General features: G+C 41.5%; 2 protein-coding genes across 5 annotated transcripts; one reads left to right on the top strand and one right to left on the bottom strand.

Annotated features, from left to right (window-relative positions):
- Positions 1-15,483: 15,483 nt before the first annotated feature.
- GPR143 (G protein-coupled receptor 143) lies at positions 15,484-28,442 on the top strand. The gene is made up of 8 exons (XM_009943482.2): positions 15,484-15,727; positions 17,419-17,528; positions 20,475-20,569; positions 21,922-22,014; positions 22,504-22,613; positions 23,949-24,057; positions 26,574-26,691; positions 28,143-28,442. The coding sequence occupies exons 1-8, from the start codon at positions 15,484-15,486 to the stop codon at positions 28,440-28,442; spliced, it is 1,179 nt and encodes a 392-aa protein (XP_009941784.1).
- Positions 28,443-45,144: 16,702 nt separating this feature from the next.
- Positions 45,145-245,352, bottom strand: TBL1X (transducin beta like 1 X-linked). Of its 4 annotated transcripts, none has more exons than XM_075428236.1 (18): positions 245,264-245,348; positions 221,636-221,755; positions 189,716-189,788; positions 138,508-138,615; positions 102,278-102,385; positions 84,542-84,687; positions 81,706-81,955; positions 74,998-75,130; positions 66,268-66,409; positions 63,350-63,413; positions 63,149-63,246; positions 61,602-61,662; positions 57,223-57,344; positions 55,673-55,747; positions 53,153-53,280; positions 51,834-51,999; positions 50,940-51,041; positions 45,145-49,500 (listed from the first exon to the last, which is right to left on the bottom strand). In XM_075428236.1, exons 5-18 carry the CDS (start codon positions 102,333-102,335, stop codon positions 49,474-49,476), a joined length of 1,572 nt encoding a protein of 523 aa, XP_075284351.1. In that variant the 5' UTR covers positions 102,336-102,385; positions 138,508-138,615; positions 189,716-189,788; positions 221,636-221,755; positions 245,264-245,348; the 3' UTR covers positions 45,145-49,473. The 4 variants fall into 4 exon arrangements, with proteins under 4 accessions (XP_075284351.1, XP_075284342.1, XP_075284335.1 ...); XM_075428227.1 differs by lacking the exon at positions 221,636-221,755 and adding an exon at positions 217,192-217,314 and having other exon boundaries at positions 245,264-245,344; XM_075428220.1 differs by lacking the exon at positions 221,636-221,755 and having other exon boundaries at positions 245,264-245,352.
- Positions 245,353-274,498: the final 29,146 nt, after the last annotated feature.

Genomic DNA, 274,498 nt, shown 5'->3' with positions numbered 1-274,498 from the left:
CGGAGCGGAGGGGCGGCCCTTCCCGCCGCGCTGGGGAGGGCGGCCGGCAGGGGCAGGGTTAAGCGGTGGGGGCGGCGGGGCGGGAGGAAGCCGGGCAACATGGAGGGCAGGTCAGGGGGCAGCCGCGGCGGGAGGCGCTGGCTCCTGGCCGCTCCCTCCGCCCCGGGCTGCCCTCACCACCTGCGGGGCGGCGGGGCTCTCCCGCTCCGCTCCCCTCCGGGACCCCTCCAGCGGCAGCCGGGCCGGGCCGGGGTGAGGCGAGGCCCCCGCCGCGGGGGGCTGCTCGGGCCCCGGAGCGTGGCGGGGCCGGAGGCCTGAGGGCGGGCGGGCCGGAGCGGTGCTGAGGGCAGGTGAAGGCTGCAGCCGAGGACACCGAGCGGAAAGCGGCTTGGCGGCGCGGGCAGCCCCCGCCAGCGCCTCGGCTGCAGGAGGGCTGTCGGAAAAAGTTCGATGGAGGAGCGCACGGCGGGACTAGAAGTGCTGGTCTTCAGGCCCGTCTGATGTTGTGGGTGGGGAACAGACGCAGGGTGTGGGGTTGCCTGATGCCTTCGCTCAGCTGGTGGCGGGGCTGGGAGTGAAATGCTCGTTTCTTGGCGGATTTCATTCTCTCGGCGTAATTGCGTGGCTTCGTAGGAGGTTTCAGCAGTTTAAATCAGTACCAGGCTTGGAGTACCTGAGGACCACCGCACAATCCCCCTTTGCCTCTCACGACCGAGCAGGTGAAGTACCGCTTGATCTAAGGCACAGGGAAACCGGTGTTTTGGTCTCCGAAAGCTTGGTGAACCTCGGGGTGCTTCCACGTGTGGCAGACTGTCTTGTGGAGGTGCCTGCTGCACGTGGTGGGATTTCGAGGCTTTGTGTGCATAGGACAGTTCACACGTTTTGCTTCTGAAAGTGGCCGTTACGCCATGCTGATGATGTAGTCCGCCCCTCTGACTCCTGTTTCAGCTGCGTTATTCCTTGGAAAACTCTCCTGCAATTCGTTTCTACAATACTTTCAACGTTACCTACAGCATGTTTCTCGAATACCTAAGGAAAACTTTGGTTTCAGCACTGAGAGCGTCTGAGGCCACCAATCCCGGCAGCAGATTGGAGGACGTATAGAAAGGAGAAAAATATTTGGTTGGGATGATTGTTGCTCCCTCATGATTAAGGGGCAGAAGGAACTAAGGAGGGAGCACCCAAATTTACACATGCTTCTATGAGAATCCTCCTAAATCCAAACCTTATGCCAAAGCTGTGTATTGCATCAGGTTATTTAAGGCCTCTAATGACTTGCAGATCCTCAGTCAGATTTCTGCTCTTCATTCTTTTCTATCATATAGACAAGTGCAGGTTGTAAAACAAGTTTGGTGTTTTTTTTTTAGAAAAAAAAGCATAGGTAAGGGGAAGTACAAATAGATTTCTCCATGTCCTGTCTCCAGTTGTTCTTGGAATCTAAGACAAAGTCTTCAGTTATGTTTGTGTAACAGATACCAGGTTCTCTACACAGCAATGTGTACTCAGTAACCTATAGCTGGAAGTTTTAAAGAGCTGCGGTGTCCAAGTTTCCTGTTTGTATGCATGATAAAAAAAAGAAAGATCCAGAATAACAATCTGAAGTTTGGTGTGTCCCTAAGTATGCACATTGAAATGAACAGAAATAAAATAGCTTACATCATAAATGAGAAGAGCAAATTATGCTTCTAAAAATGGCTTCTGTGTTTGTATCTCCTCTTTTCTCAACTGGCAAACATTCATTCTTCTTCATCTTGAACTTTCTGTTGTCCATAAGAAATTGAGGATTTACATAACTGTTCCGGCTTTTTGATGTGGTCTTATAAATCCAGTATTCAAGAATGATGAAGAAATCTGAGCACAGATTTTGAAACTGGAATATCCAGAGCCAGGAACTGGCATCTATGCTAAGGAAGCCAAGTGAACACCATTGCACTCTGCTACTGTAATTACATCAGTGGCAGACGTGGACATGTAGCTCTTGGGAAAGCAGTTGCCTGAAGAAGGAATATCTGAAAGCTTTTGCACTCCTGATGAAGAGAGACCTCAGTAAAGAGCAATTTTCCAGCCAATGCTTAGAGCCTGATGGTCTGACACAGTCGTCAAGCAGATCCTCAACTTGCGGCTGACTGTTCAGACTCCTTTATTTTGAATGACACCTTTTTCATTTTTTCTCCTTTAATGTTGCCAATGGAAAACTAAGAGACCACTGTGTAAAGTTCCTCATACGTGTGAAGTTTGGCAAGCCAAAGCAAGACAGGATTTCTTTTTTGTCATATCGGTCAAATTTGTCTTCACATCTTTTGTATCCTCCCTCTCTGTGGGGTTTGAAGCTTTTTCAGAACCCAGGTGGAGACTTGTACTCGTGCTCTTCTTGCAATATTGTGATAATTTTATTACTTGAATTTATACAGCTTTTGCCAGCCTTCATAAGGTTTCAGATAGTCATAAAGAGCAAAGGATTTAGTAAATGCATTCTAAAACATTACATGTTGTTTGTGTGGTAAGAAAACCAATGATAACTGTATTTGTCTAACAAAAAGCCTCAGTGACCAAATCATCAGTTTTCTCCCTGGCATCTTGTCTCACTTGCCAAATGTCCGAGTATACAGAAGTTAGCAACAGAGAGTGGCCATGCAAGACGCGTCAGCATGGCATAGATGTATCAAAGGAAGTAACAGACTTTTTCACACCAGGGACAGAGAATGATGCAGCTATGGCCGATGTGGTATAAGAGGGATCCCCTTCAGTAACAACATGTGCCATTAATACTATCAGTGATACTTTGCAGTGATACACAAAAGTTACCCCAACGCCCCCTCCTGTCACGCAGAAGGAGCGATCAGATTTTATTCAGGGTGGTTCCCACAAACCCGGTTTGTGAGTCCTTGCCCGGTAACAACCAAATCTTTCTGCAGTAAACCAGGCTCCTTCCACGGGACCTCACCTGTCTTCCTACCTTGGTACTGGAAGCTTAATTAACAATTTCAAGTGAAATTTTGTCCACAGAGTTCACTCGACCTTCATTCTTTCTGTTGCAGGTTGCATACCTGTTCCTTACTTAGTTACCGAGACTACCAAAACTGTGAATAAATTCCTCTATGGCAGGATTTTGTTTAAACAGCGTTGGGCACAGTGTGCTGTTAGGGCGCAGCCTGTTTCACCCGTGGGGCTGTCTGTACACCACGTATCTTTTCCTTAAGACGCCATGCATTGAATTGAGCAGGATACCTGCATGATGACTCCGAAGTGGGATGTTTTATTCTCAGTCTCGAGAATGTTCTTTGTGATGAGCCTCGCGATGCTGGCTGGGCTTTTTTTTCCCCCAACAGCTAAGAAATTTGAAAAAAGTAATGGCTTCTGACTCATAGTCACAGAGAAAAGCGCCGAGGTGAGTTAAGCCTTTACAACCTCCCACTGTTTGTTACCACTCCTTTGCTGGAGGTAACCACCAAACACCACAGTGCGGTGAAGAGACAAAGTGCCTCTGCCTCAGCCATTTGAAATAAATAGATGCCCTGGGGCGTGCATAGGTCATTGACAATTTAAATTCAGATGATCCATGGCACATGCTCTGCTCTGTCAGCTCAGTTACAGGGGCTGCAACCTCCAGCAAAGGGGCAGAGCAGACCCGCACATGTCCTCAGGGCCATGTGCCAAAATGGCCTCGCCATTTGATAGTTGTACCAACACAGTTTATTCTGTGTAATCAGCCGCCATAGCTGCTGAAGAAATATCATTTTAGTCACCAGTGGCAGAAGAAGTGTTGATGGGTAGCGGTGTATATATAGTGTGATCTCTACAGTGAAGATGAAAAAAACCCAACTTTTCTAAAGGCTACAGTTTTGTGAGAATACTGTGAATCCAGTGAGACCACTGCCAGAACTCAGGGGGAAAATGGATTATAAGACAGGAGTTAATAGACTTGCATATCTTATTTCCAGAGAGCTCTCTACAGACCTCAGTTCCACTGGCAGGTACATCTTTCACTAGATCGGGTCCAATCTGACCTTGAACACTTCCAGTAATGGGGCATCCACAAGTTCTCTGTGCAACCTGTGCCACTGCCTCACCACCCTTACAACAAAGAATTTCTTCCTTATGTCCAATGTATATCTACTTTCTTTCAGTTTAAAACTATTACCCCTTCTCCTGTCACTACAGGTGCAGGCCTTGGTAAAGTCCCCATCTTTCTTACAAGCCCCCTTTAAGTACTGAAAGGACACAATAAGGTGTCCCCAGACCCTTCTCTTTCCCAGGCTGAACAACCCCACCTCTCTCAGCCTTTCCTCACAGGAGAGGTGTTCCAGCCCTTGGGTCATTTTTGTGGCCCTCCTCTGGACCCGCTGCAACAGATACGTGTCTTTCTTGTGCTGAGGGCTCCAGAGCTGGACGCAGGACTCCAGATGGGGTCTCACCAGAGCAGAGCAGAGGGGCAGAATCACCTCCCTCAATCTGCTGGCCACGCTGCTTTTGATGAAGCCCAGGATAAGGTTGGCCTTCTGGGCTGCGAGCACACATTGGTGGCTCATGTCCAATTTTTCATCCACAGGTACCCCAAAATCCGTCTCCTCACGGCTGCTCTCAAGCCATTCACCCCCCAGCCTGTATTGATACCAGGGGTTGCCCTGACCCAGGTGCAGTACCTTGTACTTGGCCTGGTTGAACCTCATAAGGTTCACATGGGCCCACTTCTCCAGCTTGTTCAGGTCCCTCTGGATGGCATCTCCTCCTTCTGGCATGTCAGCTGCACCACTCAGCTTGGTGTTGTCTGCAGACTTGCTGAGGGTGCACTCGATCCCACTGTCTGTCATTGATGAAGATGTCAAACAGCGTTGGTCCCAGTATGGACATTTGAAGAACACCACTCTTTACTGGTTTCCGCCTGGATATTGACTATAACTCTTTGGACATGGACATACAGCCAAATCCTTATCCATCTAACAGTCTATCCATCAAACCTGTATCTCTCCAATTTAGAGGTAAGAATGTTGTGGGGGACCTTAAAGGCCTTACAGAAGTCTAGTCAGATGACATCAATAGTTCTTCGCTTGTCCATTGATGTAGTCACTCAATTGTAGAAGGCCACCAGGTTAGTCAGGCACAATTTGCCTTTGATGAAGCCATGTTGACTGTCCCTAATCACCTCCCTGTCTTCTATATGTTTCATCATGCCTTCCATGAGGATCTGTTGCATGATCTTACTGGGTACGGAGGTGAGGCTGACAGGCCAGTAGTTCCCAGGGTCCTCCTTTTTACCCTTTTTAAAAATGGGCATGGCATTTCCCTTTTTCCAGTCACTAGGGACTTCGTCTGACTGCCATGACTTTTCAAATATCATGGAGAGTGGCTTGGCAACTACATCAGCCAATCTCCTCAGGACCTTGTGATGCATCTCATTGGGTCCCACGGACTTGTCTATGTCCAAGTTCCTCGGGTGGTCTCGAATTCGACCTTCTCCTACAATGGAATGGACTTCATTCCCCCAGCCCCTGCTTTGAGGTTCAGGGGCTTGAGAGATGTGGTAAGAGAGATTACCATTGAAAACCAAGGCAAAAAATCCTGTTGAGTACCTCAGCCTTCTCCATGTTGGCTGTCACCAGTTTTCCCGTCTCATTTATCGGGGAGATACCTTTTCTTTCATATTCCTTTTCTAACCAACCTACCTGTAGAAGCCCTTCTTGTTCTTCACATCCGTTGCCAAATTCAGCTCCAGCTGTTGGTTAGCTTTCCTCATCCCATCCCTACACATGTGGGCTGTGTCTCTATATTCTTCCCAGGACACATGTCCCTGGTTCCACTACTTGTTCATTTGCTTGTAACACTTTAGTTTGACCAGAAAGTCCTTACTGAGCCATGCCAGTCTCCTGCCTTCTTTGCCTGATTTCCGAGACATGGGAATCAAGAGGTCTTGCACTCTAATGTCCTTAAAAAGCTGCGAGCTCTGTTCAGTTGCTTTGCCCCTGAGGGCAGTTTCTCAGGGGCTCCCATCCACTAATTCCTTAAACAACTGAAGGTTAGCTCTCCTAAAATTCAGCCTCCTGATTCTACTCTTCACCTGGCCCATATCACTCAAGATTGCTAATTCCACTTGGGCATGATCACTGCAGCCCAGGCTGCCACTAGTCTTGGCATCTCTAATTAGTTCATCTGTGTTGGTGAGCAGCAGGCTCAGTGATGCTTCTCCTCTGGTTGGGCTGTCTATCACCTGGGTTAAGAAAATATCGTTGATGTGCTCTGAGAATCTCCTGGACTGCTTACAGCTTTCTGTGCTGCTTTTCCATCAGATGTCAGGATGATAGAAGTCCCCCGGCAGGATCAGAGCCTGCGAACGCAATGCTCCCTGTAGTTGAAGGAAGAATATCTCATTGACAGCCTCCCCTTCATCAGGCAGCCCATAGTTAACACCAAGCACGAGGACCCATAAGCTCTCAACCTGTTTGTCACTATTTTTCAGCTCCTTTTTTTAATATAAAGGGCAACAGCCCCCCCGCCCTTCCTTGCCTGTCCCTTCTGAACAGTTTACAGCCACCAAGAGCAGCGCTCCAGTTGTGCAATTCATCCCACCATGCTTCAGTGATTAGATCATAGCTTCCTAGCTGCACAGTGGCTTCCAGCTCCTTCCTGTTTGAAATTCTAGTGTCTCTGAAAATAACCATCACAAAGACCAAACCAACTGAAATAGTGAGAAGTTCCTGTAGAAGAAGTGGATGGATTTTTTGATCAAGTAATCCAAAGTTTGGCAAGCTGCTGACAGTTTATCGTGGAGTCTGAAAGTCCTGAGGACCTGGAGAAACAGGTTGGGTTGCCCAAGAGAGAGACATCCTGGCATAGCTGGGAAGCAGGAGGGTTTACTTTGGAAACCTGCCATGTTTCTTCTGATGGATTCAGCATAATCATGCTCTTCTGCAAGACACTTTGATTTCAACAAATTATCCGTTTTCCCAGAGTGAAAAATACCGTGTTGAAAAACTCCAGCAGGATGTCTCCTGTGTGATTTAGGCACTTTAAAAATTTTTCCCAAGTGTGTCTTGTTTCTCCTGTATTGCAAATAAGGCTTCATCAGCACATAATTAGTGCTGGAGAAAGCCTTAGAAGTTCTCAACCTTTCAGATAAATACTCAAATGTGTGTTGACTTCTTCAGTACTTTAGGACCAAAAAAAAAAAAAGCTTCTGTGTTCTTGATCCAGGGTTTTTTATAAGGCTGAAATTTGTGAAATAATAGCATTTCATACTCTATTCTGGCATTTCTATCCCCATGAAATTTTTGATTCAAACTGTTCAATTCTCACACATTCTCACAGTATCACATATGAGCAATTTTCTGAGGGTGAGAGAACTCACTGCAGAACAAACTGTGGCTGTGAGTAAACAACAGGAAAAAAGCCTGTGATTTGCTGACAATAATATCCTTGGCTCAGATCTTGAGACCTATTACGCTTGTAGCCAGAGAAAACGGAGATGAGTCCAACATTGACTTCTGTAATCCATAGCCCCCTTCAGGTTGTATAAATGTCATGATTTTGCATGATGACAAAGTTGAAAGTCGAAGAAAAGAGCAGTAGCAACTCCTCATGTGGTTGCAGAGTCAGAAGGCAGCGTACAACCTAGCAAGAGGAGGTGAATAGATAACCAGCTTTCCCCGGGGATGGGGTTTTCAGCGGGCAGTCAAATTCAGGCACAAGTCAAGTCATGCCTTGGGCCATGGTCCCTCTGGTAGCTGTGTACCTGTTCCTTTCCAGTTCCTGCATTAGGGCCCTTTATCAAATCTTATTACCACATCTCTGACCACCACTTCACAAAGGAACCCATAAGCAGAGTGAGAGCACACAGGTTGAAGCTCTGGTACGTGGCAGTCTGTGCCGTCTCGTTGTCAGCAGGCGAACTGGGCAGTGGTTGGGCACGGTTTGGGGGATGGCGTGGGCTGGTGACTTGCTATGAGACAGTATGGACGAAGCCACCCTTTTTTAGTTGTGGAAGAGGGTTTAGCAGTATATGCACATATGTATACACTATATAGCTGTATTTCGTCATGTGTATGTGTGTTGCAGCTTCATTAACCGGGGAATTTTTTTGCCTCATAGTGTTCCATCATTTCAGCGAGGCATCATTTGTAACATTTATTCTTGCTGGTGCATTTCTGATTGTGGTACATTAGGAAATGTTTTTCATTGTCCATTTTCTTTGATAACACACGTTACATCACAACGTTATACAAACTATGCTATGCCACTTGCCCTTATGTGCCAAAAAAACAGGCACTGGCCCATTTAATTACTTGAGGGATATAACCTCAGAGGCTAACAAGCAGTCTTTAATGCATTTAAACTCTGATATCACAGCATGTTGTATCTAAATTCTGTACTGACGAAGATGATCACTGGAGCAGGGATGATCAGGGAAAATGCCAAAAAGAGGGTTTCAAGGGCTCTTTTTGCAGAGGGTGCTGTAAAGGCTTTTATAAAAGGGTAGATAAATAGCAAGAGGCCAGAGTATGTATAAGAACAGACAAAAGCCTTGTAATCTGCTATTTTTCACTTGGACTTTGTTGTCATTTGCTAGCTAACCCCGAACAGACCTTCCTTTTTTAGTGCGTATCAGCAATGTGTAAATAAATCTCTCAGTGCATTATATAAATAGACACTATTCCTTCTTTACAAATGACCTTTCTACTCTCAGCTTGGTTACACAAAACATGAACCATGTCCAGGTGGAGGTCATAGGATGTAGCACCTTTGAGAATCCATCTAAGCATCCACACAGCATGAAGTAAATGTTTTGGTTCTTTTTTTTCACAGCCCTATAAGCAGTTTTCCCTAAAGCATCATGTATGCACAAGAGGCTATGGTCCAGCAGTGCCAGACCTGTGATATTACATGAATTTGGTGATATTATGGCTGACATAAGGCCGGTTTGAGCCTGCCCAGGAGTCCATGGGGGCAGAAGCTCTTTCTGTGCGTGCCACCTCCCCACAGACTGCTATGTCCCCTTATACTGAAGGTGTAGATGGGGTGTCCTCTCTCAGGAGACCAAGGCAGAACAGTTAGCAGCTGATGGGAAATTTGAGGAAATCCTACTGAGTCATACAAATGAGAAAAAGTGCCAACATTCAGATTAGCTTTTCTTGGCTTGTGTTAGAAAGGAAAAGGCTGTGGGAGGTACTGCTTTGTTAGGCTGAATTTTGTCTACAGTGTAGAGTGTGCTCAAGTCAGTGGGGCATCGTTAGTAACATCCTGAGGAAACAGCTTCGGGGTGGGGGTGGTTTTATTGCCCATCTTCTGTGATAACACAAATCCTATTACAGCCCCAAAGGTTAATTTCTTTTGAAAGTCTGAATTATGCAGTATTAAAGGTACACAGACAATTTCTTTCAGAACACTACCTTTTTTTGAAGCATTTTTAGGCCCAGCCAATTTCCTGGAGTCGTGTTCCCAGGAAGTTGACGAATAGGAGTAGCTGAGGTAGCCAAGCTGTAATGTAAGTGTACAGTGTGGCCGTATTGTTCATGTGAAGAGTATACCCAGTAAACTACTTTGGATGCTGAGGGGTTAGTCTCATGATTTTATCCACCCTGGACTGTGAAGTCCACCTCTGACAATGAAGTAATGATCTTCAGTTCTGAAGAACAGAAAAGTCAGAAGAGTGGATCTTAAGTGCTTCCTGCACTGTAACGTTTCTACTGATATTACTGAGTTTTCTCTTCATTCCCTGAGCCAGCTAAGGCATGCTTTTGGGCTATCTGCTCATTTCAGAAACTACCAGGCAACAATTTGTGGAGCAGGAGGTTGCAACTTTCCTTCACCCAGTCCCAAGATGCTGCAGGGCTGACTGCTGGCCATGCAGCCACTGGAGAGGGAAGAAGCCCAGCAATGCTCACGGTATTTCAAAGGGGAGCATCGACTGGTTCCTGTGGTGACTGCACACTTGTCAGAATTCCCTTTAATATTTGGTTACAGAGCTCAACAAGACCATCTAACTGGACATGGTACTGTGACATTTTTAGCAATTTAATTTACAGAGCCTTGGAGACTTATTGCATTGTAAGAGCTTTGAAATTGGTGCTGTAACATACTTTGATTTGGTTACATAGACTGGCCTGGGAATAGAGGTTTTATGAGATAGTTTTCTAGTGCTAATGGGCTTTGAAAATATGACTTCTAGGTGGTGGGAGATATAATCTAGCAAGATCCCGCAGTCTAACAGTTGTAACAAGGATATAAGAGGATCCCACCTAATTTCTCATAAGGGGACCAACTAACATAACCTCTAAAAGAGGATGCAGAAGTAGTGGGGCCTAGGATACCTTTGGAAGATACTGAGGACAGGATAGACATTCAACATCATTGTAGACCAGGGTACCATCTGCACGCTTAGGAACGTTAAGATCCAATTTTCAATATCACCATGTGTGGAGAGGATAATAATCTTTCTTTGCACAGTCTTTTTAATCAGTCAGTTCCTACACAAACTGTCTCATGTAGTCTGTGTAGGTGTGGGACAAGGTCTCTGTATTACATCTATGCTGAAAGGGAGGTATCTTTTTTGTCTGTGAACTAATGTAACAATGACAATCATCACTGGTGGAATTTGTCCAGAAATGTGGCCTCAAAATCTGTCTTTATGCAGGTTCAAAGACTCTGATATTCTCAGCATTGGCATAAAGAAGCAGGGATTCTGTTCTTCCAATCCCTAAGCAAAAATTGTTTTCTCCAGTTTACAGAGGCATTTTTCTACTCAGTTATTTTGCACTTCATCCATATGAACCTTGTTTACCAATTTAAATGCATAATAGGGCACAATTTCAATAACTAATTTTTGTATGTTTCTTCACAAAAGTCAGGTATGATAACATTTCCTTGGAGAAGGTATATAAGAAGTCAATAAAATATGTGTAACACAATAGCATCAGTCAAATAGACACAATTACTGAGCTGTTTAAATGCACACTCATTTCATGTATTTATGCTTTCATTCTTAAAGAAAACAAAAAGAACTCAAACATTATTATTTTTATGCAAAGGAAATACACTCATTCTCATCCTTTTAAGTTAATGTTCACCATCCTTAAATGTAAATTAATAATTTACAACTCTGTAATTACATTCAAATCACTGAGGGAAGGGAAGTGATACCTCTGGTTTTCTTCCAGTTCTTTTTAATGGAGTCTGTAGCTGTTATAATCATGACAGATGTTACACTTTGAATATCACTATTGTTCCAATACCCATGCCTAAATTTGCAGAAAGCTTGAAAGAGAAACAATGGGGTGTGAATTCCCCCATTTATTTCAGTTATGCATTAAGTGAAAAGCCAATTTAAAATTAGCTTTAAAAATTAGTACTGATAATTATGAGAAGGACATATCTTACAGTTTCTTCCAAAGTAAATCTAATTACAGGAGGTCTGTGTGGATATAATGAAGAACTATGCTAAACATACAGAAGATTTGTATGTTAAGGTCTTTAAGAACGTATTGCAGGATCTGTTGGGAAGATCATAACTGGTTTTATTGCATCCATTTAGCTTGAAGACAGACCCAGCTTTTGTCAGTTTGGGAAATGCTCTATCAGATAATGTGTAAAAGACTATGAGATCATGAACTATTGATAAAATGCAGTTTTTACATTGGTAAGGTAGCTGAGATCTTCACTGTGAGCTGTAAATTCAGGCAGTGATGCACTGAACCGTACACGTAAACAAAAATAAATTCTCCTCTGTATCTGTAAATTTCCTTCTCCTTTGCAAACCAGTGCTGTAGTCCCAGATTTAATTAAAACAGTGATTAAAGTATCTGTAACTGCACACTCAAGCATAATCTATAACACACTCCTTAACCGCAGAAATGCATGCCTGTCGTATTTCTGTAAACCTTTTGCTTTCTCCTAGAAGCAGGCAAGCCAGTGTTTCATCTTAATGATGAACACGGGCTGGACTGAAACATTATGTCCCAGGTCCGAGGAGAGCGTGAGTAGGTATTTCTAAAAGCTGTGTGTGTGGAGTACCTGCCTGTTCTCCTCACAAGGAGCACAGTATTTTTCTCACTCTTGAGCACACTGCTGCCAATGCACAAAACCAGGACTGGGGTTTTCACTGTTGTGCGGTGTTGTACTTACGCCTTGAGTTTGATTGATTGGTATTTGCAATGCTGAGGGGTTTTTTTATTGTTTCTTGTATGTGTGCTAATGATTGTCTCCAAGCGACACCATTTGCTTGACTGAGATCCTGCCTTGGTGCAGAAATGAGAGACATAACCTTTTTTGTGGGTCTGTTTCGTACCACTGGCGGCAGTGAGAACTGTGTCATTAATTTCAGAGGGAAGGGAATTGGGACCTGTAGAATGACTTAAGTTTTATTGAATATTAAATAATGTTCCTTAACAACTTTCTCTCATTACTTTTCTGTTTCCTTTGCCTTTGTCCCCAGCTTTTATCCTCTTCTTTTCATAATCATAAGAAACCAAATTAATCTCAGGTGTAAGACTAACAAACCAGCTTTGAATTTCTTTGGCTGTTCTGGCTCTTAATACTTTGAGCCCAGCAGCAAGAGCCGGAGACTCAGCTGAGATATTGGGTGGCTCATTAATTTGGCAGATCCATCTCCCACTCAGTCTCAGATCTCCACATGTAAAGACACATCCTCTTGTATCATGGCAGGTATCCATTCACTCGTGAATCACCTTATGTGCTTTTTGCATTAGTAATGCTACAGGTCATATACTTTGCTTCCAATAAAAATCACTTAGTCTCTCTGTAAGTAGCTATGTCATCAAATCCTGAGAGAGTAGGAGGGAAGGGACCCAAAAGAAGGGGTTAAAAAGCAATTCCTCACTCAGAGAAGTAAAGCAATAAAAACAGGGTGCACAGCTGGCAAAACTGTGGCGAGAAAAAGACAGGAGGATTAAAAAAAGGTTAATCTCCAGAGTATAAGACTACAACTGAGGCATGAAAGTAGTTTCAAAATAGCTGAATAAAGGGAGAAGTTAAAATAATGAAATGATAAATCCACAGGGACAAACTACTAAACTCTGGTTAGGATCACTGAAAACAGATCATAAGCAGAAAAAGCAAAACACACAAAAAATGTCTATCTGTAAGCCAGAACAAATAATCCGGATAACAACTTGACACGCTTTTCAAATTTTTTGAAGGAAGGAAAATGGCAACAGGAACAGTGAGAGGAAGAATTTTAGAATCTGATTGTGGAAATGAAAGGTTTCTCTTCAACAGTTTCTGTCTAATAATCTAAAAATTTTGCTGTTCTAAATATAAACCAGGCAATATAAATTTAAATTCAAATGACAGCAAACATAATTTGTTTTAATTTGAATTGATTTGCATTGTATATGCGGTATATGATGGCTTTATTCAAAATAGTAATCTGTCTCTGTGGAATCTTTGTAATTTTTGTTCTTTTGTAGCCAGGTAGACTGCAATGCGGTGTCTTCACAGAGAGGTGGCAACTCCGTGCACCGCTGCTTTAGCAGAGGTGGAATGAAGCCTGAAGAGTCCCAACCTTGTACTAACAACAGAGCCTTGTATTAACAGAGCATAGGTATTCTCCTGTACCTCAACAAGAGTTTGTATTTCTGGAGCAGGGCAATCTGGTTCGCAACCTTGCTGTCCCCAGTATATTTTTGTATACATGATAGTAACAAAACATAGGATTGCAACATCCAGGTCACTCACCTGTCCTCATCCATGGAGTAGGAAAATCTCTTTATGCTGGAAAGCAGCAAAAACACCCAGGTAACATTCAGTTTCAAACTCAGCTGCCTGGATTTCAGAGTCTTTAATGACATTTAAGCCTAAATACCTATTATAGTCACTGGAGCCTACTCAGCTTCCATGTGCATTTATTTTAGGAAGAGCTGAACAGCTCTCCAGACTAAGTCTAGACTCTAGACTTAGCTGCCTAAGATCTTGATTGACTATACAGGAGTTCAGCTGCCATGCCAATGTATGGACACCTGTGTGTAGGAGCCTGAATCTGCAAGCTAGCATCCTGCTCTTGGGGTGACCTAGTGCGGGCAGAGTCCCCTGGGAGCCGGCTGGGTGGACGCACGGCATGCCTGGCATTTTGGCCTTCAGCTGCCACCCAAGCTCTGCCGCTGCCGTCCCACACCGGGAGGCTGCATGGCCCCCACCAGCGGTCAGCAGGCTGATGAGCTCGGTGGGGTTCGTTCTTGTGCTGGGATCATGTGTACGAGGTGCCTTGCGTAACGAAGAACTCAGCAGGCACCATTTTACTCAGGACTGATGTCTGCTCTCCCTGCTGAGGGCAAACATACTGGCTGAAGCCTCTGTGTTTTATAAGCCCTGCACGCAAAACATCCCACTGTCATTCATCAGACCTTCATAATTTCTGCTAAAAAAATAAGCTGGGCCATTGGAAAAAAAGAAATAAAAGGTTAGGTCATTCATTCTTTTAAGGACTAAGTATAAAATCCATGACTCTGTTATTTGACATCCAGTTCACTTCAAGTCTGTTGGCAGTGCTCCCTCCTGTATTCCCTGAACGTGTTCCTACAAACAAGTTTTCTGAAGGGGTGAGGGCTGACACAGAGAGTTTAAAACTCAGCTGAGAGAGGAGAGTTAATTTTTGTATTTATGGTTGCAAGTATTTGCTGCTGTGTCTAATACGACGCCCGATCTAAAGGATATTGCCTAGCTTATGAAGTAGAAACAAGTATTACAGGTCCAATTCCTGTTTTCATATTAAACCCTTACCAAATAAAAAAAAAAAAAAAAAGAAAAATATTCTTGAGAAATCAAAAGTCCTGGAATGTTCCATGTCAAGCTGATCCGATGCAGACAGTACAGACTAAAGAGAAGAGTTTTTGCACTTGTGGTTTAAGTAGGATGAGGTTAATATGGTCTTCCTAAATGTAATCTCTTTCTACAGTTGCAGGATATCGTGTTTCTAATTCTAATTACAGGGATGGGTGGGTTGGATCACTAAAATTTAGATTTGGGTTAGGGTGTGGATTTATAGCGCTGCTCCTCCCTGTAAGGGCTGGGAGTGCTTGTGTCTGGACTCATCTTTTTAATTAATTCGCAGTAATTAAAGGGTGCTGTGTGGGATGGGTCTGAAGAGAAACACAATTAAAATGTAATGCTTCTCCTTTGGTATCTGCATCCTTATTTATTTTAAACCATCTTCAATGCTCTGGTGAGTTTCAGTCTTCCTGTATCACGTGCTGTGCAAGCAGAAATATGCGAGTGAACTGTTGCCAATGGCTCTGAGCAAGCATGGGGCATGTTTCAGATTACACTGTGTTTTCTTGTTCGGATCTGATCTCCTAGCTAGGAGAGGCTGAGAAAGGCAGCTCTAGGGGATTTAGTTCTAGCAGCAGCACATGATCCATCAATCGCGTGATTCTCACCACAGAGGACTAATGGGGAGGGTGAAGCAAAAGCGAACGCTGCCTTGGGGAAGCAACAGCAGTTCCTTCTGCTCGTGGGGCCCTTCCACCAGCTGGACAATTCATGGCTTCTCCCAGGTTAGAAACCTACTGCTGCCCGAACCGGGATGCAGCTACTCAGCTAGTGATGAGCTTCCAGCCTGAAGTCTTCTGCGGAGTTTGCATTGGCAGCGCCTCTGTCAGTCTGCTCCTGACCATCCTGCAGCTCCTGCCGAAGAAGGGACAGAGCCTGCGGAAGATGCCCAAAGCCTCCTCCTCTTCCACCATCCTTCTCCTTATCTCCATTTGTGACATCCTTGGTGGCTTAGGTAAGCGCCAGCTTCACGTCCCTCACCTTTGCTGTAGCAGGCTCTTGTTGCTCGGAGGTGCCATAGCCAAATGAAGCTGGTGAGTGGACAACAGAGATTTCTGAGGGAAATGTGCTGTATGTATTCACAGGAAGGTTTGGGCTCAGTGAGATCAGAAAATGACTGGCCTCTGGGGGAGAAAGGTCTTCTTTAGCAGTTATAGTTTAGAAGTAAAAGCTCTTGACAAATCTACACCAAAATCTCTGCTTTAAAACAAATTAAAATCCAGAACAATGTCTGGTTCTCAGAGTAAGGCATAGAAGAGGAGGTGAGGCAGCACATTTAAAACTAAAGCTGACATCAAACACGTAGCCAACTCTTAGGACTACATTTGAAAAACACTTCCTATACGTCTTTAAATCCTCTCAGACCAAGTTTGCTGTCTTGTTCATGTGCCAGCCACTTCTCTGGGCACATCGAATCGACGGCAAATGAGTTTGAATTGCAGCTGTACGCAGATCATGCTGGACACAGGCTTTTGAAATGAGAGTGAGTGAAGCTCCCTTATCAAGGAAAACCTGCTGCCCGGCTCCTGGCTGATAGGCTGGAGAAATAAAACAGAGAATAAAACAAAACTCATGAGTCAAAATGAAACTAATTTGTCTAAATCTGTTCCGTCAGTCTATGGCATTTAGTGCCAAATTGGGTATAAATTAGCATGACACATGCTATGAAAATACAGGATGAGTTTTTTTCTACAAAAGCATTTTTTTTCTCACATTAGATAACAGAAGTAGTGCTGTTTTGTAAGTCTCTCTCGCTGTCTGGGAAGGGAGTAGGTTTTTAGATCTTTTTCCCCATTCATACCTTGCCAAATTCTCTCACGGTATGTAAAAAGTACTGGTATTAAAACAAATGATAAAGGGGGAAATAACGAAAGAGATGGAAAAAACGTGTATGCATTCACCTGGAAAAGGTCCTTTCAGTCACATGAGGCCAGCAATAGAGAAAGATATTTTTCTCGCTTTCACTGGGAAGTTCAAACTATTTATCCATCGTTGTCTTTGAATCAGAGTCACTTCCGTGTGTGGGAAACTGTTCTCTCTTGGTGGGAAACCTGGTGGGTTTGTTCTGCTCTGTGTTACTGCTTTAATGCCAATTTCAAGCAAACCCAGAAAATCTCACTAACAGACTGTAAGTTCATTTAAAAAAATGAGTATTTTTCTCACCTAATTGCAAAGTCCTGCTTTGTTCAGTCCTGTGGCAGAGAGGAAAGAGCTGCTTGTATAAATGAAGACAGCGAGAAGTGGGAAATAATAACTTTTTTCTGCAATGAGGGATTAAAGAGAAATGAATATTAGCATGTGAATATATACCAGTAAAACCGTAAATAGTTACTGGTTTATGTCAAGCTGTTAAATGCGACCCAATTCGTTTTAGGGAGGTGTGTGACAGTATCTGTAGGTAAGTAAAATTTTAAGCTACACAACATTTCAAGTCCTGGCAGCTTCAGACTCTTGGGGCTGCTTTTCCCCGAGCGATTACACCAACATATGAATAGTGCAGTTGTTCCTGCTCTGCTCCGCTGCAGCCGCAGCCTTGCTGCGACCGCGCAGAATCTGGGCTGCGACGTGGAGTACGCGGCTGGGAAGCGGCATGTGACTCAAATCACACGAGCAGATTCAAAGCCTTAATACATCTCTTTCCTTTAGGTATGATCTTCAGGTCAAGCGTGTGGCTAGGCTTCCCAGGCTTCATAGCTAACATTTCTGCGGTGAACGGGACCGACGTGTGGCCTTCTGCTTTCTGCGTGGGAAGCGCGGTAGGTACAGGGATCGTCTCCCCTTCCTCCCGCTCCCCTTTGACAGCGTGGGGAGGCTGAAAGGCAAACCGCTGGGTCCGAGAGGGAATTCGTCTGCGAGTCAGAGCCTGGATGTGTGATGGTTTCAGCCTCTGCCACCCTACGGTGCGTGCGAGGCCGCAGGGCAGTGCCGGTCCCACTGGCCCCCAGCTTTTTGTAGCAGTCTCCCGTCACAGGAGTGCTGGGCTGGTGGAGGGCACACCCGTGCTGAAGTCACGGGTGCGAGGGTACAGACGTTCCCGAATGGGCTCCGGAAGCCCTGGCTGGGTTTGCGCTGGCACGGCGTGGCTAACGCCCCGGCAGCTCGGCTGCACCCGCAGCACGAGGGCCTCCGGCCACCTTCTCCAGCAGGAACGACAGCCTGCGCGGTGGCGTATTGCGGGGACCGACTGCAACCAGTGACTCTAGTAGCTTCAGTTAGCTTCTGAGGCATGAGGGTGTGTGTTTTGTACACAGAGGCACTGCAGGATAAATCCGCCCAGAGACCCAAAGCTGCTGGCAGAAGGTCTGTCCCTGCCATGCAGGGTTACGGCACGGACTGCTGCTCATACAGGTGATCAATATCCGCGTCTGGTCAGGTCTAATTAAGCGTCTTCTGGATTAAAACACAAGAATAACAAAAAGTAAATGCATTCCAAAAGTGCAGATTGAAACTCACTTTCAAATATTACCATCACAGTACTGTCTGAGATACAGAACTTGAGTTTACTGTACAAGAAAAAAGGCCGTGTTTTTTACCAAAACATGGAGAATGGCAAAGAAGACAGATCATCGCTTTACCCAAATGCGGTAGGAACGTAGGGTGCCCAATCAATTCGTGCGTGAGTAATAACTGTATTAGCTTTACAATTTAAAGTTTACAACATAGAAGAGGATATGCTGCACTTAAACAACATTATTCAGCTCCAGTAGTTTTTAAATACAATAATGTATGCCAAAATGCAACTCACTGTACCTTATATGTCTACACAATGACAACTTCAGGCATGGTAGTATTGTACTGTAGAAGCAAATATCAGTTGTATGCATCTATCAATTCTCAATTCTGTGATACATGTTTAAGTTTTGCTTATTAGATGCAAATACTGATTTTTTTTTTTCTTTGGGGAAAGGGAAACCAGCAACATCAATATCTTGTAGCAAGAACATCCTATGCAAAAACCATGTTTCCCTATGTCTTAAATTTCACTTTCTGGCCCTTAACACAAAAAATAATATTTTTAAAAAGTGTCAAAGATACTGTGTGCAGACTGTTTGTTTTTCATTTGGATCTCAGGTTAGATGAGGAGCAGCATAGTGGTCTACCACAATTTTTATTTTCACTTTCTTGGGCTCCAGCAAAGTGCCGTAATTTGAGTCACTTGCTAAATTTAGATTTAATTATATTGGAATGAAAAATAACCCTTCTTCCACTCACTTCCCCTGACATATTCTTGTGTGTGTTAATAAAATGTTTCTCATTCTATTTGATTTTTCTTTTAGAAGTATTGTTTTATTTCACTTAACTGCAAGCCAATACAAACTCCAAATAGTCAGGCCTTTAGGCATCTCCTTTGAATAACACCCTCTGGTTTGCAGAGGGGTACCTTCTCAGGCCCTCTAGCAAAATGTGGCACTTTGTAAAAAAGTGAGGTAGCAGATGAGCATTTTGGTTTTAGTTGCATCTGATTTATATTATTTTTGGAGGCAATCTTGTCTGTGTTTCATTTTCCAGGTGGAAAGATCCCACAGTTTATTTGTATGTGTGCATGTGTATATAGTAAACTGTGCATTTTTAAACTGTAAATATGTCAAAGTACAGATGGAGTTACAGGCATGCTGAGTGCTATGGGTAAAGTGCATTAGAAGGAAGCCTGGAATTTTATTTTCTGACTCCTGTGCACTAGCAAAATGTTAGTGCACTCCTGGTCACTAGCAAAAAATGTCCACTAGCAATGTGTTTGAATTAAATACTGAATAATTTGTGTCACAAATGACTAGAGGCAGGGTCTACACCCATGGTGGAAGGAAGTATTTCCCAGCTTGATTTACATTTTGGAGGAAGGAGTGGTAGCTCTCTATTCACTGCCATTTGGCTCAGTAACAAGTATGTTGATTTCCAGCTGTAAAAGGATGCTACCATGGAGCTGCTGTAAAGGATATTTAGATAAGAACTGAAAGAGGGCTCAGAGGGAAGGTAATGTGAATATTAAAATAGTTCCAGACTGTTACAGAAAGTCAGCTCCTCTGGGGAAGAAATTTGGAATTTATAAACAGCAGCAAAGAAAGGTCACTTATCTTATATAGGCTCATGGGAAAAATGCATAGGGTTAGCTCACGAATGCGGTGGAATTTAACTTGACTTGAACCTGTTTCCTTTGGATTTTTATTGAAAGAATTCAGTCAGGGAGTTCAGCATGGATAATTTTTCCAGAGGGTGAGTGATATTTTTGTTAATGACCTTTTTTTCTTAATGACTGTTCCCTGAATTATGTTCTTGTATGTGGAGAAAACACCCATCACATGCAGAACTCACCATACACAGTCACACTGTGGTGTTGACTGACCTCAGTTATATATTCAAGCCTCAGCTACTGAGAAACTACTAAATTTTTAACCTAAAATTAAAACATTCTCACTTGAAATTTGTTATTTAAGAATTTTAGTTTTGGGCTTGACTCATGACATTGAGGGCTGAGACTGGAAAGGTAAACAACAGTTTTTTTAAGCAACAGAATGAGCTGTGAAAGCAAATGCTCTTCAGTTAACCTATGACTTGATTTTGAGTAAGACCTCATACTTCACAATCTCAGCTGGAATACACACACTCATGAAGAACAAATCACCAGGCCAAAGGTTTGAGTCGCTCCCCTGTCCCCAGTGGTACTTGAGAAACAGCTGTGACATTTGGCATTTTTACCCCTGCAGATGTGGATCCAGCTATTGTACAGCGCTGGCTTCTGGTGGTTGTTTTGCTACGCCGTTGATTCTTACTTAGTTGTGAGAAGATCAGCTGGACTGAGGTACCAGAGTTAAAGCTCTGAATTTGTTATTTTCCTTCCAACGCTGTATGTCCGTGTTTGCCTGCAGCTATCTAAGTGTATAAATGAAGCCTGGTACAAATATCTGATGCCCATATGGTTGCCAGGTAATGATATGGATGAGTGGTGTTCTAAGTGCTTAAATTGCCAGGGCAATGTTCAGGTATTGATTTGTTTATGTCCAACTGGAATTTAAATGTAACTGAATTCATTTAACCTTTGGAAAAGCAGGGAGCAGAATGGGCTCTGTGAACTCTGTTGCAGCGAGATGATTATTTTTGTCCCTACCCTGTACCTGAAATTGATTCTTGTGGCAAAATTGTTATCCTGGAAAAAACGTGGGAAGGGGAAAGTGCTGAATTTCTTACAGTTCATTCTCCAGGTTTTTTTCTCAGATTTTCTATTTTATCCACTTTTCAGTATTGTCATTATTACACTTCTGATCATATTTCTAAAGTTTTTAAGAAGAATGATAAGTATTTACTATACATTTTTCTGCAATGCCTGTAACAGAAGAACCTAAACCCTTTGGAAAGTACCCTCCTTTAATGCCAGACAGAACATATAAGGTGTTTCTAAGTTGGTTGTTGGAAGGGCAAAATGACCTTCGGTTGTTACTGCTAAACATGGAATTATGTGACTCTGTTCCCAGATAATATTGAGCAATCAGGTACTGGAGACATGACTTGTCTGGCAGATGTTATCAAAATCGGGATTTTTGAATTAACTTCAGCCTGTGGAGGTGGAGGATAAACCTGATTTTGCTGAATCCCATCGTTCTAGTCTGAAACAACTGGGACCTAAGTCCTTCCCCTATCCCTGCTAACCAAAAAAATCATGTATATTTGGGCTTGATTCTAAGATTGGGATAAACAACGGAAGACTTTCTACGCACACAGATCTGAATTTCCCTAAGACAGGAGCAGTATCCAGCTCTGAAAGTTAAACATAAATCTGCAAATTACAGACGGGTGGTTTACTTGACTGTTTCGCTCTGTTCTTAAGTCTTAATCCCCTAACTTGATTTCTGCAGAAGAAATGAAGGATGGAGGGGTTCCTTCTGAAGATTTGGGGATAGGGGAAGGGCTTTCCACCCTACAGGTTGGAGGACACTGGCCTTCTGTGTTCAAGCCTGAACAACCACTTCGGCTTATCCTTCACCTGAAGGCTGCCCCCCCCCCCGCTTTCCGTAGTTTAATGTACTGCCAGTGTTGTTCTGCACTATTTCGTATCTGTAAAGCTCTGTGTCAGTGATGGTGCTATTTTTATGTTGCGAAGTGGAAAGTGTAAGGTTTGGTGCCTTTAATTACGCCTGTCCTGTTTGGTGCCCGCAGTACGATTGTGCTGTACCACATGATGACGTGGGGCCTCGCGGTGATGCTCTGCGTGGAGGGAATTGCACTGCTTTACTACCCTTCTCTCTCCAGGTGAGCAGGGCTCTGGGAACAGGCTGTGAAACCGCAGCGCTCTCTGGTCATTTGAATGTCTTTCGGTCAGCTTTAGAGACAGATGCCCAAATGTGGGGCTTTTTTGATCTTTGACAAGCATGTCCCAGTGAGTCAGCGAGTATGCTAGAAATACCTGCCTGGGTTTCAGGGGGCTCGGAAGAAATATGCCAGGCAATACAGACACTTGGGCGTGCTACAGGGCTGTGATATAGCTTCTGCTATGAGCCACTGTTCTCCCACTCCTGCTTTTAGCTTTGTATTTGAGAAAAATGCACCGACCGTGCATATTAAAAATCAACTTTGTTTCCTATGTGAACTGGTGATGAAGCTCTGTGAATTAGAAGTTTAGCACCTGTTTGCTTCGTTCCTTTTATTTTATTTTTTAAGATAAAGGTGACATATATAAAATGGCCAGAATGATCAGGTGTGGAAAAAAAAATGCATAAGCTGTTCATGATTTCTTCTTAGCTGTGAAAATGGCTTGGAGCATGCAGTCCCACATTACATCACAACCTATGTCCCACTGCTGCTAGTGCTGGTGGTCAACCCAATTCTGTTTAGGAGGACGGTAGCAGCAGGTATGTTCCTAATGGCTGGCATCAATCAGTGTGTGCTGTTTAGTAACATAACAATACTGTAAAAAGTCATGACTGTGTATTCAGTGATGTGGGATAGCTCCTCATTAAATCATACAGATACAGCAGAAGGTGGGAGGGAATTGCCTGTTGAAGTGAAGATAGCATCTTGGTGGGAAATTTGCCCTGGAGACACACTCCAATGACATTGTCAAGCTGTGGTGCTATAAACCTCTACTGCCGATTGACAAAGGCGTTTCTATGTTACTGAATTACTCTTCATTTAAAGTATTTGAGGCAGTGTGTAGTGGATGATTAACTCTGCTGTAGTATTGGTACCAACCTGGACTTTGGAATGTAATTTATTCTGGTTTAGAGACAATGTTGGTGAGATCTGATAGTTGATTTAACTTCTTTGCAGCCCTGGAGATAAAAAACTAATACAATATGATCAGAATTTTGTCGCTCCTGATTCTGAGATTATGAAAAAAATGGGAATTGTACACAAGTCAGATGGGATTTTGAAGCTCCTATTTAATTTATTATCGAGTGCTTTGAAGAAATCAAACTGAAAAAAAGCCACAGATTCAATGCATTCTTTGCACGTGATATGACCAGTGCTAGGTGTTTGCAGTACCTGAATTCATACTTATTCAGCAACAGAAGACCTTGTATTCTCAGTTCAGTCTTCATTCCATCTGTCCTGCGTCCCTCAGTAATACTCATTTTCAAAGGAACAGTTGTTCCTCTCAGAGGTTCTTCCTATAAAAAGTTGCTCTTTTTATGGGAAAATACACACTGAGTATATTTGTGTGTGTCCGTATGTATATTCCGTGTGATATCTGAACAGCATGTGCATGACTGTCTACTCTTGCTGACATTACACCTTGAAGTTTTAGAGGTGTAGCCAATGCTGTATCAATTGCACAATGAAATATAATGTGCAGGATAGGATAGAATGTATTCTCTTTTTGTCTAAATATCACGTAATAAACCTATCGTTATATCACACATTATATGGAAGTTGTAAGCACTACCTTCTGTTATGAAAGAAAAGTATGTTGACCATACTATTTTCCATTTTTAGTGGGACTGAGAGAAGACAAACGAGCTAGTGGGATATCACTTATTTCAGGAATCCACAATGGATGTACTTCTTTCCCTTTTGTATTAAGATGTGAGATTCCTTGGTGATGGTCCTTCCAGCTTCTGAACTGCTGCTGGAGACAAGTCCATCCATTCCTTTGTTCCCTCTTTACAGACATCTGTCTTCTGGATCCTTGAGCCTATAACACTAATATACATGTATATTAATGAACTTCATTGTGTATTTTCCAGTTGCCTCCTTACTGAAAGGGAGACAAGGGATTTACACAGAGAATGAAAGACGTCTGGGGACAGAGATCCAGATCCGCTTCTTCAAAATTATGCTGGTGTTCGTTATTTGGTAAGAGGTACATTATTTTGTTTTAAACTGCCTTTTTCCCAGCTGGAGAGGGTTGGGGACAAGAAGAGAGTCTGAATAGAGTCATTTGTTTGTCTGTATGCTTGGAAGGGAAGGTGTCCAAGGAAGTATTTCTAAGCTACTTCACAAAGTAGCTGAATCACTCGTGTAGCATCACAAGGCTGCAAGGAAATGATAAAAATGTTTAACCAACAGGAAAACAGTAACCCCAACAAACAATAGCAACAAAAAAAAGTTGGGCGTAGACTAAAGCTGACTGGAACAGCAGCTCCCCAGCACTGTGGGCTGATAGACAGCTTTCTATACTCAAGATTTCTCAGAGCCTTTTGTCATCAAACACATCACTGAAAACCTATGGTAAATGCGCTTCTAAGACTGGCTTCATGGCCCTGACAGTGATGATATAATGTAGCCACCTCTGTGGTCTGCAGATCCCAAGTGTGTGAAAAAACGATGGATATCGACTGGAAATACAGGGTTATATGGCAGAAAAGAAATCTCTATAAGATTGTGTGTGAAATTTCTGATCATTTAATCTTTTGGGTTTTTTGCAGTATTCCATCTTCCTCCATGAAAACAGGACTTCAGAGTAGCACAGGAAAGAGATAGGGAGGAGAGCTGGGAGGGAGCAGGGGAAGTGGGGAAGGAGGGAGGTACACACCTCATCCCCAGATCCCTGCGCCTCTGCTCCAGCAGCACCATCCAGTGGAGTGGTGACTGGAACTGGAGGTACTGGATGCCCAAAGCAAAACTGAGCTAAAATAGGGCCTGCTTTTGTAGGAAACAGTTTTTACTGCAATCTCACAATTATCACAGAGCAGTAAAGGCACCAGGAGGGGGGGCGCGATCCGCTCTGCGAGGACTGTTCAGTGACCTAACAAGAAGTGGCCACTGCTGTGAAGTGGTTACTACCTACGTGGGTAACACCAGTGACAGGAGGAGGGGGGAAGGAAATGGTCCTGGAGTAGCAAAATGACTTGGCCAAACTTCACAGTCTCTATGACTGCTTAACATTTTTATACACAGGTACAGTAATGCATGTTACATTGCTTTGAAGGGCTGAGCAGAGAGAACAACTGCCTTTTTGTCTTCTGGCTGCTGTATACTGGAGTGCTCTGGAGGGAAATGATTGTCTTTTCTTGGGGGATAGCTGAGTCTGCTTAGCTTGGGAGAGGGTTTTCTAGTGCAGAGGGTGGGGTAACCTGCAGGGGAGGGGGCGAGACGGCAGCAAAGGAGCCCACAGCATGGCTTCCTGGAAACTGATGAAATAACGAGGAGCAGAGATTTAGCCAGGTTTCCAGGGCTCTGGAAGGAAAGAGCCCAGAGGCACCACGTAAGTGCATTGCAGCCTAAGGAATGGTGGCCAGCTTGCTAGCCTGGGACTGAACATGAAAGAAAGGAACAATTCCCCAAGGACACAGTGGGGACATTTGTTTATTTGCATTCTGTCTCATTCTGGGCTTTTCTACTAAAAAAAATAATCACAGCTCTAGTTTTGGATTTTGTTTTCCTGACAAAACAGAAGCTTTAGAGTGTAAAAACTCTCTCAAAGGTTACTGTAGGAGAAGACTGAGGCAGTCCCATCTCAGAAGCTCAGGGAAGCTGCCCTTCCATCCCAGAGGTCAAATATGAAACGAGTTAGTCAAAGACAGCAGGTTGGGCCAACATGGGTTAGAAGAGATGCCTGCAGATTTGGGAGGGGAGAGCGGGAGCTTTTACACTGTGATAAAAATGTAATTGCAGGAAGGACATGTATAAACCCCTTTAGAAGTATGGCATAGATGCTGACGCTGCAGTAGAACTATAAAGAAATGCTGGTCTGACTGTTTAGAAGATGTAAGAAGTTACAGCCATTTACAATAACCTTTATTTAGTGTAGAATATCCTCAGGTTCTTTCACAGAACGAGGTTTGACTATGCTTATCCTTCTTTGGAAACAGAAATTCCCTTTATTTCAAAAAACTGATGGCATTTTCAAGGATTTTAAAGTCAACTTTGGTTTTGGTTTGTAGTTTTTTAATGTACATTTTGAAAGGCTGCTGTAACATAACCCTGAAATTCTAGCTCCAGCTAGAGTTCCTGCAGCCTTTTGCAACACCCAGGCATATACTTGGTTTCCTTATCTGTGAGTACTCTCCTTTTAAGACACAAGTAGAAGAAGTCGGCATGCATGATGTTCCCATTATGGATCAGAGTTGTTTATCATCTCAGTTTTATCCTGCAATTTACTGTTCTGCAACAAGCTCAAATGATCAGGTTCTTGTTTGTTTGCTTGTTGTATTCATTTCTTTGTCTAGGCCTGGGCTAGCAAGTAAGTGTCTGGGTTTTGATCTCGGAGACCTACTGGTCCCTTCAGATTCAAACTTAACATTAAAAAAGTCTCACTCTTCTGATCAGTGAGGCTAATTTCTGTAAGTTGAAAGTAAAGCATATTTTACGAATACATACACATATATACAGCTGTCTTGTTCTCTTCCTCTTCTGTATTCCTGCAATAGCTGGTCATCCAATATCATCAACGAGAGCCTTTTGTTCTACCTCGAAATGCAGCCAGATATCAATGACATGCCCCTGAAAAACGTCAGAAGTGTTGCACTGATCACGTGGATTATAATGGTGGGTCGGCTGTGACATCGCTTAGTGTTGGAATTACTTTTGTAAGACTGGTGGAATAGCACCGGTGTAGTGGGTGGTTTATGTTTGTTTAGGATACAAACACTCTGAAAATCAAGGAAGAAAAGCAGAAAGTAAGAGAGGGGGAGAAGCGGTCACTGGGAGTGCTTTTCACATATAAACTTTGCCAAAAATATACCAAAGGCCATTTTTTTCTCCCACTTGCTGGAGTATGCATTTCTCTGGGATTGCTACCCATTTTAAAATCCAGAACAGACCACTACGATGATTTCTAGTCTGACATTGCTAACCTCTGCCATAATGCAAGCTACAAAGTTTTAGCTCACGATTCCCGAAGGTTCCCCAATAAAATGGACATTTTCTGGTAATACTCTGCTTGTAACTATGGTTTTGTTTATTATAAAGAATAATTGCATCTTTTATCATGACATTTGGATAATTATTTGGGGACAGATACTTAAAAATCTTGAAAGCAATACACCAAAAAATAGCTACAAGATGCTGGCCTCTTACTGTACCCTACCTGCTTTTCTCATGTTGGAATATTTGGCAAGGCATTTTTCAGAGGTGACACTGCAGGTTCCTTTTCCAAGAAAGTTTATTCTGTCACTGTTAGATACCTGTGAGGCCTGAGCAGGCTTTGTGTAGTTAAGCCTTCTCTATTGAAGGCTGAAGTGATGCAAATGATTTGATACAAACTCCTCCTCTGACAAGGAGTGAATGCATTGATGTGACAAGGACCTTGCTCGTGCTCACCTGCAGAGTGAGGGGTCAGGTTCTAGGAACTGAGCTACTGTTTAAATTGGCTGTAAAAATAATTTGCTCTTTTCTCCTGTGAAAAAGGAAATCACTAAAGCCATTTACTTGCCAAATATCCCACAGCACTGGGAACTGAGATGATTGTTTTGGAAATCGCGTGGGATTTTCTTTTTTGGTGTCTCTCCCCATTTTTCCATCCCACTTTGATGGACTTTTTCACTGGGTCAGGAATCTGCAGCAGTTCCAAACAGATCATTTGCTGCTGTTTTAAAAAACTTGACTTTGTGTGCTAGTGTCTACTTTTATATATTTGACTTGGCTTCTAGTGAAAAATGTAATATTTGCTTTTGTGTATAGAAAAGTCTAGAGCTTGTGGGGAGTGTTAAAAGCGCACCCAGGGACTGACCAGCTAAAACTCATGGTAGAAAACCATTTGGTGCTGGTTGTTCACTGGGATGGTCTCAGCATACTGGAACAACAGGTTGTGGTATTTCACTCCGGCTTGTTTGTGTCTTCAGTGGGAACAACATACACTTTTATTTGCATGCCAGTCGCATCTTGTAAAAACAGCAGTTGTTCAGTGAAAGGAAAATTGTTAATGGATGCAAAAAGTTTTGCTGGAGCTCAAAATGAAGCCTTGCTGGTGTGAGTCCTGTTGCACTTCTCTTTCCTAGGGGGTTCTTAATCCGATGCAAGGCTTCCTCTTCACATTGGCTTTCTATGGCTGGACAGGATGGAGAGTGGACCTGAAATGGCGAAAAAGAGAAATACCCTGGGAATCATTGTCCTCATCAACTGTGGGTGAAAATGCCTATCCCTCACCCGTGAACTACCCAAGCAACACCCATGATTCAAAGAAGATATCGACAACTGACAGCCAGCAAACCGACGAGGCCATAAGCATGTTGTCTGAAGGTAACACAAGCGGTGATGACAGATTAACCAGGAGCTCTCCCATCTACCAGGGCTGGTAGTTTACAGGTGCAGAGCTGGATCCCACTTCTCATGTTGTCAGGACTCCTAAAACCACGTTACTGTGTGAACCGTTGCCTACTCTGGAATTAGGTTTGCGCCCAATGGCTTGATGTCATTTCCTATAACTTGTGTGTGTGTTTGAGACAGCGCATGTGAGATGGAGAGGTATTATGGTTTGTGTCTTCATTTGCCTTATAAGAGGAGATGTGTTAACAGGCATAAAGGCCTGATCCTTTTTCAGCAGGAATATCTCTCTGCAAAGATACTTATGATTCATTTTCATCCATTTTGTGTTAATGTCTCTTGTAACCTCCATATGGTAGAATAGTCTTTTGTTTAAATAAATGGGCTATTAATATGGTGGGTTTTAAACGTGTTGCCTTGCTTGCCTGGCTCAGCATAAAACTCCTTACCCAGCACTACAGCTCTAGGATTTCTGAGACATCGTTTTCAGCCTTGACATTCTGGTACAATATTAGTGACAGCAAACATCAACATAAGCACAAATATTTCCTGTTGGTGTAGCATCCCACTGATATAGTCTTTTTTTAGCTTGTTTATTTGAATTTTCAGTTGGGTTTTATCTAGGGAGCTGAAAGGCTTTTAAAAAAAAGTAATCAAGCCCAGCCTACGTTCCATGAACACTTCAGAATAATGGTTCCAGTTCACTCCTGGTTCAAGCAAAAATAACCCTTCAAACTGTTTTTTTAGCATGGATTCAGTCTGATCCTTATATGTACTTGTCTAACGGGATTATGGCTGTTAGGGGCAGGTGGATTAAGAAATAACGTTTGCAAAAACCACCTAGATGATCTGAGTGCTCATCAAAAAACAGAATAAGTAGAATCAATAGTCCTTTCTCTATGGTGTGCTCCGTTTTATGTCTTCATCTGCTGAACGAAGAGATACTAAGTCCGTTTTCTTATCTGCTCAGATACGTACCTCATTCGGTGCAGCGCACTAAGTACCCTTACCCAAACAATTCCCCAGCTCGGTTGAAAGCAGAGAAAAAATGATGACTGTGTCAGCCCAGGGCTTTTACTTCCTATCAAAAGAAGAAGTAGTGTCTTTTAAGTTTGGTTGTGCTGGAAGCTGTTCACAGCACAATCTGACAGATGGCACGGTGGAAGCCCCCTGACCCCAGGTACCCTCCCTCCTTTCCTTCTGTATTTGGCGAGGTCCTGTCATAAAAAAAAAACAAGCTATGTTTTGAACCTGTTCACATCCGCTTTGATTGAACTTCACTGGCTGTCCACACCTTTCTTTTCAAACCCAGTTCAGTCCCAGCTATTGTTTAGAAAAATAAATATATTGTTAAACAAAGATGAAAGGTTAGTGCAATAATAACATAAAGCTTCAGCTGCTGTGTTGCTCAGGAGAGTCCCAGAATGGTTAGAAAAGCAGGCTCAGCAGAAACTATATAGCAAAATATTGATTTTGTATTTTAAATGAATTGCTTTCTTGAACTAACCGTTTGATGCCAAGGTGTTAAACAATGATCCGATAATTATTTAGGCAGATCATTACAGAGCTGAGGTTGGTTTGTAGAAAATCTTTTACATGGTGCCCCGTAGAAACCTTTGTTGTTTTATGGCTTTATATTGTGTTCTAGTTGTCAGAAATACTGGCAGATCTCCAGATCCTTCCTTTTCACCGCAGTCATTTCTTTCCTAGCCAAGTATAAAAGAGAAAGCACAGGGACTTGGGAGCAGATTATATTGATCCTTATGAAATAGAGACCACATTTTCGGTGCAATATTCATCACAATAGGGTTCAAAAGAGCAGGAAAACAGTGAAGGTGGAATTGTTGCTAAACCTCTTCAGATGCTAGGGTGTGAACCGGGCCACGGAACCCTAAAACCAAATAAACAGCCTCTGGCTTCATGGGAATAACCGTGTGGCACGGAAGCCCTTGGGAGGTGACAGCCTGCAGCAAGAGGCCCTGTGAGAGGGCTGTGCAGCAAAGCCCTGCTTCCTCACGCTGCTCCAGGGCATGCGTGGAACGGGGACAGACCGGGTCCCAGCACCCGGCCCCCCAAGGCCCTGGGCAGGGCTGGGTGGCTGCTGGCCCTGGGGCACCCCTGTGCCGGGACAGCCTCCTGCAAGCCTAGCGATAGGACGAGAGGCAATGGCCTCAGGTTGTGTCAGGGGAGGTTCAGATTGGATATTAGGAAAAATTTCTTTACTGAAAGAGTGGTCAGGCATTGGAACAGGCTGCTCAGGGAGGTGGTGGAGTTACCATCCCTGGAGGTGTTCAAAAAACCTGTAGATGTGGCACTACAGGACATGGTTTAGCAGGCAGGGTGGTGTTTGGCTGACAGTTTGACTTCATGATCTTAGAGGTCTTTTCCAACCTTAATGATTATATGATTCTATGACAAGGGTCGTGTTTCGCCCCCCTCCTCTTCAAGGTTCTCCTCAGGATGTGTGTGGCATGTGTCTGTACTTGGATGCCATCATGAAAGATACGGAGTCAATTGAGAGCTTAAAGACAACGAAGCTGATGCTGAGAACATGAAATGGGGATAGCAGAGCAAACCGACAGCAGTTTTTAACTTGCAAAAGAAGTAGGTGTGAGGAGAGCTTCCTTGCCTGCTGTTCCCAGCCTCTGGTGGATGTACATGAGACGTTCCTCCACAGCTTACAGTGGGGTGATAATTGATTCTGCTCACGTGTAACCACGACTGCATTTGATTTCACCCCGCGTGGACCTTGCTCGTGCCTCACCGTTCAACAACTCAACCAAAGCATCGTTTTCTCCAGGCGTTGCAGGGGTGCCCATCTCTTCCCACCAGGATCGGGCCTTTGAGGTGAGATGCCTCTCCCGACGGCCCCCGCTGCCTGTGCGTGCTGCGTGCACGGTGCGGCACAGCCACAGCAGCTTTGTCGGGGGGAACCAACTCTGTGCTCCAAGGGTCAGCGCGGGCACGCTGTGGACACCGTGCCCTGGACACCACAGCTGTGACACTGACCCACACACTGCCTTCTCCAGTGTGCCAGCCCCTCTCTGCTGAGGGAACCTTGTGCTTATCAGCGCATAGAAAAACATCCTAGTTTTTGTTTCAGTAGCGATTTATCTCTGCATAGTCATCATCATCTGTTAATGCCGGCGTCTGGATTTCCAGCCTATGATCGCTTCAAATGCGCTTAGTTTTAGGAGCGCGCTGGCAGGCAGCTCAGGTGAACGTGGGAAGTGCATGTCCCTGGCCTAAGCGTTTGTTTTCCAAGGTGTGTTTCAAACATGGCTTGGGTTAACAGGGGAGAGATCGTGTCAGTACTGAAGTCCACGGATGCAGTCAGAGCCTGCGGTCTCCATCTCACACTGTCTGGGCGAGGGGCTCTCCTCCACCGTCACACAGCTCTTCGGGTCCCGAGCAGGAATGCAGCTGCTTCTCCGGAACAGCAAGGTGTGACCCGGGGAAGCAACCGGGGACTGACGTCAGCTATTGCCCAATAAAATGTGTGTGGCTGAAGTACTAAGTTTTGACAGTATAGCAATTGTCAATTTTAGCTTATTGTATTTTGGGTGTATTAGGGCACAACAAAGCCTTTCTGAAATTACAGGAGAGGAAAAAAATGTAAATTAAAAAAAGTAGTTAAATCCATGCACTGAAATAAAATTGCTGTAGTGGGATTTCATAGAAAGGCTATCATCTACACATACAGGGCAGCGCAGCTGAATCACCTCTGTTTAACACCCTCCTCGCCTCCCAGCCAGCTTATCAAATCCAACCACACGCAGTAAGCATTCTCCGTATTCACCCAAACTTCTTTTTAAGCCCTCAAAGATAAAATGAAACCTTTCAGGAGAAGTGCCCTCTCACATCCTGTAATACTGTCTTAAAGGCTGCTGGCTCTTCTCTGTTGGAGCAAGATGACGTATGCAACTGTATTTGGCCTGCCAGTCTCATACACTTAATTACTATTTTATTTGGCCAGATGTTCAGGCTAATTGCAAAGCTGCAATACGAGCACTAAGCAAAATCATAAACTACTTGAATAGGCAGACTTCTTGCATACCAAAGCTCTGCATTTATGAGGTCCACCATATGCCTGAATACCAAAATCCTCACCACACCTCTCACTAACCCCTTTCAGGAGCAGGCATGTATCTGTGTGGACATTGAAGTTGGCAGCTGAAGAAGATGCAGTTGTACTGAGAGAAAAACAGGGAGCACAGTCAAATCCAGGGATGTGTTTGAATCTGTTTTCCCAGGTGGTTTATATTCCCTAGGAAACACTGTGAGCTGTATGGAAAGTTGGTTCTCCTACCACACCTCTCTAAACAAACTCTTAAACATTCAGAGAGCTGAACTCATTAGGGAATTTACAGATGGAGTTTTCAAAAGGCTGAGAAAATTCACTGAGTGGTGGTAGAATTGAGTTTACACCCAAAACAAAAACGCTAAAGCGAACTAAAGCACTTTCTTCCACACAGCTAAGAAGAACGGGTGTCTTTCTAGCTCTCTCCACCTTCTGTGTTCTCCCACTACGCAATACTGAAAGAGTCCTAGAAAAGAAATCAGACCATCATACCTAGAAAAAAACCTGCTGTAGCCATCCCTAGACTTTTGACAGCCCCATGGCTTAGCGGTGTTCCCTACCCTTGCCCCTGCTTGGTGTGTTGGAATGTGGGCTACAACGAGGACCTGCTGGGCTGTGAGCTTGCACGGCTCAGTCTACAGAAAGGACCAGCACGGGTGGGGATGTTTTTGTGTGCACTGCGTGATTGAAAGCCTTGAGAAGATGTTTGGCTCTTCATGGCATCGCTAGATTGAGGGTTGAAAGGCCGAAGGGATGGGTGGCCTTGCCAGAGCCCACCGCAGCCAACAGGACCGGGTGAGTTGGGTCAAATGCAGTACAACGGGAACGTCGATGACACCTGAAGGTAGCATCGACACGTAGAAAAGCCAGTGTTTCTAATTACTATAGAAACATTGAAGTTGCAGAGGGAGAAAGCTCAGCTCTAAAACTTGTTTGGAATGTCTTCAGGACTGTGGAATTTTTAGAGTCCTGGAAATTATTTCAGGCTTCTCTGCGTTTTGCAGCACCGATTATTTTGTGATGTGGTTAGCTGATAACAAAGCAAATCGATTCGATGGGGTCCTTCAATGTCCCCTACATCGTGTGTGTTTTCACAAGTCAGTATGGGATAAAGCAGGTTCAGGCCAATTGTGTTTATTGGAGCATTAGTTGACATCACTTTTAATGACATAGAGCTGACTCTGATATGTTGTTAGTTCTACTTGCTCCTGCAGGACTCTGTGGCTGAGCCTACATTTAGCTCAGTTTTTATTTCAAGTACCTTTTACAAGCAGAATGAGAGGGGAAAATGCAACGCTGTGTTAGAGAACTGCTGGACAAAGGTGCCTGTTAGTCACCCATGTCACGGTAGGTGCCTTCTGTGCCCAAATGCCTAGAACGCCCTTAGTTCCAGCAAAAGCCATAACGCATCTGGGAAGCTGGGCTGACATAAACCCAGCCCATGGAGTCAGAGCTGGAGTCTGGCTGTGTACAAGCCAGAAGCTGCGCGGTACAGTGGAAGTAGCATAAATGTATAGGATGTAGGAACGCCAGCTTCTGTGGGTGTTCACACCGAGCATGCTAATTGATGTTCATATGGACTGAGGATAACGAGGGAGAATTCCCAGCAGAGAGTTGCCTGTGTAGGGTGAGCAAACAAATACTTCAGAGTTCAAGTGTCCTAACTTTCCCTTCCCTCACTTCAAAAAGAATTTGCTTCTGATGAAGGTGAAATGAGCAATTTCGCTGAAATAAAATTATCCCGTGACGTTGAGTGAGGGATGGATTCTGGGCAACTTCCAGATAAGATCAGGATTTTGCAGACAGAAAGTCTGAGCCACAAGAAGCTGCAAGAGTTCCTTTAGCCAGAATGATTGCCAAAATTTATTTCAATACGGGTGAAGGATTAAGTGATCTGCTGCTAGTTGAGAGTTTGGTGGACGGCACACAGCATTTTGCAGTTCCTTAGCAGAGATACAGAGAAATAGTCTAAGTGACTGCTTTTCTCCCCAGCAGACGCTAGCTGTGCAGCCAGCTTGGAGTTTCTACTACTGCTTTTTAAAGGAAAACCTTCGGTGAGAAGAGTGCAGCTTTTACACAGGAAGCTATATGGAGCTGGTCTAAATTCATATTTCCATTTTGTTTAGTTAAGCATATTGAAAACCTGGTGGCTAGACCAGAGGAAGGCTCTATTGTAAAAGGCAATTGTGGGTTAAGAAGAGCGCCAGTTCTCAGAGCACTGGTATGAGTCCAGTTTCACTTTAGTGGGGGACTGAAATCTGTTATCATCCAGTGATGCTGCGTTGGCTTCTCTGAGAATAGTCTGGAGTCTTAACTCAGCTCCCAAAATGCACATGTCCATTTTGTGGGAGCTGCCCTGAGGGGAAGACCTGGCAGCGCCTGGGCCTGACGCCTGGTTCCTGCATCCCCATCCCGGGCAGCCAGTGCCGGGCGGCCCTGCTGGAGCTGCGGCTTGCACCAGGGGACCTCCGGAAGCCCCTTCTCACCTCAGCCAGCCCCTGATCCAAAGCCTCCTGTGATCTGGGCTCTCACCCTCACCCCGTTAGGTCTTTTGGTCAGCCTGGGGCTCTGTCCTGCTGCGGGTGGCAGCGCCTGAGCGGCCCACGGGTCTCTCTTCATGCCCTGGGCTGAGGTTCAGGCAGCCTCTGCCCCCACTCCTATGGGAAGGAACCCGGCTCTTGAGGGGTGGAGAAGAGCTCTGTTGGACTGAGATACGTTCTTCCCTCTGGAGAGCCGGCCATCGGCGTGTCTGTTTGTCAACGTAGCCTTGTCCCACCCTAGTTTTTCAGCAGTTTTCCTCTGCCTCCCATCACCTACGGAACATTTTTGCACAGCGTGGCCGAGAGGGACGCAGAGGGCACACGGGGGCCTTGGATCCCTGCTCTCCAAGAGGTACCCACCACCTACGCACCTGGGAGCCTCCTGAAAAGCCTTGAAAATGTATGAAGCCAAAGACAACCTCTTTCACTGTGCTTATTAAAAAAGGTAGGTTTTAAAGATGTAGGTTTAGAGCAGTGTGGTGGGTTTTTTTGTGCAGCGTGAGGAACCAGCTGTGTTGGCTGGGTTGTCCCTGCAGCGTCCTCCCCCTCCGAGGGCACCAGGGCTCAGGACAGCGTGAGGACGCTGGCAGCCCTTCAGTGCAGGGGCAGCCACATGACAGCATGTGCTCCTGCTTTGCCTCCTACTGCAGATCTCGAGTGAATTTCCTGGAGGAAAAGAAAAAAAAAAAGAAAGAAAGAGAAAAAAAAAGCCACACCACAACTCATTCCTCAGGCTAAAGCGCTTGACCGAGCACCACGTTTTATGTGGCCACGAAATGGCATCCTCCTCCCACCCTGCCCCAGTCATGCGCCTGCATGTGATGGGGAGCGCAGCGTTCTTCCCACCGGCCCTCTCCTCCCGGCACCAGACTCGACCTGCCAAGGGCCAGTGGCATCCCCAAGCCATGCCAAGGGCCAGTGGCATCCCCGAGCAATGCCAAGGGCCAGCGAGATCCCCCAGCCACGCCAAGCGCGCCGGGGAGCAGCCCGGCCCCGTGTCGGGCAGCCAGCCGCCCCGTAGCAACGCAGCTACGCCCAGAACTATGCGGCGGAGGCTAGATAGGGAGGATTTTTCCTTATTTCCTAGGGATTTTACAGTCTGAAAGCTGGTATACCCAGATTCCTTCAACATATTGCTTAAACTTAAAATGAAAAAGAAAAAAAATCACACCTACGTTAACGAAATACTTTTTCCTAACGACAAAGCTTTTTAATAACTATCTTTAAATGTAATAGAGGCCTTTCTCCTTTGCTTGCTGGGGTCTGAGCTAGCAACCTCTGTGACTTAAAGGGTAACGAGGGAGATGCTGAGTACCTGGAAACCTGCGAGAGGCACGAGCGGGCGAGCTGAAGACACACACGGTCTGAGAACGGCTCCTCTCGTCTCGGTGCATTTATCCTCCCGCGGGCAGCGGGCTGGTGCGACACGCAAGTGCCGGTGCTGCTGCTGCTGCAGCCCCCACCATCGCGCCGCTCCCTCTCCTGCCACTCGGAGCCCCTCCGCCACGCTTGTGAAATTAAATCTTCGCTGGCCAAAAAGGAGGGGAGAAGCAGCGAGCCGTGCCAACCTTACAGCCCAGCGGTTGGAGACCCCTCGCTCCAGTCGGGCACCATTTGTGTTTATGGGGGGAGCCCGGGGAGCTCTTGCCAGGTGATGCATCACTGCCTGTCAGCAGAGCTCCCTGAGCACCAGCCTCTGGGCTACGGGGCTGTGAAACCTTGAAAAAATATTTTTGGTTTTTTTTTCATGGCGCCTGTTTCAGGTGTTAGTTTTATTGCTACATTACTGGGAGACAAAAATGCTATGTATTATCTTAGTTTATTTTACGAAGATCTCACACTGTAGATACCCAGTTAATGGATGCATTTCGTGCCAGGTGAGATTCCGATCATACCTACGGATCTGTGGGTTGCCTCTTGTCCTGCTCCTGTGGACACTTGTGAAAGAAACTGATAAATATTTATGCACAATTACACAAACAGCCCATATGCCAGGGCACACACACACGTAGGAACACACACACATACACATATAAAGTATTCCTTAGGTTTTAACAGTATAACTTCATAGTTTCTTATGATGGGTAAAGTGTTAAATTTTTTTGCTTTAGAACTTTTTTGATGTTTCTCCTCCAATTGTTAACAGCTTTTATTAAAAACCACCACCACCAAGCTCCCCAGAAGACACTACTGAAATGCTAAACAAGTTACCTGTTTACCAAAACTTAATTTTTCATTGAAATACAATTTTCAACATGCAATTCACTACTGCCCCCAAATATCCTTCAAAAACAGCATCAAAAAGGCCAGCAACATTTCCTCATTAAATTGCCATTGCTTTGTCTCCTCAGCATTTTTTTCAGGGCCATTTGCCAATGATGATAGCTGGGGGGTTTCGTTGGTTTTGATTTATTTCAACCACCTCAAGCAACAATCTGTTACATGGGCCTCCATGACACCGCTGTAGGATATTTGCTCGGCAGAACCGAGTGTAAAGGGAAAGTCCATCTTAGAAAAGAATCCACATAAACAGCTCTTACCGGGCAGTAATATCTTCCTCAGCCCAAGATGTCCAGGGCATACCAAGGAGAAAGAGAGTATTTAATCAATTAGGTCAAAACAGTAGAGCAGAAAGTAAGATGTTCTTCATTCTCTTAAAGTAATTTGAGTTTGGGAATCAATCCACTCATCTTTCCACTGAAGGAGGAATAAGGACCAATGCTTTTGGGGTTCAGAACGTGGAAAGGAGTGACCGAGTGGCAATACTTCAGGTGAAACTATTTCTTTTTTGCTAGAGGTGCTGCTGCGACTTCAGTTCCTGCTGGAGTAGATTTGGGTCAAGAAATGGCTTGAGATTAGTTTTGGGATTTTTTAAAGTAAATTTTGTGTAAGGTTTGGCGGGGCACCCTGAGCTGTGGGACACGTTTTTGGCTTGCACATAGCCTAGTCCCTCCCTCCCCACCCGAGGGCTGATAATTTCTGCTCACTTCATTGACACTGCAGAAATTAAAAAAAAACGGGCAGAAGTGTACTGGTTTGCATTGACAGGACTTTTCCCTTGTTCTAGGGGGTCTCCAGTGGTGTATGCAGCGAATCCATTAGCTTCGACAGTCTCCCGGAGGGCTGGTGGAGTGTCTGCAGCGATGAGAAACGCTGGTTATTCCTATACCGGCACCTTCAGTTTCTAAATTTGCATCTGGAGAAATACACCGGAATCCCTGGATCTTTTGCGGACTCCGGAGTCCAGAGCATGTTTTTTTTGTACTGACACATTTTTTTAACCATTCTGTCCAGCAGATCTAGGAATTTCCGTGTCACAAGCTGATGTTTCTTCTTTGTGAAAAGGTTTTTATAGGTCTTACTCCAGTCTTCAGCCTAAGTAGGAATTAGGAACGCCATTCTAAACGTTTGTAGCTTAGAAAGGTTGGATTTTGTTTTTAATTGCTTTGATCTGTGTTCCCTGATCAAGTCATGAGACCTGGACCTTTAATGTGGAGAGGAACAAAATGGGTGTCTCTGTGTGCTGAGCGAACCACAGGCCTCCTGCCTGGGCCATCCTCCGTGGAGGGAGGCGAGTGGGTGGATGATTAGACATGGTCATCCTACTGCGCAGGGATTTCTCATGATTCTCCCCAAACTAGCCTCTGGGAAAGAAGCCGACAAGCAGCCGTTGTCCAGGACTTAAAAGATGGCACCAGGACGCCGCAGACTTTTCCTGACAGATTTCTGTTACTCTCAGGAGTCTGCGATCCTGCCCACACTAAGCATCCCCACTGATGGTCTTCTCTGCAGGGACTCAACACCCCTCTCAGCCCAGCTGGCAGGGCACCACGGCTGCAAGGACTGCAGAAGGTCTCAAAAGCTCTTCCAAGGGCTTGCCCTTTCTCTCTTGCTCTAGAAGAAAGTGCTCAGAGTTTCTCAGGAACTGCAACACAGCGCGTAGGGACACGATGCTCACTTGACACCACTGATTTTCAGAAGCCTAGAGGGATAATTCTTGGCTTTGGAACTGCAGAATGACAGTGCTTCACAACTAAATCCCGTCTCGTTTGTAGCGCATTTCTTACTGTGCTGAATCACTCAAGCGAAGGAGGAGGATGCCAACTTTGTCCCAGTATTTAATGGGAAGGATTTGGAAGGAGACAAGCAGAGCCTTTTCTGGATCTTTCGTATTGAGAGAGATACTAATAATTTACATGGTGAAGCCAAGGCTGCTTCTGTGAAGGTAGATGTTAGACCTTGCAGCAGGAAAAGAGGATATAGCTGCTTTCCTGTGGTTCTTAGGCTTTGTTTCTTTTGGTTTTGTGAATATATTCAAAGGGAAATAGAAAAAAACTATCTCTCAGGAAGCAAAGATCTTCCTTCCTGTTGGGAAAGGAGTCGGCAAGGATGGTAAATTCCTTGCCAAGTGAGTCATTTCTTCACTTAAGAGACTTCAAAGCTTTAAAAATTACTTTTCGGATCACAGAGCTTAGATATGCAATTGCATGTGCTCTTCATGGACAAAGCTGATCTTTCCCTTGAAGGGAAATGATACACAGAGAGACGGCAGGGAAGTGAGTGGTTTTGGGTGAGACGCTGCAATGGCACATCTTCCCAGCACAGCTCTGACAAATACCCTTTTATTGTATTGCACACCGACAGAAGCGAGAAGCAAGTGTTTAGGACTGCTCAGTGCTTCCAGGGTTGTCAAACAGTTTACAGGCTAAGTAAATATATATAGGATAAATACAGGAAAATGAAACTACAGTTTTAGTTTAGCAGTCATGCATTTTCTTGAAACGTGCCTGGAAATGACATGACTAAAAATAGGACCATCACATAGCGTTTATTTGAGAAGCAGGGAAATTGAGAGCTTTTCTATAGCGCTGCCTGTTCAAGCTCTGGCCCCGCTGTGGCTGCCTCCTCAGCTCGGCCGTTCTTTCTTTAGAGAAGCTCTTATGAAGGCGGCTGGTGGTTCCTGGTCTTGTGAGAGCTGAACAAACGCGTTTGTCTGACTGCTTTCAACTTGTACAGTTACAGGGAATGAATTGTAGATCATTGCTGTGCAAATTTCAGCGGATGAACTGCGACAAGTGGCATGAAAGGGCATTACTGTCTCTTTGTTGAGTATCTGATGCTGGAGGAACATGCTGATCATCAGCATACTGGTTTTTCTAGCACTTGACTCTTCCCAAATGCTGTGTATCAATCCTAACTTCAGGGTCTGTCTCCTTAAACACCTGAAAACCCAGTGATGTGACACATAAGACTGTGCTTGATCTGAGCGCCAACTCCTTTCGAAGGCTTTTGACAAGGTTTCAGCCTTAGCTGACGTGAATTGTTGGCACGTTACATGGCCACAGAGCAAAAACCTCACCTTTCGTGCTGAATCTCCCTCAAAATACCACGGGTACCATTTTGTGGAATAAAACCCGGCTAAAAAACATGCAACGTTCAGCCCATTAACGCTATAAAACCCCTCCACGGTATCCTCTGAGGTGTCAGTGCTGCAAGCCCCGGGCAGGGAGAGGAGCTACGAGACGGTGCCCGCGGGAGTTCCTGCCGGCGGGGACGACTGCCGGAATCCCGCTCTCCTTGCGCCAGTGCATCTGCTGGGGGACAGGGCACCCCTCCTTGCCAGACACCTCTAACGATGGCTGGTGAGAACAGCAAAAGAACTACAACCCCACCGCACCAGCTGGAATATTCTGAAACCTCCCACTGCTCAAGCAAGGCTGAATTCAAGGTCTTGATAGTTTAAACAAAAATTAACCTGGTCGGAAGGGAAAAATACTGCGTAGAAGATGTCTGCTGAAATACCGATGGAGAAAATGCCTGCCAGCCTGGGCGCTGTGAGCTGGGACCCAGCAGCATCCTCAAGAAGCACAGCCGGCACCTTTGGAGTGCAGCTGGTACCTAGAAACCAGAGATAGCCTGAGACACCCTCAATAAGCACAAAACCAAGGGGCTGTAATGGCAGCTTCTGGTCTGCAAAGGTGAAGAACAGACTGGAAAAAGGGGAAAACATCCTGAGAAATCAAGAATCGGTAACTGCCACTGGCTCTTCTCACTGCCAGAACAGGTGAAGTCTCGAAAAACAAAAATTGGTCCGAGAGAACAGAAATTATCATCGTCTATTGGCTGTCCCAGTGAAACCCAGGAATTAATTTGATCATGGGGAGGTGTACACAGCACCGGGCCTGCTGGCAACAAGTGGAGCTCAGCTATCACAAAGGGGAAAAAGAATTCTTGGCCACGAGTTGGCGGGGCTCATTGAGAGGGCTTTAAACTAGGTTCGAAGGGGGAAGGGGATATTGCCCAGCTCACTAGGGATGAGCCTAGGCTTGGAGTGCCAAGGCCAGGGGTGAGACTGACAGCCCAGCTCAAGTGTGTTTACACCAATGCACGTAGCATGGGCAATAAACAGGAGGAGCTGGAAGCCATTATACAGCAGGACGGCTACGACTTGGTCGCCATCACAGAAATGTGGTGGGACAACTCGCATGACTGGCATGATGTCATGGATGGCTACAGACTCTTTAGGAAAGACAGACCAACAAGGAGAGGAGGGGGAGTTGCTCTATATGTGAGGGAGCAACTGGAATGCATTGAGCTTGGCCCGGGGGCAAATGAGGAACAAGTTGAAAGCTTGTGGGTTAGAATTAAGGGACAGGCTCATAAGGGTGACATTACGGTGGGTGTATACTACAGGCCACCTGACCAGGAGGAGGAGGTTGATGAGGCCTTCTACAGGCAGCTGCAAGCAGCCTCACAGTCACAGGCCCTGGTTCTCATGGGGGACTTCAACCACCCTGACATCAGCTGGGAAGACCATACAGCTAGGCAGGCGCAATCCAGGAGGTTCCTACAGAGCATCGATGATAACTTTCTGATGCAAGTGGTGGAGGAACCAACAAGGAAAGGTGCGCTGCTGGACCTTGTGTTAACAAACAAGGAGGGACTGGTGGAGGATGTGAAGGTTGGAGGTAGACTCGGCTGCAGTGACCATGAAATTGTTGAGTTCAGGATCCTGCGTGGAGGAAGCAGGGCGATAAGCAGGATCAAAACCCTGGACCTCAGGAGGGCTGACTTTGCCCTCTTCAAGGAGCTACTGGGAGGAATCCCGTGGGCCAGGGCTCTCGAAGGCAGGGGGGTCCACGAGTGCTGGTCGCTCTTTAAACAACACTTCTTCCATGCACAGGAGCAATGCATCCTCCTGAGAAAGAAATTTAGCAAAGGAGGCAGGAGACGTGCATGGTTAAACAAGGAGCTTCTAGCAGAGATCAGGCAGAAGAGAAAGGTCCATGGAATGTGGAAAGAGGGACAGGCCACTTGGGAAGAGTACAGAAACATGGTGAGAGCATGCAGGGATGCGACGAGGAAGGCCAAGGCTCACCTGGAATTGAAGCTGGCAAGGGATGTCAAAAACAACAAGAAGGGCTTCTTCAACTACATCAGCAGCAAAAGGAAGGCTAGGGACAACGTGGGGCCGCTGCTGAATGAGGCGGGTGTCCTGGTGACGGAGGATGCGGAGAAGGCAGAGGTACTGAATGCCTTCTTTGCTTCAGTCTTCAGTGCCAAGACTGGCCCTCAGGAATCCCAGGCCCCGGAGGTAAGAGAAGAAGCCTACAAAGAGGACGACTTTCCCTTGGTCGAGGAGGACTGTGTGAGGGATCACTTAAGTGATCTGGATGTCCACAAATCCATGGGCCCTGATGGAATGCACCCACGAGTGCTGAGGGAGCTGGCGGATGTCATTGCTGAGCCACTCTCCATCATCTTTGAGAGGTCCTGGAGGACAGGAGAGGTGCCCGAGGACTGGAGAAAGGCCAATGTCACTCCAATCTTCAAAAAGGGCAAGAAGGAGGACCCAGGGAACTACAGGCCGGTCAGCCTCACCTCCATCCTAGGAAAGATGATGGAGCAGCTTATCCTGGAGGCCATCATGAAGCAAGTGGAAGAAAAGAAGGTTATCAGGAGTAGTCAGCATGGATTCACCAAGGGGAAATCATGCCTGACCAATCTGATAGCTTTCTACGATGGCATGACTGGCTGGGTAGACAAAGGGAGAGCCGTGGATGTTGTCTACCTTGACTTCAGCAAGGCTTTCGACACAGTCTCCCATAATATCCTCCTAGGGAAGCTGAAGAAGTGTGGGCTGGATGAGTGGTTGGTGAAGTGGATAAACTGGCTGAATGGCAGAACTCAGAGGGTTGTCATCAGCGGCGCTGAGTCTAGTTGGAGGCTGGTAACAAGTGGTGTGCCTCAGGGGTCAGTACTGGGCCCAGTCTTGTTTAACTTCTTCATCAACGACCTGGATGAAGAGTTAGAATGTACCCTCAGCAAGTTTGCTGATGACACCAAACTGGGAGGTGTGGTAGATACACCAGAAGGCTGTGCTGCCATTCAGCGTGACCTGGATAGGCTGGAGAGTTGGGCAGAGAGGAACCTGATGAGGTTCAACAAAGCCAAATGCAGGGTCCTGCGCCTGGGGAGGAACAACCTCATGCACCAGTACAGGCTTGGGGTGGACCTGCTGGAGAGCAGCTCTGCGGAGAGGGGCCTGGGTGTCCTGGTGGACGACAGGTTAACCATGAGCCAGCAGTGTGCCCTGGCTGCCAAGAAAGCCAATGGGATCATGGGGTGCATCAAGAAGAGTGTGGCCAGCAGGACGAGGGAGGTTCTCCTTCCCCTCTACACTGCCCTGGCGAGGCCTCATCTGGAGTACTGTGTCCAGTTCTGGGCTCCCCAGTTCAAGAAAGATGAAGAGCTACTGGAGAGAGTCCAGCGGAGGGCTACGAGGATGGTGAGGGGACTGGAGCATCTCCCCTACGAGGAGAGATTGAGGGAGCTGGGCTTGTTCAGCCTGAAGAAGAGAAGGCTGAGAGGGGACCTTATAAATGCCTACAAATATCTGAAGGGTGGGTGTCAGGAGGATGGGGCCAAGCTCTTTTCAGTGGTGCCCAGCGACAGGACAAGGGGCAATGGGCACAAACTGAGGCACAGGAAGTTCCGTCTGAACATGAGGAAGAACTTCTTCCCTCTGAGGGTGACGGAGCACTGGCACAGGCTGCCCAGGGAGGTTGTGGAGTCTCCTTCTCTGGAGATATTCAAGACCCGCCTGGACAAGATCCTGTGCAGCCTGCTGTAGGTGACCCTGCTTCGGCAGGAGGGTTGGACTAGATGACCCACAGAGGTCCCTTCCAACCCCTACTATTCTGTGATTCTGTGATTCTGTAAGAGCATCTCATGGCTGCTCGAAGTGGTGGCGTCCTACAGCCTCTTAAGTGCCCATGACATAAAAAAGGACTTCATTTGTACCCAAAATAGAGCTGCTTTCTGTAAGAACTTCCCGTGATGCACCTACATTGCCTTCCTCAAAAAGGTCTGTGCAAAGTTTCCGCAAGACCTTGGACCCTCGCTGGCCATACCTGATGACTCCAAGCTCTGTGAGGCAGATCATCTTCAAAGCGAGACTCTGCCTGTTGTTTCGTTGTTCCCCCCCCGCCCCGAGCCCATGTTCGCCTGGGGCCGGTTGGGTTTGTCCTCCCACCTCTGGAACGCTTGGGTCCCTCCCCAGACCTGCCCAAGGTGCTTGGTGCCACATACTTACATGGAAGTAACTATTGGCAAGTGAATCTGCTGTTACATTATTGATAAGCTGGCTTCAGTTGTATTCACTTTGTTGTAAACTGTAATATTTTATATATACTTCATTGCTGCTGTTATCTATTGCTGGGTGCTGCTATAACTGATTGTTACTATACTCGATCACTGCTGTATTACTGATTGCTGCTGTACTATTGCTTGCTGATAACAATTTGTAATAGCTTGATATATATATACATATATTCTCTTCCTTAATCTAATTCCTTAAACTAGCAGACTTGCTAGTGGTGATTTGTGTGGTATTTGTGGCAATCTGTAATCAAGAGGAGAAGTGCAGAGGAAAAAGCTTCCACGTCCTTGTGCACTACAAAATGGCAGGAACCCACGGTCTCAGCCTTTATGCACCCGCGGGCCGGGCAGTCCTCTGGGTCGTGACACCACGACACAGCTTAAGGCACCCAAGCCCAGCTTGTAAGCGCAGGATGCAAAACAGCCACGAAAGAATAAGGAACAACACGCACAGAATTCTCTAATATCAAAATATAGCAATTTATTCAAGACACTGAATATGATCTGTTGATTCTCTCCTTAAAACAAATGAGCTACAATACACAAGGTGAATTTGAAGAAAGTGTGGGTGGGGGAGAAACAAAATAAGGGTTGATGTTGTTTCAACAGAACCTGGGAAATGCTGAAACGAGAACCAAGTCTGGCTGCAAGTCTGACACAGACAATAAAAACTGCAGAAGCCAGAATTCAGAATTTCAGTGAGTGGCTGAAAGAACATTTCTGCAATTGACAAAGAACCACATCTTTTGAAAAGGCAAAAGGAGGAAAAAAAGGAAGAAAACTAAAAAAGGGAAAAAGAAAAAAGAAACCCAAAAACAAAGCAGACCCTTACATTTGACAAAGTGCACTTCACTTGGCTCTAAAATTAGCTATTTTTTCTTTTTTTTTAAACAAATTAAAAGGAAATTTCTAAGATGTAGCATGGGGTTAATGTGTGTATAACCCTGTAAGTCAGGCCCTTTAGTGCCCCATAAGGGACCCAGTGTTTTCTACATAAAAGATTCAGTATCCTTCTAACCCACAGAGTTGAGTGGTTTTTTCAGAAACTGTTTTTTTTCACTTCAAGGCCAGTTCCAGCCAGCCAGCAATGACAAAAATCCAGTGAAGTTTCTCGATGGTTTCACAATCCTGCTTGGTCACTTAGGCTTTTCAATTTCTCTTCTGTTGCAAAGAATCACAAACAAAATTACCAAAAAATATTGTACTGAACATATTGTGGGTGAAGCCCGCCAGCCGGTTGCGTCGTGCCAGTCGGTGGCCGGCCAGGAGCCGCCCCGGCAGTGGGGGAAATCCAGAGCTCCCACGGGCGCCGTTCCACGGGCCAAGGCTTCCACGTCCACGCTGAGCTACAGCCTGCAAAAGCCGCTCTCCCCGGCGCCCGCTCCCAGTGAAACCGGCCTGCTAGGCTAGGACTAGCCTTTGCAGCTACGCCTTCTGCCTTCCTCAGTAGCTGCCCTCGTTAGCTGAAAACGCTCCACTACCGTATCTCCGAGGATCTTCTGGTCTTCAGAAAGGTGAATTTTCTTAGCTTCTCACATATGCTGCTTTCAGATCTGATGGTCTGTACAGCAAGCCCTCCGGACCTCCAGCGTCTCTCACGCGAAGGCTTTGCAAACCAACCGCTCTTCCCGTTTTGTCTCTCGGCTCCTCACCTCCAGGCGGGCGGGCAGCCGAAAGGTGTTGTTCTGACAATGCAAAAAAAGGAAAAAGGAGAAAGAAACAGGCAGCGTGGGCCCCGCCGAGTTACCCACGGCGGCCGTCCCGGGAAGCACCGCGAGCCGCGGGCTACGCAGCAGCCAGGCGTGCGGCGAACTCGGCCGCAGCAGCCGCGGCCCTCAGACGCCGGGACCTGGCGCAGGCAGGCGTCCGGCAGGGCTGGGCACGAGGCCGGGGCCCATCCATGCCGCCCGCAGACCCGCAGCCGCCGCGCGGTGCTCTCGGAAACGCCACTCGAAAGCAGCTTGGGAAGTTAACCGTCTGCACGCGACGACGGCAACCAAACCACCGACCCAACCGTGCTTCATAAAACCACATCAAACCTTTGTATTCAAGTCTCTCTCCGAACTTTTTAAGTAGTGACTTTAAATTAGTAGGTGCATGTGGTTAATATAAAACAGTGCAAAACTGCCACATGATCATCTCCAGCCCACGCTCTTGGAGCATAAAACTAAAATCAACACATGAACGCATTTAACGCCAAAAATAATCCCCAATACCTTCCAGTGTCCGATTCTTTGATATAAATTATAAACAAGCCTAACTGTCATTAATAACCACAATGCCACGTAACTCTGTTCACCTCAGGACTGAGTAACCCTTTGAGCAGTTACTTCATTTCATTCCTTTCTCCTTCCCAGACGTGTGCCTTCAAGATCCGCAGCTGAAGCTGGCCGTGGCTGGTTCCCCTGGAAGGACCAAGACACTGTGCAGATTCAAGCGTGAGGAGAGGGAAACACAGGAGAAAAATCGAGGTACAGATTCCACAATGCCACGACGATGCCACGATGCTCGGCAGGTCTCGCCCCACCAGCTCAGCACCAGGGCTCTGCTTTTGGCTTTGCCCAGATCAAATCACCACTTCAGCGGCCGTGGTCAAACCAAAGGGAAGATCCTGTGTTACAGAAACGGGGACTTCGGGCGGGAAGGTACGACATGATGTTAAGGGGCTTCTCTGCTTGTCGGTTTTTCCTCTCTCCTGCAGATCCTAGCCTAGCCTGCAGGCTCGAGAGGACACCTGCCGGACTCGGCCAGTTCCGAGGATCTAAGTATCGGCTGCCACCAGCCCACGGTTGCCTTACAGTTCACAGCACTGTCGGTTCCCTCCGCCTGTGCAGCCTTCTTGGCATCCGCCATTTGCTTTCAGAGTAACGCAGCTGTCCGCAGGCGTCCCTGCAGATGCCTACGCTTGCAGAGGAAATCGTGTCCGAAGTGGACAGGTGGAGCTTTGGAGTCTTCATCGTCATTCTGATCATTTCACCGGCTGTAACTTTACAGTAGTATATATGCTGAGATAGAATGTATACATCCTTTATCATGTCCCCACCTCACGCAGAGTTCTACGCCGTCTGGCGAGCAGCGCGCCGAGGCCAGCCCCAAGGCTAACGGGGTCAGGGCAGACAGCGAGCCTCCCGGTGCAGACCCAGAGCTCTCCCGGCAGCTGAGGGCGACGGCAGCACCACACGTTGCCCGACGCAGCGGTGGAGCCCGCTCGAGGTGTGCGCTGGCCACGGACGGACAGGAGCTCGGCAAGGGTCCACTCTTCAGCAACGACAGACGCAGTCAATAGATCGTGGTCCGACTGGTCCCATTAAGTCAGTGGTAAAACCCTACTGCCTTACTGGAAGAGAAGCAGCTGCGTGGGATGAACAGTGGAGGACAGCACTGCTCAGCCAGGCCATGGGCAGCCAAACCATGTTCTGTAAGACAACTGAGCTATCGCTGGAGGAAAGCAGATACACAATTTTTCTCCCCTGGTTACCAAGGATAAACAAAAATATGGACTCAGGAAAATGAATGCTATATTTATAGTCTCAAACTTATGAATCCCTTTTGTGTACACCACCAAACAGCCACAGAAATGAAATGAGACTGTATCAATGGCTGGCTGCTGGAAGAGGACTCTTAGGAAATGACTGGCATTTATTGTATCAAATGGCATTCTTTCTTACAGCACTTTCTGAGAGAGAAGAGAAAAAGGATACTGCACCTTTCATGTTCCTTGGACTCTGTGTCATTCTTTTTGCTTGAATTACACAACTGGTCTACATTTGGTGGCCATTTTAGGCTTTTAAAACTGTTTAACATAAAAAATATTTTTTTTCCAAAAATACACTGGGTTCTTTCTGTTAAAAGTCATCTTTCTCCTGTAAAAATCTTCCCCAGCACTGCATTCTTATATAAAGCACTTATTACACAATTTGCTGAAAGTGCCCTTGAGACGCTAAGATCTGAAGCATGGAGGATTTTTTTTTCTTTTAACGGAGAGAAAGAAAGGAAAAGGAAGATAGAGAATAGAGGAGAAGCAGTCTGTCAAAAATTTTCATTGTCATGTCCACCTGGCTGCATCTACTACGGGCATACAGGGAAAAAAGAAAAAAAAAAAAGGCAAGAAGAAAGAGGAGAAAAAAAAAAAGGAAGGAGAAGTTGGGAGTGGAAGGGAGAAATAAAAGGAAAACAAAAGTTTCATCCTAAGCCTGGGATCCTCCAGGCTGTAATATTCCAGCTGATAGAAAAACCACTGAACAAAAAAAGTAGTCTAGAAAATAGAAAGTGTTGTGATTACAAAGTTGAGCATTTCATCAGTACAAACTGGTCTTTGAACGTCCTTTGGGAGAGCAACTGTAGTGTCCAAATTGGAAGGAAAAAATACAACACCGCATGGAGGAGGACTTTTTTTCCCTTTTGGTTTATCACAGCATTTTTCTTTTTTTTTTTTTTTTTAATTAACTTTTTTTGGCACAGCTTCTTTTTCCCAGCCATCAGAGCAAGTTCTCAGACGCAAACCAAACAGTGCAATGCCTAGCTGGTGGCTTCATGCTTCCAAGGTTGAATGATCCAGGTGGAAACCATTCCCTCCCCCTCTGAAGTGACTGTGTTTTTACTCCTTGATGAAGGTTACGGACAAAATACTAGACATCTGTGGCCAGGGAGAGTTGGTTTCACGGTACACTCTAACTTTGTTCAAGTTTGTACAGTTCTGGAGCTGTTAAGAATAGTTTTGAAGAGTGCTTCTCCCCACACATTCACTGCTGGTCCATTTGAAATTTCTTCTAAAACATTTCACTTTTACTTCCGCAGATCTAGAACACAAACCTGAAGGGAAAAAGACTCAGCATTAAGAACCATTTCTGAAGGTGGCATGGTAGTCCTACTCATACAGCTGTATCTGGCCCCGCACGCAGGCTGGTCAGCCAGCTGTACGTCAGACTCCCCAGCTTCAGAGCAGCCCGTCTCAAGTACCTGTTCACATGCACGCAAGCAAGGGAACAACCTGACCTGTTGTGACGGGACAAGGAGCAATGGCTTTAAACTAAGGGAGGGTAGATTTAGACTCTATATAAGGAAGAAATTTTTTACTGTGAGGGTGGTGAAACACTGGAATAGGTTGCCCAGAGAGGTAGCGGAGACCCCATCCTTGGAAACATTCAAGGCCAGGCTGGATGGGGCTCTGAGCAACCTGCTCTGGTTGAAGATGTCTCTGCTCACTGCAGGGGGTTTGGGCTAGATGACCTCTAAAGGTCCCTTCCAACCCAAAGCATTCCATGATTCATTCTATGATGTGGGAGAAAACCGAAGTGAAAATCACACAGGTAACACTTAGCTGGCCTTTTGTTGGATTACGAACAAACATTGCGGTGGCACATCCCCTGTTCGACTATGGGCTCTATTTAGTTGCCTGAATACAGTGTCCACTTCCATTTCTGAAATATATCCAAACCAGGTGCAGGGGCCTGGCAGGCATGACACGGGACCTAGAGCGGATACGTGCCCACCGGGAGCAGCTGCTGGAAGCCAGGCATGGCACCATCTCAAATGGCACAAATGAGCTCGAGCAACTGAATCATGGCGTCGGTGTACCCTTTGTTAAAACAGCTGAAAGATACCCCTCTAAAGTAGTTACACCAGACAGCCATGTAGAAAAGTTATTTAAAAAAGCTGCAGAGTCTGTTATAACATCTGTGCATCCTTCACAAGCTGATCACACTACAACGGAAATTTTTTTAAAGTAACATTAACAGCAAAAATAGTCATGGATAATCAGTATCTCTATGGCAATACTTCTCCTTTACCACGCAATGAAATCTTTGGGCACCATGCTGAAAACTTCCTCTTTTTGGAACTATTCAAGGGTAAACTTCTTCTGTGGGATAAAACTTAGAAAGCCCCAGGACAATTTTTATTTGAGCATTGACTGCTGTGACCTAACCTTCATTAAAAATTGACAGCTGAGATAAATAATGACAGGAACAACACTAGTGTTGTCATCAAGTATCTGTTTAAAAGCCATTACCATCTTCGGTAGTATTCACCTATTCCACAAGCATTCTTCATTTCCAATAGGAACACCACCTCCTAGTATCTTCCAAAGTAGCAGCACTTTTAATATACTCCACAGAACTACTTATTTCTGTCTTGAGCTGCCCACCCTGCAGCTCTGTCCAGAGAAAGCAGTATGGCATGTATGGTTTTCTGTTGACACCCTCCAGAAGAGTAATCTCCACTCAAGATTTAGAACGTGTAAAGCTCCTTACCGATCCGTCTGATGCGCTTGCTCCCACTTTGTCTCCTCTAGCATTCCAGCAGACTTCAAAGATGCCCCCGGTGCCTCGGTAGCTATGTACTAGAGTTCCACTCTACAAAGCAAAACAGCACGCAAACGTTTGATACAGAAGTTCCCCTTCTTTTTCTCTGTGTGGCACTACATTACAGAGAGGAGAGTAGTGGCAGGCCAGGGAGGGGGGGGGCAGGGAGGCTATTCACATCACCCAACTATGGTCATCTCTGCAAGATGCTGAAGTTAGGAAAGCAGTCTTTGATAATGAGGAGAAACAGGCTCCTCCAGAAAGCAATTTACAGTAGGACTCTGACAGACCTGTTTCTGTCAACTTTGTAAGAGTAAAGGCCCGGGGAGTTAGGCTGAGGTGGCCTTTTCTAAAGTTTGTTAATTCAGGCTGTGAGGCATCAGTATCCAGAATTAAATCTGTGAAACTATGATGTCCCACTTATCTCCAGAATATCCCCAGCCCGCATACCCTTTGTATCTATCATCTCCTCACCACAAAGTATAAGCCACGTGCATTGGACTCACAGCCGAACTCGGCTTTTTACTAAATAAAAGTACTACTTATTTCTAAGAATCAATCTGCACCTTTGCTTCGCAAAGCTGACGGCACAACGTGACGTACCTATGGCCACGCATGCTAGTGTTTCAGCACACCATGAAGCCTGAGGAGAAATGTTCTGGACAGTCACCTCGCTCCACCCGAGCGACTCAGCTGTTACGCTGGGATTTGTATCAGCCAGTACAATCGGGTTCACCTTGGCTGGCAGGTCATACGCTACAGAGGTACATGTATTTTCATTTAAGCTTTTGCTATTAATGTGTCATCTAAAGTAGACGTGCTCCACATGAAGCAAAACAGTACCTGAGTATTCCATATATGGACACATTTGTCAAAGGACCCACTGGCTAGATATTTTCCATCAGGACTAAAAGCTACACTGTAGACAGGCTCTTGATGTTTTGTTAACGTATGGATGCAGACTCCTCGGTCAACGTCCCACAGCCGAACAGTGGAATCAAACGAAGCACTGCAAGAAGCGTTCAAACACAAGCATGTCTTAATTTGAGTGTTCATCAATTGCTAGTTTGATACTGTAAACGTTTCAAGAGAATAACACAGTTTTTTTCCTTGGCTAAGCAAGAAATAATGTTTCAAACAGAAAAGCTAATATTCACTACAGCCTTGACAAGACCTATATCCACAGAACTGAATTCTTGTGTGTGGAACCTCTGAGTTTATCTCAGGGTGCTGTACATAGGATCAGATCACTAGCCCTAAAAGGCCCAAGCTCCTGCTTTTTGAGATTCTATCTGGTATTATTCAGAAAGGTAAAATATATATTATCATTAATAGGATTAACTGTTCCAGAGAAATCTTATTTTTAACGGATTTGCATTATCTGACGAATTAGCATTCTACACTTCTCTAGAACTGTCGTTCTTTTCACTTGTTTCAGTGCTGTTTTTTGCTACAATCCATCTAAATCCCAAACTGTGGGCTTAGAAAAAGACAAGGGATATAATTGGTATTTAAAATAATATTAAAAGAACTACTCCAAGAAAGCAAATTTCTTCTTCCCTGCCCACTTTCAGACTAAGGAGTAAAACACACAAATCAGCTTCGATACAACTCCTCCCCAGACTGAATACACCATGAACTGATTTGATAATCCCATGGTACTACCATCAATCAGCATTCTACAAGTACACGTATTTCCTAAGCTCAAAGAAGAAATCTGAACAGATTTTCAAGTGGAATTTTGAAGATTATCCAAGCTTTTCTCCGCTAGTTAACCAGGCTATAAAAACAGTCACTATCTGCCCAGGCGAGCTGCGTGACCCTGGTTAGCACACATTCCGACCGGCTGAACGGGCTGTCATCTGTCTCATTAAGTACTTTCATTCATAACAACCGGATGCCGAATGTGAAGGTACAATGCCAAATTTACAATCCTTTCATCAAGGCAGCTGAAAAGCTAAATATATGACTGAATCTTCCTTCTTTTTCTTCTTCCTTTTTCACACAGGATTCCTTTCCCTTTGTGTCCATTCCCCTGATTTACAAGCGCAGGTACTTTTTACTGGAATTGTCTGCAGGAATACTGACAGCAAGGTGACAATAGAACTACTTGTCAGAAAGATGATGCTTCTTCTTAGTAGGCAACAGGAAGAGGTTTTTACCTTGCTAACATGATGTTGGAGTTTGGGTTGCTGGTGCCCGGTCCTGTAGGACTCCATTTGATAGTATAAATCTCTTTGCTGTGAGCCTGAAGATCATGTACACAGGTATCTTGCTTCATACTCCAAATCTAAGTCAGAGTAAGTATGAAGGTGGAAAATGGCAACATTACTGATCTCTTCTCAGCTGAATCATTTCAATTATATGTTATTCTTACCATTTGTTTGTTTAAGAACTTGACACACATGCGTACACACAAACGTAACTTAAACTTCAGTTTATTAATTAGAAGTTTGCCACCTAGCCTCATTAGGGGAAAGAACTACACATTTAATAGTATTTATTTCATAGATCGGAAGAACTGAATAGGTGCTGTGCTGCCCATAGCCTGTAACTGTATTTTCATACAGAAGCTTAAATTACTCTATTTAGAGAAGTTTAACTGCAGTTTAAGTCACATATTGCAACAGCAGTGATCTTACAGAATGAAAACAAAGTTTCAGTAACTGCTTAGAGCCTAGTAATTTTCTTTTATGCCAGTCAAGAGCCACATCAAATTTTCCTTTTCCTCCTGAACTCCGTTTGTCCTCCTGATGTTTTTAACAGCACAGACAATGGAACTAGATGAGCTATTTATGCAGTATTACATGGCCAAATACCTCAGCGTGAGATAAAGAATATGCTCAACAGAGACAACAGGTAATTTAGTACATCTTTTCCTCAGCTAACTAAGAAAACAAGACAAAGCTAATTCACAGCAGGGAAAATAACTCAAGTTTAGTCAGTTGGTTTCAGAGAGATACCAATAATGTACTATTGATTTAACTCACTTGTAACTCTGCACTATGAGGGAAATGATGCGCTCTTATGCTGAACTTTCATCAGCATACCTAGTCGGCTTTTGGAAACATTACGCAAAGCTTAGCCATGTTCTATGGCTAATAGGCAACATTCCAAGTAGTTGTAGGAAAATATCAAGAACTCCAAAAAAAGAGAAAAAAAAGAAGCCAGAGGGGAGTGATTTCCAAAGGAAAAGCATTAATAATAATGGCCTGGAGAAGATTTGCAGTCTCCATCACTGAAGATTTTTAAAAACCAGGGACAACAAACCATGAGCTCTTGTGCCAAATTCAGTGGTCAGAAGTTCGAACTGGTGCCAACAACACTGAGCCACAGTGGTTTTTAAAACACAGCACGCAACCAAAAAAATGTACTACCCCTGGGTCAGAATGTTTAAGCATAATAACATTGGTTACTACGATACTGCTTTGTGGCAGCATAACAGACAAGGTGCTCTCTTTCAGTTGCTTCTAGCCCTATTTTCTGTAAATTTCCAGTTCTGTAAGTAGTCCACAATAATACATCTAGAATCCAGGGCAATGAAAATCCCAGTGGATACATGGCAAAGACAGAGTGGAACTGAGCAGAAGTCAGTCTACCTACGCAGAGGAAACATTCATAACGCTGACATGCACTTCGCTCTCACCTACGAGTTCTGCTGTTCTCTCAGTTTCAGTCCTTATACACAGGCTGTGTGCATGCTGGGAACATCTCTTGCTTCAGCTGTGTCAATCAGCAGCGCAAAGAGGTATGAGCTTTAATTAACACAACTACACTATGAGGGAACTGTATTACTTGTTCAACTCTATCCACAAAACCAAATCTTTCCTGGGATGTTTGCTTTGCTCAAGGTCCAGCAGGAGGGCTTTGCTGTTACGACACACAGCTATTCCTATATTCCACCTACTCCTTCGTTCAATGTGGCTGGCAAAGAAGAATGAGACTGAGAGGAGTCTGGGCTGGAAAAGCTCTACCCTGAAAAGTATTTCTGCAAGCCCAGACTCTCCCTGTACCAGCAATACTTTTCCGGTACAGTGCAATGGCCCAGATGTGCTGGTAAAGCAACCTACCCTGCCTGCGAGCCAGAATCCAGATTCATTCCATGTCACTTCAGGCACCGAACAGAGGCATGTAGACCAGCACCATAGCTGCTTTTAGGCTTCTCATACAGTGAATGGATAAAGACAGGCGTTTTCAGAGAGCAATTGAGATTTTTGGTGGGCTCTGAATTTATATATCCTGTCCCACTGGTTAGTATTAAAAAAAAAAAATCAAATGGCACCAATGAAATTACTTTCAGAAGAAGGACTCCACAGACAAAACTCTTTGTTTTTATATTCTTTTCAAGCTGTAACGACTAGACTGCTTCTTAGCATAGGGACTGTGCCTCTGTTGACAGGCAAGCAGGTGTGTGTATATATATGTGTACATTTAAACTACGACTTCTCTGACAGTGACATATCAGTCACTTAACACTTCTTTGAACAGGATGTCTTGATTTTCCCAGTAGCTGCTTCTCTGTGTTCAATCTTTCACATCAGCTTTAAGAAATGTGGGACAAAACAAAACTATTATTCGTGCAGAGTTTTAAGTGATACAGTACCAGCCTTCTAGAGAAGATTAAAAAATAGACATAATGTTTGTCTTTACCTCTTGAACAGCAGGGATGGAAACTGTATTACCTTTAATGTCATATCATCGGAGCAAGATGCTAGCAGCATGCCAGATGGGTCCCATTTGATTGCATTAACCTCGTTCTGAAATAAAGAGTTGTTTTATTAAGGAAATATTCTGGTTACCAGCATCGTACTGGGCACCCAGCAGAGGGCACTCATGGCTCACGCATGCAACAAGTTCCACCACAAATTGCTGCCCCGGTTGCTTTCTGGGTGAACAAAAGCTGCACTGCTTCTGTAACACGCTATCAAAGAGTCATTTAGGAACGGTGACCATTTTGTGCTGGTGAACAATACACACCATCAGTCTTCGGGTACATGTTCTGCCACAAAGTCTCTCATACGCTTCCCTCTAATGCTAGCATTTCAATAAACCCGCAAACCAGACAGATTGATGTTACAGCATTAACTCCTTTTTAAAATTCAGGTATTTCTTTGGTTAATGTTCTACAGATCTCAGAGACACAAATTTTCAATGGGAAATACTGGTGGGGTATGAAGTCTTGTGGAGTTTGTAATTTTTAGTATTGCAGCTTACAACAATGCTGGTCTCTCTAAGGAGAGGTGTATGTGTAAATGAAACCCAGGACGGAATATTGAGTAGTTTACGATGCTTTCTCTATCAATCTTTCTAGCACTTTGTAATTAACTAAGCCTAGTGTATCCCATTGGTAATAAGTAAGTTTTCTGTGCTTTTTTGAGGGTCATATGTATGGGAGAAAAAAGCATTTCATAAAAAGGGAAAGACTGTTTTTTAAAAATATAAATTGGCTCAGGGTCTCCATGAAAATAATCCTGGAAAATACTTAAATTTTGCTTTATCCATTTTACATGTTTCAGTCACAATTAAAAGGAACTGTGCAGATATTGGAAGTAAAAATTTGGATCACGTGCAAAATGGTGCATTTCATATAAGCATAAAAAGCACCAGTCTGTTGGTAGGAAGGTACAACCACTGATGAAATAACAGTTCCCTATCATTTTAACCACAGACTAGATAAAGGTCTCCAAATGCACCGTTTTTCCTCAGTGTTGAGACAGCAAGTTCTGGAAGTTAGTATCTAAATTACAGGTCAGTATATGATAGCAGTTTTCTCATGAATGAAAGCTTGCAAAACTAGCCTTTGACAGTCATTAAATACCACCAGGAAAAGAGGGGAGAAATACATCTTAAACAGATCTTAGATTACACTGATTCTAAAACTGAAGAATGGCTGGAGGTAAATTGTTCTCTCCTTATTCATAGCTCTCATTTGCTAAAGGAAATTAAGCCAGCGGAAAACAAAATCTTATTTATTAATGTGCTCTTAGTCTGCACCTCATGCTACATATAAATAGTCTCACCGTTTAAGCTGCAGGTTTTGCCTCCTACAGTGATTTAGAACAGCTTATCCCTTCTCACAGGCAGTGAATCACTCCCAAGGAATATGGTTTTAGGGCAGCAACAGGATTTAACAACTTTGATGCTGGAACACACCCTGTAAACACATCATCTGCCATCATTGTAACACACTGCTGTGACTTCATCACTAACTTTTTGGACTTCCTAAACTTACTGTGTGTCCTTGAAAGGTTTTAACGGGACGATCACAGCCAAGTCTGCATACATGAATGCACATGTCAGTGCTGCAGGAGGCAAAGGTAGTGTTGTTCTGCCAGTCCACATCCAGAGCAGGAGCTGTGAAGTACAAACAACGGAAGGAACATCAGGGACCACAGCAAAGACACAGCTATCCTCAGCCATTTTCCTCCTGTCACCCATCTGGATCAAACGGCCTAGAAGCTAGTTCTTGGCCTATCAGGTCTATCACCTACTACCAGTTACAGGGATGACAGGGACTGTCGGAAGGGCACAAATTGTTTTTTTCTCTTGTAGTGGCTAATGTGGATGTTTTGCATGGAATCTATTTATGAGAATCTTTTGGGTTAAGTTACATAACAGTGGGCAAAACAACCTGCCTCCACCCTCCCTGCTCCCAGCTACACACGTCTCTTAGGCCGTCTCTACCACTCGTTCCTCTGTAAGCCAGTTCAGCAAAGAACCTGGAAGAAAAATAATCCAAACAAAACATGGATAATTTCAGCTAGGGTAGAAAAACTGTTCTGGTGAATGCCAGACACGACAAACGGGAGGGAGAAGAAGCAGGTGGCCATCTTCCTTTGCACTAGCTTTAAGCAACCACCGATGCAAACCTATCGTTCTGTGCAGACATGTGGATTAATAATACCTACATTCAGTTTAATTTAGTTGGGGACTGATATAAGATAGAGACGTTGATAAAGCTGATTTGAAATGAGAGGAAGAGTTTCTGTAGAGGGTTTGGCATTAACTAAGACTGAAGGAATGGAAACTTTGTACACAGATTGCACATGAACATGAAACTAGTACCTATGTGCAACACACACACCTTGCAAAAGTGTGGCAAAGCCCCAAGCCCCTACCCTTTTACAGCACCTCCCTGCAGACTAACAGCACGCACAGGAGTAGGAGGGAACTCCTGACATACAGTTTGCTTGTGTTTCTGTGACTGTTGCTTGTTTTTTTTGCTCAGGAAAGGGTTTAGCTGCCCTCCAGAGGATGCTGTAAGACTTGCTAAAATAGAGAAATCTTCATTCTCAGCACACTCCTCTGAGAAGCAAGCGTGTCAGAATGAGCCCAGCATATAGGAAGCAAAGTTGAATCTCTTCCTGGCAACAACACAATGCAAGCTTAGCATTAAAATGAAACCAAGAAATGCCTTATTCAAATATATTCAGAGAAATATTTTTGTAATACAGAGGTGAAAAGACATCTGTTCTGCCAAGCCTGTTATATTTAAATTATGTTTTTTCCATTATAATTTTATGAGCTGCAAAATGAGATTGAACCACATCACCTGAATCACCAGGCAGTTCTCTAAATGAGAACCGAGGGCTGAAATTGTTTCAAATACAAATATTTTTTAGAATATTAATGAAAAAGCTCAATAATTCTGTGTGACAGGTAAGAAATTTCTACATTGTGGAAATACAAAGGAAATTTCCATGAGGAAAGCAGGTTACTTCTGAGTTTTTCAAGGAAAGGAACGTGAACGAGGATCAGGAAACAGTAAAGGACTTTGATTCTTTAATTGCCTGTTTGTCTTTCTTTTTATGCTGCAAGCTTTGCATTACTGTTTTAGAGCAAACAAAAATCTATCTTCATTAATAGCAATATGCCTTCAGGGCTAATATCTAGTATGCTACGTATGAGTTGAAAAATAATTTTCTGAGAGCTATTGGCACCTAAAGAGATGGATTTGCACTGCAACGTAATTTGAATCATAGAGTGTTGATAATTAATACTGTTCATTTACTGGTGTATTTAATCGTATGTTTACTGGATAAGTAACTGAATAAAATGGTTGGGAAACACCAACCAAATGTGGTTTTTGATGCAAGTAATCGAAATGCCAAAGTGTCTCCAAAACCACAGGATACTAGCCAAATTGATTAAAAATAATTAGAATGTCATCTAATAAAAGCAGCAACAAATCCGTTAAAAATGCAGCTAAAATAAACCCCAACAATAAAAGTGTTACAATAATTATCAGTTAATTCAAGCTTTTTCTGAACAAATTCAGGTGTGATTCAGAATTAGAAGCTCAGAAGAGGACAGAGTTCAGTGTCTGCAGGGAGTGATTCAGAGCACTTAGACGTCTAAAACTGGGTCATACAAATACCTCTTACGGTATCACTTAACCAGTTTGTTCCTGCTTGCATAGACATCAGTCTGCATCTATCAGTAGATGTGAAAATTGGATTATTCCACTCCATTTTAAAGAAATTAGCTTTGTGAATACATATTTTGACCAAATGCCCTATGATGACTAAGAGTTTTGCAAAGAATAATGAAACCCTAGAAGCTACTTATCCACATACTTACATATTTGGACCACAAAACCTTGAAGCTACATGGGAACATCAATGATACAGAGGCCATCAGGATCTAGACAAAGGAGTCTTTCATATGTACTTTAAGATGACAGTTTTGTCCATATGGGTTTAAATTAAACAAGTTGTTGTAAAGCAGCTGAGAGTAAAAAATTTATGTTATTCTCAGGCCAACTATCTCCAGACTTCAAAGAAGTATGCAAAGAAGTACGCCACACAAGTATGTGTTAAAGGAACTGTGCTCTGTCTAGGCTAGACTTTTAACTGTTAAAATGTCACCTTTAATCTTTGCGTAGACAAGGTTTTCAGATTCCAGATATGGTAAGGAATTTGCTCTTAGTTTGTTCTGGTGAGTAAGTAATGCAAGGAGGACAAGGTGAGGTCTTTCTGCCTTTAAACTTGCGTGAAGACAGAGACTCCAGATGATTTTAAGGGGCTTTTTGTAGGACATATGCTTTCGGCCTATCAACAATTTCCTTAATAACTAAATGCTTTACTTCCCTATGAAAACATATTTGAAACTATGAAAAAAAAAAAAGCCTCTCCACATCCCTACTTCAGTTGTGCCTTATGATCCAAACATCATGCCTAATAAGATTTTTTAAAAAAATCTGTTAATGCAGACAGACATCGGCATATCGCATTGGAAGATGCAGTTAAGTTCTCAACTTGCTAAAAGGGGAATAAAGTGCTATGTACTTGATGCACATCACCGCTAAGACAGCTACACGTCAGTGAACATGATTCTGAAGGGGCAACCAAGTTCTGAATCTGCAGCTGCTTCAATCAATAGTTAGGGATCAGAAGGCTGAAGAGTCTCATTAACTACATCGCTATGCAGCTTGAAGTTTGTTTTTATGGAACAGTTAGGAAAGACAAATAAATGCCACAGGGAGACAATCTGTCAGCAGACAGTGACTCCTCCAAACTGACAGTTGCATTAATAAATGAGAAGATGAGTGACAAAAATGTAGAGTATGGATCTGCTGTGTGCACAGACATACTTTTTGTCTTCTGTTGAATAACCTTTTCAATTGCTACTGTGCATTAATAACACCTGTGAAAATGTGAGAATGAGAACTAGAAATTGAGTTGAAAAGCATGTGTAAATTAATGTTTTAAAATTAGTAGTAAAGTAAGTGTTTTAAACACCACTAGGCACCTTGTGAAAGCCTGCTCTATTTAAAAATGGATTAGTTACAGTGAACACACAGGAAGATGAACATTTCTAGCATCAGAATCTGGAATGTTTTGGTGGTTTCAGACTCAGTTTGACTACTGCCTTTAAAACTTCTTCACTGTGACAACTAATCCAGTTTGGATCATGAATTCAGTCATCATCTTACAGGTCTGGTCTCAAGTGAATTTAAGATTATGTCAATGATTGCCTGTTACTCAAGATTACCTAGTATCTGGTACATGTCCTGTCTTCCTGAAGCCGACCAGATCTACAAATGACCATCCAAGTAAAGGTTACAGTGCAGTGAGGTTTTGAAACGCAAGGCTGGCAAGTGACTTCTGATAACCAGGGAAAGCAAATACTGAGGAACTTCAAATCAGAATTAAAAGGTAAGAAATCCCTGAGCACCTTCGTGCTTGCAGTGGTGAATGCAAGCTGCACGACAAATCCGTCTGCTTCTGTCTGAAGTCAGCTTCATTGCAACAGGAGCAGAAAGAGTGGAAGAGATCCCAGAGACCTCCACAGAAAAGTCTCTTCATAAACCACCACTTGGGACGATTCAAGCGCATAGATAATGACAGAATCATTCAACTAGGTAGAAATGACTACGGTATAAATCCTCCTCCACAGTCAGTTTGACTTTCAAGGCTGTTGTCACAGAACCCCATCTTTCTGACAAAAGAATAAACCCACCAGCCATGATACTCAGGACAGTTAAAGCACAAAAACCTTGTTTCAAAATTTACTTCTCTCTGGCAGATGGATTTTTGCAAAAGGATAAATTAGATTGACAAAGTTAAAAAGTGCGCTTCATTTTACTAACAAGAGTTATCCAGAAATTACCTGAATGGAAAGGAAACTGCTGTTTAGCTTCTCCTGTGTGAGCATCCCAAATTATTGTTGTCTGCATCCGAAGGGAGAAAAAAAAAGATTAGTGACTGTTCAGCTCACAGAAAACAGAGAGAGCCCTCACTAAGGAGCAATTCTAAAAGATGGACTGATAAAATTATTGACTGCAGAGAGACTTGTGCGCTAAACAGCTGAAAAAACAGAAATCACTTCCAAATATTACAGCATAATAACCCAAGTGCAGATAGAGAAGTATCACCCCTACAGAGAAAGTAATATAACTGCTAAGAATGGGCATATTCTCTCCAAATAATGCTAGAAGACAGCACTACAAATTTTTAATAAGCATTTAGTTACAGCTGTTTCAGTTATCTTCCTCAAAGAAGACTTTTTTCCCCTTTTCAAAGGTGCAAGTTGAATTCTATTACAAAACTACACGATACTTCTTGCCACTGTGGTGGGACAGACTGAAGTGTAATTTGCTTACTACAGGTTTAATCCATACTCACAGCACACATAAGCAACTCCCCTGTAGAGCTCAGTGCCACCTTCTGAGTGAACTGTTAATTTACTGGGAGTATATGATTCCAGAAAATAAATTAAGGGTGCCTCATCTTGCTGATAATGTGTCGTCCACAGAATCACTGCTGTTATCGGGAATGTAAATTTGCCAGAATAATGGAACTGCCATTGGGACACAAGTGTAGCTGAATATGAGCCAGCATTAAAAGGAAAAAAACCTCTAAGTTTCCATTTTCACAAGCACGTGAAAATATGGGAATCTGTCAAGCCTACAAATCAGATGTACAAGCCTGAGCTTGTTTCCCTAGACTCCACGTGCCAGCTGCTGGAGAGAAGCGCTGTCAGTGGATCTCACTGTAACACAGGCCATGCAACCCATCACTTGGCAGCACCATTTTCCCCTCTGAATTTTATAATGGAAAGCAAGGATGACGTATATATACAACGTACAGACATTGAAAGTTAGGCAAGATGAATGCTGTGTACTTTCCAGTTTTAGTTTTAATGGATTTGTGCTCATCATTAGCAGTCATCTGTTCATTTTAATCTCTAATATGCACTCAGATAAAATTATCATGTTTTCTCAATTTTGAGTTCAGAACTACCATGTTTTTTCATATTTGCAGAAGAAGCCATATTTATTTTATTCAAATACAAGTGTTTCAAGAATTGGATGAGCTAAAAGGTCAAATATCTTTAAGATCACTTTCTTCCTGGAAATAGTTAGTTGATAAAACTACAAACAAAAGTAGTGGAAGCAGTTCTTTCCTTAGTTGCGAAACATTTAAGATGTAATTTTACACAGGGGGCAAGTGGAGTTGTTTTTTTTGAGTAAAATCTTTTACATTCAAATAGTACACATATATGCAGCCTCAAAAATGTAATCAATATGCATTAAAACATATTAAAGTAAACTCTCCAGGATGCCTGAAGGAGAAAATAATTTCACAGAATTCAGCAGCACAAACTCACTGAGTGAACACATTTATATGGTAGAATAATGTATTTTTAAAACTCACTTTATCAACACCAGCACTTAAAATATAATTCCCCTTTTTGTTCCATTTCAGGGCAAATATTGGACCTTTATGTTGACCTAAGGTGCTTGCAAGGTTACCTGGAATAAAGAAAAGCTTAATATTACAATTTGTTTACAAATTAGCCAAATTACAGTCCACTGCTGTTCAGTGCTTAAGAACAATAAATGTTGTCTGACTCACCATCTTCTGTCCATATTCTTGCAAAACCATCATATGAGCCTGTAGCCAATAGTGTTCCATCACTCTGTTGGGATACATATAAGTGGCAAAGGTCAAAAAATCTATTTCAATGAACATTTTTTTTCCTTTTCTTTTTAAGTTTTGTGCATTGTGTTTTATGGGAAATCTGAGTCCATGCACTGAGACAGATTACGATTTAAACTAATGGTTATTACTGCAGTCAGCAAAGAGAAAATAAAACCCTCTAACATACTGTGAAATACTAGGCTACACCACCAGATAAGAATAATTTAATCAAAAGGATTAGAAAAAGAAAACAAGATATTGCAAATTCTATGGGGTTCTTCCAGATAACAAATAGATGCTACTTCTTAGACATAAAGAGCCTACAAAACACCAACAGATCATCCAAATCCTCACTAAATCCCAGTTCAGTGAAATTCAGGCACCTCTACTTGAAAGAAGGACCTAAGCACCTAAGCCACTTGTACTCATGGTTGACATCTCAAACGCTATCCACCACAAAGAAGCTGCTTCCTACTTGTCTGAACACAGACTCCCACCCATGCTCAGAGGCACAGCACCACGAATAGCCTGAGAAAGGTTGGATTCATGGGTCCCAACGAAGAGAAAAAAAGCGCCAGGATCATGATCAGCGAATTACACGCATTCTGCTGGAGGGAGCCCTTCGCTGAAGGGTATCTCCTATGCAGCCAAAGACGCTAGACTTCTTGGGCCAGAATGAGAATGAATAAAAAGGAACTCGACCCTGCAACCTGGTGAGGACGGATACTGTTGGAGCTGGGTGTTTAGTCTATAAAAATTCCAGCACCTGGGCTAGCAGTGAGATTCACTCCATTCATCTCCAGATGCCTAGAAGTTAGGAGTTAGTTGAAGAGAGGAACCTGGTCTCCCTCTATAACTAACAGCATCCCCCAACTCTGGAGTGTAATTCATGATTCCATTTGCTTTAGGCTCTGCCCAGACCAACACGAAGGCACGTAGCGCTGTTTCTGCTGACTTAGAGGGAGTCTACATGACTAGTTTGATGGTTAAATCTAAGAGAGATGAATCCTACCCTTGGTACCAAAGGACATGATCTGAATATGGCCTCTAGAAGTAGCCTTTCTTATTACAACATAAATCACATAAAACTAAGAAGAACCGACTTAATATCACCAGTGTGAAAATTTCACGGTGAAATATGATTAATATTGTGGTTCTAAATAAACAATAAAGGCAGATGCCATTTCTAGCATCATGAATATAAACTTAGGAAAAAGCATAATATAATCCTTTAAAATGCATGTCCACTCCAAGCCTCCAAAAACAAGTCAGAGCAGCTGTAGATTTAACTCCAAGGTATAATGATGTAGGGGGAAAAATACCACAATTTAAGCCAACTTCACTGTGATATACACTTCTCTGGACCACTGATGAAGACACAGGTGATAAGACCAATAAGGGAAGGAAAGCTAAGGGACTAGATGTGTGGTTTATCCAACTTTGTCAGTGGTAATTCACATTCTCTGGAAAACACAAAGCAAGTTGGAAGCACTTCAAGTGTTTAAATTACGAACATTTCCTTACATTAAGTACTAGCACAATGCAAGTGAAGTATCAATGACCAGTGAAGTCTGGAAAGGTAAGGAACTACTACAGGAAACACTAGAGGATGCCCTGTATGTTTCAGGCAACTTTTCTCATAACCGTTCTGCACCTTTGCATGTTTTCCTCTTTCAATTACTCTTTTCCTACTCCTCAATTCATTTCTTCCCGCCTATTTTTCTTCACCGTGATACCCACAGGAAACAACTAATGAACATTCTTGGGTTTTATCTTTATTTGCTTTGTTAACCTACCTCTGCTTTCTGCACTATTCAGCAACTTCTTTCATTGTGTCAAATATAAAATACATTGGGGAAGCTGATTTGTGCAGTGGCCTTATCTTTTACTTCTGTGAAGCACCTGGCTCACCTGAAGGTCAGTAATATTGCAGTAAAGATTAATCGAACCTTGGTCTCTGGCCAGCAACTGAGACTGTACATAACTGCTGAGAATCCTTTATGGTACTTGATTTTTATTCTGTCTTCCTACGAAAACAAGACTAATGAGATCACTCTGTCTGTAATATTATCAGTGAAACAGACAGAATGCAAGTGACCGCAAAATTAATCACGGTTCCTGCAAGGTCTTGTAAGTTCTTTTTACAATGCTTGGTGGCAGAAAGGAGACACCAAGCAGCCTTAAGGCTGGCCAAAGACACTGCCCAAACACTGGAGATTCTTTACACTACCTGTCCTCTCTGCTCACTTCAGTCTTTTCTGTGCAGGACCATACTGTCTAAGATAGAAAGTTTTGCAGGATGAAAGTAAAAAAGGCATCAGGCAAGACAGTTCTACCCAGAAGGCGAGTAGGTAAAGAAAGAATGACTACATGCACTTCTACCAAGATAAAGACAATAAAGTGAACATCTTCTGCTATGCACAGCATAATTCAAACGAGAGAGGGTTTCAACAGTCCAACCTCAGAAAAAGCTTCGTGGGTGCTTCTATCTCCTTACATGCCAAAATAAAGTAACTATGAGATGCAAATACATTATTAATCAGGCTTCAGCACTACATAGATTGCTTTTTTAATCTTCATTCTTAAAGTTAGCTAAGATTATTTTTAGCCATGCTCCTAAAATAGAGATATAAATACATCATTATTAAGCTTGAAGATGGCAACAGTCCTGGAAAATTACAGCATATAGGGGAAAGTTCAGCATATTACGAGTATTTGAAACAAGAGGTCAGTAGGTTAGGACAGAGCTTCTGGTCACCTCAGATATGAAAGATATGGAGCAGCAGCTGTAATTGCCTCTGAATTAAATTTAGACAGTTAAAAACCATGCACAGTCTTAGAAGTTAGCTTACATTCCAGTCCAATGAAGTCACATCCTTATTGCTGGGGACATCGTGTCCTCCTTCTCTTATGCAGTGCCTCAAAACTAGTTGAGTGGAACCGCTGTTGCTGTTTTCATTGAGATTCCATATTCTGGCTGTTGAGTCTCCAGATCTATAAAAGCAATTGTGCAGAGATGAAAACTTGTCTTGGTGTCGACCCAGGAAACAAAGTAAAAACCTCCATTTCTGTTCTCACTGAGAGAACATCACAGGCTTTGAAAAGTAATTTTTCTTTCCTATTCTGCCCTTCCTGCACTCCCTACACTTCTAAAAAAATGCTAACACATATTTAGATTATTGATACCATCTGAATCCACACCATCACATCATTTGCTTTACTCAGGAAAGTTTTACCTAAAAGACATTTGCTTGCTCTCTACATTTTGCACTTGACAGATGAAGCTGATATAACCATAACTGAGATAGTCTGGGGGAACTCAGCATTGCAACCGTGACGCTGTGGAGATCCCCATCAGGACAGAAACATGCAGGCTGTGCCCACGTGCCTCCCACAGCAAACGTAGGCAGTCCCACCAGCTCCTGACAGCTCGTCGAGTGTCTGGTGCCCCCTGGAGCTGCTGCAGGCTCTGAGCACAGCCCGGCAGGACAGGCAGAACTGCGGAGCATCGCCTTGGCAGCCGCTGCGGGGAAGGGAACCTCCAGCAGCACGACAAAGGTGCTGCGGTGCCAGCTCCCTGGCCTTGCCCGGGCTCCTCTGACAGTTGCTGCGGTAGCAGGAGGTGAGCTCCGGGCTGCCTTCAGTTTGGCAATGGCCCTTCCATAAGGTACTTCTGCTCAGGACAGAGCAGAACACAGCCTCTGACCTAAGTTGTTTGCAGAACAGCCTCTCAGCATTAAATCAAGCCACAGAACCAAAAGATTAGGAAAGCAGACAGGCAATTTAAATTAATTCTTTAAATTGATCTTAATTTCATTTTTTAAATTCGTGTCTACAGGGTCCTTTGCTGTCTGTAGCCTGGCTGCTTAGCCCACGTTGTCTGAAAAAGTGGCAAAATAACTAAACTATTGACATAATAGAGCAAGACAGAGACTACATCATGATTTTAATCTACTTTATAGACCAAGTATTTTCTAGGGAGACATTTTTATTGCAGACTGAAACCCTTGATTTTGTCTAGAAAAAGCTGTGATGAGGAAGTGTTTATCGTAATCTGCTTATAAATAATATATTTATTTTCACTTTGCATACATCTTTCTTCCAATGAAAAATGTCTCTGAGGCCAGAAATCAATTTGCAACAGGGTGAAAGATATTGTGCTTTCTAGTTTACTGGGATTTGTCTCTTACTCCCCCTCCCTCCTTTTTCTCAAACAGTCAATAACAACAACGACCAAAACAATCACAGAACCCTGGATTGCCTGTTTTGTCCAGAGGGTAATTTCATTTACGTGCAGTAAGCAGAATCTCGGAGGAGAAATTTTATTTCCAAGAATTCACACAGTCAAGAAGAAATTTCATTGTTAATATACCTGATGTGTTAGCTTTTCCTTTTTTTTAAATTAATGACTAATACATCCTTTTCTATACACTAACAAAGAGAAAAAAAGTCTTTCTTCAAAGACTAAAAACCTGAGATCCATTTTTGCTTTGGTAAGCCATGTTTTACTGAAAAGGAAATCCATCACAAGAGAATATTAAATTTTCTTCTGGTCTACCGATAAAACATTTTAATTATTTATACTAAAAGTACCAGGCAAATTTTGAACACTTCACACCTCTTTGAGTGTAAATATCAACCAATCAAGTATTGAACCTGATTAATCTTTGTGTGTTATTTTACCAATAATTTAGCCAAATTTTACAGGAACAACAGTTCAACCGTAAAAGCAAAAACGTCTCTGCCTGTACCAGTGGCTCTGAGCTCTGCTGGGTCATGGCATGCCTGGGGAATGTGCCCCCATCTCCTCTGAACCTTTTGTGTCCAGCTGAGATGTGATGGCTGGCTGGCCAGGGCTTTGCTGTCGTACAGCCATTCTTCAATTTTTGCCATAAATGTTTCACTTCAGTGATTAAGAAATAATTCGAATCAGGATAATTTTTTGCCACTATACAGAGCTGTGACTGTAATATAACTCCTTTTTTCTTCAGAGGTCTGGAAAACAGAACAACAATTTTGCGCATGTTGGCTAGAAAATTAACGAAGATAATCATGAGGCTCAGAAGTTAAGGAACATTTTTAGTTGTGGTAATTTACAGTAATCGGAACATCACTCTTTCATAGGCTTGGGTTATTGGTTAACGTGCTAAGTAGGAAATTCCTTCAGTGCTGGCTTCTCTGCTATACAGGACTCTGGGCCAGTCGTGCCCTCATTGTAATAATCCAGTTTGTTATTGGCCCCTGTGAATAAAGTACTCAGCCACGTGGCTATCAAACACAATATCCTATTTGCTAGTCTAAAAGGGTTATGTTTTGTTTTTCAACAGTTTTATTTAGTCAGTTTTCTGGTGATGCTTGGGCAATCTTATTTTCTAGTATTTTAATTTTGTTTTTCCATTTTCTTCTTCCTAAGGCTACACAAGCTATTATGTGTCCCTGCAGAGAAGCTTTATAAGCCTACCAGTGTGTGGCAGGGGTATTTGTGTGTCTTCCCTTTTGTTGCTGAGTTAAAAAAAAAAGAGTATTCTCTGCTCTGGAAAGTATTCTGATTTCTGTTGAATGATTCAGTGAACCCTGCCTTATTACAGGACCATAGTTCAGGCACAATTCAGAAAGATATTTAATCTCCTTAGCCCACAGAAGCATTTCTATCTGCATGATAAAGCAGCTCATTCCGACATGCAAGTCATGAACACTTGAGTAATAGGTATACTGTTCTGCACTATGGTAGAGTACTGCCAAATTTTAGGAAGGCTTATTTCTGACAGAATTTTACTTCATGCTCTCCAGCCCCTGTATAAGCATGAATCAAGCTGGACGAATGTTTGAAGAATCTAATTTGTGACACATAAAATCCCCTTTCCTGTCAGCAGAGAGGTTAACACAGCTGCAGTTGTGTAAAGAAACTTGCAAGATCATTGTTGACCCTTGGTGCTTCTAATCTCCAGCTGCAAGTCTTATAATCACTGGTTTTTTTGATACGCAATATTGCTAATGTGTATTTAACACTGCTGGCTCAAACAGGTTAGACTTTTTATTGTTTTATTTCAAAATAGATTATTAAAAGTAAAAAGGGAAGCAAACTCCTCCTCCTAATTTACACACCTAACTTATCCTTAACACAGCAGGTCTCTTCAAGTAAGCGCTTACGCCTCCCAGGCAGTCAGCAGAGGGAAGTGCCTCGGAGGTATCCAGGGGGAGATGTCTGTCCCACTGGTCCTAGGAGATTGCTACCTGCAACAGGTTATTCAAGTAGAACTCACCAAACAGCTGACTACTTTGCATTAATGGATTTGATGCAATGAGGAAACTGGCCTCAATAAAGTCACCTGCTAATGAGTAAGCACTTACAGTCAGCAGAATTCACACCGGGCACTGGCTAGGGTGTGGTGGTGTGTGAAATCAATGCCCTCAACCTGGCAATTCAAAAGGATTATTAGAAAGCTAATTCATAATGGATTCTGAATGACTGATACGAGGAATACAGTAACCCAAAGCATTACATAAAACCCAGAGATGATCACAGGCGATGGCCTAGAAACATCTTTTCTTGCCTCTGAGAGACACAGCTGTTAACTGAAGGATCTTACCGACAACAGCGTTTATGGCTAATTATTTTCCCAACGATGGAGAGTAAAGGTGCACAGAGCACTCTGCAAGACACAAAGTTTCCCTGTGTGAAAGAGGCTGCTATAGATCAGCAAAGATAAGCAAAGAAACCTACTGCTGGGTTTTGGGAATGAGGCCAGGTCCCTCTGCTTCACGGCTACGAGAACTACTTGCAGGGCATGGCTGGATACAACAGAACAGAGCACGCTCTTGGAAGCGGCAGCTGAACGTGTGGACAGAGCATCCTAAATTCAACCAGCAAAGCTTCTGGAGTTCAAGGCTCTGGAAACCTTGACATTCACAGCCCATCCACTTCCATTCTGGGAAATACAAGCATGTTCAGGAACACTGGGTCATTCCCTGGCCAGACTCTGGCCCATTTTCATTAGCACTCTTGCTCGGGGCCCTGACGTTCTCTCTGGATAACTCCTGGGCATGGCCTGGTGGTTACAACGTCCAGAGACGATTCCCAGTGTGCAGTCTGTTTGGCAGCCAGGACAGTTTGCTAGCACAGACGCCGTCCATCCTGTGCCAGCTGGCCTCAGTGCCTAGGAATATTCCCAGGCATGGTTAGTTTACTAATGTGGACGTAGCTGTAACGAGTTTCTGCACTACCCAGGGAACATAATAATCTGTCACAATTTACATGTGTCATAAAATTAAAACTTCGACATTGAAAGATATCTCGTGGAAGCAATCAGTCTTTGCAGAGGAGGACAACTGGCTTTTAAGAGCAAAATTGGAATTATGGCTGGGAATGGCCCAATTTTGAGATTTAGCCAAGCACCTGCTTTTCTTTTTTTAACCTGTCCAAAACACTATACGCAATTATTTGTTTTGGAATGTTGATTTCCTTCATAAAGGGTAATTAATCCTCTTACATGGCTGTATGTATGCACTTTACTGTACTATTATAATGCTTCTGTTCATAACATCCAAGCATTGTTCTCATAGGCATTTCGTGACGGTCATGGTTTTCATAACCGTTACTGGTATCTCTAGTTTCCTCTGTCCTCCACTTTTAGGGTTATGGGTGTGGTGGAGGAGGACTAGCAGCTGCAGAATATATTTTTTCTGGCTATTTGATCAGAGAAATTCCTGTCTCCAATGTTGTTTTTTTTTTTTTAAATAGCCCTTTGCAAAGTCCAGAGAGCATATATTCCTGTGCCAGCCTTCAAACCCTGAAAAATCATAGCAATTAAGTAGATGGGACATCTAATATCAAAATCCCTTTTATCAGTATACCCACTAAACCTGGAAACCCAATGCTCCAGTTTTGGGTAATTCATTCTACAAGCCAACCCCCTTACACAGCTTGCTTCAGATCAGGCTGTGCACCTGCATTATTCTTTTAGCTTTGAAGATTACATCAGGTTGCTGTGTAAATTGCTGCTAATTGTTACAAGAATTTATTGTTTGTATAACAAGGCTTGAAGAAAATACTTTGCCATGAATTGAGATTCGATTGTGCTAGGCACTCCATAAACAGAACAAACGTGTTATTTCCTTTATTTAATAGTTAGGTTTTTCTATGTATTTTTTAAGAAGACAGCAGATGGGTACAATCAGGCAGATGGGAAACCAGAAGCAAACTACGTACTGGGCAGCACAACATGGCTATTATAGAAACTAACACTTTGGTGCTCACGCACCAGACTAACTGCTGTTTTCTCTTTTGAAGCCTTACTTTGTAAAGGACAAACAGAACTGAAGCATACTGTACATCTTGGGGAATTTCTCCCCCTCGTTTAATTGATGCTGTAGCACCTAGTTTACCTGTAGATGATAGCTTGCACTATTATTATACCAGACATCCCAAATGCTTCTTTCTGCAGTGGCATAATCAGTCACTCGGCTCTCTTCCTTCAGTTTCGTTTTCTTCTGTGAATTCTACGCCATTTTAGCCATGGTAGCTTCATCAGACACACACTGCCTGAAGGCTAACTGCATCACATACTTTGTTTCTTATGAGCAGGCTAAAATCTGATCAAGATGCACATGGATCTGATCTATTTGCATTTCATTGCATTGCCATTATTAGTCTTCATGAGACACAGCACCTGACTGTGCTTTCTAACCAAGCATGTATTTATGTGCTTCCAAAATCTGTAGCAAAGCTTATTAAGAAAGACCTATTACACCGAAGGGTAAAGCCTAATCGAAGGGACAGTGAGAGGGTATTCCTCTATCTTAGACATATGACTAAAGGTTCTGATTATCACCCTCCAGGATTACCTGAAGCTGTGTAAGATATCACTGTCCCAGAGATCCATCTACCAGTGCTTAGCACCCTGCAGCAAAGTCAAACACCCACTGGCTCCTCAGTCACTGCAGTACCTACTCTGGTTTATTAAATGGTCCACCGTTTACACTAGGCAGACTAGGACTGTGAGCCACAGACCCCGGGGAAGCAGTGCAGTACGGCACGCACTGGCAGAGGTGTGGGTCAGCTGCCGGGAAGAAGTTATCAATGCTAAAGCCAACTGATGAGGTCTGAGCACCTATCCTTAGGAGTCTTGACTCCCTGTGTAATGAGTTGAGAGATTGTAGGTACCTGCAGAGGGACAGAGCACTTGAGTAGGTGCCTAATTTCAGCTGTGCAGATATTCTCCAGAATAAAGCGGCATCTTCACTTCACCTCAGGCGCCACCAGGTGTCCCTAAAGAATAATTCTGTATGGCATCCTTTCTCCCCACCGATTCTCCTTCAGATAATCATGTGCGTGTGCTAACTGATCACCTGAAGACTCTTCTCCATACAATTCAAATAAATACCACAATGGATAAGTTTACTATTAAAAAGTATGCTTTTTAGGATGACAGGGCTAAAAGACATCCATTGTCTCAACAAATACAGTCCCTTCATTTGAATGGTCCTAAATAAAGTACTTGTGAGCTGTTGATCTCAAGACAGCGCATGAAATTCTAATTAAGTTTGCCCCCACTATGAGAAAGCTCTTCCAGATTTTATGAGACCTTCTCTAGACTTTCATCTTTAATAAGAAACAACTATGAAAACAATTTAATGAGGCTGACTAAATTCTTAGTTTCTGAGGTTTTCTTCACTGTTAGGTCATGATTTAACATTTATAGATAGTCAAAGCATTTAGGCATCCATGGAAAAGCTAGAGGAGTAGTACAGGAGCCTGTTCGTCAGTATCAACTGATGTTGATTTACAAATTGTTACATAGGCAGTAACATTTTATGAACATCACAGATTCTCTGCCTTCCCTTGAGTCTTTTTTTTTTTTTTTTCCCTTGAAACCATCCTCTTAGATTTGGGCCAGGACAATTAAGGAATATCATATGCTACAGTCCTTCCACATGTGTCAACCCTATTTTTTATTTATTTACAGATTAAACAAATCTATTTTTATGGCTCACTCAACTGTATGCTAGGAAGAAGACAATCTGTGTGAAAGAACCGTTATATGCTTACCTATTTTAACTGGTGACTGACCGTAACGATCAGGACTTCCCTTCGCAATAATAATAACTTGCTAGGGATAAGTAGTACCGCCAAGCAGTACTGCCTGAGACTAGAAAACTGAGTGGGTAGAGGAATATGGTTAGCAGAAAATACAGCAAATGCATGGCATAGGAGCGTGGCTGCCATTACTGCTCTTGTCTATACTCTGGCATAAACCAGAGACCCTATCACAAACCAGAAAACCCACCAAACATATGGAAAAAGGAGCTGAAAACCAAACCTTTTAATCCAAAAACGCTACAGACAGCTTTTGCAAATTCTACTGCTATATCCATTTAAAATGAATAAATGAAGACACCTAGTGCTACAGATGCTAAAAGTGCTACCAGAAACAAAGTATATTCAGAAGGATTCTGTTTTCTAAACGTTTGCTGTCTGAAACTCTTCTTCGGAAACTGCTGTCTTCACTGTCTCAGAGATCTTGCCCTGTTTATCCAACCTGATATTCATTTCTGTTAATGGCTTTTGTTTCTCCTATTTATTCTGTCCTATTTGCACCTTCCTTGTTTTCATTTATTAAGTCAACAAAGATCTCACAAGAAGACTATGCTGATGATCATGCAAGAAGCTGGAAATGAACTAAGAACTTTCCGCTTTCTTGTACTAAATGTGTTGATACTGTCAGGTAACTTTAAGTGATAGACACCCATGTTTCTCCTCTAACTTGTATCAGCTTTCCTCCATGTTTCCATTTAGACTTCTTAAATTTAGTCTTAAGGTTTAACTTTAAGCATGAAGAAACACAGATTCCAACAGTGTCTGTATATAGCTCTTGGGGTGTGTTTACATTAGCATTTTGTTTGGATCAAAAGCGCTTTTTCTCAGTCAGTTTCCGGATTGTCTCACCATGCTTTGGTTGTCATTCCTGAACAGTCTCAGAGAACACAAACTAGACTCCTTTTCAATGACAATAAACCGAAACATGCCCTCCTGATCAGTTCATGGGCCAAAACTAGGTCCAGCCTGAAGCCCCGCCCACTGCCTTCCCCCACAATACAAACAGTGGTGACATAAGGTCCTCACACAATAGTTTTGCTTTATAGACCTACTCCTGTTTGTGCTGCACCACATCATTGCAGACATAGCCAAAGAAAACTCTGTTTTAGAGTCTCTGTACTTTTAAAAAGAAAACTTGGAAGCTAACGACTTTCTGAGATCCCAGCATGAACCATTAACTAAGAGAAGTAGGAGTAGATTACACGAACTTCAAATACTCTTGAGAATTATCCATAGTTATTTTAAAACCTTTAACAAAAATCACGTGTATTTAGGGCCACAGAGTGCACATCTTTAGTGTGCAAATGCTTCATATCCTGCGTCACCTTATAATTACTTAACTCCTACATAGGTACAGTACTGCTGAAAAAAAAATAGTTGCAGGCTAGAAAAACAGTGAAGAGAATAATCTCTAGCAGACACTTGCACGTTCTTGCATCTCTAAATACACTCTAATTGCAGCAGCTGGCTTCAGTCATGGTCTTACCCAGATGCTAGCAGGTCACTGACAGGGTTCCAGGCACAGATGAACACCTCTGATTCATGGCCCCGAAGGACTGTTGCTTTGTTAGGAGGAATTTCAACATCCCCATCAATTTCCATTGGCTTTGAATGATTATCTGTAAGGAGATATATCACAATAAGTAGTTTGCAAGATGCTGTTAGGTCTGCTTTAAAAACAAGCTGGCTACCCATGGCCTAAAGCTTACAGTAATGTATACATTACAAATAATATTCTGTGTTGTGTCACTGACCATATTATTCTATTTTCTTCTCTACGATGATTAAAATTTACGATGTTTCCTCAAAATGTAGATCTTTCCAAATTATTTTGTATAAATGCACATAGCTTTTCTTCAAAAAATAGTTAGCATTTATTTCAGTATAGTTTTTTTGAAGCTAGCTTCATTAAAAATTAATTACAAATTTATGAAAATAGCAGATTGCTGCATTTGAGAAAAGCTTTATGCTATTCTTTTAAAAAAGTAACATAAAGCACACACATTTGCTTACACAGTGCTCTGTAAGCAATACGTGTGCTGCTCACAGACGGAGAATATACCGAGTAAGGCCCTTATTCCCTGAGCACAGCAGGGAAACATTGAGTGATCACCTTCTCAAGGATATCATAATATATGCAAAGGTACCAACTGAGGCATGAATATACTTAACCTGCAAGCGGAAATTCTGAGGTTCTTTAGACTGTAGTCTAAGTAACTTTGTTTTTATAAAGCTCTTTCATTTTCTTAAGGGAAAAAAATGAATTTAAAATGATGAATTTCTCTTAGTGGCAGCAATTCATTCCAATTTGCATCATAAACAATGTTTTCACTCCAGATTTTTGTTCCTTCAGTATAAATCTTCCTCATTCAGCTCAAACTACGCTTCCTGGCAGCAACACAAGATTATCATCCTCTGTGAACAAGACACCAATCAAGGACAGGTAACACACTGAAACAGCAGACAGCAGATGTTACAGACAGAAGTGTGGCCCGTTTCGCAGGAAGCACATCCAAGAGCAGAGAGCTCTTGGGGGCTGGGGGAAAGGCAGCCTCGTGTTGGCTAATCAAGGCCTTGGCAGCTGATCTGCTCTGATTGATCCAAATCCAACTTTCTTTTTCTGGGTTTAATCTTTTAGTTAGTCATTCCTTAATCACGCATGGAGATCCATAGGTTTGCAAGTGGAATAATTATGATGCTTTACTGCCACATGTTTATAGCATTTAAAATCAGCCATCTGTCCTGACTGCCCATCGACTGGCAAAACTAACTATGACGTTGCACAGCTGCCATTGGAAGGAAGATCTCCAGATTTCTGTCCTTACCCAGGCCTTCAAATACCCTGTTTTGCTCTGCTAATTTATGCTGAGTCACACAATTAGCACTTCTTCTTGCATATTTGGTTAGGTACCCTCCTAACTATGTCTGTGCCATATCTACGCCATAAATGGAATGGAATTCACATGCAATTCGATGAGTTGCACAGTGCTGAGTCTCAAAATCAGAAAAAAAATAACAGTAGCTTCACAGCTCACATTTGTAATTCAAAATATCTGTATGTTTAACTACACTTATTACCTATGGACTTGTTGCATAAAACTAAACATATTACAAACGCCTATCTGTAAAATCTACACCTGAGTCCCCATGTTAAGCATTGTCCTTAATTTCTTATATGTATAACTACTAAAATTAATACTGTCAAGATATACTAGTACTTGAGATTTAGCCTGACACTAGCAGCTGGGAACTTTGATATGATATTCTGAGCAATCAGGGCAATGGAGAGCAAAGCACTATTAAAACCCACCAGAAGATACGAGTCCAGGACTTGCAATCCTCTATTTCTCAGCACAGCACTGAATCACCAGGTTTAAAGCGTATTTTCATGAGAAAAACAGCAGCATGGTAATAGCTATGCATTCATCTGTGTCCTGTTCACAGCGTGAGTTGGAAGCTGGGGGGTAAATCAAGAAGATCTTTCAAGTGTTTTAACTTGAAATGTTTAAATGACACGCTACTCTCATCACATACGATACTACTGTTACCTGCCTGGCTCTAAAGGCAGAGCTGCTTTTCACTATCGAATAAAACCAGATGACAGCCTGGAAGCACCATTACTCCAAGGTCCCAGAGTCATGAGGTGCTATCAGAGCAAGGCCATCTGATACCTGGAAATATTTTTCATTTGTACATGGCCAGACGGAGGAACCTAGATACACACTTTGAATGTTATTAACTGCTGTGAAAAAACCCACAAACAGTCATGCTGAGAAAAAGACACCTTGATCGGCTGATGCCTGCATAAGTACATGCAAGACGGACTGGGTTCTGGCAGCACTGAAATACCTGCAGGATTATTTTCTATTGTCTTCCAGTAATGATTCTGACATTACAGCTTTGGTGGTTCAGGAGAAAAGGGAGGGAAAGATGCGGTGTCTTCCCAAAATTGTTCGCAAATGCATGTGTTTTCTTCCTGTTTTCATCAGTAGTCAGGAACATCCGTATTTAGAGTATTACTGTTAAGCACAAAACTTAAAATGCCCCACTGAACAAACAGGACAGTTCATGCTTCTGCGATACCGCTCCAACATACAACAGATAAGATTACGGTAACAACAAACAGCTGCAGAAACCCCTGAGCACAAGACAGCATCCTTGTAAGAGTGCTGAGTTCCTTACACAGCACGAGCTCTTGTAAGCCCTGACCTCATTTGAAAATTTGGCTTTCCTATGGATGCAGCTACAATGTGTGCATAGGGAATGAGGATAAGTAGAGAAGAAAGATGCAGCAACCATCAAGAACAGGCTTCTTTCTTTTAAAAGCATCTTCAGAGCAGAAAGCTCTTGGTTAAGACCTCATTTACACAAAGAACGCCTCTGAGGCGGTCTCTGAAAGAGAGGGCAGTTCTACCAAGTGCAACAGACCCTTCTAGGTGAAAAACTTACGTCTGCAGGTCACATAGTGGAGGACTCTGCTCAGATGTTAACACAAACCATTTTCTAAAGGCCAGAGGATCTCTGGTTAAGTTTACGCTATATTCTTCTAATGTTTTTTCCTACATCTATTAAAGATACCAAATAACTGGAAACTAGAAGTCATATTCCCCCAACTATTATGACTAAGTTTTTTTTAAAAAAAGTAATTCAGACGTACCAGTGAGTAACATTAAACTTCTCTCTATTTCCTCCAAATTAAAAAAGATACATTTTCGAGATCTTACCAGGGCTAACCCCATCTTTTCTCAGGAAATGTGTTTTTTTATCTTTGACAAGCCTTTCACTGAAGTTGTTCTTTACAGCTGTAGTTATAATAAAGGAACTGGGCTAAGCCTTTTTTCCAGAGCTTTATTTTTCTTAAACCAAAGCCAATCCTTGCAAATATAATGAAACAAATGACACTAAAAATATTTGAGTTGGAAAACAATCCAAAGTTTGGCTCCATTTCGACACGCCAATTTTATTTTTTTTTACTAATTTTTACAGTGACTCAAAGCTGAAAACATTACTCAGGAAGCAGCAATAGAAGGCAGCAATTCTATTTATTTAGTATCTGAATCTGCCCTCCAATGGTTGTTATTAGGTTTTTTCCCTGTCTCTCCCTTTCTTAAATCAAATCACCCTACCATATTATATTAGTTATAACACGTACAAAAATATATCGTATTATATTAAATATATTTGTATTTTGGAAGACTTCTAGTGTCATGGAGAACTCCATGTCAGAATAAATGCAAACTAGGTTACATCCCAAAGACATCTTTTCACCCGCTACCCCATCCTGCCTTTTTATGACACGCTAATATACGAGTGACTTCTGGGTTATGACTAAGAACTACCACACTACTCAAAACCATCCCTATATATGCCAGTACTGTGGAATCCAACAACAGTGAAAATACAGGTTTGGGAAATTTCTCACACTTTTCATATTAGCAGTCTTTTCTACCCAGAAGGTCTGACAGTTTTCGTCCTACCCATCCTACATCCCATCCTAAAATTTTGTCCTATCTAACCTAAACCTTTTGTCCTTATTTAAGCCATTTTATGTCCTGTCCTAAACTTTTGTCCGATCCTATCCTAAACCTTTAGTCCTAATCTAAGCTCTTGCCAGATCTTTCGTCTTAAGTCTACCCTGGACTAAACAGACTCTCTGAACACAGTGACAAGGGAAAAGGGAAGGCTGGACATAGAGTTTGCCCTGCATAAGCAATGAAAGGAAAGGGCATGACCCTTTTGTTATTTTGTTAACGTAATTCTACTTTTCTGACTTTACCACCAGAGAGGGAAATACATTTGTAAGAGTGTTTATCAGACTCGTGCACTAAATTGGCAGCTAGATCTATTAGTCTTTATTTCTAGTGGTTTCTGATAATAACTGAGGCAGATCTCTTAAAGTTTATTTAAACAGGTCTGTTCAAGGGTGAGAATGCCTGTTTTGCAGTTCACTCTGCATGTCCCACTTGTAATCCTCATCTGCAGTTGTGCTACACCACCTTGCTGGTACCCTCCGACTGCCTCAGACAGACAGGTCATAGTCCTCCCAAGGTGAGCGAGTCACATAGATCAGAGAGTTTGCTGTCCCCGATTTCTCAGCAGCTTCTCTCCAAAGCCTCTTTCTCCTTAAACTGCAGACCTCCCCTCTTCACCCACGATGACCAACTGGCACAACAGCGGCTGCCAACAACACATGTCAGCTGCCCAGCTACTCCTCAAGGACTTCTGTCTTCCCTTTGTCACTGCTCAGTTAACTGCTTAGCCACAGTAATGCTTTGAAATTTGCTGTCTGTTGGAGTATCTCACTGGCTGGCACGCATCCCACCTCTGTGAAACTGTACTGGACAACACAGTGTCATGTTCTTGTATCCTGCTCCAGACAGAGCTATTGGATGATATTAAGTCACACAGGACTTCTCCTCCTCAACACTCCAAGAAAGGTCTGCAACTGTTCATGAAAATCCTGCTATTAAAAATCACCGTGAGAATTTCTATTTTTTGATAATAAAATGGCAGATCCAAGAAATCAAGGCTTAGAGTGTGGTCATACATCTGAACTGATCTGCAAGGCTTTCCTTTTATTAATACAATAGTATGTGTGCTTCTTCAGATCAGAAGGAAGTAAATCTGAGCAGTTCTGTATTAGCGATGAACCAATAATCAGTTTTCTACTGTAAAAAATTGGGTTTTTTGGTCCTGAGGCAGGAAGACATTCCCCAAAATGTTCACAAATCTTCTGAAGGAAAGTGTCAGCAAACAAAATGCCAGCATTTGATACACTTAAAAGTGCTTTCAGTTCTGTTTGCACCCCTTCATACATGAAATAAGTTCCATTTCAAAACAAAGGGTCAGTTGGAAGTAAAACATAAGCAATCTATAGTCTAAAAACAGATTAATATTTTAAAATTTCTCAAAACTTTTAAGAAATTCCTTTCTCAAATGCAAAATGCAATTTAAATCATTGCAATTTTACTGGGGGAAACGATCTCATCTAACTGGAATTCTCTAAAGAAAAACTTGGCTTGAAAGCATTTTTCTCACTGACTTACAGAGGTATCTATTCAGATCAAAGAGAACATGAAGACTGATAAAGGTATTTACACTGTGGAACAAATAAAATCTTGTTACATGACTACAGTCATGACCTGTTACTTGTCTAAGCCAAAGAGCTATTGGAGCTTCCTACACAACCGGCCATGCACGTTCCTCTAGAACTTCCTCGGAAGGTCTCATTTCAGAGGTTAGCCAGTGCCCTAATATGACTTGCACACAGAAACCAGAACCATTAATCATATCTGTCCCACAGTGTTAGCACAGTCGTCAAGATCTAGTTACACAAGTAGGCATGTCCACTCCTTGTTTTATATGTCTCACTTTAGATGCCTAAGATATGAGTAAAGTCTCCCACCGTCACCAATAAACAAAGGTGAATCCAGAGCTCTTGAGAACGACTGTTCCAACAGACTGAGGAACTCTTAGGAAGGTAGGACCTTCACTTACGCTATCTGCAGTGGTCTGTATGAATACGCATGTGCTATTAAATAAAAGGGTGAGGAACTCTTTCCTTTGTGCCTTCAAGACAAGTTGGCTGCATCCAAGCTGTCTGCTGGGAATGGTCCTCAGCACATGTGACCCTCTACCCTGTGCTTGGCAATGCTGTTCAGGAATGGATAACTGGTATAGTCCAAACCGTGCCAAGGGCCATGCTGATAAGGCTACGGATGATCACAGGACAGTTAGTACTCAGGGGTATGCTCTGGCCATGCTTCATTTACACAGACATGGCTTGCAGGTCCCAGACTCTCAGCCCATCTCCCTCCTAGCCTGGCCAAAATGACCAACTGTGGCTACAGTTTGTCCCAACTTTTATCAAATATCTAGAAGCACCTATAAAGCTGGTGATGTTTATGAAGTCTGGGTAGCCCTGCTCCAAGGAGAGAGCATACAGCTCCACTCCTGATATTGTCTTCCACTTGCAATTCTGAAAATATCGGAAGTTTCTGGATTCTGAGAGGACACCAGTAAAACACAGCACTGTGACATGAAACGTGATTGTTACTCAGCAGCCTTTCTAAAAATACCTCGCCCTCCTGAAGTGATTCCCCTGAGTTCTACCACCTTGCAGACACTAAGTACAAGAATATTACTGAAACTCAAATTGCCCAGTGGCGGCAAGCAGCTGCAAGGGCTGACTTACTTATTGCATGTGCCCCATTCTCCTCTCCATTCACAGTGGCTTCTCCGTTCTTTGGTGTGTTCTGCTGGGAAACAGCAGTCGTCGTTGCTCCCGCTGTTGCTGCCGTTGCTGCCGCTGCTGCTGCGGCACTGGCTTGTTGCTGAGCTAGTTTCTCTCTGAATGCTTGCTGCCGGGTCTGTACAACATCAGGCATCACCGCGTCTATCAGAGACAGTGACTCTATTGGCCTGCCGTCAAATACTGTGCCATCCTGCAGGGAAAACGAGCACAAGTGAAATTGCGAGGTTAGGATCTTCACCATTGAGGCTGGCAAAGAGGTAATGATATAAATAAACAAAACTAGGTTGTGTGAAGACACTGCACTTTGACTTCATCAACAGTGTCACATTCCTATGGACCATCACTCTCTCTCAGACCCATGATGGTGGTACTCATGTTCCACCTAGAAAGATGTTCGGTAAGTCATTTACTGTAATTTTATAAAAAATTCAGGCATATAAACTCTTCACATGTGCAAAAATATTATGCTGTGGAAAAAGAATAGTCTGACCGATGACAGAAAGTTTCTCTTTGTTTTGTATTTGGAAAAACAGAGTCATGGCTAAAGCCATGACAAAGGCAAATAGACTTTGGTTGAATTGTTTGCCTTCCTGTGCTTGCAGAGGCACAGGAATGTAAGCAGCAGACCAATAATGAACCTCAGCCAAAACAAGATGTATGCACAACTTCAGTGATTTCTTACACGGCGTTGATCAGCCCAGCACCACCAGTTGGGGCTGATTGTACAGGACTGCTTTACCATTATTTTTCCTTTATTCTGCTAGTTTATTCATGATAGTTACGGCTTTCATTTTTATTTCTGCAAATTAGGCTTCAGGTTTAACAACCAATTGAGTTAACCTTTAAGGGCTGTTTTTCTAGACTTAATACAGACTCAGGCCAACAACTGCTATATCTAATTAGCTTTCATTCACTTTCACTTTCCTATTATCTTAAATATAGGAAAAAGGTTTTAGTAGCTTCCATAAGCTGCCATAAAGTGCAATTTTACTGATCTTCTGCAAACTCCTCTTAATTATTTGAAACAATCAAGACTCATCAGTGAAAGATTTGTGTTTGAGGAATAGCAGATAAGATTAGGATATGGAAAGATGAAGTAGCTGGGAAACAATATAATTTTCAACAGATAACAATAACTAATAAAGAAAAGCAGCCGTTTGGCTGACTAGTACGCTTCTGTTGGACTATTAATTAAATTACTCCTTACAATATTAAGATAATACATATTTGTTTCCTCATGGGGAAGAAAAAGGAGGAAAGAGTGATTAGAGAAGAAAAATGTAAATTCTCTTTCCCCTCACCATTTTTTATGTAAATGTCTCTAACGACATTCATTTGAATCCTGGCTCAAGTCCTTGCTACACAATGAAAGAAATGTTTGCCAATGGATTTTGGCATCTTACATTTTTAACTTTAAAACTGCTCACTGGACTATTTCCATGACTGCCCTTTCACAGATCACAAACAATACTTCAATTTTATACACATATAGTTTACAGACTCACCGATTACTCGCCGCTCTCAAGTAATACGCATACATAGAGAAGCATATATGTAGCCATTACTGGGGTTCAGATGTCAGAAAGAATGGCCTTTGCTTTGCTGTAATGTATTTATAAGTATATATTTGAAGAGAATCAAACCAGGATGAGAGCAACATAAATCTTAACGATGACAACACGCACATTTTTGGACTATTCTCTCAACTGAGGCCAGTTCTGAAGCTGGATGCTGAGGAGCAGACCCCTACAGCTGTCACATGACCTGAACCAATAGGTGCTGTTCGTGGCTGAAAGCTTCTAACTGTGTAGATCCAATTTCAGGCACAGGGCAAAATGTTAAGTAGCAGCAAATTGGTACAGATTCCTAACACTGGTTTGCTATTTCAACTGCATCAAAGCGCAGCTTGGCATGAATGTCAAATGTCATTGCCCCAATTAAAAAACAACACATATACAAGTCTTAAACACAGTACTGCATCATAAAAACACAGCCACACAGAATGTTATTGATAAAAACTAATGAGTTTCCAAACTACACATTGCAAACAACACAATCTATTCTGTATTTCATATTCCTTTGTTCTCACCCATGCTGTACACATGCTACATTCAGCTATAGAGAAAAAAGCAATAGCTTTTTATGCATTAGTATTTACTACAGATCTCTTGTGAATTATGAATATCTATGGTAAATATTATGTAATGCAGTACTTGCTTATCTGTCATGCTTCACTCCCTCTTGAAGCATCATGCCTGTAAGGCTGGCAGGGCAAAAATGCTGGCTCTTCCCACAGCCCTCTTTGTTCCCCCTGGCAGTTCAAGGAGAACAGAGCCACTTTTGTGGCTGCTCATACAATCCCCACAGACAACCAGTGCCCCAGCCAGGGTCGGAATTTACACACAACCATCTCCCCATGTACATGAGAGAACGATGCCTGGTTTTACACGATCTGAGCCGAAGCCACTGCAATCAGAGAGCACCTCTCCAGTGACCTCTGTGGGTTTTTCATCAGGCTTCTCATGGCTTGCAAGCAGCGCTGCCTGCTAGCAGGTGTCGGGGAGTGAAGTTTTAACCTACACTGCAGCCTGAAAAGGCAAGGCTGCAAACACAGACGCGCTTCCTCCTTTGCTGCGAGAACCCGCGCACCCCGCATTTGCTGGCTGGGGAGGTGGAAACACCGTAAAACCCACTTCGGCAGCGCAAAGCCGGCCTCGTCGCCGCAGCGAAGAGCTCTCGGCGGGGGGGTGGTGGGGGTGGTGGTGGTGTCACTTACTTCGTTGATGCTGATCTCGGCCTCCACATACTGGAGCCCCTTCTGGAGGATGGAGATGAGCGCGGCAGGTGGCACCAGCGTTCCGTTGATGTTGGACTGGCTGATGTGGCTCTCGATACCGAAGGTGAAGGCCGAGTGGGAGAAACCTGGGAGCAGGAAAAGGAAGCCATGACATGGAATCTAAATGTGCCGGTCAGACGCACCTTCACTTCACCGCCTAGGAATAATTCCGCCCCGAGAGCTGGGAGATGGTGCCACGCACGCAGGAGGATGCGGGCTGGCCAGCTGGGACTGGGGAGGACAACCAGAACCACCCTGAGCACCACAAACACCCCTCACCCTGCACCCACAGCGGAGGCCGTAGGGAAACGGCAGTGCGCGCAGAGAAAAACAACCAGAGAACTGCGCTAACTGGAAACAAACACATAAAAAAAACGAATCGCCACAAGGGCGCCCCAAACCTTCATTTCCCTTGCTGCACTTAGTGTGGGTATTTTCTGAAGATAAATGCTTAAATCCCTATCAGTGCGCAAGCTGTATAAAATCGAGGCACAGACGCAGCTGACACAGGGGAGCCGTCCCCTTACACCAGTGAGGAGATTTCAAATCCTCTGCTCATTTATTGCTCAGTGCAATAAGACATGCAGAACATTGCCATTAGAACATGAAAAAACAGAAAGGCCGCTCCCGTAAACCTATTTTCTGAACGTGAACAGTAATAGCAAAAGTAATTAATAAAAAAAAAGTAATTAATTAATCAGGATGTGACAAACAGCAGACAACAAGCCAGTGTGGTGACCCATTCTTTCACCAGAAGCCTTTCTCTTCCCTGTTCCATGTTTGTAAATCCCTAGAAACAAGGATTAATGCAAGTGATGGGACTGAAAATTAGAGAATTTTGCTGGACACATTTTAAAGGAAGAGCTGTGCCTTAAACGCTGGCTGAAGCTGCTGAAAACTGTTGCTGGGTCCGGAGGCAAGCGGCGCAGAGCGACTGTACGCAGGGGCAGAAGCGGGAGGGGGAAGGGGGAATAGGATGTAGATGTAACCGTAGGAACCCATTTATCACCACATTGTCTCCAGAGCATTAATCTAACATTAAAAGCCTTGGGGAAACCACCCGTGCACGGTCTCAAACAGGAAGAGCCCTCACAGCCTTCACCGACTAGACAAGAAAGATGAAAAAAAAAAAAAAAAAAAAAGAAAAAAGAAAAAGAAAGCAGCTCTCAAATGAAAATACTTCCGTTAAATATAGCTGTGCCTCTTCCCCTCGTCAACAGCAGTTTCATTTATAGTTTTGTCCGTTAAGGGATTTCCCCCATATCACTGCAATGTCCAATTGTGTGTGGGCTGGAGGATGGGATTCTGGGCTCGCGCCACAGCAATGCTTTCTCTCTCTCACTCAAATTGTTTTCAAGATCCTTTTTGCAGCTAGCTCAATTATGATAGTAGATAGACAGCAAAAACAAGCTGAGAAGCAGAATGCCTCCCACATCTGAAACCAATGTATGTATTTCTCTGTGATTCTCTCCCCCTACATGTTTAATTTTGCCACTGTTTTTCTCCTCTTCCTGGTAGCAGCCTCCATCCTCTCCTTTTCCAACTCTAACTTCCCTTCGTGGCACTCCCCCAGTTTTTGAAGATGCTTTGGATACCCTGTAGGAAGTAGCAGGTCCACGTATGAGCAGAATTAGTAGGATTATAACGCACAAAAATCAAGCACAAGAAAAAACACCTGAAAAACTGGAGTATCATGTATCTAATCGCTGGTCCAGTTCTTACCCTGTGTTGCTCTTTATGTCCTGGTCTAGATTATGAGCTGCTGCAGCCTTCTGCTGCATCCAAAACAGACTCTAAGATCTGCAGGGCAGTATTTTGCTCTTCTTATTAGTTTTGCAGGACACCTAAGCACATTACTGGGCACCACAATGAGGAAGAAATCAAGCACTGAGTGTACACAGCCTGTGTCTGAGAGATCTTGGGCTCAATCACTGAACACTGAAATCTCTATGTATATAGCAATACATGGCATGCAACTAACCAGAACTCGAGAATCAGATCCCACTTAATTTATATCTGTATGTATTTAAGTTAATCAACAAGGACAATAACAATATCTTCTTGAAAGGGAATGGACTTTAAAATGCATGATGGATAAAACAGCAAATCTACTTAAGAATGGAGAAGAATGAGATAATTAATTTGTTGTCCAGAAGCACTGAAGTTGACTGCTAAAAAAGCCAGCAGCTAGTTTGTGAGTTGGCAGCTCAGAAAACTGTAACATGGTCTCTGATTCCATCAGAAGATGGATGATATACAAATGGCAACCAATAAACATCGATGGAAAATGTAAAAAAACCCAGAAAATTATTACTGTGGATGTACAGAAGGCTCAATTTTAACTACAACTTCGTACCTCTCATTATTGCAATTGGTATCTTGCAGACTTCTTAGTTGGCTGCTGGCACATTTCAAGCCCCATCTCTGCCAGCAAACAGATGACAGTGGCACACAGCTAACCTCTTTGTCCAGTACTGAGCTGCCACATCCCCAAAGAGCAACACATCTCACCTGGCTGCACATGACAGAAGGAACTTCTCAGCACAAAACCCAATTGTCTTATTGCAATGAATCATATTATTTTACTGTTTCTCTCGATGCTAAGAAACTATTACCAAAGCACCTGCTAGGTGAGGAAACACAAAACTCCTGGCTACACTGTCACAGAAGAGCAATCCTGTTCACACATCTCCAGCAGTTGTTACAAACTTCCCTAAAATCTTATCTGATAAGATTCAAATCCTGAAAATCAACAGAGCAAAACTGCTTAAGTGGGTGCTGCTGGACCTTGTGTTCTTCACCCCTCTTGGAAAACGCCTCCCATACAACTGTAACTAAAAGCAAGGCAAACACAACAGAAACAAGCCAGCCAGCCTGTTGATGGACAGCTGATTACCTCCCGATTTCTTGTACTACCGTAGCACTTCTGCAAGGCTCATGTGAAAGCAGATTGGTTTCAGAAGTAACACCTACAGTTAACAAAATCCTCAATGAAGCTGTACCCACGTCAGGTTTCTGATAACGCTGAAGAATCACTTGAGCTTTGCTTTTATAGTTACCGTATGTCATCAGTTCTCTTTGGGGCTCTGTCCGTGAGTACACCGAATTATACAGCAGTCCTGCAGCACTGCAGTTCAGCCTTACAAAAAGGTGATTTCTATCAAACAAAGGCAAGCTTTTTTCTAAATGTTAGCTTGTGTTACAAATGCTAAACTTGTCCCTCCTTCTGAGTTCATGAAACCACACTGGGGAATGCGAAGCCAAGACACCAGCACCCCCCGCCTCCTCCAGTGACTCTGCGCAGGCTGTCGAGGCAGTTGGGGAGCGAAGGCAGAGACAGAAGGTGCTCTGCAAGGGGGATCTGAAGTAAGGACGCGGTTGGGATGACATGAAATTACAATAGACCCAAACTCAAAATGCTGTAGTAGCAGTGAAATGAATGGAAGTTGCAAATCTGTATACATTATTTCTCATAAATTCTGTCATTTTGCTGACTGTAATAATCAGTCTACAAAACAATAATTGCTATTCAAATAGCACCAATAAATGAAATCTTAATGTAGCAAATCCTTCAAGGACACACGCAATAAGACCATGAGCTTTTAAGGTTAAAGACATGAATACAAAGGGCAGAAGGGGAGAGAGCGTGGCCACACTCTGAACCGGTTCTGTACCAGTGAACCAGACAGTCACTTGCACCGTGACGTGACCAGTGCCCTAACAGGCACCTTTTGGCAGACTTGAGAGAACAGCTTCCAGGTTTTTTCTAGCTCAGAAAAGACTGGGAAATGTAAGCCATCAAACTATGTACAATCAGTAAATACATTATCGTACATGAAAAAAAATAATATCCAAATGACCAGTGCCAGAACTTGGTACGATCACCTTAAAGAGAGGTGACCTATCACTTGTGGAATAGTTGGTCTTCAAAGATTTTATAGAGCACAGAAGCATAAAGGATACAATAAATACAGAAAAAGTTACTTAAATTGCCACCCGTTCCCGAACCCCAAAAATTGTTCTGCATATGTTTTTGATTTGAAACCTGAGTGAAATTCCTCATAGAGAGATTCCCGTACCTTTTTGTACTGACAGTGATAACAGGTCCTGGTTCTGTGCTGTATCTTTTCCCATACCGAGGTGACTGTATATACTCTCTGTGGTACATACACAGCCATTTGGGAATTCTTGCCCTAGGCAGTGCCAAAAAATGCATATGTAGGGCTGTGTTTTGCAAAATTTTACTGATAGATTTTGCTGTAACTGCAAAAAATGGAGATCACCGAGATTTTTTTCCCTTGGCTGCTCCTTTTTCAGTTAAAAATGGCCTCCCCTTAAAACAAGACTTGTCATCAATCATAATATGAATAGGTTTTATTTAATGAACATAATGCTGCTCTTTGTACACTCGTTTGATCTGCAGGCTATGTAATTTTGTTTGCAGCATGCCTGGCTCACAGCAGAAATGCCTGTCAAATGCAGGCATAGGAAAGGGCACCGGGCAGCCACGCAGCCCGGGCAATGCCTTGTCTTCTCCAGAGATGTGTCCCACCTCTTCTGGGAGAAAGGATTCTTCCTTTTAGGCACAGAACTGGGGTGTTGTCGAGTCCTCCCCGTGCTAGCTCATCTGGCAATCACGGATCCAGCTATAAGTGCTCCTTTCTTTGTCCCATCCCTTCAGCACCGCAAAAAGCAGTCTTGTTTCAATGGCAGTCTTAAATTGTAACAGCTACAGCACCTACTGCTGCGTTTGTGCAAGTGAGGGGAAGGACAAAAGGGGTCTGTGGAGGCAACGACTTCTGAAGTGCTTCAGTCTTCGCTGGTGACTGAGGAGCTACCTCGAGGGTGCCCTGATCAGCAACAGAGGGAATCTACTGAACGCTGCGCAAGTTTTCTGTTTGTGAACTAACTGGACTTAGTTTCCTTGGGTAAATTTGACTAGTATACTGCTCAAATAGTTTTTTAAAAACCAGATGTCTAAGTTATTTGCAAATTAATCATTTCATTATTCATACTATGTAATTCTTCACTAAAACCTTTGTTACTGTAGAATGAAATGCAGAATAAAGCATTCTGAACATCAAATTGCCTTTCACACACATCTCGGGCATCTTCATGACGAACAGCCTCTATCCCAACACTGAGCACAAGGAACAACCCATTCCTACAAATCTTTGTGTAACTAATACCCTCTATCCTAGCAAATAGCAAGATTTCTTATGGAGTTCTGTGTCATTTCGTTTAATAAATTTTCCTATTTCTTTCACTCAAGCAGTCCAGATTGAGGTTTTCAAATCCACAGATCTTAGATTCAGTTTCTGGAATCACTAAAATAGTGCTGTTATTACCTCAACAGAAAGGGGGGGGGGAGGAGCCATAAACTACCTGACGACCCCTTGTTTTTCTATAATAATTTAACCATCTCCAGGTGGAAATAATCACCACTTATTTTGTTGATTTCTCTGACATTGTGTTGTTTTTCTTTTTGGAAATTCCCAATGCTAGCTCTTCCAATCCTCATCTCTGAAGTAACACACTGTTCTCTTCAAAAGTGTTTGGCAGGTAGAGGGTACAAAAATGAGCAAGGTTGTACAAATCATTAAAGCTTCTGGCTCAGCAGAATCAACCTGCAATGGCTATAATGGGATCCACTGGCAATCACGAGTTTTCTGGCTGCTCGAGTGCTTGTTTTCTTAAGGTCGTATTGTACCTGGCATTACTGCTGAGACTTCGACCGATGCAAAATTTGTGCAAGGATGGAAAGCATGTAAGAGCTGATTACAGCTGTACAGGCTGCAGGGAAAAAAGATGCTTGTGAGGGGATAAAGGAAAGTCATCTTTATGACCATAAATGGGTATATGGGCAAAAATCCTGGGAGATTTAGACACATCAAGTAGAAACATTCCACAGCGTAATGAGTCAAAAGAAAATCACATGCAGGAGGGAAAGACGTCCCCACACAATCCCATTGGCTGTTTTACCATGTTCCCAAACCCAAGTAACTCCAAGGCTGCCCGCAGAGCTGCCTGTCAAAGAAACCAGATGCATCCAGTGGAAAAACATCTTCCCAAATTTGATGTCTGGGTCTTGGGAGTGCCGTCTAAGCAGGAAGGCAAGAAGGGAAGAGGGTGGAATGTGGTGATCTGAAATAAATTAGAGCCCCACCACTGCAGTTTAGAGAAATTCCACTAAAGAACAGTGAAATAGGACCATTAACAAAGCAATTTCCTCCAAATACTGATGATGTACAAACAGCACAGTTAGCAGTATGTTAAGACTTTTGTAGGTCCAGATTTATCAGCGTACAGAAGCAAGGGACACATAGCACTAAGGGCATATTTAAATGCAATTTCTGGCTGCAAAACCAGAAGCAAAAAGTTTAACTTTCTTAATCCTGAGCCTAACACACGCTAATCTAGTTTCTGAGGTAAATAATACAATTTCTTGCCCATTGCCCAGGAGAACACAATGATGTTCTTCACTGTACTTGACTGCAGCTGCCATTTTAGAGTCCAGTAAATCCCCTTCCATATGATGCACTCAGTGAGAACTGAGAATGTAACATGGATCTCTACCCTTGCTTCTCCTTAGATTTCTGTCTAAATCTAATTATGTATCCATAAAAATATGGTCATAAAACCCCAGTGTACATATGCAGAGGCTTCACAAAAAGGACACCAGTTTCTCCGAAATACATTCAGTTGCAGTTAATAAGTGTCTGGTGCCTCAAGTCACCAGTAAGATTCTACAAACAGTTAAAAAAACAGGTGGGCAAAAATCCTACACCACATCTTGTTTATTATTCACAGCAGACTGAGATTCTTCTCCTAGCTGAGCTTTTTCTTTCTCGATAATACATCCTAGAGTGCCTCTCTGGTTTTGGCAGTGTCTGCTTATTTTTGAAGACTTACCTTCGCAATTACATAAAGGGCTTAACAAGGACACACATTAGCAATTTAAAACAGAGAACTGCAGCTGAAATGTATTTTTAGAAAAATCAGCTGAACAATAGGGCTTGTACATTTGTTTCAAGATTAGGATTGCTGAACGATTAAAATTATTTCCAGAACCCTGGGAAATGTGTGCTGTATTACAAGCTCTTTCACAGTCCCGGGAAATATAAAAAAAGGATCCGGAGCTGTAGCTTGTGTCAGTTGCCAAAATTATAGTGTGCCTGGTTACCCGAAGTTTTGTAGAAGTGATTATTCACTAATATTAAACGTTACACCCTTTTTTCTTGGATATCTGACCTGTTCACCTTCTGCCAAGAATTCAGATTAAATGTCTGCTACCCAGAATTATTTTATTACTTGCCAAAGAATGTTTTTGGCCTTTTTTTTTTCTTTTTCATGCAAGAAAATGTGTTGGAAAAGATTAATATAACTTGGAAATGATCATTTGATGAACAGTACTTGGCACTCACTGCTTAAGCCTTACTGAGGGCTGCAAATTAACAAAAAGAGAAATACGATACAGACAGAAAACAGGACACGAGCAATGGAAAGAGGAACTTAAAAAAAATCTTTTGAAAACAAGGTCACTCACTTTGTGTAAATCAGATTGACAATTGTGAATAAAAGTCAACACAGGTCGAGCACTTAAATTCAATTATGGGCAAAGTTTGAAATAACTTACAAAGGAAACGGCAAGGAAAAAAAAAAAAATCTTTTCCTTCTAAATAAATGAGATGCTATTATGTTTTAGCCCTGTCCATGCAACCAAACACCCAAAGAGTCATGCACCGTTTTAAGGATCACATCTATAGAAGAGACTTTCAGAGTCACACACACTTCACAATTTATTTCCATAAGCTATCCTCCTCTATCAGTTCTAACATACACCTGTAAGTGGTGGCAAATACAACACCACAGCTGACACTCAGTGGGCATTCAGGAACTTCAATACCAGGATGGTTTCTGGTGATGGTGACTACAGACGAAGTCCTAATATAGCTATGCTGGTTACAAAATCACAGCATCACAGAACAGTAGGGGTTGGAAGGGACCTCTGTGGGTCATCTAGTCCAACCCTCCTGCCGAAGCAGGGTCACCTACAGCAGGCTGCACAGGACCTTGTCCAGGCGGGGCTTGAATATCTCCAGAGAAGGAGACTCCACAACCTCCCTGGGCAGCCTGTTCCAGTGCTCCGTCACCCTCACAGTAAAGAAGTTCTTCCTCATGTTCAGACGCATTTATGCAAGCGTTAAAAAACACGAAGTGATCGGAACCAAAATCTGTGCTATGGAACAAATGTGCAAAGGTGTAGTTGTTTACATTTGTGTAGTTTAAAAATCACCATGTTCGCTCAGCACCTGAGATCCAACACTCTACGGCAACTTTCAAGTCAAAGAAAAATTATAATAGCCAAGTTTAGAAAACTGTGAAGAGACCTAGAAGGAAATAACAAGTAAGCAGGGTTTTGCAAATGGCAAAAGAACAAGATACTTCGTGTATTTTTTTTCCTTCACAGGAGCTTACAAAATACTGCACCAGGTATTCCTTTTCTTACGTGGTATTTATATTGCTGTTGTTACAGAACAGAAGTAAAAGACACAGAGAAAGAAGTTTTCAGACTCTTGAACTTGTGTTCTTGAACTGCATGACAAGACATCTGAAACTATCGTTTATATGTATGTATATAAAGTAGGTATCTGGTCACAAAACTCTAAGTCTGTGCATATAAATGCACGTAAAAATGGCCATGAAAATATACCCAGAACAAAGTATGGCAAACCCAATGACTTCTGTAGGTGTAAAAATATTTTTTTCCTCTTGACTGTGGAATCTGGATTTTGGGAAGCCGACCATCAAATACTACTAGTACGCATTCACTGCTCTATGAAAAAAGGGCACCATGTGGTTTTGACTCACACATTGTTTCACATGATACAGAGGTGCTGTTGGCTTAGAAACCAATTTGATTATCTTTAAAGGAAGCTGGGAAAAGTATTTACTTTTAACCGATCAGCTTCATCCTTTCCCAGATCTACAGCTTTGATAAGTTTAAAAAAATGATTTTGGAACTGCAGCCCAATAAAGCTTGTTGTTTTTTAATGCTGACCCTGATTTTCTTAAAACGTACTTAGTATTTACAAAGAGAATAAATGATTACCAACCAAGAGAGACACTCTGCATAATAATACAGTTCGTATGTGAGAAATGGATTTTCTTTTCAACAGTCCTCCATCCTCCAACTATTTCAAATTCAGAGTCAGTTTCATTGTTTCTGGAATCATACAGTCACTTCCTCCCTAATTTAATAGCAATACAGAAAGTAGGGGAGAGATCAAAAAAAAAAAGCATCAGTTTATTAAAACCTCTTATAAACCCTTTTGATAGTAATGCTCTGTTTTTACTACACACATGTTATGTTATATTATATGCAATATATAGTTACAGATGGTTTCTCATTAGATAGGAATGTTCATTACGGGTTGACTTTTAGGAAACAGTTTTATTTAATCCAAACCTGGTTTTCTGCAACTTCTCAAGCGCTCTTATCCAAGAATCACTATAACACATATTCCACTCCTAGAACAACACCGTGGCTTTTATTTATCTCAAATAATTCATGAAAGGTCACAAATGTTGGTTCTATATCCAACTTCCAGTATATCAGAGATTTGGATCATAAGCTTAAGTCATTTCATTTTAATTGAGTAGGCTGGCCCTAAAGAGGATAACACATCATATAAATAGGGCTGCATGTCCACAAATCAGATCTGTGCTGAACCATGAGAATTAAAAATGGATTTTGTATTGCTCCAAAGCCTAGCCATTGCACAGTTGAAAAGGTGAAAGAAACCCTGCCCTCAGTCTTAACACCAGTTCCTGAATAATAAATATCGTTAGCATCTCGTCCATACTGCATTTAGATATATATATATATTCACCTATAAACTCACAAACAGTACTTTGAAATATTAGAAAAATGATGTTAAATAGTGTCCCAGCACACCTGTAATAGTCTTTCCTCAGAGGATTTCAATATTTTTAGGACTAAAACCTTCCACAGTCTGCTGGGAGGTACCATATGTAGTATTAACCTCACTTTCAAACAGGAATATTCAGGCACAAAAATTTTTAAGCCAGGTTTAAACATCCAGTTTTTACATATTTCCTTAAAAATAGTGTATTGTTTTATTAACTCAGTAATACCTGTTTGGCACGCAATTATGCTAGCACAGAAGTACCTGTGCAAACAGCTGTTAAGCAAATAGACAAGCGCCTTCGTATCAGGGGAGCCGAGTTTGGTCTACGAACTACAGCCGCCCTGTACCACAGGCAGACTACATGCAGCCCAAGCGCCACAGATAACACATCTGTAGACACAAATAATGCAGCCACGGATTGTTACTGAAACAACACTAAACTCTGTGTTTTATCTTTGGCTGGCAGGACATCATTTCAAGGAGGCGTTTTTCCCTCAGCAAACAAAAGGTCTCCATCCTTACTATTAGAGCACAGCTATGCGCACAGCTTCAAGAGCATTCCAGTGAGTATTGTGTTTAACAGCACCTTTATGTATGGGTTCTTTAAAAGACCTTTGAGGCTCTCCAGTTCTCAGCAGGAGGCTGGCTAGTTGAATGTGAGCCAGCAACGTGTTGGAAAGCCAACAGCACCCTGAGCTTCGCTACTACAAGGATGGTGAGGGGACTGGAACATCTCCCCTACGAGGAGAGGCTGAGGGAGCTGGGCTTGTTCAGCCTGAAGAACAGAAGGCTGTGAGGGGACCTAATACATACTTACAAATATCTGAAGGGTGGGTGTCAGGAGGATGGGGCCAAGCTCTTTTCAGTAGTGCCCAGTGACAGGACAAGGGGCAAGGGGCACAAACTGAAGCACAGGAAGTTCCGTCTGAACATGAGGAAGAACTTCTTCACTCTGAGGGTGACGGAGCACTGGCACAGGCTGCCCAGGGACGTTGTGGAGTCTCCTTCTCTGGAGATATTCAAGACCCGCCTGGACAAGGTCCTGTGCAGCCTGCTGTAGGTGACCCTGCTTCGGCAGGGGGGTTGGACTAGATGACCCACAGAGGTCCCTTCCAGCACGAACATTCTGTGATTCTGTGTGTTGTCGGCAGGTCAATGGAGGGGATCCTCGCCCTCTGCCCAGCCGTGGTGGGACGCACCCCGAGCACTGCACCCAGTCCCGGGCTTCCCAGTACAGGACAGACAGGGACATACTGGAGAGAGTCCAGCGAAAAGACCATGAAGACAATCACTGGACTGGAGCGTTGGGCACACAGGGAGAGGCTGAGAGAGCTGGGACTGCTCAGCCTGGAGAGGAGAAAGCTCACAGGGGACCTTACACATGTGCATAAATGCCTGAGGGGGTGCAAAGAGGACAGAGCCATGCTCTCCTCAGTGGTGCCCAGTGACGGGGCCAGAGGCAATGGGCACAAACTGAAACACACATCAATTCCACTGAAACAAAATAAAACACTTTTTTAAAATGAGGGTGATTGAGCATTGGAACAGGCTGTTCAGGGAGGCTGTGGACTCTCTGTCCTTGGAGATATTAAAAACCCAACTGGACACAGCCGTGAGCAACCTGCTGCAGCTGCCCCTGCTGTGAGCAGGGGAGTTGGACTAGACGATCTCCAAAGGCCCCTGCCAACCTGAACTATTCTCTGTTTCTGTCATCTCCTGAGATACCATCCAGTCTGAACTCTCCTACGATCCTAACGAGCCAAATTGTAAGAAAACATAAAAAACAAAAGAAAAAATCATTATCCACTGACTCTACTATCGGTGCACACTATTGTTTTTACTGTCACACTGGACAAGTGCTTTTATTGACCAGGTGCTTCATTCTTCTAATCAATTATTCTTCAAGGTGTAGTTTTTAATAACTTAAGCAAAACTCATGCACTGTACACTCCCCTTCCACTTCGCAGCAGCCCTCCTATACAAAGGAAGCAGTTAGCTTTGAAGCAAATTTAGCTGACCTATATACGCCAATATTTTATGCTGCGCTTAATCTGAATTATTTTCAACATGCACTTTTCTCATCTGTGACTCAGGAACTCTGTGCCATACACAGTTGTTCAAAATACTCTAAACGTACCTCACATGCAGAAAAAATACAGACTTCAGAGAAAAATTACATAAGCTTATGTAAGTAAAGACTGTTGCATAAGGCACAAATCCAAAAGAACAGAATACTGATCTTCAGTCATTCCCTATTGCCTGAGAACTCACCCAAGTGAACGGCGATATTTACATTTTGTATAAAATTTCTTTGTTAAAAAAGAGAAAGAGGCATAAAGAAGATATTTTTCTTCAAATTTTGTTGCTTCCTTTCCAAAAACATCGTAAACAGCACTGGAAAAATTGTAGCCTAATAGTATTCCAACTACTAGTATCTACTTGGACAAGATCACAATGATGAAATCCCAGAAGCTTCAGAATATCCGTATTTTGGATTCTCGCATAATTTCCAAAGGCAGAATGAGAGTAAGATGCCCTGGATGTGGTTAACAGGAAAGGCCCATGTTTGCACACTCTGCAAAGGTTTTTGTGCTGTGATTCACAGAAACACTTCATGCTATATGTGCCCTTGAGCCTGTGCTTAATACCTGAGAGAAAATCTTTTCTTTTAGGAAAACAACGAAAATCTGTCAGCCATAAACCAAACAGACCAATGTGCTGCTGTTCTCCTGAATCTACAGACGGAAAACAACTACGTTACTAGCTGCCTTAATTTGCATGGCTGGGAAGAAAACAAATCACATTTCTAAAGTACAGTGGTGAACTGTCCCAAGTCAGCAGCTAAAAATTTCATTGACATCTTTTTAGCAAATGCATCCAGCTAGTGTTTTTATTGCTTTGGACATGGTACGGATTGTACACTGAGGAACAGTTTATCAAGTGTATGCCATAAAACATTAAAAAATTAAAACTGAACAGTAAAAGTACGAGCGAAAATGGAAACTGTTGCACAACCTTAATTCCAACGAGACATTGCCAGACATCCACTACAACAAATGCCCTACTAGAGAGCAGTATAAGCCACAAGACAGGGGGGAGCTGATTTTCAGATGTGGATTCTATACTGCAACCTGCATGTAAGTGCTAGAAAAGGACCACAACTAAATCAACCAATGCATCAAAAACATCAAATCTGAAAAAGCTTTAATAACTGAATTGACATATTCGTCTGGGTAGGGAAGGTAATTTATTGTAGCATTTGCACCTATGATAGGGTTTGTCACCCACAACAGACGGAGTGCATTTTAGATTAAAAGGTATGTGAGAAATTTGATTTCCCTTTGTTTCGTCATACCCCCCTCCCCTCTTTTCAATTTTCCTTGGAATCCTTATTACTCCCACTGCATTGTAGTGCTCTGTCCTCCGTTCCAAAAGACAAATAATCTGTTTCTCTTTTGGGCAGACAAAGCAGAACGGGAAAACTCTATATTCTGAATTCCATATGGTTTTGTAGCAACACAGTTCTTCACTCTGAAGAAAACCAATAGAAGGACTACGTCAGCAGTGAAGTTGGCTGCTAGCAGAAGTATGCTTCTCAGGAGCCTGAAGAGGTGCAAACCTGGATCAAAGTAATTTGGATGCCAGAACTGTGGCTTCTTTGGTATAGCTTGTTTCACTTTTGTCAATGCACCTGTTTTGTTGGTACAGCTATGTCCACCACAGGAGTATTTTGTGTGATCCTATCTCCACACTGGTAGTACACTCATAGTGTAGACATAACCTAAGCGTGTAGACATAACCTAAGCCCAATTTTAGTAACTGAGGCCAACGTTTTCACTTAAGGGTAGTCCTTATATCAAGACACCTACAAATAAATATAACCTGACTTTTACAAGTTTGACTTTGGAGATAAACAACGCTTGGAAGTACTCAGGACTTTTAAGAACTGTGTCACTTTAAATCACGCACCAAAAAGCTCATATTCAAAAAGGAGCAAACTGAACATTGCAGGACTTGCCTTTTGGATAGGAAGTAACAATCTTACACTGAAATTAAACACTTGATTTCTTTATACCTCAAGAAAGGGGGCATTCACGGTCCTACAGTGGAAGTGACAACACCCAGCCACCTTAGCAGCGGAATTCTTACGCCATCAGCCCATGGAACCGAAACAGAAATGATGCCTGCTCTGTTTCTCTGGGCATAGATAAGCCCTGAGACAGTCACCTATGTGAAGAGGCAATTATTTACTTACTTCTTTCAACACAGCTAAGCAACTAGAGTCTTAACTCCTCTAAGTACTGTCTTGTACTAGATGGATTTAACCATACTTAACTGTGCTTCTCCAGCAGCAGGCAACTCTAAGCAATCTCCCTGGCTGTTTTTTTTTTTTTTCTGTTAAACCACATGATCAGTCAGTACAACTCATCAAGTGCCGCAACTTACCGTGTCATTCGATCTGCAAATGTACTTGAGAATCATTTTATATTTCCTTCCAGGTAACTGATAAAGCTATTGAGCAGTATTACGCCAAGAACAGATTCCTGTGAGTTCCCGCTAGAAGCAACCTGGGAGATGAATATTCCCCAACTCTAATCACTTTTCAAGATGTTTCCGTCAGCCCATTTTTAACCCATTTGGTAACTCTAGATTACACTGATTTTAAACACTGTTCTTTTGTTTTGTTTTTAACCACAGTGTCAACAAGACTAAGCAAATGTCATAAAGTAGTCTAAGCGTATTATTGTCAGCACAGTTATCTTTGTCAACTCCCTTTGTGATCTTGGAAAAAGCAGTATAAAGTTTGTTTGACAAAATCTATTATCCATAAAAACTTGCTGGCTGGCATTAGGCATGCTGTCATCTCTTCATTTTTTCTTGGAGGTATCTAGTTTCAACCCTCCAATGACTTTATTTGACCTACAGTTACCTGGATCATCTTATTTAACCTTTAAAAATTCTGGCACAACATTTGCTTTTTCCAGTTCACTGGAACTCCCCTTGGTATGCCAAGATTTGTTAAAAAGCAACAATAATGGTTTAGACAGTTCAACTCTATTAATACTCTCCTGTGCAAGTTTTCTAGTCTGACAGAGAATTAAGGAGGAAATATAACGACTGAATTTCACTTTTAACTTCAATTTTAGAAGAGCTGAACTTCCACTAGAATGACCTGCAAGCACTTTCATAACGAAGTGTAAAGCACCCATCAGTATCTTTGTAAATAATCTCAAGTGCTTCTGTGCCTTGCAGTCGCAAAATACTTAAAATATTACAGGGACACTTTGCTTTTCACATAGTTGCTCCACCATATGTATTTCCTTTTGTTGTTTCTCTCTTCCTCCCACCTTTTGCCTACATTTTATGGGAAAGCCTGAAAATTTTACAGGATAAGATTAAAGGAATACCTGGAAAAAAAAAAGGAACTTTTGTATGGTCTTGTAAGGGACCTTTATGGCTATGTTTGATATAATTTTTAGAAGCTTTGGGTTCAGCTAATGTTAATAAATAATCAAACCTTGTTTTCTGCAAACTCCTTAAACTGTAGTGGTTTGAACTTAAACTGTATTTAAACAGTAGCCCACCAAATTTGGCATGCATTATTTCTGAAGCTACTGATTAAATATCTTTCATCTGCTATTGCATCTTTCGGCATTTATACTAGCAGGTGGAATGGCAAGATGCTGTATAACAATTTCTGTCTTATTACCCTACTTTATCTGAAAATACAGACAGTATGAAGACTTAGTGGATTCTTCATTGCTTATAGCTCTTATTTGCTGAATGGAATTACTAGCAAACTGTCAGGTATATCTACTAAATCAATATCTAGCATCTAGATTTCAATACACTCAGTTGCAAGCATATTTGACTATTTCTTCAAATATTTAACCTCAACTTCTACTGTTTTATATGGGTAAAATACAACAGAAACAGTGGAAATACAATGTTTTTGTGAATGCCTTTAATATGTGTGGATTAAGTAACAAAAACATTTGGCCCTCTACCTATGAGGATAACAGCAGTAGAACTCACAATTAATATGAAAGTTTGTATGTGAATTTCTCCCTAAACCAGCAAAAGCGACTGTTTGCTTGTAGGAGAGGGGTTACCTAGCAGAACTTTTCCCTGACATCTGGCTCATACCACCATTCTTGACTCGCTTTGTAAAGCCTCCTTCTCAATCATTACACAACACTAACCCACCTACTGATCTATCCAGAGCAATAAAAGGCTGGGTTTCTTTTTTTCACATCAGGAAAAGCTACTGCATTAATACACTGTTATGTAGAATCTCCTATAATGCAAATATAAGAATGTAAAGCACTTCCAGGATTCTTCAGGCTTCGATTATGTCCACCTGCGCACTGCTCTAATATTCAAAAGCCCTTTCCAGTGTCGTACCCAATAGTTTATTTTTAAAAATAAACTTTGTCTGAATGAAATTTTAGTTTTGTTAGTTCCTATCTTTCTTTCATCTGACTGCATACCAGAACTAGACTATTTTTCATAAGCTCCGTTATTAGAGAGAAGAATACAACGTGAGAAAACAGCTACTAACACAGGTCACAACTGGACTCTCAAAGAGGTGTTTTAAAAGACCAAATCCTGAAAAACTATTATAACTCATCTTCTCAATTTCAGTACAGATTCTTTGCACGGGGATTTGGGATTGAAACAGTCTTGGAAGCAGAAAAAACAAATCAAAATAATGTATCTAATGAATGCTAGTTATCATGACCAAGAGAAGCAGGCTAACCCAGTATCTGCTACTTGCTGGGATTTTGATCCCCTGTCCAAGACATCTCTCAAGTCCAGAGGGCTTATTCTAAAACTGGCTCAAGTCTTGTGACAAGACGACATGTATTTTTCACTGATTTTTTTTGGGATGGGTTGTTTCAGCATATAAAACACCAAACATTTTCAGTCAATTCTACTTTTACCAACCCAGAACATAGGGCCAGTACCAAGTAAACCGGGATCCTGGCTATAAATCCTTTGTCAGTGTCTCTCACCTCCCACACCACCTCCGCACTAACAAAACATTTTCCATCAATGAAGTGAACTTCTACTTCTTGCAGTCGAAGAGTGGAATCAAGACTATGAAAACAAAATAGAACCTAAATTTCTGTTTCAATTTCATTTTTTTTTTTAAGAAAAGATAAAACTTTCCTTCCAAAAGGAAAAGCCCTGTAAAGACATTATTTTCTAATACGAAAACAGATAGAGGTGGAAGTGATACTAAGACAGAGCCACACTGACACTTGTGCAGCTCAGTTTACATACGCAGTTACCCCAATGAAATTCTAAAACATCAGAGGCTTGCACCCAAATTTCCATTCACAGCCAATTCAGAAAATCCCTCTTTACTTAATAAGTATCTGAAAGAACTATTTCAAGTAGCTAACAAAAAAAGATACAGAATCCATGTGCTTTGTGCCCGTGCTGCCAAAAAGACTTTGGCTGAGATGATACAAATCTACAAAAACATTTGTTAACATAATGTTATTTATTTCCTTGTTTTGCCTAACTGCAATGTTTACTTTGTACCTGCGTATGTTTGCACTTTTATTATGTTCAAGACCATGATTTCAAAGAAACATGGGCTTGTGCAAGAAATATTTAGTCCGAGTTTACCAGTCTGAAACACTCAATGGGACATTCCTAGAGCAACGCCACGCAAAAAGCCATTTTTTCCATTTCATCTATGACCTGAAGTTGTGAGGAAAGACAGGAAATTTACCCGATTCCTGGAGATAGCGATACACCAAGAAATTCACTTCGTCACTGGTTATGCTCATCTTAGCCCAACCTCAATATGATGAGGTTTCCGAGAAGTGGGATCCACGCTCTGTTCAAAGGGAAAGAAAAGAACAGGTTTTGTTTTATCTCAATTTAGTATGAAATTTGCTATCAAAATAGAGGTGGGAATTGTTAAGATATTTAAAGATGTCATATAGTTATTAGAGTTATTACGTCCCAATGCGAGGCACTCATTAACTATTGGGAACCAACTACTCAAGGTGTACTGTACCTTCTATTATAATTAAAGAGCAGTATTTAACGTGTATGAGAGAGTCAGAGGGAGAATTTTAGATCTTGGAAGCCTTTGCAAATGTCAACTCTTTTACTTCTGTGGCTTTACTACAGGTTCTTTGGAAACTCCTCTTTCCCGTGTGAGCATTTTCTTTTCAGAACTGCTGGCAATTACAGTCATGTATAATGTACCAAATCATAAAACTTTCTGCAGCCCCAAATTTGTGATCTGATTTTCTGTCCAGTACTTCATCCACTGGAAAGACAGATTCTTTCCTTACAAAGCTGTGTTACACAGAGAACTTTAAATAAAGTTCCCATAAAATAGAAACAAATCTAAAATTAAGATGAGATTACAAATTTTATTACCGAGGGAGTGGAGAAAGAGAGAGTGAGAGAGAAAAAGAGAGAGAACACCATATACCCTGTGCCAACAAGGAATACAAATATCCTGGCATTATATAAAGTTACGATATTTTAATGTCTCTGCTGATTAATGGTGAGTAAGAATTAAACTTCAATTATTCACTTAAGTAACCATAACCTTTAGGATGACAGTTTTACAGTACTATTTTGGGCAGATACTTTGATAATGAGAACACTGGGGTTTAGATGATAAATTTTTTTGAACATTTTCCATTAAACCTTGATGATTCATTTCTGTTTGGGAATCTGACTTAAGTAGTTTGGTTTGAAAAGCCCTAAGTACTTCTCAGACATAAACTTTGCAGCTTTGTCAGCCACACCATACCTATAACTAATCACGTAAAGATTTGGACGCAGAAGCACACACTACGCTTGTCGCATGTTACAAATGAAAGACCATAGGCGTGTGCTGTTTGTTTCGATTTCCCATATGTCTCTTCTTGGCAAGCGGAAAGGCCTTTGTTCATCGAAAACCTCTTCAGTAATTCCTGTTGCCTAAAGTAGCACCTGCTACTGCAGGCAATGCTGATTGACTATAAGTTTCCCCTGCTGATGATTTAAACCAGCAGGTCACTCATGACTGTAACAGATGTCTCTGCATATTTATATAAATGGAGGTCTTTCGAACCCTGGTGAGCCTTTTATTCTCGTGGGCTGCTGTATTTCATCAATGGCTCACATGTGGGTTTTCCGTAAGAAACCGTAGCTTGCTGATTTGGGAGACATCTTCCTCAAGTATTCCAGTCTTTATTATTACAGTTTGTGCTTCATGGAGAACAAGAAGAAACAAATATTGAAAATCGTGTAGTCTTGGCGGGGAAAATTTCATCCACTTTGGAAAGGATGATCACTTTCTGCTAAGATTCTGGATGAGGACAAGCTCAGCTGTATTCCACATCCAGCTCTGTGACGCATGCCACGTATGGCCCTGGGAAGTGGTTTGGTCTCTTTACTCCTCAGTCCCTCATCTGTAGAATGGGCTCAGATTTCTCTGCCACAGGATCAGGAGACTGGAAGCACCAATAGCCACAAGGGCTTCATTTACCAAGGCCGGCGACTATAGGCAGCGAAAGCACCACTTCCAGTATAACTTTATACGTACTTCTTCCAGATAAACAGACTTGTTTCTGAATAATTAATAAGTCCCTGTGCCTCTTTTCGCACAATCATCACCATACAATGAAGAACAAGACAGACATTCACAGCAACATTTAAGGCCATTTTCATCCCTGTCTGAGTACTTAAAATACATCCGTATTGCTGCTATGGCCATGATAACAAAAGTCAAAAAACTTTGATAGCTGTGAGTTTAAAAAAACACCCAAAATAACCCTTCTGAAAGCATTTTAAAAATAGCAGTTTCAGTATTTGGGGGTAGGAAAGTTGGTAAAGGCGAAACCTCTTACAAAACTTCAGTTTCAGCAATGACGTACTTTGTGGTAAAATGAACTTTATTAAAAAAAAATCAAGAAACTACAAATGCTGTTTCTGGATGCATCCTGCTAATTTAAGACAATAACATGACATTTCCCACATATAGCGGGTTGTTTTGGGAAAGGGAAGGGAAAGGAGAGTGTTGTTTTTTGTTTGCTTTTCCAAAGAAGACTTTTTGTAAATGAATTAAAACCAGAGAAAATCAGCCTGACTGCAAAATAAAGAGCCTGACAGCCCCAGAAAAACATCCACGACAGCTACCTTTGCATCAGAATCCTAAGCACACCGAGTGGCTGGATTTACAATGCATTTTCCCTGAAGTCAGTCAACAGGAATTACTTTGACATACGTGTCGGATCATATCTTTATACACATTGTTACCATGCCATAAATAACCAGATGATCCCTGCTCATACATTTAAGGTTTCTTCCCTCCCACAGATGCCAGTGCAGCAATCAGATACACAACCGTAAAGATTTCACCCATCCAAAACGATGCACAGATCTTGGCTTTGACCCAGAGAAATCTATTCATTAGAAATTTGGCTGAGCTATGGAAGACCACACTCAATTTCATTAACGCTCTTTTTGATTTCCTTCTGCTCCGCACATAAACACCCTAAATAGAAGAGGCTACAGAAGACACGGTGGGGAAGAGAGGAACGTACTTATCTTTTGTGTACCTCCAAGTCCGATTCATAAGGAATAAGCAACTAGCCTCCCCCTCAATACTATTTTTTTTTAACGTAGAAATGCAAAGTCCTGTAGAGTATCCCAGAAATTTTTAGTTATCACTGTGACAGATTCATTTCTGCTAATTGATAGTCTTTTGTTACTGGAGATCGGTATTACCTAGATTAATAGTTCTTTTAAACAAATAAATTATAGCTTATAAACAACACTGATGTGCCTTTGGAGACATTTCACATTTAAACCAGCAGTAACATCTTAATTCTTCACAATGTCATTAGGATTTACCAAAAGCGTTCAAACACGTGTTTGAGCTTTCTTTACTTGCAATACCTTTTCCTATACCCAATTACACACAACGGAAAGTTCTATTTACTTCAACCTTGCTTTAAGAATTTGGGCTGTGATCCTGCAGATATTTGGGAATGTCCCAACAGGTGAGCTGAGCCCACTAAGACTTCCCAACGTATAACGGATCCTAAACATTCAATCCTCCCCCAGTGGACAGGTTGTCAAGATCACGCAAAATTAAATTTAACGCTTGTTTTAAAGAAACACTCAACTCTCAGTTCTGCTAGGATAGGTTTGCAGAAATGTTTCCCATGTAGAGTTAAAAAGCTGGATTACTAGCTCAGATCCGCCACCGTTGTGCTTCTAGGGTTGTTTGGCTTTTGCTGAACTAAGTCGTTCAGCTGGAGTTGAGCTGGCTATGGGTGCTGTGCTACTGGCAACCAGGGCAGCTTCTTTGCTGGAGTACACCATTGGACCCTATTTGGCTCTGTGCACTGACATACCACTGTTCTCAAATTAAATCAAACCTTCCTGGAGCACTGGGAATCTTGCTAATGGGCCATGCAAGCAGGTCTGGAAAAGGCAGCCTCGCGTAGAGCTATGGTTCATCACAGCACTGGTCAGGTTGACCAAGAATAGTTTATTTACGTCCCAAGGATTCCTCTTCCTTCTTCCAGCATGTTTTAGCACTGTTGCCATAAATAAGGGAGATCTGGCTGATGAATCATGGGAAAATAACTTGTTTGAGTTTGAAATAGCATCTGAAGACACAGCTCCTCTGCCTCTCTTCTAAATGATGTTCACAGGGTCCTCCAGGGCCATGCCCTGAGCTCCAGGCTAACCCCAGGGCAGGGGACGGCTGAGGCTGTTTCAGGAAGGGAGTTTACATTTACTACTTGAAGCAGCATTGCCATCCGCAGGGACTGGGAGTTACCAGTCCAATCTTCCTCTCAGGAAGGTGGAAACAGGTCAGACATTTAGGGAAAACACCTAAACTAAAACCTAAACCTGAAACCTACATAGGAAGCTGGGCACTTCCCATTTCTGCATCCAGCCCTGCCAACACCGCTAGTCTGGCCCTCGTCTTGCCCCGTTAAGAAATCTGCAAGCCCCAGTCTGCTTTAACTGCGTGCCGAGCAGCAGTCAGCTTCTTGGCAGGGTATTTCGGGGGTCATTATTGTTAAAACAACACCCTCCTCTTAAAAAAAAAAAAATCCAAACCCACAAACTTTCATTTATCTCCTGGAGGGGTTGAACTATTTACCTACTTATTTGAGAAGGCTAGGCCAAAGTGTCTTTTCCCAACCCAAGTTTTAATGACAAGAAGATTGTCGTTAAAATGATTGGGGGTGAAGAGAAATTGCGATTTCTTTTTTTGGGGAAAAAAAAGGCAAAAATAAGAGGTTTCATAAAAATTAAAAAGTTCCAGAGAGTTCAAATATATAATGCTATCAAAGTGATGCCTTGCCACATGGAACTAGAGTTCACGCACTTGTGCTCCCATGTTCTCATCCAAGATGGCTCCATGCATCAAGGCGTGTCTCTCGGGACCCACTACAGCCTCCCCATCTCAGAGAAGAGAATGTGAACGCAAGAACTAAAATAGACTCTAGGAAGGAACTGTGACAGCACAGTCGCATCAACGTGTTACTGTTTTGCATATGCTCTGTAGTTTAATGAAAAACATTTCCCAAAGCCAGAACCCACTTCTCACAAAACGAGTCACTTCAGTCAATCTCAGTATTTTCTGTTGAAAAATACTTTCATCAGAAACTTTCAATGAGCCCTACACCTCTGTATTTCTAGACTGTGTCTTTCCATTGAGCCAGTACAGAGTCAGCAGCCAGCAGCTCTATGCCAAAGGCTAACAAGCTCTGCTTGGCCCACACCATCGCATTCTTCAGTCTTGGCTTTCATTGCAGCTGCCTCTTCTCGAGGAGGAACTCCAGTATGCTCCGTTCCCAAAACACCAAAACCGAACCTCTGGTGAGGAAACGAGCACACTCGGCCCCCTCTCCCCTTGCAGTCTCTGCCATTTCCTGAGTCCAACATCTCTTCTTTACAAGCATCCTGACAAGGGAATGAGACCATTGCATTCCTGCTGATTCCAAGGTACAGAGCATGCAGGATGGTTCTTTCTGAACTCCACCTACGCCAGTCACCAAAATACCAGCTAGTCTTGTTCAAAATGTAGCTTGCGAACGCACAACTTCCAGACTCCTCCTTGTAAGGATTGAACTTGACACCTTGCTTTAAAAAACTAAACTTTTAAAAAAAATTTTTTTTAAGTATTTTGTTTTTTAAAATATAAAGAGTTGCCCCTTCTAGAGATCATGCACTTAAGAAAGCAAATAAAGATGTGCTCACTGTAAGACCTGCATCATATCTCCCTGGCCTTTCTTAATGAGAAGGCAAATAGTTAAACCTCATTCTCTAAATGATCATGATAAGTCATCTGAACTATTTAATGACAAAAATGAGGCAACTGAAACCTCTCAGAGCTGTTCTCCTGGGATCTTTATAGATGCTCACAGATGTCTTTGCATCACTTATACTTGTTAGCATTTTTAGGTTTTCTTCACAAACACCATAAAAAATTTGTTGTTTTGGGGAAATGGCAGCTGAGATTCTGCAGAACAGGGTAATCTCTTTTGAGTATGGTTATTGCACTGTACAGTATGTGCTGTCTTACTTAGAGCTCTGTCTCCACCACCTACAGCAGCTCAATAAGGACAGGGACCTCAAAAAGAAAAGGCAATAGGCTTGTCAGAAAACCTGCATTACCAAAGATTAAGGCTGGCTCTTCTTTTGGTTTTGGTGTTAAGTCTATTTATTTACCCTGACCTTCTGCTGATTTCTAAAAAGCCACACTAAAACAAAACAAACCCACGGAACCCCAGCTCACCGCCATTCTCATTGCTGCCTGTAAGACCACAGTCTGAAGAAAAGCAGCAAGAACTGCATCTGTATCTGAGAACTCCAGGAAAAATGGCACAGATATAAAAAAGGTCTAGCTTGGATCCTGACGTGTTAGGGTATCTTATACAATTAATCCCTGAACTCATCCATACCACTGTTCGAAATCTGGTGCCAACTGAAGGAAGAGGAGATAGAAGGAAGGACAACTACAGACACGTAGCAGTGGTGAATGAACCTGCAATTCCGTCTTGAAGAGGTCACTCCTGATGAACCAAATATTGTGTGGCAAATCCAACAATAATGGGGTTTTCATTTAAATAAAATCAAAACTTTGTTCAGGGAGAAGGACTGTTTATTATGCAACACCTATAAAGATGTGATTTTGAACAGATGCTTTTTTTAAAGCATAACTGTGCCTACTGTATTTATCCTTCTAAAAATCTGCAATAAATTGTCAAAATGGTTGTCCTGCCCCGGAAAAAATGTTAACAAAATACATCATCCAGTAAAACATCAAAACACTGAAAAAAAAATAACCTAATAGAAAAAATATTAATAAAAATAACTTGGCCAATTAAAGACTCTGGTGGACATTACTGTAGAACGTTTAATTTCCATATGAATACTACTTGCCTTTAATGTAAAAATTACATTTCAAACTGAAAAGCCATTTGGAACCAAACCCACATCTATTTATTTAAAAAAAAAAAAAAGGGCAGCAAGAGATATTCCAGCAATTTCTAAGTGCTATTCAAACATTTTTCAATTAATCAACAATTTCCAGTGCAAAATAACTGTCAACAAAAGACAAGCCTTTCATTGCCGAATTCCCAGCAAACTCTACTTCCTCTCTCAAAAGATGCAGAACTGTGCATCAGCTCTTTCATACTTCTAATCTCTTAGCTTGATCAGGTTATTTTTCAGTTCTCAGCTGGTTCACTTAATTACATCAGCCTCCAGCATTTCAGTTCTAAGAGTTCAAGTGGATCTTTTCCAAATTCCTGAGTGAAACGGGTTTTCCTGTATTGATCTTTCCTTTTTTGGCACTTTGCTCAGGGAAAAAAAGCTAACAAAACCAAATGCACTTCTTAATTAGTGCAATTGTGTTATACCTCTTTTACAGCTTAGTTCTAAGAAGACGCAACTTCAATTAATTTTTTTCCTTTTTTTCTTAATAAACAAAAATAACATTTACACTAGTATATTGTATGTAAAGCTCCGGGACACCAAAAATAAGACTGATGAGAGAGTAAAGGTTGATGGTAGTTCTAGAGCTTGCAAATGAAATTAAATTAATTGTTTTAAAATTAAAAAAGGAATGAATTACACAGGCTTGAGAAATCAAAACACATGATTGGATTTAGTCTGAGGATCAAGATACCTCATCACTCTTGAAACAACTGAAGTCAACTGGGAATGTTGCCACTAAACGGAACCAGAATTTTCTTCCTTACGTGAGCACAAAACAGCAATTAGGACAAACTGGAGGACAACAGCATGTGTCCACTCATTTAAAATCAATTAGGCCAAAATACATGATTGGCTGATCGTGCAGCTACTTGTCTGTGTGTGCGTGCATTTCGATGTACGTAATGCAAGAAGAAATGTGCTTTAAATCTTATAAGTAGTGCTATACACTCAAAAAAGTTAAGGAAGATTGCAACTTTAAAAAGATGAAACAATTACTCTAGTGATATTTGCTTTTGATTTTTGGCAAGAGGAACAGTGTATTAATACTATCTCAAATTTAACTTTTCAGTTAATTTATCTGGATTTTTACAAAAACCTCAACAAAACCAAAAGGAGCAAACATTAGCATTTATATTCTTCATCCATGCTTCAAATTCACAGAGTACCAAGGTGAAAGGAATATAATGGGATGAGTTCCTGCCAGAACTGGTTGAACCTGTTTCATTTTCTTTTTGTGACTGCAGCCATGACTAAAATAACACAGCTGAACTTTTAGAATTAACATCCCCCCCAAGTATTTAAAATAAAGCAGTTTCCTTTTTCAGCTGTCAACAATTTCTCTGACACTTCACAGTAAACGTCCACTAAAACTTCAACGTGAGGTATCTGAGTCCCAAGCCTGCCCATAAGAACGGACGTGGACAGACACCCAACTGTGATGAGACAGGCCAAGGTCCAGTAGATAAAACATTTGCCTTTGAGGTGACACCGTGAGGCTGGGACAGACAAGTAGCTTCCACAAACCTCCATAAGGCCCTGAGCCACCCGCTGAGTGGGCAGCGAGGGTTGGCAGGCCTGATGCCCATTTTAAATGAGGCAATGCCATAGCAAGGAACACAAAGGCCATGGGCCTGTAAGGACAAGTGAGAGAAGGCCTAAAGGCTTTGCCTGAAAGGTGGAATACCTGAATAAGGCTTTTATTTATAATTTTTATCCTGCAACTTTGCTGTTTAAAATGGTGTAACCCCGGTAGCAGGAGCCAAAATCCAGATTTTTCCCAACACACCTGCGCACTTTAACTAGGCTGCAGAATTGGGTTGTCTCTTGCCTGCGTGCCTTACTTTTGAAGACTGAGATAATGACGAAACATCCATGTGTGGCTTTTAGCATGTTCCTTACATAAAATACCTCCTATACCACCCTGTGGGTGAACCCTCATTTTAAAAATCACACTTCTATCACTTCACTGGTCACACTGGTATTAGTGCCAGCTACGGCGGCAGGTATCTCCGCTGCCCAACAGGTTACGGACAGGCAGGGCAGGCATGTCGCACAAACACCGCGGGACCAGCGAGGTGACATGAGCGTGAAGGGGTTTGAGAGCTTTTCACAGACGTCATCTTGTATTCCGTTCCCCTGTCCCAGGGCGGCGGGAACGAACGCACCACGGCAACGACACCATGCAGAAGGGCCTGTTTGCCCACACACCTGCAGGTCTGCGTGCTCCTCCCGCTCTCCCACAGGGCCCAGGCATTCAGTAAAACCCGTGCTGCCAATCCATGTACATTTGAATTTCACGCTATTTTAGTATCTTTTAGGATGGCTTGGCACAGGTGCAGTTAGACAAGGACTACATGTGAAAGCTGCTCTGGTCTCTGGACAACACCTACAACTTGCGTGACAAAACCAACCCTTGGACTTAGCAAAGCTCTACGTCTAAGATGATATAAAACAGCAGTGTTGCCCTGGGCTAAAAAACTCCATTTTTTCAGCTGTGCTGGCTGGCCCCACACGGCTGCGGGGCCCTGGAAGCAGTGGACAGGAGAAGCACCAGCGGTGCTCCTCACATGTGGGACGAAGATGGGACATTCCCGACCCCCCCAAGCCGGGGCTGCGGGGCTGCCCAGGCAGCGAGAGCCACGCCACGGATCTGCAAAGGTCCCGAGAGCGGCCGGGAGCTGCAACAGCCTGGCCAGTTCACGGCCGGACGGCCTCAGGCCAGTGGAACATGCAGCGACATTGTTAAGGGGCTGGGTTTTTATTAGTTTCTGCTAATAAGCTTAGCAGATGGTACTGGGAACAGTTTGATGTTATTTTTCCATCATTTATAACTTTATTTTTAATTTTTTCCTCAGAGCAAACAGAGGCAGTAGATCTTACCACATATTTCAACCTTAACTTGTTTTCCCTGTAGTATTGTTAAAAGTGTAGCAGAGGATTTTCTTTATTGTTATTATTGTTATTATTATTGCTATACATTTGCCTGTAATTCCAAAATAGCTGAAAGTTTTATACTCTGAGTTAAAGAGGAAAAAATACTTTTCAGACTCACAACACAGAAAACTTCACCCACCCCAAACAAGTATTTTGTAAATTTTAGAATATATGAAAACAAAGAATTATAATGGAAACTATTTCAAACTTGTATTATGGCAGATCCTATTATAAACTATTTATAAAGATATTAACTATGGCTATAAATACTTAATGTCTTCTCTTGAATAATCCCAAGAGAATGTCAGTGTTAAAGGCTGTAAGAACAAAAATTATATAGGATAGCGCAATGGAACAACAGAAAAATAAATACACGAATTCAAGATATTTCAGTACTGTGTATTTCTACTTCCAACATTTAGCTCTTGGTGGAAATCTTGCTGGCATTTTTTTTTTTGTTTTTTTTTTTTTTTTTTAACACAAGCTTCACTAGGTTTACTCCTGGTTTATATTGGTTTGAGCTCTGGAGAAGGGTCACTATATGTCTCCATTTTTATGGAAGGTATAATACTGCTTTCCTTGTTGGAAGGTGGAGACGGAAGGAAGAAGCATAGAGAGACGTAATTTAGTTTCAAAGCATGCCTGCAGAAACTTGTAAGCAACCACCAAAGTAAAAGCTTATTTCTGTTACTTTTCTCCATTCACTTTGCTAAATATTTCATACAGAAGCTTACCATGAAAATCAATACAAAGAATTAAGACTGAGAAATCTCCATCTTCTGAAACCCACCTCAAGTGCCAACTTCAGATACTGTTTTTTTATTTCTTGTAACTTTTCCTCTGTATGCTCTATATCCAGACTGCAAATAGCAAAGAAAAATCCACGCACAGCATATACAGTAGTACCATCCAAGTTGTGTAACACTGTCGCACATATTATCTGTCTTTTCATCCATCCTCCTTCCTTTGCATGCTCTAATTGGCTATCAGGCGTGAGGCAGTCTCTCCATCATTTTAGGTTTTCCTGGCTCTCTGTCTTGCTGGTAAGACCACTGGAACAATTTGTGCTTCTCCTCTTCAGCTGGAGAGCATTTGACCATTTTTACAAACGCATCACCAGCGATGCATGGAGATACCAAACATACAAACGTTTTCCCCCCTCCCAATCTTTATCAGTCTTTAGTACATTTCAATATGGTATTCTGCTGCTTCCTCCAGTCTAGGGATAGCAGGAAATAGCAGTAGCAGCACTTTGAAAGGTTTGCATATTCAGACAGTATTTTAAGAGTGACTTGCCAGTCCTCACTAGGTATTTTTTTTACATTTGTAGATGGGTGAAGAATGTACAACACAGAAAGATGAAGCATCACATTTCTGGTGGCAGCATCATGAAGTCCTACACAGCCCTAATATAAATACAAACGTCTATAGATTAAAAGGCAACACTTCTTAACCTACTTTTTTTAAAAGCTAAACAGCCTAGAAACTAAGATGAAATCAAAAATCCTTCGGGAGTCAGAGATAGACATGACATAATCTAAGTTTTTCATAAAAAAATTTCAGCTGAACACTTCTCAGGAAGGATTTTAATATACTGTGACACAGTTATTAGCTCAGATTAAACAAAAAAGCACTCCTCTGCTTTAAAAAATCAAGATGTAGAGAAGTGAAGCCTGAAATCCACACATACAGGGTTTGAGAAGCTTTTAAAGGTTTTAACCCCTAGACAAGAATTGCTCCGTCAGCGAATAAAAAGATTTCAAGATTTTGGCCTTCCCTCAAAAGACTCTAGGGGAGCTGAAAGTGTTCACCAGGGCTGAAGCAGACGTCAATCATATGTTTGCTATTACAAAAATATAAAAGTCATTGAACATCAGCAGGATTTTGGGTGCCTAAAGGCTTGAGGGTCACAGCCTAGAAGGAACCTTGGGAGGCCTCTAGTCCAACCCCCTGCCCAAAGCAGGGCCAGCTCTAGGAGATCTGGGGTCAGATCAGGCTGCTTAGGGCTTGGATCAGTCTGGGCTTGAAACCCCCAAGTCCAGCCTCTTTGGGAGACCTCCTCCACCGCCGCATTCTCCATAGGAACACATTGGAAAAAGTTTCTCCTTCTCCTTCTGCCGCACAGAGGAGGACAATCCCTGCCCTCAATCTCTGGGCTGGGCTCCCACTCATACAGCCCAGATAATTTGTTTCTTCTAGTTCACACAAAGAGAAATTGCACTAGTGCTATAAAGACACAAAACCCCCACACCGCTTTAAAATGAACATCAGTATCAGCGTTCATTGAAGGGAAGTCATTTTTCCAAATTGGAACAGTCTCACATTGTCCTCTTTACTAATTTTATTTGGGAAAAGAATTTTTATTTGGAAAAGACATACAGGAAGGTAGATGGGGTAACACTCCATACTGTCTTGCCTACTGGATCTTCTAGGGATACTGTAACCAAACGAGTATTTCAGTCATCCAGCTCCTGGAACATAATTCTCAAAGGCTAGTTAGCTATGAAATTCCCTCCACAAGGAATGGGGAAAGTTATGTGCCTGTTTCAAAGATTTATGTGTTTTCCTCTAGCTGTGGATTAGACACTTGTCTGAGACTGGGATTCATTGCTTCACATTTCCCCTCCAAATCTAGGCTCCATTTTGTATCTTTGGCTGCAGAGAACTGACTCAGTATTTTTATCTGAAAAAAACCCCATATAGGAGAAAGGTAGCAGTGGAAGTGGTAAGAGATTTAAGAGACTGAAGATTAAAGTATTCACTTAAGAATTAGCAGGTTCAAACTTGCATTTTCCAGCTCCCAAGAGAGCACACTTCACACCTGGTTACAGGTTGCTGAAAGCAAAACTCTGTGGAGCAAAGAATGTGAGATTCACGAGCCAGAAGGACAGGGGAAAGAAACAGAGAACTGCAATGCCTCTTGGTGATCCCTAGCTCATTGCAGGTATCTTGCAGCTGAACCACGAACCATACACTTTTCAATTTTTTTAGCATCAATGAAAAACATGCATACTGAGAATGAGCATTCATGTATTGTTTACTCAAAGATTAATTTTCATGAACGTTTTCACTCTTCACCATTATTTTTTACATGTGTTTTACGTTTCCTTACTAAGGGAAGATAATTTTGGTCTCTTCTTACTTCTAGAGAAACTCAAGAGTCTTTGCAGTATTCTGCAAGGAGCAGACATCAACACCTATATTTAAGTATGACACGTTATAAGCTTGTATTAACACTTATAATTTGACTCCATTTTAACTGTTTGGTCTGTAAAGCTCCACAATGAATGTTTGCCTCAGGCTCAATTTTTTCTGGAAGGCATAAGCAAAAATAGTTCAGTCATTTCAGAGGGAAGGTGAGGAAAACCCAGTTTTGCCGATATTTATACAGCTGTTCCAGTGAGAATCCACACTTTGGAGCAGGGACTTGACATTTGGCAGAACGCTTGCTCTCATGGCAAAGTGCCTTTTCCGTCTCTGTGAAAATCCACACAAATTTGACTAAAATAAAACCTCATGAAAATACTACTTGTATATGCTCTGCACAGGTTGGTTTGAAGCCTATAATTGATTATCAAAGTATTGTCCTTGCATTAACTTTACTTCCAACTCAGGTGACAGGAGCTCAGAGTCTTTTTACGCAAGGGAAAGCAGTCACATGCTGGTGCAGAAAGGGCGAGGGATGGGACAGGGACTGGGAAAGGCGAAGGGCATCAGGGCTACCAGCTGCTGGACCACTGAGCTGGCAGGCTTGGGTGTCTCATCTCTCTCCAGATAGCAGAGAATACTCTTTCTTCCCAACAAGTATTTCAGAGGAAAAATTGTTATAGACCAAACGTAACAATTATTTTGAAATTTCTCTGCTGTACTTCACACTAATTTTTATCAGCAGTTTATTCCTGCACATTTAGACTGTGCGATCTTTAATGCCTTGTAGCTCTTTTTATTAACATCTTACTTTTATTATTTGTATGAGTTAAGGATTTTTTCCCCCAAGCATTCAATTATGAGACTTAGCTAGTTTAGGGAATTATTAACAAAAAATCCTTTAATAATTAAGATTTTTTTTTTCAACAGAAAGTAATTTCCCCCTTCTCCTCATTTGTTTTATCTCAGTTAAGAATAGGGTGTTTCCTTATAAGGACTTGTATTTTACTTTGGTCAAATTTAATTTGAAAACTGAAGAAATTTTTAGCTCTTAGTAAACTGCTAATATTTAGTCAACTCCTTTGAACATCTGAAACGCACACAAACACACACTGTTCCATGCATGCTCATTCTCAGGGATTGGATTCAAAGACAGAAAAACAACAAAACTTTTTCTTGTCAATGTCATTTTTAAAATGCTCGGTTTTGAGGAGGTACATTTCTAAGTCTTTTCAGCTGTCACTGAACAATATTTTGGTAGTATAAACTAGACTAAAGGCAATCAAATAAAACGCATCAGTAAAGAGCCATCATTCAAATTTTTATCCACTACCAACTTGTACGGAGCTGATGTGGAGCTTGAAAAAAGAGATATTCAGAACCCTACTGTCTGCAAAGGAAGGAAATAAATGTATTTACTCATAAGACTTTCACAATGATGCAAAAAATTATTCCTTTCTCTCCTTTAGTAATGGATGCCTTAAAGTTTAACCTGATGTTTAAGAAAGCTTACAAAACCCCCAGGTCCAAAAGACATTTTTTCCCCACCAAATAAACTGATGCAGATCCTCCTTCCAATCTAATATCTTGTGAAAGAAAGCTTAAAGAGAGGAAAAGGAGTGACCAGTTCTATATTTCATACTAACAGATCATCATTACTCTATACGGTAATAGCTTTTTGTTTTCTTTATAAAAAGGAAAAAAAATACTACCAAAGATATTTTGTAGAGAAATTTTACTTTCTAGCTGCTAATACTTCAAATCCAGACCTATGTGCAAGTCTTCCACAATTATTAAAAACTGTAAATACTCTATGAGACATACAGTTACTAAGATGCAATGGATAACTGTCTATTTTAAATGAACTCCTTAAAACTGTTTGAATTCATGTGAGCTAGCCATTAAGAGGACAATAGCATGTCTCTCTTCTTTTTTTAATGTAAACTCTCAGCTTCCTTATTTTAAGACGTGACATGGCACACCCATACAGCACTTATCATACACCCAAAATCAAGCAACTTAGACTTTTTAAAAATTTTTTTTTTGGGGGGTGGTGGGTGTGGCGGTAATAACTTATGGAAATCTCACTGACAAAGAATAGCAGTCATTATTAGTAACAAAATTTGCATTGCTTTTGGAAGGGTTACAATATAAAAAGCAGGAAAATAAAACACAATTATAAAATCAATAATGATAATCGTGTAAGAAAAGCATAGTTTTATTCACATGCAAATGCCAATCCTCACACAAAGAGATGGACATACTACCTCAGGAGTTAACAGTGTCACCATAAATGACTTTTTATTGCTCTGTATTTTCAAAATGCTCTTAAAACATTAACTAATACATCTTAGATGTTTCTGTGTAGGTTATGGTGTTAACACAGAACTTCTCAGGCTCTCATTAGACGTCAGCAACGGTTTTACCGTAACAGTCATAAGCCACAACATCCATTCTCTTGCAAAGTGAAGGACCACAGTGCATTTGTGATGAACATAAATGTAAAGCACACGTTTCGCAAATTCCTATCTTCAACCTCCCTGATCATTTCAACTGTTAGTAACAAGCACAAAATAATTTCTGTTTCTCAAAAAGTACAGCTAACCACAGTCTTTCTAGTTCTATCTAAAGTTATACCAGAATGTAACCTGCCCGTAATGCAACTATGTAAGCATGGCTCTTCAGAGGCTTGGAGTAATCCTTCTGACACAACATATTAAAAAAAGATCAGAAACTTCCACCCATGTGTCAGCCGTTCACTTGCCCCCCTGTCCTACTTTAGCCTAGCTTTCAGCTCCTCCTGATTCTGCCTGCCTGATTCAGCAGCAGCAATCAGCAGAACTTTATCCATCCTCACCAGTCAACCTCCACAAAGCACCTCTTAATTAGTGCAGAGGGTGGCTGACGTGCTCTGGGTGAAGGTTCAAGTGTTAGATCAGCTCCAGATGACTGATCTCCCGAGTTGCGTATTTTTGACTATAAAAATCACAGAGAGGCGGAGGAAAAAGAAGACTGGGGACAAGAAGTCAAATAAATTTCTATCAGCATGGAGGTAGAAGTAAATAACCAATAAATCACTGACTTAAAAATAACTGTAATGAATCAAACAACTCTGTGAATGTATGCACAGTGTTGTTATTTCATTACTAAATATGGTCCAGTTCCTTATATTACTAAATTTGTAAAATATTCTGTAAGACATATAGAGTCACTAAGATGCAATGGATATCTATTAATACTAAATGAAACCCTTAAAATTATTTTACTTCACGTGAACTAACCAGCGAGAGAGTAACAGCATGTCTCGATACATGAACTCTTATAATTACTTTTCTAAATAAATACTTTGTTGCAGCAGCTTTGTTTTTAAATTAGGGCAATTGGTTTATCTAAAGTGAAATGCACAACATCTATTTAAATTTTTTATAGGGAACCTTTTTGCTTCTAAGGATGCTTTTGTTTAAATTTTGTGCTCATGCAGAGTCATTTAAAGCCAAGTTGCTAGAATGCCTATGAGGTGAAGCTGAAGGGGTATTCATGTCTACAATCACTAATCCACAGGACATGGAATCACATAGCACAAAAACTGCCACAGAGACACAGCACCCACCGAGTCACCCTACAACGGGTGATTGTTAAAACTAAAGCTGCAAAGGCTAATAAGTGATCTGGCCTCTCCTGCCACCAGTTGCTGGAGCAGTCACCTTTTCTTCCGCCAAGGCAAACCCACTCCCCGAGCTCCTCTCTGGAACCAGCCAGCTGAGCCAGAGAAGAGGCGCCAGGAACTTTCCCACATGGCAAGGTCTGAGCAGAGTTTGAACTCTGGGGCTTATGTTCAGGGGACCGGTGGCAAATTGCACGGTCAGAGAGCTGAGGGGCAGGACCGCATACACGTGTCTGGGAGCGTGGAGAACAGCTTCAATGGGAGGGCAACGAGGCACGCACAACGACGGAAGAGGCGGCTGCCAGGCTGTGGGAGGCAGCCTGGAGAGAGCCATGACGGGCGAGAGTGACGGCTGAAGGGAGGCTCCATTCCGAGAGCAAAGAAATGGTTTCCCATTTAATTCCTGCTGTTTAATTTCACCCTGTAATGGCATTCAGGAAACACTGCTTACTTTGATTACAGGTGAGGCTATAAAACAGAAAAGTTGCACAATTGCTTCTGCCTCAAGTCTGTATTCCAAAGATTTCACAACTCCTGAAACACCCACACCACATTCCCCCACTGAAACCACTCAATGGTGCTCAAAAAAACTGGGAAAAAACCCAATCTTAATTTCCCCCTCCTCCAAGATCACACATCAAAAAGACTTGTATTCAGCAAGTGGAATAAAAGGGTTTCATATTAGCGGAATTGGTGCCTGTAACTATACCTCTAACGTTAAAATGACATTTTCATCATTTCAAGAAATCACCCATATTTAGGTATAAGCAGGATACTCGCTCATGCCACTTTCAGAACAGATTGCACACAGGAGAATGGAAAATAAATTGTATGTAAATATTCCCAAGACAAGATGGGAAATAATACTAATGTTAGATGCGAGTACACTATTCTGAAGACTTTGTCTTCATTCAGATACATAAGATTAAACTATTTGCACGAAGAAAGAACACAGTCTTGTACACTAAATACTCTTGCACCTCTGGAAAAAATGGGAACAAAGTTCCTCATGGTACTGAGTATATACCCCTTATGTTCTTGTTCTACATTTGAAAGAAGAGTATCATTCCTCTTTATACAATTACATAATACAAAAGAACACACAGGAGACCAAAGAGCTGCAAGTACATCTCTAACCTTGTGTTAACTGAGAAATCAAACTCCCCCTAAAGTCTAAATTCCCCAGCTGTTCCCACTTCGCATACATCAGCTTAAATTTTGGCTGAACCCAGGGTAAGCTAACTGGCTGACCAACTCGGGTGGCGATGGCAGGGAAGAGTTCACAGACAAAATTTGCTGCTGCAGGCACTGGGGTCACAACGGCGGGGACCTGTTGAATCTCTGATCTCTATCCCAGTTCAGCCGTAAGTGTGAAAGATAACACAGATGTAGTTAGTTCTCACTCAATTAATGTGGCACATCAGACTTTCTTGTACACATCACTTCTGGTAGGTAACGTAAATAACAGACAGAACGAGCCATCAGAGGACCCACAAACTATTTAACGGAATAGCATCCAAGTCCTTCACACCCTCTCTTCAATATACAATGGCAGTTTTGAAGTCACGGATGTATTGCAATAATTAGATGCTCAGTGTTAAACAAACCATATCAGGGAGGTGGTGTACAACTATTCCCTTAATAGCATCTCTCAGGCTTCCTGACATTATCTAAAACAGTGCCTGGGCCGCCTGACATGGCTGGAGAACTTCAATAGCTTTATCTAGCATATCCACTAACAATGAAAACTGGGAGACAGACTTGTCGCAGGTTACAGTGTTCAGGTTAAGGACTTCAACAGAAGTTATTTGGATATGATACCTCACAAAAATTGTGTTCAAAAGCTGCTAGCGTGTCACTGGTGACAAAGAAATGCTTGTCAGAAAACCAGTCATTAATATCTCTATTTTTCCTCCTGCATGGAAATGCTGCAATTCAATTTCACTGTTTATGACTATTTCTGTTGGTTTAGAATCATTCTTTGTAGACTGGGCTTTTTTTTTTTTAAAAAAAAAAAGTTCTGGCCAATGTTACCAAGATTTAAGTTGTATGTCCTGCACTCTTGTGGATCAATTAAAAAATTTCAGTCTTGCTTTATAAACCATCTTCACACGAGATCATAACATAAACCATTTGCAAGATGGCTGAATTAAGCTGACTGGCACGTGGCAGAACGTAGTAACTTGTATGACAAATCTGATAGAATTTAATTTAAAAACTTTAAAAAAACTTTTAAAAATTCAAAAACTTGAAAAAAAAATGTTTAGATGTGATTTAAGTTCTACTATTGCTTTCAATCTGTTTCACAAATGCCAAACCTGAAATCTTAAAATATTAAGAAGAATCTTGATGTTTCCACTGCCGGCACTGAACTACTTCAGTTCACACGGACTCCTTCAGGGCATTCAGAAACCGAGTAGTCCAAAGCCTCCTTGCGGATTTTGTTCCATGAGATACCAGGCCATTCCCAAGGATGAAAAGGAGCCCGGTTATTTCCCAACAAGCTTGACATTGTTTTGCCATTTCCTGAATAAGCATATCAGTCCTTGGCCACCACACAAATCATCTAGTCAGGGCAGGCTATTTTTATAGTTCCCAGATGGTCTTTATGTACTTTCACGCATGACATGAGCTTCGCAGGATATAACCACTCTGGCGACCTTGGTACATGTGAAACTGTTCTCTTCAAGCAAAGAAAGGTAGGAGCTGTGTCGTGCACATGGGTACATCTATTCATAGATATGTCATGCACTTTAGCTAGCACTGCACCATTTTATTTTCACAATGTACCTTGGCATTTGTCACTGGCAGGAGTTCAATTTGTGTCATAAAAAATATACAGTCTCCAGTTTCGGTTCATTCTAGTTGTCTGCTGCTTCCAAAGGGAAATGTGACAAGCCATTTGCATTCAGGAGTCAATTAGTACTTTTGACCCCAGCTCCATACTTTGACAGCAAACACCCAGCAATATTACCCATTTCTGAAATTATATTGGAGAGACTACTGATATTCGGCACTGCTGAACGAGCTCTTTCAAAAGATCTCCTTGAGGCTGTCTTCACATAGTCTTGGAACTAGTAAGAAAAAAAGTCCAGACTGAAATATTTTGACCTCGCCATTATTAAAACTATGTGATTGAAACATAACAACCAACAACCTCTAGGAAACCCAACACAAACCATGCCACAAATCACATTCTTTTCTGCAGATAACCAGTTATTCATACAGATTGCTGCTTAACAAATTGAGCAATTTTTCCCACCTGTACAGCAATTCATGTAAATGGATGTAAATGGTGTTAGTCCATGCAATAAACCCGATAATTCTGATGCAGTCAAGATGCTCACAGCCTCCAGAGGCTCCTTCCATGTTACTGAGACCCTAAAGCATAGCAAAGTGCAACTAGTTTGGGAGACCACAGAGAAGACAGAGCCCGTTGCACTAAAGTAGAGATGACTGTTTATCTGCCCAAGAGTACTAGTTACAGGGGAAGAATCTGAAAAGTGTCCCTGATGCTTCAACTGCCCTTTTTGGCTCATTACTGCGGAGCTCCAGGCCATAACTGAAACCAAACCACACATCAACAAGGGGTATTGACACATGACAGAAAAAGGCTTGTGGACCTGGACTTCTAACTGCTTCTGTATGACAACTATTCCAGGCATTTGCTAGACTGGTTTTCATATCCTGCTCCATTTCTGGGCACTGTGTTGACACACAACAACTTAAAGAAAAGTTGATAACGATGATGAATGGCATGCTGGTTTCAGATAGGTTTATATAGAGAAGATGGGAAACATTTTATGGAGCTGCAAATATAATGAAAAAGTGACAGTACGTACAAAGCCACAGGACACACAACAGAAAAGATGCAATGTGCTTTTTTCTCTCACTTGGAACTTCATAATTTTAGTACAGTGTTAGAGCAAAATTCACCAAGGAACTTTGTTTCCTCTCTCCGTTACGGCCTCCAACGAAAACTCTGCTCTGGGTGCCTGAAGATCAAATCACACCTTCTAGTAGTGGACTCCTTCATCTGTACTTTGACAGAGAACTGACATTTTCCTTCTTCGTGTTCAAAACACTCTACAGTTTTAAAAGCAAGTCTGATACTCAATAAAGACACACATTAATCTCTCTCACCTCAGAACTAAAGAAAATAAATGCTCCTGAACAAACTAAAAGAAGAAATGCCACTCTTGGATAGCTGAGTTGTGCCCATAAAGATGGCAATAGACTAGTATTGGAACTGTAGACACATTTTTGTTTGGTTGGCTTAGCTACAGAAAACCAGGGCTAAAAGCAGAATGGAGAACGTGCTCTAGGCACACCCCAACTTGCAGCCTGGAAGGAGACGCGGGTCTCGCTCCAGAGCTTCGCTCCCCCTCCTGAGCCCTCCCACTCCTCGGGCAGCGGCGTGCAGCGCAGCACCCCGGCGCACAGGACCCCACTAGCAGAGCCCCAGCCCCAGCTCGCGCACGGCCTTAGCATGGACAGCAGCAACTGCTCTGTCAGCGAGAGGTGAGGTGGCTTTGGCAGGTGAACGATGAAATGGGGGTATCAGCTGGCAGCAGCAAAGACGCCTGCCATGGCACCCTCGACTACAGCACCGGTCCTGCCACTTGAAATGCCTCTGGGACACATGAACGCAGCGCAGGGGCAGCTATGCAGCTGTAACTTGTATCCTAACAATTAAAGCGAAAAATTGTGTGATATACTAAGAGACCTACACACACACTGAATTATTTTTCTCTACTTTACTAAAGAGAAAAATCCCTTTTTAGAAAGAATTGCACTAGCGTTTTACAATCTCCCTTTAGCTATCAGCTTAAATAAGGTAGTTTGACCATCCTTACAAGCAAGTCGGATGGTACATGGAGGTCATGGTAAATCCAGCCATTAATTACAAATTGTTAAAGTCTGTTTATACTAGCTTAAAAATGCGTTAAAAAGACACATATTTTTTTTCATATCCTACACAATCCCCTTTGCCTTAAAAACTCGGAACTGTCCCAAAATTTAGTAACAACCACCTGCACCCATAGAGAAAAAACATTATTATCCAGAGACAAAATCCTTTGCTATGCAGTCTTATGTTTTGTCTTCTATAATCCCCAAGCCATTTTTGTGCCAGAGAAAGAAAAACGTCTGTAATACTGAAAATTACTACATTTATTTGGAACCACAACGTGCTTGTGAATAAAACAACAATTTGAACACTGAAATTAGGAGAAAATATTTCAAGCTTGCTCCATATTGTCCTAATGAAGTATGTTTTATAATTCATAATAATATGAGAAACTAAGTAGTTTAAGCTGAAGACTGATTTCTGAAGACCACATTTGATCCTCAATTCCAACTCTGCAACCTTGAGAAATAAAACTTAAAACTTCTTACTTACAGCCCACTGTAAAGTGCTTTATAATAGTTCACTTAGGATTCGTCCACCTCACCAGTGTTTTGTGGTAATTAGCTGGACAAAAAATTACAGCAAAAATTAAACAAAAACCAAGATGATAACGCAAACCCTATAAAAGGATATAAACCACCACATATCTTCACTTTAAAAATTCCCTTCAAGATACATCATCATCACAATAATAAAAAAACCAACCCTGACTTTGAATTCAAGGTTGATTGAATTTCGTCACACTCCCAACCTTCCAGCTTCCTGTTAATTCAAATTATTAATTGGCAGATATCCAGCAGAAGCAGGGGAGAGGAAATCTAATTTGTGCATGTACTTAGACAACTAAAAACTCCCTTTACAATTGCTTATCTCCATATTCCCTCTGTTCATCTTCCAGAAAAGCAACAAAACGAAAGCAGAAGCACCTTCTTAGTGGAAGAGAATGAAGTGCTAAAAGTATAGCCCATTTTTCAGCAACTGCAGAAACACACTTCTTTGCCTTTTTTGCTCCCCTTGTTCTCAGCGCTGTTATTAGTAGTTCTTTTTTAACCACAGCAGAATACGGCACGTCTGTCTGACAGGAGATGCAAAGGCAAAGCCTCTTTCCCAAAGAACCTGCAGTTAAAGCTCTCGACTAAACCCACTGGAGTTACTGCAGTACAGGATGAGACTTCATGGCTCTCGGGCAAAGCAGGGGCATAACAGTGATCCCGCGGTACTTACAGAACCTCCTCCCCTCTTGCAGGTCTAACGGAGGCACAGTTTACGAGGCAGAAGAGGAGGGATGCAGGGGTCTACATGTAAGTGCATCAAAAAAAAAGGGAATTCTCCACTTCCTCAGCTCACTCTTTCTTATGTCACCTCCCATGATTATTTTTGTCATTTATAGTTTCTTTGCTATGCTTTTAGAATTTCCCAATTTCCCCTCAGGGTTCGGGGTATTCAGAATGAAGGTTATATTTACACTGGGGTGGCTGAAACTTTGCTATTTTCTATTTCCAAGGCACAGTTGACTAAACTTGGCAACATTTACAGTATCTGCTGAAATCAACATCTGACTTCCTCTATACCAAGAAGCATTAATTATATAACTGAAATTAAAAAAAAAAAGAGAAGGTGATCCCCGTCATCTGCCTCTTTTAGTTATCAGTCACTTTTTACTGCCACCATTAAAAAAGTGAATGATTAAATCTGGAAATATTTGTAGCATAAAAAATACCCCAAAATTCAAACTCAGTTGTGACAGGTTATGTAGACAGTAGAAGGGATGGTGCTAAGAGCATTACATAGAATCACAGATTCATTTAGGTTTGAAAAAACCTTTAAGATCATCGAGTTCAACTGTACAACCGTTGTATTCACATGCCGTGCAATTTGTTTGTTCCTGAAACCCCTACGGACGCCTGACGGCCGAAAGCAGCGAGCCTGGGGTGCTGAGGCTGCCACGGCAGGTGACCCCGGGAGGCTGCGGGCCCCTTTCCGAGCGGGAGAACTCTGCCGCAGGGAGCTCAGCCACGGTCACGCAGAATTAGCACGGCACCGCGGCCCCACCGGCGAGGCTTTGCACTTCTTGCTGTGTGGCCCACAACGGTGTCTGAACGCCCGGCGGTACGGACCGGGGGGTTCGTGTCGCTGTTCACAACATCATTCCCGCAGTCAATGGGAGTAAAACCGACTTTGGGAAACCAAAAGCCAACCTGCAGAATTTTCGTTTTTTGTACACCACTGCTAATAAGAAGACGTCTGAAAGTGAAATTAGCTCAGATCTTTAGGGGCAATACCTCAATATCCATTTGTGCAACGTTGTTGCCATAGATAGATACAAACAGCTGTATCTGACCAAGACTTACTCAACCATTCAATTGTCGCAGAGGGAGGGCACGTCACACCTGCCTGTCTGTCATCAGTATGGACTGCAGTTAATGGTCAAAAATGCAGTAAACGCTCCCCTGTTACCATGTGCAACAGCACTGGTTCTCACTATTTGGTCAGATACTCACATATGAAAGACACCTGAGCTACAATCTACGCTCTTACTTTCCAGAATCTGCACGCAAATTTGAAGGCATAACTTAGCCTTTAACATAATCAAATACCCTTTAAAGATGAGGGGAACAACAGTTTATTTCAGTAGGTTCAACACCCAATGCTAACAATTCAACAGATGGTGCACCATTAAGCAAAGCACACAGAAGCTCATTTTCAGTTGCTCCCCCCTCACAAATCTTTACATATTCAGAAATGCTTCAACTGTTCTGCCAGTTCCAAGAGGTAAATCATTTCAGTTCTTGCCTAAACTGACTTGGAAAAAACGACGTACCCTGCCATCCCTTCCCCAAGCCCCGGGGTGCTGCAAAATCCAGTCACATCTGCACTGCATACAGTAAGTAACCACATCTTGTTTTTAAGTCATGACCACATCCTTTTACCTCCATTTCAGCTTGGTGGGCCTAATTTAAGTAGTGGTTTACTAATTAGATGAAAGAGCATTAACATGCCTGCAAAACCAATCAGGAATCAAGTCCCGGTGGCTATTTTGCCTTCAATGGGCTAATTTGCTTAGTTGCCAGATCAAAGGTACTGCAGATGGCACAGACGCAAATGGCAGAATCCAAACCTGGGGATTAGAGACAACCAAACGCTGCTGATGAGCAAATCAAAACTACTAATCATAGCATTTATAAAATGCATAGGAAGTAAGAATTTCGTAAGAATTCTACTGATAGCCCAGTTCCTTTTTGCTCCCAGGTCTGTTTACTTAACGTTTACTGTACTGATCAGGTATAACACACATGGGGATGGGGGGAGCATAACTTTAGTTTTATTCCAATACCAGACTGAAAAGTAATTCTGTGAGGCTGCTGTTTTCAACTGATAAACTGAAATTACTAGGGGAAAAAAGCCACTGTGCTTTTAAAGCAATGACCAAATAACTTTTTATATATTGTCTATGATCCTGAAGGAAAGGAGGTAATTTGAAAGGGCAGAATGTTAATTTTTATGTGCTATATCAGTTCAAAACTCTACATGCTAACAAAAAGCTAGTCTGCATTGTTCAAAACAAAACAAAGAGTAGTTACATTAATATAACTATTCAGATGACAAGATACAGCATACAATAAATTGTCATTGCTTTCAGGGTTTTTTATGCCTAGTCTTTAGGCTCAGATAATACAAAATACAGCAGTAGGAAAATGTGATCATAGATGCATAAATTTATCTGTTTATCAGTTCAGTTCTAGTTTAAAGCAGTTAAAATGAGCTTTGATAATGAAAGGCGACGGGAGCAGATCAAATGGTGCAAGTGATTTGATTAGCTCCATGCTAACCATCACGGGTAGATTTAATTTAGAATGGAGTGATCACGTCTGACTGTGGTAAACAGTTCAGCATCTGCCTTCCAAGGTAACACCTTCATAGGAGAGAGATTGAGATCTTCTGTCTTCACAAAGTTTTTAGCTAAATCACCCACTTCAAGCTCCTGGTATCTTCTCAAGACAAACAACTACAATAAAGAGAACGATGCAAGTTTCTAGAACACCAAGAAACCACTTGATTAATAAAATCTGCTGTGTAAACTCTCTCTAAATCTACTGAAAAGCATAATTAAAATTATGTAAACAAGCCCTGCGGCTAAGCTTAGCAGTCCAGTAGCACAACTGGGACAAAGCCACGACAAAAACCATATACCTAAAACATTTCAACACATCAACTCCAGTAGTAACAAACACATCGTAGTAGCAGAAGTTTTATTTCCTCCATCCCTGTAAAAACAAGGCCACTCCAACTTTGGTCTCTCTTTCAAAGGGACATGGAAGTCTTCCACTGCATAGCAACAATGGTTTAAATCAATACAAATGCAATCTCATTTGTTTCCAATATATTTGTATGAAAATCTTAAGAATGCAAAACGTAATATAATGACGCCGACCATTACCTAGCAGTAAGTTCTCAATATTTCCTCTCCTGCGAAATCCAAAACTGACTTACGAGTCAAGAGAAGAACACATGCACAGAGGCTAGACTTCAAAAACCCTCCAGCAAAGTTAAAATACTCTTTACTCATAGGTCTGTATGCAAGGCGAGAGCAGACACTGATTACAGGACGGGCGACCACAGTAAGAAGAGAGAGATCTGAGAGACATGGCACCATGCAAGCTTTGGGGAATGATTGAAATAAGCACCATAAGAGAAACTGAAATTCTATGCAAGGAGATCTTCTAAATTCTCAAAACATTGACATTGATGGAAAAGTTAATACAGAGGCAAGAAAGATGGCTGGTTTATAGAAGAAAAAAAACAGTTGGCAAGTTTGTATTTGTACCTACCACAAAGCTGGTAATCGGCAATAAGAACAGGCTTAATCTACCTCAGATGGACAACAAGTTTTCCCTCATTTTTGGATTTGGGTCACACTAGCTAACCAAGCATCTATGGAGTGGAGAAACTCAGAGGCTCCTCAGGCTCCAGCCCCTCAGCTGGGGCTGTCAGACCGTCCTTTCCTCCCCTTCCACTCAACCTCCCTGACCCAACTGCTTCTGCTGATCCCCTTTCTCATCCCTTGGAGGACAGTCTTCAGATCAATTCACCAAGGATAGCTTTGCTTCGTTGACTTCTGCTGCTCTGGCCTTGGGTTATTTTATTTAAAACAGATACTGTATTCGTTACCTTTTTTTAATGCTCTTTGCGTAATTTTAGACATCTGCTTATGGGGAGAACTGTCACTCTTTGAGCTTGCAAAGACTATGTATACCAACAGACTTCCAAAATGTTATCTAATGAGGATGAACTCAAAATATTTGGGCTTACCCTTAAGCAGGTAATTTTCAAATATCTATCAGTATTTAGAGAGAAACTGAATGCATTCATAAAAAGGGAAAACAGCTTTACTACTAAATAAGAGTTTACTATTAAATAAGAGATTTATCAACTCCATTTGTTTAAAACAGAATCATCCCACTATGACCGACAGTTTGACGTAACGCTAGAGTTGTTTAAAAGAAAGAAACGAACACAAATACTTGAATGATATGGTATCATTTGGAAAAGTTTGAAGCAATGTTTTGGGAAAACATGGCTGGAAAGACCTCCTGGCATACTGGATACCAAGTTTAGCCTTAGACATATTTATCACAGCAGAACTCTTGGCTCAAAAAATAAAGAATTTGCAAAAAAATGAAACTGGCAGTGTAAAATGAGGTTACTGTGCTAAAGCCTGAAGTAATCTGTTTTTAAAGCATGGGATTAATTTACATTTGAGGTCAAATTTTGAAGCAAATTATTAAGCCTCAAATGACCAAGGATATTTAATATCTGTATTCATGGAATGGAATCACATAAGTAACAAGGAGACATGGTTTCATTTAAGGCAAATTTACAATGTTTATTCAATAAGATGCACTACACCCTTCTTTTGTGCCAGTAAAAGGATTATTGTTTTTGCATGATGATGCTCAATTTTTAATATAGAGGAGAAGACTCCTCTCAATGTCAAAACATATTCATGTTACATCTTTTCTGGAAGAAAGTTCGTAACTTGAAAGCTCAAAGGACAAATAAGCATGTTTTCTGCACTGCATTTCTCTTCAGACGTAAGAAGATATTCTAATATTAAGCAAGCCTTTAACACTGAACTCCATAATAAGGCAAGATGATTAAGATGTTTAAAGTCCAGTTTGAGTTATACAGGCCGTGTGATTCAATTCCTGTATAAAAGCCAGCAGGTTACACTTGAATTACACCAAGATTTCTCCTGTATAAAAGCCAGCAGTTACACTTGAATTATACCAAGATTTCTCCAAACTAATTTTGTTTTGCTATCAGTGTTGAGCAGAAGTAGCAGAAGTGGCAGAAATAGCAGCAGCATCTTTAAGCTAAAACACCAGAAGCAGCATTTGACTGCTCAGGATGTATTTACATACCATTTTGAAGCAACTCCCTGCTATACATTGATCTGGAACAGTATTTCTGAACTAGCAGTCCAGAAATTGCCATTAACTAGTATGGTAGGAACACGTACAACAGATTGCTGTTTTTCTAATTTGTCAGCTGCACTTAATGGGACATATTCTGAATACATGTTTTTAGATGAACCAGCTAGAACGCAAGTTTGCCTTAAAGTCTTTTGCAATTGCTAAAGGAAGAATTGGTTGGTAAAGGCAAAAGTACACTAAGAAGCTGTAAAATACTACAGTAAACAAACTGCGAGTTGATCTTTCACATATTATACATTTTCCATAATGGCCTATCTAGACAAAAGTTCTTAGATATGTAATATACTATATAATTAAAAGACCATAGACAATTACTACATAGCGTAAATAGTTCAGCATAAAAGTGAAAGTATTACTTCATTTGCAGGCCAGTTTCAGTTCCATTTGGTCATAAGGTACGTGATGTAGCTAATCTGTTCAGGAGTCTCTCAAACAGCAACCTAAAGGAGCAGCTTTAATTGTGGGGTTTTTTTCCTAGTATATTCCATGAAGTTAACCTCACGTTTTGCTCAGCGCTTTATATTTCAGCGAAGAGAGAAAATGCCTAGCCAGAGTTTTGGACTCACTGGAATCAGTTAGAAAGGTGCCAGTGGCCTCAGACCAGTTGTTGCTAATAAGGATGAGTATAGATCACTACAGTACAAACTTTTCAAAACATGGTATTGTTGTCGTCTTGTTTATGAAGAATTCTCTGAGTCAGACTGACATTTTTTCTGTGTTGTGGGGAATCAAAAATATCTTATGCTTTTAAAATCAGTTTTACAATGTTGAATGTAATAATTCTTTAAACACAGAAACTAAAAAAAAAAACCACCAAAAGGAATGTAAAAATTATTAAGATGAATCCTTATATCCAGAGACCTTGATTATGGGGGGAACTGAGTAGGCACTAGAGAGATATTATTTTACATTTCCTTGATCAGAGATATACAATCATGCTATAGAAGAAGGCTCCTATGATTGATTATTCTGTTTATTAGGACTGGAAGCAGGCTAGATAAAAGGCAAATTAATTTGTGCATGCACCAGTTGAACTAAGCTTATTTAAACTGATTTAAATTGACGACAAACACAACTCACGTTACAGAGATTTGGGATGCTTGCTAATTTACGTTGTAGCTCACAGAGTAACCAACAAAAAAACATTACCCATCTCAGATATAACAAAAATTACAAAACCACCTGGTTTTATTACAATGGATACATTGTTTGAAAGAATGTCTTTCCCATTCCCCAGGTATTTTCTGAGTAGGTAACAGTCACAATTAACCCAATCTCCTGAACCGTTTATTAGGAGAAGATGCAGCTGTACAACCCTGGGAAACCATCTCATGTGTGAAGGTCTGAACACGATATGGATTATTCAAAGGGAGTGGGCTTGCCCACGTCAACACAAAGGCCATTTTGAGACACACAGCACAAACAGTTGCACTGCTGTAGAAATGAGTGTGCTGCAGCTGTTCGCCTCTGCTCCGTAGCTGGACTTTACTGTCCGTCACAGCTGAACCAGAGCAAGAGATGGTCTCGTCTCTCCTTGCCTGCTTTACAGCCACAGCATCCTGGTACATTTTAACAGACTTCAGCAAGAGCTGGCTGGGTACAGACTTTGCGCTGAAACAGTCAGGGACGCTCCAGAGCGCTGCTCTTTCGGTTCAGCTGTGGGCTCTGCAACAGTTTAAACCACCACAGCTTTTTCTGTGGTGATCATTCACTCTCCAGCTATACCATTACAACAACTTTACTAAGTCAGTGTAATCACATTTATGAAAGAAAATTTTGGTCCAAGTTACTCCATTACAAAGCGAAGTGTGAACCTGTGACCTTGGTGTATAAGTAAAAATGTCGCACCGGTGACGATGCTTGTAATCCCATTTTGATTATTTCTACCTGAAATCTCAGCTGTTCGTACCGAAGAACTACACCTTAACTCTCACTACTACAGATAAGTAAACTTTGAGAAAAAATAATAATTTTATTTCTTTTCACTTATAGCATTCAGAATGAAGACCAGACAGTGAAATATCCTGTGAAAATGCTCACAGGCTGCCTGAAGATGGAAATTCTTCTGAAATTAACTGATGTTAATCTGTGTACTGCACACAAATCTTTAGCATGTACCATTTACATAATAGTACGATTATCCATAAATTATATTAGTGTTCCATTAAATCAAAGCAGTTCATGTAGGAACAGCTCACACAAATATCTAAGTAGCAATAGAGATCCTATGCATCTCCAAGGTTTAATTTATAAACAACTTACTGAAGAAACAATCATATTACATGTTCTGTTTTTGTGTGGGATGACTGCATGAGTTCAGATATTTAGGAGTATGTTTAACTAGACTGCCTGTAGTAATTCCATTTCTACAGCATAATGTAATATAAGAATTCAGTTTAAAACAAAAGCTTCAAGTGAACAAACCTTTAAAAAGCAGAAAATCCTATTCTTCAGAGGAAAACTGTCCTAGTTCTGTTTGGGAAGCAGCAGATTTACTGCACGTACATAGTCCCTCATTACAGGTAGTTTGCAGAAGACCCTACGTCCCTGGAATGTGTTACACACAGAGTGTTTGCACAGTACGTGTACAAGAACTTACCTGAGTTTTCCAAGAGTGCCAAAGCTTAAGCTGGATTCACTGACCTGGGCTAACTATCACAGTTCTGCCCAGACAGGCTTAGCAGACTTCAGGTGGATGAAGAACAACCATGAAGCCTCTAATGAGCAAGCTCACGGGACCAGTTTTGGGCAATGCAGAGCTCTACTCTCACCCACCCTGTGGCAGCTCCTACACTTCTGAGCAGCAGCAGTTTTCTAAAACAGATTCCACTGACACCTCACAGAGGTATGCACCTATAGCTAAATCTGGCACTCCAGGTAAGCTAAATTTACACTTATTAATGATTACAACAAAAATTGTCTTTCTCCACTCTGCGTATCTATTACTAGCATTTTCAAGGCACTGGCATGGTGAATGCAGTATCCTAATGTGCTCTACTGATCAAAGGACAGAGAATACAGGATTGTCACAGCCCAGCCCTAAAAGGTCTGAGTTACGCCTTAAATAATAACCAGTTTAGTTTAAAAATCAAAGGATAATGCATTTTGCTGTTGTTTTGGAATGCCAGCATCCTCAAGCCTTTCTTCACTACCATTGAAAACTTTCCTCGGAACCTCAGCTGTGATAAGGACAAAATATTTTAAAAAAGAAAAAAAAAGGAGAAAAAAGAGCAATAATGTTATTCTACTAGCAGTACTTCAAAACACTACCGTATAAAAGGAAGGCTCAAAGCAAGTATCTCAGAAGCTAGCCATGACAGGAACAGTAGTTTCCCTCCAGCACAACGTAAAGGCATAAAAATTGTTATGAAATAGACAAGTTTATGTTCTAGCTAGATAGTCTTTCTTCTGACTTGGCTGAAAGGCCAAAAAATACTGATTAAATAATATATTATGAATATAACCAGAGTTCAGTTAACTATGATTCACCAAATCGCAAGAGAAGTATCAGGGAAAACATAAACAAAACTCTGCTTTAGCCGTGAAAAAGCTGCAAATTTAAAGACTGTTTATTTTTAATGTTCTTTTAAAATATGCCTTTAAAAAAAAAAATTATGACAACAGATCACTATTTCTCAGTGGACAGACACAATACCAGGTGACTTTTAAGAATAACCACTCATTATGAATAATGAATGCTGAGTAGCCGAAGGCAATAGTTCCTGTGTAGGCCCACAGGTGCCATATTACTTGTTGACAATACTTGAAAAATAATTTTAGAAATCAATACAGAGTTTATTAACTAAAACCAAGAATTATATTATAAAGAATATTGTTTAAAAGTAGTTTGATTTTTCTGTTTCATAAATGATTTGGTGGGATCTAGTGCCACCAGCATCTGTTGTTACCATACAGCAAGCTTCTCTCTCTGCCTATGCAATACCACTGATAAAGTGCTAAACAAATTAAAACAAACTACTAAAAATCACAAATTGCAAAAAAAAAAAAGTTAAGGAACAAGTATTCATGAATATATTATACTACTTTTCAAACTTATGCACTTGCAAGTCAACACTTTCATGACAGTTTCTTTTACTTTCCTTGTATAAAATACCATGTTACTCTCTTGTAAAAAGACACACATTTCATCAAAATCAACCATCTTGATGCTGACCAATTTATAATGAAACATTTTTCTCAATCACACCAAATGAATGCTTCTAAAACATTTCTGAAAAAATACTGTTCTGGAAATACTTTTGAACAAGAATAGTGAGCATTTTCTTACATTAATCTGTGCCTCTGCACTTCTACCAAAAATAGTCACCACTTGCACCATCACATTTTATTTGTGACATTCTCTAACTGCACCCATTCCAAGCTCCTTGAACAACAGAAACCTGCTCAGCATATCAGCTAATATGTTTGAAATATCTTCCACTTACTTCCTGTCCATCTCGTTCTTAAATGCAAAGTAACTAATTCATACAATAACCATGAATCTAGTAAAGGGTGATATGTTTCTTCCTAGGTATCGTGTGCATACTTCTACTGTTTCTGAACTCCCCAGTTCTTCATGTTCTCACATCTAATTTTGCCTCATCTCTGTTTCATCTTGCTTTTTACACTCTAACGTTTTCTAGTCAAGATACTATAATTACCTATGCAGTCATACAATATATCACACATGATCTTGATACAGTCAGTCTCTTGTCATTGTCACCCCCATCGTATCTATAATGAACAATAACAGTAAGAATGCATGGGAAAAAATTAACATGCTCATATTTTGTTAAAACATATTTTTATTAGTCTTGGTAGTGATTTTGCTCATGATTTTCAAAAGCCACTACTAACTTGGGGAAATAATGTTGGTGTCTACCTAGAAGACAGTACTTAAGTCGTCTGAACACTCATCATGTAGAAACTGTTGCCCTAGCTTAGGTGACTAAACTAGTAAAGCACAGGACTGAATAAACTTCTGTGGTCCATCCCCAGGCAGAAGGGAAGATCCACTAGGAACAATTACTAAGTTTGTAAAATCCTAATATTTTTCTCTGCTTTTGGTTTCCTCACACTGCTTCAGACAAGCAATCATTACAGAACCGTCCAAGCAGATTTGCGCCGCTGTTCCTAATAACTCTCAAAAATCCAACAAGGAGTTTCTACAGCATTTGATGCCAGGAAGTTACACAAAATTTTCCTGGAGCTTCTTTCTTTGAAACATGACGTTTTCTACCTGTATTGGCTCTGTCCTCACTATAGACTGGTAAGAGACATTCTCTTGCGGAGAGGAATGTTCCAGTGTTACTATGAGATGGAAAAGTGCTAACGCATGTACTGTAACTCCTTGTTACAAAATCTCTGGTTAGCGTTAAGACCAGCTGCATGTTTCAGAAGCAAGAATGTGAAAGAGATCCTGGATTTGCCTGATCTTCAGAGCAACAGAAAGTAAAAAGACTGATGGTCAGTTACTGGCTATATATCTGGTGACAAGTTGAGAGGTTCTGGCCTTCGGAACAGCAACTCGTATCCCTGGTGAGAAGGAGCCGTATTTAGGGAAAAAGCTTCATCTCACTGACATGTGGTTACTCTCTTCGGATAAGGATGACCTAGAGCTGGCAAACAGCTTCTCAAGTCAACTGGGAGGCGTTACAGAAACAGATGCAGTACAAACTCAACCTTGCATCTGGACACCTGAGCGAAGGGAAGAATCAGAGGCGAAGGAAGCAGGCAAGAGCAGCCGTAAAGTCTTGTTTAGGAGGTAATTTGTAAAGTTGCTATTGCTTTAAACTGTTTGGCAGGTATGCACAATTAAAACATTAAAATAATAATTTCTAACTTTTCAGGGAAACCTGTTATTAAAAAGAGCAAGGGAAAAAGAAATAGAAGATGATACTCAGCATTACTGGCACCATTATCTCTCAGAATTATTGATAAGCCAGGGGCACAAGATATTGAATGCAAATAGATAATACCTTTGCAGATCCCAGAAGGAGATGCTGTTGGTGTACGAGACAAAGCAAATCACCAAACCGTATCAGAAAATGGGGTGATCTACTCCTTAAGTATATATTTGTAAAACATGGAAAGTACTATGAAGCACATCCATCTGAGAGATGCAAGGTAGAAATACCATGCATTCAGTAGTAACACATCAGGCACTCCTAAATTTTTCTTTTTCTAATACAAAAAGGATAATTATACACTGAACCTTGCGTATTCCACGTGTAAAATTTAGTTAATCACAAGCACGGAAGATCATTGGCTCAATAAACCAGAGCAAAATTATGCACTTGGGAGAAAGTACAGAGACGAAAATGTAGAAGGACTCTCCACCTCACTGCCACCCAGGACCAAAGGCCACTATTAAATAGTCCAAAAAGGGCAACCTGTAACAAAAAATCGCACTCTAATTCTGGCTTAATGCTGTAATTAGATTGGCATACACATTACATATAAAAATACCCCAACCCTCAGCTAGAAATTAATTTAAATAGGAAATGTCAGGCTAAAGAAAACAGACAAGAAAGCAGCGGGCCTCCAACTTCTGATTCATGTTTCAAAAGAATACAAACACTATGCAAAAAATCCCCAAACCAACAGATATTTTCTTCTCTATAAGTAGCAAAAAAGCAATTTTACAGATAAGGAGGCCATTAGTAACCAAAATGAATGTTAAAAAGACAATTTTAAATTAGCACACCCAGATAATTTGTGCCTTAGAGTCCTAAAAGTGTTTGCGAGAGTATCATTTCAATGATGCTAATTTTCAATACATTTTGAAACACCAGAGAAATTCAGTGAGACTGCTAGCATTTTCTGCCAATATTTGAAGATGGTAAGCGGTATGATCTCAGTAATTATAGAGCTCTAAGCCACTATTAGTCTCAGGCAAAATAATCCACAAATTGATAAAGGATAAATTCGCTGGGAAATGACATGAATAAAACTGATGCCAGTCAACACCATTTCATAGAAACTTGGTCAGTAAAACACAAAGCTGTGAATTAATCATCTGATAAAGTTACGGATTGTGGTCAATACAAGTTACTCCTAATACTGAACAGCATTTAGCTTATAGCCACACAACATTCATAGTATGAAATTATCATCAGTATCATCAAATGTCATTAAGATAGAGATATAAAATAGTAGTTGTTAACAGGAAATAATAACTGAAGAAGAGCGCTCTACATTACCCCAATAAAATCATCCAGTACTAGCTCAACATTATCTGAGAGTGCCATCAATGACACGAAAGCAAATATTGTTGATAGCAGTTATGGCACAAAAATTGTCAGATTGGTTAATAAAGGTAGAATAGTGGTTATTCAGAATAATATGGATTGCTTTGTAAGATGGGGACAGTGTATTACAGCCAAGTGGACTTAATGTGGCAAGAAAGAACGTGTAGGTAATACCCAGAGAATGATGCATGGAAACCAAGGACTTGAAAAAAACAACAACAAACCAGACTTCATGGCACAGGAATAGCTCAATACAAATGCCAGTGAAAACTTACAACAAAAAGGAGTAATACCAACCACCACTCCCCCTCCCCATGCCTCATAAATGCTTAGGACCAGAGATACTACTTTCATTCACCACATTAGTGGTACCGGACTAGTGCATACAGCTGTAGAGCCCCTGTATTGTTTTCACAAGATGGCAAAGATCCTGGGTTCTCCTGATGTTTTTGCATTAATTCACCAAAAAAGGGGAAGAATTCTGTACCTCCTTAAGATGTCAACCAGAATGCCCCACATGCTGTTATTAGCTCAGCGAGGGATTTAGAAGGCCCTTGTGTGAAAAGAGCCCAGCAGCAATCTGAAAAGGCTGCAGGGTACCAGTGAATGTTACATGAACGCAGGAACAGTCTGGGGTCTGTTCCAGGAGGGTAAGGGAGCTCAGGCCTGATGTCAGTGACCCGGCAGTAGTGAAAGTGGTCAGACAGAGTAGGTACAGAGACAGGAAATAACCCCACAACACATCAATGGTAAGAGCGTTTTAGGCTTATTTCCTACCATAGCAATTACTTAACACCGAAGCCCCTTTAAGAATCGTGCAGTACTTCTTTGCTTTGCTACACTGTGGCTCATCAGACTGTAGCTTAAAAACCAACCCTGAATAAATGCAGACTCTTTGTCAACCATCTCTGTTTGAGAGAGCTGGACTGTCACAACCCTAAGCGACAGCATGGGTGGATGTACATCATCACGTATATGCACAGCAGCTAACTGCATGCCTGGCTCCAAGAGGGAAAAACCTGAAAGGCAGTTGGATAGCAAACCGCGTACCCGAGGTAAGCTCTTGTCTGGCGATTACTTTTGGCTTACCTGGTCGTGAGACCCTTGAGCTGCTGAATGCTGCTCCTCGCAGGCTGCTGTCAAGAGTCTGGGGGTTGGAGTTACCATGGAGATCACCGCATCTGACAGCTGAGAGGGCTGTGAAGAGAGACAGAGGTACCCGTCAAGCCAGTTCCCATCACCTCATCCGAACACAAGCAGTTGACTCCTTTAGCTTTGGCGTTCGCCCAGGCACTAGCTCCCAAGCTGGGAGCTTTGGCAGAACCCTAAGGGGAGAAACCCAACACCCATCACAGAAAGAATTAGAGAGGCAAGGGCAAGCCCCAGCGACTCACAGCATTTGAGGGCTTTGCAAAGCCATGCACTCTTCCAGGAACCTGGAAGAATCCTAACACACCCTGAGCCTGGCTCAATGATTTTCAGCCTCGTTGGTCATGTGTAACATCAGTGAGCAATTCACCCGGAATCGCCACCAAGCACAGGACCAAAACGCCAGTGTGCTGCCCTGGAACAGCGGGGAGGACACAGAAGTGCTCCCCGAGAAAACTTCCAGCGGGAACTGACGGAGCGTCCCTTCTGTGCAAAAAGAAGTAAGTAGGCCAAAGAAATTACCTTCCTGTATGTTTTGGGCAGAAAGTCTGAAGGAAAGCATTTATGAAAATCGAACATGAAAGATAGCCTGGCATTCTTCTGCAATAATAAACCTATTTAAAGACTTTTCCATGCCTGCCATTGAGCATGATGAGTAAAGCCTTATTTCATATTTCCTCTGCCATTCGACTGCCATGTATCTTGCCTAGTTTCCTACTCCTGCATTTCAAGGCTTAAGTCTTAAGCTCAGTTTTTGTCTATATAATCTAATAATTAAATGCTGTAAAGTGAAATGAGGTATTCATTGGAGACTTTTTAAATTAATTATACTCTTCCACACAAATGTCTAACAGCTTTTAAAACTATACATTAAGGATAGTTTTACGGTATAATCAATTTAATAAACAACGTATGTAAACACATAATCAGGAGAAGTTTCATAAATCCAGTTCTAAGTCTGCAGTACTACATGTTCTCATGTACACCACTGTAAGACAAGTACCCCATCTAACCAAATGCAACTACCCACCAGAGAAAAAGTTATACCTATTCTAAACAGAGGTAAATGACTACCCAAGGGACAAGAAATGACTATTTAAGCATCACAAAGTATTAACAATATGTCAGCTAGAAGTCCACAGATTTTCTGAGTTTGTCTACTGAATGCGTACGAACCTTGCTACCCATATAATTACCTAGCTAATTCTCAGACGGCATTCTGAGATGACTGTTGTCATCTCTCCATCTTATTTTCAAATTGTCTCCCATCTTGTTCGTCTGTGGAGCATGTTATATTTATGCAAAATATTATATACTCAAGCATACCTCTGTGTAAATATAAAATCTGACCATCCAAGCAACAATTAGAGGATTTTTCTGTTACAACTTCTCCATCTCTTATGGGAAAATTGTTCAGAGTATTATTATATTAAAATTACCTCTATTCAATACTCTAACATTATGCTACGCAACAGTAACTAACACATACTGAGGCTGCTCCAATGACAAATACCAGGAAAATAACTGTCTCGTCTGTGCTGAAGGCTTCTGCAAGATTCATGGAGTTTAAAGTACGCTGCAGAATACCAGATACTCATACTGTAGCACTGCAGATGGAAGTACTGCTACTGAAGAAATTGTATTAATTCTTTCTGTTGTACTGGTAGCTTTTATCAATGACGGGATCACTTAAAGGCCATTCATCTTCCCACGTTGCTACAGAGCAGGCAGAAGGTTACCAGTACAGGCAGCACTGGTAACACAGGCTGGAAGAGCTAATCAAAACCTTAGTCAGACCGGCTTTGGTTACCTTGACAGACAACTTTCTGGTAAATATGTTCATACTGGCCTTCTGCTGAAAAAGTTTTTTGTGCGAAGACTAGAGCCAAGTAAATAAATGATTTTCACGAATGAAGCAAGGGGAAAGGTATAGAGATTAAAAGATACAATTTCTTTATTATTACTACCCATAAGCATCAGTGACACTCAAAAGTTACACACATTCCCCTTACGACCGGGCGAGAGCATACGTGTGGATGGTTGTAACAATTTGTTATGGTAGCAGATGCCCTTACTCATAAGGCTTTACTCAACAGCGAAAAAGTTTCTTAAAATCTAATTTAATACAGAAGTAAGTACTGATGTAAGCTTTGAAATAAAGCAAAGACAGAAAATGTTTTTTAAACTTTCATTTTTAAACTTTCATTGGTAATAGTAACATTACAACCTACCACTACTTACAAGAGGATTAAGGTTGTCACAATTTAGAAAGAAATTTAAAAAACCCAACACCAGAAACCACAGAATACAGCTGCAAAAGTGGTTAGAGGGCTGTAGAAAATACTTTAATACGAAATATTTGGAGAGTTCAACTTGTATAGTTTATTAAAAAAAAAGGCAGATGATCTGATTACAGCACGTAAGTATTTTCAGGGGGAGAAAATACTAAGTACCAACTCGTTTGTTAATCTAGCAAAGAAAGGTACACATAAAATAAATCAGCATCTGGAAGGGGATGCCAAATTCAAATGAGAAATAAAGCACATGCTTTTCATCACCTGTGGCTAACCATCAGTGCAGCAGAATGCAGAGATTCTCCATTTGTTGATATGAAGGTTTAGTGGGACTTCTCTAGAAGATGAATTGTGAAAATGCAAGTTGTCCTGTAGTCACATACCAGTTACTGGGTTTCATACAGATAGGCAAAAAGTGCAATACGGAGAAAGGGAGATCAGGTGATGCAGTCATACCTTCATGGTCATAAATGAAATATGTTATGATCTGAAACGATTGTCCAGCTTTGTATTTAAAACACTGGGTGGTGATGAGCACTGTGCATGCTAAGCTGCTGGTGCTAGCACACACGTAGTGACACATAAACACACACACATACAGCGAGAGAGTGGGGGTGTGTTCAAGCCATATGTGGAGTCAGAGAATTACAACCATCCTACCAGAGACTGGTAGACTAAATTCTGCTGCAAATAATATTCTGTCTTCTAACTCAGGAAGACTGGTCTTTCCTAGATGAGCTGAAAGGACTCGATTACAGGAGAGCGGTAGCTCCCTTCACTAGGGTCATTCGGGGCACCAGCAAGATGACCTAAGGCAGGCACTACGAATGCTGCAGGCACTACGAATGCTGCTCTCCGAATCTGTGCCTCCGCTCCACAGGTGCAGAGCCACGAATAACAGTGCTTCGTGTTACTAACTACTCGCCAGCCCCGACCCTGTGGGCAGTAAGCTATCTGGGCAGAAAAAGCTTCCTACTGGGGTATTTCAGCGGGTCAGACAAGCAGTTCCCCACCTCAGCTCATATCCAGGCGCTGCCCTGGCCCTACAGCACCATGCTTCCAGCTATCTCCCCGCAACGGCAGCGCTACTGCAGGCAGACGAGTGACACGGGCTTCTCACCACAGGGGGAACAGGAGAAAAAAAACAAAATAAGAACAAGAAATGGCCTGAACGCTGCGCTGAACTGCTCTCATAGTTAGCAACCTTAAAAATTTCGTCCCTTAGGCAAAGATAAGGAAAGACACTGGAAGTGTCAATTTAGCTAGTGTTAGTGCTGTTGCTAAGCCTTGGGCTGCTCAACCTGCCAGGAAATTTAACCATGTTTAAATATCAACCAAAAAGAATAGTTAGAAAATTTCATTCATTTTCACTGACTGTAAATCTGGTACACACGGTTTGACTCTGGATGTCGCAGTACTTTTGAACACACTAAAGTCAGCCAAACAATGCAAACATGTCCACCGACCTCCTTATCTCTCCACTACTCCGCCGGACACGACCTCCGTGACGCAAAACTGTGGAAAACCCTGACACCAACTTACACGCAGGCAGTCGATACAAAAACCTCCGCCCACATCAGAAATGCCAATTTAATTGAAGAATCCCGCAGTTGCCTTTCACCCCTGCCCCCAGAGCGCTGGCCGGAGAGCAGCCGCCGGCCGGGACTGGGCAGAGCGGAGGCTCGGTGCCAGTGCCAAGCCGCAGAGCACCGTTTACATGGAGAAGTCAATAAAGGGACATTCACTTAACGGAGGCCTGAATTTGGCGCTGCCCTCAGCAGGCCATAGATGAAATGCTGCGTTTATCCACTGCTTCATATGTAGACTTCCTTTTGCAGGCACCTGCTTGACTTTAGGTAACTGAAATTGGGGGCCAGATTTATAGGAGGCACTTGAAATTATCAGCTTTGCAGGTGGCTAGGGTAAGAGCACCTAAATAGTATAGTAGATTTACTCTTGATTTAAACTCAGAGTATTTAGTCCCATCATTTAGGTAGATGGTTTTGTAAATCATCCTAAATTCTTTTAGACACTTGACTATTTTTCAATCTGATTTATGTTTAAATACTATTTCTGCACAGTTTCAACTAAATTGTTTTATTTCTTTTTACTAAACAACACAGATGAGGAGAAACCAAACCAGTGACACTACCATTCTGTTTCATCCCATTTCTCTTAACACTGTTCGATAATCAAAAAAAATTAATTGGGTGACTAATTTATTATCCCCCTCCTTTCTGGTTTTTAAAGGCACAGGAGAGTTTAAATGATAAACAGGCCGTCTTCAACAGACACTGAACTACAAAAGCATTTTTTAGAGATTTCACTGTATCTCTGGGAAAGAAACGCAGGATACCTAGTGCATAAAACAAATATTTTGCTTTCTTTCAAATTGATAAACAGTTTTAATACTTTCAAACAACCTCTGTGGGATTATACTCATAGCAATCCAGGGCTATATGGAAGATTCCAATAGGACATCAATAATTATGCCACCCTTCTGGAAAAAATAACCTAAAATGTATTTTCTGAAGCTATTCCTGAAAAGTATGCGAATCAGTGCAGAGGGCATTCCAGCATTTGCAAAACTTCTGCTGATGTGCCAGGTTTTTAGTTTCTTTATGGATGAACATTATACATCAATGTAAGCCCATTGGTATAACCAGAGCTGTGGCTGCCGCTGGGGCGCGACCAGCAATCAGCCTGCACAAGGACCGCCGGTAATACTGCAGTCACACCGAGCCAAAACCAGGATCACCATTTTCGATACAACGCAACGAGCTCGGTTTCTCTATCATGTTTCCACGGAGTACCTATGCACTGGATCTGCAATCTCTGCTCAGAAAAACCCACACAATGCCTGCATATTCATGTATTTGCCCTAAGGTCTTAAAGAGTAAATAAATACTATTTAATGGCTTGCTATGATAAAAAATTTCCTCTCTAGACACATATGTATCTATTTGTCCTGCATTGCCGCCTCCTCCAAAGGAAGTTAGGGGATTTTTTTTATTTTAAATCTACCATAGACAAATACTCAGATTTGACAAAGGAAGCCAAGTCGTGAGTCAGGCAGAAATCAGAGACTCAACTTCGAAATAAATATTCATTATAGTACTAGCGCAAAAAATTTTCCCATGCTAAAATCTGAGACAAAGCAACCAAAAAACCTCAGAAATAACCCGTCTTCCCAGAAAAACTTAAAATACTTAGACTTGACAGTCTCTCCCCAGAACATGTCAGTCTTTCAGGTGCAGCTCACAGAGCCTGGGATGCCACTTTGAAGCAAGTGTCTTGAGGGAACACAAAACTGCAAGTGGAAACTCTTTTCATGTCTCATCTTAACTAACTCTCTCAAAGCTAGCAGACGTCATGAAATTAAGAATTTCAGAAGCCCGGTCTCCTTAATTTGGCTACATTCTGCCATCCCTTTTATGCAGGCTCCTCCGCGGATAAATTAACTCTTAGCATTTCGAACAGTAACTCAATACAACCAGTCTTAGAGCCAGACTGGAATCCACAGTTACAGCATTGACTCTCAAAATCATTTACCACGGTCAATGCTTTGCCTGCACAGATGCTCCAACAGCTTTAGTCTTTTTCTGCTTCAGCTGTGTATTTCAGTGTATTACATATTCTCTCTATCACGCGTAATAGTTTCAGAGACAGGAAATACATGAGCTATTTACCATTACTTGATAGGCCAGTACTTTCAGCAATAATAATGAATTTACGGAAGGCTTAGCTATCAGGAACCAAGGCAGGTACCAATACTGCAAATGCTCAGGACTGTAAGAGGATTTTTTTACAGTACACAGATCCACGGGTGCTATGGCTTACAACACAGCAGTTCTGATAATTTTTAATCAGAAAGATATACACGTATTAAATAGCACAACATTTATTTTACCAACCCTCAGGCAAACTGAATGCTATTTTTCTAATTAACAAGTCCATATTAAAACAAATACTTCTCTCTTGACAGTTAACTCATGAGATCTCTGCTGTAACATGGAACAAAAAGCACAGCATGTCTAGGACCGTTGTGATGGAAACATACAGAAAAGCATTTAATTATTAAATCTGTGATACAGCAGGTAGGTGGGAAAGAATGGTCCCCTTCAGCAGCATTGAACTGTAATCCTCTCATTTGTCTATTTAGCTCTACCTCTGGCAAAAGCACAGAAGAAGAAACAGAAAAGAAGAAATGTAGTCTCTGCTGCATTGCCCCAACAATCACCATTAACCGATTTAAAAGGAAGTGCAAGCTTAAAAAGAAAACCACACAATTTAGTTCAATTCATGTAACTTTTGCCCTGAGTAGATCTGTCATTCTAACTTAAGAAATGAACTGTCAAGTCTTTGGCCTCCAGTTGTGCCAATACCACGCTGCTTTCGGCATGCACACCTTGGAGGTACCTGACTGCGGAGCACTACGTGAAAGGATTTGCTGTTTCCCACATCCGGACGATGCAGAGTGTGTATAGTCTTCTTGAGGTGCATCAATAATATGAATTGCAGCTCGCAGCAAAGACAGAGCTAGAACAATTTTTTTTAAACAAGGTTTAATATGTGTAGCCAACATCATCAGCTTCATTTTGGATTAGCTGTAGTTTCCAAGAAATTCTGAAGGCGGGATATGATGTGTACTGCAGTAATACAATCTTGGTATTGTGGAGGCATAAATAACTGCTGCAAGGTCAGGCTTTAGGAGAAACAGCTACAATCAACTTCCTAGGAACAGAGAAGGCAGGCACTTTGGACGTGCCACACAGGGACCTGGGGAGCAGCTTGTCCCCAAAGGACCTTTTGTAACTTCATCTTGGGTGGAACTTCAGCTACACATCACTGCAACCAGATGCACATATACACAGTAATTAATACATTTAAGCTGCATTTTCCCTTTACATTACAGCAATTGCATGAAACACTCTAGGGTTGAAGCTGCTGAATCAGGAAATGGATCAGAAGCTAACTAAAATGTCTTTCTAGTTATTGATTCCTGCTCTCTGTTTCATGTCAACTTCCTAGAATCCATCCAACACAGGCACGAAAGGGTAATGAGTTTCTGAACACACACTCTAATAGTGCACACTGCATCAAAGCTTTCAGTAATTGCCTGGATGCTGCTTCCCAGCAGTACTAAACAACTTAAATATAATTAGCTGGAAGCCCTATGGGCTGCATTTCCCCACTGGAACACCTTTTACACTAATCCATTTATCAGGCTGACAGATGACTGAATCACTGGTACTATGGATCCATTCAACTAATAATATTTCTCAAGCCAACATTTTGGTTCGTTCCCTATCTGGTGCATTTTTGCAAAGAAAAAAAATGGCATTATTTAGAATAGGGAGAGAACCAGACATATAACACATTCATCTCTTGCCAGTACTGAACAATGTTATTTGTTGATCAGCTCACTAAGTATGAAATGCTGGAGCTATCAGGCAGAAAATGGAAATGAAATGTATGCATTATGGAACCGCACAGTGCCAGAAATAATATGGAAACACACAAACACTGAAAGGACTTTGGGAAGCTTTCCAGCCATTCAAAAGTTTTCAGAAGTTTGGATAAGAGGACAGTTTTCAGGGTATCCTTCCTGAAGATGGCCTGACTATAGCTGTCAAGCCAAAATTTCTCCATGCTATTTATTTCTTGTACATCCTTCTGAATGCTAGGTGACAAACAAAATTTTAAAACTGTTTGAATTATATGCAAATAGACATGAATCGAACATTATGCTGCACAGAAACATGCACTTTACAAGCTGCTAAAGAACTCTCATAAAAGTACAAAAATATGTGTTTAATTTCTTGGGCAGAGTTTTCTAATGTTGTAACAAAAACCATTTTATCATTGTATCCCCATGGCTTTTATTCCCAGATAGGTTCCAATAAGTGGACCTCTGCAGTGGCTGAAATTTTGGGGACTGCAGGCAAGGTCTTCCCAAACGTGCCATGCTGTTGAAACGAAGTAATTGTAAAAACACTAAATTCTCATTAAATTCTTTTAGAACAACGAAAAATATTACTCTGGGATGTTATACTCTTATGCTTCATTTGTAACAAGTTGTGGGACAGGAAATAATAAAGGATAAAGCTGGTAATAGCCATTATGGGGATACAAAAAAAGAGGGAGTTTAAATGGTGCTTATCTTCTAGACCCGTTATAGTGCGGTCCATGATCCATATTCTGGCTTGGAATCACCAGGATCCAGATGCAGTGGTAGCATTGTTTATCCCGTTATTTCCCCTGGATGTTCTCGTCAGGGACATAGAAAATGCTGATATCACCAAACAACAAACCAAGAAGAAATGACCCCTAGCATTACTTCTGCATGAGCCTTACCAATATGCCTGGTGTAAAGCTGATGGTCAACATTCATGAATTCTCTCAAACATAGTACTGCAAGTTAAAGTTTACCCATAGCCTCATCCTTTTACCTGGACAGATGACCAACAGTATGAATTCAATTCCAAAGAGATGCTGCAAAAGCTATACTTAAATATTTAACAATAAATAATGATTTTACTATGTTGAGGGATCAGAAACACACTGATTTAGCTTGTGAACCAAGCAGCAGCAAGATGTGGCACAGCCAGCACACCCCTGCATCACAGACCAATCATCCATCTCCAACAGGACCCAGGAACAGCAGCTACGCGGACATTACCAGACTTGATTTTTGAAAATGCAGTACCAGGTGTTTACACTGCCTGGTAAAGTACCTAGCGGGTTATTAAATACCGAGTTGGAGATTTCTTCATGTGAACCCAGGAGCAGAAATCTCAGTTTCATATGCGTTCCCCACCCACTCCTTCCCTCCGGCCTGAAATGGGAAAACTCATCCTAGAGACACCGACACTTGCACAGCAGCCAGCCAACTTCCCTGTCATTCAAAGCCAGCCTCTTCCTCCCCAGCTTCATCTCCTCTGTTTTGTATATTCTCTACTTCTACAAAAGAGCAGACAGTATCCTGAGCAAGGGCTGCCCCAAACCATACGAACCTCAACACTTGTCAGTCACACTTTCACACGAAATGCTCCATTTCACACTCCTGCTTCCACAGACTCCTTTGAAAGGCAGCGGTATTGAGCAGAACAAACACCAGATCTAATCACAAGAACATTTTGAAGCAAAAAATGTTGAAAAATCTTGAGTTTAGACGTTTTTAATAAAACAGATCATGATCATGAATCTCATAAGTAAGAAACCACCTTCATCAGGCAGGAAATGTAACATTACCTTCATTTCTATGCTTTATGAAAAGCCTTGCATATTGTCAGTGAAGCTCAATTTCCTGGGTATTATTTCTCATTTGAGACAATTCTTTAATTCTTGAGGTAAATAAGAGCTCTTCAAAGTACTTCCAAAATGATTACATAAACAGATTCTTCCTTTTATTTTAAGCCAGGTGCAAATATACAGCAGTTTTATAGTTAAATACTTACACTAAATTCGTGGCTTTTTAAGAGAGGCAGAAAAAAGAGTATCTAAGAATAAAACTTACAGCTGGAGTCATACTCCACTCACTACCATACTTTGTACAGTAGGCAGCATCCACTTGGAAGGACAGGGCATGCTAAGCAGTCAGATACTGCAAACATGCAGATGGTATTGTGAGGGCAAATGAATGGCTGTTCTAAAAAGCATGGCAGAAGTGACTTAATACATTGATCTGCAAACAGAACACTTATTCTTAGTACCTATTTGAACTTTAGATTTTTATATTCAGTAACTAGTATCTTCAGCATTAGAAAGACATTGGATTTTCTTGCAAGACCTCCATGCAGTCTCCACACTTGGATTTCTCAAGTACTGACTGGGCCAAGCCCAGAACAGGCTGGTCTATCCCCATAGCTGGCCCTGCTTGGAGTTAGGTGCTGGTCTAGAGATTTCCTGAGGTTCCTTCCAACCTAAATTATCTTATGATCCTACAATAATAATCTCTCCATACTAAAATTACATATACTTGTTATACTATTTACATGGAAAATAAGGAGCTAATAAGAAATCTAAGGGCATAAAATTGCATACTGAATTCAGGCAGACCCAAGGTCTTAAAGGTACAGAACAGGAGACGTTTCTTCTGACTATGCAGAGACTATGCTGGTTAAGCGACTATAACAAAGCTGAAGACTGATGACTGAAGACACAGAATATTTTTATTATACTGCAGATTATCTTCCAACATTACCTTTTCCTTTTACCCAAACCACTTGTAGAGCCATAGGAGTAAAATCTATTTATATTAAGCTAAATTACAGTTTAACTATGTAAACTGTAATCTCCCCCCAATTAAAATGTGTGACATAGAGTAATAGGTTATACTGTCTGGATATCACAAATGCAGCTGAGAATACTGGCTAGAGAAGCACTCTAAATGAAAAAAAGAGCAGGAACATGAATTCATCTGCAGTAAACAGGGCTGTGAAAAACCTGAGCATTTCAAAACATGCAGACAAAAAATCCCTCAAACCAATGTCACACAGACTCTGTGGCAAAGGGCACTGGTCCAGCAGCTTCTTGGTCTGAAGGACTGGAGCATCTCTCCTATGAGGAAAGGCTGAGGGAGGTTTAGCCTGGAGAAGGCTGAGAGGGGACCTTACAAATGTTTATAGATATCTGAAGGGTGGGTGTCAGGAGGATGGGGCCAGACTCTCTTCAGTGGTGCCCAGCGACAGGACAAGGGGCAACGGGCACAAATTGAAGCACAGGAAGTTCCGTCTGAACACAAGGAAGAACTTCTTCCCTCTGAGGGTGATAGAGCACTGGCCCAGGCTGTCCAGGGAGGTTGTGGAGTCTCCTTCTCTGGAGATATTCAAGACCCACCTGGACGAGGTCCTGTGCAGCCTGCTGTAGGTGACCCTGCTTTGGCAGGGGGGTTGGACTAGATGACCCACAGAGTTCCCTTCCAACCCCGAACATTCTGTGATTCTGTGAACTCAATCCTTTGAGCTGGCCAGGAACCTAGGTATTTCACCACATTTGAACTTTTAAATAAAATATTGAGTCATCAGTAGAATTGGAATTCTTGGAAAAAAATCTTCAAAATTATCATCTGATGCTACATGAAGTTCCATAAATTTTGGCCCAGCTGATTGGTTAATCTGATTAACCTGATGGTTGATACTAACTAGCTGTCTCGTAATCATAAGCCTTCTAGGAGTAAACGAGTATCTATACCTCTACACTGAGACCAAATTCACCTGTTTTGATCAGCATATGTGAGAAAGGCTTGTTTGCATAACGAGACTGGGACAAATTCCTTTAATGAATTTGAGTAAAGTATTATCTCTCAATGTATGTGATATTCTATGCTTTACAGCAATTCTGACACCATAAACAGCATGATGTAATCACCTTTGGTTTATTTCGTTTTTCCATTTACTTTAAGAGGTATTTTAGCTACTAAACCTCACAGATTTTTAACGACTCTCTAGTCTGCACTTTATTGAAAGGACACACAAGAAAGAGTAGTCAAGATTTTAGTATTAGTAATTGCTTATCTAAATGATTTAGCCCATACATGGTTTATATTCTCCATCTCATGGTATGTTCAGACATAGTAAAGCCTGGAAACTACGTTCCAAAGGCATTACAAAAAATCTTAATCAAGTGTCAGAGCTCATCTGAAAAAAAAAACCACAAAACCACACCAAAGGTTGAAAATTCAACTAATTGGTTAAACTTGTTGAGGAGGGAGAAGGACTTCTGAAATGCGGAAAACTGCAAAGTTAAGTTGCTTTCCTTTTTTCTGAAGCTCCTTTGGCCTTGCTACTCCAGCATAAAAGCCAAAACGTCCTGATTTTGCTGCTCCAAACATAATTTCTTGAAAGATCGCAAGGGCCAAAGAACTTAACAACAGAAAGAGAAAAACGCTTATTACTTCCAGCACCATGAAGTGTCTCGCAGTGTTTAATGCTTACCTGTACACCAACTTTATTTAATAAATTCTTCTAGCTTGTTCAATAAATAGTAGGTCTGTTTTTTCAAATGCTGAAGTGAGAAATTAAGAACATCTGAAAGCCATACAAATCAGGACAATAATCTGAATTACAATGCAGACTGCTTAAATTCATATATATATATATACACACACACACGTTTATGTCCTGACATAACACTGCACCTTCATGTACGTTTTATAGCACTGAATTTTATGCAGCCAGTATGTGATGTCACTTTTAGTCAGCAGTAAAAGGTGATTTTTCCCAGGGTCTGAGAAGTGCAATTACCACTGACTTCAAAACAAAACAGAAGCAGCCTGCAGTTCTGGAAACCATGTCAATCTTTTCATCTTGGAAAGTAAACTCTCCTTCTACAAATGGAGAACACTATGAAAAGCGAGAGCAATATCCGCACAGAACGATATCTGCTTTTATTATGCTGTAGTAAATGAAACAGAACCTTTTTATTTCATGACAGAACATGTCAGGGATGTTCATGCCATTTACTTTTGATTCCAATTTAAGTATACATATATGGATGCTGACACCTAAAGCTGGGTTGTATGAATATTCACGCTTCATTATAATGAGTGGTTTTCTTGTATTACATTCGCAGGAAAAGAAGGCCTAATGACAAAAGATTCTCTGAAGTCAAAGAAGAATTACAGCCATGATAGTAGCAACAAAAAACGATCATTAAGAGACATTTTGCATCTCCATTTACAGATTTTGTTTGCTTTGCACATAAGCATTTTAGTGAGATGCAAGGTGTTACAAGTCATTTTTTGCCCTAGCCTTTGAAATTATTTATGAAAATTATGAGGCACAGGCGAAGAAGCTGAGAAGCTCTGCTTAGAAATTCTGGAGGACAGGTATTAAAATGTTAAATTTCGTCAGGGTAGCAGGAAGTCTAGCCATATTCCCCATTCCATCCACTGTAGTTTGCAATTTCAGGCTGCACCCATGCTTCTTGTTCTGAGTGAAGCTTCACTGGTGTGGCCTTATTCCCTTGCTTCTCGTAATCACTCTTCCCTTACATTCCTGCTCAATGTTGCTGCCCCTCAGTATCTGTGGAATAACTGCTTATGTTAAAATGATTCTGATTAAAAGAGATCAGAGAGTTGGTGTTAAAAAGTATTTAAACTAACCTAGATTGTAGTGAACAAGTCAGGTTAGGGAGTGACTACATGATCAATTAAATCTCATGGGAGCAATACAGAACAGTTGTGAACAGTGGGGGACAGGAGCCTATTCAGCCAACTCACCTGCTGCCAGAATAAAATGTGAGAGAGACAGAGAACTGTTCTCGTTCTTATGCTTATTTCTTTTCTTTCTTTCCCCAATATCTAAAATCCTAAAATTCTTATTCCTGATTCAGGCTGCCAAGTTTCCTCGAAACAAGTACCTCTCCACCAGTACCTGTGTTCAGACCCTTACAAAAGTCAAGGCACATTGACATGGCAGCTAAAAAGTCCCAGCCAAAAGAAACGCCTCCCCCCACCCAAAGACCACCTCAGTAAACCAGCAAGGAGTTTAACACAGTCATCTCGGCGTCCTCAATTCACCTTGCTCTTGCACCTCCAGTTGCTGCAGCACAGACGGGATGCAACATCTCCCACTGCTTGGGGACTGCCCCTAAAGGTGAGCCATATGTTTTGCAACACCTAGAAACAGCAGGATTAAATAAGCAAATCTCTGCAGCCTTAAGGCAGAGCTGCTTTGATTTCACGGCCTTGTGTCCTGCCCCCCTCCTTTTTTTTATTTTAAGAGAGAGCTTTTGCAATTTAATTTATCTGGGTTAAGCCTACAGAAAAAAAATACAAATACTATGCATGTGTGTGCACATGCACGTAATACCTAGGAAATCTCCTGTGTTATCTGTCTATGTAACATTTTACCTTCCACCAGACAAATATATTTTTAAACAGTCTGGAATCAAAACAACATTCTCAGCATTCAAGACATTCTGTCATCACTGCCCATTTGTTGCTCTCTAGGTTTCTCTCACCTGGCAAATTTCCCATTTTAGGAATTATCAGATTCATCTGCTTAGACAAGGCTGCAAAATAAAATGAAAAGCTGGATTATTCTAGAGAACTTGTATTTTTCTTTCAGGGCAGAAAATCCAGCGCATGAAAGCTGAACACTAACAGCAAATGGAACCAATCTCTCAAGACTTCACAATTCTACCTCACTACACTCTGCAAAATCTGATTTTGACTAAGACGCAACAACATTTATTTTACATTTATCCTTTACTTCTTTAAATACATTTATTGCCACTTATATGTTAACCTGTTTTGGAGCCCTAAATATTATGCTCATGGGCGATTTTTTTTTAACTGGAGTTCCAGTAAGCATGCTGTTTGTGTGCACTGCTGCTTCTACGCAATTTTTCATAAAGAATTATCAATTGCTTTGCTACCATTTTCCCTACATCACATTTTTTGCAGAGAGAAAGTGCAAGAAAAAAAGGAAGAAAACATGTAAAAATGAATAAATTACCAGCTTTCCACAGCAAGATGGCTCAGGATTTGAGTGATGGAGTAGCTTTCATGTCAGAAGCTGTACTGGCAAAACCATGCTTGTGTTTCTGGGCCCACTGGCCGCAGCACCAAGATTTCTGGAGGCATATGCCATGGTTCTTAGTACTGTAATACCCTAAAACTCTACACAACCCTTTTACATCATAGTGTGGGGACACTATTTTCTCCCTCTAAGTAGAAAGAAAACTGTGGGAAGGTCTGGAGAAATCTCTCAACACCAACTTTCCTTACTAGACAGCTAAAGCAGGTTTCATTTTCTTGCCATGGATGACTGAACTAACAAAAACTCTACCAAATTCAGGGTGGGTTTCACACGCTGAGTGCATACACACATGCAAGTGCACCAGGTTAAGCAGCAGACAAACATCAGAGAAATCCTAAGTGATCCTAAAGTGACTAATGTAACAGCGAACCCGTTACTGAGCCAGAACTGCTTTATGGAGACTACTGCCTTCCAGTATTGATACTAAACCACTATCTTACACTGTTCACCCAAGCAAAAGTCTATTTCAAGGTGCTATATTATTATAACCAAGTGATTAATCAATTTCTTTCTAAAGTCTCCTCTGAGAGCTTAAAAATTAATGATTCACTTTATTAGTATTCTGTACAGCTTTCCACATTTTTTGAGTGCTATGATTAAATTTATCTGTGGTTGCTTATGGTCGCAATATGGAAAATGCTCCATATGAAAGTCCCCGTTCCACACACATCCAGTGGATTTCCTTAAAACACACTGAAAATCCCAAACAAAAGGACTGCAAGTGACAAATCCGTTTCATTTATTCTCAAATAGGCTAACCTGAATACATGGCTTGTGCAAAAGGCAGACAGGACAGACTTGTGAAGAAATACAGCAAACGGGCAAATAATGTAGTGCATTATATTTGCCACATTTTAAGGTTGGAAATTAGTCCATAAACTTATTTGGGTTCAGGTCCTACCAACTCACATTTTACAAGATAAAAACTCATCGAAGATTTTATTCTACGAAATAAGGACTACCAAAAAAGCATGCTGAGTTTGGAAATCTGATGTGTTCTAGTTCATCACTGAATTTAAAAATTTTCTATTAGGTTTCAAGGGTCTTCATACTGTCTTATTTAGGCTGCCTGTTCTAGTAGTCCAGGCTTGAGCACCTAAAGATACGAGGTACTACACTTCGCCATTCTGGGCATGAAGCATTAAAAATTTACTAAAGAAACCAAACAAACTGTTTTAATAACATTGAATCCATCATTCATAGAAATTGCCAGAGATACAGACCTACAAATACATTTTGGTTTTATCGAATGTAGCAAGATATAGTAGCATACAATCTCATTAAAGAGCGAACCGATAAATAATTTTGTGCCATGCAAAACCATAGTTCATTCTAAAACCTTAAGTCATACACCAAAGAATAGTAAGATGTACTGTAATGTAATAAAGAACAATGTAAGAAGAGCAATGTATCAAGGTATCTATCATTAAGTAATACTGTTATGAGGTTCTAGCAACATAAACCATGGTTGACACCCGAGTGATTTCTCTGTTGTGTGCACTGCAATGTATACTTCGGAGGAACAAAGTTCGTTATGCAGAATTTAAATGATATTGTTGTTTCTCCTTTATTTTTTGTGAGCTGCTGAGCTATTCAAAATTCTGTAACTGAAGGGTGTTTTCAGATGAAAGAAGCACCTTGGTTCCAAAAGAGGCAATGATGTGACTTTTCAGAAATACTACGTTAAAAATAAACCAACATAAAAATTGAATTGTATTGACTCTGTGACTCTAAAAATGCACTCTAGACTGTCATTACCATGAAAGGTGATGAATATGTTCTAATTTACTGGTGATTTTTCGAGTACAGGTGTCCCTCCACCAACGCACTTCACTTCTCCCTCCCTCTGAAAAGGGGGCTCGGATATTATCACCAGACAGCAATGCAGACCCACCGTGGGGCTAGCGAAGGGGCACCTCATTAGGAGTCTGCCGACAGATGCAAACATTCTGCAAAATTCTTTAAAGCAGAAGCATGCCATTAATTTCGATATTTATTGCTTTCTATTAAAGATAACTGACTCAATGTTGGGAAGGGCTTTACAAGGCTAGGATTTTGTCACTGTCTAACACTTTTTTGTTTTGTGATGTGCCTGGCTATTATGAGACTAAATTTATTCCAAAGAATAAATTAAGCAATAACACATGACAAGCAGCGCATTTGAAGGCAATTTACTTACCACCTGAGGCATGCTACAACGCTGAAGGCCAAAGGCTCAGTAACTTTAACCATTCAATAAATGCAATAATAATCGAATTGAAATGCACAGCATTGGGAGACTTATTTCTGTCATGCTATGCAATTCAGACACAGAACGAAACGCTTCTGTGCATTTAGTGACCGTTTTTAAATAAATGATACTTCTGAGAACTCTTTTTCACCATTGTTCTGAAAATGCTACCCAATACAAATCAAATGTGGAAGTTTACATATGTTGTTTGATGACCAGACATTGCTTGTGAAATGACAGAACTACCCCTTAGACTGCAGGTCCAGTATCAGCTTAAAAAAAATCCATGCAAACATGTATAAATAACTAAAGGACTGGGCAGCACAGGACAGGACAGGTATCAGCCACTCTAGAGATTTAGCAACTGGCCTGCACTATCCTGCTAACATACCAATAAATTCAGGTCTAGTTGTGGTAGCAACAATGAATTAATTTAAAATAATTTATTTTTTCTAACAGCACTACCACATCTCATTCTGAAGAGACTGCGCACAGGACATGCGGCTGTGCTACTGGAACATTGTTTACTTCATTGCTCCAGCTTTAATGAGTAAAACAATGACATTATTTAGGTTCGTGATCTATTCGCCAGTCACAGTAAAGTTCACCTCTTAAATAAACAAAGCGCGACAAGCTGGCTTTCATTTGTATTTGGCATACCAACAACTGATTTCTACCATAAACTCCTTCTCCTTCTGCTCTACGTTGTAACTACATGGTCTGATCTGGTTTAACCCTGGTGCAGAGAGCTGCCTTCCATCCACGTTTCTAAAAACTCAGAAAAAATTAACACAACCGAGAAGAAAAGATGTGAAGATCTACTTGTGAGGTAGAAAGACTGGGCAGCAAACTGCTGTACAAGAAAGCACAGCACCTGCTTGTTCTGTCGTCTTCATTCTGCTCTGATGAGGCTTAGTCTGTAAGGAGATTCGTCTTTTTAAAGACAAAGATAAGAATAGTAATTTCCAAAACTAAGAACTAGCTACTGGATTCTCTTTTCCCATCTCTTCTACCCTACTCCCCCCAAACAAGGGGAAAAAAATCCATCCATAGTTGAATACTGGATATGAACACACGTAAATAAAACCAAAACCCTTTAAACATCAGCAGACTGGTTTGTTTAAATGAATTTCCTATGTTCATTAGTAAATGAATGATATCATACCCAAGCTCTTGGATACTAAAGGCAGAAACATATAGCTCTGGGACAGGCTGCCACTGATTCTAATGCTGAACTACAGCATGCTAGCAAAAATCCAAACAAGACTATTGTTTTTTTCTGATTTAAGAATCACATTCTCTAAAGATGTTTCTTACAGGTCAGTCCAGACAAAATGTAACACACAGTCTCATACTAAAAGTGTATTTGTGTTCCAATTTACCTAAGCCATTCTGTTCAAGCATTTTAATTTTTTAATGTATTTTCCACAAAACACAATTCTGCGTAATACACACAATATTTTAAATTATTTTAAATACAAATTTACAATTAAAGACCATAAAAAAGACTTGCTACATCAAGTCAAACATTCACTGTAGACCGCATCTCTTCTTTAACAATGGCAAAAGCAGGTATCTAATGAAGAATGTATGAACAAAGCAAGGACACAGTGGTACTCTCCCACCCCGAACAGCCTACAGCTCTGGGACCTCCTGATGGTTCCAGTACCGAGACACACCAGGGCATGTTTTAGCAGAGCATTAATGCATACTCCTTGCCATTTATGATCATAAAAAAAAATTCCACTTTAGATTTGTGGCAGGTATCATTGTAATGTCATGAGACAAAATAACTGTGATTTTAGCTATCAACACTATCAGTTGAACACAACCCTGCTCTTCATTTTTGTATTTCTTGTTCTAAGAACGAAAAAGATTCTAGCACTCAACACCTCTCTTGAACCCGGCCCAAATTCAAAACCAGACAAACACGTGAATGTTTCTACAATAAATTTGCACTTTGAAGCTCTGCATGAGAACTGGGGATTTTCACAAACATTTATTCAACAAATGTCAAATCTTCATGTACATGTACAAAAGTACAATCTGTAGAGGTGACAGACCTATCACATAATGAACCAGATAAACGCTCTTGCGCATTTCTTCCTTTTTGAAAATCTGACTTGACGAATATTGCGCCTCTGGTAAAATTGTGTTCTTTTCATGCAAGCGTAACCACTGGCCATTGTGTCTAAGAACATACCCAAAGTACGCAGCAATCTTGAGGACAAGCCCATCACTCACATTCTCCAAACATTCAGTCTTCAGACTTCTATGAATTAATTTCCTTCAAACCAGGGGTACAGAATTGCCGGGTTATTACTGAACAATTCTTATATTTTGGAGATGAAGCGCCAATGTCTGATGTTACAGCTCTGCTGCTGCTGCACTGTCTTCTATTTTATTCTAGCTGAATAATTAAATACCCTTTAGTCCTTCTGACAGTCCTACACTCAGCATGGCTGTTAATCAATATCACATAAAAGGCAATTAGGTTTAGGCAACTGTTGCACAAGGCAGAATGGATAAGGTGAGAGGGAAAGAGATGTCCTCTTTCGAACAGAAGACTAATTTTCTGTATTTCACAACACGCCCTACCAAATGTGCACACAGACTTGTGAACACACAATACATACAAAGATGTGCGGGGGAATCCAAATTAACCTCAGAGATTTGTTACACCATGACAGCAACCAACAGTCACTCTTCTTCCATTCTTTCCCAAATTCCTAGTCTTCACATGTTTCAGGGATCAAAGAAAACTCTCAGCACCAATACATTTAAAGCACCCAGTTTACAGGGAAAATCTGACTGCATTACACCATTTCTGAAACTTTTACCACGTGATTGCAAAAGGGAAAGATAAACAGATGAACAAAAGAAGACACTAAATAACACTGTCTGAATTCTGCCCAGTGCAAAACATTTAGGAAGACTTATGTTTCCAACAATTCGATGAATTTTTCTAGAATCTCTAAAGTTACGGGTTTTTTCATTCTTTTCTTGTTCTGCAATAAATCAATCAGGGTATTAAGAGCAATCCTAGGCTGAGAGTCCCAACAAATAAAGATTCACATGAAGGGGTGTAAAATTTCCCCACACTGCCCTGCCACGATGCTTACATTCAGATCTATCCAGAGAAAAGGAGACGCGGTGCCCAAGTCTCTTCAACAACTCCTCACTTCTGATGAAATACTCCAGTATTGAATTCAGAAACACTTCAGACTTCCTACCAGGCTGATAAATGAACTCACAAGTGAAACAGCAGCAATTTCAGGTAATAAATAAATTAACAGTGATGATGACACCATCAAGCAACCGACACAGAGGTGGAAGACTCTGTGTACTCTTGACACTCCTCTGTTCTGGATGGCCTCTTATATTTCATGTTTAAAGAACTAGTATTTATAAAACACACTAACTCAACTTTAACCCATACACATTGTAAAAAAACATCTCTGAGTAATGTGGAATAGACAGCATTTCAAATGGAAAACACTTAGTAAGTAACTGATTGTTCTTGATATTATACTTTCTGAAGCATTTAGCTGAAATTCAAGTTTTCAAGAAGCTGGAACAGTATTTTCCCCCAATCCTATTGGTAACTTGCACAGAATCTGTATGTTCTATATATAATTTATAACTTGTTTCAATTCTTTTGTCTCACCAAGATCTGCTTCAAGCTGTAGGAAGCATGCTCCAGCTAGCACCTCCCTCAAAATGATCCAGAAAACATATTCCATACAGCACATGGTCCACACTCATGAATCACAGAAAGAACAGCAAAACAAACACGGGCTTTTTTAGTTTCTTCCGTCCCTTCCCCGAAGCTGCTCAGTCTCGAGGAAGGCTGACCAACTTCTGGCTCCCAAGCTGGAGAAGTGATGGTGCTGTGCCAGAGCCACGCTGCCGGGAATCAGCCCGGGAAGGCACTAGCAGGAGGGATCAGGCACCTCCGGGTGTCAAAGGAGGAGGGAAGGCAGAAGGGGCGGCCATGGTCTCCGCGGCACGCCCTGAGCTTCAGCTGCGTGCCCAGCCTCACCTCCTTCTGGGGGGGGTGCTAACGGTGCCTTGCTGCTGTTATCTCCCCCTCCCAGAGCTTGCTCACTTCACTTCAGCCAACACCCTATGTGCTTTGTGGATCTTGGCCAAAAAGATTCTGGTGCTGCACAACCATTTACACACTGATATTTTAGTTATTTTTTTCTCTGACTAATATATAGTGAAACACCATCTTTACGCCAACTCAATACTGCAGTTTGCTTACCATGAAGCTGTTCTGCATACGTACCTATGGAATAATCTGTGCTAACCCACATCTGCTATTTTTACACACTGTTCAGCTAGAAAGTAATGACTGACCCATTCTTATATATAGCATCATGATTTTTTTAAAATGGAAATTAAACTTCAGTTAAAATGTAAAAAATGTCCATCTTTGAAACATAATAAGATCTTTTGAAACAATGTTTTACCAGTTAATAAAATTTTATGTAAAACATGCATGAAATTTAATAAGAGTTCTGCATTTTGAACCAATTCTATACATACAAGAGGAATTATCTATAACTAGCAAAATTAACTGACTATTTCTGGTCCTTATGTCCTCCAAGATTTTAAAACCAACAGATCTCAGCCTTTCTTTCTTAGTTTTCTAAAGGAAATACTCACTGAGAAAGAGTAGGGGCTTTCCTGCCTAGTAATCTCCCAAGTAGTTTCTCATCTCTAAGCTATTCACTAAATTGATAAGCAGAAATGAAGAAAAACCCTTCACCTCTGGAAAGGCTACAGCTGCCAAACATGGGCTTACCACCTTGGCCAGGTCCAGGTGCACAGTCGGTCTTCTCACTGCTGAGCTGATGACTTTCTCTAAAACTCCAGCAGCAAATATAGTCTGAATACTATTTTCATTAGATTAATGAAAATAATAAATTCAGGACTTAATAGGTCCCAATTTTATGTAGGACTTCATAGGACTTCTAGGTCATTATTTTGCATTTCATATTAAATTGCAAAGAAAACCTGTTCCATATCTAGTAAAAATTCAAATCTTTTACTTGCAATGCAGCAATTGTCTGGAGTGGATGCAGTGTGTCAGGCAATACTGCTAGACTCGCAGAACGCTGATTAAACTGCATGTCTTAAAAAATGGAAGTGGTAAGTACAACTATAATGAAAGCATCCGGAGAAATGCAAGCAAGAGACTAAAGACAAAGATATAGAAATAAATGCACAGCTCAGTTCCCAGAATAGTGTTCATTACCAAACTAATCTCTCCTTCTGTAGGGTCACAGCCAAGTGCCATTGTATTTCTAATCTACACTGAAGCCAAAAATAAATATATACAGAAATAATATTTAAAGAGCACCAAGTATTCCACCTTCAAAACTTGTTTTTCTCTGAATACTCTAGGACATGCCTACATGCAAAGTAATTTTCTAAAAAAACTACATTTGACAGAAATCCTAATTCTTGCTTAAAACTGGATCTCCCCCAAAGGTCTTTATTTCACCCAAGTGACCACAATGTCTAACAATTCAGCTCAGTGTACAAAGACCTTGTTTATCCCTTCCACCACCATGGACTGTCACACAGACCAGTCTGTTAAATGGGCCTCTTTGCCCCTCCTCCAGACAGCTCTCCTCTGATACCTTCCTCTTTTCTGTATTACAGAGGCTTTGGCTGGGATGGGAAACTGCATGAGACAAACCTTCCTTTAATTAGTGTAGATTGCTATGCCATGAATCAACAAATACACACCACCAGTGCTACCACTACAGTTGTCTTTGTCTCGAAGGCCTATTTGTCTGCTTCCAGATTCCACTAGAACTCAGCTGCCTTAATCCCCCATATGCCACTCACCTTCTTATTTCGCTGTGTGCCAATTCTTCATGCTAAAAGGCAGTCTGTACATGTATGGAATTTTTTTTTAATTATGTCTCCAGCCTACCAGCTGTCAAACTCTATTTGACATTTACAATAGTGTCTGCAGAGTAATCTGTATCTATTCCAGTTTTTTCCACTGTGAACTATTCTTGCTAGTACTTTATGAATTCACTTTCATTGCATACTCCTCATATAAAGCTTACTTTTTTTGTATACATCTACATTATGGTTGAACACAAAATTTGAAATAGAGAAACAGTACATTCTTTATGATGAAGATGAATTGCATAACATGTATTGAACAACTCCTCTTCAGTCTGGCAGGCAGAACACATACTCTTCTCTCTCTGTTCAAGCATTCAACCATCACTTTGGACTTCAAGGAAAAGAGCTAAATTAAGTTTTCAGTGAAGCTTTGCTATAGACCTCTGCTATCAAGTAAAAGCTATATGAATGAACCAACAGCCAGCTTAAATCCCAAATGTTTTCATGTTTTGCATTTAAGGTTGGATGATAACTTTGCTCTTTTCTTTTACTGCAGCTCTCAACAACAATGGACAGTCTCAAGACATTAAAATAGTTTCTTAGTCTGAATATCATATGGAAAAAATCAGCCGCCCTTTAAAAAAAGTTGTAAATGTCTGGACAAACTTTTCCCAGATTTTCCTTCTTCAGTTATTTAATGAACATATGGTTATTTATAATGTGAGCTACAGTTGTAGTATTTCAAAAATTAGTTATAAACATGCCTAGAGCTACTCAGCTCCTCCCAGGACTATACCGACCTCAGTCAATATCATTCCAGTACTGTTTGCTTTGGGATCTCTCTCCTTGGCAGTGAATCCATGGACTTACTCCGGTGTCTTCTCTCCGCCTCAAATTTTACCTTAGCTTTCTTCTCTTAACAAATACCTTGTAGCAGGTTGCTTTAATTTCAGGAAGATCTTAACATCAGATATTAATTATGACAAAGAAAAATCTTGGCCAGCAGGTATAGCTCACTAAAAAAACATATGAAATGAATGCAAGTTCAGCTATATTTTAAACTAAGCATTTAAGGAACAAGATAGAGCCAATCATTCAGGTTAGTGAAATGTAGCAGAAGCTACATTCTCATCAATGACCTAGATGGTGAGATCGAGTACACTCTCAGCAAGTCTGCAGATGACAGCAAGCTGAGTGGTGTGGTCAGCACGCCTGAGGGACGAGATGCTGTCCACAGGGACCTGGACAAGCTCAAGAAGTGGGCATGCGTGAACTTCATGAGGTTCAACAAGGCCAAGGGCAAGGTCCTGCACGTGGGTCGGGGCAACCCCTGGTATCAGTACAGGCTGGGGGATGAAGGGATTGAGAGCAGCCCTGCCGAGGACTCAGGGGTACAGGTGCATGAAAAATTGGACATGAGCCACCAATGTGCTCTTGCAGCCCAGCAGGCCAACAGTATCCCGTGCTGCACACAGAGAAGCGTGGCCAGCAGGTCAAGGGAGGAAATTCTGCCCCTCTGCTCCGCCCTGGTGAGACCCCACCCGGTGCCCTGTGTCCAGCTCTGAAGCCCCCAGCACAGGAAAGACATGGAGTTGTCGGAGCAGGTCCAGAGGAGGGCCACAAAAATGATCCGAGGGCTGGAGCACCTCTCCTGTGAGGAAAGGCCAAGAGTTGGGGCTGTTCAGCCTGGAGAAGAGAAGGCTGCGGGGAGACCTTCTAGCAGCCTTTCAGTACCTGAAGGGGGCCTGCAGGAAAGATGGGGAAAATATTTTCAGCAGGGCTTGTTGCGATAGGACAAGGAGTAATGGCTTTAAACTAAGGGAGGATAGATTTAGACTAAATGTAAGGAAGAAATTTTTTACCATGTGGGTGGTGAAACACTGGGACAATCTGCCCAGAGAGGTAGTGCAGGCCCCATCCCTGGAAACATTCAAGGTCAGGTTGGACGGGGCTCTGAGCAACCTGGTCTAGTTGAAGATGTCCCTGCTCACTGCAGGGGGGTTGGGCTAGATGACCTTTAAAGGTCCCTTCCAACCCAGAGCATTCTGTGATTCTAATAGCTGGGTTGATGACTTTTTGACAGGTATAATACAGACAAGTGACTGAGCGAGGCTCCTCTCCAAGTCAGGAGACAGGCATTTCTGGAACATGACACACCTCATGGGCGAGACTCTGCTCCCATGTGCTGGGAGCACCTAGGCCTGAGTCAGGCATTGGCTGAGGTAGACAGACCTCTCTGACACCTGACGTCTGTCTTCTGCTTTTCTTTCTCATGTATGTATGTAAACATGTGTGCACACTTTTTTTTTTAGACAAACAGCATCAGGCAGCATCACCCTGAAAATCCAAATGAATCTTCTTCCATCTTCATATAGCTTATTTTACTCACTGTTAATATCTATGGGCTTTAATGAAACTTCTCATGTGAGAATGCATCACTTCTCATGTGAGAATCAGTATACTCATGTGAGTATACTGATTTGCTCAATATCCCTTCCTGTTTAATAGAGATTTAATACAATTCAGTGTATCATTTAATTCAATAAATGGTAAAATGGTAGTTTTTTCCTTTGCAATCAACACAAACCGCAGACATAAAATGTGCATCAGAAGACAGCAGGTTTTTTTTACTCTAATTCCTAGCATTTCAAGTATTCTAGTATACTGTTTTTTCTACTTTTGACATTCAATACTAGTGTAAAGAAAAAAAAACAACCAAAAACCAAACCAAAACATAGACTGAAACATGAATGTTGCATATAACCATGATTTTAATTGAAACTGCTCATTTCTTAAATTTCTTCTTAAAGTATATAGAAGTGTTCTTTGCTTTAAATGTTCCTATTCACAGTTAATTGCATTTTATACTTCATTTGAGGATTCCACAGAGCTCTGTCCTTGACTCCCTTATTCTCTACTCACAAGGGAATCTCATTCAAAAGTGATTTTAATTATCACTTACGAATAGATACTTTGTGCTCCAGACTTGCCTCTTCTTCACTGAACACCAGAATCCTCATCCATTTCTGATGCCATCAGGACTTTTGGCTGTCAACTCCAGAATCAATTTGAACACTCAGTATTCTTTCTCCTCTTGCTCTGCAGCCCTTCTTGCTACCCTACTACTTTCGTTAAGTACTGTCAACATCACAGTCTTCTCGTTTGTCACACGGACTTGTAACCCTTGATAACACCACCTTTAACCTACACATTATTCCAGATGGACATCTGGAAAAATCTCCAAATTTATGTAAGTATGTTTGTTTTTCTACAGAATTATAGAATCATTTGGGTTGGAAGGGACCTTCAAAGATCATCTAGTCCCACACCCCTGCCATGGAGAGAGATGTCTTGCACCAAACCAGGTTGCTCAAAGCCTCATCCAGCCTGACCTTGAACACTTCCCATGATGGGGCATCCACAGCTTCTCTGGGCAACCTGTTCCAGGGTCTACGTAACACCTGAATGCAACTCTTCTTAATCACAAAGTTTACGCATAACATTTCTAAGTAATTTACCACTAAATCACACTATCACCTCAAATGCAAGTATTTTTTTTTTCATTAAGGCCTTTCTTAGTCCTTCTCTAACCTCCTTTATTTTATTTGCATGTTAATACCCTTGTCTACTTCTTACATTTTCTAACAGTAATCTTATTTTCATGCTGCCTCTTCTATTGAGAAAATGTTTCCTATAAACATTCATTGAGCTACTGCACTAAGGTCCTTCATATTCTTCCTCAAAACATTAGAAAAGATGAACGTTTTCTACGAAAAACATTGATTTGGTAAGAAAACCAAAACTTGCTATTGTAATGAGAAAGAAAAAAAACACTTCTCAAATTCAAATAGATTTTAAGCCACTTTATTCCTTCAGATACGCCTTCAAAAATGAATGGGAAGAATGGCTACAGTTAAGGAACTCCAGCGACTTGTCACCAAATCTGTCCAGCCTACCAGTGTTATTCCAGATTCATATTCTACAAATTCATTCTGCAATTGAAAGTCAGAAACACTTTCTCTGATATGGCTAACCAAAGTAATAAAAATGTTCCACATAAAAAAACTTTTCCACCACACCTGCTGTAATTCCATTAACATCACAGGGGCAGCCAGGATAGGGTTTGGCTCAACACTTGGAATTTAGTTAACAATCTCATTGATATCTGAGCCAGAAAATAATTTAATCTGTAAGCATTTTTGCATGCATAAAAAAGCAATACACAGAAACTTAGCACATTAAAATATAAAGAACATGAGGATCTGATCCACAGAATAAGAGCCAAAGAAATGAAAGTAGGGGCTTTTAGTTTTGTAAAATAAAAAATTAAGTGTTGAACTTTTTGTACTGTATGTTGTTCTGAACACAACATGATTCCTTGGTTGTTCATGTTCTTATTGTGTCTGCTTTTACTGTATGTTTGTAAAAAAGCAAAAACTGTAATTATATTGGAATGTACTCAGATGATGTTTTCTGGCACAACGAAACCCTTCGAAAGCCCCGTCTCTCAAACACCTACACATCCCACTCTGATGCTGAACCCAGGTGACACCACTCATGGTTATTTCATATTTACTACACAAACCCACCACCACCAAGGAAGGAAAATCCAAGGTGTGCTTCAAGAAGCTTTCCAAACAAAGAGCTCTTCTGACAGATGTTTTATGTTTTAACATATTTTCCTAAGAAAAGCTACACAGTCCTGAAAGCTTTCTAACTCGGGCAGCTATGAGCCCTGGGTGGAATTTCTGTGAACCCATGAGTGGCTTTGTGAGAAAGGCTTTTGATCATGGACATCGGAAATCCCATGGCAAAGACAATAGCCTGCTAACTTTTTATTCTCTGCTGTTCCACACTAGCTAACAAAATCAAGATAAGTTAACCCCTCCTGCTCCTCCAAAAAAAAAAAAAAGGCGAGATGGGTCACAGTCAGAGACTTTTTGTTTAGGTAAACCTCTGCAATGCTTTTATTAGATTACAAGGAAAACATCAAAGCAAGCTTTTAACATATGTACCACACTTCTAAAAGCTCTTTTGCCACACTCTCAAATTTACAGCTTATCTAAAAGAAACTGGAGAAAAGGCATAGGAGAAAGACTGGAACGACACATCAGACTGATAAAACACTTCAAATAACTATGAAATATTCTAAGAAATCACGATTGATTACGCAAACTTTCCAATGTGGTTACTTCGTTTTCTCTTTCTTCAGAGAAGTTAGGGTTCCCTCCCCCCCCATCTGTGTACTTCTCCAAATTCAGGATTTAGCATTACAAAGGTGCATTGTTTCTTCTATCCCTTCCTCTCCATAGATACTGGTTTATTTGTAAGGAAATTGCATTATTCAACTGGCTTATGTCCTCCTAAAATACCATGGACAAGATGGAGAAATAAATCCTTTGAGAAGATCAACAATAAATTGAATATTTAATAAGAGTCGTAGACATTACGAAATACAGGAGCATATGATGAGATTATCATATTCTCATAATTGAAACCCAGACACTTCATTTGCTACAGGTTATCAGCAGGCATGCATGTGGGCAGGTGCCCTTTGGACCAGGGGCCGATTTTGTTCCACAGGGGGTCAGGTATGGGAGGCGACACAGTGAGGAGAAGCACTGGGATGAAAACTTTCCCTACAATTACCTCCATACACCCCACACATGCACACCCCCTCCCCCAGGGATGGTTGTTCTGGGTTTTAAACAGATCACTGTGAACTTACACATATGAATACACAACAATTTGATGTGGGAAGATGTGTTTTAATTTAAATTAGCTGTTTGTTATTTAGAGAAGATTATTTCTAGCATGCGAGTTTAAACTTTTCTCTCACAACCAAGCTGCTTCTTGTTTTCAGTTGAAACAAATACTTTATCCTATAAATTTACTTTGAAGACACTTTTCTTTCTTCTTCTAAAAAAGCGTGTGCCATATTTTCAGTTCATGGTTAACTGAATTGTAACAGCTTTTGGCATGTGAAAATCGAAGCTTTTTATGCACTGCAGTATATTTCACGATATATGACATACATTGACAAAATTAAAGAAAAAATTAATAATGTATACCCTATATTGCCAATTAATGGTTTCTTAATGGTGGAAGAGAAAAGAGAGAAGGAAAATAAAGTGAAGGTTTTAATGTTAAACTACGCACGAAAATCACAGAACAGCAATTACTGCGGCCGTATTGGAAATGGGGAACACCAAGAGCTGATGACATACACGTCTTTTTTTCCTGCTCTGCCTGCAGCCCCCAGTAAGACCCACACCTGCACATCAGATTCCTTTATTCTGGAAAGATAAGAGCAGAAATGACGTGATCTCCCCTATACACGCGCTAAGAAAAAGACTATCAGCTTCTGTCTGAAAAACTGGGGGAAAAGTGTTTTTCCAGAACACACATGTGTTCTAGATATGAATTTTCCCAGGTTCAAGTGGGGTTGGTACCTTGTCCCGCTAATTCCTCACTGGCCACTAACATTTTCTCCAACTGAGAGATGAACACAGTCTAGGAATAGTGTCCGAAACAATGCTATTTAAACCTGGTACGAATAGACTACAACAGCAGCAGCAGCCAACACTTCACTGCAGTTTGGGGCCACATTGTTTTGTTTATTTTGATACACGCAGAGCTTCCCAGCCAGTGCCACTTCAAAACAACATCACAAAAAAACCCATGAAAACACAAAGACTACAAAAAGTCATACACCGTAACAAAGTACCAATCAGTCTTATCCTTCGACAAAACAAAACCCTAATCAAATAATAAATAAGTAACCTAATACCTCCTTCTGTCTTAAATCCTTCCCCATTCCTCGCCAACCCCCACTTCCCTTGAAAACCAGATGGCCCCGGCAATATGCCCTGAAGGTCAACAGATGCACCATGTCTTTGGATGAAGAAAAGGTACACAGTATCTTTAATAGTATTTCCAGATGATAAAAATGGAAAACACACGGTGAAAAAAAGCAAAAAAACATCTACAGCAAGGGAACAAACCAAGTACAGTTACTGCGTTAAAATATCCAAGACACCAATAAAAATAAAAGCCAAATAATGAACTCCTGTTAATGCTATGAATAATAAATAACAAGTAAAAAGAAGACTGATTTAAGAAAAAAAAATTACTGTAAGAAATTACATAAAGAAAGGATACTAGATAACTCTGGGGACAGGTAATGGATATGGCTGCTTATTTGTAATGGCTGTCAAAAGTTATGAAATTCAAGATTTCCACGTTTTTACAAAATGTGCCCATCTTCTGGCTTCATAGGAAATTGTGTCAGTGGGTGAGTAGATGAACACGCGCATAGGTGCATAAACAGGTGAACAATTTAGCCTGAAGTGGGTTGGCTGAGGCTGCACTCTGTTCCAACAAAGCATGTCTGGAGAGAATCAAACAAATTACAGATTAAACCATTCCAGATTTTCACTGGTGAATCTGAGGTCCATATCCAGGTCTGTGAATCTTAATGTGAAAACTGATTCTAGTGACAACATTATTGTGCTCCACGCTTTCTGTGTTCTGCTACTTGTGGATCAAATATGTCCAATTTACTGATAAAAACAACTTTATAAATTATGATTAGCACTGACCGCAGTATGACTCTCTAAGTTAGATCACAAGACAGAGCTGCATTTTAAGGCTTAGTAGCTGAGGTTCCGTAGACATCCTATAACTTAGTGCTCACAGGAATAGAGAGGTGTATCAACGCAGATATTCTAAGCTCATGGCACACAAAAAGTAGCACAAAATAACCTAGCACTCTTTCTTCAACATGCAGTAACTCCTTAGTTCACAGTAACCTGTTCAAGTGTCCTTAGTTTAAAGCGCTGTGCTCCAGGAAAAATACAACTCGGTTTTATTTCCTCATAGATTCAGGGCTAACAGAAGTACCAACAAACAAACAAAACCTCTCCCAAGCGTACGCATCAATAGAGTACCCTGAGTAGCCACATTACAACAAAAGTGGCCTCTTTTCACTTAGAGCAGATTTACACCGCCTCTTGAAATAGAACTCTTCGTACTTGTACACAAACAATATAACAAAGCCTAATCCTGTCTGAAACCGCAACCATCCGAACCCAAAAGCCTTCAGCTACCTGCTGTGGGTATGCTGCTGGGGCCAAAAGGTGTTAATAACCTTTAGCTTTGGATGGATACCAGCAGTGCAAAGTAGCTCACACCAAAGCAAATGATGAAAGCCAGACAGTACTTCACGGTAAAATGGACAGGCAAGGAGGAGTAACATACCCACTTTAGCTTGAACTCTGGTGGCCAGACTTTCTAAAGTCAGTCTGACCTTCAGATCTGAGGACCAATCTCCAGCAGAAAGCCCCTTCTGACCTAGCGGAGATGCAATGCATACAAGCAGAAAGTGTTTCTTCGCCACCAAGAACCCACCACCTTCCCAAACGACACCAGGTCCCACAACAGAGGCACCCACAGTCTGGCAGACGGGCCCTCTGCTGGCATTTTTCTGGCCGTGAGGAGGGCCCTTTCCCGTTTCTCCTGTCCGCTCCTTGTCAGCAAAGCCCCATGGTGTAGACCAAGCCAGAAAGGGCAGCGAACTGAGTTGCCAAACACGGCAGCAACACAACGCCTGGGATGTGCTGTCAGTCTCAAAAGCTAGACTGAAGAATGCAACACACTGGCACACAAAATGAAGAGCAACTGAAATGCCCCCCCCCACCAAAAAAAAAGAAAAAGAAAACAAACCACAGAAGCCTTCTAATTTTATTGGGTATTTTTACCATCAGTTTAAAGAGAGTACAGTTCAAACTTGAAAGCGAGCTCTGTCTCTGGGGTGCTCAATCTAGAACCACTATCTGAAATAAAAGAAAATCCCTGTGCACACATGAGCACCACTATGGAATTTACTTGGTAATATTAGTGCGAAAATCTACTTGCGTGAGAACATTAAGACAAGTTCTGTTGTGTGTTGGAGCTGTCAACATCCTTGTGACTTTTGGCCCTCCAAGTACACTTTAGACTCCTTCATTTAAACATTCCAGAAGTGGTGCCAGCTGCAGGAGAGAGGACACTGAAATTTCCTTCCCCATGAGGGGCTTCAGCACTGTGCTCACAAGCACATTTTTCAACACATCCTTGTAATTTAAATGTATTTGTTTCGCATTCAGGTGGGCATGCAAAGACATCCTGCCTTTCAGTATTACTGATGATACAGTAATACTATACTCTTGAAGAGGGTTTAGAAGTCCTGAAGAAAATATAATTTTTCTCTTTCCCTCCTCTATGGAAGCCAGAACATACACAATATACTATCACTTCAAAGCCTAGCTAACACAGAAACCAGAGGGGGTATGTATCAGACGGGGAGACTCCATACAGCCTGAAGTAGTACTGTAAATGTGTATTCTATTTCAAGAAAAACTAGAATAAACTGGGGAGAAATTAAAGCTATTAATCTGAATGATTTTATTCATTTCCATAGTCCCACTGTAAAGACTGTGGAATCTGTAGAGAGACTTCACTAGATTTTTTTGGTATGAATAAGGAGTAACATCATTATGTCAATGAGGCACCACTACAATCTGGAAAAAGCCTATTACTGATGAAATTGAAAAATAAAGCAGCATGCATGTAGGGCCAGCAAAGCAAGCAGCTGATTTCTGGGTCTGACTGTGTGGAAAGGGAGAATTTATACGAGAATAAAAGACTGTGAAAGCTGTTCCATTTTTAGAACACTGGGAACGCAGAATTATAAACATTTTATGGTAGGTCAGGTTTGGGGCCTAACATCAGCAGCCTAGCATTCACATTGTGTAACAAAAAATGGCAGCAGAGATCTCTCCAATGCAGTTCCACGTTATTAGTCCATTGAAATATTTTATTTGGCAAGACAGAACATCAATAACATTATCTCATAAGTTTTCTATTTTTAAAATATTTGGAACTACATTAGATGGGCCTAATGCTCAAACCACTTTGTTGTAACATTTTTCTAAAAGGTAATCAAAAACTTCTAGTCTCATCTGAATTATTTATTCGTCTCTTCAGAATTACAAGCTGGGGCATAGCTGTATAAAGAAGCTCAGAAGCATCCAAACCAGCCAGCTGTTTTCAAGATACAACAAGAGACAGGACGCCTTGATCAATAATAATGTATCGTTATTTGTATTAAGCTGCTGCCTAGGAATCCTAACCCTGAGCCTTATATGTAACATGACATTAAATCTGGAAAAATCCAGATGAAAAAAGAGACAAGATAATCCTTGTCCTCAGAAGCTATAATTTAAGGTTAAAATCAGAGATACACGATGGATGTATTCTGGTAGACGAAAAGTGTAACAAAGAAATGCATATGTCTCCAGGCCACCTGCGAAGGAGATACTCATACTTGCTTGAGTACTGCAAGACAAGCTACGTTACACCTTATTTATGTAGTAAAGTATTACTGGTCCAGGTGAAGCACTGCCCTAAAGAAGCTGCACTCTCTTGCTAACCGTGCTAACTTGGGCGTCTGTACAAAACCCCATACTGTGCAGTGCTGTTACTGCCAATAAACAAACATTGCTCAGCATTTTGAATGCGGTAATTTGTTCTTCTGTGTTTAAAGTGGGTACCTCTCAGAGTCACCTGATCAGACTGCCGCACTCTCCCCAGATTCTTGTTGTCACAGACCTTGTAGGACCCATCCAAAACAAGGGACATAATGAAAGCAGGCAGTCGGGTAACAAGCCTGCTCCAAAAAGCACTGCAGTGAAGCCTTGCTCAGAGGGAAGGAACAGCTCTGCCAGCTTCCACGCTGGCACAGCAGGATGAAACAGGTATTGTTTCCAAAGGGCTTTTCAAAACAAAGCCTGCAGTTTTCTTTCCAGTTCCATTTTCAGACTCCTCTGCTTCAGTTGTTAAAAAAGAAATGATAGTGGCAGAAGAATAAATGCGAAGTAAACTGTAAGATCTCCTACAAATAGTACCCCGCCCATTCCTGTGATACACAAACAATTTGAATGCACAGTTCCTTGAAAAAACTTTTTCTTTCCCCAGTACAAAAAAAAAAGGTTATCTGGACAGCTCTAAAAAATACTAAGGAAACAGCGTGAGCGTTTGATTCACAAGAACACATCTTCTGTTTGATACTAGTACAGCTGCAGTGATCTCTATGAAGCATTTTCCCTGGGCTTGCAGCGACACTTGAAGCAGCACAGCCGGCCTCTGGAAGAGGGAATCGGCTACATGGGCACTCCCGTGTTTCCAACCAATGTGCAGCGTAGCATCCACAGAATCAGAGGTGTTCTAGCCTAGGTTTTGCAGTGTTATGTTTAACCAAGAAAAAGGGAGCCAAATCACCCCCCACCCATCCCACCCCCTCCAGCTCTTCATTACAAAATGGAGTACACAACCTTTTGCCTTCAACTGATTTGGACAGCACAGGTTGTCATCATGCTCAAAAGCAACATTGGTCCTGCAGAAAAGGCTTATTGCATTGTTGCGTTCAGTGAAGAAGAGGAAAAGGGCAGAAATGAGCCCTCAGAAACCAACATACATCAGTGTCACAATACTGATGTTGCTAGTGGTACTGAAACACTGCCTGGAAGCTGGTAGGGAAGCCCACAGTTAAAGGCAACATGCCTGGCTCTGTTTGGGTTTGGATTTTTTTTCCCCTACTCTTTTTTTTTTTCCTCCCTCTTATAACTGTAAGCAGATGCAGATGATTATGAGCCTGGCTGTTTCGAGCTCTGGTAGTTTCAGACTGGAGAGCCCCCCCTGCACGACCTACCAGGCAGAAGGGTTTACGTGAGCCCAGGGACACAGTGCTTCCGCAGGAGCTCACAGGCTGGCTCACATTTGCTTGAGCAGTTGATGCAGGACTAAGCCCAGCAGATGAGTGCAACAGACAACTGTCACATCTTAAACCACCACAGCTAAACCTACCAGACTTTATGAGTCAGTCATTTACGTTAAAGGTCCAAATGCCAAAGGAGCTAATCACTCTTTTTAAAAGACCTCCCATGATATTCCAAACAAGTTACTTTCTTGCTCTCCTAGAACAATTTCTGCCTTTTTCAACAGGATACCGAGAGATTTACTTCATTAAAGCATCGAGATCATTTGAAGAATGGAAGAAAACAAACTGCTGTAAAAAGCTAGCACAATTTGCTAAACATTGTTTTTATTATCCCACTTAATAATGGGATAATGCACTTGAACAGCAGAGAATTTTGTAGTGGGTTATTCAGAGGGAATTGTTTTGTGCAGATCATTTCTGCATTAATATTAAAACCTTCTTGGCCTAGAGATACTTCAATGTAACGGTTATACGCATTTCTATTTCATGTCACGTAACGTCTGCTTATAATGCAAAGCTATGTCACTCAAATGGTGAGAAAATTAAGAAAGTCATTTTAAGAAGCGCTAAATTCTTTAGAAAACAACACTTCATTAATGCAATCACTAAAAAGTGAGCAATTGCAGTAATAGCACCTAAAATCTCGCCCTGTCCACATATGCGTAGATAGGTATACAGAGGGAGAGACACGCACACGCGCACCCCAATCTCGGAAGGGTTCCCAAGGAGCACTGATGAGGGTTTGGGATGGCTCCTTCCCGCCCCTGCTCAGAAGGAGCCACACTTGCAGCAGACCAGCCAGAGTCACAGTGCTAAATGGCAAATCTGCAAGGACTCAAGCCAGGCAGCTACCTGGAAAGAAAAAGGCTCCTTCATGGCGTATTTATAAATGCTAAATGGCCCGCGAAACCGCTGAGAGATTTCTCATGCTCAGATCCTCATTTTCTCTTGCGTGGCCATCCCGGGGACAGCTCTGGAAAACAAGGCAGCCATTTTCTCAGAAGCTGTTACACTCAGCAGACCAGATTGAAGTGCTTGATAAGCTGCTGCTCTCTTCTGCGCCTGCAGCGATCGGAGGGGGAAAACAACCCATCACCCACAAACAGGTACAACCACAGCCATCTCTGTACTTGCTGGTATGAGTCAGGGCGCAGCTGAGGCCAGGGGTGGGGAAGGATGGGGAGGCCTGGATGCAAACACATCGGTGTGCATGGCGCGTGCCCACCCTACCCCAGCTGCTGATCCCACGCTTCATCCCCCCAAAACCTGATGGACCTGCCAAATAATGCTCCTTCCTCACGGTTCTGCTTTTCCAAAAATTAACTGCCACTCTTAGAAAATGCTTCGATTTTGCAGAACCTGTGGGTTTAAGACACTGCCTCGTGCATGCTGTGAAAAATGCCTCCAAACCTTGGCATCAGTACGGGAAGAAAATTATTTTAATGTGCAGTCAGCAGACACACAGACACACACACACAGATATACATGCACCTGTATGCACACACGTACATGCTGTGATTTTTGTAAGCTGTAAGTAACCTCTCTCAAATAATTTGTTATGGGACCAGACTGTCAAAACCACTGAGCATCCCAGCTCTTTACAGTGTGCAAATTTGGATGTTCAAAATTCCTAATCGCTTGATAATATAAAGGGCTGTCCCCACATGTAAAACAAGAAGCCATGACACCTCTACTTACAGTTGCTTCCATTTTCTATTATAATCACCACCTATACTTACTTACATTTACTTCTGTTTTCTATTATAATCCTCTTTGTCATTTTTGCAAACCTCCCTATTTTGCAGCAGTGGTTTGAAATCTGGCAGCAAGAAGCCCTGGGTGCAGGGAGATGCCTTTTCAGTCCCACGTGAAATGTGTTCAGACTCGGCTACGCTCAGAGCTGCTGGGGAAAAAAATTCCCACTTAGGTTTTGTCAGCAGAGACAGCTAAAAACCGGCTGCTCAAGTCCCCCACTATCCCGCACACGCTGCCTGTCCAGCCCGGGCTCTTCGTTTCAAGGCACGCAACACAAAGTCAGGCTCCGGCCTGGCCCCAGCAGCCCCAGTGTCGCTGGCCGAGCTGGAGCCGAGGGGAACCCAACCTTTGGGGGACACACAGCCCCATTTGGCCACCCCTGATGGCTTCCGCTCACCTGGTGTGGGCGTGCGGCACCGGGCCCCCTCTCCACCCAGAGGCTGCGCAAAGAGCAGGTGGCTCCTCAAGGCCGCCGAAGTCCCCACGCCTCAGGCTCAGTTTGACCCACAGAGGGTCCGGCAGACCCGCCTGGCTTGGCTCTGCTGGTGCAAGGCACATCTCATTCATTACTTCCAACTCGGACACCTCTCTCCAGTGGCTGGTCCGCAAGAGACAGCAGGTACCATCCCACTACCTAAGGCACTCATTCAGGTCAGCTTTAAGAGGTTTTGTCACGCAAACTCCCAAAACTAGGACTGCTGACACTGCGAAGTGTTTCTAGCTTTACACTCAGTAAGTTTCCATGTTCTACAGAAAACAGTAGAACAGCCAAGGAGATGACACAAACAAAAACGTTGCTAAGACTGTGTAGACCCTAAATATGAGAAAAGCGCATCTGAGCTGTCAAAACCTAAGGCATCTCCTCTCCCTTGCTTCCTCCAGCCAGATGCAGAATCCTGCTCCGACCTCTCCCTCCGTGCTGGCTCCCCAGGCTCCGGGCAGCTCCCACGTCGGCCAAGGGCAGCGGCTCAACCCAGGCAACACCAACAAGGGCGCTTCCTGCCCCAGTGCCCGTTCCAGCGCTTGCGCGCATGCACTGCACTACGCTACGATGCCCCTGCAACCTCTGCATTTGCACTTTCACGCACGCTTGCTAAGACCATTTTCAGTCCAAGATGGTACCCAGCCCCTTATTCCTAACGCTGCAAACTCCATAACTGCTTGGCAAGGTTACTGCACTACTTTACACCACGCTTTGCAACAGGGCTACTGTAAAGGGTGGCACTACACCAAAGGCGACTCTCGTTAGCTTTGCAGAACCCCCGGAGGACAGAAAGTCTGAATAAACACAAGTAGAGCACCCGTACTTCAGCCACGTGATACCCTCATCCGTCACCAAAACTAATGAAACATAGCCACATTCTACATGATTAGCTGGCAAAGAACACTTTTGTTCTGTGACCATTGATTTTTAACTGGGTAGTGAGTCTTGTTTTCCTGCCAAGTATACATGCACCACAGCATTTTTAAATATCTTTTATTTTAGAATGCAGGATAGTGTAAGTTTAAGAGTAGGAAGTCTCCTCACTCCACTAAAATTCAAAGTATGTAAAACCACAGCTCGATCAGTCATGCCACCTGTGCTAGAAATGCCATTCTTTTACTATTTTTTTTTGCCCCGGGACTATTACATCACGTGCAGGTGGTAACGTCTAAAAATACATCACAGAAGATATATGCAAAACCAGTCTACTCCTTTTCTTGATCAAAACAGAGAGCAGCAATGAACCCATGCTGATCTAGCTCGTACCTCTTGGCACTGGCTGTTTTCTCACTAGACCTGCAGCCCTGGTGCTGACACGCAGCTTGCAGAGGGGAAGCGCACAGTTCCTCACACCTGTTTCACACCGTCAAACCAGATGAAACGGCTTGATCTCTTCCAGGAAGGCAGGAGTTCAGCGGTGGAGCGAGGAGGCAGACAAGCACCATATGGCCAGAAGGGAGGGAAGACAAAAGCGAGGGCTGAACCACCTCTCTCGGCGGCAGTAAGAGTTACATTGGCTCAGCTGTGTCGTCTAATCAAGTATTCTAAATCAATTAAGACTGAAGCCAATTTGTACACATGAATCTTTGTATTTATAAATGATCCTCAATATTCCACAGTAATGTTCCGTACGGTTTAATTCCTGTAGTGCATGGACAGAAAACCAAGGACTGGCTCAGCTCATTAGCCGTGAAAACACGCAGTTTTATCAGGCAAGCTTTTGTCCAGCAATACAAAAAATGAGCAGTGAACGAATTCACCCCTTCCCGCCCTATAAAACAATGGTCCCCAACGCAGGAATGTCAGTCAATGTCAGTTAACAGTAAAAAATGCTCTGTCAGTTGTTTGGAACTGTCACCAGGTCTGAGCTCCAGCCTGCTGAGGTATTTCTATAACAACAACATGAGAGGGTTTATTGACATCAGTCATCTGATGATAAGACCGCCAGTGCTTGTAAACAATTCTCATGCATCTTCCCAGAATACCAAATTTCTCACAGGTTTTGAAGCAAACCGAAAGCCACCTTCTCTGCCTGGAGAGCATGTCCCCAGGTTTTTATTTGGGCGGTGATGCCCGAGCAGAGGAAGGGTGCCTGCAGACACCCACGGAGGTAATCCTCCCCGCCTGCCTGCCTCGCCCCTCTGCAGAAACAGCTGAACCTCTCGTCATTCGACGGCCCAGGACGGCAATTTATAGCCTGTTCTAGGCAGATCCGATCTGGCAACAGTTTGCTTTAAAAAGGTGCACAGCAAAGTAAAAGCATTTCAGCAGTGACTCAGCGCTGTGTATTAATAGCCAGCCTAAGCTTATTTAAGACCCTACTGTTGCCATGTGTCAGGGACAGGGGCTGGATCAGACTGTTGATCTGACTGGAAGCTCACCTCGCAAAAAAACGTTTTTTCAGCATTGTGCGGTGGCATGGTGGAAGCGGGAGCACGGGTGGAGGAGAAGGGGAGGGAGGGCAGGACAGGCTTCACTTGTGTCAGCTCAGGTCAGCTGCAAAGAGTTGGACTCTTGGGCCCACAGCAGGACGCTGAGGCTTAGAGGCTGCTGAAGTTGTGAAGAACTGGGCCCCACATAAGTCTTTCTACCGACCACACAAAAGGAATGGAACAGTGTTGACAAGAATCTTGTATACTCATTCTACACACACATAAATACCTGTGTGCAGAAATGAAGAGAATCAGCCCCGAGTATACGTTTTTGGTCAAACTGGAAAGCACAGGGTGGTGAGAAAGGAAAAGTCAGCATAATCTGATTAGCTGTGTAATTAAGACTAAACTGGGAGATCAATAAAGGAAACTATAAGGAGGGGTTTTTTTAGCACAGTATGCTGGAGACAAAATGGGAAATCTGGTGGAAATCTAATGGGATAAAGTAACAGATGGTAGGTAGACACCCAGGGGACACGGAATATATTTAAAGATGATACTGGCTAACATTATGATTAAGAGTGTATGCAATATCACAATGCACTGAGTTGAGCTAGAACGTAAATAGTAAAGCCCTAAGAACATTAATATTCTAGGTTAGACTTCCATACTTATACAGAAACCTGCAAGACAAATAGGAGGAACACTTACCAAAAGGCTCTACATAAATACAAGTATCTGCTCTATTTATGGGAATGGCTCTTGACCCTGTCTTGAGAAACGCAGCAAACAACTGTCTATGAATACGACATAGCATACCACAAAGAGGCCAAGCAATTAAATTAATCATAAGATATAACAATAAATAATGGACTCAATGTACAGAAAACTTGAGTTTTGTTTCTGGAAACATCTTGAAGAGCAGAACAAGCTACCAGTGGAGCTGCGCACACCACCATCATCTGGGCGCCCTGAAGCCTACTGGCAGTACATCATTCTAGCAGGCCTGTAAGGACTCCGCGGGGAGGGGGGGGGCGGAATCCATCAATCCCCATCCATTTTTTGGAACACAAATACATCAGTAACTTCCAGCAAGATCTTCCACATAACACACTGTTCTTCCAGTTGGTACACATGCAGGAGAACAGATTACAATCTGTAAGGTGAACACACAAGCAGGTCAACTCAAGGTGGCCTCTCATGCTCAGGCAATGCTTCCAGTTTTCTCTTGGGTACAATAAAGTTTTCTGTATCAGTCTCATGAAACTATGGTGGTCCTATGCCTTCCAAGTATTTGCCAGCAATTAAGTAATACCTATAAACAATATAGTCCAGCTGTAGAACTGCTTATGTCTCCATAAAATAAATAAACATTATATATATAAACTCCAGATATATACAGATAGATGGATACATACATACAACAGAGAGAGTGTTAAATGGAGCAGATGTAAACAAATGATATAAAAAGATATAAACCAATGCTGCATTATTATAAGGCAGTTATTTATGTAGATTTATTTTAAAATATGTCTGATTGCATTCATAGCACTGATGAAGAGAACAGTAGTGCACTAAACATCATTAAACACTTTAACTAAAATTCCTCCTTGATCACCCCTTCACAACCACTTTGATTCCACTTTGCCACCCAGGACAAGAATAACCACATGACCTGAAGGTCAGAAAATCCTTACTGCGTTACAAGAACAAACTAAATTTACAAAAGCAGAGCCCTCTCCCATGCACAATCCTGCTTTCAGCTCCCTCATCTCCAACTGGCACTAATTTAAATTAGGGGAGTGGTAGCCTTAGCACTTCAGCTGATATCAATTACCATTATATCATGCAAAGCACTCCCTGAAGTAATCGGGAACCAAGCTGCTTATGGAAATAGTGTAAAAACCACACCAGAAATGAAACAGAAGCCAGCACACAGCAGAGACAAAACCAGTCCCTCTGTAAGAAAAAGAGATTTAAATGGGCAGCTGCATTCTGCATCAGCAGAATTACAACCATTTCTGTGAATGGTTTTAAGGTGCACAGAGAGGTCACTGTCTTCCACAGATTGGGTTACTGCAAAGCCAATGGATAATAACTATAGCAAGGAAGCAACTGGCTACTAGACTGCCTTAAAACAGCTGAGTAGAAACAGAATAAGCCAGAAGGATGCTGACTCCCACACTGCTTCAGAGCAGGCATCGTCCTCTAATTTACTCACAGCTAGCTCATGAAAACTTTGCGGTGTTTTTGCAACCACAAAATCCAGTAAACCAAGCCCCAAACACAGATTTTTTAATTTTTTTTTAATTCTAGTCCAGGAAAATGGCGAGAGGTAATGAGCTTGGGCCCAGTTAAATGTGATGTAAGGAACCAAGAAGAAACACACACTTAGGAAGCCTAAGTTTAAAAAGCCATCTTGCATTGTTGTGCTTGTGTCTGTTCTTGGTATCCCACCCATATGGCTTTTGCCCAGGTGCAAAGTATTTTAATGATGCTTAAACTAGTACTGGTCATATAGGTCAAGCTTGCTCAGCTGAGGAGCCAGCTAAAGTCATTCAGGGCCCACCTTAGGCATAGTGAAAGGGCAGATATAGACAGGCTTCCTGGCACCCTTCCATCCTACAATTTCCTACTGCTATTACAATGATGATTCAAATCTAATTTTAACAAGCAAGCAAGCTTTCTGCTGTCAGCAACCATTGTTCCAAGAGAGAGGGAAAATACTTTAAACACATTTTTGTGTCTTTCAACATCTGCATTTTTGTATTGCTTTTGTTCCTGGAGAGGGGCACAGAAAAGGAAAATCAGGGAAGCACTTCCCAAGGCAGGGAGCTAAGATATCAGTGCTGTCATTTACCATATCCTAAACAAGCCTAATTTTTCCAAACAATACATGGGTAGAAGGGTATTATTAATTTAAGAACTAATGCTTTGAAAGTCTAAAATCACATTCCCCTAAGATCAACAATTATAATTATTTTATCATCATAAAAATAATGGGGTTTGTTTCAAAAATACAAAAACATTTTCCACATCCTTTGGTAAAACTGAGTCCTACATAGCCATGATATTTATTTTTTAAAATAACTTACTATATGCATCTCTTTACAGCTATGTTTGTGTGTAGATGAAAACTTCACCACCAGTTTAGAAAGAATCTAAAAATTTCCTTGATTGTATACCATTTCATAATGGATCACTCACCATGTTTCTAAGTGTTGGCATAAGAGATCAGAAAGAGCAAAAGGATTCGAATATTATTTTACACCTATTTTCAGATGGCTTTCAAAAGCAAAGTCAACACATAATAATGAAGAGCTGAGTTCATTAGTTGTACAACAAAAGAAGTCATCCCACATAATGTGCATTGGTAGTGAAAAGTTGCAAGAGGTAAAATATTCACTGAAGGTAATTAGTTCTGAAGATTATTGTAGAAGAAGGACAAAAACATGGTTCCAATAACCAAGGACAAGACAACAACAAGCACAGAAAAGTCTTCCTGACAAGGAAGAAACAGCCCAGTTCGCTAACTTGATTGTGCTGTAGTGCAAAACTATGTGGCACATCCTGCTCTTTATATCATATGATTTTAATAACTTAAAACAGAAGATTAAAGCCATCTGCCGGCCTCCTAAACAAAACAAATGCTATACTGTGGTGCTGAAATATGTAAGATGCTTCCATTACCTAGAATTCATATCACAGAAGGTTATTTATACATTGTAATGGGAAATATTTAATAGCATTTAACACTCTAACAGGTACAGAAAATATTACCTGTGTAACACATTGCCTTTTTTTTTACAGCCTGTGTAAAACACACTGCTATGCTGTTGAGTGAATGCAGTAGTCAAAACACGAGGGACCAAGCGTCTCAGTCCTCTTAAGACAGACATGACGGAACCTGCGCAAGGTATTTAATTTGAACTCTTCGTTCAAGTCAGTGGCACTTGCATTCATTCACATTCAGCAAGTTATTAATCTGAAAAACCTAAGATTCTTTCATTTCTTCTTTTCTCCGAAACTCCATTTGCTCTTCTACAGAATTACCGCCATAAATAAAATGTTGCATTTAGACTGGCTGTGATACTGCCAGCCAATTTCACTAGAAATACAGGTCAAGGGGAAAATTATTAAAAACAAAATAACATTTTGTTCCAAATTCTCTATATAAAACATCAGTGCCAAGCATTCAAGTAAACGCTGAACATCAGTCAATCCTTACCGGGCTCCTAAGTGGGCTGTATGTTTTATCCACCATTAACAGAAGCACTGGGCAGAAGTCATCACAGAGGTAACTTCTGGAGCAGGAAAAATTACTGAACTATTTCTTCAGTTCTTGCACAGTAACTACTGTGCTGCAACTGTCCTCCAAAACCATATGACTATAATGTCAGCTAAATACATGCAGACGCATGTATGAAACCCCTAACCTTAACAGAAGGCCTTCATAAGCATGGAGACAAAAAGAGACCAGTACATTATCTAACTGGGTTTCCTCAATAACACAAGTTTTGAAACTCAAACATGCAATTCTTGCACTACACGTAACTTTGAAGCATTGACAGATCTGTATCTTAGAAATTCATCTGAACCAGATGTAAAAAAATCACATAACAGAAAATTCCTTATCTCCATTTCTATCATTTTCCAGTTTTTAAATAGCTATGAATATCGGGAGAATAACAAAACCTGTTTCCTGTTTGAATTCTTCTACCTATAGCTTATTTCCAGTGCATCTTTTTATTTCTGTAACTTCCAAACAAAAGAGTCTTCTCATATAACAAATCTTCGCACACTTATTACCAGATCATGACCAACCCACAATTTCAGTCTCTATTTGACAAAACTGATTGGATTTTATCAGTTTCCTACCAGAAAGCTGAGCTCCTCCAGAACTCCCACACTCTCCGCAATCCGTCCAAACACTTTTGAGCTTCAGATACGAGTACCACTCCTCCACACTGCACCTCTGCTGCACCTCCATGCTAGTTAATTAAGTACCATCCATTCCATGCAGATAGTAAACACACTTTTTCTGTGCTAGTCTTTCAATCCTACATCAAAATCTCCTATCACTGAATGGTAGACTTATGTGCAAGCTGTACAGTATGGCCGCAGCGCACCTCGAGATACACAAATGACAGCTTCTGAAGGAGCTTTAGATATTATGGGCTTGCACAGATCAAAACAAAAAGACATTACTTTGCCATTCCTCATCACCATCTTTACAATTGAGAAGTGTAACATGAAATAACGAACTGAAGAGCACAATAAGAAAACTTAACATCTAAAATCACATGGAGATCTGGAGCAGGGAAACAGGAGAAAAATGCTAGGATTGAATTCAGAACAAGGATGTTCAGAAACTGCTCAGCGTAGCTTTTTCCAGTGATTACAACTGGAGCCAGTGATTGCTGGATTTGCTTACAAATTCAGCCAGTGTTTCAGGGACAGGACATCAGACAGGCTTCTGCAAAAGCAGGCAAATATTTAAACATGTGTTATCGTCATACAGTATTAGCAGAGACACAGCCCTGCACATCTGGCTTCAAAGCACAGGAGATACAGATATCAGCATCCACTGCTTTCCTCATCACAGAGGTGCATACAAAGCACTGGGAGATTTTGGACTGATGCATGACATGGACTGGACAGATTAGAAGTTGCAGAGACTTGGGATTAAATGCAATGAAAAAGAAACATAAAAATATAAATGGAAAGTAACAAAGAGGTATCACTCGTGAAGATGCAAGATATAATAAGTTTGGTACAACAACAACAAAAAGTCATCAGGAAGGAAGGGAAGGAATAGAGAAAGTGCACTGAGCCATAAATGCAGTAGAGGATATTATGGGCAGGCAAGCTACACAGTAGAATTTAAAAAAAGAAAAGCATCAGAAATCATGCTAACAGACAAAACATGTAACTTCTACAAATTTAGGAGGACCTGGACTCCTCAATCTCTTGTTTAAATAAAGGGGGATGGGGGTATCTCTAAACAAAACAAAAACTTGAAGAACTGACTTCTGAGTAAAGACTGAGAGGTAAATTTGTACAGGTGAAAAACGGCAAAGTGGTGCAAAGAGAAAGTGAGGTAATAGTTTACAAATAGCTAAAGGAGGAACATGCATAGCAGAAAAAGGAAGACATTTTCTATCGGATATGGAAACTCAGGAAGGAATAAATGGAAGGATATTTTTTTTTTTTAAAGGAAAATACTGAGTTACTAGCAGGAAAGGCTTTCTTGGAGGGGAAGGCTTTTTTGATCTGTGAAAAAACTGCCAGAAGGAACACTGCAAAGTCACTGCTGGACAAAATCGCAGAAAACACACCGATGGGAACAATCCTGCATCAGCAAGGAGGAACACCTCGGATGATGTAAAAGACCACTTCCCAGTCTGCCTATCTGTACACTGTGCGTACTGTAACTAAGACATATTATCTGAAAATTTGTGCTTCCGTTTTAATACAACACTAATGTACTTCATTACTGATTTTAACAGGCTTTAATAGGAGGAAGCATATATATTCAATTATTTTATTACATGCTTTGAATATAAATGGTGAGCATCTGCACTCTAGTTTACCCCTTCCGTCCTCGCCCTCTCATAAAAAAAGCACCAGCACATTTTAGAATTCAGAGCGGCCCTTCCCAGCCCAGCCGCCTTCTTGGCTGATTTGCTGGGATCTATATATCCAATCTAATTATTTTGATTCCCATTTCCAACCCTATCAGTGGTGCAGTGGTGCAAGAAATCAAAATGCCAGTCTCCTGAATGTGTTAGAACCTAAAAGCTAACAGCTACTCATTTGCAGAGGCATCACTGTGTGGCCCAAAGCCCCTGTCATCGTGCAATTTATGTTCAGCGTTCTGGATGTGACTCAAGAGGGGTTTCCCAGTGTACTAATACTGAGCACTTCATATAACATTTCAGACAGGCTACAGCTTGTTGCATCATCTTCTTCTGCCACAGCATAACTAACACAACCCAGCAACGCTTCAGTTTAGATTTTGTTTCTTTTTAAAGTCTTCCTTAAGTCCTTCTTTCTTTTCCCTTTGTTTTCTTAAAAGGGACAAAACAGGATCATCCCAGTTTATCTTCCCTGAAGTGATGAGAAGAGAGAGTCAGCAATACTCCTGCCAAACCACCTACTATCCTCTCAAGTCAGGGGGATCATATGTTGCTCACTAGCTGAATTCCCTTGGGGGTCTTTTCCCTGACAATATGCTTTCCCCCTCTTGAATTACAGTCTTACTTAGATTACTAATGCCTCAGCGCCACCAAAAATATTCCCATTCATTTCCACAGCTTTTACAAATATGATAACGTGATTTGTGTTTAAATATAAGCGTCACCGTTTTACTTTTTATTATGAATATCATATGTTTGGCAAGCTGTCTGACCTTCCTTATGATGATGAATGCCGCAGCAAACAATTTGCTGTATCTTTAAAGAAATGGCCAATTCAATTACATTATGCCAGAAGCTTTCAAATCCCTCTCTGCCAAACGTCTTTGCTATATCCTGCCACAGACAGCCCATTTGTATTCCAGCACAGTAGGACACTTGTTTTATTGAAGCATACAGTTCTAGTTAGGTACTATCAACAGAGCACTATTTCAGTTCTCCAGCTCTGTGCTCCTTCCCACCCCCTCCAGCCTCAGTTATTAGGATTTTCAGTTTTACTGACCAAACGTGTATGCATTACTAATTACATGCATGAAATCTAGTAGCTATCGACTGCTACAACAAAATACATTAGTGACCAACTACAGGAGTTCTTGGCAGCAATGGTTATCATTTTAGTAGATTTAATCACTGCACTTAAAGTGAAGCTTGAGATTCCCTTTGAGATTACACCACTAATTGCTTCTGTTTTGCCAGTCACTGCATGAGCTGGTTTGCAAAAAAAGGATCATTAAAGATGCTTTCTAAATATCGAAGAGCAGCAAACAGATGAAGCCACCTGTAATGAGTCCCTCCATCCGAAATAAAACCACAGCACCAATTCATTCATACCACAATGCTGATCTCTGGCATGTATCCCCCTGGTCATCCCCTTTCCTTCTCATTTCTCGTTGTTTGGGCAGACAACAGCAATACAGCTACACTGCTGTTCACATGAATTGTGTGACACACTATCATGTTTTTATCAAGATAGTGAATATAACACTTCAAAAAAAAATTTTCCCTCTTCTTCTGTGTTTGCAGAGAGGATACTACTTGTTATTATGACAGAATGTTTGAATGGTTTTAGACCTTTAAGGAGAAAAAAAAAAACAAATGAAACACAACCTAGGCAAGGCACATGGTTTATTACATGCACAATACCATCATAATAGACTTCCACTCTCCAGGAATCCCTACAAACAAACACTCCCCCTCCAAAGGAATTTGTAATACAACATATTGTTCTTTAAAAGCCCACATCTACCTCCAGATCCCCACTAGTGATGAATTATCTGGTTTACAGCCTCATAAAGCAGAAGTGTCTATATATTTTAATGCTGAGGCCAACCACAGGACTTCGGTACCTTTCAAATTTAGTAATATACAACTTTCCAAACACCAATGAAAGGCTGTGACACTTGGCTTCAGGCAAAACAAGGCAATATAATTTCATCAACATTTTCGTTCTAATCAAAATAAGTTGTCTTTCAAATACAGGAAGTGTGGGGGAGGGTTGCTACTACAGTTCTGTTAGCTGCCTGAGAACAAGTTGTTTTAATAAATAAAATTGTTTAAATAAATTTGTTTGGATCCTTTTTACTAAAATTTCAGCTACTGGAGGTTTCCATTACTCAAACACCACTTTCTGAACAACAAAAAAAACCTCTCAAAAGTATAAAACACTCAAAACTCCTCAACCAAAAATTTCTCATAAGATTAAAAAACCTTCTAGAAATGTCTCATCAAACATCAGCTTTTTCAGGATTTCAGCAGATGCTAAGTTGATAGAGTTCTAATTAGAAACTTAATTGATCTCTGTGAGAGAGATACTGTAGAGAAAGAGTTTTAAATCCCCAGAGACTTCTAGACTATAAACATCAGAGCATATGATATCTTTAAAAACTGTCAGAAACTATACACTATGATTTACAAAAACAGTAACAATCTCCTGGAAATTAACTGCTAAAACAGGTTGAAGAGCTTCATCTTACAGTATCAACAGGCTGTACCAACAGTACCAGTTAGCTTTACTTCAGCCTCCATACACGGTACAGACTATTACCTGCCGACCCCTGAAAAAGAACACAGTGCAATGCACAGAGGGTTGCGTCACAGATGCGTTTTATCTTGCTTCAAACCCAGATGTAGATCTGCACAAACCTGTCGCTCTTGCCAGAACACCAGGCACCAGAACTGCAACACGCAGGGTGCTCTCAGAAACAAGGCCAGTTCATTTCCATGCTTAACTGAGAAACTCTTGCCCCAGGGCACTCAATTTCAAGTCTGAATGAGCAAATCTGTAGGTGATGCAGTAACTACAATAACTGGCAAATAATAAACTGGAAAAACACCTAAACTAGAGTAGAAGTCAATCCTATATTCATAAAGGATTAGACTACACAATTTAATTGGATTATCCCCATGTCTTATTTCAAGAGTTCTTGACTTCTGCCTTCCTCAAACGACAATTAAGGACAATTTTCAAGTAAAAAGTAACATAATGCTGACACGGCATCTCTGTCAAGGCAGAAGTCACTACACCTGCAAATCCTCAAGCCTGGCAGAATGACCACCTTTCTTTTGTCTGGGCAAGCTCCTGGCTCAGGTACACAAGCACAAAATTTAAACTATAATGCCAAAAAGACAGCAATTGCAACTGGAATTTCTAGTGGTGCCTTCCAAACAAGGAAACGGGAACAAGGCAGGAGAATAAAATACTCTCAAAATGAATAGCTGAGCTTATGTAGCACCCAAAACACAAAAGGTCAGGAAATACCTGTCTTTCATCACTGTCAAAAGCAATAGACTAAAATATGCAGAGCAGGACTAATAACACAGGAAATAAATGAAAACATTTGCTGTGTGTTAGTATAGAAGTTAAAAGAAACTAGGCGAAAACCTCTCTCAAAGGTCCCTGCTGGATTTAAAACAGAGCCGTTGAGCCAATTTTGACTTCAAAACATGCCATTATCATTTAAGAATACGGAACTTCTCTCCTTTAATAAATCTTACACCTGTTCGCTAGTCCACAGACCTAATTCCTAAAACTATGCACAGTGACCACAAGTATGAAAATGCATTATACTTGCAGGAGCCAGAACTTCAATGAGAACTACAAATGGCACAGGAAAGCAACCGGTTACTACTTATAATACAGTCTGCGGCATTATTTGTGATTCACTACCTAACTTAAAAATCAAAGAATGATAATAGTAAATGCTGTCACGATGAATTTCTGCACGAATTAAAAGTCTTATGTGTGTATAGCTCATAAAGCCTGGCATATTTTTAAGTTACATATTTAATTCTCTTTAAAATCAAAAGCAATGAGTGACATTTTTGTCTACTACTCTGCTGCAAAAAGATAAACACAATAAATGAAATACACTTTCTCATGCAGTGACGTGACAGATACCAATTTATAAATTCATGCATTCTGTACAAGAACATGATTAAACCACATCAAAGATTTGGAATAAAATGCACCAATAAAAAATTTCAACCAGATTAAATCAAGAGACTCTCAGCTGATAAGTAGAGTTTGTGAAGTTTAATGTAGATACCAGTAAGGATATTCAACTCACTGAAGCCTTTCAAAGCTAAACATAATTCTTTTAACATCATAAATGCCAGCAGGAAGAAAGTCTCCAGCTCTGGCAATTGTTTCAGAAAACTTAATTTACTTGCCCTTTATTACAAATATGTTACCAGTAAAAAGAAGTTTTGTGCTATACTATACTTATCTGCTCATTAATATTATGTGTATTTCATATACGAATATACACAAATAAGTAAATGCATTAAATAACACAACAAAGTACCTTCTTGATATGTAAAATACTTTACTGTAACCAGAATAATGCTTGGATTGCAAGGAAAGGAAGCTAGGTGGATAACTGAAAAATACTCTTCCTGTCTTTCCAGAAACCTGCGTAGACTGGGTTTGGGACTGCTGGGGATTTTCAGAGGCCTAGGAATGTCTGCCACATGCCCCGTCAAAGCTGATGAAGAGAATTATCCTATTTTACAAGCAGCTAATCCAACCATACTAATGGAAGCAAACCCAACCGAGATAATAGCTTTTGTCTCAAACAACCTGAAATGAGCATTCACCTTTTCCAAGACAACCATATTAGGCTATCACGAGGTTGTCTTCTCTGCCTTCATGCTCTGATGACCTCCTACTTAGCCCGGCCTCTTCCCAGGACTTCAGTCCTGCTGAATCTCAGTGCCTCATTATTATCACACATCCGCGAGATCAAGTTTAAGAAACAAAGAGGTTGCGCAACCTCAGAATTTAGTCTCAAGATAAATAACTGAAAAGGCAGAACACCAAAGTACCAAGAAATCCTGCATACATCCTACATTTAATTTTATGGAGGCTTTAAGGGTAGCAATAAAAAGCAAAACTACTGGAAAGCACTGAAGGCTTTATACAACACTCCCCTTCAGGCAGCTGTAGTTTTTCTAGTCTTTTTCAATGCAAAAGCCAAGGTATTGTCTCAAGTTTCGGACTGCAATTACGCAAGGAGATGCTAAAAAATGTTCAACAGTTTTAGCATTTCGTAAAGCTCATTTCCAGCGAAGCATTCACTTACTCAGGTGCAAGAACAGTCAAGCTCCCCAGTTGCCCACAGATTTTCCCTTCAGGCCAGTTTTATCCTTAGGTACCTGTGTACAATAAAAAACAAATCAATTCACATAACTCCTCTTAAGTTCATCTTTTCGTTGTATCAACTCTTCTTGCCCCAAATTGCCAGCAATTTAAAAATCCGGATGTTCACCTTTTCTAACAGGATTATTTCCAAAGAACTTGCTTAACCGGAAGCAAACTCAAAAGCTTTTATTCCCTGCAAAAAGTCAGGGTTTTATTTGACCAGTTCTATATATTTTATTTTTTTTTTTAGACTCAGCACAACCTTAATCGAAAGAGTTTTCTGTGAGAAACCTCATGTAAATTCAATCTAGTACAAGGTGGGACTGCATGATTCAAGTCTATTTCACCACTTGTTTTTAGGAGGACAAACAGACAGCACCACAGTTAAGGCTTTGTTGGCCACAGATTTAAGCTACCTTAAAACTTTACACGTGACAAGAAAATCCTACATATTCAGTTACCACTTTGAAAAGTGAAAGGTGGTTTGTGTACAGGTGCATTGTCACTTACGTTAAGGAGGAGCTCAAAAAATAAACTTATTCTGCTACTCCCTGGCGCTAGTATGAATTAAAGAAACATTTTCAAAATATGCTGTTCAGCCATATGGAATAAATTTTTGCAGACATACGGAGCTCAAATTAAGTAAGTGTGGCTTTGCCGACACAAAAGTCCACCTGCACATATTCAAATTTTCCAGAACTAGACCACCTAATTTAGTGCAGCCCATCTAACAATAACAGAGTAGAAAAGCAATGCATTTGATATGGCACAACTGAAACTAGTCTCTTTAAATAGTAATTGCAGCTTTACTTCTGACCATGGTCAGAATACAACCAGATTAGAAAGAAAACTAACATGGAATTATTTCCCCTAAAATACATCAGATTAAAAGAAAATTTTTTTTCATCTTCTCCATCACACAAGCAAATGCATAATTGCAAAAGTAAGCAAGGAACAGTTTTCAAAAGATTTCACCAGAAGTCAATGGAAATTAAAAAACTGACCGTAATTGTGCTTCCTAGTTTTTAAGTTTTCTTTTCACATTGTACATCCATGATAAATATATGGAAAGTGTGCATTGAAAATAAACAACCAAAACTGAAGAAGCTATATATACAGGCTAACATCATCACAACCCTAAAACCTTAAAATAAGAAAGGAGTCCAAAGAGAAGTAAACTAACAAATTTTTCAGGTAAGCACTTCAGAAGCCTCAGTTTTTATTTTTTGTTGATTGGGCTCCCTTGTTCATATCTAGTTTGTCTGGATTTTTATTAGGTGATGACATGCGTTGTTTTTCCACAGGACCCTGACCTCATTCAGTGAATACAGTAGCTAGAAAACTGAAAATCTACACATTAACTGAATGACGTATGTTCACAGCACAGAAAACACAATTCACTGCAGTCCCCTGAAAGGTATGTCGTATGATCCCCATAGACTGTGAACTTAAAGCATGACATTTTTGAATTAGGAGCACTACAAACTTCAGTGTTTAACCAGAGATTCCTCAAGTATTTATCAGAGTACCTAGCCTTACACAATACTGTAATTTTCTGGGGAAGCTGTATTCATCTGCCTTAACTAGGTGACACATCTTTCCTTTCCTGTAGCGCATTGCCCCATTCACTACCTGTCTTAAAAGTTTCTACAACAAATGAAAGCAAGTTTTCAAAGACCTGTCTCCTTTGGTGCATAGCCTTGTACACTCTGGTCCAGCAGAAAAGACCATGCAATTCTGAGATCACAGATTTTAGAACTATATCATAATGCACATGTCCAAGGCAGCTCAGTCAACATGTTCTAGACCTACTTTAATTTTTCACCTTCCCAGCTCTGCAGTACTTGCTTGTAACTCTAACAACACACTTCATAACAGCTTTCTAAGCTTGGTTTAATTTCCAGCTCTTTTAAAGACAGTAACATTAAAAAGGAGCAGCTCCATCTTGTTCAATACAGGTACACAGAGCCTCCCTCAAAACTTGGCCACCTCTCCTTCTCATCCAAGCTGTACCATTGCCAATCCTGGGGAGATGTGCCACCACCTCCATCACATTCCTCCTCCTCAGGTTCAGTCTCCTATTTCTGATCTCAGTCCTGCCTCCTTAGAGTAACTGCTTCGGACCAATCAACTTCATTGCACTATACAGTGCTCTGCCCCTGCAACCAGAACCTCATTTCCCCTTAGCTTCCAGCTGTCACATACCAGCTTTCCTCTTAATCTCAGCATTGTCTCCCAGTTTTCTGTCCCCCTCACAGGTCTACTAGCTCTTCCACACCGCTTTTCACCTTCCAATGGTTTTCCCACTGCTTTACTCTCCCACTCAGCCTCCTCCGTTTGCCTCTTGCTCTAGCGATTTTCAGATTTATTCTCAACAACCAACTCCCTATCTTTCCCGTATTTCCTTTCCTGGTTCCTACAGTGTCTCTGTGATTAGCGTGCCATAGCCACGGCTGCTACACTGTGTGCTGAACTCGTTTCCAATAACAGGCGTTAAAGAGATCTGTACAGAGGCTAATGAGCAGCAACACTGAATTTCAGGATCCCAGGACTTGGGCAGAAGACAAGCCAAACCAGCACTGTTGTCTGTGCAGAAGTAGAATTTTAAGCACTTAAATCCCTTGCTACTGAAAAACATAGACACCTATATACTTTGATGTCAAGGCACCTGTACGAAGGCTTTGTGGACTGTATGTATTTCAGTCTTGATGCTAGATTAACACCATCTACTCTCAATTAAAAAAAAAAATCATTCTACAAAGAACCCAAATAAAGTTAGATAGAGTCTAAATCCCAATCCACATTCATTCTACATTTCAGATAACAGAGAGAGTTACTAGTACTTCTTTAAGTCATTCTTTCTGAAGACAAATCAGCCCTTATTAAGTACTGGGGGGAGGAGAGAGGAATGGTTTTTAATTAAGAACAGGGTTTTCTTGGCACTGGTTACCAAGGATAATGTGCTTATCTTTATTCCACTGGAAGAAAGTAGGTGATAGCATACCTTCATCTATTTTTTGCCAGAAAGTATGAACCAACCAAAGCAATCTTCCTGTCCTCTTTCAAACAGCCCCGGCTTTATTTTTTTTTGGGGGGTGGGGGGGTTGCTTACGGGGTTAAGGCTGAATTTAAGATGACTTTATATAGTTAGCAGGGGCTAATTCCCCCAGGGTGTAAAAAACCAAAGCAAATTAAAAGACATTAGATTTATTGTATAAGTCCTATTTTTAGAATAGTTTCAATATTTGGCTTGGTAACAACAGAGTTTGTATCAACAGAGTATGAACTAAAGCAATACAAACAGAAGTCAGAATTACATAATAAATTCAAATACAATGAGAATATAATTAAAAACATTCTTCCCACCTTTGAATACACAAAAATAGTTCTTTGGATTACCTCATGACATCACCCTTATTTGTAACAGGCATCTATTGAAAAGAGGCAACACAAACCTTAGCACAGATTAGTTGATCTCAGCTTCTTGGTATCATTGAAAACTAACAGCTGGCCGTAGGATTGTTCCTAACATGGATTTACATATCAGTATCCTGAACTTGTCAGCTCTCCCACTAATCTGCCCTTCTACCTAATTTTTTATTTTCCCATATTTTATCCATTCTCCTACCTCACACAACTCCTCCTCCTCCATTCATCTCCCTGCGTTTGTTCCTTGCTCTTCCCCATAATTTTCTCACTGAAATACAACTCAAGTTTCAAATAACGAAGAACGTAGTTGCCTTTCTGCACAACATAATCACTACTTCAGGAGCACAACCCACGTGCTGCAAATGGTGCAGGAGCTTTCCCTGACCTTTAATACAATTCATGACTGGTGTATCAGAGAGGCGAATGTAAAAGAAAATACTAAATTGGCGTAAGTGAAAACTTTAGATTAATCTCTCACACTACTTTTGCAGTTAGCTTTCTAAGATTTCTAATTTCGTTTGGTGTAACCTGTATGTTGATTGCCCAGAAGGTAGGAGTTCTGGAAAAACAAAAATCTAGAAGGGTCACAGTGGATTTAAAGCTGGATCAGTTGTCAATTGTTATCCTCAGCTTATTCTCAGTATTATTCCCTCTTCTTCCAGCCCCACCTCATTCAAACGCAGTGTCACATTTTCATGGCACACTTAACAAGCCATTTTGCTTCATGTGCTGGTGAACTTCTCTGTGCTTAAGCCTTGTGATTCTTTCCCAAGGATAGCATTTGCATTATTTCTAAATAGTGCAAAAAGTCGCATAGCTTTTCTTCATTTTTTAATTCTGAGCCATTATACTTCCCCTTCTCATGATGATAAAACAGTAGTCAATCACATCACAGCTTTTCTCTAACGGAGCCACAGATTCAGGCTCCTCTTCCATCAAATGCTACTCCATCCCTTCAAAGTGACAACAGCGGTCTCAGTTCTCTCGTCTACCTTTGTGCTCTCCTGCCGTCCAAAATCCTACTCCTCCCAAACAACTGCTGGAGTCTGTTCCTCAATCCCTAATGTGACACACGCTGAAATGCTGAGGAGGCTGCCCAGTGTGTGCCTGGGTCTGCAAGCACATGTGAGAGAGCAGGAGCAAGCACTCATTCGGTAGAGGAAGGGAGGCAGCCTTTCTTCAGGGTGAAATTTTCATATGTAGCCCGGGAGGTTAAGCTCTAGGATTCTCACAGCCTGTAATAAAACCTGTCCAACTGAATCTCCTTCTCGATTTAAAAAATCTCAGCCTCCACTGAAATGATGTAGATTCAGTGAAGAAAGCAGATATCCCTCCTACGCTGCTACTGTGTTACTTACTGACTGGCCATTTAGTGATAGCATACTTTACTTCATGAGTACAGATGAGAGATTCAGTGCTAGAAAACGTCTGCTAAAGAGGAATTTCTATTATACTTTGATTCTTCCAACACTGAAACTAAAAAGAAAATGTAACTCTCTGATTTATCCAAAATAAAGACAGCAGACTGAAGTTATTTTTTATATTTAAATAACAAATGATGGAAAATATTTATGTACACTACAAGGCAGCCTTTCAACAAACGTTTTCTGTGTCCAATATATAAAAATTAAGTCTAAATGCAGGATCATCACTGAATGTACTATTTACAAATAAATCAATCACTCATTCCTCTGTTAAGCCACACTGCGTTAAGTAAACTTTAATGCTGAATGTGGTATCTAATTATGTTTATTTGACCCCAAATCCAACACAGAAATAAAAGTGTTCAAAATACTTGGATCTTGCTGATAAGTACTCAACATTGGAAGGTACGTGTCAGGATAATCTAAGATGGTATTTATCCTTGCTTCTTCTGAAGAGATCTCAAAACAGTCCCACGAATAAATTTAATGTTGTACTATCTCTTGTTCTTCAGTTTCATATACTGCCTGCTACTGTTGAAGGTAGAACGAGATTCAGTGATCCTGGCTCCCACCCCCAGTACAGCCTGACCCTGCAAATCCACCACTATCACATCCCAAGCAGGAAACAGGACTGTCGACAAATCATGCCCTTGGAACTAGGCTTCAAAACCCAAATAATCCAACCTCAACTTATACAGAAGCCAATTCTCACTGGTCATCCCAGACATTTCTCAAAAGTTCGCACCCTGAGCCTCTCCTATTCATCAGCATACTCACATTTGTTTGCTGGTTAGGATAACGACAACAAATATCTGTAACTATTAGTGTAGATTGATGGTGAATTTCTCAAAAAAAAAAAAAACCAACCTCACACTGGTAAACTGACCAAAAAGCCATAAAACTAATTTCAGTATTTGCCTCCATTCACTTTTGGGAACCCTTCTCCTCTGTTTGTTTTCTCTTCCTGCTCACAAGCTCCTGGCATCCATAGTACCCAATGTGTTTACATTCCAGTTTCCATCACCAGTGACATGAAAAAGACACTTCATTCACCCATACATACCTCCTTGCCAGAAAGGTCAAGACAATCATTTTCCCCCACAAATTACCCATACGAAGCCAGAAATCACCCCATGCGTACTTCATCACATTAAAAAGTGCCTGTGTCTCCCCAAAGTCCCCAAGACTGAAGGAAAATAATGATTCTTACCATCTAATGGTTTCCCAGCATAGAAAATTTACCAATATAATGGTGACAGAATCACACACTGCACGAATTTAAATCTTCCATGAAGCGGTCTGGGTTTGGTGTTTTTTTGTAATAAACAGGTTTTTCGCCTAACAGCCTTCATCCAAAAGAAGCCCAGCTCACCTTGAAACATCTTTCTCACTAGCATAAGAAAATTATAGCATGATTGCTACAGCAATTATAGTCTGGCTGATGCTAGTTAAATTGCTTATACAGTCTGGTCCTAGAACTTCTCAGCAAACAAGTGATCTGGGTTTATACTTTGTACAGCCTAAAACCAACACAGTTAACATTTCTTTGATCCTTGAGCTTCACACTTCAGAGCGCTGCGGGAGAGGGGAAGTGCTGGAGGCCTTATAGTTTCAGGAACCGTTAATTATAGGAACTCGTCATGAAGGGCATTGCTAGAAGTTCGCTTCAGACCATCTGAAAGTACTAGAGATAATCCGATGGTTTAAATATAAACAGCACAGTTGCTGGCACGCAGTTGTCCATGAGAGACAAGGTCTCAGTGCATTTTTTTTTTTCCCCCAGACTGACAATCCACAGTGTTGAACAGGAAAGAAAACTACCACAGTATAAGCCCCTTCCATTAAAATGCATTCTCTAGCATATTATTTGTGTTTGATCTCAAAGTAAATTACAAATCACTTCCATTGTTTTAACTGTCTACTATACTATAATTATTATGGCTAAAATTGTCAAAAGATTGGCTATTAAATTTAGTCAGCAAACTTACACGTACATCTTCTGAACTCATTTTTTAAACAGAATTCATCCTAAATGGTAGTTACAGTCTTTCTATAGGAAAAAACAAAAGTGACATTCAGCTGGCCCCAACTGTAAAATTAATGAACTATTCAAGATTATTTGTCTCCTTTTCAAATTATACAGCAAGTTATTGGTAGAAGCAGGAAGACTATCTTACTTGACTAGTTCACTTTCTTAAGAGTTCTCCACTGCCTAACAATGCATTTTATAAATACTTAGGTTTACATTATGGCGGTTCCCTATAAGAATCAATTTTTTTTTTTTTTATGACAATAGTCACCTAAAGCATAGAGTCCTTTTCACAGTCAGCTGAATGTTTGGTAGCACAATATGGCCTAATCCTAAAAAACACAGTAAGCCAGATTTTACTTTTTCATCTGACCCTCCAATGAAATGCTGAAAAGAAACTTTCTCTTTAAATCCTGTCCAGAACAAAATCTAGAAAGCTGTAGCCCATTCTTTACCAGCTGTTTTTTCACTTACTAATTTAAGAACAACACTTCTTCCTGTTACACACTTCACCAGGAAGCAGCTATGCCATGAATGTGTTATAAAGACTACACATCTCTTGGGCTGCACAGCCTTCTGAAAAACAAGACAACCTCATGGAAGTGCTGCTCTCTGTCATTCTGGTTACTTAATTCAATACCAAAGTTAGAGCCTGTGAAAGAATTTCACATCCCATCCTCTTTCTGTATTTCCTCTTTCAACCTGAGGCCTTTGATGATATGCTGATTTCCCTGTAACTCCACTTTCTCACAGAAATGATGCAAATGCAAAGGCAGAGGGATAACTGAACTGTGCATATCACTTACTAAGAACAATCATTCTGGGGTAGGGGAGGAGGCAAATAAATATACCCTTCAGACAACATGACAGCAGACCTTCTCTGCACCAAACAGCAAAGTTTGAGCAGCAGAAAGAATGTAACACTTTGTCTGGCTCACCAACACGGCATTTCAATGTGTGCCTCAGCCTAGTTCAGACACGGGATGGTCCCTTCGGGATGGATGTACAACTGCAGGCAACCACGTGATGAATGTTCAGTTCTGAAGTTTCCGTACTGTATCTGCTCCATGTACCCTAAACACCACAAAACACTTCTCGATACCCTACAAAAGGCAAAACCGCTACAAGCAAGGCTATAACTACGGAACACTATAGAGGCAGAGACCGAGCTTGAGGGCACTGTTTATATCCTATGTCTTTTTAATAGCCGCATATCTTTTTAACAATTGCCATGTATCAGCTTCTCCTAAATGATCACAGAAGTGGACCATGCATCACACGACAAAAAGGGATAAAAATACCTACTACCTATTTTATCCTCTGTTTTCCAAGGGAGAGGCATTCATTCCTGATTCTAGACCTTGTAATTGGTTCCATGGTGATGTGAGAAGATAGCGGGTAGAACAGGGAACAAATAAAATAAGTTGTTACTAAAGGGCTTGGGAGAAGAGCAGAAAAAACATACTTCTTATCCACAAGCAACCACTGGAAATGCTGAAGCACATTGGTAGTGCCAAATACATATAATGAAAACAAACAGTTTCAGTCTTCCTTCAGACTCCTTGGAGACCTCAGTACTTCAAATCTAAAGCCTCGTCTCATAATTTAACTTTCTATAGCTGTTCCAGAACAAAATCTCCTGTGCAGTTTACTAAACTAGGGCTTAAAACTGTTCAGATTCTTTGTCCCATTGTCCCGTTCAGAAGAAATGGTGAAGGAAGTTCTTATAATTTCTCATCTAAATGAATTCAGGACCGATTTATAATATCAATACCAGAAAAAATGGTTATACTTTAGCTGAAACAGTTCTTCGTTGCTGATGTTTACCCACAAATTTATGTACAAAGAATAGCTTTACCCCTCCTCAACCTTCACTTGACTAAGCTAAATGACAAAAGCTTTCTGATTTGCTCTTTGAAACACAAATACTCTGTTGTAAGTCTGATCAGCCTAGTAGTCTGTCTTTGCACCTGTTCCAATTTAAGTCCATCTTTCTGTTCACTGCAAGGGAAGAGCATCAGACACAATATTCCAAATGAGGTCTCAGGAAGGCTTTGTGAAATGTTATTAGCATTTCTCCCTCTCTCTACAAAAATATCACATCTAATGGATCGTAGAAGCACATTAGCCTTCTTCACAGCTGCATCATACTGATGGCTTAGAGCCATCTTAGTGGCATTATCACAGCACTTTACCTAACTCAGACCACTACAACCATTAAATCATCTACACAACAAACTATGATGCTAACAGATGTTCTTCTCATTTTAAATATTTGCATACTGAGATAGAGATTAGCGTGACCTGACTGAGACCAGACACCAGGGGCTTGCAGAGCTGAATTAGCAACTGAGACTTTCTGATTCTTAATCCTAAATATACACCTCCAAACACTAGCAGCAAACAGACGAACTACACAGCGCACAGTAACAAGGCTACTCCTGTTACTCTACATCTAATGCCTGTCCCTGCACTCAAAAGCCATTTCTAAACAGATGGTTATAGATGGCCGCTTCTCTCCTCTACCGTGCAATTGCATTAGCCTGCTCAGGAGCCACACAGAGGATACCCAGAAAGGCCAAACCTCCACCCACCTTGACACGGGGGTGGCCTCCCCACTGTTTGCTCTCATGTTCATGCCCTCAGCTGGCACCGAAAGTGCCTTTTTATGGTGATCCCATCTAGACAAGCCTCTAGGTGTTAGGCCACCTCCTCCCACACATACCTGCTTTTAGTTGCCAGAGCAAAAGCTGCTTGACTACAACCACTTCTACCAACATTTTAAAATTCAGATCATACTGAAAGTGACAGCTCACAATAAAAAGACAAAAAATACAAAAATGCAGGAGCACAAATTCAAAGAATAATGATGGACAATGGAGCTGACTCGTACCAAGCAAACAGCTTGGCGGTTCCTACACAAGGCAGTATTGTAGCTACTCCCATTATAGTGTTAATTTCACAATCACAATCAAATACTCCTAATGCTACTAATAAAAACCTATCTTTGTGAAAAGTTTGCCCCAAACATGAACATTACTAGAACTAGACAGAACATGAATTACTTTCCCTTAAAGCTGAGGATCTCTTAATTGCCTCAAAAATGCCATGCATATTTCGTAGTCACATTCTAAAAAATACTTTTTCTTCCAAACAACCAGCAGAGCCAGCACTGTTCTCTGAGCTGAGACATGGGAGTCTTTTTCTGCAAATAAAGAAAACATTCTAGTCATGCGACACACTACCACTTTTCCTCAGAAAATAAATAACCTAGTTATACTTGAACTTGGTTTCTCTTTTTTCACCCATTATGACATGTATACCTTAACCTCTTCCCATTTAAAACTGCAGTATGAGTTGTCCTCCACAGATGAACGTATTACTGGTAAGGAAATCAGCTCACAAATATCTACAGCAGGTGGGATGACTTGTGCTAGTACCTTGAGGTTTAAAAGTCAATGTTAATAAGTGTTGAACTAAAATGAAAGAGCATAGCTGCGCAAAGCCTCAAGCATTACCTCACAGAACCTGAAGATTAATATAACTCACTACATCACTTCTACAGATGAAATATATATACATGCTAGATATTTATGTTTTCAGAGCATTTTCATGCATCACTGAAGGAAGGTATGGACCAGAAACAACTGAATTGAGATGACGTAGCATGTTACCGCTGGTCAGTTGAGCTGAGCCAGTTACAACGAGGGGTAGAGATTTTTCACAGTTAACTAACTGTCCAGCAGTGGGAAAAAAAAAAAATAACTCAAAGGTGGCTTAAGAGCATGTCTTTTACTTTACAACTGAAGGGACGAAAAAACCATCACATGGCCAGTTACGTCAAGCCTGAGGATGAGCTGTCTTACACGAAGCTGCAGTAACACCCAGCATTTTGTTAATCTGCAGTAGCGCAATTTGCCCCAGGCTGTAAAGATGGTTTTCTGACCTTTGTGCCACATGCACTCATTAGTTAGATGAAAATGAATCAATTTGGCCCTCTTGATTTTGATAATGGAAAAAGTTATGCTTCACTGAAATGGCAGATAAATATGAGGCACAATCCTGGTTAGGTTCTTGGTCTATGACACCTGGAATATAAAATACACACACTTTTCACTGAGTGCATGCTTGACTTATTCTAACAAAAAGTAAGTAATCTGAAAACCAGGACAACTATATTCTGATGTTTGCAGTTGGGATCTACATAAATAATATTTATATATTGAAATTTCAGAGTTCATAAACCTGGTAAAACAGAAGAATATTTTTTATCTCTAATATGGAATGTCCATGCAGAAAACCATAATGATTTCAAGATTATTTCAAAAATCGCTTTTATTTGAATACAAATGCTTGTATGTCTTGTAAAGTCCCACCAGCAAAATCCACTCACATTCCTAGTTGGAAAGTGCATATGCCAAGATACATTTGCAAATAAGGCATACAGTTTGCATTAATACAAATACATACTGAAATCTTTGTATGTATACATGGTGAAAGAAACACTGCCATTTGCAAGCAAAAATGAGCAGGCAGTGTTTCAAATCGACAATGTGTTATGGTGCTATCAGGAAGGACATGAATTAAAGTGATTTACAGCAAATTATCCGTACTGGCCAGGGATGGTACACGGTTATGAGATTAAATTAAGAAAGTTTGCATTGCTGCCTTATGGTGCTTGATCTTTCAATTAACATCTCAAGAATACTGAATTATCTATACACAAGCACCTGAGAAACAGGTTTTCTAATTCACAAACCACTTGAACACATTCAATGATCATCACTACTTCCATTTCCAGTCACTAAATCCCACTCATTGCTTCTGACTGACTTCACCCCACTTTACCTTTTAATCTTCAGAATCTCACGTATCAAAGCTATCCGAGAAAGAAAAAGGAAAAGCATAGGCCCAACACAGAGCCTGTGGCTATGTTAAAGAGCCTCACCCCCTTCAAATTCAAGGAATCTAAAGCTCCTAAACATACGCTTATCTACAGCACACTCCCTTCTAGTGGAAAGTAAGATTATCTTACGATGAAATGTATTTTGTGAATGCGGCGCACATCTATTTGTACAATGTGAGAGAAAGTATAGGTATGACACAGGATTAGGACTCAGCATATGCAAATGTCATGTGGGATAATAACCTGCAAACCAGAAACGATACAGTGTAGTTAATGGCCACTAAAAGGAAGCAATAAACTACAGAACAAGTATTCAAAAAAAATTTTACAAGTGGTATTTTACCAGGTTGGCTGGGGACATCACTTCAGTGATACTTGTGGCTTGAGTTTCCTAACTCTGATCAATTTACAGTAAAATTAAATTTGTTCAGAAGATCAAAAGCAAAACACACAAGACAAGAACTACTTCCCTCAAATTACTGTCTTGCATTTTGCATCAAAGCAACACCATAGGCAATTAAGATTTCCTAAAACTACTCATGCCACACATACCCACTGAAGTTCTCCATACAGAGCAACCAGCTTGCCACTCAAACACTGGGCAGTGGACTATAAACTAGGTCTCCCATCTTTCTTAGGACATTCATGACATCGCAGTGAAAATATTCAGTATTACCAATTCAACTAACATCACAGGTGACGTTTGGCAAGGTTGCCCACATTCAGAGTTTGAAACCAAACCATGCTGAGCTTCTACATCATGTAAATCTAGCCTCTTAGAAACGCTCTACAGCTGAGTACAGGGAAACACACCGAAAGTACAGGGGAAGTTTCCACAGAACAGAGTACCCGATATTTAACACACAAAGTTGGATGTGGAAATACAAAGTTACAGTTTTGTTACAAGATCAGCAGAAATATTTGCACTACTTAGAAACTGAGTAACTCCTAATATGAATGGGCTGGACCTAAAGACCCTTTGACACAGTTCCAGCCAAACAGTGCAGTATTTTTTGTTAGCATCTGAGAGCCAGAGTACTGAACCAGGCTAATCTAATGGAAAGCAGAAAGTATGTGTGAAAGAATAAATTTTTTTTAAATACAATTTTATATTACTCATGTAGAAGCTAATGACAAAGAAGTAATTTTAAAAAGGTAATTTCATAGGAATTTTATCTATGTACATTTTATTTAATAGACCCCTGTGGTGCATGTCAGACTAAGCAGCCCAGTCAAGACCTCTGAAAATTAGTCTACACACAAGAAGTCTACATAGTAAGACTTCTGAAAAGCTTTGAAAAGAAACACTTCGGAGAATTCTTACTGTTTCTGATAAGGCACATAGGAGTACTTTCTCCTGAAGTAATTCTGTATATATGAAGATAAATCAGATTTTAAAGCTGTCAGACATGTTCACACTTCTGAGAGCCAGCGATTCCACTCATGGATTTCTCACCATGTGCAAATGAGTCACTATTCACCTCAGCAATCTCCATGTTAGTAAAAATGCTTATCTGAGCAAGTTTCATGCATGTATTGGTGCTTGCAGGATCAGGTTTTTGGTTTGCGGTTACCTGACATAGGGGTCAAACATCTATTCAGAGAAATATTGGCCAGAAAAGGTTATGTTATCTAGTTAAAGCCACAGAAAAATGATGCAAGATACTAATTACTTACTTGAGGACCTCTATGCCTTCCTGATGACCAAGCATGCTAATGGCAGCCTACATCACAATTTTCCTAAACATCAATATAACAATAAAACAACTCATGCCATCTCAAAGAGCTACAACTCAGTGCAATTAACACCAAAGCATCTCTTACAGGTATTAAGTTCACAGAAAACCCTGGCAAATAACTTAAGATACTTACACACAGAAGAGCTTTAAAAAGGAGATATTTCCAGTCTTCCTGAAACATCACCTGCACTAGTGACTACTGGCTAGACGCTGCTCTGAGTCAATTCCACCCAATCTCAGATACTAAGTCAATGTTAGAATACTTAACATAGTAGCAAAAGATAGTGAAAAAAACAAGTCAATGTATTGTTTTCAGGTAAATTCTATCGAGATCAGGAAAGGCAGATGTGAATCAGGATACCCACACTAATTTCAACATACAAAGAACACTGACCTTTTTCAAGGGAAACTGATTGAAGTAAAAGCAATTACCAATGATATAATTTTTCCCCATTAAAATCACTTCTTTTAAAACCTTTGAATATTTTTAGTACATTATTTTTACAGACTTTTTTTCAGCTTTGGATTCCCATCTTCTAAATTTCCTCCTCTGAAAGACACAGAGAAAACAGGAAGTGAACAAAATGCTTAGAAACAGAGTAAGATAGAAATTTTAATCAAGGGTTTAAAATTTCTATCCTAGTAAGTCCCAAGGAATTTTTTTTCCTATCTTCAGCTATTGTATCCTTTGCAGAAAGTATTTCTGCATGTTGTCAGAACAGCCCCTATCAAAATTTTGCAGTCTCACAGTCATGTTGACCCTGTCCAGTTCGAAGGAAAGAACGGGTGAGTTGACTTGTGTTCAACACACAAGCAGAAACCTTAACTATACCTGCACAGAGCAAACCAAAGAAAGAAACCCCCTTATTAAAGGGATGGTAGCACCACGTGACACCATAGTTGCAACTATAATCAGTTTCAGAATAACAAAGGGATCGTCTTCACCTCAAAGAGTGCATGTATTGTGGCTAAGATCTTACTGGGCAAGTAGAAACGGAGAAATCCCTGTGATCTCTGATGTTCAGCTTTCCACACGTTTTCATCCGCATTGCAACAAGTCTATGTCAGCTACATGTCAGCTCCAGAGCTGCTGCAGAACTCCAATGACTTCAGGGTTCACCTCTTCCTACTGTGGCCCCCATTTATAGAGGACACACTCACAAAGAGCCACAGTTTCTCCAGTGATGTACTCTGACAGCAGGTGGTTGAGCCCCGTAAGACACTGCCTGCCATTCATTACTTATGAGCTCTTCAGAACAACAAAAGTGCAGTCGGGGAGAGTATTTGAAGAGAAAATGCAGATTCAGTCAGCGGCCATGTGAGATTTTGAGCATCCTACATGAAACGAGCACTGCTTTACATATTTCAGCACTGCTGTTTATGAAGACACAGTATGTGTTTATACAGGACCACCTTAATCCCAAATGAAAGGCAAATATGAGGTACCTGTAAACATCATTAACACTGCCGCATTAATGATCACAGATTTCAAAAAGCAATAGCAGTTCTGACCAAAGGGCTATCCTGACACAAAAGCTTTTATTTTCAGATCAGGCCAAGTTAAGAGCCTATCTTTGTCTCTCAGCAACACAAATATTGTATACGCATTCCTATATTTAGCCATCCCATGCACTAGATTAGAAGCAGCAGCTAGATACTGTCTGTAAAAGAGTAATTTTCCTGACTTCAACATAAACCAAAATAAGCCATGGTGGAGACAGGGAGGAGGTAAGTTTTCCTCTTCCAGTCATTTAATCCTTTGTTTCCTCTGTTCCTAATACAAGCCTTGACAAAGGCAATATAACACTATCACATTATTTTGAGTGCAAGGCTTTCAGCTGTTTTGGTAATGAATTATATGCCAAGGGTTCAGGGAATCTTGGAAACTGAAACACACACAAGGTTTTTGCCACCAGTCTTCTCTAATTAGCAGCTCTTTATGGACCATCAGCACATAATTTCAGAATGCTGAGAGCCTACAATATACACACGATACACTGAAGTGAAGCAGAGATCCCAAAATTGCTAGCCCTCCAAGGCAGAAACCAAAATATGACCCGATTCCAACATGGAGTTCAAGTAACAGATAACGGACAGATTTCTGAGGCAAGCAAGCAGCTGAAAACTCTTCTATCTGCAAGAAGCCCCTGCTAAAGCCCAGGAACACCCAGCCTTGAACAAAACTGACAAGGCAGCCTTCTCCTACCCCTGCCATTCCCCAGCAGTGGGGACAGGAGTATCTGGCAGCGATCCCCCAGGCCACCAATCTTTCACTACGTTGCACCATCTAAAAAATGTATCTTCTGGGTATAAACTAGAGTAAAACTTAGACCGCCATGAATTAAGGTTACTAAAGAAATTGCACAAGAGGAGTTTGCTGCCTGGAGTCCTGACTCTCCACGTGGTACATCTGCTGCTCCAGCCAGGTTTGCCTCAGCAGCAGGAAAGCGCCTTGTATCAATCACACTCATTTTCAAGGGGAGATTAGAGACCAAAGTGCTTAGAAGAACGATGCTTATTATGAACTACTATTAATTTGAAAATCTGTATTCAAACTACTGAAGTTTACATTAAAAAATAAAAGTAATAAAGCCAGATTTCTTTTTAGGAAGTGCAACAAGTGATGAAATAGCACGTCTCCCAACTTTAATCTCCAGTTTCACTACATGACACTGGGAAATTCTGATTTAATTGTAAAAAATGCTGCTGTCAAATCTGTTTTCAGTAACTGCTGGAAGCTTGCTTGTGTACAGAGGGCAACCTATCTTAGATCCCTCGGTGGAGCAAAAATAATTCTTCATTTACTTGCTGCTTTGTACTTCCCCAGTTTTCATTTTGCTAGCGCTGGCCCAGCATGGGGATGGGATGGTTTCTTTATTCTGGGGTGACGGCACTGTTCCTACACCACAAGTAGCTTCCCTTTGGGTCGACAACCCACAGCAGTGACTGCAGGCAGCTCAACAGCAATTGCTGTGCCAGAGCATGCCCTGCCTCACGATCGCTCTGCAGCTCCGGAGGGAGAGGTTAAGTATTCCCATACCTCTGCCAGCAAGCAGCAGAAGGGTGCCTATCTGTACATCATCAACGCTGGGGGCCAACCGTGCTCACAAAAGCTCCAGAACTTTCACCAGGGTTTCCTTGCTGTGGAAATCAAGGTAAAAAAGCTAGTCCCTCTTTAGTGTCCATTTGATACAGGTCAGGAGGTAGCTGATATATGAACCCAGCTGTCACCTCACAGCTTGGAAATACTCCTGGGCCCATTGTCTTATTGCAGGAATGTCTCTCCTTTATAGCCTGTGCTTGCATGCTCTGTTTACTCATATTTTCACTTCTGTTTCCTCCCTACACACACATCTTCTTTCAGGTCTAACTTCTTAATTGTCTCTTAGTTCACCACCTTGATTTCTTGTTCCTTGCCAATCGGAACGATTATTTCTGCCCAGAGTTTTTAGCTTCCATCAAAGCATAAATTTCAAGTAAGCATCACGTAAGCATCACTGAAGCACATCTGATTTGCTGAATAAATAGTCCTCTTCGGTCACTGAATTGAATCTCTCCTGTCAGAGGCAACCACATCATATATCTACTTCGCTAAACTGATTAGTTGCGTCATTACCAATGACAAGAAGCCAAAAACTTGAGGGGGTGGGGGAGTGTATGTGTGTGTTTTTTAAAGAAAAAAAATACTTCAATTTTCAAGGTTTTCATCTAGAGATGACTGAAAATGCATTGTGTCCAAAGGCACAAGCTACTAGGTCAATGAGCTCTCTGCGCCGTCTCCATTTCAGCATCTCATCAGCAGCAGCAACAAGAGCTTTACCAGAGAAAAATCTTGTGAAATGTCAAGAAACATCTCAGAGTGGAGACTGTCAAAAGAATTCCTTATTAATGAAGGCTGCTCACAGAAAGCTGTAAGGTATTCAGAAGCCAGTACAGAAGGAGAAAACACACATATAGACTCTGAACACTTCTAAGACAGAAACACCAACTAAAATTATTTCATAAATACAAATGCATCTGTACCATGAACTCTTAGAAGCAAGTATTACTGACAAAACTTTAATCCAATTATCAGTAGTAACAAAGTATATGTATATGTATATTCAATGCATCAGACACAAAAGTGAATTTTGTAGCCCTTCAAATAACAAAAAAAACAGGTATTAGCCATGGACTTGAAAATGGAAGATAAACAGAGGCTTAACAGACATGGATCTGAATTCGTCTAGAAAAGTATTTCCCTTGCTTTTTCACAACTGTTTATTTTGAGCGGCAATAAATATTTAAATATCATTAACAAAAAGCCATCATTCAACTGGCAGTTATGAAATCATACTCTGAATGTAAAGTCTTTGAGATGTACTAAATTTGTCCTAGCATGGCAAACGCATAGTTATTAGTGAACATATAGAGTAACAGCAGAACACTCCACACTCAGCAGTCTAGAATATCACTCTGCTTTAGTAAGAATCTAGAAGTAAAAAATGCAGTATTTAACAAGTTATGCAGGATTTATTACCTTCAAGATGTTACTCTAATTTGCAAGATATAATCAGGTTTCCAAGGAACAATGCTAAAACGTAATAAAGGACCCAGATCCGATTCCTTAGCAACTCCTTCCATTTAATCATAAAAACAAGATAAATACATTTTACCAAAAATGAAAAGATGGACTAGGCAGATATGAAACAAATCAGTTAAGTACAGATATCAGAAACTAAAGTATGAGATGGCATACAAATCCTGTGGTTGACAGAGATAAATCTGTCCGATAAATTCGGAAGAATTAGGACTGACACTAAAACAAAGGTTTGAGCAGAAGCTAGTACCAGTGCACAACAGGAAGACTGAAGGAGAGATGTTTCACGCTTGTTTCTGCTTCGAAAATCCCCTAGCTTTATTGATTTGTGTCACCACTTCATCATCATTTTTAAAATAGCGTATTTCAGAAAATACTATGTTCCTATAAACTGGGATTTTGAGCACTGATATGATTTGCATTGCCTGACGGTGGATTCTGAGAAATAACAACATTCCAGTGTTCCTGTGAAACATCACACACATCAAGTTCAAAGGAGACCTTACATAACATACAATAAGCAAATGTGGTACTTGCTGTGAACACAAAATTACTTTCTAGCAAAGGGATGACAGTATAGCTTTCCCATAGCCCAAAGGTACTCCTGCCTTATCAAAAAGAGAGTAATATTTTCTGTGTCAGAATTGCTAAGCAAATCAGGAGTAATACACAAATTAATCATTAACGAAATGATTTCAATTTGTTGCGCTTGCTTTCTTCTTGGAAGAGTAACACGGTCAGAGAGTCTTGGACAGCTGCTGCCGCTAGTGGTTGCCAAAGAGATATTTTTTCCACTGTCTGAAGACCACTGAAACGAACCATCCTCCAGCCACCCCTTTTCCCACTGAGCCTTCACCAACATTAGCGCACGCGTCAGCCAGTCCCCACTCCTTCTCTCACATGAAGCATAGCTGACTATTCCTCTATGACTTGGAGATCAAGAGGGCAAAATCTAACAAAGCAAGGAAGTTACCAACAAATTGCGCTAATTCAAAAAGTTCTTTCTGTAGTATGCTTAACCACAAGGAATACAACATAGTGGCTATAATAGTTACTAACTCACTTTGTCATTCAATAACACCCTAGCATGCCTAAGGATAACGACATAAAAGATTAAAATTGCTCCTCTAAATACAGTCTGACGACCAAGGGAGATGAAGGGAAGGGAATTTAGGAAAGTCCCTTTAACAATTGTTCGGCAAAAGGTGAAAACCATCAGTGCATGCAAAAAAAGAGTGAAAAACTAGATGTTTATATTGATACACCTGATGTGATCACAAATTAAGATTATACATTCAGCATTTTCTGCCTCCTAAGCACCACGGTTTTGTCAGAAGCAATGAGGTATTACAAGCTCAGCATCTCAGCGTACCCGAGGGACCGACTAAGACAGCAGTACGTATTCTGCGCGATTTGCCAGACTAAAACACGTACTTCTATATTGGACAGTTTCTTCAACTGTCCTTCAGCTGGAGGACCCATTTATGAATTTCTTTGCACACAGCTGGTTGTAGTATGATCAGCTGATGTAAAGCAGCAGTCAACTGTAAAGGATTATTTACTAAGTATTTAAAAGGCCAAAAACTGTGCAACAGCATTAGCGGATGTACTGAAATATGAACATGTCACATAAAAAGTTAATGCTCTCCTCCTCAACTTATTATTTGAAGCAATAGCCTTCTGATTATTGCATTACTTCATTCAGTCTTAGAAGAAAAAAAACACAACACACCACGTGCTAAGTTTTTTATGTGGTGAAATTCCTCCCTGTACCACAGATAATCTTTAATTCAGTTCAACATACTGTTTTCATTAAAACAAGCTGCAAATTACTTCCAGCATAACCGTAACAGGTAAGGATTATGTTAAACCACATTCTCAGCTGAAGGCCTAGCCTTTCTTTAAGTGATGTCATGACTTTCTCCAAATAACCTGTCCAGTACACATGCTGACATTTTATATCAAAAGGGAGAACCACACTGTAAACAGAATGTTAGAGAAACATCGGTCAGCAGTGACTTGGCAAAAGGTTTAAGACTGATGCAAATATTTCTGGCATGAAAAACGGAAGAATGTTGTACATGTGAAGAACGCTTCTGTGAAGAGGAAATAGGGCAGGCCGACACCTTAACACTTAGGCAAGTATTGTATTTGATGAGAACGCAAAAAAAACAGGTTAAAACCTTTTTTAGAAAGTGAAGCAGGAAGAGAATACAGAAGAAAATCAATTTTTTAAAGCATTTGGTCCAGCGTGCTTACATATGCTTGTTTGTAAGTTTGTGTGTGCATGCACGCACATCTGTCTGCACATACATGTGTACATGTGTGTTTGTGCATGCATACAGAAAACACCACTGGCTAATCATTTAAAAACAGCTTGCAGAAAAAATAAAGTACCTTCCATTCTCTTAGATACATACTCCAAAGAACAAGAAAAAGAAATGAAAGCTGCTCAAAAACATTATATAGAAGTATGAGCTTTGTCTTCCCACTGTCCCTAATAAACTCAAAAGGTGGAAGGAAAAAATAAAGTTTAAGTATTCACAGCACATTCAGCAAAAATACCAAATACTCAGACTAGACTTCACTTAAAAGATCCTAGAAAAACAACTAATAGATCTGAAGCATCATTATTAGTCAAAAGTATTAGACACATAGCCCATAGCCTTTTGCCTTGGGAACTCGAGAGGAGGGTGACTGGGCCTTTCCATCGTTCGCTCTCCTGGCTTCCTACAGGAGAAAAGGATCCACAGAGGCAGCTGAGGAGCTGCCGGCGAGGTCACCCAGAGAGCTGTGGGCAGACACCTACGCTACCACCCCACAACTCCCAGGGCAACTCCACAGTGTAGGACGGAGATGAAGGCTGAGCAGCAGAAGAGGAAGGCCACCCAACTTAAAATGACTCACTCAGGTTAAAACACTGGGAAATATACTGGAGAGTACGTTTCCAGCTAGCAGCCCAAACCCAAAGCATCGCAAAATCCCAAGGCTGAAGCCGAACAAATGCTCCAAAATCTAAACTGTTCTGGGTAGCCCCAGACTGTTTCAGCTAAGTTAACTGACCACCTCAAACCCAAAGGAAAATACAGAGCACAAAGAAAAGATGTAGCTTTGGGGTTTAAGAACCGAAAAGCAGAAGATTTTTCACTCTGTATCTACTCCATTTAGCTGGAGACTGCCACTACTGAGACAGCCTCAGTAGCTCTCCTGGTTGCTCGGCTCCTCCTCATTTGCCTTGCAGTCCATGATCCCAGCGGCTGCAGCGCAGGGGAGAGGAGGGAGAGAAGTGCAAGGCAGATCAATGAGTCTAAGAGAAAACTACTCCCTCCCACACACACCCTGAATAACTTTCTGTTGTGACAACTCTTCTAATCGGACTCCATCGCACCATGTGATCATCAGGGCTTGTGTGACAGAGTCCTCAAGAAGGCAGCTACAAGGATGTCCCTTTTGGTACCGGTCGACAGCTGGCAACGTGAAATGACAAACTGAGAATGCACCACGTCTCGTCCCTCTTCCTACAGCCAAGCCTAATTGCTAAGGACTGTAGAGCTAACTGGGAATTAGCATATCTTTTCTAGAGCTAGGAGGAAGGCGTGATGCCTCCAATTGTACTGGAGCTGGGAAGCGAATATTGCCTCCCTAGTAAAACACAGCTCCAGATTCGATAGAGACCGTTGAAAATTTTAGCTACAGAAAGAAGTTGAAGCTAGTGCGGGTTTCCTGAGCCCCAGTCCTCACAGTGGCAATGCTGTTTCTTTCTTTCTTTTTTTTTTTTTTTTTTGTTAAGACAGTTATGTATAATTTAGTTGTGGTAACATTATGCCATACAAACTTGTAGACTCACTTATGCAGAGGTTTAAATAGGATTTACAGAACACACTGGAGAATATCCTAACGAAGCCTGTAACTTCTGAGATCACCAACACGGTTCCTGCTGTTCAGCTACGCGCGTTCGAGCTTCCTGACGGCCAACTCGCAGGCTGTATGAAAGTTACGGCACACGCTGCACCAGCCTGGCCTCTGGCAACACACCTCTCACAGAATCACAGAATGGTAGGGGTTGGAAGGGACCTCTGTGGGTCATCTAGTCCAACCCTCCTGCCGAAGCAGGGTAAGTGTAAGCCTTGCTGATTTTACTTGCAGAAAAAAGATCTGCGGTAATCTTTGGTTTTGCCTTTCTCACACATATTTGCATAACTGTTAAGATTACAGAACAGCTCTAGCAGTTGCAAAACTTATTCTCATACAAACATTTTTTAAAGTGGTTTAATTATGAACATTATCTTGACACGTATTAAGATATTACGGCTGCTGCACTGTCACTGCTGTGAAAATCTTTTCCATCACTATACAGGTTTTCATTGTTATCATACAGGCTCTAAATATTTCCTTTTTCCATTGAGTTTCATATATGTGGTCTCTCGCAAAATGATATTTATTTATCTTTCATAATGAAATACTAACTGGGAGAAGCTGGGGGGTTCAAAAATTTTATAACATCAGGTCAGACTAGAAACAAGAGATTTATTTTATCAAATTATCTCAGTTTCAGTCTAATAGATAAGATAAACAAAGGGCTTCTATTAGAGTGACAAATGTTATAAAATATCAGCAGCTTGTACGAATTTAAACATATCTGGCTAAAATCATCAACACAGATCCAAATATGCAAGCTAATTTCAGAAAACGTGTATAGCATTTCCAATAAAAGTTCTGCGTATCCTGCTTCTGAAAGGCTTTAAAAAAAACCCAAAACAAACAAAAACAAACAAAACAAAAACAAAACAAAAAAAAACCAAACAAAAAATCCCACAACAACCCATAAAAAATAACTGAACTTTCAAAGATTAAGACACAAAAATTACTAGCTGTTTTTTCCAGGGTTTTTTTAAGTCATATCTGTTTCTATCTTGATTTGTCTAGAGCTGAAAACCCCACTACAACTGTGAAGCACACGTATCTTTATCAAAAAAGTAACTAACTGATCATTCTAAAGGCAGAAGGAGCAGATCGTAACAGCATGATGTTACCTGAACAGATCAGGTACCTTTTCTATCTTAACCAAAGTGAAACGCAATTCTCAGCAGCAGTAAACAAATCAACCGTATGTAAAAACAGTAGGTTTGCTAGAACAGTAGGTTTGTTAGAACACTAAAAGATGTGCTTACCATTAAGCACGTGCACAAGTCTTTCCCTTGTAATGCTAACTCTGTTCAAAAAAATCAGAAATATTCAAATTAAAAATTACCCTATTTTTGAATGAATACACTTCAGTTTTCTTCTAACCTTTGATTTCTGAACTCTTCCTGCACGCCTGTAATGCACACAGCAGTTACAAGGCTGCCATTTCACCGAGTGCAGCGACCTTGCTTCCTGCTGCAGCTGTACTCTCTGGCTACACAGCAGTGCAGCAGAGCTCCCCATTAATCCCCAGATTTCTCACTAGGTATCCGTTTTGCCAATCTTACATTTGCCCATAGCTCAGATGCACAGCTAATTGTGCCCACGTGCATCTCTTGCCTCTCACACCATTCCTGTTCCTCCTGCTACGGCAAAGGCTGCCTTAGTCCCTTTTTTTCAGATCAAAGGCAGATTAAGTAAGGTCAGCTTCTCCTCCTTTCTAGATTTGGAAGATGCAAGTGAGGCATAACACAGGCCCAAGGTTTGTTTATCTACTCTCTGCAATCAGGCCTGAGGAGGTAAGGATCGGATGGGAAGAGTATAGAGCAGAAATGAAGAAACTTATTTTTCATAAGAAAGGAAGAGTAACAATTCCATTTTCCCAAGTATCTTAGATCGGCTGTTCTCCCTCTAGTCTAGTGAGCAAACAGGACGTAATAGCTAAATTAGACAGGCACCTTCACCCTTCTTGCTCCATCTGTAGGGATGGCTGAAATTCATGGGAAGCCTGAAGCATCTTGTATCATGGCAATAATGCCGTTTTCTGCAAAGAAGCAACACCAGGTAATTTGCCAAGAGGGTAAGACTGATCTCCATGCACAACGTTTTAGTGTGCTTAGCACTTAACTGATTTCTGCATTTAGGTTGACAACTTGATATAAGCAAACTTCTTTTTTGGTGTGGTAGTACATCTTCATTCAAAAACCCATTTGCGAGAAGACTGCAAAAAGATCACAAAAAGATCTCCCAGACAGCTGCACATGACCACGTACAGTAGCCTTTGTACAGGTAAATCGAAAGACTGGAAAGATCAAGTTCTTCATGAGCACTCAAACCTGTTCTGCCAGTGACACTTCTCTTCAGCACTCTCCAGCTCTCAGACTGCGGAGAGCGCAGTCCTTCAGTTCGTAGCCTGTCTCGCTATCACTATGCAAGGACGAACGTACAGCACATTGGGATGAGTGGGCCTGGAGTACGGGAAGCTCCGGGCTTCTGCAAGGGCCAGGCTCTCATGGGCCCGTGTTACATAACGCTTATACCTTCAAATTTAAAAATGAGCTTTGCATGTACTAACTATGGAAATTATACATCTTGCTATGAGGATATAGATATTTATGATATTAAGACAAATGACTTTCTAAGGAAGTAGTCAGTACATTACAGGGCATGACTTTACACTCAGTTGGACATCACAGATGTATTCTGGAGTAAGGATACATTCGAGACTTTATTTTGGACTAAGGAGACGGACAAAAGTGTAGGAAGCTTAAGTTTATGACACTTTGCCATGTCCACACTACGTTATTTTTTAGTAAGTGCTCTTGTTGTATTAGCTCTCTGCACTTTAACGGGACCACCTGCTAGAAGGAGCTGACAAATTTGTGAACAAGCAGCAATAATTATCCTAGTGATTCCTGATAACTGAACTGCACCTATACAGCCAGCAAGGATGAATGGCCTAAAGCCACTTCCAGAATTAATATGGTTCACTGTTCAATCCACTGGGCACAGATAATAGTGTGCACGAGACCAGACAAACAAAATTAGAAGTCAGATTTTTTTTTTTTAAAGTGCTGCCAACAGCAATAACATCCACAGCTGTGTGAAAGCTAAGCATCTAATACAAAACAATCTGTTTTCCTCTGTAATGCATTTTAACATGCAGGACATATGGAAATCATAGGACAGCTTTATTTTCTTGTGAACACTTATCTATAGCACTCAAATATACCAAGAGGCTCCACGCTATTTCAGTTCATAATGGAAGTAGATAGGTTTTAGGAAAAAGTATAGACATGGATGCTGTGTGGTACCTTTTGCTGCTGGGAATTTATTTTTTATCATTACTTCTGGTATAAATGCAAAGTAGCTACTCAGTGCCCATAAAACTAAAAATCATTTTGCTGGTAAAACAACTCTAAGTACATTCAGTTAGAGATTTTGACAGAAGAACATTTTCCATCCATACATAGGAAAATGCATGGTTTTTGGAGCATACGCTACAGAAATTTGATGGAAGAACTGCAAAAATAATTACAGAGAGGTACAATGCAAATTAACTGGAAATATATATTAAAAAACATATTGTATTTCTAATAATTTATTTTAAATGAATATCATACATGCTTAATATTGTAGAAGTGGTCCAAGCAAAGAAACCAACATGATAACTGAGACTGATAACTTGAGTGAAAACAAATCATTTTGGTTGCATCTAATTTTTAGTGTTGAATTTTAAAATACCAGCTTTACATTTCAATTCAAAATAATGAAAGAAAAAAACAACCCAAACACATTAGCATTCCCTGTGGTTGGTGTTTGACTGAATTTGTTTTTAAAAATAAAACCACTTGAATTTTAAAATAAAGGCTGGCAGAAGGGCATTACTGTCTCTGGCCCCATCCCTGCTTCTCAAAAAAAGTAAGGATAGGAACAAAATCACTTGGTAACATTCTGTATAATAAATCCCTCGAGATTTAATCTCGAAGTACCTTGAAACTTAGGATAGAGGTCTTCAAAAAAATAACATGGTTAAAAATGGGATTCATTTAATCTATGAGGATAGCCAGCTGACAGGGGAAAAATTAGAGTAATGCCTAAATTTAGACCCAGAAAACACCAAGAGGAAAAATGAAGTGAAAACACACCAAGAAGAAAGACAACAACAACTATATATGATGCACTATCATTGGGTCCTGCCATTTTCTCCATATACCACCATAAATCACAGGAGAGTTGAGAAGGTACATTGCCCTCCCTTCCCCCAGGCACACATCTCACAGAAGGATGCAGACTGAAAGACACAGGTTAGTGCTGAACAGAAGTAGGATAGAAGCATAACTGTCAACATTAAAATACATCTGCGTGTGATAAGTTTTCTTTCAAAATATGTACAACATCAAATGGATTATTTGCATCCAAAACTCTGCTGTGGCTGGAGAACATAAAAAAAGGAGAGAAAAAACAGATTCCTTTCTGGATATCCCCCCCCGCCCCTTCCCTGCAAATAATGATACAGACTTTGTGGAACCTCTCTGGTATGACTCAAGTTAAAAAAAATCTGTGGTTTTTCGCTTATATTCTTCAGGTGTAAAAAAATACTCCTGAGTGGGGTGGGGCGGGGGGAAGCCATATTAATTCAGAAGTATTACGCAATTGAATATGGTATTTTAGAACAGACTTGTGCAACCACAGCCATAAATGTATTTACATGTTCCACCTTTATTACCTGTGATGCTAATGAACACTGACTGTTGTGACAAGTGCACAACATACACAACATTTAGAGTATAATTCAGCCAAGTCCTAAAGAACTTCTACACACCCAATCATCCACCACCTATACATGAGTACATGTGTGAGAAAATTTTCTCAGCTGACCACATCAGACAACATTCCTGCACAGTTCGTATTTTGGATTTGTTTTTTAAAGTAACAACAGCTAGAAAAGGAGTGCCCTGTTTCACCTGGAACAAGTTAGAAAGGCTCTGATCAGTGACATAATTCTGACATGGCAGCTAAGTTAGTTCAGGTTTAGTCGGCCACAACTTCTATGTATGGCTGCCTGGCTGAACCCACAAACTTCAGCACTGAACTGGATCATCTGCTGAACACTTTTTATAAACACAATCTCAATATTCTTGTAATTTGAAAGACGACTACCACTCATAATTTGCTTGGAAGTTTTTTGCTTGGTTGTTAAGAGTTCAGAAGCGGCTGAAGGCAGGACCTGGTGTTATTTGCTTGTTGGTATCATAAACAATTCTGGTTCTACAGCTCCCGCAACACTGAAGTTCCAAGAGTTCATGTATACACACACACAGCACTGGGATTAGTGGGTTTAATTTCTTGTCATGCATCTGTTGGGACACTGGAAGGCTTGAGAGTTTTGACGTTAAAAGACTGACCTAATTAAAGTTGATTCACTCTTCCCAGGTATAGAGTAGCCAAGTTTTGAAGCACCACACCCCATTGTATCATGAGGGTGGAAGCAGACTGGATCCTTGGAACATCTGCTGACAAGTTTATACCTGAAAAATAATTCATTTGACATAGGATAGCAAGTACTGAGATATCCCTGAGAAAATTCAAATTGAGACAGATTAGTCAAACTCTGTTTAGATAAATATATATATATATATTTATGTACTAATACTAAAGTTGCTTACATATGAACTTTAAGATCTTATTTCCATGCCTTGTTCTTTTGGTTCTAGTCATAATTTTTTTCCACATTCTTGGGTTTCCCCCAAGCATATTTTTCATGCTTTATGTAATCATAAGCACTTTGCTTGAAAACACTATATAGTGTACTGCATTAATTATTTAGTTCACTATTTGCCTCCTGCTACTTACATAGGAAAAGACAGTGTATAATGAACATTTATTCAAAATCTACAATAATAATTCAGTAGTTGTATTACTTCTTCTTTAATATATATTTTAATGGTAAGAAACAGCAATAAAACTTTTCCCCACATGGCATTTCATACAGAAAAAATTATTTTCATTTCCAGAAATAACACATATATTTATACACATATATATACTGGGTGATATACTGATCCCATTATAAATAAGAGGACGCATTTTTAAAAGTTAAGAGCCGAACTACCTGTTCTTCTTTATACTATTTCCAATATGTTACACTCTATCACACATTTCTTGACTTTGCCGTCTTTCTCTATAATCTGCTATAGTCCGTATCAGTCTCAGCTGTTTGATTTTTCCGAGTAACCTGTACATGGGTATGTGTATCTGTCATTGGGTTATTAAATAAAGTATTTTAATATATTTTTCATTATGCATGCTACTGTTTACTTTTTGCAGTTATCAGATAATTATCAAACCCCCTAGCTTTCACTTTCACCTTAGTTGCCACTGAATTTCAGTTTTAGGATCACAGATACTAATACAGTTCCTTAAGATCAGAGCTCATGTAACAAATGTAAATTCTCTTTAAGAAAAATAACTTAATTACCCGGAATTTGGAAAGTTCACAGAACCGTTTCAATGGACTACATAATTAGAAAATACTCATACCCTCAGATTTCTGTAAATGTACTCCATAAAAAAATTCAGAGGTAGAACTACAGCATGTGACTTTACCCCAGTTTCTCCATCTATAAAATCAGTCAGTTATATTTAACTACTTTGCTGAATACTCTTAAGCTCTTATTATATATAAAATTTGTGAAGCTTTTAAAACTGTCAAGACATGACAGAATTGGAATCAGAATAGAGGGGCTACATTATTCTTCCAGCTAGAATTAAATACCAGAAGTTCAGAGACTTATACATTACGAATACTCAAAGAGAATACCTTTTAGCTTTTTGTTAAGCTCAATACCTTAAACTCAAACAACCTTTTTACTTAAAGTTTGTTTCCACCCTCTGATCATTCTTGCAACTCTTCTTCGAGCCATCATCTATTTTCTTCTTTACTTATGGACACCAGAACTAGAGAAAACAATCCAGTCTTAGTCCTCTCAGTGTCAGAAAGTGTCACTTCCCTTCCCATTCCCAAGCTTTCCAGCTTGTGTACCCAGAGATCATGTCAGCCCTCTGGCCACAGATGTTTATGCAGGATGGAGTCTCTTGCTCTAAAGAGAAGTCTTATGCCTTTGTCTCTTTATGCACAATGTTACATTTGCTATATTGAAGCAATGATCTTGTGTTGCCCAGTTTGACAAGCAGTCACTCAGCTATTTGCTCCATTCACTATTATTTTCTCAATCTTTGAATGAGCTATAAACTTGATGATTATTTTTACAAGGGCGCAGATTAAAAAAAAAAAAAAGTGTGGAGGACTGGCAACCCACCGGCACACACAGACACTCAAGGACCTGAAACATAACTGTAATCATCTCCCTTTAGGTCTGATTCAGCTACTGCGTGTCCTTCTCATCATGCATTGTTCTTGTTTCTTCACAAAAATGCCAAACAGCACCAAGGGAGCGACCTCACAGAAGTCTGAACGTGTATTTTCACACTACTTCTTTGCCAACAGCCCAACGTATAAACACCTCAAAAACAAGGCAAGGGTAGTAGTGTAACAAGACCTATTTTTAACAAACTCATGCTGACAAACATTAGTGACATCCTGTGATTCTCCTCTATCCTTTAACCAAGTCCTACAACAGTTACTCCATCATTTTACCCGGATCAGAATCCAGGTTTATAACTACCTCAGTTACCTGGTCTACAATGCTGGTGCTCATCCAGGTTTCCACTATATTCCTCGTATGCCATAACTTTTGTAAATCAACAGTGACAGTCCAACATTAACTCCTTTGTCGGCTCTTTTTGGATTAAACTACCTTCAGATTTTAAAACAGCCACACTGAAAACTGGACTCCCATCTGCGTACCCATTGTCCTGGGCTATAGGCAACATGTTTATTTCCCATTATTCTATATTTCAAACAAAACACACCCTTTGTGTACCAACCATCAAGCTGCTCTCAAGCAGGAAAATCAAATACAACCAACAATATGTGCCTTTCATTCTCACCCAAACATTTCAGTCTATATAAGCAAAGGTACCTTAAAAGAAAGTCCTACCAGCACATGAAAGAAAATAACTGCAACACTGATATTCTTCCCACTGCAGGCTTGGTTTACCACTTCTATACACATGTGACTGCAACAAGGCAAATAAAAATGTTAACCGGACAAACAGAAGAAGGAGGTGCTTTAATTTGTTTGTAAAACTATGGAAAACTAGAAGTGTTTCTGATCAGGGAATATGTATGCCAAAATTCAGACAGAAGACTTTGTTTAAAATATGTATAAGGAAATGCAAGAGAGGAATAGGCTGTTGCTTTTCCACACAAATTACTCGAGGTACCATAAATAACCAGGCAGAAAATTAATCTCCCTTTCTCTGTGATGTTCAGCTTATCTGAGAAATTAAGATTCAAATGGTTCAGCTTTGGTATCCAAAGTAGCCAATCTTTTGTGCTGCATCAACACTTTAAAAAGGGGGGGGGGAAATCGCAAACAAATATTGATCTATCACTCTGTCAAACTGACGCTGAACCAATTACCTACTTGGTATCAGAAATATGTACATCAAAATGCTCTGCTTCTGAGAGTTCTCTTGGATGTCTATTTTGCAGATAATAGGAGTTTTGTTTTACTAGTGAGTGGGTTTAGTTGCTGGCGACTGGGATGGGGGGTGAGGGAAGAGTGGGGAGAAGGAAGGAGATTTCATGCCTATAAAAGAGCAATTGAAGATCAGACTAAAGCTCATTTAAAGACTTCCAGTAAGAAACTGTGACCAAGGCTTAAAACACACTAAAGAAGCAGCTTCATCTTGAACTTCAGGAGCAGCTGTGAGCTCATTCCCCTTCCCCCAACACAGGAAACAGACCTAGCAAAAAAGTAAGACAGGAATGCTCCTGTGCAAGCTAATGTTGTTGGCTTCTTAAACATCCACTCCTCTTGTGCCAAAAAAAATGAAACCTAGGAGGATTTAACACTTCAAAGGACAGTGGGAGACAGCTTTAAACATAGAATTTTCTACCACAGACAGATACTCTTTCATTTTGTAAACAAGCTAGAAAAATGTTATCATGAGTGCATGTCAAGACACATTTCATTTATATTCCTGCACTACCTATGCACAAATACATCATTGCATATTACACTTTTACCTATTTTAGACTACAGTTAATGCTGTAGCAACGTTATCTCCCATCAAGAAAAAAACCCGCAGCAGTTGAATCTTCTGATACCTTCCAAAGCACTCTATTACAATACGCAGTTTGAAAGCTTAATGCTGCAGAAGTGTTTGACAAAGAAGTTCTCTCCTTATTAAGCAATGATACCTAATTATATGTTCAAGGAGAATGTGAATAACATCTTGCCAAAGGAATGTACGGCCACATATGCTACTCACAGTATTCCCAACTACAAATTATAGTTACGCTTTCACTTGTGTTATTAAGAACTTGGCCTTTGTTCAGTGTATTTCATTTTCTGAACAAGGGTAAAGAGAAGGGAAGGAAAGTGAGTGGTAGGCTAAGTTGTCTTTCTAACTTAAAAAAAAACCCAAACCAAACTTGATCTAATTTTGACGAGTACAAATCATCCCAGTGGCTTGCTCAGCTTCACTCATCAAAAACAACTCATCTTTTCAACACTTAATTTAATATTTTGCAGGCTAATGGAAACTTTATGTAATGCATTCTCCCTCATAAAGCTAAAATGTCAGCGCAGATGGGATTGAGATCTTGATACGGAGAGAAAGGAGATGTTATCTTTTCAAAATCTTGAGCCTAACAAATACGATGTGGAAGATGGGATGAACACTGACGCGAGGAAAAAAAGGAGGGGAAAATAATCTTACTTATTTTAGAAGAGTTTCTGTGTCTCTGAGCGCAGCACCCTCAGCCATACCTCTCTCAACAGTGCTTAACGTTTCATTAAAATAGTTTCTTGGTCCCTCCTCATTCTGCTAGTGTCCTCCCTGTGGTAGGACATGAAAAACAGATTGAAAAACAACAGTTGACGCAATTGTTAGGTTATATTTCTCTCTCACTTAAAACCTAGTAAGCATTGTCAGATTAGTCCTCAGTCAGAACAAATTCCAACTCCAGTAGTTTCCATTTTTTAGGAAAAAAAAAAAAAAAAAGTACATTTGATCTGTTCTCTACGCATTGAGAGTTCAGAGCCATGTAGCACTTTTGCCTTCAGCAACTGCTAATAATTCCTTAGAAAATGGATAGCGAGCAAAAGAAGGTGAAGCGAGGCTTTCAAGTTTTAACCATTCCGTCCGCGGATCACATCCCATCCAACCACACAGTACGGTCACTTACAGCACTATTTCTTCACTGCTATAACTAGCAAGAGGAAAATCACTTCCTGTGGATGTAGCATTTCAAAAAGGATGTAAAGTAATGTAAATAATTTTTCAGTTTTAAGGGATTTCATTCTAAATACAAATAATTAAATCTGAGCATGATGAGAAAACTAAGGCAAGCACTGGTCACACCCTGGATGTGTCAGTCCAGGAAAGATCATCATCACAGATGGCGAGCTTAATCCTGGGACAACAAATTTTTCTCTTGAGCTCTCTCCCAGTTACCAGTATAATCTCTCATCTCCAGAATAAAAGTTTGGCAAATTTTTTGCAGGAAGACCTGCATGCCTTCAGAATGCACTGCTTATTATACTTGGAACAAAAACAGCTGCTCAGTTGTCCACTGCATTGTCATTTCACCAACCCTTTGTCCCCATTCTCTGTAGAGTCATATGTTTACACCTATTACTTTTTCTGTGATCACTGCTAAAAATAAGCAACTCATGACTAGAAAAGTGTTTTATAATCCAATACAATGCCATTTAAACCAACTAGATACTTGCTGCCCTACAGCAAGGGGACCGGTAATAGACCAAGCTTTAAACAGATTACAACTGAACTGAAAAGAAAACCCTACAAACCAAACCCACACACACCAGCACCTCTAGCACAATAGCCCATCTACACAGGTGGTACTAGGCTATCACACTGTTTTTTACACTGTCATCATTACTGGAGCATAAAGCTTCTTATGCTTGGAAAACAGTATCAAGAACAGACTGTAACAAACTCTTTGACTTGACTGCCAAGAGTAGATGTTCCAAAATGGCTGAACTGTCACATCCCCACACTCAAAACAGGCTTTCTATCAAGTCCCAGTCAAAAGGAATGCCTGGGTATCTTTTTATTTTCTTCTGTGTTGTGCATGTTTATAGGATATATATTCAGTGTATCTATGAGATACTAAGCTCTACAGATCCAGTAACAAAATTAACAGGAGCTCCACTGCTACAGGACCAACCTGGATGAGAACCATACCATAATTAGTTTAAAAAAAAAAATAAATAAAAAAATAAAAAAAAAAAATCTATGTACTGACAGAGGAAGGCATTTTGTTATACACAAGATCTATTTGGAAATGCTAGCTGGGCCATAATACAAAACAAACAGAACAAAATCATAAAGAAAATCCACATTCTTATTGTGGGTTAGGGTGAAAATGCGGTCTACAAACCAAGGAGTCTTTATGTATTACATATCACACTCCAACATCTCAAAGGAATTTATACATGTTTTTATACTTAGCTTAGTAACAAAAAGTCCTCATGCAAGCACTACAGAAATTAACTACATAGGGACTTTATCATTATAAAATTTCTGGTTGCCTGGTAAACAATAAATTTATCTGATGATTCTTTACTTCAACATAGCAATGGATTGTTCTGCAGACATTGAGAACTGTGTTACATTTCTGTAATGACATATGACATGATAAATACTGTACACCATTAGATTTCAAAATATCATATTGTAAACAGAAGGCTTTAAATTTACAACTTATAAAGCTGCTTCATACCTCTAGCATGTGGTATACGCTCATTTCATCCATCTAAAAATACCTCCTTTTGTAAAAAAAAAATCTTATCTCTGGAAACATGACTAGATGGGCTTAAAATAGTCAGTTCGCTGATGGATTTATAACTTTATCTGCATTTCACAATTACAGTCAAAAGCATACTTTAAAAAGAGTAAGTTCATACCCCTTCTGCAAATAGACATTTGCAACAGCCTTTGAATTAAGTTCATACCAGACTGCAGCCTACGTAACGAATACATATGTTGTTTTATAAGCATCAGAACTAAAGGAATCTACTTTTCTACACTTTCATATCCCATGTCTGCTGAAGAGCCTCACAAACTTCTGCTATAACCCAGACAATGATGCCACGTACTGTTTGGCCAGTCAGTGCGCGCAGACCCAACTGCTAAGAGTGAATCAACAGCTGTGCTCTTCCTACTTTGGGAGGGAGTGGCATGACTTCAGCCTCCTTCATCTCCTCAGCCACTAATTCTCACAACTTCTGTAGGAATCTCCTATCCTTGAGCACATTAACACCGTTGGACATGGCGGATGTTGTTTAACAGAGGCAAGTGTTCTATCATGGGAGGGATGGACAGACAAAGACAATGCAAATCACATGAACTTAATTTCTTAGGAAAACTTCAGTAATGCTTAGACAGGTAATGTATACCTACTCAGGATCCCCAAGCTCATTAGTACTGCCCAAAGAGACTTTCTGGACTGACCCGCCATTTAGCTTTCACTGTACAAACTCTGGCTTCTGCTGGTAAGTGCTGAACTCAGGCAGAAGTCACTCTAGCTGTACCCGTCAATGTGCCCAGGGCACACAAATCGATGATTTCGGTTTCTTTTTCCTCTCAACCTTTCCATACTCTTACATTTATGCAGTGCAAGTTATGACCCAGTGAAATGGCTATACCTGTCACCTGAGCAAAAAACCTAAATAACAAAATTTCACACCACCACAGCCAGTCAGGCTATTTTATGACAGAAAAGCATGCTGCTTTATATGCACTTCCTCACTGAGGGGTAAGAAATGGTCATTCCCCTCAAGGCTTCATCTTCAGTTATTCAGTTTCTGCCGCTGGTAACTGGGTACTGGTCACGCAGAAACAGTAAATTCAAACCAATGGGCAAGAAACAAGTTTCAGAGAAGTTCATACCAATATTCCACTTTAAACAACTCTATTTTTAACAGACAATTGGATCTTTAATTTTAAATGCAGTAATACTAAGATTTTAATCAATACTTAAATAGGAGGAATCCATAAAGAGAGGAGTTATCTGAACTGAACACCATATTGTGCTGGTGACTGTAATATGCCTGTTCCTCGATCCACCTTAACTTCGAAGTTACAAAAAAAATACAGTACATGAAGCTCTGGATGATGACATTTAGCTGTCTCGAAATTTCCTTTATGTTCTGCCAACTTCAATTCTGATTTGGACTGGAATGGTAACTGGTAAACGATAATCTGGCACACACTCATTAGCAGAAAAACAAACAATATCTTTTTAAAAGCACAATAAACCAGATAAATTTTCATCTCACTTCAGAAGAGTTTAGCTTCTAGTCCAGTGTACTGTCTTTATTCTTTAATTGTGTATTGCATAAATGGCAGAAAAATATTCTATTACACATTAGGCTTTTAGCTATAAGGTCTTCCATTTAGCTATTGCTATTTCTTCTCTCTCCCTTTTCCCCTATTTTAAGAGACAGTATCAGCATGAAACCTGCTCAACTTCAAACAAGGGGAGCAGAATAGTTTCGCAGGGTAATCAGTCCCAATTCTTATGTTTGCTCCTATGGATCTGAAAATGCATTTAGTGTTATTTTTACTATTTAAAAAATATCCTCACTATTGGGTAAAATATCCAACAGACTGGATGGGAAAAACAGTGACCTTGGAGGAGTGCAATGAAACTGACTGTAACAACAGTGTCTCAAATATGTAAAATAAACAAAAAGGGAAAGGAAAAAAAGATAATTACATAGATTTCTTCTATAGTAAGCTCAGCCTTCACTTGTCAAAACATTTTATCTGTTGCATGACTCCAAGACTGAAGGTGTAGTTTTAAATACATATGTATAATAAAAGATTTTTTTTTTAGTAAGTATTGTTTTAAAGCTTACTTTCCTTTCAGTTTCTAATTAATAGCATCTTTGTTATTTAAGGAGCCTCCTGAGTATTTACAGGGCTAAATTACAATAAAAGCAAGGTACATAAATGAAAACTATTCAGGTCATCTTAGTCAATAAAAACTAACTGCACCAAGCAATAGCCGCAGCCAAGGGACAGCCCTTGCTGGTGAGCTGTGGAGGAGGAGGGCACCTCATGCAGTCCCTGCCACCCAGAGAAGAATGCTCCCCACCAGAGCACGACACCTCCAACCACCCCAGCCCTCTTCACCCACCAACAGAAAGCCATTTGACAGTCATAGTTCAATAGCCATATGGCTGTGTCATGCAAATTTGGCCTTGCTGCCTCACATTGTTGCTGTTAACCTCCTCCCTGTCTTCCCAAAACATCTCCTGACAGAGCCATTTTGCCACTGCAAACACCTGCAGTCAAGTTTTCTTCCTCATGCTCTTCGGGGAGAGGCGCAGAGGCCCCACCAAGCATGTTACATTGTCCCAGAAGATGCTTTCTCCAAGACAGAGGAGATCTGTGTGCACCAACGTGCACCCCACAGGCCAAGCGGCAAGGCATCGGCCGTGGCATCGCAAGGTACTGGCCATGACGCCCTGCGATGACGCCCTGCACCCGCGGCCTCCATCCGGGCAGAACTGCAGGACCCAGTGCAGGTGGACACCCCCCTGAGAGACAGGGCCCAACTCCAGGGCCATGTCAGAAAACATGGGAAACAATGTATCTTAACCATACGAACAACACCTAGGTTGTTTGTCAAAACTGTTTGGTAAATGCAGTCTAGTGCCTGCCTTAGACAGAAAGCCTTTGAAAAACCCCATGCTCAACGCATGAGGGAAAAAGTACGCCAAGTATTTATAAACCAAACTCTGCCTAACCACTCTCCGAGGACTACACGAGCTCCCTTTTTCCTACGTTACCATCTATACTATTTACAACTGTTTCCTTCATCTGACTAAAGCTTCATCTGGGATCTCCACACCTGTATTTTTATTTTATCCCATGAATACTACTGTAATTTCTTCCGTTCCTTTGGTGACAGGCCTCCTTCACCTCAGAAGGGGAGCACTCACTTCTCTAACAACTGCAACAGGAGGAACTAACTGTGACTAGACAATGTATGGAATATGCATTTTTTGCTTTTTGCTGCAGAATGAGTCTGCATTGCCAATGGATATATAAAACTCAGACTGCTAGATGTGGAGATTACGTGAAAGAAACTTGGAAAGCACAATTATACACAGGTATGCCTCATGAGCAATTAACAGAGCTGCTAAATTTCTCTTTACTAAATGCCACGTGATTTTACATAAATGCCTCACAGACTCGCTCTTCCTTCAGACCATTACGGGCAGCAGTCAAACACCCCCTCACCCAGTCTTCGCTGAAGGGGACTGGAGGTACACAAAGGTAAAACATGAACCGCGACGACTAACCAGAAGGCCCAGCAACTAGTTGTTCACCGTCCATTGAAAGCTTTTAGTTACTGAGTATCACATTCAAAATCTACAAAGTAGAAGTAAGATGGATTTTAAAACATTTGTACTCCAGACAGGAAATTCTTAGAGATTACAAACTAGCAATTAAAGCCAAGTCCTAAACACACACACACACAAAAAACCTTCCGCATGCGAGTACTGCTCTTTACTTCCATGAAACTACTGTGTGCACAATTAAGGACGGGCATATTTACCTATGGCCATATCCTATATGAAGGAAACGTCTGGCCTACAATACAGACATACATTTCACAAAAATGTTCTTTAAGTATATAAATACATTTGGAAGGGAAGTATTCCCCCCCCCTTTTTTTTATTAAGTCAAACTCTTTAGTTTTGATGTTTAAACTGAATCTTAAAGTGCTGTTAGCTGCATTTTATTAGTAAGTTTAAGAACTGGAAAGCTAGACGTTAGGGGAGAAACAGCTTCATTAAGTTTACTTCTACACTAAGCCAAGTTCAAGGAGGAGAGAGATGTATCTGTAACTGGTAAACAGATCAGTTCATAGCTCTAAACACAGCTCAATTTTAGATCAGTGTCAACCTGTACAGTACTGGCAATCATACAACACCCGAAACAGTCTGCAAACTATTACAAAAACAACTGGAATAAAGGTGTACATATCTATGTAAAGAAACATGATGGAGAACATCACAATTTTGGCCTAATTTTGATCTCGTATTAGCAGGCATAATCAACTCCTTTATATAAATACTCTTTTTATTATCAGCATTTTAATTAAAATGCTTGCAATTATACTGACAAAATTACAGTTTCGTAATATAAGAAAACTGTATTTACTGGAAAATTAAGTCTATCTTTCCAGCAGCCAAACAACTGTATATCATCTAAAGATGTGTCCCTTCAAAAGAGGTGAAGCAACTCTTTGATTTGGAAGACTTGAAAACACTAATATGTCATTTCCCTTCTCCCCAAACATACACGTAAATGTACCAGAATAACCATGAATAGCAACTGTTCTTATAAGAATGTTTTTCATGAAAAGTTCACTTTACCACCCACACACATCAAGTTGACAATTCAGAATCAATTCAAAATGTAAGCACCTACGTCCTAAGACAACCCTCGGTGCTCAGTTAACAAGTCTGTCATCTGCTCAGTTTTCGCTTGGTGAGGGATGTTGAAGGCTTTTTTTTTTTTGCTTTGATTTACTTTCATTTGTTTATGTTTTTAAAGATTCATCAGTGTGACAATTTGTTGCCATTTGTTAACACTTGCAGAACCAATTTCCTCTTTCAGAAATTTTTCTCAATTGCGCTGTGCAAACGCTCACCCTCCACAAGATCACAGCCTCTTTAAGCTACTGGTTTGCTAGCAACCTCAGCCAGACCTACCACTGATAAGAACGCCCAAGAAGATCAAACCTGGGGGAAAGCTGGCATGCATGCCTGCCTCTCCAATAAAACCGTGCTGTACCAGCACTGTTGTTTGCTTCTCTCTCTCTTGCTCCCTGCTCCCCTCAAAGGAACATAAAATCTAGTAAGTGAAGTAATATCTCCAGGATCAAAACACAATTTATTTCTCGCCAGCGTGATGTGGCATACACGAACACCTCACTAAACATCACTCTTCACAGGAAGCAGACTAGCCTAGAACAGGTTTTGAAACTATCGAGTTCAAATACTGTGAAACCATTCCTGAGAGAAAACCTTTTTGAAACAGCAATTGCAAAAGACCAACAAAAAATCTGTCAATCGCGTGGTGTTCCTCCTGCAAGGACCAAATCATACTCCTTTTCTCTAGCTTACTTTTAACTGTGAAAGGTGTCTTGTAGTATGCTGCTATACTACAAACTGTATTTTTTCACATATTCTGGGAAGGTGGGATTCCCTCCTAATTTGAACAGAGACCCATAAACATAAAAGTTAGATGCTGGTACAACTATGTAAATGCACATATTATTCATTGGCTTGGGTTGAAGAAATGGATGGAAGTACTAAAATGGCCTCTTTCTAGCACAAGTTGCATACAATTCTAAAGAAAGTAATTAACTAGTATCTGCAGTGTTAAACAATTAAACCCAGACTATTTTTGCTAGGTCCACAATGCAAACTTGTTCTATTGTGATTGACTCCAAAGACTGCTGTTAACTAGCAAAAAACACAATAATCAAAACTTAAAATACATGTCTAAAATTTCATTTCATAGTTTCTGTGGCTTGAAATTAATTGCTGGTATTTAAACAGCCTAGAGAATGCCTCATAGAGGTCCACATTCTCAACCTAAACAAAAAGAAAGAAATGAGATGGCAGTCTTAAGTTACTATTTTATGGGTCCTAAACTCCTGTGTGGACAGTTACAGTTCATTATATTTTGTTCTTCACATCAAATTTCTTTTAATAAATATCTTCCACTAAACTCGTCTCAACTAGCATTCGCACATCTCTAAGGTATGGGGGGGGGGGAACAACCAAAGAAACACCTCCACGCCTGTGTAATTTGCATATCATTCTTACATAGTAAAGTTCATGATTTGATACTACTCATTTCTAGATACTCCTACACATAATTAATATGTAAATCTGAGAAGCATGTGGGGTTTTTTTTTCTTTTTTATTAGGTCACTATACCTCATATTCTTGCTTCTTCAGGGTTTTTGTTTGTTTAAGCACGAACAGGGTTCCGAGTTGCTACTACTTCAAGTACAAAACATGTTTTCACGATTTTCAAGGTAGGAAATCTTTGTAATAAATACTAAATCAAACAACCACTACATAGTAGTACATCTTCCCACTACATCAAGTGTTACATTAAATAAAACTAAACATATATGGGAAACAAACTTGTTACCAATGTACAGTAAGGACCCCCTAACTTCATTACAAACCATACACCACCTCCACGGAGTCACCCATATTTTAAATGTGAGAAACTGCTTCTGATAATCAGGACCAAATTTTGCCCTTTCAAGAAAGACATGTAGATGGAAAAAAACCCCATCTATATACAGACTGACAGTAGTCACTTCGTAGGATCTTTTTCTTTAAAATACTTTTAAAATGCTACTTTATTTAACTTCAGGGAAAAAGAGGGAGGTCATCTTCTGTTGTCAGAATGTTACGAGGCACCTCTGTATTAAGACTACTTACTTATTCAGGTGCTAAGCAGCCACTAATTCCTCTGATTTCAACTGGAGCTGTATATAGTCAAAGCTTCTGAAAAACAAGCCACTTCTTTAGGTATCTATATTGAAAAATGTTGGTCTCTTAAAGTACCCAGCTAGTACATGTTAGAGACACAAACTATTAACAACATAATCAGCGTGAGATACAGGCAGTATACAAACAGTTTTGAGCGCCTGTCATAAAAGCACAGAAATAATGAGGTGCAGGTAACCTTAGTGTTTACTTCCATTTAGGTTAAACTTAACAGTCTGATGTCGCCTGACAGCAACCCCAAACAACCCCTGGCTTTAGATCCAGGTCGCTACACGCTGAGAGCAGTACTTTGCTCCTAAAAATGCAGTCAAGAGAGGGATATTACCATGTGTTTATCCAAGTTGCTGGTGGTCTAGCTGAAGTAGCCTACTGCTCTCTGGAAAACTGCTCAATGCCTCTAAACACCAATTAGATGAAGTCACAGCCATGCAAGAAAGTTTTAAGCAATTAACTGCCTTTGGAAAAAGAAAATGTATAGTCTGAATTGCCTTTTGCATTGCATATGCTAGGATGGTCTTAAGACTGAAGGTAACAGCTGTTATCTCAGTGGGACTGTCTTGTTTTTTTGTGTCATAATTATACCGTAATATTTCTGGAGGGCAACAAATTTTGTTTAGAAAGCAGAAACAATAACAAGTTGAGCTAGGTGAAGTCACAGTGACAAAGCAAGCTACTGGAGTGACAAAGTGGCATTACTCCACCACTTGCGAAAAACCAATAATGGCACACATAGCATACAGCTTTAAGAAGCCCAAGAAAGCAAGCTTCAGGGAAGGAAATCACATGTGTACAAACACCGATAATAAATAATAATAAACAGGAGGTCTGTTCATTACATAATGCAGAACCTGGAATAAATCATTATTCATCTGCCTGCCTGCTCAGTCTGTATTTTAGTGCATGCTGCAGAAAATAATTTCCAGTATTAAAAAAAGAAAAAAGACATGCAGGTGGATGGCTTTGTGTATCTGATTTCATCAGAACTCTGAAACGTAAGTGCTGGAAACCAGAATAATCAAATGAAGGACTACAAAGCAGACTAAACCCACTTCAAAAATAAATGAAAAAAGTGCACGTGCATACACGCATTACACAGAAATCACAGAGGGACTCATCATCAGCTCCTTGAGCCAAAGGTTATCATGCTGAAAATAGGAAACCTAGTTAGCAAAAATAGTTTGATTACGTGACTTTTCCTTTGGAACAAACTTGCAAGAAGGAAGGAGTCAAATTTTTGTCGTCCTTTAATAGGCAATTCTTGGTGAAAGTGTAGCAACAGTTGTAATTTTCAGTACTTCTAAAAATGCCATATTCTAAATACAAAGTACTGTTAATCTTTATTCTTACGCACATGCACAAAATGGTAAAATACAGTTTATTACATTTCAATCTAAGAGATTAACACATTGCTATTTATTTTTATTGGCAGCGTGCCCAAATACCCCAGATCTGCAAGACTGATAGCAAAAAGGAAAATATTTCAGGCCTCAAAGAGAGCAGATCTATGGTTGCCTGGAATGTGTAAACAGCCAGGGCCTGTTTTACTGCCCACCCCCACTCTCACCATACACACCTCCTCTACCTAAACCCTCCTAACACTAATTTAAATTTAACATGGAGTGCTGCTCTCAAGCAGAGGAGACAACAGAAATGTAGTAACATCAAATAACAAAATATCTGACATTTAAAGATGTAAGAATTTCGATTTACTGAAACACGACGGTACCATATAAATGGCTGGAGTTTGAAACAAAACCAGCACCACATAAGACCCCTCCAAAAAAGAAGAGAAAAATCAGTTGAGCAAGCTTGCTATGTGACACACCTGATAAAACACGAACTCGGAGAATCCAAATGCTCCTCTCTAGATTATTCTTTGTGCAACTAAAGATCAGCCAGATCTGTGTTCTGTCAGAGAATACTGATCACAGCCCTACCAAGAGAGAAGGGATATTTTCATAAAAATCTACACAACAAAACTGATGTCAAAATTTAACGTTGGTATAAATTACTTTCAGTGAAGTAAAAGATTGTCACTTGCGTAACGATACATACACCCACAAAGCAGTAAGTCATAAAAATAGGTATCATCACACCCTGAAGAAGTTAACAATATCATTAGATCAGTGCTTTTTAATCTCTTTAATACTGTGGACCTATAAAGATACCTTGCACAGTGAATTTGAACAGACTGACAACAGACTTCCCTTTTTTCCCCCCCACAACCAAAACAGTCCGTGTGTCCCCTGGCAGCCTGCAAGTCACGGTTTGAAACCACAGAATTAAAGAACTGGTAAATATTAGTGCTGTTATTTACCTAGTAGCTTTAGTCTTCAAAAACAAACCAAACAAGAATGCGCAAAAAAAAAAAAAAAGGCAATTAAAACATCTGCGCAAATGGCTGTGTATGATGGGAAGCTCAGAAAACCTCAGAGAATAAAAAGGGAAAACTTGAAAAAAATATATAGTATAGTACAGAGTCAGGCACTGAAAGGCAGTTTCATAATGTTGTTTATAAATAAAGGGTCACACAGCTTTCATACTTTTACCGTCTTTTAATTTCACCATTTTTATGAATGCATTTGGCTAACATTCAGAAGAACACAATAATAGAATAATGAGGGTAAAACGCTGGCTCAAAGGAGACACAAGCAAAAGGTCTGTGAGTAGGATATTTGTGAACAGCTGAAATCAATAATAAATTCAACCTAACCAAATGTAATGCATACAAACAGAAATTAAAAGACTGAGGCAATTGGCAAATACATAAATGACATTTCAGGCCACTGGGCATACTTCCTCACATACGTTATCATGTTAACTAGGCTGGCAAGACATTCTCTCCACTTGAGACGCCAGAGAAACAATCATATGTATCTCCTAAAACAAAAATAACAACCAAGACAATGCTAACAGTATAAATAATTATATATTCATGTAAAACAACTATTTGTAGAGTGTCTGAGTCATCAAACAAAAGAAGTCTGAAAATTTATTTTTAAGGTTAGAAAAATAAACTTCGTGTTCCTTTTGCATAATTTTCCTTTATCCACAAAGCAACTACGCCAGAGAAAAAACAGTAAATTAAAACAAAACACATACACCACATCACAGTACACAGACATACCCGTTTTAGGGTTTTTTTTTCATTTAGGAGCAGTGAGGCCTTCCTACTTATTCCTATGGCTGGCATCTAATATGCAGGATGGAGCCTTGCGCTAGGCAGTGGCAGGCTTCCACCTTCCAGCTGAGCCTCGCTGATGCCGCCCAAGCCAGCTGCAGGGCTCACACCGCTGGACCGCTCTGCTCAGCTGGCAGTGACCAGTCGGCCAAGGGAGGCTTGGCGCCGCGACCAGTACGAAGCAGTGAGGCCCAGGCTGCTGAGACTCACTGCAGAACGGACTGGAGAAAGCACAGCCCCAGCCCAACGTACAACACGTGGGGTACACCTACTGCTGCGTGCGAAGGCTGGCACACGATCTAAACAGAGGCTATGGCATCTGCAATCCTGACACAAGAGACAAGCACCAGGTGCCGGACTTGACATGTTGGGTTTTTTATATGGCAGGTCACAGCTGGCAGAACAGTTTTGAGACTATACATGATCTAGACAGACAATGACAAGAGCGTCCTGCTGCTGCCTACCACAGAATCATAGAATCCTAGGTCAGAAAAAACCTCTAAGATCAAGTCCAACCATCCGCCCAACAACACTGTGCCTACTAAGCCATATCCCAAAGTGCCATATCTACACGTTTTTTTGAACGCCTCCAGGGATGGGGACTCTACCACCTCCCTGGGCAGCCTGTTCCAATGTCTGACCACTCTTTCAGTAAAGAAATTTTTCCTAATATCCGATATAAACCTCCCCTGACACAACTTGAGGCCATTGCCTCTTGTGCCATCGCTAGTTACCTGGGAGAAGAGACCAATATTGCCTCACTACAACCTCCTTTCAGGTAGTTGCAGAGAGCGATAAGGTCCCCCCTTATTATGGTATGGTTATTATGGTACCAATAAGGTACCAGTTGCTTTATGGGTGGCTGCTGCTAGGGTTTCTTAGACCTTTTGATGTGGGCTGGCCTGAAAAACTAATGGCACTAGACTGAAAAAAGTCACAGGTTTCAAGCATCCATCTAAGGTGGTCACTTGTCAGCACATGTGTTTGGAACCTCGAACTGCTAAGTCTTTCACTTTAAACCGCAAAGCATCAAGCCTAAGCAAATTTCAATATAGCCAACACAGCTCCTGCACGTTTCAAAGAAATTGGGCTCTAAATCTCGATTTTATGTTTGTCAGCTACCGAAACTTCAAAGAACATTGTGAGGATTCGAGTAAGAATGGTATTCAAAATAGATCGTGGAAGTTATGCCATATAAAAAAAGACTACTTATGTCAGCTATGGGAGAGGAGAGGGACACTGCAATCTCTGTTCCATTACAAGAACACTGTCTCAGGACTAAAGCTAAAATCAGGCATGTCATCCATCACTTTAAAAAAAGGCTCAGAAATGTTTACTTAATCAGTCAAGAATCTGTGCTGCCATCATGTAAGGCCTGATCCTAGAAGTCTCCTGCACACGCCAAATATGTTTTTTGCAGTATCAGGCCACAGCTACAACTGGATTTGTTGAATGTTCAGAACACAAAATTATAATCAACTCTGTCCCTGATGGCATCACCTGTGTATTGTGGAGCTGACAAAAAGAAAGGAAAACAATGAAACACAGAAAATATCCATTAAAATGAAACCTCTTCAACTTTACCAGAAACTCCAAAAGTTTTCAGTGGGCTGGGGGGGGGGGGTAAGTTGGGAAAAAAAAGAGTTTATAAGTGATTATAAAAAGGTTGGAAAAACCCAGAGGCAATCTCATACTCTAAACCCAACTCTGTTAGCCAAGAAACTAACTTGCAGATAAATGGAAGATTAACAAATTAAAGAAATCACTACTTCTGATTCTAAACTCACCACCAAAAGGGAGATAAAACTTTTTTCCATAATTTTCTTTTGACACTTTGATATCCTAACTTATAATTTGATGGAAAACAGAATCGTACTTCAGTAAGTAAAATTTTACATTCACACTTTTTAATAAACTAGCAACAAAATAAATTCACAAAGTGTTTTGATCGTTAAAAATCTTCAAAACCAGTCATTAATAAAATCTTCGTAGTAGTTCTGTAGGATGGTAGGCAGATAGATCATTTACATTCCACTAGAAGTATCCAGCTGTGGAAAGGAGTGCTCTATCAATTTCCTTGCAAAGATGTTAAGGAACAGATTTTTTTCTTTTAATAGATATATATTCAAATTTACTTCAAAAAAAAGTATTTCAAAGTACAACAATCTCATGGCAATATGACAACAGGAGCAAAAAACTACTGAAGTATTCACTGTAATTATCTGAACACTTTTTAAACAAGTACGGGATACAGGTCACTATATATATTTCTAGTAAGAGGAAATTAATTTTCTTTCTTCCACATTGGACTCCATGTACATGAACTCCTGCTATGCGCAGCACACCTTATCTACAAAGCCACCATTCACTGAGTATGATCAAATTGACAACACATAATTGCATTTAACGTGTTTCCATTACAGAACACAGAACCCTTCCATGTTTCAAGTGGGGTTTTTTAACCCAAAATACATGCTGTTGGTAATCTAATAGATACCATGAAGAATATATTGCCTACCCTAAGCAAAACTTAAAATAAAAAATTTAATCCAGCAGTAAGCAATTCTACATACAAAAACACGCAAAACATTTGAGAACACATACACAAAGCCACTGTTGTAATCACAAAATAACATGAACATATAGAAAATACCCACATATCACATATATTACCTCTATAACACTGAAGAAACACACAGAAATAAGTGTTCTGAAGGCGCATCACCTCAGCCAAGAAAATAAAAATACTGTTCAGAAAATTCCTAAAAGAAAAATCTTCATTTTCTACTTGACAGTCAGCAGGTTAAAACCGGTGTAGCCTAGCTTTTGAGATACCCTACTCCCACTCTTCCTCCTTCCTGTAAACTGCCCAGCAGGGCCCAAGCTACATGCCATTTTTTATCTAACCTCTACCCAGGGTTACCAGACTAGGTAGTAACGACACGACAGTGGTCTCCCAGAACAGTTGGTTTCATTCATCAGCAATGAGAGTAATCATTATGTTAATACAGTAATAGGTTTGAGCTGTATGTAATAAACAGGTTCTTCCCTTTCACTCTTAATATTATATTTAGGGCCATCCTTTCAGCTTGCCTTATGTTTTTTTCCAAGCACATAAAATCCTGTGAGAATGAAGCTGGATGAATTTTTACGATACACTGTCATGCACTACTTTTAAACTAATTGGCTCATTTAAATTAACTGGTTATGCAAGATACTTATTGATACAAGCAGAAATATCAGAGCTGAGCATGTTTGGGGTTTTCGATATAAAAACAGATTCCTACAAATAGAAATCAGCATTGTTAATGAGTTATAACACCATCCACCCAAAAAAAACAGTAATAGTCAAAAACGGAAATAAAGAAACCTTGAATACCTTTCACAGAATGACACAAAATCTGTCTTGTGAACACGATGCCATGTTAGTAAAAATGTACCTGTTTCTGTTCTTTACTTTCATTTTTGAAAACTGGGATAGGAAGGAAGAAGTGTTCCTCATCAGAATAATCCTCAGGCCTGCCTTTTATCTGTGCCTTGCAGATTACAGTTTTCATTTAAAAAACAACAAAACAAAAAAACCCCACCATACTACCTACATAAAACTACAGAAGCTCATACAATAAAAAAGGACAAAACTCAGTCCGAAAAGTAGAAAAAACACAGCAGTCAACGTTCAGCTACAATGAAAGCAAACTGAGCACATGTAATTGGTAGCATTGCCAATACCTTCTAAACAAAAAAATAGAAAAGATTCGGTGTGTTTCAAGCAATTGCATAGCCAAACTTATTCCTCCACCTCTAATTCATGTGAGCATGTAAACAGGCACTAGAAGAGTTAAGTTTGTTTTGTGACTGTAAAAAGCAGCACACAGATATCCTTGGACACTAATCCCCACAATATGAACAGGCACTGTCTGTGCTTAGATTCTCTGCCCTACCCCATGATGCTTTTGCATCAGCAAAGCTCGGCCCTGTCTGTGGAGAACGCTTGCGAAGATGGTAATTTCGTCTTGATCTCTCTGTTGAGATCGGGGTTTAAATTGTATTTCTATGAGCAACCAAAACCTGAACAGAATTTAAAAAAAAAGGAAGAAAAAATAACAAGATTATCATTTGAACTTTGAATGCATCCCTCGGCCACATAAGGTACCCCAGATGTTGTCTCCTGGTCTCACAGAATCACAGAATGTTCGGGGTTGGAAGGGACCTCTGTGGGTCATCTAGTCCAATCCCCCTGCTGAAGCAGGGTCACCTAGAGCAGGCTGCACAGGACCTCGTCCAGGCGGGTCTTGAATATCTCCAGAGAAGGAGACTGCACAACCTCCCTGGGCAGCCTGTGCCAGTGCTTCGTCACCCTCAGAGGGAAGAAGTTCTTCCTCATGTTCAGACGGAACTTCCTGTGCTTCAGTTTGTGCCCGTTGCCCCTTGTCCTGTCACTGGGCACCACTGAAAAGAGTCTGGCCCCATCCTCCTGACACCCACCCTTCAGATATTTGTAAGTATATATTAGGTCCCCTCTCAGCCTTCTCTGCTTCGGACTAAACAAGCCCAGCTCCCTCAGCCTTTCCTCATAGGACAGATGCTCCAGTCCTCTCACCATCCTCGTAGCCCTCCGCTGGACTCTCTCCAGTAGCTCCTCATCTTTCTTGAACTGGGGAGCCCAGAACTGGACAGAGTACTCCAGATGGGGCCTCACTAGGGCAGTGTAGAGGTGAAGGAGAACCTCCCTCGACCTGCTGGCCACACTCACCTTAATGCATCCCAGGATCCAATTGGCCTTCTTGGCAGCCAGGACACACTGCTGGCTCATGGCTAACTTGTCCACCAGCACTCCCAGGTCCCTCTCTGCAGAGCTGCTCTCCAGCAGGTCCACCCCAAGCCTGTACTGGTGCATGGGGTTGTTCCTCCCCAAGTGCAGGACCCTGCACTTGCCCTTGTTGAAATTCATCAGGTTCCTCTCTGCCCAACTCTCCAGCCTGTCCAGGTCTTGCTGAATGTCAGCACAGCCTTCTGGTGTATCCACCAGTTCTCCCAGTTTTGTGTCATCAGCAAACTTGCTGAGGGTACACTCTGTCCCTTCATCCAGGTCATTGATGAAGAAGTTGAACATGACTGGGCCCAGTACTGACCCCTGGGGGACACCACTAGTTACAGGCCTCCAACTAGACTCAGCACTGCTGATGACAACCCTCTGAGCTCTGCCATTCAGCCAGTTCTCAATCCACCTCACTGACCACTCACCCAGCCCACACTTCCTGAGCTTCCCTAGGAAGATGTTATGGGAGACAATGTTGAAAGCCTTGCTGAAGTCGAGGTAGACAACATCCACGGCTCTCCCCTCATCTACCCAGCCAGTCACACCATCGTAGAAAGCTATCAGATTGGTCAAGCATGATTTTCCCTTGGTGAATACCACCACGCTCGCTCAGCTGTACCCACCAGCACAGCACCCACTCCCGACTTTGCCGCATTGCAGCAAGCACATAGTTAAAGGGTGCATTCCACCTCTGTCTTCTTCCAACACGGGACATCCAGCCTGACCCAGCCCTACACACGTCTTGTGGGCTCTGCACCACCTTGGGTGCTGCTGACTGGAGGCTGAAATCTGAGCACATCCTAGTTCAGGGTTTCAGTGCGTACCCGTCACACTCCAGCACTGTTCTCCAACCTCAGGGTGACTCTTTTTTCTCCACAGCTACTTTTTGGACTACCTTACGGCTATCTACGTACGTATACGGAGGTGCACAAGAACACACATCAGACAATTAGTGTAGTTCATTTTAAACAATATTTGTGAAACTGATTACGGGTCAACAATCCCAACTGAGACTATGTGCTAACAGAAGTCTTCATACTAATAGCTCTCTGGACACGCACAAATCCTCTGCCAGTAGCAACTAGACTAAACCCACTAGCACAGACAACAAGCGACTCGTAGCAGCTAAATGGCACTGAAACTATCATACAGTTATAACAATTCGCAGTTGTAAGTTACCAACCTACACAGATTTGAAAAAAATCCGTATTTTTACTTCACTTTGTAAAAATCTCATGTACGTACTAACGGTACACTGTGAAGGTCTTTTGGAAGAACGTCTTTCCAATGATTTTGCTGTAGGCTACAGGGTTGTGTTCAACTTGGCATAGACTCATCAGTGGACATTTCTAAGCAGGAAATACAACAACAACTATATACATGTTAATCATAACAATGCAACAGCCTCTTTTCAGTGGTGCTTTTGTAAGACGATTATTCTGTTCAGAAATATAAATCGTAAATAGTTGGCTTCACTCTTAAACTATGGAGAATATTCTACAGTCTCCATTCAACAGCAGAGGATTAACGAAGACCTGATGGTGCGACACAGCAAAATACAGCAGAAGCCAAAGTTGTACATCCAGTGCAGTTTGCTGCCATCGAAAAGGAGCACAACAAATGTATTATGCTGCAGAATAACACAGGGAATCTATCCACCAAAACAAAATCCTCCTTGTTTTCCTGCAGATAATGTCAAAGGATATTTTCTGAGTATTTTTAATGCCCAAGAGAGAAATGCTGCTTCTTTGCTGTATCAATAATTTATTGCATGTATGGGAAAGTTGTGTTTCAACCGGCGAAAAAAAAATAAAATCACATTTGATGCTACTACATCTTTCCACCTAACAAAATTATGATTTTGTGTGAAAAAATGCATTCTAAACTGACTACATAGCAGTAAGAGGTTAAACTATAACTAAGAATTAGGAGATCAAATGAAATTTAGGTCAGTAAATGCAATCACGTTTTCAATGGCAGTGGAGCAATGTACAGAGTAACCGTTACATATTAATGCAGAACACTGCTTTTTAAAAAGCCTTGTTTCACCCTCCAATGGCAAAGACAGACAATAAAACTTTGCACTTTAATAAGACAGAAGTATTTTGATGAGAGTGTATATATAATTATTACACATTATTAGTGCTACTCATCTCTTCATAAATAGGCCACAAGTCATGTCATCTAAGCATCAAGCTGCACTGTTTTGTCCACGTGCTTAGTGTACTATGTAACTTCTCATAGCAAATGAGTAAGATTCAACACCCAAGCCAAACTGCATGTATGCAAAGCACTTTGCTAAAATATGAAAATAATTGCTTCTTCATACTACAGTACTATCGTCACAATTTTGTACTGCGTGGATACTAGAGGGTTCTTGGCATAAAGTTCCATTGTAGCTTCATATAAAATTATGAATCTCTACATGCACTCCAATTTAAACAGGACAAGCAGACATGTACTGCTTGTCCATACTCCAAATAGAGAAGGTCAAGAATTGGGGTTAAACACTGTGATTCCCCTTTTATTGCATAAAGTCAACAAGATTATAAAAATGGAAGTCAAACCGTCAGACGTGCTTAACCCCAAGCCTTTCTTCCTACTGCAGTCATACCAGCAACCCGGAGTGAAGAAAGGGACTGGTGGCCAGGACCTAGGCAGAGGACTACAGAGGCAATATACGGACTGCATCTACACCCATAAATTCTTCTCCCCTCAAACAAATGACGAAATCCAATACCTGCTGTGAGAGTCCAATATTTTTAAAGCATAAATACCATTTAAGCTAAATACAAACACACACAAGAAAAGCGATGCAAGATGTCTGTCCTCCTTATCCTTCAAAAACAGCCATGAATCCATGTTAAAATAGCTTTCCGTTAAGCTTGCAGAAGCAATTTTCTGTATTTCTACGGCATTATTAAGTATTAGTAACTAATATTTATAGATTTCTTTCTCGGATAAGATCTCTACACAAGAAGAAAACTGGCAAGAGACTATGACTTTGTCTTACGAGATTGAATATCCTTCTTTGATTCCACCTAGTTTTCACACAGGCCTAACTTCGGGAGGCTTCTTGTGTTTGTAAAACAAAATACCGTCAGCCTTTCTTAAATGAAATTCCATTATATTAATGATCATACTGCCACCAAAAAGAAACAAACAAAAAACCCCACAACACCCAACCTTAAAATATTCTCTTGTCTACCAAACAAAATAAAAACAACCTAAGCCCCATTTCTTACCCTTGGATGTTTGTTTCAGAATCATTAAAATGACAGATTTTGTACTGACAGGAAGGCTGCTTTTCCTATGTACAGTCGTAGTTCCAATGTTTTTGTTTAATTTCAACCACCTTGTCCAAGTAGGCCATTTGGTAGAAACCTATAAATGGCACCCAGGGGGTCTGGGTTCTTGCTGTAAAGAGGTCAGCTATTTCCTCCTAACTAAAAATAGGCAAGAGGAGGGAGGGGAAGCAGGAATGGAGTTTAATTTAGCAGCTGAAAAAGAGTTTACAAAATTACTTCCATCTTGCCTTGTAATGAAGATTATGAAAAAAAGGAACGTGCCCTCAAGAGTTACAAAACCTCGATCGTTTTGTAGGTAGGCTGGTGTACATAACCTAAAATAATGCTAGGAATTATGAGAGTAATAGTAAAGAGAAGGCAGGGTACGGAAAGCAATGGGATACCCGCACCCTCTTTGCACAGAGCAGCCCCATTTACCAGCAGCAGCGCTGCCAGGTGTTAACAACTCGCAGCTCTCCTACCAGCCGAGGTCACACTGTTGTCCTGCAGATAAGGCACTACGATCAGCTGCTGTTCCCCTGAGTCAGTTTTTTCCACCATTCACCCTCCTGGCTTTTTGTCTCCCTCACTCACTCATATTACAACCTTTTCAGGGCAAGAACCATCATCCACCATATTCCCAAAATGGTCCTGATTTGAATGCAGGCCCCCTGGCACTACCAAAGCACAAACAACATCGGTTCAACACCGACTACAGCACAAATTCTAACGCCGGACCGGAACAGTAGCTGGCAGAAAACAGCAAGCGCTAACATCATCAAAGCACGTGCCCACCCACCATCCACAGCAACCGCCATGCTAACACCGGAGATGGGTTTTCCAGACCCATCTCCACGACGAGCCAAATTCAGCGTGTCACCAAATCCTCAGCGTGTCACACAGCTGACTTCTCTCAGCTGCCGAGAAACAACATCCCATTCACACTGAAGGACATTTTCCTCTATCCCCCCCTCGGCTCTGAGCTTGGGGACATAGGCCAGGCACAGCACGTTGGGCACATCAAGTGGACAACGGGTCTGCTTCTGGGCACATCGTCACCAAAATGGGGAAAGCCCATCTGTACACCAGTGACAGGACCAAAACTGGGCAAACTGGCAGAGCAGAAGCTCAACAACTTCAGGCACACATACGTCCCCCTTCCCTATCAAGGATTTATTTTTGCTCTTTCAGTACTCTTGTTGTGGAGGAGACTTGCCACCCGCCGAAAGCGGAACCAGAAGCAGACCTCACAGCCACGGTGTGGCAGAGGACATGGGAGTTACCTTCCTCCATGAGCTGGGGGAAGGGCAGAGGGCACACTCAGGTGACAACTCATCTGCAGAGAGGGTTTTTTTCGTCCTATGAGACTTGGACAGTTGTGTAGTTGCCAGTGTTTACACATACGTGTAATTTTTAATCCTCTTTGCTTCCAAAACACACTTTTTCATCTTAGGGGGAGAAAAAACAACCTTGGTTGTTGCTTAGCTCGCTGAAGGTGTTAAACTGAGACGACTACGGAAGCTCTGTTCAAATCTCCACCGGTTTTACCATTATTGCATTGCAGCCCGAGAAAGGTTTAACGTATTTTTAATGTGATAGCATCCTCCCCCTCCTGCTTTCCTTTTCCTCCCACCCCCTCTACAAATCTTCTGTTGGAAAGCTTCCCTTTTTTACTATCACTGTCGTTGAGATCTTGCAACTATTATCCATAACTGTTCAAAAAAAAAAACACCAACCACCAAACAACCAAATCAACGCCGAAACACACTAGGACAATCCTGCTCTCTTGCCAACAACATCTGCTACCACAGAATGAATGTATTTACTTCAAAACCTGCCCAGTGTCTCTGCATATGACAGTACGCTGGCTGTGGGACAGGAACAGGCCTAAACCCAGCATGTGCAGCCTCACAGTAAGCAAGGTACATTACGTTAAACCTCGTACGTGCCACACCAGCAGTCTCAGTTAAAGGATCGCTAATAAACGGGCTAAGGAAGAAAGACACGACATTGTATTTGTCATGAGTAAGGACCTTGTATTTATTACCTGCAATCAGATTTCCCTCCGGCACAATGTATTTATTTTCATACTATTAGCCTAAAATAGCATTCTTGAAATTTTAATTTTACACTCCATTTTATTCGAATCGTCACTTGAGGAGCGCTCTTTTCAGTGGAGCCCTTCGGTTTTCTGCACCATTATGCTGCAATATTTTCCTTTTTTTCGGGCAAGGCTCAGTGAGCGCCACCAGGCAGACCGCTTCCCCTCCCCCACCGGCACACACACTTCCAGACTCGTGTGTCAGGAAAGGAGAAACGCCGTACAAACCCTCGTGGAGAAGAGCAAGAGACATGTTAGGACAACATAAAGGAAAGCCTTTATTCAGCCTGAACACAGACTTTGAAAAATTAATAGGCAAGCCTAACTTTTAGGGTGTGGCTTTGTGGGGGAGGGGGAGGGAGTTCCCCCTTTTTGTGCTGTGCAGGATGCCTACTCGAGAACCCAACAACATATAATTAAATAGGTCAGGGGTCACTCGCCTTACCCCGCACCGAGCCGCGCACCGCACCGCGCCGCACCGCCCGACCCAGCCGCCGGGATCAAACCAAGCCGCACAAAATGGGGGCCTGGGGCTGGGCGCGATGACAGGCGCCGAGGAAAAGGTGCCCGCCGGCCTCCCCCTTCCCCCCGGCCCTGCCCCGGCGCCGGGCCCGCAGCCGGCCGGTGCGCAACAGGTCCGCAGCCCCGCCGAGCCTTGCCCCGAGCCCCGGCGGGCTCCCCCGGCCCGGCAGCACCGTCCGTCCCCGGGGAGAGGAGTGGGGGGGGTAACTTGTTTACCTACTTGGAAGCAAACTTCGACGTGCGGGAGCGATCCGCCCCGCCGCCCGCTGCCGCTTCGAGCCCTGGCGATGAATGGGATCCCCTCCCCCACCCGGGCTCTGCAAACTCCACACTTGAGCGTGAATACCTCGCGTTCTCCCCCAACCCCCACCCCGCCGAGCACTTCCCCCCCTTGTCTTTTTTTTTTATTTTAAGAAAAACAGTACGTTACAGTATTATCTCGGAAGGGGGGGGGGGGGGGGGGGGGGGGGCTGCTCCAGAAACCGCACCCCCACCCGCCGCCGCGACGGCAGCCCCGCACACGGCTCCACGGCCCAGCGCTCCCGCAAGAAAGAAGCGAAAAAAGCCCAAAAAGCCGAACAGACCCCCAAAACACCCGGGTTCCACAAAAACTTGGTCCTAAGCCGGAGGCGTCCGAGCGTCCCCCCCGGCCCCGGGCGGCTCGGCTCGCCGAGGCAGGGCGGGGGGCGGCGGGCCCCAGGCCCAGGCGCGGCTCGGGGGGCTGCGCCGGGGAAGGGCGTTTGTCACCACCTCGGCGCACGTAAGGGAAAGGAGGGAAAATAAATTAAAAAAAAAGAACCAGAAGAAGGGGGGGGAAGGGTCCCCGGGATGAATAATCCGCCTCGGAAACTCACCTCGCTCAGCGGGCGTTACGGGCACCGCTCCGGCGGGGGAGAGCCTCAACTTCTGCGGGCGGCGCCGGCGGAGACTTTCCCTCACTTGCGGCGCATGGTGCAACCCCGCTTCCCCCGGGGTCCCGGCCAGCCCGCCAGGAGCCTGTAAATCCCCCCTCGCCGCCGCCGCCGCCGCCGCCGCACACGCCTCCTCCCCCCCACCCCCCCCCCCACCCCTCCGCGCGCACGGGCGGCACAAGGAAGTCCCGGAGAGTGGGAAGGGGAAAACGGAAAGTTTTGGGGCGGAATGGCGGTCAGGAGGTGCCGCCGGCGGGGGGGGGGGGGGGTGGGGTGCCGGGGTGGGGGGTGGGTAGGTGTGAGGACGCGCGGCGGCGGCGGGAGCGGCGCTGAGGGGAGCGGGGCCGCGCCCGGGACCCACCGCCGCCGCCGCCGGGCGGGAGGGCGGAGAACACGGGCTGGGGGGTGGGGTGGGGGGAAACCAGGCGGGGACCCTCGCGCTACCTCAGGCGCGGGCGGGTGTCCCCGCGCGGCGCCCGCCACCCGCTCCCCCCACGCGGTGCTTTCGGTGCGGTTGCGTGCTTCAACGCCAAGCGCGCGCGTGGTTGCGACCGTTACGGAGCGCGAGGCCGCCGCCGGCGCGCGGGCCTGCGGGCAGCCCCCCCCCCCGGCACCCCGTGCGGGGTGCCGGGGGGGGGGGCTGCCCGCAGGCCCGCGCGCCGGCGCGTCAGCGGTAACTCGGGGAGGGGGGGGGGGGGCTCGGCGCCCGCCGCTTGCCTCCCCTCCCCCCCTCGCCGGGCGGATGATGCAACGCGGCCCGGCTCCATGTGCTTCCCCTCCCCCCCCCCCCGGGCCGGCTCCTGGGTTTCTGGGTTGTGCGTGTGGTGGGTGGTTGTTGTGTTTTTTTTTTTTTTATTTTTATTTTTTTTTCCGCCTGGAGGGTCACCCGGCGGCTGATTGATCCTCCTTTCGGCCTGCCCGGTCGCACCCGGTGGTTGGAAAGTAAATAACGAGGTGACATCATTACCGCGCCGCTCCGCAGCGCCCCCCGCCGCAGCGCCGCTACCGCGCGGCCCCGAGTAGCTGCGCACGCGAAAAATCCACGCCGGCACCGCTGCCCCTCCCCCCCCCCCGTCCGCGCCGCCGCCTTCCCCCCCAGCGCGGCGGGGCCCTCCCCCCCCCCCCCCCCGGCTTCCTCGTGGCTAATGTCACGCGAATAATGAGATTATCTGGACGTTTCCCGGGTGTCTGCCGCGGTGGGCTCGGCCCGGTGACAGCGAGACCTGCGCGCCCGCAAAAGCCATATTTATTATCATTTTTTTAATGACCTTTCCACTTTTTTTTTTATTTTATTTTTCGGCCTTATGGTGACACCGAAGGGAATTTCGTGCCCGTCACGGTGTTGTAGCCCGAAGGCTACGTGTGTGCTGTCGCCCCAGCTCCCGCGCAGCGAGCGCGATGTCACCCAAGGCAGCGCGACAAAGGCCGTCACGGCGTAGGCCCGCGCGGGCACGGCGAGGAGAGCCCCGCGACGCTGGGAGATGCCAGCACTGGGCAGGCACACGGGCAAATGCCTCCCACTCTGAATCAGCTCCCGCTCCCCTTCCTTTTCTTCCGAAAGCAAAACCCACGTTAGGTTTTTGTTACTTCACCATGTAAACAAACAAAAAAACCCCTCCAAATTTGTAGGGAGGTGGCACTGAATTTTTAGTCCTTGTGCTTTTTGTCCATTTACTTTCTTTTAAAGTGCTGCGGGCTTACAGACGAGGCAAACTCATCAGAAAACGGTCCCAAGTCGAGACCTGCATAGCTCAGTAGCTTTAAGCTGAAAGAGGGCAGTTTTGGATTAGGTAGAAGGAAGAAATTCTTCACCATGAGGGTGATGAGGCACTGGAACAGGTTGCCCAGAGAAGCTGTGGCTGCCCCCTCCCTGGCAGTGTTCAAGGCCAGGTTGGACGGGGCCTTGAGCAACCTGGTCTGGTGGGAGGTGTCCCTGCCCACGGCAGGCAGATTGGAACTGGATGCCCTATAAGGTCCCTTCCAACCCAAACCATTCCATGGTTCTATGATTCCGAGGCTTGGTCGCCCAGCAAGGAGGCTGGGACTGTCCCCACTCCATCTGCCTCCTTCAGAGCGCTGTGAAGCTCTCAGCCCCTCATGGCCGCTCAGCCTGGCCAGGCTGGCCCAGCTCTGGGGTCTGAGCGGCAGGGACGCGCCGGGGCTGTCCTCAGCAGCAGTCTCCGCTGAGGGCTGGCATCGTGGCTCTATCCCAGCGCAGCCCTCCAAGCCCTCTGGTTGTGAGTTTGCGCTGCTGAGGAGCAGCACGTGCTCATCCCACGCCGCCTGGACTCTCCGGCCATGCTGCCCACCGCAGCGTCCAAACCCGCGGCTCAGAAATTAAACTGCAACCTCATACGTCTGTGCCCAGCGGCGTCCGAGCGGCAGCCACGGCAGGGATGGGCTCGGCAACGCTGGGAGGGCGGGCAGGCTGCCGTGAGACCCTGGGGAGACGAGGTTAAACGTTGATGTAATGCTTGCCGAGAACTTAAAATGAAGTCTGTCAAGGAAGGCGCTTTTTGCAAGCCGTGCCTGGCTAAGGGGAGCGGCACAGAGCCCATGAGAAAGACTTGGGTTTTTTTCAGTTCAGGTGAAGAAAACGCCAAATCCAACCCTATAAAGTGATGGTAGAGCAAAAGGCAGAAGGGTGCTCCCGTGGCCGTTACAATAATTTTGGCCCTTGTGTGACAGAAGGCTCCAAAGCGACCACGTACAAAAGAAACCACCAGGTTTCTGAGAGTCGTGTTTTTTCCGGTTTCATGACTCGTGACGCAGCGACGGTGATCGGCGGCAGTGCTGCTGCCCTGCGGCTCCGAACGAAGGGCGTCAGAGCTGTGGTTTCTTACCCTCATTAAAATGGAAACCCAAACCTGAAATAATCAAAGTCGAGGGCTAGCAGGGTTGGCCTACTGTGGAGATAATGGGATCATAAGACAAAATATTTTGCGTTTTAAAAGATGAAAGCCATTGTTATTTTTCTAGTGCTTCATCGTCCTGTATTGTGTTGGTAACTGTTTCTAACTATGTTTTCCCCTCACACCATGTTTTTCTGTCCTCCGACTATACAGATGAAAGTAAGTTCTCTTGAATAAGTGAATCATTAAGAAATGAATAATTGGTTCTACTTTTACGTAGCTGTAGTTAAATAATTCTCCTCACGAAAAAAGCCTGAAATACGGATTAATTATTCACTCCTGTTATGAACTGTAAAAAATGCAGAACTGCTAATCTGCTAATTGCATTTTTAAGAGAATTAATATACAAACTTTTGGTACCATAGTGAAAACTGAACTGGTGTATTAACTTGAATAGATGCCTCAAGACTATTTGGGTACAGCTGCAGCATGCAATTCTTATGTTGCAATACGCAGACATTCTGTAAACTGAAATATCACATGGTAGGCACTGGTTCTGCAACACTTAGAAATATGTCAAACAGAAATGCCCAGCTTTCCTATGACAAGTTACTCTGCCAGACAACTCACGGTGGGAAAGTAAACACTTTTAGCACATCATCATCATCATCATCATCATCATTATTATTATTATTATTATTGTTAAGCACATCTGCAACGGCAAGCTTTGATTTCTATTTTATGAGCACCTTTACAGTATTTTATATTTTTCAGATAAATGTTCTCATAGAGTTGCTCGTGTGAACCACCGCTCCGCAGCATCAAAAAAAGGTTTCTCATTTAGCCACTTGTTAATACCAAGAGTTTCAATTTTAAAAGGAAATTCTGGTTGACTAAGATATTTTCAGGAATTGAGACCATCGCTGTATTTTTTTTCTTCACATATTACTTCATTGACATCTTTGGACTAGACTGAAATCTTTTGCTTAATTCACGAGCACTCACGCAAGCAGACCTCTTGAGTACAACAACGTTACCAAAAATCAAAAAGCAAAGGGGGAGACCTCATCTCAAAGTTTTTGGAAAGCAAAACTGTCAAAAAAGTTTTGATTTTCCAAAGCAAGAATGGTCTGATCCTTTTTCTATCCTCTCCACCCTTTTTCTCTCCATGGTTTTCTTCACGTGGCTTGTAATACCTGCACTTCCTAGCAATGTTTTTTCATCCACCTTCTTGAGATGTGAAGACCTAGACTCCTTGGTCTCTAACAGGAATTCAATCTAATCTGATAGGAATCTAATAATTTCTGGTAAGAATTTTGATGCTGTTACACTGTTGCAAAGGTTGCAGACCAGGATGCACTATTCATAGAATCATAGAATCATAGCATGGTCAGGGTTGGAAGGGACCTTAAAGATCATCCAGTTCCAACCCCCCTGCCGTGGGCAGGGACACCTTCCACCAGACCAGGTTGCTCAGAGCTCCATCCAGCCTGGCCTTGGACACTGCCAGGGAGGGGGCAGCCACAGCTTCTCTGGGCAACCTGTTCCAGTGCCTCACCACCCTTGAGGTGAAGAATTTCTTCCTAATATCTAATCTAAATCTTCCCTCTTTTAGTTTACAGCCATTCCCCCATGTCCTATCACTACACACATAGTTTCTTCCCCGTGCCATCGTACGATCAATGCCCACCTCCTGCAGCTCAGGGACACTGCATGTTAGGTAGGCGTTATGCCGAGCTTGTTTTCGCTTCTTTATAGAAGATGATTACAACGTATTCAGTGATTCTTCCAAAGTGCAGTTGCAAAAATCTATATAAGTTAGGGAAACACCCCTATTTACTATATGGAAGATATTGTTTAGTACGTGGTATATGTGTAATTGTTATTACTTAAGAGTAAAACCAATCAGAAACTTTGATGTACGTCATCTAGACTCCTCTGATCTATTTAGTGAGCTGACACGAAGGGCTAAGCTAGCTATATTGGTCCCTTAGGTTCCTCGGATGGAAGAGATATATTTCTATGTTACTCTAATTTACTCTTAGAGACAGTTTGGCCTCCTGCCAGTCTGGGACAGAAAGGAGAGGGAGGTGATCGTCTCTCTCCTTGTCTTCCCTCATCCATGCCGTGTTGCATGGCCCCAGCTGTGCTGAATTAGTGCCTGGAACAGCTTATGATTTCAAGCCTTTTTTCCTCCCATGAAAGATTTTAGAAGAGAAAGTGGTTCCACCTAGGAGCTAGCTGCAGAGAGTGAAACACCTGGGGAATCAGCAGGATCAGATCTGCGGAGAAGCCGGACTTACGCAGAGGTTGTGCTATGGATGTGAGAGATGTTAGCCATGTACCATCTCCCTTAGTTGCTGGGGTGTTCTGGAGGTATCCGAGTCCTGAGCGCCGTCTCGGTGCTGTCGGGTGCCTCCCCGTGTCCCGTGAGGACAATCTCACCCTCTGCGGCAGGAGCAGCCCTGATAGCACGCTTCTCAAAGTGGCTAAAGCAGGGTGGGAACCGGGCACCTACCCCTGGAGAAGATCTCATCTCCCTGAAGAGTTCTGGTTAATACAGATGATAGAAAGAGCCCAGTGGGGACTTTGTCAGGGAAGCCTGCAGGCGAGCCCAGTCCCTCGCACGAGGAGCGCGCATGCCGAGCAAGCCAACACGAGTTTCATGGAACAAGACGTGGCCGCGTCTAGATAAGCAAGCAGCTCGGCGCAGGTGGGTGGGATGAAGCAGTGGCTGCAGGGACCAGACGTGTTGCACCAGCATCAGCCTCCAGATGCCTCTCGGGGCTGGGGGTGCCCAGCCCCAGGCTGGTCCCGCAGGCTGCCTGGCGGTGGCCGGCTGGAGCACCTTGGGCACGCTCCGGAGGGGCACCAGCTGGGTGAGCTTCACCCGAAGGGAAAGCAGTTCTTGTGCTCAGAAACGGCTCTGCTCCGCGCACCAAAGGGCAGCACGGGGCGAGAGTCAGGAGCGTCGTTTCAGAAGTGCGGTCCTGATTCAGGCTAAGACTGGTGTAGATGCAGGCCGCGGTGGTTCCCTGTTTCTATGCACATTGCATTGTGTAGTATTTTACACGTTAAAAGGTTCCTCTTAGTTTAGTGGGATTACTCAGGATTGAAAGTGTGATTCACTGTTGTAAAACGTAAGATATACGGATTGCTTCCCTTGCTAAATGCAAAATACTTTGTTCAAGATCTCTAAAATGGCTTTTCTTTACACAGTCTCTGTAGCTACTGAGGCACACAAGGTATGCTGCATCATTTCTAGATGTGAGCTGCTGGTTTTGGGAACAATGAATAGAGGGGTTAAGGTTTCTAAAGAAATGCATATGCATGATGCTAATGCTGGCAGAAAGCTAACCTGACTGGGAGCACCTCCTGTGGTGCCACAGCCAAAAGAGCTGCTGTGATTACTGGGTACGCAGAAAGGGATGTGCAAGGAAGGAGAACAGAAGTTATACTACCTCTCTGCGTGGCACCGGTGGTGTGGCTGCTACTCGAGTGGTCCCATTCAATTACCTGCACTTCAAGAAGGATGATGACAAATTGGAGGGGCTACAGAGAAGCGTACTGATAATAACAAAAGGATTGGAAAATGGCTAATTTTTAAAGATACTGATCTCTTTAACTTATCAATGAAGTAACTCAACCCTGTAGAAGAACAAATGTGTGGGAAAAGAGCTAGCAGAGGACTCTCCAACCTATCATACAAACATAGGGAGATCTGCAGCTCGAAGTTACAGACAAAGTGGCAGGTTTTTAAGGACAGAAAAAATTAACCAGTGGAACAACTGGTGTGGATATTCTTTAACTGCAATCTTAAATCAAGCACTGCTACTGAGTTTCAAAAGACACTGAGAAGTCCTATGGCCCATGTTATGATGTTATATGCTTAGAATAAACAATCACAATGGTGCTTTCTAGCCGTAAAATCTTCAAATACAGACTTCTGAGAAGAGGTGCTTTGGAGAACCCAAAAGTCTGGTTGGCTAAGCGTTTGCCTATCAGTCTATTGAATACATATTTCCATTAAGACTGTTGCTGATGTCCTGACAACAGAGTTTTACAGTGCCTTCCCAATTTATACACGCATTATTTCTACAGGCATGTGCAAAGTTACTCTCTGTCTTTTTTTTAACAGGAATAGCTTTGTATAAAATAAACATTTTCCCTGAAGTTTTGGGGTTTGTTTTTTTTTTTTTTTGTATTCCAAAAGTTTTCTCAAGGACCTTTTCCAAGAAAGAGGAGAAACAAAGAAAAGTGTAATAACCAAACCCTTCGCTCTAGCAGTAAACCAAACTATTACAAGGGTAATGAGTCAGACCTACTTTTAAGTCTTAATTTCCACGTGGCTGTAGTCGACTTCATACAGTTTACAGCCTCTATTCACAGGGTCCACTGCTCTACATGGACATGAATAAAAATGCGTGAGAGGGAGAAGAAACTCAGCTCATTTTCTATGATTAAATTTAAAATACAGTACTAGTAAATGTTTAAAAGACAGTATTATGGTATTCAACATGCAGTAAAAATTAATATTTAAAAATTCAAAGTATGCTTCCTAATTCCACGCATTGGCCGGCTGTATTTAAAAACTGGGTATTTAAATTAAGGCATTCAGGTACCAAATCTATTTTTAGTCTCTGTCTTGTTCCCCTTGAAATCAGCAGTGGTTTTGCCACTACTTCAATGGGAGTATAATAAGGCCCTCACTTTCAATACCTTGTAACTACCGGAAAAACAGTGGATACAATAGGGATGAATGCACCTCTAATAAGTAATCTTTTTTTGTATTATTGCAGTTCCTCAATAACACAGAAAGGCATTTGAAAGACTGAGCAGCGATGGAGAAACAGGTTCAATAAATCAGTACAAATCTCCATTACAACCAAAGCGATTCCGTAATTCTTTACTGTCTTTGCTCTCAAATCAAGTATTCCTACTTCATCTGTCATTGCTGCTAAGTGAGGTTCCTTCCTTCCTTCCTTCCTTCCTTCCTTCCTTCCTTCCTTCCTTCCTTCCTTCCTTCCTTCCTTCCTTCCTTCCTTCCTTCCTTCCTTCCTCCCTCCCTCCCTCCCTCCCTCCCTCCCTCCCTCCCTCCCTCCCTTCCTCCCTTCCTCCTTCCCTTCCTCCCTCCCTCCCTCCCTCCCAGTCACAGCACAGATCTCGTTGCATGAGCCCCTCAGGCAGCCTATGTTCGCTGCAGCCCCACACCACATAGATGCGACGGTTCCTCCTTTTCATTGAACCCTACACCGCTGATTTTTTTCTCCCTAATTTCAGCATTTCCTGTAACGTTGGTATTAGAAACACAAGTTAGGAAAGAGAGTAGGAATGAGGTAGTTCCTGTCTGCCTCTTAGCTATCTCCTCTGAATAGCTTCCTAACGTGGCTAAATTTAACAATGCCTTTTGAGACTTCCAAAATCAGGCTTGACAGCTTGGGCTTCAAACTATGGCTTCCTCTGCTTTGTGTCATGGTAAATTTGTGACTGGCAATATTTTCGCAAGCTGCAGTTGCTTATGATTCCGCTGTGTAATTGGCTTTGTGTAGGCTGCTGGCTTTTTTTCTTTTTTTTCGTGATGAAGAGGGGAAATATTAAGAGGACGTAACAGATTACATTGTTTTGTATTTTCTGTACCAAGCTCTTATGTTCTTTTATTTTCAAGACTTTAAACATATCATTTATATTAAATTAAGACTTTGTAATGAAGGACGCAAATCTGTGAGTCAGCTTGAAATATTTTGGATCATTTACATAAAATTCCTCATTATAAAATTATTTCTTTACTTGCCTTCAGAATAGAACTAGCTAATCAGCCCAAAGGTTTTTCTCTTTTTTTTTCACAGCATGCTAACCATCTAATGCTAGCTACCTTATCTAAGTTACATCTCTAACTCTGTCAACCATGAAAGACTGGAGAAAACCTAACTGAGATATGCAAGGTAAGAACAGAATTTTCATAAATATAACAAAAGTGGAACTGAAAGTACCCTTGGGTATAAAGTGATTAAACTTACTATGTTTCTTCTTTTTTTTTTTTTTAATAAAAACTTTGACTTGAAAATAACCATTGTATCCATTATCAAAAATTAAATGCTTTTGAAAGAAAGGTTAGATGGAAGATCAACATTTTTATATGAATCTAGTGTAACACTAATTGCAGTGTTTTCTATTCCTGTATGTTAACAAAGTTAGATCAAACCCTCTGTGATAAGAACAGAGGCAGCATTTTTTGCATACTTACCGTGGCATATTTGTGTGTTCGTTCATTTGCTTCCCTATTAGCATACAAAGGGGCCTGATACTGAAATCACCCTGAGGTGAAAATACTTAAACCAACGTGCAGTGTACAAAGGATTTTTGCAGCACAGGGATACTACCAGGTTAAAAAGATATCAGCTAAAATGGCGTCTAATTTCAGCACTAAGTGTTCACAGAATCAGCTTCAAGATTAGGGTGAGATCGTGTTATCTTTAAAGCTGGTTGCTCTGTAACTTTCTGGATGGAGAAAAGACTGTTGGGTTTTCTTAAAGCCTTATGGACTCCCAGTTCTACAAATCCCAGTCCAGATGAACTTGGACTTAATTAGGAGTAAGAGCAGCTGCAAGATCTTCAGATACCACACAATTTCCGTAACGGTCTACATTTGCACTCATCAATGTTTATATTTGCTGTTTTAAGAGCAATGAGTAGTCCAGCAAAGAAGATTTATCCACAAGCTAGAGCCATGTGAGCATTTGCAACTGGAGTGTGGTCACCAAATAAAATATAATTACTTTTTATCTCTTTCCTTCACCAGTGCTGGGAGAAGCTAACCAGCTTGCCTTCCATGAGGGTGAGCTTCTGTGGAAGCTTCCCTATTGCTCGCAAAAGCACAGATTGTCCGAATCTTTCTGGTAGGGTATTTGTTAACTTTGCTTGTTATCTTCTTTTACGAAGTCTACAACTTGCTGTAAAACAGCAAAGCAATAATCAGATTTACCAATCGAAACAAAGTCATGAAATTACTTATTTTTCAGTACTATTTGAGCGCTCACAATCATAAATGAATATTTACGTATACGCATCTGCACACATCAATAAACACACAGAGATAATATACAAACATGTTTCATTTGATACCTGGGACCTAACGCATCAGCCTTTACCCTCACAGAGGCCAGCTGAAATCAACGGGGCCAAAGTGCCAACTGTCCTTCACTGCATCCTAACGGTTCAAGGAGAAAGGCTTTCTTGTTCCAGTTGCATTGCAAGATTTCTGTTGTTTAGTGATATACCAAGACCCTCATTAACGTCCATCCAATTATCACCACATACTCTTTGCTTCGCAGTACTAATGAGAGCTTGAAGCTTGGGATTAATCTGTGTTCAGTCTCCGATCTACCCAAACCCAGGAACAGTGCAACAATCATTGCTTTATACTTTTCCTTCATTTTGAGGGTAGCAAATAAATTTTATCTTGACGTTTCTTTTTTCTCGGAAGACTCTGTAGTGACAGAATTGTAGAGAAGCAATTTCCCCTTTTTATTTCTAACACAAAATAAAAAAACCTTCACATTGTCATCATCTTGCTGTGTTTAAAAAAAACCCACAGTCATCACCTTACTTTTTTTTGTAAAACAAATCCCCAACAACCTTGAAATGTAGCTACACAGTCGAATCTGTATTTTAGCATTGCTGTTCGTACCATTTTGCTGCCGAACCTGGAGAACACCACGGGGGGGGGTGGGGCGGTGTGCGCAGAGATGCACAGACACATTTGCCTCGGAGAAAGATGTGCTTCCACTAGGATTCTCTCATGGAGGATCAAATAGCAGAACGGACCCTGCAGCTTGGTAGACGTGCCAGAGGGAGTAAGACAGGAGGAGTTTCCCCCAGGCGTGGGTTGCCAGCATGGAAAGCTGTGCCGCCGTGCCGCAGCTGAGCCCCGCTCTGTCAGTCGGCGTGAGGTCCGGTGCAGGGATTTCTGAACAGCAGTTGCAGATGTGATTCATGCAACAATGCAGCATCCATCTCAGGTGAAATGCTGTCCTACGCAGGCTCAAAGGGACGTGGAAGCAGTGACAGACAAGGGGCTTGCCTATACCAGAATGGTTATGGCTTTAGTTTGAAGTGACACTTCCACTGTGCAGAGGCCGTTGCAACAGTGTGCCCTCCCTTCAACAAGCAAGCAAAATAAACTATTTACGTAAGGAACAAGGATTTATGATGGTTTGAAAAATATACTAAAATATCACATTCCCATGACTGTAAGTAAAGCAATGTTTTTTCTAACGCGGATCAAGCTGAAGTGACTGCTCAGGGGCAGCGAAGAGAACAGATACCCAAATGACGTCCCAGGCCCTCTTCTCGAGCTTCTGGAAAACACCCGCTCCCTTTTCCTCTGCGTCAGAAACGTTCCAGCATGCAAGAGGGTGTCCAGAAGAAGTGCAATGCAGCAGAGCTCCATTAAAGCCGATGGAGTTCTTTCCATTTACAGCAGCCAAGGGGCTCGTCCCTCACTCCTATCTGCAGAAGAATGTGCAAAGCAGATTTTAGTTGTTTATTACGAAGTGGCAGACAGGTTGCAGTCTTGATGTACTGCTTAGAGATGGTCACAGAGTACGAAAGAATGACCAGGAGAGAAAAGGGCAACTTGTAGGTGCCCCTTAATTTGTTTTTTTCTCCCCTAAACTGAATTTTGCACTTCTTTTGCGGTGAATGTAAGCACCTCATTGGCACAATAGTATTATTCCTAAAATGGGTTGCTAATGCTTGAGAAATGCTGTCAACCAAAAATGGAGTCATGTAAAATGCTTGTAATTATCTCTAAAATCAGTACCCCTTTAAAGAGTGTCTTTACATGACCCGTCAACAGATCGGTTAAGTACTTTCAGTACATTTTACTTGTATGTGGCAGAACAGTTTCCTTGCTGAAGTACACCAATGAGTGGGAGAGATTGCAGTTAACAAAGTAAATTCAAAAGAGATGTTCTGGGAATTAATTTTTTTTTCTGCACTTTGTGTAAGATTTGGAAAGAAAAAAAAAATCTTCAAGTTCAAAAAGACCTCACTTCTCTTACTCACGCTAGCTGCCTTTCTGTTTTAAACCACAAGCCTCTACAGCTGTGAAAGAGTGTGAGCTTGAAAAGGGAAACAACACAAAGTACAGTGGGTTCCAAATTCTCCGTATAGACACTCCCCCAGTTTCTGAAAGTTTTAGGGTGGAGTTCTGGTTTTATTAAAATCCATGGTAAAATTACCGTAGGTAAAATTACCATAGGCATAACAATGCACTTTTAATCTTACAGGGTTGGGGTTTTTTTTCAGTTAATGAAAGTTGGTGGATTAGGGAATGTATGAAATTTCATTCCACCAAAAAAAGCAATAAACAAAGAAAACAGATTAATAAATGAACTTACCAAAGTAAACCTAGAGGTACATGAGCATATAATGTAAGAAACAAGCATTTTTTTTTTCCCTAAAATGGTGGACAAAGTCTCTATTAAAGTAAAATGTGACATGTGGGCAAACTTTGTCAATGAAATATTTAAAGGTGCTTTAATTTTTATTTACATTTTTGTTTACATTTATATTTTAATATTTTTCCCCTCTCTAGTTAGACATCTGTAAGCTCAGTAGGGCCAAACCCTATGATTTCCTTTGTGAGAAAGACATACAGTTGCTGAATAATTTATATTGTATTCATAAGATTATTCGTAAGTGCTGGTGCTTCTCACCCTCCCCCCTTCCAAATCTCAATGCTTTCCATATTAATAATGCATTCAATCTCCTGATCCCCTGCAAAATAAGGTGAGGGTATCATCTTACAGAGAAAGTGGCAAACACATAAAGCAGTAGAGTTTTTGACTGTGGTTACAACAATATAGTCTTGGTCAGGACATTTTGATGGCAAAACGTGAAGTTTAAACAGGGTACGTGTGGTGTGAATCTGCAGGCAGTTACTGAGGATGAAGCCGGTGTGAGCGACCATTTGGGAAAAAGTTATAGAAGTATGGGCTCAGCTCACTCGTGTGGATGAGATCTTTTACCCCCCAGCAAAGATAACTTGGATTTTAGTGGCACTTCCTATCTACCTGCATGTGGAACGGGCAAAGAAATTGAGCCGGTGTGGGGTGAAGTGGGTAGGGTGGGGATGATGATGGATATGCCGGTGGGCAGGGCTGAGGCTCGGGGGCACCTGGGCGGGTTGGAGAAACGGGCCAACAGGAACAACGCGACGTTCTGCGGAGGTGAAATCAAAGCCCTGCCCCAGGGCTGGAGTAAGGCCCTGCAGCAGAGAGCACGGGGGCATGCGGAGGCCGACGGCAGGTGGGAGCGGGACTGGTGGGGCGCCCAGGGGCTGGAGCCCACCTTGCTCAAGGAGGGGACAGGGGCACGGCCATCATTCAGCCCGGAGAAGGGGAGACCCCGTGACTGCCTGCAAATGCCTGGGGGGAGAGGAGGGAAAAACCAGTGTCCCAGCATTGATTTGGCCCCGTGCTGGGCAGGGGCTGGGGCAGGCGATGCCCTTTCCACCCAAATTTGTGCGAGTCCGTGATTCCAAGTTCATAGGCTAACTCTGCTGGGGCACGGGGACTGGGGCGAGAGCAGCACCTCGGTTACAACAGGATATCCTCAGGAGCCTCATTTCTGTGGCTCTTACACGACGGCAAAGTGTTTGTTTTACTTTGCCCTAAGAGTCTGCTGAAAGGCAAAACCATCCTACACATGCCATAGGGGAAGGCAGGAGCTCAACCGTTCCAACAACAATAAAAAAGGAAAATGTTTGTTTAGAAATCCGAGCATGATTTTAATCGCCTAATATTAATCAGCCAGGTTTGAAAATGATGGTCAGATTAGAAATATGGCTGAGAGGCACGGCATACAAAAATACAGTTGTATTTGCATTATGAATTTTATATAAATAGAGGGGAAAAAAAGCCCTGAAATTTTTCAGGTTTTAATTCCAGCCGCTCTGTTAACATGAAACCTGTTCTTTCCCTTGTTATTTTCCATTCCTGCGCCTGTGAAACCTGGGTTGGGACCGGCCACCTCTCTCTCTCACTTCTGGCTGCTCCCTCTCCAGCCTTTACAGCCCCATAACTGCTAATTTGCTTTGCGTAAGAGAAACCAAGAACAGGTTCAATGTTTCTAATTGCAGTTTGCTAAAATCCAGTGTGGGATCATTAACAGGTGGGTTCCCTTGGAGGTATTTCGGTCTAGCATGGCCGCAGCTGCCGGGACGAATATGTTATTTTGGTTAAACTTTTAAGCATCCCTTTTAAGCTTGTGCTCGCCTGTGTGCAAACTGCAGACGCTCAGATCCCCCGATAGTTTGGAGGCAGCTACCATGACTGGCAGCAAGACCCTGGTTTCGCTCTGCGGTTGCCATTCTGTGCAACCCTTTACACTAGCTGAATTCATAGTCTGCTCCGTTACTTAACCAGCCCCTGAAGAAACAAGTGGGGAAAATATTTTTTTTCTTCTGGAACTTTTCACTGATTTTTCGGCACTATCTGTTAAAGAAAATCTACCAGGCGTGGTACAAGCTGTGCTGCTTACTTGTCCCTTGCTATCCAGGGAAGGAAGGCTTTCCTTTTCCTTCTTGTCTCTCTCTGCTACTGCTAATATCCTATTTTCTGCTCCTGTGTTCTTCCTAAGGTGCCCTGACATCTGCGTATTTATTCCCTAAATTGTACCAGCACGTGCCCATTACAAATAAAATGCCGTGTCATATCGTTCCTGAAATCACTCGGAGTTTGCTGAGGTGACGCCGCAGCCGTAGGAGTCAGCAGCGCTGCCGGAGGTGCCCCGGGCAGGAGGACTATGCCGGCTGCTGGGCGGCTCTAGGGGCAGCCCTCGGGGTGCTGGGCACCCAGGGGTGCAGCTGTGGCCAGCGGCTGGTGCTGGGCTTCTCGCTTCTGAGCGAGATGTTTCACTGCTGGCAGCAGCGGACGTCATGGCTTTGACTTCGGTAAGAGCCAGTCTGGATTTGCATAGGCTTCAGTGAAAATGTAATTCAGCTCACAGAAATTTTTTCTTACTCCTGGGAGGTTTCTGACTCCACCAGGTTGTGAATCAAATGGCCTGGATTGTAAATTTATTTGTCAGCCCTAAGTAAGGATATTCTGACTTGAAATTCGTGACTTGGGCAAGAGAGAAATGTGTTATACAATGGGTCATAATAAAACACAGCATCTTTTCCAAGTTTCACATCTGTGCAGCCACTCTGAAGGGTACGGCTTTAGACTGGATCCCTCCTCGCCCTTCCCATCACAATCGTCACCCTTTCCTGCCTTAATTTGCTCATGGTGGGGGCATCAGATCCAGTTTTCCTACACACTCAAACATATGGATTCAAGATGTGAGCTGGTCTTGCAAAAGGATATTGTGCTTTTTACTTTCTCTGAAACTGAATAAGCAATTGTCACAATCCAAGCTATTGTGCTGAATTTAAAAAAATAGAAAAAGGTTATAAAATGGGACACTGTGTATGGGTGGCAAAACCAGGCACTAGGTAAATGTGCAGAGCAAGAATATGCTTATTAAGTAGGCAACAGAGAATTTAAGGAAACTATTTAAGTTTACATTCAAATATATTATGGGACTGTTTATAGGACCCAAAAGCACTTCCCAAGCATTAACACATGCAGTATGAGACGCAGAGGTGGTAGAATCTATATAAAGGTGAATAGACACGTAAAACCAGAATAACTTGTTAGCATTCACATTGTTGTTGCCTTGAGGCTATGGCAACTATTTCACCCACCTTTTGGAAACTCATTCAGCAATTTTTTTTGTGGGGTGGATTAAAAGACAGCATTTTTTTATAAATCAGGGAACAATGTCAATGATAAATCAAGCTAATCTTATGCTACTCTTTCAGAATAATGAAGGACACATGTGAGAACCCTAAAGAAAAAGGTACTGTTCCTAATAATGCATTGTGAGTGGATGAGGGGAAGGTCAGGTTTATGTTCTTTTTCCTTCTCTTTAATTATAAAGACCAGATGACGTATGTATCTCTGGACCTTTACATTTGTGTCATGGTAGAAATTCATCCCTTATCACCCTTTCCTAGGTGACTCCTCAGAGTCTCCAGACTTCTGGACAAAGAAGAGGAGAAAATTATGACAGCAAAAAAAATCTATGCAAATAAATCCTGAGTAATGAGAGGGAAGGTGAGTTTTATTCACACTGTTTGGTTTTGACTTTTAACTCAAGTACTGAAAAACACTCAGGAGAAAATTTATCTCTCTGTCTTTCTTCGGGGCAGAAAAAGTTCAAAGCGAACATGTGAGGTCTCTGATGACTCCTCAAGCAAAGTTATGAGAGAATTAGCCTTCCTTTTAGCTTAAAGGGGAAGAAAACAGAAGAAAATCCCTTCCTCTTACACATTTTGTCATGCACTTAACTTTCTTCATAAATTATTGAGAAACGTGCCAATTGATAGTTTACCTTTCAAAACATTCTTATCTAGATTTTTTTAACAGACAGAGAATTGGATGGGCATTCATCCATCTTCTTATTGCTTTTTCCCCCACATTAGAGAGAGCTGTACATTTCCCCAAGCCATAACAAATGGTCCCATTTGCTGTGGGATTTGCTCTCAGCTGGGACACAGAGTGTGGTATGTCTGTACTACCAAAAAGATGTCTGTTTTAAAGCAGGGGAATCAGTACGCATTACTATCCTGCTCTAAAATCCCAGTAGTGCCAAATACAGTTTTTACTACACTGTACCTCAGTGACGCCAGTACTGAACTTTACAACAAGAGGTGACTTTACCCGAGTATTTCAGGATAAAACCAAGAAAGATTAGTTTCCTTGAGGGTTTTACTAGGTGGAGGAAAAAGAAAAACAAATATCTCTTTTAGTTATAACAATAACAAAATAACCCTCTTTTGTGGGGAATGGTGGGATCTAAGGTAGATCAGAAACAGAGGGAGGAAGAAAAGATATTTCTGTCGACTCATCCTGTATACTGCCGCACCTTGACTCTCATGATGTACCTGTTGAATGGATTCTGTAATTTTGAAATAATACCAGCTTTTCAACAAGTGCGCATTGCTATGAATCCCCTGCAGTCCACAGAGCTGTGGTACAGATAGTGGTTGAAACCTTGACCTTTACAACTTTCGCTTTTATCTGTCTGTATCACTGTATTCCCTATTCAGCTGTCTATGGAAACACCATGAAGTGAATCGTTTATCGCATGTAATTACTGCTTATATTGACATCTGTCAAGAAAGCTTCAACCCTTGGGATTTAGTCACATATAGGATTTATTCAACATTTAGGGTTTATTAATTTTATCATTAAACCTTAATGGCTGCTAGAACTTGGTCTATGCCTGAAGGGACACGCCCATGAAATTAAAATGGCAAACCCCGTTGCTAGAGGTGTTCCTTTTGCCACAGAAAGGGTTCTGTTCCCAGTATATTTAAAGCAGCTCTCCAAACGAAGATGTGTTGATAAAAGGCATGCATTTTGCTTGAACGACTGCATCTATACTTGGGTTTTGCTAGCTCTATCAGTCGAAGGTAAACTGACAAAATGCTTTCATAGATCAGTTTCTTGCTTCAATCTTAAAGCAAAGCCTCCACAAAACTTTTAAAGTTAAATGAAAAAGAAGAGAAAGGAGAGATTAGTGATATCTGAATTTGCTTGCTGTCATGTAAGTCAAGCGAAAAGAAATTACACCTACTCTGGGTGGAGCGGTGATTCAGATCATTCACCTGCAAGTTGAAGAGCCTCGAAAAGGAAATGTGGTTCTGTTTCTAAGTGGATGTGCGTGGGAGACTGACATCAACACCTTGCACTGAGGAAACTATTCTTCTGGTCCCTTTTCACAGCTGACTAAACACAAACAGCACTGCTTTAACAAAGAACCTCAGAGGGCAGGACTGATTATAGCCCACGCTGAACGAGGAGCTTGATTCAACAAGGTAAATGAAGGTCACATTAATCACGGCTTGTATTTCCCCTATCCACCTAAGCCCTTGCGTTACACTATACCTGTCGTGCTACATTTCTAGAACACCAGCCCGAAGCCTGGGTTCTCCACCAGCTCATTAGCCCTTGGAGCAGTCTCTGCTGACTTTAAGGGCCGTGCCTGTGCCTCCTCTACTGCGTGAGCAGTCAGTGTAAAAATACATTAAAAGAGCAAGAGTGCAGTGCAATTTTAAAGGTGTTGGCATCTCTTTCTTAGCTACGTTGCCGAATGATATTAACCACATGAAAGATTCCTTTATTTAACAGGTCAAGTGTGTACTTTAAAAGATCACTTGGTAGTTACCTTTGACAGATGTTCCAGTAGCTTAGGTCACCTAATTTGGGCTCCAAGTCAGAAGTAAAGGCTAGCATAAATCTCTAATTTCCATGCTGTGGTACTGCTTTAAGATAACCCTATCTGCTCCACTACATTTTTTCCCAATTACTTTATGAGGTTTGACTGCATTTAAGGAGATAAAGACCTCAGGAAAAGCTCTTGACATTCAAGAATTCAAGCCAAATATTTTTATTAAGATCTTTCTCACACTATGAATATTAAGTATTTATAGCCATACTGGGCCAAGAAGGGGGCAGCACTCAGGTACTTCAGCTGGATTGTTTCTGTACAGTTGGCAGACCTTCTGACTATTTTAATGACAGCATGACTCCGTTCACTTAACATGACTCAGAAAAAATATTATGAGTGGCCATTTAAATTCTATTTCTCTGTTTCCCAAACCTGCCTAAAAACTCTTGGAAATCACAGTAATGTACCTGAAAACAGCTAACTGTCTGTGTGCATCCCACGGCGGGGTGCCCTGCAGAACCTCTCACTGGGCCGGAGACAGCAACTGCTGCAGAGGGGGGACGCTGCCTGCTGCTGCCTCCAGCAGCCAAACTGCCTTTGATAGCTTTGTCTGACTCCACACTGCTCGGGGTAGATGCATCTTTATGTTTTCTCAGCAGGCACTTTTGTGTACATTGCCCATTTATGTCAGAAATGGAAATTTAGCTTCAGGCTAGCAAATGTAGGGCGAGTTTGAGGAAAAAGGTTGGAAGCCTCTAAAGTGGCTGTTATAAAGGCTTTTAAAATATTTACTGAAGTTCTGTTGGTTTGGCCTAAAATCATCATGGATTAAGTGTATCAAGAAGAGTCCAAGGATGACCACAATGAAGATTTATTTTTTATGAAAAAAAATAATATAAAACTCAGGATTTCCACTGTGCGTTTTGGAGCTGGTTTTTTAGAAGTACTTGCCTAGGAGTAGAGGAAGGGAAGAGAAAGAGGCCAGAGAGAATGAAGCATAAGCAGAAGGTTGAGCCTGGCTAGCTTTCAAATCAGGGTGGTTTAAGGTGCATGAAGAGACAGGAGTCAGGTTTGTAGCCAGGATATGAATGACTTCAAAAATTAAGATGAAGTGCAGAACATAATAGCTCTCTCTAAAGTGACCTGGCAAAAAAATACAGGGAAGGTTAAGTGGGATGTGTCACAGGTAAAAACAATAATTACGAGAAGGCTGGGAGACTACTAGTTGTCAGAATTTTCTAGGACAATTTTGATTTGCAGTCACCCTTTCAGTGGCTGTAGGCATTTCCTGCTCTGACTGCCGTTTACTCAGATGTGTAATGGAAACAGGAAAAGATACTCTATGAGGTTAAATGCAGTCTTTTGAAAAGTGTGAACGTAAGTATGTATAAACCATGGGCTGCTTTTAAAGTTCAGTGGAAGCTGCATACATTCAGGAAACAGTATAAATTGGCACAGCTATATTTGGTGGTAATACAGCCATTTACTTTAGGTGAGTATTTGGCTCTTTTTTGCTCATGTTGTGCCAAGACTTTCACACTCTCAGGGTGATTTTATTAATATACTGCTAGCTGTTTATTGAACCCCACTTGGCAGGGTTCAAGTACTTCTTCACAGATGCTGAAAGTCCTGAGTTGACACTGGAAACAATGTACCTCAGAGGCTTTCAGAACTGGCCAGAGTATATTTTGCACTGCAGAAGACCAGACTTTTTGTGTGCACCTTAAATAAGGTTGATGTCTTGCATTTTCTTTGATAGTTTCACGTGTAATGACCTTAATGCATTGAAGTGCAAGGTTACTAATGATTACTTGTGAAGAGCTGAGAGTACTAGAAAGCATATGTGGAACAGGACAGATACCTATGCTTTGGGGCTATGTAAGTCCCTTCGGACAAGGACTGCTTCTTCTGTTTGTATGTGATAAACAGCCTAAGCATGCTTAGGCCTAGCTCAGCAGATGCACTATTTGCCAGTTCTCACCACTCAAATAATATAATAGAACGTGTGTGCACATACGAAACTTCTAGCCACTTCCTAAACTGGTATCTAATTTAGAGCATAAAAGTAAATCCTAGCAAAAGAATGGAACTAGCTATGTGTTCTTAAACACTGCCAGGACAGAACGGTTGAGGCAGGAGGTATTGACAACCCTCTGAGGTCATCATTTCTCAGGCTGGTCCCTACAGACAGGGCACGCACTGGGGCATGAAGGGATGAATATGGCAAACTCTTGACCCGCTGTCGAGCCAGGACACTCCTCCTGGGCCTGCCTGGAACAGAGTGAAGGAGGAAGCTGAATACGGTGACATCGATCGCTGTAAGTCCCCACCTACACAGCGTTGATAGGAAAGGTTATTTCCCAGAAGACAGGGTTTTGTCTGAGATTGCAATACTAACTTAGAACCACATCATGATTTAATTAAAAAGCTTGTACTACATGGAATTAATATGGAAAGGATTGAAACCTGGGTCACGTATAGATACAAAATGGAGTTATTATTAGGAACATATAAAAAAAGCCTGGCCTTTTTAGTGGGCTCAGCAGAGAGTGGCTCCACCTGACGAAAAATCATTCTAGACACTGACATTGCATCTGTGTGAATCGTGTGCAGATGACAGAGAAATTGGCAGGGTAGTAAATACAGAAAAAATGTTACCTGCGCTGTGCAATCCGAATGGCTTAATCAGGTTGTCACCATGGGCATGACATATTTTAATAAAACTAAATAGAAAGCAATACACATGGAGCAAAATTGCAAGTTCTGGTTTGAGGATGACCATATTGGCAAGCAGTCGCACAGGGACGTGTTTAGTAATCTGTGGTAATCACCTCAAGGTGAATGCTCAGAGGAGCTCCACGGACAAGAAAGCAAATGTCCCACAGGCAACTGTGGATATCTTGGATCCTGGAGGCCCAAAACAGGGCAGAGAAGTGGCTATGACCATACATGTAATGCTGAGCATAAAATGTTATGCCCAAGCGGGATAGCTGCATTTCAGGAGGGAACTGGAAATCTGAGAAAAAGATAAAAATACAATAAAATGGAGCAAAAACTACAAGGCAAGTCTCATTATATGCAAGGAATTAAACTTACAAGTTTAGAAGAGAACATTACTATGAATAGACAGTTAAACACTGAACAGCTATTTGGTAGTGTGAGCTTTTTGACCTTTCCATAAAGGTATAATAAAATCTAGTCACTAGGAAGTGGAGTTTGAGAAATGGAACTTCAGAATAAGATGTAATTACAATGATTAACTCCTGGTATCATCTTTCTACTGGATGCTCCATTCTGCCATCATGGTTTTGCGCCTCAAGAAATTATGATAAATTTATGTCCAGCCACAATTTCAAATTTGACTTTAATTTAGGAGAGAAAATCTGCATGTTCTGATTAAACAAAGGCAAAGAAGCCAACAAAACTAGCTAAGAACTACCTTTGTATTACTTAAACCTCATTTGTCCATATCTACTTGTTGATTTTATGTTAATGAACATGCCAAGCAGTTAATTCAAAGGATCACACGATTGCAAGAATCAAAGCATTACTCTTTAAATCATAAGAAACCCTAAAAGTAAACATAAATGAAGCCTACAATAATATTCTATTACAAATCCACTACTCTTCCAAACTAAGATCCTCATTTAATGAACAGAAATATCTAACTACATTAACTGTTTGGATGTATTTTGGCTTTCTTTTTGTTAGAGCATATTTCACACCTCAAATGAATCCATCAACTGTTTGCTTCAGAATGCCAGGCTTATTATGTCCACTGTTTTTTTACCAGCCTATAAAATCTGTTTGTCTCCTACATTTTACGGAAATAGAGAGAGTTTCATAAACACCATACGGACTACTGAAGACAAAACTTTCTACATTGTTAGGAGTCTCTGTTTCATGCTGTGGAAATAGATCTTGGGTTTAGGTGGGTCAAAATTCCTAACAAAAAATCCTCCCTAGAAATATATTAAGGATGGATTAACCTTTGTAGTGTAACTTTTGTTGAGGTGTATGAGAATTTCTTTATAAAGTATGACCCAGCCAGTAGGCTATTTACCCTTTTAGCAGAGCAATCATTGCAAAAAATGTTGAGCTGATAGGGTAAATACTAGCTAATAGGTTGTCAACATGTATGTCACAGTATTGAACTTTAGTGTTCTTTACCATCTACATGCACCTAAATAAAAGGTATGAAGCCAATGTGCTATTTCATTCACTGCTGGCAGCTAAGCTGCTGAAGGCAGTCGATTTAGCAAGAATACATTAGCAATAACAGATTTAGCAGTAATAACGTAAAGAATAGGCTGTACTGGTGATGCCAGCAGGTGGTTTACCTCCTCATTCATTTGTCATCCCTACTGTATCTGCTCCTGCTGGGAGATGTAAGATCCACAGAGACCTAGAATTCCTGGTTTTGAAATGAACACCTCCACTGAGCACCTTCAGTGGGACTTGGACAAGTCGGTTGACTCTTCCTCTAGCAAAATACTAATGTAAAGTATTTGGGTATTAACCTGACTTCTGAGATGAAGATTACTTGAGTCAGCACCATGACAACTGTTGTCTCATTGTGCACGGGGACAAAAAAGATAAAAGATAATTTTCAAAGAAAAGTACTCCTACGTGACTGCTCTGTGTACTGTTATTGGTGGTTTGATAGCATGTATTTTTGTGAACGATAAAATATAAAATTTGATATAGTACAATACACAAAAATCTGTCCTAGATTTGTAAATCATTAGATTCATTTAGCTTGGTAAGGAGGGTTAAAGAGAAATTAAATACCTGCGTGTGTGTGCGTGAGTGTATGCACGTGCATGCGCATGTGTGCATGCGTGACTGTAGGGGACTTATGTGTTAACGTTTCTGATAGAGGGGCATTTATCTAACAGACCACAATCAGACAAATCTCTGCTTTAAATAGGACTGTCATCATAAGATAAGGCATGTAAAAAGTTATCTTGCTATCTGGTAGTATCAGGGCAGAAACATGAAGTTCTTACAGTGAATTGCTCCAGCAAACACCTTCTTAGCAAGACGCAGCGTCGGAGAGCTACAGTCAAAAGAATTCAGACTAAAAATAAGAGGCACAGTTTGTGTAGTGAGGTTAATTAACCACTGAAACTACTTTATAAAGCGTAGTTGAGTCTTCAGAACTTGAAATTTCTAATCAGGATGTACAGCGTTTGCTACAATATACACTAGCTTAGCTCAGAATTATGAACTTATGGTAAGAATCTATGGGGAGAGTCTGATCCTTCTGTGAGATGATCTTTTGGCCTTAAAAATGTCCCAAGTAATTATTTAAAATCGTACTGACAGACGTATGGACCGTGGCCAGTGTCTGAGCACTGCAATCAGTGTATTTCCCCAGTCTAGCTTGGTGGAACCTCATCTCATGTCCTGGTTTGTGATGCCTTGCTGAATTCACACAGAGGGGCTGACCTCATCCCGTGACGTGGAGAAGCAACCCAACTAAAACTTCAGATGTTCCAGTTTACGTCTTTTTTGAGAGGAAGTGGTGTATTATCTTTATCAAACACAGGCACCGATAAGGAAGCAACTTGCTGGCTCTGAGTGGGAGGGAGGACTTGATGACCTCCAGAGGTCCCTTCCGACCAACAATTTTATGCATCTGTGAGTTTGCTTGCTCAGTATTACTTAAAATATTTACATTCACAGGCCAGTCACTAAATTTGAGCACAGTTGCTGAAGTGGTTTTTTTGTTGCTTATAACCTCTGCGAGTAGAAGCTAGCCTTACATAATTAGTACTTTACATGACATTCCCAAGTAAGGTAATTTAGACTTTGGTGACAAAAGGCTGGCAGTTTCCTTCACACTATATGTGGAGCTTCCTCATACATTCTTGGAAAATTTCAGTCATACCTGAAATGAATGATGGATACAGGTTTTTATACACCCTGGAAATGGAAATTTTTTAAAAAATTGTGAATGTGTCTAATTCTGGCCATTACAATTACAAAAAAGTTCACTTTGAAGTGCTATACTTGACACCCTTTTTAAGTTTTTCTTATTAAAGTTATTTTTAATGTTTTGTTGAAAACAAGGACTAGCTTTTCCTGCCTGTAAATATGGATATGGAAATGTATAAAATGAAATTTTACAGTCCAAATAGCTGGCACAGCACAGTACTTTCAGCATCTGTATTTCTATTTTTGCTTTGTGTATCCTTATACTCACAGAGCAGAAGAACAACAACAGAATGTGGTCATACTTTGATGGGCAGATCTTCCAAGAAGCACAATTAAATTCATTTTTTTTTTGTATCAAAACCACTGTTTAAAAAAACACTAGTTGTAGAATGGATTAAGTAGAAAATCAAAGGCAAAACAGGACACATTCTTGCATGAGGAAAGACACAGGATATTTTTAACTCTATACTAAAATAAAGATGGTGAATCACATGTAAGAATGAAATACAAATAGTCGGACTTTTCTGTAACTGTCAAAAAATATTTTCTTTTTTATATACATGTGTATTTAAAACTCTTGCTCTTTTAATATCCATAAGAGAACTAAAGGTGCCTGGGAAAATAAATCATGTGAGAATTTCAGTACTGGTTGCTGCAGAGCCCAGAGGAGGTTTTGGACAACGCTTTGGAAAAGTGAAGTGTTGTGGAAAATATTACAGTGTTGTGGAAGAAGTAATAGTTTATTAAACATAAGGGCTGCAAAAATGAAATGATGTGTGGTCTGGCAAATGTTTTCTTTTTAAAGTTATGCATCCTGCTCATCCAAAAATATGCTAGAAGAACCCAGATCTAGTTGAAGACCAGCAGCTGTACATGCCTGCTGAGTGCAGCAGTCAGAAGGAGTTAATGCAGATCTGCCCTTGGTGCTCCTCTGATGCAGATTACAGCCCTTTTTCTCTGTGACCAGAATAACAGTGATAAAGAAATAATTTTCAGAGAAATACTATACAAATTTTAGGATTTATTTTAGAAAGACTTATCAGTATTTACTGCTCTGTGAAAAAATTGAAATTATGCTTTTAAATTACATGTAGTCACAACACCAGTGCTTTGGGTTATTACCTTGTTTCAGGATAACAGCCCGTGCCCCAAAGCATGCGGTATACGCTGTGGTTGTCCACTGACCTCACGCACATGTCACTGGGGCTAGGGCTAAAGACCCCTAAAAGCAAAACCAGAAACCAGGGCCTCTGTGAGCGCTCGTCCCCTAAATTGCACGTCTGGAGCACGAGCCCACAGGAAGAGCATGCAAAGCAAATCCACAGCTGTGGCACCGCGGAGTCCACACGCAGTTGGTTTGTGCAGTCGGGAGCTGATAGCACTGTGGCAGATGAGCAGGAAACACTCTTGATTCCTGCAGCTCTTAATGAATCAACTGCTGTCACCAGAGTCCCTTGCAAAAGCTACTCTTACTCAAATACTAGCTGCTATGCATGTGCGTTTGTTTGTTAAGTTGAAACACCACGTGTAAAGTAATTTTCAATTTATAACTGGAAGAATTTTCCCCTAAAATTCCTCTAAAAAAAGAGAAGATACGGTCCTTGTTTTGATTGGAACAAACTTTTCAAAAATAGTTTTAGATGACTTCAGAAGTCTCAGTTGCAGGTTTGTGTAGATCTTCACAAGGATGATACAATGGCAAAGCCAGCTGGTGTGCAGGCACAACTGAATTTCGAACACTTCATGAAACAAATAGGAACATGTGATGAAACGAAAGGAATGATGCATTTCCAGAGCCTGAATTCCAGAGCTTGAGCTCCTTGGGGTATCTCACCAGCACAGAAAGCAGTCTGTTCCTTATTTCTTGACCTCTCCAGCACAACCGGCTGCGGTAGGAGTTTGAGATGAGAATCTGATAAAAACTGAATGAGGGCAGAAGGGGATTCTGAAGTGGAAGAACTGCTCTTCAGAGCCTGAAGGGGAACCCTAAATAATTGACATAAATGGCTGGTGTGTCTGAAGACAGCAGGTGCTGAGTGGGCTAGATATATATCATTCCCGAAATAAAATGCATGTCAAGAAATAAAATTAGACTGTCATCCTGAAAGTATATTCTTCTAGTGTTGGTATCGAAAAGCCAGCTATATCTTTTCTGTCATCCAGTGTTAATAAAAAGTGATTACATTCATGAGCAAAATAATAAAAAAATCCCAAACTTTTAGACAAGCATCAGCTTCCTCATCTCTGCTTTGCAAAAGCCAATTATTTCGAAGCTGCAATTGTAAATGCAGCACCTCTGACTTCAGCTAAGTCACTTGGATAAAGTAACATCATAGCTCAATTGCAAATCTTTAATCTTTTTCCAGAAGTGAAGACTTTGTAAAGGAACCACAAGAGGTTTTTGGGATGGCTGTTGTCATCTGCTGTTGATACCAGCTTAGGTCTGGCATTGCAAAGCAGTCTAAGCTGGGACAACAATTCTTTATGTACTGTGTTGGAAAAGGGGTTTCCTCAGCAGGAAGACAGAGAAAGAATCCCACAGTTCCCTTCTAAACTTCTTTGACCTCTGTATCACTGAATAATTGATGAAGATATTTGAACAAAACCATCTCCAGCTGAAGCTTCAAGAGCAAATTAAAAATGGCAAAATTTTCTTTAAGGAACAGCTTCTTTTAGGCTAAGCAAAGCTTAAAAAACATCAGTGGGATCCTAGAGGGTGCATTTGTCCTGGTTATGAACTGTGATGCTCTGGGGCCTTTGCGGGCCGTTCCGGCTGCAGGCGCTTTGCTTGTTCGAGAGGGAAAGGAAAAACACAGCCAGCACCATGACGCTACGCCCCCAGGTACAGCCGAAAATGAGCAGGTGTGGCCATGGCCGTGCCGTAACCCACCCCTGAGTACAAAATTCTGAGCACCACTTGATCCTAACGCAATCGCAGATGTCTGTGCAGGAACGGCATCACTCCACACGTTTTGGTGCCAGTCCCGTTGACAAAGGCCTCATGCTTTTGTAGCCTGGACGCACACACACGTGGGGCTGCCTCTCTGGCCTGCCCCATCTTCTTCAGCACTGCGCGTGTTCGGTTGTGTAAGAGCTTGGGACTGTCTCGCCACAGATCTAAGGCTCGAGTGTTTAAGAGGACAGAAAACTTTCTTTTGCCCTTTAGTTCAGAGACATTAAAACTAAACGTAACAAAACATTCAAGATGTTGCAATCGACAATTTTGTAATCATCAGTCATTATAGCAACGGACTTCAAAACATGGTGAGAGGCATTTTTTCAACACCAGATTGCCACAGTTTAGGCAAGGAAAAAGACTGACTCTGCCATGTTTCCCTAAATCCCCAGTCACAGTGGTCTGGGTTATGGCCAGACAGTTCATTTCAGCATACTGTGAGAATCTGAACAGAGTTGCAGGCCCATCTGTAGGAGCAATTTTTGATTTCTTTAGGCCTAATTCTGGTTGCAGTGCATTAGAAAGACACATTATTGGGGCAAGTTGTCAATGATGTCCTTCGTTTGTCTGGTTTTCAGATAGTTATAATGCTGCATGCAGCATATTATATCTAGCTATCCTCCCCCTTTAGGATTCCCTATTTCCTGCGCTACTTTCTTGCTACAAACCTACATGTTTTACAGATAGTAATTATCTGGATTTCATATAATTTCTTTGTGTTCATTTCAAGTCTTTCTTTCCGTTTTCTGTACGGTGAAACTGTAAACATATTTCATTTTATACCAATTTTAGATCTAATAAAAACACGGAGAAATAAGGCTATTGTTACAAAATTAATGAAAAGAGATCCCCCTGCAGATAGCAATGAAGTGGAAGAAATTAACATAAAAGTCTCACAAAAAGAATTATTTTACTGTATAAAACATCTATTTTGCAGCACCTACAATTGTAATAGCACTTCAGAGTACAAGCCCAAAGAGTTTACTATTTCATTTCAGAGGCACTGAAATTTAGAGCTTGCTTCCAATAGGAATGAGCTTTTGAGGGACGCAGTTAGGCGACAGGTTGCTCAGTGATGCCAGGGGGTCAGGCTGCACGCTGGAGTTCAGCTGTCTGTCAGCTCACTGCGGATAAGCTCCGTTGGAAAAACTAAATTTGAGGTTGCCAGTCTTTGCATTGCTCTGCCGCAGCAGTAGGGATGAGGCACACCTGGGTAACATTTTGAGAGGTGAAGAACAATGGAGAAGCAGAAATGAAGGGTGAATTTTCCTGAGGTGCGGACAGATCTGATATCAAACAGAAAATTTCCCAGCTCTTTAGGGGAGGTGTGAGATGGTGACATAGCAAGCACTGGCCTATCAAGCGCCTCTGCTCTTTTGGTGGAAACACAGCTTGAAAATTAATAATCTCCAGTGTCTACATCCTCGGTCATTGTTGCCACAGTCTCCAAAAGGAGTTATGAGCTGATACAGGGAGTTGTTAGGAGTGCACAGCTACGCTACGAGAATAAGCAGAGATTAAAGGACAGCCTAGGACTGTTTGCTCAGTCAGAATTTCTGCTGATGACAGCCAGGAGTTTTTGCCTATGTGAGGCCATCAGGACTGGGCCTAGTAATTTACAGAAAGAATTAAGTGGATGAGATCAGAATCCACTCCCAGTTACACAGCAGTAAATTCAGAGTAACTTTATTCACTGACATCATTGGAGCTACTCTGGATTTACACCAGCTTCAGAGAGAGCTTATAATGGTTTACTGAGAGTTTGAACTTCATGCCTGAATGTGCAAGAGTGGGAATTGTCTGAGTTATGCAGAGCTCGGCACAGGCAATTTCATCCAAAGATAACACTGAAGAGCAGCTTTTTGCCGCTGTTCTTATTGTGCTTCTTGCACTATTAAATTCTGCTGCTGTTCCAAATGTATCTGTAAGAACGAAAGACTCGCAACTACAAATGGACTATAAATTATTTATTGTTCCTGAGCTTATTCTCAGGATAATATCCAAGGGCCCATAGTTATTAATTCTGCATATTCCACAGATGGGTTAGATGACCCACTAGGCTCTTCAAATGTCAGTTTGTTCATTCCTAGAATCTGTTATAGCAAAGATGTACAGGATAGTCCTTAATATATTATCATAACACTTTGT

The sequence above is a fragment of the Opisthocomus hoazin genome, chromosome 1 (assembly GCF_030867145.1).
Source record: "Opisthocomus hoazin isolate bOpiHoa1 chromosome 1, bOpiHoa1.hap1, whole genome shotgun sequence".
NCBI classification, from domain to species: Eukaryota; Metazoa; Chordata; class Aves; order Opisthocomiformes; family Opisthocomidae; genus Opisthocomus; species Opisthocomus hoazin.
The sequence above is the reverse complement of the archived record's forward strand: the minus strand, read 5'-3'. Positions and strand labels throughout refer to the sequence as shown.

Excerpts from the sequence above, each read along its gene's own strand:
- GPR143 (XM_009943482.2), top strand. The coding sequence starts at position 15,484 with ATGGCTTCTCCCAGGTTAGAAACCTACTGCTGCCCGAACCGGGATGCA. Across the intron at positions 22,015-22,503 it reads TACTACCCTTCTCTCTCCAG|CTGTGAAAATGGCTTGGAGC; the intron begins GTGAGCAGGGCT and ends ATTTCTTCTTAG. Across the intron at positions 24,058-26,573 it reads ATGCTGGTGTTCGTTATTTG|CTGGTCATCCAATATCATCA; the intron begins GTAAGAGGTACA and ends TTCCTGCAATAG.
- TBL1X (XM_075428220.1), bottom strand. The coding sequence starts at position 102,335 with ATGAGCATAACCAGTGACGAAGTGAATTTCTTGGTGTATCGCTATCTC. Across the intron at positions 75,131-81,705 it reads GAATGGGGCACATGCAATAA|ATAATCATTCAAAGCCAATG; the intron begins GTAAGTCAGCCC and ends ATCTCCTTACAG. Across the intron at positions 66,410-74,997 it reads AGTGACCTGCTAGCATCTGG|ATCTGGAGACTCAACAGCCA; the intron begins GTAAGACCATGA and ends TTGCTTTTATAG.